General features: G+C 34.0%; 7 protein-coding genes and 4 long non-coding RNA genes across 14 annotated transcripts in view; 6 read left to right on the top strand and 5 right to left on the bottom strand.

Moving 5' to 3' along the window:
* Window positions 1–23,413: 23,413 nt before the first annotated feature.
* LOC111509404 (ATPase H(+)-transporting accessory protein 2) lies at window positions 23,414–61,067 on the bottom strand. The gene is made up of 5 exons (XM_023165151.2): window positions 60,909–61,067; window positions 48,214–48,578; window positions 47,356–47,493; window positions 23,950–24,213; window positions 23,414–23,895 (listed from the first exon to the last, which is right to left on the bottom strand). Exons 1-5 carry the CDS (start codon window positions 60,946–60,948, stop codon window positions 23,707–23,709), a joined length of 996 nt encoding a protein of 331 aa, XP_023020919.1. The 5' UTR covers window positions 60,949–61,067; the 3' UTR covers window positions 23,414–23,706.
* Window positions 61,068–63,423: 2,356 nt separating this feature from the next.
* Window positions 63,424–66,084, top strand: LOC111509402 (uncharacterized). The gene is made up of 2 exons (XM_023165149.2): window positions 63,424–63,954; window positions 64,196–66,084. Exons 1-2 carry the CDS (start codon window positions 63,944–63,946, stop codon window positions 64,368–64,370), a joined length of 186 nt encoding a protein of 61 aa, XP_023020917.2. The 5' UTR covers window positions 63,424–63,943; the 3' UTR covers window positions 64,371–66,084.
* Window positions 66,085–69,806: 3,722 nt separating this feature from the next.
* Window positions 69,807–163,920, top strand: LOC111509403 (ATPase ASNA1 homolog). Its single transcript, XM_023165150.2, has 3 exons — window positions 69,807–70,113; window positions 133,717–133,946; window positions 163,195–163,920. The coding sequence occupies exons 1-3, from the start codon at window positions 70,004–70,006 to the stop codon at window positions 163,842–163,844; spliced, it is 990 nt and encodes a 329-aa protein (XP_023020918.1). The 5' UTR covers window positions 69,807–70,003; the 3' UTR covers window positions 163,845–163,920.
* Window positions 163,921–173,907: 9,987 nt separating this feature from the next.
* On the top strand, window positions 173,908–179,291 carry LOC141482091 (uncharacterized). Its single transcript, XR_012465331.1, has 3 exons — window positions 173,908–174,043; window positions 174,558–176,992; window positions 178,946–179,291. It is a non-coding gene; the product is annotated as an uncharacterized lncRNA (long non-coding RNA).
* On the bottom strand, window positions 174,038–182,103 carry LOC141482092 (uncharacterized). Of its 2 annotated transcripts, XR_012465333.1 has the most exons (4): window positions 181,491–182,102; window positions 175,794–179,716; window positions 175,249–175,675; window positions 174,038–174,372 (listed from the first exon to the last, which is right to left on the bottom strand). It is a non-coding gene; the product is annotated as an uncharacterized lncRNA (long non-coding RNA). The 2 variants fall into 2 exon arrangements; XR_012465332.1 differs by having other exon boundaries at window positions 175,249–179,716; window positions 181,491–182,103.
* Window positions 182,104–205,728: 23,625 nt separating this feature from the next.
* Window positions 205,729–208,207, top strand: LOC141482093 (uncharacterized). The gene is made up of 2 exons (XR_012465334.1): window positions 205,729–207,855; window positions 207,934–208,207. It is a non-coding gene; the product is annotated as an uncharacterized lncRNA (long non-coding RNA).
* A 5,720-nt stretch (window positions 208,208–213,927) lies between these two features.
* Window positions 213,928–214,783, top strand: LOC111513421 (uncharacterized protein F54F2.7). The gene has a single exon (XM_023169627.2). The coding sequence runs from the start codon at window positions 214,099–214,101 to the stop codon at window positions 214,765–214,767; it is 669 nt and encodes a 222-aa protein (XP_023025395.1). The 5' UTR covers window positions 213,928–214,098; the 3' UTR covers window positions 214,768–214,783.
* A 1,717-nt stretch (window positions 214,784–216,500) lies between these two features.
* Window positions 216,501–217,365, bottom strand: LOC111513422 (histidine triad nucleotide binding protein 1). Its single transcript, XM_023169628.2, has 3 exons — window positions 217,207–217,365; window positions 216,824–217,045; window positions 216,501–216,740 (listed from the first exon to the last, which is right to left on the bottom strand). The coding sequence occupies exons 1-3, from the start codon at window positions 217,300–217,302 to the stop codon at window positions 216,579–216,581; spliced, it is 480 nt and encodes a 159-aa protein (XP_023025396.1). The 5' UTR covers window positions 217,303–217,365; the 3' UTR covers window positions 216,501–216,578.
* Window positions 217,366–220,271: 2,906 nt separating this feature from the next.
* LOC111513423 (uncharacterized) lies at window positions 220,272–224,448 on the top strand. Of its 3 annotated transcripts, XR_012465337.1 has the most exons (4): window positions 220,272–220,408; window positions 220,539–220,712; window positions 220,770–221,831; window positions 224,084–224,448. It is a non-coding gene; the product is annotated as an uncharacterized lncRNA (long non-coding RNA). The 3 variants fall into 3 exon arrangements; XR_012465335.1 differs by having other exon boundaries at window positions 220,294–220,712; XR_012465336.1 differs by having other exon boundaries at window positions 220,315–220,712; window positions 220,770–220,962.
* LOC141482096 (uncharacterized) lies at window positions 222,707–241,098 on the bottom strand. The gene is made up of 2 exons (XM_074174681.1): window positions 236,030–241,098; window positions 222,707–222,971 (listed from the first exon to the last, which is right to left on the bottom strand). Exon 1 carries the CDS (start codon window positions 240,215–240,217, stop codon window positions 239,582–239,584), a length of 636 nt encoding a protein of 211 aa, XP_074030782.1. The 5' UTR covers window positions 240,218–241,098; the 3' UTR covers window positions 222,707–222,971; window positions 236,030–239,581.
* A 90-nt stretch (window positions 241,099–241,188) lies between these two features.
* LOC111513425 (sorting nexin-27) overlaps window positions 241,189–288,358 on the bottom strand; it is a 292,951-nt gene continuing 245,781 nt past the window's right edge. The window contains exons 7-9 of the mRNA XM_074174687.1: window positions 271,631–271,928; window positions 244,724–244,794; window positions 241,189–242,293 (exon numbers count right to left, since the gene is read on the bottom strand). Coding sequence (XP_074030788.1) covers window positions 242,225–242,293; window positions 244,724–244,794; window positions 271,631–271,928 — 438 coding nt within the window. The 3' untranslated portion in view covers window positions 241,189–242,224. The remainder of the gene's footprint in view (window positions 242,294–244,723; window positions 244,795–271,630; window positions 271,929–288,358) is intronic.

The following is a 288,358-nucleotide window of genomic DNA, read 5'->3' on the forward strand; positions in this document are numbered from 1 at the left end:
ACCAAATTTCATTCCTATTATTTTTCACAATCTGAGTGGATATGATTGTCACGTATTCATAAAGGAATTGTATAAAAACAAAGATAAAGTGGATGTCATCCCCCAAACTAATGAGAATATATATCTTTCACAAAACATCTCTATACACACTCCTATACGGATAAAGATGGTAGGGTGAAGAATTATTTGAAAATGAGATTCATTGATAGTTTCAGATTCATGTCTAGTTCTTTGGAGAATTTAGGAGCAAATTTAACATCTGATCAGTGTATCGAGATGCGCAACATTTCCCACAAATTGAAAATTTCAAGTTAATGAGAAAGGTGTATTTCCCTATAGTTTTGTTGATGACATCGACAAACTGAATCATCCAAGACTTCCAACCAAAAATCAATTTTACGATAAACTCAATTGTGAACATATATCAGATATCTTAGGAGAGCTCAACATGTATGGAATTTAAAATTATCTAAGAACAATTCGTTCAGGTCAGTCTCATCTCCCTACACAGTAGGTTTATGGACTGACACCTATCAGAAAACAACTACTCCCCTGGCTAATACCACGAAGGGCGTTGGATTATATCAGACTGGTGTCAGTGCAGGATTCTTCACAGAAGTTATTCCTGCATATGCTGTTGGCGATACAACTGATAATGAACATATACAAATTGTGTTGGTGAAAGTTTACTTCTGAACTTTACTCCGAAAATCCTTATTTCCTGGTACCATAAATGTAATTTGTCTAATTTACTTTATTTCAATAGGGATAGTGAGGATCAGAATTTCATTGTTTATAGACTATCAATACAGGAGGTATAACCAGTGTTGTAGACTGTATTATCACTGAAACCTTAATTAACAACCCCGAACTTTATTGAATCACTACTCTGGTTTCAACTGGATGAATTGCCCTACACCTACAAGGTGATTTAACTAAGTTAAAGTATCTACTTACGAAACTTAACATTCATCAGATGAGAAGTTTCATTGATGACGACTCAAGTCGTCAGATGGACTGGGGTATCCAGGATATCCAGGCCCGTTAGGGCCACGCCCCATCCCCCCCGGTGACCACCCACCTATCTGAGGGTCAATCTGGAGAAGGCCGCAACTTCGAGCAGTAGGGGGCGATCTCTCAGTCCTGACTTAGGTAGGAGGACAGGGTTGTGAAGAAGGTCTGTCGACAACCTGCAGCTAGGGCCGGTCCTATTAAAAAGTACCGAGTTGCTTGCAACAGGACTAATCCTTATGCAGATAGTTGGACGACCGCTCGTAAGAGCTTGAGACCCTCCACGCCGCCCGCAGCAGCAGTGGAAATACCGAGGGCGCCTTCTCCGGAGGAGTGCATCGTATTGATCCCGTTGGCGGTGCCGCTATCACCGCTGCCAGCAACACCGGCGAATCCCCAAGTGTTGATGCCACAAGTGCGACAGCCTATCGGAGAGGTCAGTCAACTGTTGAGCGGTTTCCTACAGAGATGTAAGAAAGCAGAACATGCTTCCCGATCAAGTGAGGCCGCGTTGGTTAACATGAACCGCCAAAAGGCTGAAATTGTTAACCGACGGAGGGAATTAGAAAAAGGAATGGCCGAACTAGATCGGAAGTATGCATCTCTGGAGGAAAGGTGTAAACCAAAGACCTCTTCGATAGAGACATATAAGAAGTTAGTGACATTTATTGTGACTTTTCCGTAGATTAAGTGTAAATAAAAGATTAGTTTTAGGTTAGTTTAGGAATATTTAATTTTGGTAGTTTTAAATATATATTTGTAATTTTAGGAAAAAAAAAAGAATTGAAATAAAGGGTGTACATCGTTTTGGTTTGGTACACATTGAACAATGCGATGGTTGGAGCATTGTTCTTCACTTCGTCTTATTATTATTATTATTATTTTAATTTCAATTCCAAGCTCTTCTAAACAAATATTTCACAACAATTTTTGTGTTCTTTAATCTCTTGTAAATGATCTCTTGAGAAAAAAATAAAAAAAAAGACATGTTTCATAATGAAATCAACAAATATATTTCATATAATTCATATTGTATTTTATTCATTCAATTATCTCTTTCATTGAATATTGCTTATGTCATTTTGCAATTCATCCCCACTTAATTCCCACTCCTCTCCACTCCTCCCACACTCCCTTTCAAAAAGTATAAAGTAGGAATTATCTGATGGAATTGTCCTTCCGGCAAACATCAGTTCAAAGGGTAAGGGAGCCAGGCTCCAACCTGATTGAAATCAAGACCACGTGCAGGAATATTCAGTTGATCAGCTACCATCATGATGGAACCAGATTCAACTATTGAGCCATATAGTGTCCCGGAGCCTCAAACACCTTACTATATGTCCATCCAACAGCGTTTCGTTCACTCCACGACGGCACCTAATAGGATGGAGTATGATGATGACATACCGTATGATTATAGACTGCAGGTGCACCATGTTACCGGAATCGACGAAGCGGGTCTTTCTGATGGCGCCTATCCGGATCCCAACGATTGGCGGGATCCCGATTGGGATGACCCACTGCCCGGAGACACTGATGACAATGAAGATGAGTCCGAGGAAGTCGAGGATAGACCTCCACCTCCCCAATCCTCATCAAGGATAGTCCTCTACCATCTCCCATCCTGATTGATGAAGTCCTCAATTCAGATGACGATATGTTATCGTTTCCTCGTTTCTCCCACCCTTTCCTTTCCTTCCACGGAGTACACACTTTTTGGTTGGTGTAGACGAGGCACTGCAAGGCTGGGGCAGTGTCTTCCTCCCCCTCTTATTAGTTTTTTTCATAATAATCACTCAGAGTTTCTCATAATAATCACTCAGAGTTTCATGAAGATCGTCATTTTTGGTGCTTTCGAATTTCACACCTGAATTGTTCTACATTTACACTTCACCCCCTCCATTTTATTTTTCCAATATAGCATCAATTCCAGTTCTACATCATTCTTCCACAACCGAACCGATGAGTGTACCAGAGGATTCTATGTCGAGTACAGGACCCATCCACGTACCTGAAATAGATTCAACGTCCAATCATTTCAGTACAACCTTCCCTCAATTTCTGCAACGCATCTATGATCTTCCTGATGATTTCCCAGAACGTATAGAAGAAGGTATGCTAGAGGAAGTAGATGGGTGTTGACCACTTAGACGATCTAGATGATTATGCGGACGATGTCATTAGTATATCATCTGATTCAGATGATTAGTATATCATCAGATACAGATGATTCAGATGACGACACCATCATTATTGTTTCTAATGATGAGGAGCGTCAGTCCATACCATTGCATGGATTAATAAAAAAAACAGCCTTTTTCAGGGCTACAATTGAAGACTGAAACAAAAACAGCTCTTTTCAGAACTATCATTATACTTTCAAATAGAAACAGGTTCATACCATTGTTAACATTAGGTTATTATAGTCTCGAACAAAATGTATGTAAAAGTATCATCATCCCACTCTGTAGTACTCATCATTATATGCATATACATTCAATGATTGACAAATTGCCAACTTCAACTTCCAGTTGAAGTAGTACTCATCATATGCACAAATATTCAATGACTAGCAAATTCCCAACTTCGACTTTTCAGTCAAAGTAGTAATTTGTCATATAATGCACAGATATTCAATGAATAACAAATTCCCAATTTCGATTTTTTTTTAGTCAAAGTTATAATTTGTGAATACTACTACTACTGTTTGTGTGAATAATGTAGCCCTGAAAAGGGCTGTTATTTTTTTTGACCAATAGGTGTTATTCTGTAACAGGTTTGACATTATTGCATATTATGCATGTCGACACTCGGGTGAAGTTTGTTAGAGGTCTCTCGCAAGCATCGCACCAATTCTGTTCTAATTTTATCATAGAAACGGTGTTGTGGGTGTTGATATGATATACCACCCTCCATTGTTGTTTCTAATGGAGTAAAAACGAAAACAACACCAACATAACTTTTTGTCATCAACAACATAACTTTTTGTCATCAATCGTTCGGATCTGCACATGCGCGTCTGCACATGCACTTCTGGAGCTGATCGAATTCCATAAGGAAGCCTTAAAAAACAAAATCTTCCAAAGGGTGTACTGAAGGTACAAAGTTTTGAACTTGCTTCATCCAACTGAATTTGCCAAAACCCATTATTGGCATCTAATGTACTGAAAATACAAGAGCCAGACATTTTTGAAACAATTTGATCGATAGTAGGTAGTTGAAAATATTCACGCTTTATTGCACGGTTTAAGTCAGCTGGATCTAAGCAAATACGTAATGAACCATTGTTTTTTCTTACAATAACTACTGAATTAACCCAATCTGTAGGACCCTCAACTTTTTTAATAATCTTTCGTTTTTCTAAATCAACTAAAGTTTCCTGAAATTTTTTGAGAATCGGAATTGGAATTTTTCTAGGAGGATGGACAACTGGTATCGCATTTTCATTTAAGGTAATGTGATATTTTTCTTTAAGACAACCCAAACCAGTGAATCTATCTTTATAATTTGTTAAAAAATCTGTGTATGGGTTTTGTGCAGATATGTGATCCTGACTATTTACAACATCAATGCGTTTCAACAAATTCATTTCCACACGTTTCTAAACCAAGAATGCATTGATAACCCATTTCAACTACAAAAAATTGCAATTTATAAGATTTATTTTTGTATTGACAATCCAAAACACATTTTCCAAGAATTGGTAAAGTATTATTTGTATATGATTTCAAATGAATTTCGTTCATCATTATCAATTCAGGGTTGAAATTAATAGTATTTAATTTATCTTTGTCTAGTTTGAATTCGATTAATACATTATTTATTGACAGAGATGCAAACCATGATTCATGAGGCTTGTACCTTTTACAATCTACAGACCCTATGAATAGACAATTTCCATTTTCACTACCTTCATCATTGTCTCCTTCCACCATATTCACATTTTTTTTGTAAGCACATTTTTGCGAAATGATTCAAGTAGCCGCACTCACTACACTTTTTACCGTATGCCGCACACTGGTTTCTTCCATGAAATCTTCCACACCGATAGCAAACTCTCTTTCCTCGGTATGGTCCATTTTGTCTGTTGATGTGTCCGCACTCTTGTTGTCCTTTGTTTGTCCTTGTTGTCCTGTGCAATGATATTAGACTGTTGTTTCGAATTCTCGACTGATATACAGAATTTCACGGCTTTTTCTAAATCCATCTCGTCGTCTTGCAGTAATTTTTCTCGAAGACTCTGGTCTTGTAGTCCACAGGTGAAAATGGCTTTAATTAGGCTTTCCTTCAAGTCGCCAAACTCGCAAGAACGTGCTTTAGTCTTGAGATCCGTCACAAATTGTTCCATTGTTTCGTTAGACATTTGCTTGCGCGTAAAAAATTTATAACGTTCGTAGGAAAGATTTTTTTTCGGCAAAAAATGTTTCTCGAACATTGCCAGTACAGTTTTTATTTTGTTTTTTTCGGTGTCATTTTCAAATGCGAAGGTATTGTAAATAACAAAACTTTCCTCACCTATGTAATGGAGAAGTTGGGCTATTTGAATTTTTTCATCCTTTTTTCCCATTTTCGAGGCAACTAAATAATTTTCAAATTTTTGTCTCTATAATTTCCAGTTTTCGGAGATATTTCCCGAAAATTCCATGGGAGCCATCCCTCTGAAGTCACTCATATCAGAACTGTTATATTATTCACTAATATTACTATGAAATACTACTTTCAATTACCGATTGCGCCATGTTAAGGTTCCTTGAATAGAAACAACAGCTGGAGATAGACTGGCTTTTATTTTTTTTCACACATTTTCGTTATCACTTTTTACATACAAGTACAATCCATGGACAAAGCATCTAGGTACAGTAAGTAGCAGAAATAACTACATTCATGACCCTATGAATTGTTGGAATCATGTATGCACTACATGTAGAAGTACTTGGGATTTATGTGAGAAGGTTGGTCAACTCTACCCCAATAGAAGAATTCATTTCTTTCAATGTTGGTGTCTGACACATGAACAACAAATATTGAGGAGGAGAATCAAAGAACGTTCCACATCAACAGAGACACATTAACACTTTTGATTTTTATTATCATTATTGTCCTCTGTTGTTAATAATTTTTTTTTGAATTTATTTGTTTTATTTTTTCTCATTTTAAAAAATGCATTCAACACAAAGTGTTCCTCTTAAATAACAAAGATCGTCACATGCGTGAACAGTTTAGTGAAAGAGCGCATGCGCCAGGTGAAGTATCAGTAATATCATCACCTTTCCTATTCACATTCTATTGTTATCACAAATCATTCCTCAGATCATTATCATGAGCTCTATAGTAGCTGTTGATTGCTGAAGATGGTTCACCACTTGTTGATATCGATCACACTGATTTTGAAAATATTCCAGTACTACATTTATCGAGTCAAGATTCGATAAATGATTTTGATATTAACGACTTCGTTAACTTTGCAGATGTGCTGGAACCAAATGAGCAAATTGTTGTTGAAAATCCAATCGTTTCGCAATTATCACCACTCAAACACCCTTCATCTACCCTTCCTCTTGCTGTTGATAAGAAATCTAGAACAATCAAGAGGAAGGTTACTAATGCATCTTCATTGATTGTCACTGACTTCAAAGAAAAGAAACAATCAGAAAGTGTTGTGCGAGAGAAAAAACCCACAACGAAGAGGAAGCCTTTTGGGATTCTATGGATGCATACAATCAATAATATAACTGAAGTCAATAATTTAATGAGTTTCAGAATCAGTAATGACAACTCATCGAAACTCCAAAAGTATACAATTGAAATTCCATGTAGTGCTTACGAAATAGAAGAAGAGATCAATGCCGTCATACAGAAACAAATTTTCAGGTTGTTTCATGATAAAAAACCAATTGATATCGTTGCAGATGATATTTTCTATCTACACGTCAATAATAATACATTCAAATGTGAAATGCGATCCAAATATGAAATTGATCTGACACATCAAAATTCTATAGCAGAGATGATGGTGTTCGCTCATGGCATATTTCCACCAAATCAGATACATGAATCCTCAACCAATAAACATTACAATTGTGAGACTTATCCGCTTAGATTGCAATATAATATCTGGTTCATATATAAATGGTGAAGAATCCCACATTCTTTTCTCATTCAATATTAATGTTGAACCTGGATACAATCTTACTAAAGAACCACACAGTATTATATATATGCCTGTCAGTCCAGAAGGTCGTCAATTGATTCACAACATTACAGTGCGTATTTTGGATGAAAAAAATAACCTTATCGATTTTGGAAGTGAAGAAGAGATTTTCATTATTTTGGAATTGAAGAAAATCGAATAACTATTGTTATGGTTTTCATTTATAATAGACAAAATCCCAAACCAAAACGAGCTGCACCATTAAAAAGAAAAGTGTGCATAAAACGAAAATTGTGCATAAAAAAAGCTCATTCCACAAGTGTATGCTAAACAGTTAGCACATAATGCTCTGTCTGTAAGTGATCTTAAATTTTTGAAATCGATTGGATTGAAAGTGATAAAATAACAATGGTGCTCGAAACAAACAGTGAAAAGTTGAATATGTTCGATGAACCAGTGCTCGATCATTCTCTCATAAGTTTACATGAGCACACATATGAGTCCTATGGATCACCGCTATTCAGGAATTCGGATGAAATTAGAATTGCAATCAACAATCAAGATGTTATACTAGATAGTAATTAGGCTAGGAGAATTCCAGCGCAAAATCCCATCTATTTTCTTATGGCGTTTCATTCTGGCGTTTTTTGGACCTCAGGCCCACTTCACACGGAAGTGGCAAAAGTCAGCGTCTCGTCTCTGCCAGACGTTCATTATGTGTAAACTGAGCCTTAGCCTTCAGACCACCTCCACTTTTAATGTCATTCAGTCAATCAATCAGAAGCTACCGCCCATACAGCGGGAAATTCAAACCAGTAGATGAACAACACCGATACGAGCATACTTCAAGGCCATGCGTCGCTGGTAAGTATTTCAGAGAGAAACTTCAGTGAGTGGAAGAGAGAAAGGTGTGACGTCATGGAACGCAGGATGGAACGAGTATCGTAGCGATTCAAGCATGGAACTCGGTCTCCTTGGGACTCCGCATCACCCCTCGGCCCTTTGTGTCTCATTCCAGTCACGTAATTTTAATTAAAAAAAGTTTATAGTTATGAGATTCGAACCTGGATCGTCTGCGCGGTAGACATTGTCCTTAGCCTCTACACCAACGTAAGATATTGAAAGTAACTGCGAATGATGAGTATTTGGGTATTTCTCATCAAATTGCGAAATTTGATTCCCGAGTCATTGGTGCCGAATCATATGCTTCAACTACGCAAGTCTTTTTTTCATTTAATTCATGCTGTCTAATACTACTTTTGTTTAAAAAGAGAATATTGCCACTTGAAAAAAAAAGATGTGGCCACTTTGTTACATTCCCTCACCTTGTCCCTTAGTACAAAAATATTACTAAAATGCCTGTTCAACTGAAATGAATCAAAATTTCTTATTAATGAGTATTTCAAATAAATTTGAGAGATGTGTGTTATTCTATGTCAAAAGTTTCATTATACAACGACGAATTTATAAAAAAGATAATTCGATTTTAAATATGTCCCGCCAAATAAAATCATTCCCTCACCATATAACGAATGTTCGATTTCTGAACGTATCGAAGATATTTTTATACGTAACCCTATGAAATTAGTACCTGGCAAACACTCTCAAATGTTTCAAAATGGCGATTTCTTCTAAACTATAGGTGAGTTAGTGCAATACAATATTACCTTGAAAATAGTTAGGAGTTACATTTATGACGATCATTACCTCACGTTACATATATATATATATATATATATATATATATAATATAAATATATATATATATATATAAATATTACCTTGAAAATAGTTAGGAGTTACATTTATGACGATCATTACCTCACGTTACATATATATATATATATATATATATATATATATATATATATATATATATTATATATATATATATATATATTATATAATTATATATATATATATATATAAAATCTAGAAAGGTTAATGCAGTCAAGCTGCTGGAAAATAATTCCATGAAAATCAAAAATAAATAGATAAGTACTCTTTGATCATTCCCATATTGATTTCAATTTAAGAGCCACCGGTATACAGCTGTTTCAGCCTATTGGGCATCGTCAGTACCGGGCAGGCGGTCCTCGATTGAAGACAAAATGAGAAAAAACCAAGAAAGTACTTGATAAAAATAGCTGCGTAAACGCAAGCGAAACATAAGTGGAACCACCTATTGGTGTGACACCCAAGTCAACTTGCCAAGTTTTTATGTCAGTGTTGGTGGTTTGACCAATCAACCGACAACTGCGGTAGCAGAAATTTGGGAAGCTAACCTGAAATGCCATCGGAAAACGAATCCACATGTTTCTAGAAATGATATGAAATCTAGAAAGGTTAATGCAGTCAAGCTGCTGGAAAATAATTCCATGGAATTATGACATAAAAACTTGGCAAGTTGACTTGGGTGTCACACCAATAGGTGGTTCCACTTATGTTTCGCTTGCGTTTACGCAGCTATTTTTATCAAGTACTTTCTTGGTTTTTTCTCATTTTGTCTTCAATCGAGGACCGCCTGCCCGGTACTGACGATGCCCAATAGGCTGAAACAGCTGTATACCGGTGGCTCTTAAATTGAAATCAATATGGGAATGATCAAAGAGTACTTATCTATTTATATATATATATATATATATATATATATATATATATATATATATATATGTATATATATATATATATAAATATATATATTAGGTATTTTAGTATATATGTATATTATTTGTTGTTTGTATGCGTTTTTGGGAGTAATATGCATATTCGAAACGTAAACAACAAGTTGAGGTTATGTACCGACATTCTTGTAGCTTCAGTTAAAATTCGTCATTCCCTCATGGTCATTCCCTCACTACATTTAGGAGTGAGGGAATGACGCTTGGAAGAGGAAATAATTTATAAAATATTCTATATTTCTTTTAGATTTTTTATTCATTTCTAGCAACTGGTATTATATGGTATTTAATTGAAACCAGGTACAAGTATATGGGAGCAAAGTGACACGGCCAATGAAGTTGAGTGCTGCAGAAAAAAAAAAGAGTATGATAGAAAAAGGCGAGAAAAAATAAAAAATAATACCGAATCTTTGGAAAAACTGCGGGAAAAGGAAAGATTAAAGTATTTAAAGAAAAAAGATGAGGGTCAGGTGAAATCAGTTATACCGCTAGAGAACTTAGACAAAAACGAAAACAATGGAAAGGAAATAGTAAAGTGTATAGAAATAAAAAAGCTAAAATATACAAACATTTACAAAGAGTTCTTGATAATACACCCCCACAAAGTCCAGCATCAGATATGCAGCAAAGTAGAGAAGATGTAGCTGTTCGAAATAGACGACAGATGCGAAGGCGCCGAGCTATTTTGTATGCAAAAATTGTAAATTGGAAAAAAATTGAAGAATGCAGTGAAATTAACTGAAAAATACAAGAAAAGGTATTTGAGACTGAAAACAATAAAAAATGACCCAGAATCGCCTAAAACTAAAGTGAATTTGCTCCTAAATAATATAAAAGTTCTTGAGATTGTGAAGAAGACATTACTTTTCAGCGAAGCGGTAACAAGAGACCTAGAGACAAGTTACGATGGTCTTAGAAAGAAACATGAAAAAAAGAAAAAGTATTACCAAATGTTGAAATTCAAATCACTGCAGAAATACAAGTTACTTCATGAATCAAAACCTTTTTTCAAAAATGATACTTCCAAAAGACAAAAACCTCGCAAAATAAGCGCTAAAATGCTGAGTGACAAAGACGATGTAGTTAAATTTGATACACTGCATAATTTACACCAAAAGTTTTTAAACACAGCTAATTATAAGATAAGTTTATCAACCTTCTGCAGATTCAGACCTCATTGGATTACTTGGCAAAATGTTAATGAACGAAATACTTGCCAATGCATACAGCATGCCAACATTCAACTGAGGATATCAAAATTGCATGAAGTCAAAGCTTTGAAATTTTGTAGTTTAACTTCAGCTTTAGCGACTATAACCTGCGATGTGCATTCCACAAAATGTCCATTCAGAGAATGTTCAATCTGCAAAGAACGTTCCTTAGAATACTACTTACCAATTCCTAATCAGTTGGTGACTTATCGACAATGGATTTATGCAGTCAGTTCATTTGAAAAGGACGGGAAAAAAAGTCCGTTCGTAAACCCACGAAAAAAGAGTATAAGGTCAAATTGAAACAACTTGTTCAAGCTCTGGAAGCAGCATTACCACTTTTTTATACACATGTTGGCACTATAACACATCAATATCAAGCCATTCAAAATATAAAGAAAATTTTGACAGTAAATGACATTCTGATTCATGTAGATTACAGTGAAAATTATTGCTGCAAGTATAATTAGGAAATACAAGCTGTTTACTTTGGTGGAGGAAGGCAGCAGATAACGATGCATACAGGAGTGCTTTACTTGCACAATGATAATGCAATCAAACCCCTATCTTTTTGTTCTCTGTCATGACACAATGGCTGTTTGGGCACATTTAAAACCCATTTTTGACTGGATAAAAGCACAACATCTACCTATTTCCCGATTACATATGTTGCGTGATGGGCCTGTTAATCAATATGAAAATTAATTCATGTTAGAAATGGTGTGTCCCCATCTAAAAGACCTCTATCAAGAAATCACATACTTTTCATGGCATTATTCTGAACCCGGGCACGGTAAGGGAGCGCCTGATGTGTCGGTGGAACCCTGAAACGGACAGCTGATAAAATCGTAGCAGAAGGCCATGATATCTTAGATATAAATTCATTGAAACCTATCCTTCAATTTAGATGTCCTTCGATTTTATTGTTTGAAGTCACCACAGCAGATATTTCCTTGGTGGATGATTTCATAAAACAGTCCCAGACCATGCCTACATTCCAGGGAACACAAAAAATACGCCAGTTCGTTTTTTTCAACAACACCTTAGAGGCAGGATATATATATATATATATATATATATATATATATATATATATATATATATATATATATATATATAAAAATATGTCGATGACATAATCCTTGCCCTTCTCTATACAGGAGTCACAGAAATCGTTGAAATCTTTAATAGTTATGACCCCTATATAAAATTTACCATCGAAAAGGAAGACGATGTATAAAGGGTTCCATTTCTAGACACTAAACTCATTCACACTTCCACTAATACCGTACTTATTGACTGGCACAGAAAACCAATAAGTTCAGGTAGATACATGAACTATTGGTCACTACATAAACAATCAATAAAAGTCAATTTGGTCAAACAGATGAAACAACGTGTTATCAGAATTTCGGACTCGTCCTTTCATTTAAAAAATTTCAAAATCCTTTTAAACCTCTTTGTACAAAATTCATATCCTAAAACCTTATTAAACAAGATATTGTTTAACACGTCCCCAAATGAAATAGATCATAACGTTCGTCCTTCAATCTCTCCAAGTCAGGACAATGATATCAATAATAATAATAATGAAATTCAGATAAATAATTATCTTTTTACTTCCTTACCATATACCAGTGAAATTACACCCAAACTCACACAAATTTTCAAAAATATTGACAATATAAAAATTGCACACAAACCTATATTAACAATTAATTCCCTTTTTTCAAACTTAAAAGATAAAATCCCAAAAAAATTCAATCTCAAGTGGTTTATAGTATCCCTTGTATAAGTTGCAGTGCTGAATACATTGGTCAGACTGCCAGATTATTAAAAGACAGAATATCTGCACACAAAAGTGACTGTAGACTTCATCCAGAAAGGTGTGCCCTTAGTGAACATGTTTATAATAATGGACATGTAATGGACTTTAACTCAGTAAAAATTTGACCAAAGAGAGGAATGTTTCTAAAAGATTATTCCTTGAAATGACTTACATTTCGCAATCACAAAATTGTCTGAATAAAAAAACAGACTTACAACATTTAAGTGAAATATTTTCCTATTTACTTTTTATAGACAAAAATTGGAATTCCTTCAAAGACAACTCATTTGACATTACCTAAATTCATTTATCAACTTATTAACAAAAATTATACAACAAAACTCTTTCTTCTGGAGGCAACTGTAACTCTTTGATTAATTGCACCAGCGGCAAATGCTAAGTCTACTTCTTCTTCAAAATTTAATAAATTGACAAGTGATGTGTTTCTAACCTAAGATCACCACGTTCATTCTCAAATTAAAAAAAAATTATGAATATTCCTCATTTAACGTATATATTTTGTAGCTTTCACTTACTTCATATGTCTTGTAATTTTACAGTTGTTACGTGTTTTTATCATGATCACAACGTTCATATTTTAATTTTAAATCAACTCAATTGCGACCAATCTCACTAACATTGTAAGTATCCGTCTGTTAACTTAAGTTCTGTATTAATTCAAAATCTATCATTTTAGCTCCCAGATGATAACAATAACCATTGTCGAAATATTGGAAATATAATATATATATATATATATATATATATATATATATATATATATATATATATATATATATATATATGACGGAGTTTGAAATTATGAAGGTATTAGATACAAAGATTAAAAATAAATACTTATAAGTTTAAAGATAGAAAAAACATTTATTACCTTTTTAATTGTATACTTGTTAATTTTTTTGAGTTAATTATATTGACTATGACTACAAAGTTTTTTAGTTGCTTTTCTTGAAAATATTATGATATATTTCTTTTGATTTCATAAGAATTACATACTATTGTTTATTATTCTTTGTTTTCCATTTTAAAATGATAATAAATCATTCCTCATTTTTATTTTTTTCAATATTTACTTTTAAGAGAATATAGACAAAAAAATGGCAGACCAAGAGTTCTGAATAGATCTCTTTGAACTACTTTATTAATTTCAGCAACAATAAAAAAATTCCATTAAAAAAATAAATTTTAATAATGGCTGGAATTTTGAAATTTCGTAGGAAATACCCATTTATAGCGTTAGTTTTGTCGGGACCGAAATTGACTCATTCATTATACTTGACAGTATTTTTTTTATTTCCGTAGACTGTAATCATCATTATCATGTTGAAGATAGGAAAATATACTTGGATTTGGGAAAGAATTAATATTTCATGTAAATATGTGTATGCGAGAGACGCGTGTGACGTAATCGAGGCAAAGGAAGATGGACATGGTATCGAGGTTTTACTGGTTGCTAGCGCAAGCAGGTGTTGCCGGTTGTACAAATAAATCGTTGTGTATGGGGCAATGTAGCGTTGCCGGATACTTAGATTTGGGAAAGAATCAACATTTCATGTAAAGATGTGTATGTGTGTGCAAGAGAGAGAGACGCGTGTGAGAGATGGAGATGGTATCGAGGTTATACGCTGCCAATGCCAGCATGGCAGGTTCGGCGTTGCCGGTTGTACAATAAATCGTTGTTTATGGAGTAATGTAGCGTTGCCGATTTGAAAATCAAGGGTTAGGAATACGACTGTGATCGGGATGTCTCAAAATACATCACTGAAAAAAAACATGGCGTAGAAGTGTACAGGGTGCGCGAAAATATATCATTTAAGAAAAAACATGTCAGTTTAACAGCATTCCAACATGCCAAAAGGGCACTAAGTCTCGTATCTTTGTTAACCAAGTTAACATCATCAGAAGAAAGATGAGATCCAAAAGTGTCGAGAGGTTAAGCGTCGTGGACTCAACGTGAGGGCAATGGGGGAGCGAAGTATTCGACAATAATATTTCAAAATACGTTGTTTTGCATAAGTTTCGACCGTTTTCCTTACGTTTTCGATCGTTTGCGTGCGTTTTTAATCGTTTTCCGTGCGTTATCGATCGTTTGCGTGCATTTATTCGTTATCGTTTCATCGTTATTGTCGTAACGGTTTTTCGTGTTTCAATATGACAGTCATTTATCATTCAACGCGTTCCGCTAACCAAGTAAGCATCATGCTTTGTCGTATGAAGATTCATTTTGCGAATTTTCAGACTCTTGAACGGAACCTTGTGGAACACTCAACCTAACTTCTGTTACAGAGTAGTGTCGGTCAGCTAATCAGAATGGAGAAATCAAATATCGCTCGATTGATTGTGCTAAATGAAATTGAACTTGAGAATGTGGGTCGAATAATAATAATAATAGTGATAAAACCTTGAAAGTGACGTAGTCAGCGTGGGAGGTGGTGGCGTGTGTGAGGGTTTGTGGAAATTAATGAGTTATTACAAAAAATAATAGCGCAACTGTCAGAAGGGCACTAAGTTGTATATTCACTAATAATGATCGGATCGTCGCGTACAGCACGTCAAATGAAAGGATAAGAAATGCAGAATTCATCGACAAAGGAAAATCAAAGATGGCGGAACTTGTCAGGTAAGCACTAAGCCAAATCTTCGATAATGATAGTTGAATCTCAACGTGCAGAACATCAAATGGAAGAAAAAAGAATACAGAGTCTACCGACAGAGAAAAGACAAAGATGGCGTAACGAATATAATATCCAACGCCTAATGTGAAATAGCATAGGAAGAATTGCAAATTCAACAAAAATCATTGAAAAAACTTGGAATTGAAAAATGTTGGGTTATAACAAACTATAAGTTTATTCCAATTGCAGAAGCTTGGATTCAAAACGCAGAATTTATTGACATTGAAAATAAAAAATCATTGTATACTGAAACATATGATATATTTGGATTCCTTAGGGTGAGAAGGTTTCGAATCCATCAAAAAACGACCGCTTCCGGTTTCCACTTCCGGTCGTCCGATTTCGATGATTTCGGACATCAATGGATTCGTTTACATGTGATGAAACATAATTGATCATTTTCGAAGCCAAAAGGGCCGTATAACCTATTTTCATTATACTAGCCACAACAGACCGATGTGGGTACTCATTCCAAATGATTTCATTTGCTGATTATGAAAAATATAGAATCGAAGGTCTAATGTGAAATAACAAGGGGAGAATTGCAAATACAAAAAACACCTTGAAAAAACTTGAAATTCAATGTTGTTAGGTTATCAACAACTATAAGTGAAATTCGATAACAGCAGTTTGAATCATAATCAAACCAGAAGGGGCCTTAACTTTGGAGTTCACTATCACACTGTCACCACTAAACTGGCTAGGTTGGCGTGAAGTTGTGTGTAGATGATGGTGGGGTGAAGACCAAAAGTAAATAATAAACTATTTCGAGTCTGAAATGAATGAGCGAAATGTCCGATAAAATACACGACTGCGATCGATCTAACATTGATTATCTGACACGTTCAAAAATACCAGTTCCTTATGTCATTGCATCTGTCAATTATTCGGCTCCTCAAGTCCAATTTAGCGATTAGGGTAGGTAATGCCAATATAATAAAAAAGTGACGTATAAAGCGGTCATTTCTCTCATAGAAATATAACGCGGTGAAACGATTATTTTGATCAACCACAGCAAAAAAAAACACATATTTTTGAAAACCCATTTTTTCCAAAAACCCAAATGATGTGTAATCTAACACTACGTGTCAGTTTAAAGAAATAACCATCCACAGATGTTGGAAATTGTTATTTAGTCAAACAATTGAAATTGAATCAATCAACAAAAACCTTTTCTGTATAGAGAGTTATCACTCAGGATATTAGTAAAAATAGAAAATCAGTCTACTTTGGTTGAATCATATAGATTCGTAGGCGCCGCCACGTAAAGAAGCAATATTCCTCCTTTCGAATAGATAAAAATTGCTCGTTGACTGTAATTAGCATCATGTTAGTTATGAGTGAATGTTAGTTGGACTGGAAAAGGGGATGGGTTTGAAAATTATTCATAAATTCAAAAAATATTCTACACAAAATATATTGATATTTACAATTACATTCTAGAAGTATCGATACATTTTGCTGCTATAAAAGTTTTTTAATCTCTACTTCAAATTTACTGATATAATATAAAGTAGTTAGTTGAACATTCAATAATAATATATAAATCTTTTCTCAGCTGAACTGCAGCCAAATACATATATACTAGTAATCATGGGCTAATCGTCTATATCCATAGCATTTGATGTTTGAGAGATAGAATAGTGACCCCAAGAAAGCGTATTGTATGAATCTGGAATTATATAACCCTTATCATCTTTAGGGCTTGTATTGGGCGATGGAATGTACTTGAGTTTATCAGATCGAATCAAATTTTGGGTGACACTCATATTTTTCCAATTATCTAAGCACTTCACATAATCATCGAACTCAATTTTATTTTATTCTTCACCACAGAAGATTTGACTCCCTTTGCCTTCTTTACCAACTGCTGACGCTTCTAATAGGTACTATCCTCCGTCACCAATACCCTAGTTGTATACAATTTCGATCAGTCATCGGAATTGCGTTATTCTCATCTTTCATCATCCCGAGAACCTTTTTATTTACCAAAGAAACGTTAAACTGATTATTGGACGGGTAATCCGAAGTATCGAAGAATTTGTGACAATCTTGACGTATGATTTCGTAAGGATCCTTATTGCATATTTCATAAATCAGGCTATCTGTATCGATGTAGAGAATTACACAATTATCTCCGAATCGATGACGCGTATAGCCATAATGAAAATCGTATATAGTAGTCTTTGCCAAGTCTAAGATAGCTTGTCCCACTTGTATCGGTTTATTTAGATAAACTTGCAGTTTCCTCAGTTCGACTGCCAACAAATTATCATTGAATATCAAACAATTTTTGAACTCTGGCTCCGTAGCGACCAGCCCATTTGGTGAGGAGTTTGATGTTGACTCTTTTTCTAATGTCTTCCATCGTTTCATGGCAGAGTATAACCTCGATACCATCTGAAGATGGTATCGATACCAGAGAGATGAATCTCTCTTTGCCTCGATTTCGTCACACGCGTCTCTCGCTTTTGCACACACATACACATCTTTACATGAAATGTTAATTCTTTCCCAAATCTAAGTATCCGGCAACGCTACATTGCTCCATACACAACGATTTATTTGTACAACCGGCAACACCTGCTTGCGCTAGCAACCAGTAAAACCTCGATACCATTTCCATCTCTCTTTGCCTCGATTACGTCACACGCGTCTCTCGCATACACATATTTACATGAAATATTAATTCTTTCCCAAATCTAAGTATATTTTCCTATCTTCAACATGATAATGGTGATTACAGTCAACGGAAATAAAAAAAATGCTGTCAAGTATAATGAATGAGTCAATTTCGGTCCCGACAAAACTAACGCTATAAATATCCATCATTCGCAGTTACTTTCAATATCTTACGTTGGTGTAGAGGCCAGGTTCGAATCTCATAACTATAAACTTTTTTTAATTAAAATCACGTGACTGGAATGAGACAAGGGGGCCGAGGGGTGATGCGGAGTCCCAAGGAGACCGAGTTCCATGCTTGAATCGCTACGATACTCGTTCCATCCTGCGTCGATGACGTCACACCTTTCTCTCTTCCACTCACCAAAGTTTCTCTCTGAAATACTTACCAGCGATGCATGGCCTTGAAGTGTGCTGGTATCGGTGTTGTTCATCTACTGGTTTGAATTTCCCGCTGTATGCGCGGTAGCTTCTGATTGGTTGACTGAATGACATTAAAAGTGGAGGTGGTCTGAAGGCTAAGGGTCAGTTTACACATAATGAACGTCTGGCAGAGACGAGGCGGTCATGTTAGATGTAGCCTGGGAATTCTAGGTCTTCTAACTGGAACCACAAATGTGCGGTTGGCTCATGTTGTTGAGTCCGTGCGTTTGTGTTGTTTCCTGATTTCGGCAAACAAGTATTTCCCATCTTTACCTTGGCTGCACCGCGCTGATGAGGCCAATAGCCAAAAACACGTGTCCGCGGTTTGCCCCCCTTTTTTGAGTGTTGTGTCCACAAATTGTTTAATTTTTGATTTATAACATGCACACTCGATAATATATATATATATAATATATATATATATATATATATATATATATATATATATATATATATATATATATATATATATATATATATATATATAGTTGAAGGACAGTCTTTGCTGACTAGTTAAGAACAAAACTTGGGAATTTCTTTGGGTGAACAGCAGAACGGAAGTGTACTCTTATAACACAAGTTATTCCAATATTTCGATAAAATTTATTATCATCTTCAGGGAAAAGCTACAAATGTTTTATGGTGATAATACAATATGAAAAAGTTTTTTTTTTTTAATTTTAATAATGATATAAAAATTTTTTTTACTGTTAGTGAGGTTGGGCGTGTCGAAAAGAATGTTATATCTAAACAATTGAAACATGTCAATACAATAAAATAGTCATCAAGTTAAAAGAGGTAGACACCTCTTGTATCCAGTGAGGATACATACATTTTATATCATTATTAAAATAAAAAAAAACTTTTTCATATTGTATTATCACCATAAAACATTTGTAGCTTTTCCCTGAAGATGATAATAAATTTTATCGAAATATTGGAATAACTTGTGTTATAAGAGTACACTTCCGTTCTGCTGTTCACCCAAAGAAATTCCCAAGTTTAGTTTTGTATATATATATATATATATATATATATTATATATATATATATATATATAATATAAAATCGAGAAAGGTTAATGCTGGAAAATAATTCCATAAAAATCAAAGTATGGATAGATAAGTACTCTCTGATCATTCCCATATTGATTTTAATTTAAGAGCCATCGGTAGACAGCTGTTTCAGCCTATTGGGCATCGTCAGTACCGGCAGGCGGTCTTCGATTGAAAACAAAATGTGAAAAACCAGAAAAGTACTTGATGAAAATAGCTGCGTAAACGCAAGCGAAACATAAGTGGAATCACCTATTGGTGTGACACCCAAGTCGACTCGACAAGTTTTTATGTGAGTGTTGGTGGTTTGACAAATCAACCGACAACTGCGGTAGCAGAAATTGTCGGTTGATTGGTCTTCCTAATGAAATTAAACAAAATAACACCCTCCAACTTTTCAAACGCTGCTTATCTCAATATCTACGGGCACAATATTATTCCAATTGAGTTGTTCATCATTCTTCTCTATATTAATCTCTTCATCATTTACTACTGCTTTGTTTTACACACAATGTTCTACTATATATAAGTCTTATATATTTCAGTTGTTTTGTATTTTGTTCAATAGTAACTGATATATTTGTATAATATTTATGTATATTAGGATATCTATTTCGAATAAATCTATTACTATTTCTATACAATTTTGGATCCGACTGCAACTGCATCTGGTAGCTCCTCCTCAAATGTAAAAAAGCATTCTTAACTCCATTCCAATTTCGAGGGCTACATAAGGCAGGTCCGCGTAAATGTGGAAGAGCTCCAAGACGAAAAGGAAAATCAATGATTGCAACCGACACACCAACTGAGAGAAGAAAAGAAATGAAAACAGAGAAAGGCAATTGCAAAAACAAAGAAAAGAAAAGTTTTACAAGACAGTTCCAGTGAAAATGAAGATGATATAAGTCTTTATTCTGAAGAAGAACCAATATTGGAAGATGAAGAAGGATTGATTATGCAGTGGTGGATCCTGACTGCTTGCCTGCAATTCAAAGTTTGCCTAAAGTAGGTGATTTTATTATTGATGAATTCCATGTTAAAGGGAAAGGAATTTATAGCCAAAGTTATAGGAAAACTGGAAAATGAGACTGAAGTAAGTTTTCTTAGAGGATCTAACAAAATACCAAATAATTTTCACATGCCAATCGTGTCAGATATTCCTCTGGTTGCCTTACATGGATGACATTAAGATGATTTTACCAAAACCGAACTGTTTCGGTAACTCAAAAACAGTGTTTGTATAACTTTGACCTAGATTTTTCTAATATCATTTGCGTTAATTGTATCTGTGTTCTCGAGTTACTTCAGTTGAAAAAACGATTTCATGTTTGTTAATTGTTAGATATAAGAAAAGATATTTTTATGTTCATCAAAATGTGATTGATTTTGTTTATAGGACTAGTAGTACAAAAAAAAAAAGTACTTATATGTTTTTTTGCAATTATTTTTTCTAAAGCGAATTTATGTTAATTTTATGTTTATTTTCGAGTTTAATCACGTATTACTGTTAAAATAACGAGTTTATATTTGTTAATTTCAGGTCTATGAAAACCTATTTTTATGTTCATTAAAAAGTGATTGCTAATTTTTCATAAGATTATTTTGACATAAAAGACTGTCTAGTAGTACAAATAAAAATATAATATGAAAATTGAGGTTTTTAAATATTTTTTTGCAATTGGTCCTGTAAGCCCCAGTCGATTCACTGTCACCCGTGCATTGATCCTAAGTGACCTGTTCCCGAGTCACATTGGATACTCTCTCATTTTTCTAAAAAGTGTCTTTACCTTGTAAATTTGTATAGCACACGTCATGAAATGACTTCTACTTTAGATAATATCTAAATATTGAACTTTTCCTGTTTATTTTATTTTATAGAAAACTTTGTACCTTGCACCTATTTGTTTTTTTAATTTGTCATAAATGTATTTTATACAAAACATTATCAAATAAATATCTCTATCTATCTATTCAAATTATTATTTAATTTCAGAGATGCATCATTTTGCCATAAACTTGCGAGTAACATTTCTTTAAAAAAAAATGATTCACTGTCACCCAATCTCCCCTAGAATGAGATTTTTTCTTTTAATTCAGGCAAAACTGAATTTTTCGTATAAATATACTTTTTTTTGAAGATGGTTGACAGTGTTTTATGGTGAATTTCATTAGTTCCGCCTTCCAATGTCTAATATGATATGATTTGAAATCTGAAATAATGAATGAAAATTTAAAAAAAAAGGTGAAAATATCAATTATATTAAGAAAAAAATCATAAATGAAGCAAAAAATTGAACCATTAAAATTAAATAAAAATTAAAAATCCAAAAATTTCAAGCCAAGTTACTTCAGTTTTGATTGTTAGTATCCACAATCATCTTCGAGTTATTCCTCCAAAAAGTGACTATTTATAGGTCATAAAAGTGCTTTCCCTTATCCCCTATTGTCCAACGACACATTCTGTCGAAAACTAGCGTAAAGATACACAACATATGGAAACCCATAATAAAGCGGAAAACGGTTAACTCCTGCCAAACGACCATCTCCCGGTGAAGCGGAGAGAGAGGATAGGTGAAAGCACTCATATGACTTATAAATAAATAGTCATCACTCCAAGGAATAAGTCCAGTCATCACCCGAAGACGACTGTGGAACTAACAATCTTGGGATTTTTAGTTTTTATTTCATTTGTTATTTCAGACTTCAAATAATATCATATTAGACAATGGAAGTCTAAGCTAATGAAATTCAATATATTTTATTCAAATAAAAATGTTTGTTTCTCTGCTTCAGGTTTATAATTTCAATTGATAGGTATATTGTTGAATATTTTCTACTGCATTTGTACTTTTACCTTATTTACTAATACGTATGTTGATTTACCTGATAACTAGGATGGAATTGAGTTTTGTTTCTTTTTTGAAGGTCAAGTGAAGTTGAATTCATCAATGTCGCCTGACTCTGGGTAGGGGCGAGAGTCTCAATTATTTCTTAAATCTCTTTCTGCTAATATTCAACACTAGAATATCAACTCATGTTTGATTTTATAGTTCAACCAGTTTTCTATTTCACGTTCAATAACAGTTCAAACAGTATGTTTATTGATATATAAAATCATATATTATACTTCAGATGAGATAAGCTTCTTAGGATTTGCAAAAGAATAATGTTTAGCTTTATGAGAGGGGGCCTTTTTAATTATGCCATAGGTATACAAGAAACTTAAAAAATTAATTCTTCAAGATAAATCACTCCACTTCCTAAGTCTCACTCACACAATAAACAATGTATTTTATAAACTATAAACAGCTTGCAAAACCAAATGAACATGACATCATACATCGACAGAATTGAATTTACAAATTATTTAAAATTGTGTTACAGGTATAACTATAACAGTAGTTATGGGGTATATAATAGGTAAAACTTGACGGATTCAGAACTACATGGTAGAACTACTACTACTACTTGATTCCCAGGTATATTTTAACCTTCAATATAAATAATTTAATCAAGATAGCGAGCTCTGAATTGGGACCATGTCAAAATGCCCAGATCTCAATTGACAGGCCTAAAGTTTTAATTCGCCTTTCAGCAGATATTTTTCTCGCAAGGATTTATCTACCCACTTCATTATTGCAGAATATTCTCAGTCCACTTGAAATGAAACAAATACCCCTTTAATACATTTATAAATTAATTTTGTAGCGATTGTACACATCAACAGTTTTTAAAATTGTTTTACAATTCAAAACAAATTACTCAGAAAAACTAACTACATATATACATACCTAAACTACAAATTCCACATTGTTTTTCAAAAATGAAATTGTATTAGTAGACCATTGAACTTTTTAAAGATGAGCGGGTGAGCGTTTACCTTGGATTTTTTCGGAAAAAATTTCAGTAGGAAAATTTAAAAAGTTATAACAATGTAATACTTCAATAAAGTTTGGAATGGACAATATCTAATTTTCTTTCTTCATCCTTGTACTTGTCATACGGTAAATGATAGAATCACGACCAGGATCCATGTTGCTGATAAATAAGCAGATGGCAATCAGAGAAAACAACATGATTATCCCAAACCAAAGAATAATATTGAAAATCACAGGATAATCTTTATTATAGTAGCTCGCTAAGTTGTATTCCTCCTTCTGAAAAAGAGAATAACACTACATTCGATCATTCCTTTGAATTTCATAACTTACATCAGATTTGGTTTCAGTGGTTTCCAAAATACTTCTACTACGCCTAGTATGGCTAGCATCACTAGTTACAACAGTGATGAGAGCAAAGCCATCATAGGCTTTGTTAAATGCTGAATTTAATTTCAATATTACTGTATTTAACAGTTGGTGTGCTTCTTGGACTTGTGTTGAATTTTCTCCATATAGGTCCGTGACAGCATGAAGAGCAGATACTTTAAACCAGTAAACATCAGGAACGTTATCCCGTTGTACCCCTTTCTCAATCTAAAATAAATAATGGTGAATTTATCAGTATAAATTTAATGAAATGGTCATATTGATAGCAACTATTTTTTGCTGAAAATTTTTGAAAAAATATATAAAAGTATAAATAATGCTGGTTAAAAAACCTAGAAAGTTTTATTTCTTATTTTTCATTCTAATCATTCATATATTCATTTTCATATCTAATATTATCTGGCATATTATTATTGAGGACTTGTCAACCTTCATTGATTGAAATTACTATATTTTGTTATTTATTGCCTTTGAGGTATATTAAAATGTATGTAAGATTATGGCCTATGTTTGTTTAATACCTTACTATTGATATTTATTTCCTTGGATGAGCTGTCAATTCTGTTTTTGATTATTTTGATTTGAAATTGATCAATACCAACTATTATTCCTTTTTTTGGAAAATATTACTTTTGGAATATTCATTCCACTTGTAACTTTTTCACATAATTAAATTTCTAGTGAAATTCTTGTTTAATAAAATTCAGAATATATTATTCAGTTTCTAAGGATATCATTTATTCCCCCCATCACTGTAACAACTTTTTCTGATTCATTTCATTGTTTCGCACATCGAGAAAACCGTATACTGGGTGAAGGTCCGATACCATAAGGAGGTCCCATATCTAACAGGGTCAAAGAGACACTCTAATGTGAGCCAAAAATCAGGTGTTCACAAAGTCTCCACAACCTTGAAATACAGCCAAATCAGATGGTCAACAGTCTCTGCAGCCATTAAGTACAGCGTAACTCTTCATAAGGACCATCGACAAAAACTCAACCACCCCCGGTATTCACAAATAAACCACGTTATTGAATCACATAATATGTTTGGCCTGCAGCCTTATTACTCAAGTACAAGGAAATGAAGTTGTTAATTGTTTTCCTATAATAATTTTGCCTTATCATCCAAGCTAGATACAAATTACATTATCATATTACTTTTCTCTTTGGTTGTGACTTTTGCAACCTGGTTCCCTCCTATCTGAAAAAGTCAAGTACACTCATGGTTCATTGAATAGATTAATTAGTCTGAATTAACTATTGATTAATCATTTGTTGAACTTAGGCACACCTTCACTGAATCAATCCGAGCAGCCTATCAGCAAAAGGTGTAACTTCCAATAATTTTGAATTTACTTTATCAAATTTGCATTTTTGAAATTGAGGAGTGTTACAAAATCAGTGGATGCCTCGTGGATTCTTGCATACAAGTTCTCAAATTAGCTCTTCCACCAAGAAATAAAAAACTTTTACATAGTCGGAAAGAGACCAACCAAATTACTTGTCTATCGAGGGGTTTTGCAAATTCCAAATTCTGAATATATCTGGGAAAACAAACTCTTCAATAATTCTTTACCAAAATTTTCTCTGCTTTCTCCAATTCGTTAGCTGTTATAGTCTGTCCAGAAATTAGAGAAACTACAGCAGTATATTTATATATTAGTGCCACAGGCGTACTGCATTCAAATCATTTTTCTCAACGAATTGAATAAATGAATATACAAAATTTATTAATAAAAAATTTCATTCATTACAAACAAAATAACAAATAAATTACGACGAATGTTAAAACATTCTCCAACAAATAAGTATTTAGTTGGAGGGGATTGAAAAAACATTGTTTTTCTGAAGGCGGTATAAATAGATATTCCTTTGATTATTACCGTCAAGAGACACAACTGCACAGAAAGAAAATATTAAATTATTTTCTGTTGGAAGTTTAAAAGCCATGGTAGAGGGGTTAGTCGTGATATTCTTCAGTTTACTTCGAGATCGCGTTGAATAAAAAGCTATACAACATGGAACCTAGTTGTTCGGGAACCGTGAACCGTCCGAAACTGTCAGCATTAAATATAAATGAAAAAAAAACAATTATTATGAAGGTTTGTGACGCGGCCTTTCTATAGCTTGGTGTTTTGGACATGTACCATAGGTAGGGAATGAGCCACCTCGTCTACCTGATCTTATGCAGTGGACCAAACCAGCCGTACTTCATACTCTCGGAACGTTCGAATTTACCCTCTCTACGGCAAAGGAGCTGTATACCGGAGATGTTTGTTATAAACCAACTGAATGACGAGTCAACATACATTCTAAACATTTATTAAATAAGAAAAAGAACTTAATATTACGACGGCAAAATAAATGAGACAAAGGACAGCAGGCGCATAGTAATTACCTAAACGTATACTGTCGGGACAATTATCTGTTAAAATGAAAAACGTGTACGTTAACATTACTTTCGCTAAATTTTATTACAAACAACAGGTACGCCATTTTACTTAATTTTGATAACTCAGCGCAGAAACGATACCAATATACAATCATTGCTCTTCAACACACCCCTGTATGCATAGGAGAAATAATTTGACAGGTTTACCAATCATTTACAAGCATCCAATACACTTGTCTAAAATTTTAGAGTATCAATGTATTCAGAGCACATATCAATAAATCATCAATACCTAGACATAACAATGTAAATACACGAATACACAACTTTATTGCAATAAAAATCATAACAATGTCACATACATAAATTATTGGATTTCAATGCTATTATCATATCTGAGATTCTGCTCACCTGTTCCCGATCATACCAAAACATAAATAGTAATAACACATAGCACAATGATTACGAATGTGATTGAACAACCATTCTATATATCGTTACGCAAACCATATATGACACAATCGACAAGGCCAGCAATGATTTCTTCATAAAACATTACACACAAATCATAGTACATACATCGTATAGAACATAGTTAAAACCGAAATATCATTCTATAAATCATTTGCAATAAACATAGTATAGACATAACACATAATAACAATGGATTCAGTAACTCTTCAAGACATAATCAATAAACAACGGACATTGTTCGAACAGATTTTCGAGAGAAAAGTAACGGCACCTTTTATCAATCTTCGGAGATTGTTATTCTCGACATTCAGACTCATTACGCCTTAATTGCCAAAAAAAGTTCAGTTTTTTCTTCAGAATGATACTCACATAAGGATAAATGTAAAATATAATACTTCATCCTTCGGTTTCGGTAATAAATTGCTATATCTTTTCCTTTCTTTGGAATTCACCGATAACGCCTGCTTGATCTATTTCGATATCGGGGACTGATTGCTTTCCTTCAATTTTATACACGTAATTTCTCGCGTTTTACAGTCGGTTCATTTCAAGATCGAAAAACTTTCCGCCTATTTCGGAAATAACACTGGTATTTATGGAACTTCACTTTCAATTGATTACATTTTATTTTAATTACGCGTATTTTTCACTTTCACTGACGGAGATAGCTTCCACTTGATGGTTCAAACTGAACTGATTACATTTTTACTATTATTAACAAACTGAACTAACTAACATTTTTGAATGATTTCGCGTAAACTTTCACTAAAAAAGAAGGCTTCACTTCGACTGACCAAACTGGACTGACTAAATGAAAATTTCGTTCTCATATTTATACTACGAATAATGATGCAATAATTTGAACACGTGGGTGTCTACGTGACTTTCCTAGCGTGTCGCTAGATTCTGACCCCATTAATTATCGACAGCAAATTAGCGATGACAGGTTTTATGACTATTACATCAATGCCGACAATTCTTATCTTGATCGACGGGACAGTCAGAACGCATCGGGGCTTTCTTTTAATTAAGCTAATTGGTGGCGCGGCTGATTTTGAGTTAACTGATCAATTTAACTCTTCTCCGGGCCTACATACTTTAATTACGATGTTTGTCTTTTTGGTTCGTCACAAGTTTATATTTCTTTAAGAATACAATGCTCGCCCGAAATAAAAGTAAGGAGGAACTAGTGCAAAAATGCCCGAGTATGACCGGTGTCAATAGATCGACAATTTTTAGATTTCTTTAGGAACTTAAGGAAAACAACAGCTTTTTGGAGTCGAAAGTATCCACTGGGAGAAAGTGTTTGGTTATTGACGAAGAAGTGTACAATCTTTTGACATATAAAACGAAATACCTACATTAAATAAAGTTTTGTCAGTTATTCGTGAAAACGGTTTTTTTCTGATATAAAAAGAACTAGATTATGGAAGATATTACAAGAGCTCAACTTCACTTTTAGGAATTCAAGATAAAAAAGAGGATGTTAAGAGAAAAATCAGATTGTAGAATGGAGAAGAAATATTTAAGAGAATTAAAGAAAACCAGAACACTGGGTAAATCTATCATCAGCAAAAAAAATTCCAGTTGACATCAATACGAATGAAACTGATTCATCAAGTGAAGAATTACTCAACGAATCCCTGTAGACTTTTTTCAGATTACAAATTTTCGCAATACTTTATTCGATGTAAGTATTCCCATGAAAGTAGATGAACAATGTATGTTCTGGCCCACTTCGAAGTCGTGAGTCGCTGGTATTTCACAGAGAAACTTTAGTGAGTGGAGGAGAGAAACGTGTGACGTCATCGACGCAGAATGGAATTAGTATCGGAAAGCATGGAACTCTGCCCCTCGGTCCCCTTAGTACTCCGCATCACCCATCGGCCCCTCTTGTGACTCCGCCTCACCCCTGGGCCCCCTTGTCACGTGATTTTAATTAAAAAAAGTTATGAGATTCGAACCGGGATCGTCCGCGTTGTAGACATTGTCCTTAGCCTCTACACCAACGTAAGATATTGAAAGTAACTGCGAATGTTGGGTATTTAATGTTAGTATATATAGTTTTGTCGAGACCGAAATTGACTCATTCATTATAATTGACAGCATTTTTTTTATTTCCGTAGACTGTAATCGTCATTATCATGTTGAAGATAGGAAAATATACTTAGATTTGGGAAATAATTAATATTTCATGTAAAAATGTGTATATGTGTGACGCGTGTGACGTAATCGAGGCAAAGAGAGATGGCGATGGAATCGAGGTTATACGCTGCCAATGCCAGCATGGCAGGTTCGGCGTTGTCGGTTGTAAAATTTATCGTTGTTTATGGGGCAATGTACGTTGCCGGTTTGAAAATGAAGAGTTAGGAATACGACTGTGTACGGGAGGTCTCAACATATATCATTAAAAGATAAAACATGGCGTCGAAGTGTACAGGGTACGTCAAAATATATCTAAGAAAAAACATGTCAGTTTAACAGAAGTCTAGGATTCCAACATGCCAAAAAGGCACTAAGTCTCGTATCTTTGTTAACCAAGTTAGCATCATCAGGAGAAAGATGAGATCCAAAAGTGTCGAGAGGTTAAGCGTCGTGGACTCAACGTGAGGGCAATGGGGGCAGCGAAGTATTCGACCGTTTTGCTTGCGTTTATTCGTTATCGTTTCATTGTTATTATCGTAGCCGTTTTCGTGTTTGAATAATTGTACACCATTAGTCAGTTACATTTGATATGAGATTGGAAAGAAAACGATGTTTCGTACGTCGTTGGTGAACAAAAATTAGTATTATAATGACATTCAGAGAATACAGACGTAAAATAGAGGAATTTGAGAGACGTGTTCAACAAATAAGTAATGATATTCATTATATGAGGAAAAGAAAAAGGTTCTTAAGCAGTTGAAAAATTTACACATTCAAGACAAAGTGTTCCAGCCTCAGAGTGTAGAATATGTCGTCAACGATGCTGAAAAACAAATTTTGTGCTTCCGACTACAATAATTTTTGTTCAATATGTAAACGTACCGAATGTGAGTGGAATTCCAAGGAAGTATCCGTGAAGGCTAGTGTTTATAGATGTAAACAATGGAAATCGATTCGTTCGACATCAGTCAATGAGGGTCAGTTAGCAGTATTTGCGCAGGCGCAATTCCAAAGAATACACCATTTAAATGTGAATTGAAAAAGATATTTCAATATCTTCGTCATTTAAATACAAAAAACTGTTGAATTTGTTCCAGAACACGCAACAAGGCCAGAGAAAAAGTAATCACAAATGGAATTTGACGTTTCTGTTTTTCCTGTTTTTCCGTTAACCAGCTGTCGCACCCCTACGAACGACAACCCTCAGAAGTCGAAACTTGTACGAGCTAAGGATTAACGAGGTCTTACCTTTTAACGTGTGATTCCTAACACGGGTTGGACGGCAGCAAGTGAAGAACGATCGTTCAGACTAGGGCTTGAACCACCGACCAACACGGCAGTCAATTCGAGTGAGTGAACAAAGCACCCACGCCGAACCGCTTGGCTACCGACTTATAAAGTTATCATAGAATCTACGATGTCAGCATGTATTTTGATTGGAGTTGTACAAAAATTATGAAATTTCATAAAAAAATGAATATTTTGATTGAAACAGTACATTTTTTGTTTTATTTCAAGTTGGTAAGAATATATAATACAGGTATGTAGAATTATCGCCATCACTTATCGATAAAGCCAGACTCGTGGCTCAAAGCGATGAAACAAAGGCTCTTTGTTTGATTGCATAATATGTCATCACCTATTTTCCTATTCTTACCCAAGGTGACATTGATCACTGTCAATGCTGAATCAGCAACCAGAGATAAGCAGTTCTCAAAGCGACGGAACAAAGACTTTTTGTTTGATTTCATAATTTGTCATCACTTATTTTCCTATAAATACCTCCTGCGAGGCGAAATGATCAGTTAGTTGTATCAGTGATACTAGTGACAAGTGCAACGATTTTATCTGAAAGTGTTTTTCATGCTCACTTTATGAATTTTTATTGCAAGATTTTTTATACGTTTTTTAACTTTCTCTCAAATGAATTTATTCAAAGGTGGTGAGAGTTGATGTTGAATTATCATTAAATTTCCAAAAATTTTCTCAGATTAATTTACTTGACTGTTTTTTTATACATACTTTTTGAGGGTTAACGTTTTTTTCAATTATTTCGTAACACAAAACGGTTCAGAGGTATTTACATATTCCTTAAGCCAACCCTGGACTACTATTTTTATCCTACATACATCAGAAGATAAGAAATGATAATTGCTAATATTTCTCAAGCTTCAATAATGAATAAAAGATAAGAACCGGTAATTGCTGACATCCATTTTTCTCGAATACTATGTCTTACAGTAATTATTGTATCGCACAATTTGTTTTGATGTTTTATTAGATGGCAGCCTCATAACCGGGAAACGTGATTATGCATTTTACTCGAAAATCATCCAAGCTGAATAAGAGTTTTTTCGTATTTTATCTATTAGCCTTTGACAATGCCATAGCTTGTCTATATACACATTTATGATGTAGTAAACAGAAGCTAATTTTGTGAGCAGCTTTCTAGTTGAATAAAACGCATAGTAAGTAACGAATAACTTTCATTCATGTTGTTGTTTATTGAGAGAGTGTTCGTATAATTCGAAACATTAATTGTTTTTTTATTTTCGGTTTCTCGCAGGTGGATTTTCTAAAATTCAAGTTCAGTCGTGAAGAGGAAACCAATTAACAACAACAATTTATTACCACCCCCATTTAAAAGAATTTTTCATCAGAAAAATACGATGTCGTGTTGTTTCATTGGAAATTGTACGAAATTGAGGTTAGTACTGCTTTCCCATTTTTTCTTTTTCAATATATGTATAGAGTTTGTTGTTGAATACAATACTTTTTGTTCAACTCAAACATTTTTTCATTCATAGATATGATCCGTATAAAGTAGTGTTTTCAATACTTTTTATGTGTCTGGTACAGAATATGTGTTTTAAATTCCTTGTTTTGAATGACAGTTGATTTTTTCAATTATAACTGTAGCTTGCTCATTTTTCACAATCACTTCATGAAAGACATTACCCCCATTCTTGAATTTTATTTTTCTTTGGTGTATATTTATGTTGAAGATTGAATTTATCTCAGAACACTACATCAACGTGTGCAGTATCAGTTCAGAGTTTACTCAACAACTACATCCAAATCCGTCTTAGCAACCTTTCCAGAACGAACTTTAATCTCATCAGCTTCCAGAACCATCCCAACAGAGATTCAATTCTCTGTAGCTTCCAGAACCTACTCATCACACCAAAAATTTTATTCGGAACAAAATATCGCTGAGTCATGTCAATAAATAAAATCCAAATGATTGATTTTCCAAAAACCAAGTCGGTAATTGATAATTACCTTTTAGTCATTAGAGATAATTATTCAGAGTATATTGCCAAAAACTATGCAATTTATTAATAAACATATAAGGAAATGCGTTTTAGCTATGAAAAAAATTAAATTTTCGGTTGAGGAAAAAAAGAAAATAATTACAAAAATTGGGGAATTGAAACGCTTTAAAGTGATTATCAAAATGATGAATAATGAACATACAGGCTCGGGTTTGAAGCGACGAAGCTCCAGGGTAAAGTGGCAAACTGTTAACAATGTTTTCAATCGTAGAGTAACAACGGGAGTAATCATCAATTTAACTCATACAGATCCTAAAAAGTTTCTAGGCGATGCTTTCTCACTATTCAAACGCGAGATTTCCAAAATTTTAAAACAAATTTCATGTCTCAAAATTAATTTTACATTTTCAGGGGATTTTATTAAAAAATCGAGTGATGAGGAAATTGTTGATCGCAAATATTTCAGTACACCAAATAAAGTTATCGATTCTTCTGTTGGAAGTAGCAATAAATAAATATGTGATTGGTAACGGTTCTTCTTTCATTCCATTGCCACCAGAAATAGCAATGAAGGAGGCATGCATTAATGTATAAAACGATGACGAAATGTGCTTCTTTTGGAGTATTATTAGCGCCTTGTATCCTGTAGCAAAACATCCACAAAGAGTGTCAAAATATCCACACTATTCTACAGTTTTGAATACTACAGGGCTAAATACTCCAATGAATTTACAACAAATTTCCAAATTTGAAAAACTTAATGATATTTCGGTTAACGTTTACTCTTTAGAATTGAATCAAGCAAAGGAAAAATAATTTTTTGTAGTAGTACCTGCCAGACTCACGACAACAAAACGAGACAGACATGTTAATTTGTTATTAATTCAAGACAAATATTTTCCAAAATTGAATGATCATGAGGCTCCACCAATTAATGATGATGACGAGACTGAAATTAAATTCCATTATTGTTCGATCAAAGATATGTCTAGACTTAGACAACTGAACATGCCTCAATTATTTTTCAAGTCAGCAAAAATTAAATGATAATACTGTTTTGTGCGAAAAAGTTAATGACTGTAAAATTTCCTTTCCTACATACGATTATGTGGAATTTCGAAATTATGTTTATAAACAAAAATGCCCGTTTATAATTTTTGCTGATTTTGAGTCACTGTTGGAAAAATGTAACGAAAGCATATGTAACAAAACTACAAAATACCAAAAACATATACCTTTCAGTGCAGGCTACTACTTCAAGTGTTCCTATGACGCCAGTCTTTCTCATTTCAAAAGCTATCGAGGTGAGGACTGTATGAAATGATTTGCCGATGAGTTGTCTGATATTGCAAAATTTGTTGAATCAAAAATAAAGAATATTGAGCCTATGACAGTGTCTTTAAATAATATCGGTGCTGCAACGACTTGTCATATTTGCGAAAAACCGTTCGCCCCCAAAGATGTTATTGTGTACGATCACGATCACTATACGGGGGCGTTCCGCGGTTTAGCGCACCAAGCCCCCTGTAATGTCAACTTTCGAAAATTATTCGTGGTACCCATTACTTTTCATAATATTTCAGGATACGACAGTCACTTCATTATCAGAGATATCGCAAAAAAAGGCTGTGTGAGCATACTTCCCTCAAATAAAGAAAAATACATTTCCTTTACACAGAAGGGTGCTGAAACTAAAATTAAATTTCGATTTATAGATTCTTTTCGATTCATGGGAACATCGTTGGATGAATTAGTATCCACATTGGATCAAAATGATTTGGAAATTTTAAAAAAAGAATTTAGTCATTTAGATGATGAGAAATTGGCTCTTCTCACCAGAATGGGGGTATTTCCGTATGATTATATAGATAGCATGGAAAAATTGAACATCACCGAGTTACCATCACGAGAAGAATTCTATAATAAATTAAATGATGAATACATAACAGAAGAGAAATATGATCACGCACAAAATGTTTGGGAATCATTCGAAATTACAAATTTGGGTTCGTATGCGGACCTATATTTGAAAACAGATATTTTATTACTGGCAGACGTTTGGTTGGACCCCGCATGGTATTATACTATACCTGGTACACGTGGGATGCCATGTTGAAGTATACGAAATGTAAATTACAAATTTTAAAAGACATTGACATGATTATGTTTGTAGAAAAGGGGATAAGGGGCGGAATATCGGTTTGTTCAAATAGATATTCTGAAGCAAATAATAAATACATAAAACCTTCATAATATCTTTTATATTTAGACGTTAATAATTTATATGGGTTTGCAATGTCAGAATTTTTACCTTACGACGGTTTTCAGTGGGTGGAAAATTTTGACAAAGATGTAACTGAAATTCCTGACAATGCTTCAGAAGGCTACATATTGGAAGTTGATTTGGAATACCCTGAGAGATTACATGATTCACATAAAGATTTTCTGTTTTGTCCAGAGCATCAAGCACCACCAAATTCCAAACAAAAAAAATTAATGGGTAGCGTGTATAATAAAGACAAATATATTTTGCATTATCGCAACTTGAAACAAGCATTGAAAAACGGTTTGATTCTAACCAAAATTCATCGGGTTGTGAAATTCAAACAATCTGCAAGGCTGCGTCCCTACATCGAGTTGAATACTCGTCTAAGGGCTGCAGCCACCAGTTTTTTTGGCAAAAATCTATATAAACTAATGGTAAATACTATTTTTGGGAAAACGATGGAAAACATTCGGTTACACAGGGTGGTCAAACTTGTGAATTCCTGGAACGGTCGTTATAGCGCCAAAAATTTAATTGCGAGTCCCCGATTTCAGAGTCGAACCGTTTTCGATACAGACTTGGTGGCTATTGAATTAAGAAAGACTGAACTTGTACATCCTTTGTACATCGGAATGGCAATATTAGATATTTCAAAAACATGCATGTCTGATTTCCATTACGATTTCATGGTGCCCACTATAGGTATAGAAAATTGCAAGTTAATGTATACAGATATAGATAGCTTCATCTACGAAATAACTTGTGAAATTGTCTATTCAGAACTCATTAAAAAGAACTTATCAAAATTTTATACTTCCGATTATTCGCCCGATAATAAGTTTCAAATTCCACTTGTGAATAAAAAAATTCCTGGGATGGGGCAAATTGTAAAATCATCGCGCACTTTGCAGGGTTACGTTCCGAAATGTACACCTACAAAGTACAGGGTGGAAAAGTTATCAAAAAATCAAAGGGAATTCGATATAATAGTCAAAAATAAAATTGATTTCAAAGATTATATCGATTGTCTCAGAAATTTTAAAGAAAAAATATGTGAGCAGTTTACTATTCGATCATACGCTCACAACGTTTTCAGCAGGTGAAAATAGGCTCGAGTCCACCCGACGATAAACGAATATTAATCCCCAAATCATCTGACACTTTACCTTTGGGGCACTATAGCTTGAAATGAGGTTATCATTTGGATTTTATTTCTCTTGATGTGATTCATTGATAAATTTTGTCCTTGTTTGAATATGACTGATGTGTGTTACTCTCAGAATTTTCAACAGCGGTAGGAGACCACCATTCAAGAATTGACTGCAAACAGAAATATGTTTGACTATTTCAGTTTTTGTATACTATTTATTATTGTACATGTACACGTTGATATAATTTGAATGAAGTATATTGAAATTTTGTATACTTATTTATTGTTGTACACACACGTTGATAAAATTTGAATAAAATATATATTGAAATTTTGGTATTTTATTAAATCAAACAACTTTTTAAATATGAATTTTTTTTCACCTCATACATTAAATGAAACAAATGTTACAACATTTTCTCATTTATTACATAAATCATACACTATTTTTTGTTCTACGATTTCTTCCAAAGTTAAATTAGTTTTATTTTCACGTAACCATGATTTTATTATATTGAAAACACCTCGATAATAATCACAAAAGTTGAAAGCATCAGCATAGCGATACGGTCAGAGAGCACACCAAGGTGAGTATTCACGATCTCGTTTACATCTCTTTGAAACAGCTCCATGTTCGTGGTGTCCTTGGAAATGTAAACTTGTTTGGTATTACTTTCGATGTACTATGTGACGTAAATGTAATCCCCGCAACGTGTTGTAATTGGATCATATTCGTCTACAAATTCATCGATTTGTGATTCAAAGAAATTCTCCTTTATTTTTGCAGGATGTCAATGAGGGTCGCCCATTCATAACTTGTTATATTGATGGAACGAATGGAGAACTGCTGTTTCAAAATTATGCATGGGCTGAAGTCTCTGCATGGACTTAGACCACATCGAATTTCATAAGATGACATGGGGAATGCCATCAACAGCAATTGGTGTTCGTTTCGAGCAGCCATTTCGTATAGCTCCAACGCTCTGTCTATTGCATTCAGAGTTCCATTGTAATCTTCACCATCACTGTCGAACATTACTTCAACTTCACTACCGTAACCACTATCGAGAGACATTGTCGTTTTCAAACTGAATATCCATCTGTGTTTGTATGCGCTCTTATAGCTTCAGATCACGTGATCCATTTCAGATATTGTGCGTTTATTGAACACACAAATATTTCTTCACAAAAGGCCCTCCCAATATATTGTCAGTGTGCTTGTTTTCCATAATATTCTATACAAAATCGACATTTTCGATCCAACTGTTGTGTTTGTTATCCAAATCTAGCCATTTAACGTACATTTTTTTTATCTTTTTTCCTCAAGATTTTTTCCACGAGATATATATCAGGATTTGCAGTTTTTTGTAATTCTTCCCCATAGAAAGCACCCCTAATAGGTGCACGCATATCTTCTAGCATAAAGGTGGCAGGGTTGGTAATGTTGACTTTGATAATTTTGAATAATTCCGTAGTCCAATTGGGCGTATAGCCTTTTTCAAAAACGTGTTTCGCCTTACTGATTCGTACAACATCACCGACTTTGAATTTTCTCGGTCCAGCTATTTTCAGATGGGTGTATGTTGATTTGAGAATTTGTTTTTCGTTGGTTTTGGTGATTTTCGAAGGTTGTATGCCCGTCTTCGAGTGTCGTGTATCATTGTAGGATTTTGTGATTTCAGGCAAGACATTCAACCATTTGTAGGTGCCATTCAGACTGAATGGCACCTACAATTCCATGTTTTTTCATCAAAGTTTTAAACTTATTGTTGTAAAATTCTTTACCTTGATCGATTTGTAAATTTTTTAGACAGCATTTCGTATTTGTCAAGATGTCTGCAAACGTTTTCGTAATTTCCTCTCCCGTTTTTGATTTCAGTGGTCGAGTCCACACAAATTTCGAAAAACAATCTATGACGACTAGAATCAGTTTGAAATTTCGATTCTGGTGAGCGAACGATCTCATCTTAGCCAAGTCCATCTACCATAAGTCATCTATTCCTTTGATAACTCATTAATATTATTTTATTAAAACAACGATAAATATAAAATAAAAACAACAATAAAAATTAATTGGCGCTCCGGGGCGACTTCATTGATTCCAGTGGCGCATTTGCTTTTTCAGCTGCAGGAAAACCCGGAAAAACCTGCAGCACCACATCATCTGAAGATTTTGATCTAACAATGTCCTCTCTCTTATAAAACAAAATGTAGGGTGTCTCCAGAGGCTCCAATAAATTCAATGCATCACCAGAACACTTCGTGACACGACTATCGTCGTGCCAGAACCACAGTGAACAATGACTGCATGAATATTATAATAGTGGTCTGCTAGGTTGAAACTTTCTCATCTACACCGACGAAGATATCAAACACTTGGCCACCTCCGGTTGGACTTTTCCCAACAATACAGGCGTCATCAACAAAACTCATCTAACATTCAACATGCTCATACCCATCAAGCATTTTTTGAATATCTTCAACGATTATCAGTTTCTTTCCTATGGTAAACACACCGATTAGTACGAGCTGGAGATGATAGCAACTGTTTCAAAATAGAAGAGACTCCTGCTGCACTAACACCGAAAACGGAAGTTAAATTGGAAATTGAAAATATCGAACTGAAAGTTAAACGACTCTTTCCGCATGATCAAATTAAATTGCAACTTTTGAAAGCTATCCAAGCAGACACTCCTATTCTTATACCGTTCAGAAAATGGGAACTTCATATGCTGCCTGCTCTCACACAAGGTGCAAAAAATGAAATATGGGCCGTCAAGACTTCCTCGTTCCTCGAAAGCCCTCGCTATGTGATTGTATGTTTCCAAAAAAATCGTGACTACACTAAAGTCAACAATGATCCAACAATGTTCAATCATTTGAATATCACCAATATAACGCTCACTCTAAACGGTAAGAATTACCCCAAGGAAAATATGCATTTGAATTTTGCAAAGGGAAATTTTTCGCAAACTTATTTCAACTACTCACAATTTGGTCTCAGCTACAAACTGACTAATCAACATAATCCTCTTCTCACTTCCATCGTCTTAACGAACAAAGCTCTCTTTGTCATCGATTGTTCCAGAAGGGATGAGAGCATCAAAAGTTCCAGTGTTGATGTAAAACTTGAAATCGAAGCATCCGAGGGATTTCCTCAAAATACTAGAGCCTATTGCATCATTGTGCACGACACTGTCATAGAACACCTCCCACTCAGCGAAATTATTAAAAAATGGAACTGAACATGTGATTTTGCTTCAGTATCAATCGAAGAGTCAACATGACAATAGCTGTTGTATTACAAGGCTTCACTGTCGAGCAAAAATTAAAATAGATAACTGAGAGTAAAGGTAATACGTCGGTAGGTACCTATTAATATAAATTCTATGATAATATGATAATATCGGTATTTGCAAAATGAAATCCGTTCAGACAGCCACCTACCTTTTATTAATTAAATATCTAGTGTAGTCTTTACGTTGGGGACGCCGCGATAACCTTCAAAAAACATGAGGGAGCCGTGAATTCGAAAAGTTTGAGAAACACGGGTTAGGTAAGACCTCGTTAGTCCTTAGCTCGTATAAGTTTCGACTTTTGAGAGGTGTCGTCCACAGGGGTGCGACAGCTGGTTAACGGAAAAGCAGATTTTAAACAGAAACAGACAGAAAACCAATCAACACCATATAGCCATGTGATTCTTTTAGGATCATTGAAAAGTGAACAAGTGAATTTGGTTTGTAACACTGCTTCATATTTAACATTAATTGTCAAATATAATGAAAAAGTGGAATAAAGTGAGTATTATAAAAATATAAAAGGAATATTTCTTGAAAATGAGCAATTGTGAAAATATGAAAATATTGCTTCTTATCTGGTTTAAGTAACAGAAACTTCCATACAGAACGGTATAATATAAAGGAAGGTAGTGTTAATGCTAAAATCCATAGAGTCAAGTTTCATAAAACGTTGAGAAAGACTGTTAAAAAAATATCGAACTGAAGAATACCTGTAAATGCTTGAGATGAAACTGGTATTTAGGAAAGAGAACTTCCAAATAACAGTAGAACTAAAAAGTAATATGTTCCTAAAAACAAAAAGCACAATCCACCTAATAACTATCCAAGTAATATGTTCCATGCGAAAATATATGGATTGCTCATTCGGGCACATGTCTTCCATAGTGATAATTTTCTGTATTCAAGGATATTTCTGAAGGTACATTTTTAAGGTATCCAACAATGGGTCTTACAAATAAAGTCCACTAGAACCTTTTACTTCGGAAAGTGAAAACAGAAGGTTCACAATGTATTAATAGACACTCATGAAGCAAATGCTTTTACAAGAAGCAAATACTTATTTAGAAGTAAAGACAAAAGCGTTTACTTTAAAACAATATGAATGAAATACAGCAAGCATTTAGTAGAAATATAAGCAAATGCTTCAATTAAAACAAAGTCGCCTAAGTTGCAAACCTCAGTTGCAAAAATTGTGACAAAATAAAGGTTTTGTTCAAAGACATTATTTGTGACAGAAAACAATATAAACAACATCGTACAGCAAGATAACGAGATGTGAGTTAATTATACAAATTCAACATACCCTGATTTCAAATAAAGGAAGAGAAAGAGAATAAAGTCCAGGCTATCAGGGTGCGATCGAATGCAACCTGAAGTACCACACGTTTCGCCTGCTACTGCGGTGGACTAAACGTTGGTATCTGCGTTGACTTTCAAATTTAACATCAAGAACAAGAACCCTTTGTTATTATTTTGATTGTTTATCTCCCTATATTTATGAGTCAACCTAGTTTAAAAGTTGTTGACAATTACGAGTTCGGATTTCCACGGCATAAGAGCTCGGATTTTATTTATTCATTTTTTTATTTATTTATCGGTCAAGTACACTACAGAATATTATAAAATCCAAAATGATACATCAAGAAAGTTTCAATTGTTGAAACCAGTCAAGCAATAGAGTTCAGTTATGAACCCAACAAGTAAGATACTTAATATAAACTATTGTAATTGCTTAAAAATAAATAAACCTATTTATTTTTGTTCTCTTCAATCGAGACTGTAAGTGATTTTACATATTTCAATATATCATAAGTGTATACATTTGAGATTTTGAAAGATGAGTTTACAGCTTGTCCTTATTTTAACTTCTACCATATAGTAGTCTTTCATTTCATTACTGCCGTTCAATGTGAGGAAATACATATCCTTCAGTTTTTGTCTTGATATCATTAAGCCTTTTATTGATCAGGGTTTTCGCAATCGTTTTTTTTTATAGCGCTTCGGGTTTTTGAAAATTTTTCAAATTTAACATCAAGGACAACAACCATTTGTTATTATTTGGATTGTTTATCTCCCTATATCTGTGAGTTAACCTAGTTTGAAAGTTGTTGACAATTATGAGTTCGGATTTCCATTGTCTAGAAAAGTTAACAGATTTGAAATAAATGGAAGAATAAATATATTAAATCAAAGAATGAACTTTCATGGCTGGAGATGTGTCGAAGCTATCTTCTGGATTTTTTGGCCCTAGTATGCAGGTTCTATGCTTGACGTTTATTCCACGACTATGGTAGACATTGATGAAGGCAATGAGGCAAAGGACCAAGTGCTCTAGTTGTGCTCACAGCTGAATTTGTCTCCGGTTTTATTCCATCGATAGTTAGCGTGGCTGATTTCCCATTTTGTTATATTAATTTTCCATTTCTTTCTACAGTGTGTCTCACTTCTCATGGAAACACCCCCGTATCTTCCGTAATCTTCGAGGTGGAACAATGAAACTCTCAGGACTGATGGAAATGCTCAAAATGCACCTACCACCTGAATGGGGTTGGCCAATGTGATATACACTGTCCGCCACTCGCGATGGAACACCCCATTTTTACGATAAAACATATTAGGGGACAAAATAGGCACAAAATTCCTTCAGATTCGTGATCAGGACTACCAACTTACTACGAATACACTTTTTTCCTGAAAAAATTTCAGTCCTGAAAAATCCGAATTTGTCTCACTTCTTAAGGAAACACCCCCGTATCTTCCGTAATATTCGAGGTGGAACGATGAAACTCTCTGGACTGATGGAAATGCTCAAAATGCACCTACCACCTGAATGGGGTTGGCCAAAGTGATATACACTGTCCGCCACTCGCAATGGAACACCCTGTTTTTACGGTAAAACATATTAGGGGGCAAAAGAGGCTCAAATTCCTTCAGATTCGTGATCAGGACTACCAACTTACTACGAATACATTTTTTTCCTGAAAAAATTTCAGTCCTGAAAAATCCGAATTTGTCTCACTTTTTATGGAAACACCCCCGTATCTTCCGTAATATTCGAGGTGGAACGATGAAACTCTCAGGATTGATGGAAATGCTCAAAATGCACCTACCACCTGAATGGGGTTGGCCAAAGTGATATATACTGCCACTCGCAATGGAACACCCCATTTTTATGGTAAAACATATTAGGGGGCAAAATAGGCTCAAAATTCCTTCAGATTCGTAATCAGGACTACCAACTTACTACGATTACACTTTTTTCCTGAAAAATCCGAATTTGTTTCACTTCTCATGGCAACACCGCCGTATCTTCCGTAATAATTGAAGTAGATTTTTTTTTGGTTTTGACATCAAAACATGAACGAAATTGTTTAAGAGAAACTCGACTTTTGTTTTCACATAAATAATTTATTTTTCATTTTGTTGTCAGGAAAGTTATTCCTTCTCAATAAATAAGAGAGAAAATGGTAATTTTGTAAGAGGAACGGAAACATGTAATCAGTGAGGTTTTAGGATGGTTAATGTTAGTTCATATTCTCATTTTCCCATAATTAAAAAAAAAACAAGGATATTTTGTGGCGAAAATGTTCAAAATTCTTTCGAAGTACTACTTTCAAAATCACATTTCCAATTAAAAAACAAAACAATCAATTTCAAATGATTTAACTGTTGACAATGTTATATTTTCGTGCCTTCGATGAAATTTCCCTCCAATCGAACACATTTTTCTATGCGTCTTCTATTATTTCCTCTTCTCAGTTCTCTAGGTGTGATTTCTCTACACGCTTGTATAATTCTTGCACGGAGATCTTCCTTATTTGTTAGCCTATCCTAATAAACTTTATTTTTCAAGTTTCCCCATAAATAAAAATCCAGTGGAGTTAAATCTGGGGATCGTGGTGGCCATAATACGAGAGGGCTATTGGGTCTTATTCATTTCATAGGTAGATTCCTATTCAACCAAATCCTTGTTATGCCACTATTGTGAACTGGTGAACCATCTAACTGTGTCTCACATCCAAAGGTAGTTCTTCCAACACATCGGAAAATGCATTTTCGAGAAAATCAACGAATAGTCGTCCGTTTAAATTTTGATCGAAAAAAAAAATGGCCCGATAACATTTTCGTTCAGGATACCACACCACACATTAAATTTCTGAGATATTTGGTATCTACAATTCACCACCCAATTTGGATTTTATTCAGCCCAATCTGGGAAGATACAATACCATTCGTGGTAAAGGTAGCCTCATCACTGTATAAGATATACTTTAAAAAATTCCTGTCATTGAGATAATTTCCCTGCATCCATAAACAATACTCCATACGGCGGATTTCATCTCCTTCGTGCAAAGTATGTAAAAATTTGGGTTTGAACACATGCATTTTATGCCTCTTTAAACACCTCCATATTTTACTGCGGCGCATATTGAGTTGAAGCGATAAGTTTCTCAAACTAATTCTAGGATCAGCTTGATGAGCCGTCAATATCGTATCATCATCAATATGATGTTTTACAATTTTTCTGTCCTTTGTTACTTGGCCGATGCTCGCGAATAGATTATACAATATTTTATGTACAGTTCCAGGGTGTACACCTCTAGCGGGTGTCTTCTATTAAATTCAGCGGCCGCTTCACGATAAGACCTCACCCCTTCACCAACAATTAAAACAATTTCAATTTTTGATTGAAGTGACAGACATACCATGTTAAATTTTGTCAGCTGATATCAGTTAAAATGAGAACTTCAGAAATATTAAAATATGAACAGGAACTCACAAACAGAAAACAACTGGAACACAGGAACGATATACAACACAAATACAGGAACAATAAACACAATGGGAACAAAAACACGGCAGAAACAATAGGAACAACGGTGATTCAAAGAACAACAATACTAGAAACAACAAATGCAATGAAAACTGGTCTGGGCGTTAATACATCAAGATCTTTCAACAATATTGTCAGGTTGACAGTAAATATCAATGGCAACTGTTTTCCATGGTGATTTCAGGGCACCGCATGATTCAATGGAACTGATGTAATTCAATCCCTTCAAATGATTTCAAACAACAATTCAGCAAATAGGTAAAATAATCTAAATTCTACATATTCACCGAGTGCGATTTTTTCTTTAAAAATTAACAGTTGTTTCAGTGTTGCAATGAGTATGAAGATTAATTTTGTTTCGGATGGTAAAACGTTTCCTCAATATTTTGATGAAAGACCCCGCACATTTCTTATGAGAAATGGCTTGCCTTGAATTTTGCCGAAATTTTGATATGTTATAGTTCTTGATGTACTGATTGAAAGTGTCTACAGCCAAAGCTCAGCATTGTACAGTTTTCGAGATGTGAACCTTTGAATATAGATTTTTTCCATTTTTTGCAGTTTTTGCTCATCAATCGAGAGCTCTCACTTCTGGTTGGGATAGAATTTGGATGTTCAGCAACCAGAATTAGTTTTACGAATAATCTTCTTCAGTTATAATAGATGCCGCCATCGATGATTTTTCATACACTGCTTCACACTATCTCGATAATCTGAGAATGTGGTGCTGTGACATTTTCCTCAGATAGGCTCAAAATGGATGATAGCATCTCACAGCATCTGTATCTTTCATACCTGAGAGTACTCTCCAGATAGAATGAAGGGGTTCAGGTATTGGAAGCGAACTATTTTGCGCCGTAATATGTTTTATCGTAAAAATGGGGTGTTCCATCGCGAGTGGCGGACAGTATATATTACTTTGGCCAACCCCATTCAGGTGGTAGGTGCATTTTGAGCATTTCCATCAGTCCTGAGAGTTTCATCGTTCCACCTCGAATATTACGGAAGATACTGGGGTGTTTCCATAAGAAGTGAGACAAATTCGGATTTTTCAGGACTGAAATTTTTTCAGGAAAAAAGTGTATCCTTAGTAAGTTGGTAGTCCTGATCACGAATCTGAAGGAATTTTGAGCCTATTTTGTCCCCTAATATGTTTTACCGTAAAAATGGGGTGTTCCATCGCGAGTGGCGGACAGTGTATATCACATTGGCCAACCCCATTCAGGTGGTAGGTGCATTTTGAGCATTTCCATCAGTCCAGAGAGTTTCATCGTTCTACCTCGAATATTACGGAAAATACGGGGGTGTTTCCATGAGAAGTGAGACACACTGTATAATATAATATACACTTTGATAGTAATTATGCATTTTGTCAAGTATTTATGTTTCTTCAAATGAGAGCCTTCTTTGTATGCATTCACCAGGTCATACACCTTAAAAAGTGCTCAGGATTATTTTATCACTAAAAGATTGTATCTTAATAACGATGAAATTCTTTTTCACAGGCCCATGTCCTATAGGGTGGATCTTAACATGTTATAACAAATTCAAAATTTGATGAAAATTGTCCACTATTGAAGAAAACTTTGTAAATTGACCGTGGTAATCATATTTACAAATTGCTAAAATTCAAAATAAATATAATAGATATGTACTTTGGGTTGACCAAAAATCAACACTCTTTCAGGTTTTTGTCTAAAAAATATTACAATCTGACCCCAAACGAGTGAAAGGAACTAAACCTATTTGAATTTTCAAAAGGGCAAAAAGTTTTATGAAAGAATAAGTATATTATAAAAGTGAAGAGTTTATATATTTTTTTAATTGAACATGACTCAATGACAGTAATGTGTTTTGTTATCTTATATATGTTTCTTAAATGTTTTTTGCAAGTTATTATATATACGTTAATATTTGTAAGCTATATTTACTAGCCTTTACCAATCTGTCTTACACAAAAATATTTTATTTCATTTAGACTATTCACGGTTGTAAACCAAATTTTTTGTCCATATATTTTTGACAACCGCGTTGACGAACTGCGTTTATTTAGAGTAAACTTACTGAGAAAATTTTTCCAAATGGATTCATTCAATCTCCAGCGATTCCAATCCAATGTGAATAACTATTTTCGCACAGGCACCGATCTTAGAGCGCCAGTGTAGATTTAGTTGTCAGAGAATCAGTGTTATCTACATCAGTTCACTTTATGATCATTTACATATCACTTATTTCTGCGGAATAGGCATGGAATGGACTTGGCCGTGGTCTGCCAGGTATAAAAATCTGCAGACCGAGGCCAAAAAACCCAGAAAATAGCTTTCTCCGACCGTGAAAGTTTACATTCTTTGATCGATGTTAACTTAGAAAAAATGAGAAAAAGATTATTTTGAAACCTTGATTATCTCAGTCAGTATCTCAATCAAATTATTTTTCGAAAATGAAAAAACAATTATTCTTATTCTTTTTCTGAGAAAATTAACTTTGTCAATACAATTGTATTCAAGATTTATTTTATTTTCTGGTATAACTTACCCAAAGGTATATAATCATACAACTCCATATGTAAAATAATACATAGGGTGTTTAATTTGAAAAATTGAAGAATTTTTTTTCTTTTTTCAATTTATCCAGTATTAAAAAAAATTCTTTGATGAAATAATAATTCGATAATGAAAAAACTACATTCCAAAAACATCTTCATAACAACAGCCATTGAAAACAGTTTCAGTCATCTCTTGATGACTACTTGGTTAGCGAAACACACTTCGAGAGACAGCTTTTTTGTTCTGATGGAGAAAAGTGTTACCAACAGATTTATTACAGGCCAGAGGTTGCAAATTCCACTCATCAATTCATTACAAAATACTTTTCAAATGACAGCTGAATAGATACATTTTTCAACAATATTTTTGATATTTCATAAAATAAATCTAGTATTACATAGAAATTACTGAATAATTACAGGAATTACTTGAATATTACAGGTACGAGTCGGGAATTACTGGGGAACTACGGTATTACTTGTGTATTACTCGGGAATTAGAGGTGTTTCTTAGGGATATCGCAAATTAGTGTTCTTCCACCAGATTGCTCCTCGGATGTTGAATTTTGTTAAATAAAATCAAACTACTGAAAAAAATTTGAAAAATGAGTCAGCTGAAGGCAAAAAACAAGCCTGAAATGAAATGCTTTAATGCCATATCTAATGAGTGGAAATATTTCTTTCTTATTTTTCAGATTTAAAATGAAAACAAAAAAACTATGTTCAAATATACATACTCTCTGTTTTTATTTAAAAAAAAATCATTCATAAGAAAATTGAGAAAATGTGTAGTCCCTCTGTGGATGATCTATAAATTTTCTAAAAGAGTTTTCATTGATACAATGAATTTTTCTTTCCTCTATTGGAAAGTTACCCATTTTATATATACTAATGAATTATTTCATTTTTAAAAATGTATTATGAACATCCCATTCACAATGACCTAAATAGATACCTCATACATACTTTTCCAGCAATCTCATTCAGTAGTATAATTTCTTTCAAGATTTCACGATCCTCTTCAATTTGTATACTCAAATATTTAGATTTTTCTTGTTTCGGAGAAACACTCTCAATGCCATAGAATACACCATACTTCTGAACCTAAAAAAATAATTACAGTAAATACTTAATGTATAAATTCTTGTTTGTGGTCGTGAATGTATTCGCTTTATTTTGGAATGCTCAGTTTTTTGTGAAAATCATTACTTTACTTTATAAAAATTAATAGTATCAATATAACATTGTTCATTACTATAGAATCAATTCATGAAATAATACTAGCCAAATCAATCCTTTGGTGACTAAAAACTTAATGTGAAAGCAGGTTATTTTTACTAGCTCATATTTTCGACAGATTACTTTTCTAGTCATGTCTTGTAGTAGCATGTGATGGAATCGGCGAATACTTAATAAAAAGCTAAAATAAACGTATTTAACAACACTTTCACTGTGTTGTGTACATTAAGCTGATATGTTTTTGTTTTTTAGTTCAGTTTTTCAGTTCAGTATTTGAAGAAGCTATTATATAGATAAGTGTGTGTTGCCTTTTGGTAAATTGTTTTGTGAAAATCTTACAATAAAGTATCTTAAAAACATTCTTTAAGGAAGTTTTCATGATTATTTCTCTCGTACACCAAGCTCAATTGGTCAAAATATGTGCAATTGCTTAATTTTAAAAATTTACTTTTATGCAAAAGCTTTCCTGTATAATAATATCAAGAAAAAAATTATAATCATTTACTTAGCAAAATTTCGAAAATTATTGACTGCATACGATATTAAAGTTGGTGCACCATTCATACCAATTTGAGTATTACTCACATCTTCTACACCATTTGACAAATCGACTTTTACCAAGGTGGTTTCTTCCTCAGGATAATGTTCTTTGATTTGCCTAGCTAAGGAGAGGTATATTTGTGATTCACCAATGTCTGTTTGAAGAGGAAAATTGTGCCCTTTTTGATGTCCAATACCTGAGACACCATCAATGTATACAGTTATTATAGCCTGAGCAACACCAAAAGGATCAGCCATATAAAATCCTCTCCAGTTTGAAAATCGTTCTGTAGTAAAACCGAGCGAGGCAGCGTATACTTCCTTCAATGTGCTTTCTCTCAAGGTGTCATGGCCTTGGAAGACTAAGCTGGAGGGATGATGACGGACCGATAGTTCACCAGCAGCATGGGCTGTTGAAAAAAAACTATATGTATATTTGTAATACTAAACTTCATCAGATACTAGCTGACTCGGCAAACATTATTCTAACATATGAATTATTTTTACAGGGTATCAAATTCCTAATAGTAAAGAGTAACTAATGCTCATTATAAATGAAAAACGGTGATAGAGTGCTCAAACAAAATTTTGTGATTTTGTGCACCATCTGTGGCATATATGCCACAGATGGTGCGTATTTTTAATACTTCACCCAACAATTATTAAGTTGCAAAAAAGTCTCAAAAAAAAAAGATTTTATGAGCGTTCATACCGTTTTATTATCTGCAATATCATGCATTTGGGTATTTGGTAAAAATATTTATTAAAATAAATAACTATGTTCATTTATTCATATACAATTATTATTGTTATAACATTTCAATTTGAAATATTTACATGATAATAAATAGGTAAGCTTATTTAAGAAGATATTAGGTATAAGTAAAAATTAATCAGATGAATCTTCGTCAATGTTATGATTAAAGCCTAGGTTCTACAATTTCTTCAACTGAATGGTCCAATTTTCACAAGTTGTCCTCTTCTTTCATAACATGTTCATAACATTTTCGCCATTTTTCGGAAACGACATTTTTCAAGGACACCTTAAAGAGTAGTTCGACAACTTTTATTTTGAATGTCATGTTTTTCTTGCGAAGAATCCTTTTACTTGAACCAAAACGAGTTTAATGTCATTGAGTTGACAATGGTCAGAGGGTAGATGCAGAATAATAATATTTCGATTCCGTACTATCTTGTCGAATGCATATTCCATAAAACGAGCTTTATTTGAACCTACTATGGATAATATTTCTTTTTTAACCATACTTTCATCAAATAGTTTTTTTTTTGTCAAAGCCACTGAATGATATCTGCTTTTCTCCATGCATTAGTTGGTATTTCCACTTATCTGAAATGATAACTTGCATTATCCATCACAATCACAGAGTTATGTTTTATGAGATCGAACATTTACTCAAATTATTTTCAAACACATCACCGTTCATGTCTTCATTGTAATCGCCAGAATGCTTCGACTCAAACATCAATAAACCGTCCTCAACAAAACCATCAACACTTGCAATGTGGGTACTAATCAGTCGCTTTCCTTTTCCAGAAGACGACTTTAATCCGGTAGACAAGCCATCTAAAAATGCTTGACGTGGGCTTGTGATATTATTATCTTGCAACGTTTTTCAACGGTTTATCCCTCGTTAAGCCAAGTTTCCTGTACATAATGAATCTTTTCTTTCCCACGTCAAAACTCTCTCATCTGCCTCAGGTAATGTCTCCTCCAACAAATAATTTCAACATTTTTTATTAAGAGCTATTTTCTGTTTTGTTTGTTCCAATTGAAATTTGATTCCTTTAAATACTTACTTTGTTTTTTTACCTGCAAGCAGCTTCATCGGACCAGAACCTGTCATTGGCATCGCTTTAGGCTTTACCAAACAAAAATTGAACACCTGGATGGCAAAACTTCTGGCAGAATCATCCAGGATTGGCTCAGTCCATTGGCGTTTATTCATCCTTCGAAGCTTGAACAGTTGTTGGACTACACTGGGTTTGAACTACAATGTCTAACAAGCCTTCTTACAGGTTACTGTCATCTGAATCATATGCAGAAACTCGGACTGTCGGAAGACTGTATGTCGCCTCTGTTTAGAAAATTATGAAACAGCAGAGCCCCGCTGGGGACTGAATCAGGTTTTCAGAGTTTTGGCAGAGCCGTACTCTTACCATCTGACCTGAAAGACCACTCACCATACAAACTAATCGGCTTCGTTAAGAAGCTGGGTTTATTGAGTGTGAATGGATGAGAGCCACAATAAACTCTTGCGGATTGCAGATAACCTACTTTGGTTTTCTTTCACGGCTCCCATTATTTTGTCCAGGGTAGGTATTTCTTTCTTAAAATAAAATGAATGTACAGTGTTTGCAAGTTTGTAGTAATCATCAAGAGGCACAGTTTTTTCCCTAAAGATGATTTTGATGATTTCACAGCTTCATTTGATATATCTTGATTTGAAATCCCCTGAAAAAATCTGTAAAAAAATTGAAAAGATTAGTTGAAAATTAACTATTATATCAAGCAAACAAACTGAAATTACTATGAAATAAAATACAAGCAACAACAAAAAAAATAAAACTATCAACACGAGATTCAAATTAAAAAATTGTTAGTATCCACAATCGTCTTCGGGTGATAACTGTCTTGTTAATAATTTTTTAAATTTTCATCTCGTGTTAATAGTTCAATTTTTTTTTATTTTTTGGTTGTTGCTTGGATTTTAATTCATTGTTATTTCAGTTTCTTTGCTTGATATAATTGTTATTTTTCAGCTAATCTTTTTAATGTTTTACAGATTCTTTCAGGGATTTCAAATCAAGTTATATCATATTAGACAATGGAAGTCCGAACTAATGAAATGCGGTATACGATATATTTTGTTGTATGAAAACGTCATATATAAAAGAATAATAATCTTTTCTTCAACAGAAAAATCACATTTTATCATTATTTGTACCAAAGAAAACACTGAAGCAGCCATTTTAGTTCACATATTAAGTATAATTTACTAATAACTACTCTGATTACGACACAAGAGCTTTATCATTAATTCATATTCTTCAGGTAATAAATAACCTAATTGAAGCACTATTAGATCGAATAGAATCATGAAGTCATTATCTTTTCCAGCAAAAAAAATATATTTCAAGTATGTGATATATAGTTCTTGTTCGAAAAAATTCTATCAATTATTAATGTGAATGTTCCATATTTTTGTAACTCACAATAGTATGACATCATTTGCTGCCGAGAGAGCTCTAACCCTTTCTCTTTTTGAATTTCGATAGCTGGTTGTACTGATACACTTTTTGGAACCTTTTGTGTAGTAATGAATATTACTGGAGTCGTTTCTCAACACCAAACCATTAGTTTAACACCTCCACACGTGTTTCGATCACCAAGTGATCATCTTCAAGATGAAGATTAAACAGTTTAATGGTTTGGTAATATTCATGCAATAGATAGTGTTAGTTTTGAGGGAATAAAAGGATCATTTTATTTCAACCTCGTTATTATTCATCCTATACATAAAAATATCATTTGAGCAAATGTTCAAAATGTTTTTAAATCCTCTGAAAGCAAAACAGTCCATTTTAAAATAATTTGTGTAATGTGTGTAATTTTAATTTGATATATCCCCAAAAGAGAAAATCGAGAAGAGAAAATCCGATAAACGAGCAGGGTAGTCCAACGGACCGCGCCTACTGTGCCTGAGTATGTATATGAGGGAGTACCATCTTATTGGAAAACAATTGGATTTTCGAATTCATCATGATTGTTGGCCACAATTTCTTGAATCTGTGGGTGAATGAGGTTTTTAAGAATTACCAAATGTAAATGACCAACAATATGATTTTCCAATATTCCTGCCCATATATTTATTTTCTCAGGAGTTTGAATGTGACCTTCTTGAAAAATATGTGCGTTAATGCCTGATCAATATTGCACATTTTTGCGATTGTCTCTCCCTCTAAAAAAAATTACAGAAAACAAAATCCTTTATATGCAGTTTCAATTTGCAATCAAGCGTACGGATATCAACTCAAAAAACTGCATTCTTCTTTCAGAGTCGTCTTCAGTATATAGTGGTAAAACATGTCTTCTGTTACATAACAATATGAATATTCACTGTATAGTAAAAATGGGCAAGAACTGACCACCATAAAAGATAGTCAGGTCAGGGAACGGTGGGACATTGGTGTTGGTGAGGAGACCCAGGAACTGCAAAGATCCTAAGAGCGAAGCTGGCAGGAATTCTCAATTCCTAGTAGGGTCACCCTTGGCGGAAAGGATGAAGGTGAGCAGTGAAATTAGGGACAGCTTAAAGGGAGTAAAACTTTGTATAAAAATCTGCAATCTCGAGGTGTTGGCCTTGCTCAACCATTATGGACATACAGGATTGCTTACTTTTGCGATTTTGTTAGACACGTCACGTGATCTCGTAACGTAACAGTGGTGACTCTGGATTGATTCGGTACGGCACTTTTAAATTAAAATAAACAGATTTCATGTAAATCCCTTATTAAAATATTATTTTTATATAGGATTAAATACTTAATATAAATGGATTGATACTAAGTAAAAATTTTTCTTTTGTGGATGATAGGGTGAGCTATTTTGCCCTTTTTAAAAGTAAGAGGTTTCATCAGTTTTTTATTATTTTCGTGAAAACTGTAACTCCCTCAAAAATTTTGTAATGAACTTTGTTTTAGATAATAGTATTATATAAAAAAAAAATATTTTTTGTTCCATTTTTTATAATAAACGCTTGATAATCAAAAATATATAAGTAATAAATTGTTTATAGGTGTATCTTTTTTTATTTATCTGACAGAAAATACATGATACGGTTTGTATTTTTTATCAAGAAAATGACAAATTTAGATAGAATAATTTGACTTAAACTTTGTTCCATAAATGATGAAATTGATAAATCTACAATTTAATATATTATAATACTACAGTAGAGCAAAAAGGAACTACTTTATACACTAAATATATTTTATATAATTTTTTTTTCCATGAATGTAGAAAAATAAATTTAAAGGACTAATGTATTACTTTATTCAATTTTCGTTTTTTTTTTCTATCAGAATTGTTTGAATTTTTTCTTTCAAGTGACCTATTTTCGTCAGCCTTTAAATTATTATATTTCATTCTGATAATTGTTCTCAGTTTGCGAAATTCAAAAACAATATTTAAAGGAAAATCTTCCCTTTTTGCAATTTTTTTTTTTGAAAGAGTTTTTACAACTCCTAGCTCTTTTCTAAATCCATTCAAATGATGTTTTTCGAAAAGCTTGTTTCACTTTTTAATTTTTTCTAACCAATTATCTGTGGGTTTAATAAGACCTCCCAATGAAAGTTGCTGGACCCAAGAAGGTATATTATAATTATGATCTTCTGCTTTTATTTTATAAGTATAATCACCCAAACTAGGTAGATCATTTTTATGCTTTTTAGCAAAATATCCAGCAATATATTCTAAAGAGTCCTTTGTTATTTCTGGAATATTTGTTTTTGGAGTTGAAGGAATGTTAGTAAAAATATCAGAACTACCAGATGAAAATGAGCTACTGCAATTTGATCCTATTGTCTGCTCTAAAATCGTGTCTGCGTTAATTTCAATTTCATTTGGACCACGGCTTCTAATTTGAGAAAATCCATTTTTGAGAGTGAATTTATCCCCTCTTTTGCAGCGACGAATCCATTCTTTTTGCAAAGTTGTGGAAACCATATCCTTAGCAATAGGAAAAGAGTGAAATATTACACAGTAACACCACTTTTCTTTAAAGTCAACTGATTGCTTTTGCAAGTTTACACTGCACAAATACGACCAGGCATTTTAACTAAAAATTACATGGTTATTTAATGGTTAGACAATTATTGCTATTATTTACAAAAATGTGAATATTCCCAATTTTTACCTTAATTTAATTTGAAAATGTTCAAAAAAAAAATTCCACAATAGCAAAAAACAAACCTCAAAACGAAAGAAAATAACAGAGTCTTATATGGGGTCTACTCGTTACACCAGTTTAAAAAATGTCCAAAAGCACAAAAAAATACGACTTTCACAATAACAAACTCAATATTAAAGAAGGATGAGGGAGTCTTCCAAAGAAAGGAAGGAAGTAACTCTATACATGGATGTGTAGATCATGCAAAGAAGTAACTTTCAGACATAAACTGTTTCTTGTGTTTTGTGTCTGAAAGTTACTTCTTTGTATGATCTACACATCCATGAATAGAGTTACTTCCTTCCTTTCTATGAAAGACTCCCTCATCCTTCTTTTTTTTTGTATCAAGATGGAGCAGTAGAAAGCCAAAAACTTTCTTTCCCAAAAATTAATCACTCCTAAAAAATATAACCCCTTCAACAAACTCAATGTTTCAGAAACCTAATTGGTATAGTTAAATACAAATTTTATCAAAATAAACAAAAACAATGAAATACTGTCCGAAAATAATCCTCAAAAAATGTTAAAATAAAACACAAGTCTTATGGCAGCTACTAAAAGTGACAAACAATATCAGAAAAAACCCGCTTTGATTTTTGGTGTAAGAGTCCATAGATGGTATCTCCATGACATGTTCTTTAAGGACTTTAAGGAGAGTTGAGTCAAGCAATGCTTTTGTAGTGCAGTCTAGCATCACTGATGATACCTTGGTGGATGGAAACAGCACTGTCTGTTCAATTAATTGCCTTGCAGTGATAGTTGCAGTGAAAGGTAGAGAATGGTGTTATTCGGCAGTAGACGTCAAAGCTTGGCTTTGCAACTTACGGCCTTAAGAAATATCCTTCATCTGTGATATTCTTGGAATTGTCTCCTTGTCAAATTGGGTCACCTGATTTGAATTACAATAAAACTTACCCCAATCAACATTTTTGTGTCATCACAATGAGATTCTACAATCTATGAGATGCACAATGTTCGTCCTTCATGCATTCTTAAGCATTGTACAATCGCTTGATTGAGAAATTCTCTGTGTAGTTTGTAAAAATGTTGATGCCAAGTGGCTTGATGAGACCGATGTCGATTTCAACAAAGAACGGTGTCAATAGCTCACTTGCAAGATGCTCATCCACCACATGTTAAAATAAATAAATAAATAAATAAATAAAATATTTATTAATCCTTTCAACTATTGTTAACAATAGATAGGATAAGTCAAAAACAGTGTCATTAAGTTTTAATTGACAAACAGGACGAAACAAGCACAATGATGACTAACATAGACTATGTAAAATACACTTCGATATCATCTCAAAATTGAAAAGTATAATTCAAATTCCTCAACAGTATAGAAACATTCTCTGATAAGGAGTTCCCTAAGTCTATACTGAAAAACCGCCAGGGATCCCGCGTATTTTATTTCTTTCGGAAGACAGTTACAAAAACGGCAGCCTGCATTGATGGAAGATTTTTTGTAATAGAAGTGTTTGGGCTTGTTCAATTTGATATCATTTTTATTTCTGGTGTTGTAAGAATGTGAATCACTATTAATGGGAAATGAATGTTTGTTATTGAAAATATATGATAATAGTTTCATTAAATAAATTGATGTAACCGTGAGGATCCGTTTAGTTTTGAAAACCTGTCTGCATGATTGGCGACTACTAATGTTAAAGATAAGCCTTATAATTCTTTTCTGAGCAACAAAAATTCTTGTTATGTCTGATGCCTGACCCCATACTATAATATTGTAGGAAATTGCGGAATACACAAATGCATAGTAAACCTGTAATAATGAATCTGTGTTCAAAATATTTCTTAGTGTTGCCAAAATATAAAAGCTTTTGTTGATTTTTTTACATACTATTTGTATTTGATCTTCCCATGTTAGGTTACAATCTATGAGCGTTCCTAAGAATTTAGATGAAGTGGAGGTTTCAACAATATTATTATTGACTTCGAAGGTGAAATTAGAAGGTATTCCATGTTTTGTGTGAAACTCAATTATTACTGTCTTACTTTGATTCATTATTAGTGTATTCTGCATACAGTAATCCGCAAAATCTTTCAAAACTGAGTCAGTTTTTTGCTGTAGTCTTTGGCGATCAGTGTCAGACACCACAATAGAGGTGTCATCAGCATACATGAAAACTCTACCGTCCTTTATGTTATGAGGCAAGTCATTGACATAAGTAAGGAAGATCAAGGGTCCCATGACACTTCCCTGCGGTGTTCCAAGATCTAAATCGTATTCCTTCGATTTGGTTTCACCAATTCTCACGATGATCTTCCGATCTTCAAGAAAGGACGTTATCCAGTCGTTCACTGGGCCACGTAGACCTAGGTTGTTGATTTTTTTGGAGACGAAATTACGATTAACCGTGTCGAATGCCCGCGTTAGGTCAAACGATACAACTACATACTTATTTTTGTCCATCAGATCATTAATGTGTTGGACAAGTTCTTTTATGGCTGTTTCGGTAGATAGGCCAGGGCGGAAACCATGCTGGCCATCAGTAAGTATTTTATGCTTTGTGAAGAAATCTGTAATTCTTTTGCAAATGATTTTTTCAATGATTTTGGAAAATATGCTCAGGAGAGCAATTGGGCGGTAGTTCTCTATGTTGCTCGTATCACCTTTTTTGAATATGGGAATGATGGCAGCCGATTTCAGAACACTAGGAAAAGTGCCTGAATTCACTGATAGGTTTGTAATGTCAGCAAGGTATTGTGATATAATACAAGCACACTTTTTTATTATATCAACCGGGATTTCATCTAATCCAGTAGATTTTTTATTAGGTAAGTTAGCGATAACTTCTTCAACTTCCTCTTTAGTGGCCGATATGAATACAAGAGAATTACTTATGCTGTTGGAGGTTGTGCACGACTTCGATATATTATTTCCGAAATGTTCAGTCATTTTTTTTTCAATAACAGTGGATAGGTAGTTGCCAAATAGATCTGCGATAATCTTTGGATCCGTGGTTAAATGACCTTCATAAGAGATTTCTAATTGTTTCTGTTTTTTAGATTTCCCTGTAAAATTATTTGTGATAGTCCAGATTGCTTTGGATTTATTGCTGGATTTTTTTATTTTGTTGTCGTAGAATTCGCGTTTTTCTTTTTTAATATTTTTATCCACTTCTTTTTTCATTTTTATATAGTGAGTTTTAATTTCAATATCATCAGTTCTTTTCCTTAACCAGTCTAAGTGTTTTAGATTTTCTAAGTCCTTTTTCAATTTGTCTGATAAGATTATTTTATCTGAAAAGTTTCGATTTTTAGCTACCTTCCTTTTTTTTGAGAAGGCTAAATCAAAGCACCATAAAAAATTTCCTAAGAAGAGTTCGTAGTTCTCATCTACATTGCTCATGTTAGTGGATGGCATATTGCGCATTGTCTTCTCAAGGTGAAAACTGAATTCATTTACAGAGGCATCATCGAAGCTACGGTAGGTATAGTACGGGTTTTCTATTTCAATTTTATTCTCAATATCAATATGAAGAATAATATCAGTTATTTGAGCGTGATGGTCAGATAGACCTGGATCAAAGTTAATTACTTTGGTTAGTTCAGGGTGACTAGTAACAACAACATCAATACATGAAAAACTAGTTTTGTTATTGATAGTAAAAATTCTAGTGTAATTATTAATCATAGATGACATTCCGAAGGAGCTGAAAATATCAGTTAGGATTCTCGATTCAATTTTTCTTCCTTTCATATCGATGTTAAGATCTCCACAGAGCATCAAATAGGTGAAAGAGCTGAATGCCTTCGTTAGTAGCTGGGATAGCTGATCATAAAAAATTTGTAGATCACCGCCTGGTGGCCTATATATATTCACCACGCAACATTTTTCATTAATTGATATTGCAGAGCATTTGATTATATTTTCAATGGAATAATTATTTAAAAATCCTACTGATTCAGAATACGAGACTAGATCATTTCTTACAAATATGATAGAGCCTCCATGTATGTGATGCCGCCTATGAAAGCTACTTACAACGGTATAATTATTAATATGGATGTTTTCGATTTGTTCATTTTTTGTCAACCAGTGTTCACAAAAACATAAACATGGTTCAATAAGGTTCAATTTATTCGATAAACACTGGATATTGAGGCTTAGGATACGTACGTTCCTCTTGTAGTTTGAGTTACTACAGTGAGTCATCGAGTCAGTCGGTGCGAGGTGTCGTGTCAGGAATTTGCATTTCGGAAGGTAAGCTACAGATGATGAATTTAGGATAATTTGGGATATAAAAAATTCTGAGAATCTGCATGGATCCCTCTCTAACTCAAGAGACTGCTCATCGATACAAGTGAGCTCGGAATTATCAGACGGTTTTACAAAAATTAGGTTCTTAGGTAAAAAATTAGATTGTAATACAATTAAATCGATTAGATTATCAATTATCTCTCGTTTCCTTAAGCTATAACGACAATCGTTGGTGTTCAAGAATAAGACTTGACCTTCCATGTAGCAGTTCAATTTGGCAGCGTAATTACTCAGTTTGTCATTGAATTTTTTAATCAAATTATTGATCTTCCCAAGAGATTCGACATATGGCACACCAGCCAAAACTATATTTGTACAGCCGCAACTTTTGATTTTCTCATTCAAATCTCGGAAGGAAGGGTGCTTTCTTGCTTTATAATCATTTGAACCGGCAATTATTATTATAAAATCATTTAGTGTAAAATCCCCAGCTAAGTTACTTATATCTACGATAACATTTTTGAGGAGAGCATTTGGCTTGACAATTGCTTGAATATTAATATTAATTTTTGTCGGAGGAGTTTGTAGTCTTGCCTGCAACATTGATGCCATCTTCAAACCGAATTGATCACACACTAGAAGTACTTTTCTGGCGGTATATTTTTCTTGATCACACTTATTTTTGAGTTTCAACTTTTTTTGGATTTTATCCTCGTACTGGTTTTTCTTCATTTCTTCTTTTTTTCTCGTTGTTATCTTTCCATATCCTTCGTTTACTTTCTCGGGTTTCTGTTGTTCAAGTGATTCCATTTTAAACATATGGAATTCATTCTTGATTTTCTTTACTTCATCGGAATATAAATCATTTCCTTTGTCAAAACTTCGATAGAAGTCAACATATTTTTCCGCATTTCGGTTAGTTCTTTTATGTCCTCTTCAAGTTTCCTCACTTTTCGTTTTCCTCATTTATTACTTGTAGTAAATATGTGTTTTCTCTCATTTTGCTTATTTCTTCATTGAGTTCACTTATTGTTTGTTGGAATTTTTGGGACTCGAGTATAAAACTCTCTTCTGCTTCACAGACTTCGTCTTCAAAATCTTTGCTTCTTCTCTTGAGTTCTTTAATATACTTTTCCTTCTCTTCATTATCTCTTTTTAGAATTTGTATTTCTTTTTCGTAGTGTTCTATCCTATCAGAATCTTCCCTATCCTTCAATTCCAGTGCCATCCGCAAATGCTCTATTTCCTTATTCAGTTTAAGAAATGCATCTTCGTCACTCGGTATACGGCTTGTATTCATTACACATTTTTTTGTTTGTGAGGTAGTTTTCGGAACCTTCACTGCATTTTGAGAAGCGTTCTGGGATATATTCTGAGACCTTGTCAACCTTAGCAACATTGCTTCGAATATATTCTGTCACTTAATTTTTCATCTGTTGTTGTCTATGTTTTTCGAATATTATATAATATCGTCTGTCTATTATTCGAAATATTAGCAGGGATGTCACAAAATTGTTATGTTACAGATATTCCAGACAATGCAAATCGACCATTGGTGGTATGGAGCTCCGGTCTTCTGATTCAAGGTTGAATTGATAAAATATCTGTTGTTATTTGGTTCTTTTATGTGAACATGCAGTAAACAGACTCATTGAGATGACTTACTATTTGTTAACAGCTATGAGTATCCACGATGAACTAGACTTTCACCTATGTCACTTCAAAGAATTTTTATGGTCTTTATTCACTATTTTACACTGAATACTATGCTACCCAATGTTGGAGGTTGTTTCCCATTCCACCATGCAGTCTATATCTATCTGTTAATGTTGAATGAAGAAAGTCTCGTTAATATATGGTCTGAGAACAATGTTCATTAAATTTATTTATGTAAAGTAGAACTACCTATAAACTTTCTACACTACACCTTTCCTTTATTTTTATTATGCCAGTAAGAAACATCTTGCAACCTTGAATGTCTGTCTTGTCATTTTGATCACTGTTTAATTTTCGAGAATACAATTCAATGATATTGTAGAAATTTTTACTTTGTAACCAAAAATACATGTGCTTTTGGTCACGAGGGGGGTCGTCCGAAACCTCACCTAGCATCGCCATGGGGGTTAAAAAGTTGCAAAAAAACATCAGGTGATTAATAGAGTACTCCTTGTGATGTGTCGACCAGCCACTTTTAAAATGAATCTATCATAATACGATGAAAAATTTGTTTGCCTGAACTATTTCATCAATCATAGGTCTGATTCGATTTTGCTGCATATCCAGTTACAGAAGTCCCTTATTTTTTTCAAAATTATTGGGGTTGGACAGTAGGGCCCCACGGTATGTTAAATTATTTTTATACACTTTGCTATTTATTCCATGAACAGGTTGATAATAAAATTCAAGAAATTTTTTATTGACCAACAGGCCCCGTTTTATACTTGTGTGTTAACATCAAAAAACATATTATATATAAAAATAGTGAATTGTTTGACTGAACATTTCGTTAGATTACAACTGAAAGAAAAATTTATTTTATCACCTACCTGAAGATATTAAAAACACACTATATAATATCAAAATCATATTCTGCGGATATTAGCAAGATTAAGTTGAAATTATGAGTGTAGAAAACACCTTAAAAATCATATGATAAATTGACATTCACATGTCAGGGTTGCCACTCGTTATTTTATTTTCGTACTGAAATTTAGGCCATGTTTGGGGTAAACTTCCTTACAAGGATTATGTTTTGTGGGAAAAATAAAGAAAACGTTATTATACTCAGTCAGTCTTTATTTTTTTATCTTTAAATCACAACGTTATGCATTCTTCGACATTTTTACTTATTGATAATCAACATAACAAACCCTTATTTAAGAAAAAATATTAATTGCATCTTAAAAATACTTAAAATACGTGAGGTGTTCCATATTTTAAGTGTGCTATGTGTTTCTTATTTCTTACTTTAATGGATATTTTTATCTGTCCATAATATTTTGCATCACAGTCCTCACATTCAATTTCGTAAATTCCAGACTTTTCCGAATTCTCGACTTTGTCTTTTGGACTTCCCAAAAGGCTCTGTAGTATATGTCTTGTTTTAAAAACCTTCATACCTAATTCCTTTACTTCACTGATTACTACATAAGGACACATTGTAAAAATAAATTTAGATAGGCAATATTGTGAAATTAATTTTTTATATAGCTGAAAATTGTTTTATACATAGCTATAACATTTTAACATTACATAAGGACATATTGTAAAATAATAGATAAGGCAAATTGTGAAATTAATTTAGGTGTGGTATGCCTGCATGTGTGGTATACCTGTATAGCATAAATAGCGTTAGCTTAGGAAAGTTTCCAGTTTAATATTCCTCTTGAAGATGATCACTTGGTGATCGAAACACGTGTCGAGGTGTTAAAAATAACGATTTGGGAAAAAACAGTAATATTCATAAAATCACTTATTTTAAGTTGTTACCTAATATCACAATAGGTACTTAATATTTATGTAATAAACAAAGTAAGTCTCGAGTCACGACATGATTAGGCACGTGGCCGTATAGCCCATATTAGTTAGGTTAGGTTAGTACACTTTTGGCGCGAGATCCAACTTCAAAAAATTTTACATGGGGACCTTTTGGAGGTTTGAATTCAATATGAAACTACACAAGTACATAACTAATGTTAGCTCTTAAACATCTTGAGATAGATACCTTCATGATTTCTAAATGTATCAATGTCAGAACATCATTGAAATTCCCTTTTATAATTTTTTTATATTGAAATGAAACTAGTGATGTTCAAGAAAATTTCTATTGTCGTTTATCAATTCAGGTAAACGAATTCCGCTCCCACTCCACTACACTACTAACCTACAACTTAATCACAGCATAGGTAACAATTAGCATGGACACTTGGCCATGCCGCCTTTGATGTGGAAAAGTATCTAGACTCCATTTTGGGAAGTGACGATAAGAGGGCAGGACTCGCGAAATGGTTTTGGACAGGTTCGCACTCAAACTTTTTTATATCCAAATAAATGCTCATATAATTTTGATATATCTTACGGAATGGATCCAAATGCAATTGATATAATAATTCTTGTGCAGACATTCTAATTTCAGGCATAGTGATATGCAATTGAAGAATTAAAAAAAATGACTAGAAAATACATACAAAAAACTGTCACGAAAGAAAATGAGTGCACAGATTGATTTTCAATAGCACATATACAGTGTATAAAACCCAAATAGAATAAATTCTTTATTTCCGTTACTGTCCATATTTGAAAAAAAAATCCGAAATACATCAAATGTAAATTGAAATTTGACATTCTTCAACATAAACGAACCCCCTCTACTGACAGATACTTCTGACATGTACTTCCCAATAACAATCATCACTGAAATAAGTCAGTGAAACAGAATATAAAATTCTGTTAATGTCGACGTTTCGACCTTATATTTGGGCATCCTCGGTACAGTCAAATTATTATGAAAAAAACAGTAACATAGTGGTCTCAGGATTAAAAACATTGATTATATGAATAAAAAAGCTATACATGAAATTTCGAATACTGAAACTGTCAGAGATACCACACCAGGTGGATAGTTCATACACTGAACTCACCAACAAATAATATTTTTGATGAAAAGTACATTAAAATAATTTTCCGGGTATAATTGAGAGGCAGATAACTCATTTGAAAAAGTGAGATTTGATTTACTTCGTCTAATGAAAAGTATATTTCTCTCACAGCACCTCCTGTGAAAAGCATTATTTGAGAGATTATATCCTACAGGAATTGAGACAATGAAGAAATTCTGTTTTGAAAACAATAAGTATTTCTACAATAGCAATGTTGCTGTTTCCAAAAATAATAGGTAGCTCCATGAAAACAGGTATCAACTTAGTGAAGAATGTTCTTTCCTCTCTTGGTCCTTCGGGAACATGAAAAAACTTATTTTGGTATGCTGTGGCATAGGTAACAATCAGGAATGTCACTTCGGTTGCCGGGAGAAGTTCGCGCATATCCGTCGCGTTGATGAGTCCGCCATTTCGAGAAGTGACAGACTTTCTCATTCTGCTTTTGACTTTGCTCTTATAAGGACCCATATTATGTTATCTGTGTTCTGTGCGTATCGTGAATTTCATTTTTCAACATAATGGAAAAACTAATAGATGGTGGACACGTATGTGCTGTAAATAGTTGTAAAACTAACAGTTCAAAATCCAAAATAAGTTTTTTAATGTTTCCGAAGGACCAAGAATGGGAAGAACATTCTCCACTAAGTTAATATCTGTTTTCATAGAGCCTACCTATTATTTTTGTAAACAGCAACATTGCTATTGTAAAAATACTCAACCCATTAGCTCCCACGGTATGTTTAATCATACGTTCATTTGAGGTTAGGTTTTTGTCAACAAAGCTAATTTGACTGTTTTGTGAATCATTGTATTCATTCATTATGAACATAGTTGTAGGCTGAAAGTGTTGAATGTAACTTTGTGGAAATATTTTGTATCCACAGTAAGTTTCATCTGAAGTGATATATTTGTTTCAACAGAAAATGATTGGAAGGTGAGTTCAGATACCATAAAAAACCTTTGTTGTTTGTTACCTCCTGGCATATTTCACTATAACAGTTTATTTTTACTCTATACATCATATGATATTTGTATGTAAAGGTTTCGTTGGAGAAAATATGCTTTAGATTCTCGGTATGATATATCATACGATGGGAATATGGATGTATTTTATGATTTTTTTCTCTAGATCATTCTTGTGATCTATTTTTTCAAAATAATATTTTGACTTTCAGGTCAAAACAGTTCTTCGACCCATACGATCCGTTGGATGCTGAACAGCTCCTCAATTATTTGGAAGAACTTGACACTGATAATGATGAGTATCAGACTATTCAGGATTCAGAGTGCTTAGATATATTACTTTTCCTCCAGAAGACCAACACGATAGTGATCAGGAAGACGCCCTAAGCGATGAAGAAGGTCTACCTACTATTCGTGATATTGTCAAGGGTATCTTGAAGCAAAGTATGGAAGTTTACAGAACTATTCTTCAATCTGACGTCAGATATCATCTCATACTGTCCATACAGAAAAGGCTAAGCCTCGAGCAGTAACAAAGGTGTAATAAAGAAGTTAAACCTAAACGTAATTGGGAGCATGTGACTTTATACCATTGTCCTGATAAGCTTGGGAATCTGAAATATGAAACTCCACGTTTTGCAGAAAAATGCGCCAAGTAGACACCTGCCGAATACTTCAAGTATTTCTTCGACGATACATTTATGTATTTCATCTGCCAAGAATCAAATAGATACGCATTGAAAAAGGGTTTTCATAATGTTTCCGTAACTGTGGAAGAATTGTATCAATATTTTGCAATCGTTATTTTACCTGGTTACGTTCCAGTGGCATCCAGACGAATGTTTTGGGAAACAAAGGCAGACACTTTCAACCCACTTGTCAGCAACACGATGTCAAGAAACACATTTGAAAGCATCCATAGGTTTTTGCACTTTTGTAATAACGATACCTTTGATAAAAACGATAACGTTGCAAAAATGAGACAACTTATTGACCATCTGAATCGAATTTTTACTGAATGCATTCAGCCACTAGGAACACATTTTTCATTGGAAGAAGCAATGGGGCTGTATTACGGGAGACACAGCATGAAACAGTTCATACGCGGTAAACCGATTCGTTTTGGTTTCAAATTTTGGTGTCTGACCACTTCAGATGGCTATCTCATCAAATTTGAACCATATTTGGGTTCTGGTGATAAACTGAAAGGAAAAACGTTAGGAAGCAGTGTTACTGAGAAAATGTGTCTAAACTTCATTCCCAGGAAAAGCATCGTCTTCATTGACAACTACTTCAATTCTCTTCCTTTACTTGAAACGCTAAGTAAACATGAACTGTATGGTGTTGGAACAATACGATCCGACAGAGTAGAAGAAGCTCCCCTGAAAGAATTGAAAAAGGAAAAACGTGGATCTCATTTCACTTTGTACGACAAGAAAGCTAATATAACACTTACACGTTGGCATGACAACAGTCAAGTAAACGTGGCAACCAACCTGAATGATGAAAGCATTTCGAAAACAAAAAGTTCGTGCACGCGTTGGTTCAAAAAAGAAAGATCAAAGATTGCGGTGGAGCAACCATCAATTATAAATTTTTACAATAATGAAATGGGAGGAGTAGACCAATTTGATCAAATGCGTGGCCTCTACAGGTCTAAAATGAGGTCTAAAAAATGGTACTGGTCCTTTTTTCGATTTTGTTTGAATGGTGCAGTAGTGAACATGAGGTATTTGTATCGAAGATGTTCGACGAACGGGGCGATGCCACTGTTATAGATTCATAAGAATTGTTCTATCCATATTATCTTCCCCACCGACACGACCTTCCACACGACCCAAACCAAAAGTATTGTCAAAGATTCCTAACGAAATTCGATTGGATGGCAAAAATCAGTTGATCGAAAAAAACGAAACTCAAAGGCGATGCGCAAAATGTGGAAAATGTTGTAAATTTGTATGTCTGAAATGCAATGTCGGGCTTCACCCAGATTCCAGCTTCCGTTCATATCATGAGAAATAACTTTCTCATATGTTTCAATAAATGGTTTTTTTCCATTATTAATTGATTTTGCATACCTTCGATTCCTACTGTATGATATATCATACATCAAAAAAATTACACTTATATCTGTCAAATGAAGAAATGACAATATTCAATTATCAAAACTATTGTATATTCACACAACAAAAGGTTCAATTTAACTATAATTATTTATTTTCTACACCCGTACTCTAACAATACACTTATATGACCATAATCCGTTTCATAATGATATCCATTATGATACAGATTTTTCATAACGATACAGATTATCAACCAATAGAAACCCATAATTTTTCAATCAAGAATCCTGTTCCTTTGTTTGTCCTAGATTCTAACCTAAGTAACTAATTGCTTTATTTGTCAAAATCAGTTTTCATATTACCTACCTATATTATTAAAATGTCTGAAAACAGCGATATAGAAGGAATACCATCGACTCCAATATTTTTAAAAGATCAGATTAATTACAGTTGTTATATTCAATATAAATATAATTAGAATCTTTATAGTTTTCATATATCCATGATAATACCATTAAGTTTGTGTTTTTTTAAAAACAAATATGAGTTAATTACTGTAAATGTGTTCAATACAAATATAATATTTACAGTTTTTCATTATTTATCGGGTTTAGAAAATTATTTATTATCAAAACTCAGAACATCATAATACAGGATCTGGCGCCCACGCCATTACCCAACATATTATTCCCAATACCCCCAACCACAGAACCTCAATTGCTAGTACCCCTCTAGGCACTGTCAACTGTCAGGATCCTGTTAAGGTGCATTCACAACGTAGCATATATTACAAAAACAAAGGTGAAAGAACTCTCGAACGAAATATTATCAAAATTTACAGAAAAAAATTATTGTGGGCGTTAATGGGTTAATGTTTTCACAACAGAATTTGTTCATTGTCTTAATTCCTTTAGGATATAATTTCTCAAATAATGCTTTTCACAGGAAGTGCTGTGAGAGAAATATATTTTTCATTAGACAAAGTAAATCAAATCTCACTTTTTCAAATGAGTTAGTTATCCGCCCCTCAATTATACCCAGAAAATTATTTTAATATACTTTTCATCAAAAATCTAATTTGTTGGGAAGTTCAGTGTATGAACTATTCACCTGGTGTGGTATCTATGACAGTTTCAGTATTCGAAATATTCGAAACAATGGCAAATATAAAATGATCTGCAATCAATGATTCTGCTTCAATGTTTGGGTCTTCCTGCATGAGCCACATTAAACCAAAACTGCTGTTCACTGCTTCTAAGTTATTTTTGAATTCATCAATATGTTCCTTGCTGGGTCTTGCTATGGATCAAATAAATCCTCAGTTGTTATTTTATTTGGTTCTTCGATTTCTGTTGCTCGAGGAACCCACATACAAGTCACATCAATTCTTGAAATATTGGAGTACGCATGTAATAGCACACAAGCCATATGATGGCATACAAATTGTCCTCTGGGACAGGTGCAGGTACAGGCTTCAAGTTCACAATTGAACTTCAATAACACCTGTAAATACAATAATTCAATAAACAATAGCAGTTTCCAAAGTTGAGTGGAATAGATATAGGCACATATTTCATGTTATTACTGAATCCACACAGTCATATTTTTGTAGACAATCTAAAATTTTTCTGTTTGCAACTATGCAACTACTTTCAATATATTCTAGTACTATTGTTTGAACCAGAACAAACCTAATAGGTAAAGACCCACATAAAATTGCCATAAATATGCTTCCGAACCCACTCAATAAATAAAATGAATTTACTTTCTATTAAATTGTCTTGATTAGAATAAATTATTGGTTATGAATAAAAACACCTGGATATCATAGCTCTTGTCCCTCATGCTTGCTTTCACTTTTCCCTTAATGATTTTCAATCCTGCATTAAAATTGCACATTTCTAAATGTCCAGATGAAAAACTCTGTTCACCTCTTTGTATGCATTTCAAATCGTCATGAAAATATCATTGATTGCAGATAAATTTATTTATTTGCCATTGTTACTTCAGATTACAAAGTGATTATTACTACTGGAATAGAAGCTTGTTTGCGTTTAGTTTGGAATATGAAGATTACTATGAATTTATATTAATTACTGAATAGAATGGATGAACGTTGATTAAATTTCAGGTTAGTAGTGGAGTGGGAGCGGAATTTGTTGACAGTTGTGACGTTACGTTTACCTGAATTGATCTACGACAATAGAACATTTCTTGAACATCATTAGTTTCATTACATAATGAAAAAATTATAAAAGGGAATTTCAATGATATTCTGTCATTGATACATTTAGAAATCATGAAGGTATCTAGCTCAAGATGTTCAAACCTCTATAAGGTCCCCATGTAAAAATTTTTGAAGTTGGACCTCGCGCTAAAAGTGAAACCCTAACCTAACTAATATGGTCTATATCACAGCTGAGAAGAAAGAAGAGGAAACACAGAATCCAGTTTGTTTTAATAATGAGCATTTTCTTCAGATTCAAACCGAATATAAAACATTTCACTTCGAGTAGTTCCTGTCACTGTCATCGGCCCCAAAAAGTCGATGAAAACTTATGCGCTATTTGATGAAGGAAGCACGGTTACTTTGATCACAGTCATTCCTACTGTTCCTACCCTCAGAGTAATAATATGACATAGAGTTGCCATGTCTATACCAATACAATACATGTGTTTTGAAACGGGTACCATACTATCCTTTTCTGTACAACTTATGGACGAGGGGGGTGACGGGTTATGAGAGGCTATGGAGAGTTTGTTTACATTTGAAGTAAGTTGGACCATAAAACAGTGGCGGTTGGTTTAGTTGATAATAGGGGGGATATTAAATATTCATAAAATAAATAATTTCAAGTGAAAATGTATTTTTAAATAGTTCTTACAGGAAATCTGATTTATTATTGATTATGGAAATGAGGCAAAACGGTGTCGAATCTGTTATTGCTCACTCAACAACTAACTTACGTCACACAAGGAATATGATTTCCGTTTTGGTTTTTCTTTATTTGCACGAGGCTCTTGCGTTGCATACAAATAATATTCAATAAGAAATGACAGTTGTCATTGTTTTAACCTTTTTTTTTGTTGGGATATGTCATATAATGTAATAATATAAACTTAGTTTCAAAAACTGTATTTATAAGAATAAGATCAAAAAAATGATCATTAAAAACATCAAAAATATCCCCTTTCATAATGTCAATCCACAAAGACCCCTATTTAACAATTTTGAATGAAATCATGATTTCTAATCGAACATTCTTTATATCGGACCTCACAAACCGTACCGCTTGTTCATCAAATCTGAGAATAAATCACAAATTTCTTCTGAAGCAAAGTTCATTACCTTTGAAATTAACATTTATCATTGTTATGAATTAGTTCATATGAAATAATTTAATTTTAACCCAGTAAACCACGCGCTTTATTATAAAGCCATATACATACATACCAGTAGGTGGTAGAAAAACTGGCCTCATTTCCATAATCATTAATAATAAATCAGATTTTCTGTAGAAACTATTCAAACAGATTACATTTTCACCTGAAATGATTTATTTTATAAATATATAATATCCCTCCGATTTTCAACTAAACCAACCGCCACTGTTTTATGGTCCAATTTACTTCCCGTAAACAAACAAAGTTATGCTGCCTTCAATGTAAGGATGGAAAAGGCCTCTCTATTGTCTTTTGTTACTCTGAGTTCCTACCTTAATACACGGTAATTTTTTCGCGATAGAACGGTAATCGCTCAGAACATCTCTGAGAACACTGCATGTGTTTACGGAATACCGTGTCACTGTGTCATTCACAATTCACAGAGTGTCGTTGTGTTTGTGTTTTATTTCCACACAATAAGGAGAATTGAAGTCAAAAATAGTGTACAGAGACTAAATTTGTGTATTCAGAAATTAAAGATATTTTTGAAGTTCCGATTTTAGGGCAAATATGTCCGAATTCGAACCAATGGAACCCACGTTGAACAATATCATAAATCAACCCACTCTTAAATGGATTTTTGTAGGCGGAAAAGGAGGTGTTGGTAAAACAACTTGCAGGTTGGTACCATTTTTATTTCTATACCTTTATTCTCTGGAAGGAATGTATAAATTTGCCGAATATGAGGCCCTTTCTTAAGTCACAACATATGATTTCAGTAAGATTTCTGAGAGTCATGAAAAATGAGAATTAAATATTTATTCCTATGTTTTATACTACTTTTATTTGTAACTAACGTTACTGCAGTTTCGTCCTTCAAGGATATTTTCGAAAGAATAAGTGAATGTTACTTTGAGTTTCAGAATTTTCTCCTAGAATTTTATAACTCCAATAGGATTCATGCATCAGTCTTGAGTCATAAGAAGTCATAACCAGTTAATCATTAATGGAAACATTCATGCACCAGCATAGATATTGCATATACTTATATAATCAGTGTGCAGGAGTTTTAATTGCTGGTTCATATACCAAATTCATTTCAATTCATATTTTACTTTCAATTCAAGAAAATTGTCACAATTTAAATCAATGGAAGCATTCATACTTTCTTAACCTTCAGTAAGTTGTGTGGCGTAAGCCGTAGGCAGCTTTTCAGCTTGTCAGCTTTTCTTCATCAAAAAATGGCTTGAATTGATAATGTAAATAACTTCACTCACATATGAAAAACATATGCAATACATGTAAAAAAGAGATAGCTAATTTTTAATGCAATTGGTTCAGTGTGTTTTTTGATGTCCCACACACACACACACACACACGTTTCGAGCACTTTATGGAGGTTACCCTGCTCCATTTGTTATTTACCCTTGGACAAATGGGACATCTTTTTTTTGATTTTCACTATTACATTTACTCTTGCATTAGAGGCTTCTTTTTCCACTTTCTCCCCTTCAAAATAATTGTCCAAACAACTTTGCATTTTTTGGGGAATATGCATATCAATCTGATGTCCTCATTGTAGAGGTTCTGCTAATTTTCAACCTAATTTTTTTTTAATTTTAATGGATTAGAATGGTAATTATAGCTATATACTACTAGTGCGTTATAAGTAGCACACAACTTATCATTGATATCAACACCACTTTTTGTCATGTTATGAAATGTCAACTGTTCAGATTTTGTGGCATTTTGTGTTGCTATTGTATTATCTCTAGGTAGAGCCGATATAACTAATACTGATTTTTCTTTCTTTGGAACATAAGAAATTAAAGGTGGTTGATAATGTTTCGTGATGCATTTCATTAGTTCGGACTTCCATTGTCTAATATGATATAAATCGATTTGAAATCCCTGAAAGAATCTGTAAAAAAATAAAAGAATTAGCTAAAAAATGAAAACCATATCAAACAAAAAAACTGAAATTACAATGAAATAAAATACAAGCAACAACCAAAAAAATGAAATAAAAAAAGTTGAACTATTAACACGAGATGAAAATTAAAAAAATATTAACAAGAAATGAAAATTAAAAATACAAAATTTCAAACCAAATAACTTCACGACGTTTCGATTGTTAGCATCCATAATCGTTATCAACCAAAGAAGATTGTTAATACTAACAATCGAAACATTTCATTATAATTTCAGTTCTTTTGCTTGATGTAATTGTTATTTTTCAGCTAAACTTTTTTACAGATTCTTTCAGGGATTTCAAATCAATTTATATCATATTAGACAATGGAAGTCCGAACTGATGAAATATAAGAAATTAAGGGTTGTTGTTTTCCAGAATCCCAACAATAAGGTGTTGATCAATTGTTTTTTACCTGCTTGAATTCCTATTAATGTGCGCGTGAAATCTTCCAACAAATTTTCAGCTAAAGGTATACTGATTTACCAATTATTATCTACTGTAATGTTTCGTCTCGAGTTTCTCACATAAGAAATCAAACGAATTACTACATTTTGGGGGGAATTACTGACATTAAGTGGACCAATTGGTTATTTTCCCAAGTATACCTCCATTTTCAAATTATAAAAGTTCCTTGCGTCTACCAAGGCAAAGATTTTGATTCCGTACTTGTTTGATTTTGAGGGAATATATTGTCAGAAATTGCAATGTCCATGGAATGGTACTAACTGTTCGTTTATTGTCAAATATTTGCTTACACTTATTTTGTATATGATCAAAAACTGTTCGTATTAATTTATCACTTTTTAGTCTTTCATTCTTTAGCTTTATCATCGATTCGGATACACCTCAGTATAAAAAGGAATAGCTGTTTGTTTATAGTCGTGTAAAAGAATTAATTTCCCATATCATCAATTGAAATTCAAATGATACACTCTCATAACTCTGCTTACTCTCCCTTCCTCTCCAAAAATTTTGTTTTATAATTGCTATAGATTTGTTTGTATTTTCCGCAATCAACTAAATAATAAATAAATCAAAACAGAGAAAAAATTGAATGGACGGTTTCAAAATGAATTTTACAAGTCCTTTGCATCCTGGTAATTGAGTAATTATATTATGTTTTTGTATTTTTGGTTTAGTTGGTGGTCTTATACCATTTCGTAATTTTATCTTTCCCAATATAATAATTTTCATTTAGAACTATGAAATACAAATCAATTCACTGAATTTATTAAAAAAAAATACCTCTAAAGTGTGACATTGTTCCCTCTTGTTCATAAAAGAGGACATATGCCTCCCCATTTACAATCGATTTTGTTGAAATTAGGGACATATGTAAAAGGTTGTATTCGTGCTACGTGCCAGTGTATTGGTGTCTGCAATATGCTGTGCAATGCCCACTCTAAGTTGTCTCATTGTGATTTGAAAGTGCATACAGATTATAACAACAAGGAGCCACATTGTCTGCTGCATAACTGCTCATATCTAATCCTTCTGAAGAAAAGTCAATGGCAACATTAAATTTGTCTCTAAATCATTCCGTTCGAGATAATCTTTTTAAATGAACTACTAATATACGGGAAAACTTACGGATTGATAGGGACTTTGTTCATTTTCTCCTTTCGTTGCACCTGGTATTTCATCTCCATCCAGAGTTTCCTCTCTTGTGAAGGAATCCAAGCATTGTGACAAACTCAATTGGCCAGTTTTTTGTGGTATGGGGAGAGACAAACAAATCCCAGAAAGGATCGAAGGTTACTGATGAGTGTCCACAGTGTGTGGACTTCGTAGTGAATTTTTATTGACCAATGAAATTGTCTACAATCTTAGAGTTATACATCCTCAAATATCTCAGCTAGGACTCTTGTGCTTTTCTGCTGTCGCTCAATTTTTCGTCAATATCTGTTTAGATTGGTTTCGGTTAAGGTCCTCAAGTAAACCTAAAAAATATTGAAGGAAATCCTGGGCGTCTTGAGGGGCATAACCCATGAATCGAGGGACCAATCTTTGAATCTGACTTGAAGTAGATTGACTCTTCTTCAGAATCTTCATTCTGTTCAGAATCTGTTTCATGTTCACTGTATTTCAGATTATCCTCGACATCACTTAGTTCATCTTCAACATTTGTATCGATTTGTTCATAGGAATCACTATCACTGTCGGTTTTTTTCAAAATCAGAAAGTTTCGCACATGTAGTAGCACTCGAATCCATTTTCAACAACAAAATTATTCATCCGCACTCAACGACTGTAAGACAACTAAAGATAATTGCAAAAACTGCGTTGCAAATAAACTTACTTAGGTACTCGTGTGGCATCATATGGCACCGGGTTGGAACACCCCCGGCTTATCTCTGTATTAAAATTAAGTTTCAACCAAACTTTAGAATGAAAACATGTTTATATTGTGTATAAAGTATATTAGAGAAAAAATATTAAGAATACAAAACTTTCAAACTATGTTGGTGCAAAATGGTGCCACACAACTAATTAAAGGTTAAAGTAGAAGATAAAGTAAAAGTTTTATTTATTTATTTATTTATTTATTTATTTATTTATTTATTCACGGGTAACTCCCATTTAATATAAGTTATACAAATATCAGATTGTTAACACAAATCTTATCTAATTTAATTATAAGTAATAACAATTTAAACAGTTATAGTAGAGAATTGAAATGAAGCGAGAATAAAAGTAAATGACAGATACAAGCAATTTAAGAATAAGTATATCTTAACTTATTTCTAAGAATATCCTCGGAAATATGAAAGAGATCGAATTTTGTATTATTCCCGTTTATGACTATTCTTGATAAAGGAGAATGCATTCCATAGTTACACCTATGGTAATCTATTGCAAAGGTTAGATTATTTCGTGTTTTTCTAGAGGGAACATGAAGATTTACTTGGGCAAGAAGAGTTGAGCAATTAATTCTAAAATTAAGCAATTTATGAAGGAATATAATATCTATATGTTCTCTGCGTAAACTAAGTTTCGGTAAACCAGTTACAGACCGAATTTCTGAAAAAGAGTGATCACTGAGAGGTATAGACAACTTGAAGGCAATATATTTTATAAATTTGTTTTGTACTTTTTCTATACTGTACTTATGAATTTCATAAGTTGGTGACCAAACACAGCTACAATATTCTGTAATCGATCTAACCAAAGCGAAATACAATAACTTGATAGAATTAATGTTGGTGAAGTCTTTTGTAGTCCTGCATAGAAAGCCTAACATTTTCATTGCTTTGCTAGAGATATGTTCATACTGCAGGTGAAAATCCATTTTGACATCCACCACTACACTAAGATCTCGTATGGATTTCACCGATTCTAATAGTTTGCCTGCTATAGTATACATATTGTTGTAATGAGAAAGTGATCTAGAAAAAGACATACTTTTGCATTTAGACACATTCACGTCCATATCATTGTCTACACACCATTCAGTAAAAGATGTAATGTCATTCTGAATATGTTCGTAGTCAACTGTGGATACAATGGTTTTGAATATTTTCAAGTCATCAGCAAACATTAATACTTCAGAATGACTAATTTTGGTTTTGATATCGTTGACAAAGATATTAAATAGGAATGGCCCTAAATGGCTTCCCTGTGGAACTCCTGAGCTAACCGAGATTTGTTGAGATGTAAATCCTTTAATTTTTACAACTTGTGTTCTGTTACATAGATAATTTGTGAGTCATTTCAATAAATTCCCAAAGAAACTGATTGCCTCCAATTTTGCACCGAGAATCCTGTGATTAACTGTGTCAAATGCTTTGGAAAAATCTGTGTATATCACATCCACTTGCTGTTTTTTCTCCAAAGCATTTAAGATATACTGAGAGTAGAGCAACAAATTAGTATTGGTCGATTTGCCCTGGCAAAAACCATGTTGCTCATCAATTATAACCTGATTCAGAGGGTCTTTATATTATCGCATATGATGCTTTCCATCAATTTAGGTATAGCACTCAATATGCTAATGGGGCGAAAATTTTTTATGTTTGCTCTGTCTCCAGACCTATATATAAGCGTTATGTAACTCGATTTCCATACAAGAGGGACCTCACCTAGACTGAGTGAAGCTGTAAAAAGCAAACATAGTGGTTTTGTCAGAGTAAATCTACAATTTTTCAATAACATTGTTGTAATACCGTCAGGTCCTGGACCTTTATATGGATCCAATTGAGATAATTTATTACAAATAATTTCCAAACTAATTGCACAACTATTCATTTCCACAGTCTTATCAGTGGTGAAGGTCGGAATTTCATCAACAGTATCAGGCTTGTACACAGATTGAAACTGTTGTGCGAATGCATTTGCAATATCATTACCATTGTCGTAGGTCAAATTATCACTATACATAGTCTCAGGTAAGCCATTATTTTTCCGTTTGGTATTCACAAAGTTCCAAAAATATTTAGTGTTAGATGCTATGTTATTTTCAACTGTTTTAATGTAATTTTCATAACCTACTTTGCAAGCTGATTTGCACTGAGCTCTAATATTGGAAAATATCAGATAGTCATCCCAACTTTTGCTAGTTTTGTATGCTTTGTGAGCTTTTTTCTTTTCCATAGTTAGCACTTTCAAATTAATGTCAAACCAACGGGGAAATCTTGGCTTTGAGAGGCGGACGGCAGGAACAAAATTATGTATCCCGTTATACAAAATATCATAAAAACTTTCAGTAACTTGGTTAATGTCAGTTATGTTGCCAAGATATGAGTCCCAATCAACTTTCAGTAACTTGGTTAATGTCAGTTATGTTGCCAAGATATGAGTCCCAATCAATGCCAGCTAGATAGTAATTTAAGCCAACATAATTCGCATTTTTGAAGTCAAAAAGAAAATCTTCATATTCTAGCTCTTTAAAATCATTAGGATTTGATATTGTTATTGCTAGCGCTGGATGGTGGGTATCACATGGCAACAAACAGTCACTAGACGCTTCTACAATACAGTCATTAGGTTCGTTTGAAAATATAACAAATAACAATTGTTAATATTATTTAATTGAAAGAGATTATAAAAAGAGAAGCAGTCTATCATTGTTTGAGCTGCAATATTGTTATTGTTAAGGGCAGATATACCCAGCTCATCATTAAACCAGTCAATATTCGGCAAGTTATAATCTCCTAATAAAAAGAATTTATGCTGAGGAAACCTATCTAATACACTTTCAACACTGGCACAGTGGTTTATGTACAAATCAAGATTGGAAGCTGGAGGTAAGTAAACAGCACCGATGATGACTTCCAAGCCATGGACCGTTGTACAGACAAAGATTTGTTCTACATTCTGCACTTCAACAACAATGGATCTTGAGAAATGATTTTTTTTTATTGCCACAAAAGGACTCCTCCACCTCTAGATTTGGAACTGGTTTGAGGCGATCGATCTTTCCTAAATACCGTATAATTTGATAACCCTATTTCTTCAGTTTCAATGTCATCATTCAACTAAGTTTCTGTGAGTACTAAGATGTCATGGTTACTAATTGTTACATTTTGTTCAAGATCTTTAAGTTTAGTTCTAATACCACGAACATTTTGATAATACAACTCTACTTCCTTCATTGTTTTAACTGGAGAGTTACCCTTAGTTAGTTTTTTTGTACAATTTTAGGTATCCCATTGATATACCTTATCGTGAGATTAGTCTCTCCCTTGGCAACTCTTGTGTTGAGTTGTTCTCTCAGATCTTTCAAATAATTACGCTGAGTTATGGTTAAGTCAGAACTAACTTTTATATTATGTTGAATTTTATTTTTGTTTTTCAAGATATTCAGAACATCATCACTGTTTTTTAGCAAAACTTTAATTGGTCTAGTAGTGCTACTAGATTTGCCGACCCGGATTACTTTTATGACTTCAATATTAAAGCCCAATTCTTCAATAAATTCTCGAACTTTATTAGTATCGTGAACTATTTTCTCCTTAACAATGGTTGAAGAGGATTCTGGGATATTATACACCATTAAATTGTTAGCCCTTCGGCGACGTTCTTCCAGTTCGAATATCATCGTTTCCAAGTTTATAGAAGAGTTTTCAGAGGTGTTATCTATCAGATTAGAATTTATTTTAGTGACCAAGTCATTGACCTTTTTCTCCAGGGCCTCAATCTGTCTTTTCATAACTGGAACCAATTTGATACCTTCCAAGCATTCATCACAGAAAAACTTGAGTACTCTTTTCGTTTTCAAGACCATACATTTAATTTCAGAAGCAGTAAGATCAGCACAAGTGTAATGGATTCTTTGATGACATCCATCGCAAACACAGAATTGATCATCATTAATAGATTTTTCACACTTTAAACATGTCATGATCCTCTTTGAAATTTATTAACTCCACGACACTGTATACTGATAAGTATGTAGATATGGAATATTGTTGATAGTTTTTGCCTGGAGCAAAATAAAAAAGAAACTAAGGTTTTTATTGGTAAATTTCACGAATTTTGATAATAAATTGTTAATTATCATCAAGTTTCTGCTTCACCAATAACAGTCAAACCACTAATTATTGAATCAACTGAACCATCACTATTGATATTATCCAGTTGCACAGAATTTTCCAAAAACCAACGTATCACCAATGAAAAATCATCAATTTTTAAGGAGCCTACAAAAATGTGTTAGCTCTCTGATTTCATTCACATATTATATTATACATAAGTTTATTGTATTAACCACCAATATGTTTCTAATAGTGATGAATGAAAATAACTGTTCCAATTGTTGAATTAAATTGTTACTGGAAAATGGTATGTGACAAAGAAATTGACGTTGAGTGATTTAACATGTTTACTGCTACATTTGGTAAGTACAGTGCCTAAATTAACACTCACCCACTTGTAGAAGACACATAGTAAAACATGTATATAAAAACAAAAGGGCATTGCCAGATTCATCACGAACAACATGATCGTGTGAAATTAAACATACTAACCCCAATTTGAAGGGTATTTGATAAACTAACCCCTAAAATCAAGTAAAATTATTTTGCATTTATCACTGGTTAGTCTCTATTTCCATTGGAATGGGACACACATGTCACATGGATTGTTTTATGGTGGAGGTAGAAGTTTTGATTTCCACTACTCAAGACAACATCCTTTTCTGGATATAAGCTGAGGATATTTTTGATCAATCCAAGTGTGCCAACCTTAAGATGAGTTGGTCCATCTTTCCATTTATACTTCTAGTATAGCTAAAAATGTATTCTTTTGTAAAGCATAAATATCCAAAACTGATAGGGAGTGATTGGATTTAATTCACCGAGATCGTTGCATAGAGGTCTTGAGTTCAAGATTCCTCAAATTTGATTAGTTAGTGAATAAAACTCCTTATAAATCAATTGTTTATGCAACATAGCTCTGTTCAGATGATGTTTGGTATTTTGCACAACTGCTTCCCATAGACCATCAAAATTTGTCATGTAAGGAGGTATGAAGTGTCATTTTTATTGTGAATAAAATCATCATCGATGACATCACTACAATCAAGCAAAAATTAGCGTCATTCTTTCAATTCATTGCGAACACCCATAAACATCCCATTATCTGAATAAACATAACTAGGAATACCTCTTCTAGAAGTGAATCTTTTTGAGACAAGATAGGAAATTTTCTGTTGAAATACTAGTGATTTATTCTAATTGAATCACTTTAGTGCAGAATTTTCAAACACATAGATGTAACTTTTGAATTCTTTAGACACACGCTCTAGTTTATTTAAAAAAATAAAAGTCCCAGAATATTTTACTCAAGTAAATTGGAAGGACCAGGAGGGGTTCACTCTGTTCTCAAACAGACTTAGCATTGAAACAGTAAAAAGTTTAGATTTCAACTTGAGCAATGTTAAACAATTATTACCTATTTTTCTAGACATATTTCGTCTTTTCAGTGACCAATGAGTTTGTCTGATTAATGCTGAAATTAATTGAGGACCAGGGTATAACATTAGTTCAGAAAGGTTATGAGTAATATAGCTGCAAGAGTTCTGGCTCATTCCTTATGGAAAAACACGTGCAAATTTGAACAGGTCCATTCTGGCGATTTTTGGACCTCAGACCCAGTTCACACGGACGGGACAAAGGGCCGTTTAACGAAGCTGTAAGGTTTTAACGTGCGCTCCCTCAATGTGTCTCAAAATACATAATTTAACGCGTTTCGCTAATCAAGTAAGCATCATCAGGAGATGACTTAAGTCCATGTTTTGTCATATGAAAGTTCATTTTGCGAATTTTCGGACTCGTGAACATAACCTTGTGGAACACTTTGCCTAAATTATGATACAGAGTAGTTGAAATATAACAATTATATTAAGCAAAAAAACTGAAATTACAATGAAATAAAATTCAAGCAACAACCAATAAATGAATAAATAAATAAATAGATCATGTTGCAAAATAAAAAGTAGTGTCGATCAGTCAATCTGAATGGAGGGAACAAATATTACTGGAGTTTTTTCCCAACACCAAACCGTTATTTTGACACCTTGATACGTGTTTCGATCACCAAGTGATTATCTTCAAGAGGAAGATCAAACTAATCATACTTACAATGCTTCAACAGAAACCGGAAGTTCTTTTCAAAAAATTGTGTGCAATTCTCAGGGCAAGTTTAGCACTGGGACACATACCAAAAATTTGAAGACTGATCAGGGCCGCCTTCATTCCGAAACCTGGGAAAATCGGATAGGACTCGGCGAAAGCCTTGAGACCACTCAGTCTCATGTCATTCGAGTTGAAAACGCTAGAAAAACAACTTCACAGGCATATCAGGGACGTATCACTGGCTATCAGACCATTACATCGAGACCAATATGCATACAGGTCAGGTATGTCAACAGAAATGGCTCTATATCGGGTAACAGAAAAAGTAGAACATACTTACAAAAACAAGGAAGTACTTTTAGCTGCTTTCTTGGACATTGAGGGCGCATTTGACAATACGTCGTTAAAATCAATCATTCAGGCGTCGAGGAGAAGAGAGATCGACAAGACAAGCTGTAGGTGAATAGACTGCATGCTTATGGGAAGATTGGTATATACAAACATTATGGGGGAAACAGTCGTGGCTCGGGTAGCAAGGGGCTGTCCTCAGGGGGGGGGGGGTTTATCCCCTCTGTTATGGAACCTTGTAATGGACGAGCTATTATGTCTCCTGGGCCACAATGGGTATAAAGCACTGGGCTATGCAGACGACTTAGTTATCTTAGTCCAGGGTAGTGAAGGGATGCATGCAGCAGGCCCTGAATATTATAACAAGATGGACCGAAGAAGAAGAAGGGCTTATTAACATAAGCCCATCCAAATCGACCATAGTAGCATTCACCAAGAGAACTAAAACGGAGGGTCTCGGACTTCTAAAACTTCGAGGTGAAGAAATACAAGTGTCGGGGGAGGTTAAATATCTGGGAGTAATTCTAGATTCCAAACTGACCTGGAACCAACGCTTGGACATGATAAAAAGGAAAGATAAGGTAGCCCTGAAGCTCGTCAGACGCACCTATGGAAAATATGAAAAATAAAACCAAACATGGTATATTGGCTATACATGATGGTGGTTACTTACACCCATGATAACATACGCATCTCTGGTCTGGTGGCCAAAGATGAAGCAGGCGACCGCTATCAACAAACTAGGCAAGGTGCAAAGACTTGCATGTTTGGAAATGACGGGAGCAATGAGAACTACCCCAACAGCTGCATTGGAGACATTCCTGAATCTACCTCCTTTACATTTTGTAATAATGGGGGAGGCCAGGATGGGCCAATTCAGACTGGAAAACTCATCGAACTACAAAAGATCGGACCGAACAGAAATTTCGGAACAGGTGGAGGAGCACATATTGAATATGTGCACGGACCACATGACACCGAAGAACACCTTTTAAACAAACTTCACAGCCAAAACAATAAGCTGTGAAGAGTGGAAGACCATTAGTCATCTCAAAAACATATTTGGAAAAAACACCTGGTACACAGATGGATCGAAGACCAAACATTGAACGGGAGCTGGAATATACCGAGCGGATAGAAATTTAAACTACAGTTATCCGCTAGGACTATACACATCCGTCTTTCAGGCGGAAGTGTATATATATCTTGCAGTGTGCAAGGTTTATTAAATTGTGACTTCAAAGAAATGAGCGGATCAATATTTTAACAGACAGCAAGAGCGCACGAGGGGCTCTGACAAACCCGAAGGTGACATCAAAACTGGTCTGGGAATGTCATGAAGAACTGAATGCAAACAGAAACAAATTAACTTTGTACTGGGTGCCAGGGCATTCAGGAATTACAGGTAATGATGAAGCTGATGAATGCGCTAGACACGGATCATCAACTTCATATATAGGTCCTGAACCAGCTCTGGAGGTACCAAAATCATTGGTACGAAACCAGATTAGGACATGAACCAATAAGAAGCACACACATAGTACTGGACAAAAGCACCTTGCAACAAACACAGTAGAACCTTCATTAGAGAACCGTCCGAGAAAAGAACCGAAGAACTACTTCAATATAGTAGGGATCGGCTCAGAATAATTACAGGGTTACTAACCGGTCATTGTCCGCTTAGAGGACACCTGAATAAAATGGGTCTGTACAACGAAGACCTCAGCTGCAGATTATGCAACGAAGGGATAGAAACAGCTCTACACATCTTATGCGAATGTGAGGCACTGAATCATAGGAGGCAGGCAATATATGGACGTACGAAATTACGTCCAGAAGAATATGACATCCAACACGGAACCTTTACAAACTAGTACAGGGAACGAGACTGATGGAATGGGTGTCATGTGAAGATGGGAGAATAAACGCAATAAGCCCAAGAGGCTGCAGTGTTTTCTGGAGACTTGGACTAAATGGACAAGTCGGACAGCTCCCAAGGGACCAAAAAAAATCATACTCACAAAGCTATCCTTATTTATACCACAGATACTGTTCTAGGTACCTGCGTTTTGACGTTTTGAGTGTCTTAAATTGATTTCACAAAATTAATTTTACAATGTAGCCATATAGAATTAATTTCACAATATTGCCTTATCTACTAGTCTTAAATTAATTTTACAATGGGTCTTTGTGTAATAGTTAGGTGAATCTAATATATAAAATATTATTTCAACAAGCTATACAGTACACTATTAGGTATTTGGTCCAGCATCATTATTCATAATATTATTATGTTTACTCATTTCTACACTCTCATGGGCATCTAGATGCCTGTTGTTGTTAACTTGTCTAACTAATCTTAATGAACTGAAGTCCTGAACGGAACCTTTGTTCCACAAGATTCGTGTTCAGGAATCCGAAAAATCGCAAAATGAATTTTCATGCGACAAAGCATGGACTTTAGTCATCTTCTGATAATGCTTACTTTTTAAGCGAAACTCGTTAAATGATGAGACATTGAGGGATCGCATGTTAAAACGAAACAACCTCGTTAAACTGTCATGTTTTTCATCAAATGATGTATTTTGCCACTCGTTGTACACATTGACCCCATGTGTATTTTGAAACAAGTAGGAGATTTGAGCCGATTCTAAGCCTCCCCCCACCACTATGACGTCACGTGGGGTGGATGACCTAGACCGACTCATGTGACCCTGAGAAATATGTCTGGTGCATGCCACCTTGAAAAATATGTATGGTGCATATGACCTTGAAAAATATGTCTGGTGCATAGGTGGTATGTGTACATCACAGATTACAGCCGGTTCTGGGCCTCCCCCCACCACTATGACGTATTAATTGCTTTTTTTGTTGTTGTTTAGTAACATCAAGGCGATGTGACCTTGAAGGGTCTGGTGCATGGATCGTTCAGAATTTTTTTCATATGAGATTTTGTGTGTGTGTGTGTGTGGGTGTGACATAGTGACGTAATTACATTTGATTGGTGTGTGTGTAAGAATGCACGGTACAGGGTTTCATCATGTGCTTGTCTATGTACAAACATACGTCTGCATACTTCGAAGATCCTTCAAGTAATGAATGTTCCATCGATGTGAGCCCACCAAGTTATTAGTGGTGTGACGTCACAGCATCAACCGTTCAACGGTAAGAGAGCGAGATGTTCACTCCCCGACGTGCGGCTGAGTAATGCGTATTCATCGGTGTGCCCTCACCTATATCGCTGCAGTGAAGGAAGTGACGTAACGCATCGCTCTAGCCTCGCTATCGATGGTGACACGCAGGTGGCCGAGGACTGTGCTAACGTCTGCCCTCTTCGAGAGCGCAACGCCCACTGCCTGTTCGTAACGACATCCAGTTGGGAGGTGGGCTTGGCTGTGACGTCAGGCATCTCTAGTGGGTAGCGAAGTAGGGTGAACTGAAGAGAGTTAAATAACGTGCATTTGTATAGATAATATTGTAGAATCTCGTGAAGAATCAATTTGAAAATTATCAACTTGAGCTGTGCCAAGGTATGGTTAGGGCGAATGGGATACATATAACAATTGACTGAAATTCTCTCTATTATAGCAAAATTTGATCTCACATTTTCGCTTTGAAACCTCATTGAACTATTGAGGCCCGCGTCGGACTGCAAAGTTAAAGGTTATAATATAATTGGAGATAAGTAATGAGAAGAGTTCATTGCATGTATTCAAATGATTCAAGATGAAACAAACCAATGAAGCACAAGTGATAAGAAATGAGAGTTCAGAGAGTGGATTCTTGTTGCTTGTAACTATCCAATGGAATTTAAGATCTGAATCTTGTGTAATGTTATATTCATGATGACGAATAAAAGAACAGTTATTATTTAGGTCTATTTTATGTACGGAAAACACTGAAGAGAGTGAAATTGAATTACAGAATACATATTCGGAAGAGAAATAAATATAGTAGGATTTGGAAAAATCTTGAGTTTTGGATAGAATTTAAAAATTGTGGAAAGAGACAACTGCTTTGATGAGCCGATTTTCTATAGTTTGTGCCTGTATTTGCCGTATGTCAAAAACTTGTCGATTTTGATATTGCACGTAGCTTTTGCATTCCGTTTCGACCTTCACAGCATATGACATCAACGCAACTATAACTGAAAAGTAGGATGTACCATCACTTTGATCGAAAATAAATTCATTCACCTGTCATTGCCAGATTTACCCGGCAAGTTTGGTTTGACTTTGAAATAAATGCAAGGTTATTATCTGCCCCGAAACAGATGCGTAGATTCAACACATGACATTTTACAGAAGAACAGACTGACATTTCTCACGCATATGCATGTCTAACATGAACTAGGTACCGCATACTTAATGATGATTCAAAATGCTACACTATATTTTTTCTTGAAATATGATTACATTACAATTTGAACCAACCTAGTGGATGATATTGACGTAACTTCAACTGAAACGTGGGTATCGCCTCACTTTGGTCTCTTTTTTTCCACACATTGGCAAAATCTGATGGTGAAGTTTGATTTAACCTTGAAACTAAATACAAGGATTTTCTCGAGGGTCGAGTTTTCATGTATGCCGATGGCACAACATTGTGACGTCCCCAGATCTGAATGAAATTGAAAATGAAACGAAATTAGTAATCAATGAATTCGAATGTTGGTGTAGAAACAATCATTTAATAAATAATGGAAATAAAACAACATTCATCCAGTTTTCAAGTAAGTATCAGCGACTTTCCAAATAAATCTAGGTTTCGAAACTGAATTGTCTTTCAATAATCACATCGAATACTTGTGCACTTCTCTGAAAAACGTATTTTGCCTTGCTAACAATGAAATCAAATTTTTTGAGACATTATCTCTTGGATATATACTATGGTCTAGTGTATTCTAAACTTAGTATAAATATTACCATTTGGGACACTCATCAGAAATAAATAGAATCTTTATAAGGCAAAAACGCTTCATTAGACTAATTTTTGATCTCAAAAACAGAGAATCTTGTAAGAAAACATTCCAAGACAAAAAAAAATTCACATTACCATGCATTTATCCTTACAAAATATCAAGCTACGTTCATGTACATTCCCATTTGCTAACAAGAATTGAGGAAATTCACTGTCATTAAACGAGACGGAGAAACGATTTCCATCAGGAAAAAATGAACCATAATGAAACAAATTTTCTCATATTCAAGAAAAAAGTCAGACTTTTTGGTAACAAGTTGTTTTTACTTCCTGATAGAGTATGAAAATAATATTTTTGTGTAACATGTGCTGTTATTGATATAAGTGCTATAAGATAAAATATCTTTTGTAAAATGTGACGTGTCATATATACATTCATGTATCAAAAATGATGACTAAAATTTGACTTTGACTTCTTCGCCAATGTTATGCTAGACGGAGATTTGTAGACATGTAGTGTCAACAATTGACATTTTACAGGAGAACAGACTGATATTTCTCACACATATGCATGCCCTACATGAACTTCCGCATGCTTAAAAATGATGTAATAATTTAAAATGTCACACTACGTTTTTTCTTTTCGAAACATGATTGATTACAAATCTGAAGCCATACACTAGATGATATTGATATGATTTCCACTGAAAAGCAGGTTTGTTCTCACTTTGGTCTGTTTCTCCCCCACCATGTCAAGATCTGACAGAGCAGTTTGGTTTGAGCTTAAAACTGAACGCCCAGGTTATGCTAGATGGAGATTTGCGGAGTTTCCTGAAGAGATGCGTAGGGTCATGCCATTTTGCAGTAGAATAGATTGATATTTCTCACACATGCATATGCTCGCCTAACAAGAATTTCCACGTATTGCAGTACAATCTAATCATTTGAAATTCAACACTATATTGCAGTATCTGACGGTGGAGTGTGGTTTGACTGTGAAAATGAATACAAAGTTCATTCTTAGCGAAAATCGTGCTAAACGGGGTTTGGAAGTTCTCCAAAACAATGTATATAGTCACAACACAACATTTTGCAGCGAAAAAGACATATTTTTCACACCTAAATATATTCTCGACATGAACTTTTACATGTCGCAATACACATGTTTCAATTTGAAATGTATTACTATCTTCTTCTTAAAACCCAATATTATCCAAGATTCAAGCCAATATACCATAAGACGTAAGCGTGTATTCAACTGAAAAGGAGGTATTTTCACACTTCAACCTGAAAACTGATTCCTCCCCTCCACCATTTCATGATCTGACCTTGAAGTTGAGTTTGATCTTCAACTTGACTACGTGGTCATTTTCTGTCGATGTCCTGCTATACTGGTTTGTGAGTCCCCAAATATTACATAATGCACACATTTTTCGTACATACACACGCATGCCTCACACCATGCATGCTTATGTTTATGTTGTAGTATTTTTCTCGAGAGAATTTATATGGTTGAAGCTGCGATGATTCTGCAACCGTGTTAGGAATCACACGTTGAAAGGTAAGACCTCGTTAGTCCTTAGCTCGCACAAGTTTCACAACTTCTGAGAGTTGTTGTTCGTATGGGGGCGACAGCTGATTAACGGAAAAACAAGAAACAGAACATTTACTTGCTGCATGATAAAGATACAGTAATGCAACTTGTCGCTATCGAATTGGGTACTATAATAACGTGATCAACATTTTTGTCAACATTTTTACTGTTGTTCCTGTGAATATAGTATTTCAGACTAATATATCATCATAGAAATTCAGTTTTCTGATATACTATGATTCCATAAGACATGTGTCTCAATAGCAGATTTTATTCATATTCATATTTGGTCACATTACTTCTAATGCAAAGTTTTTCCCGCTAGGTAGTGCTGTTTCTAATTTACTGTTCGAGGAAAATTTTCTGGCGCTCCACTTCGGTCAATCAGTTATTGTTGAACCTGCTTCTGCAATTTTGAAAAATGATTGTTAATTTGATGAAATATATCGCATCTATCTTGAGCCTCATAATAGATGAATACAAGGAGAAAACAGTGAAGGATGGACTTGAAGAGTGTTATAAGGCTTCTAAACGAATAAAAAAAGATCTGAAAAAAACTACTACTATGGGTGGGAAACAAAATCTACTAGCATTCTTGATCAATAATACAACACTACGTAATCAGATGAAATTTGAGATGAAGAAAGGAGCAGGCCTGATTAGCCGGAAAGAGACAGCCTCTAATCGAATACATTGGGATGATTCAGAATCGGCATTCAATTCGCGTATCCGGACTGAAGTTATTAGTAATCTCAAGCATAAGAACCCTACCTCATTTTTGATCGACTATAAGACCCTTTTTGTGAGACTAATTCAAAATGCATTGAAAAAGGATGCATTTTTGAAGGTTAATTTGACATTCGGTGGAGAATTTGAGGTTGTCAAAGGCGATCAAATCTTCAACGAATATAAGTATTTCTCAATATCTAACGCATCCATCCATAGTAACACTGATATGAATATGTGGTTTGAGGAACATGTTCTGCAATCATGATAAAGTTGGAAGAGTTTCAGGAACGTGACAGAGGTTAGACGTTGAAAGCAGTAGTGAATTTGGGGGTTACCGTAAACAAATTTGTACCGCAGAGAGGTTCATCATACATTGAACTGCCTTCTCAAATCAAAAGAGAAATCATGATATAATGCCTGCTTCGCTTGGGCCATTGTTTCGGCGTTGTATCCAGTTCCCCATGGACAACATTCAGATCACATCCCATCTTATCCTGACTATTCAAAAGTTCTGAAGTTGTGAGGTATTCAATTTCCGATGAAAGTTATTCAGATGAATAGTTTCGAAGAGCAGAATGATCTCTCAGTCAATGTTTACACGTTCAAACTTTTTAAATCCAAGTATACTGTAATACCGCTAAGATTGAGCATAGCAAAAAATAAAAGCAAACATGTGAATCTACTCATGATTCAAGACATGTATTACGATGAAAGATGTGAGGATTCAATAAATGTCTGGTCACCAACCAGAAAACACTTTGTTTGGATAAAAGATCTATCTAGTTTGGTGAGTAATCAACTCGACAACCGTAATAGAAAAAAATATTATTGCCATAGGTGTTTTCACTGTTTTTCCACGCAAGCTATGTTAGATAAACACCTTGAAGATTGCTCGAAGACAAAGGAATGTCTACCAAAATTACCTATGGAGGGAAAATATATTTTGAGGTTCAAAAATTTCAAAAATAAAATTACATCGCCTTTCGTCAAATATGCCGAGTGTATTGGTATCTGCACAAGATGACAATAAATATCAACGACATATTCCGGCATCTATTATATATCATTATTTTATCGATCATTTCGTGATGAAAATTGTATGAAATGGTTTGCAGACGAGATAGGTCAGTTTGCTGAAGATGTTGCAACTGTGTTCCAGTGTCCTTTCGATGTAGATATATCAGCCAGCCAGAAAACATTTTTTCAGGCAGCAACTCATTGTCACATATGTGACAAACCATTCAATATATCAGACAAAATAGTATGCGACCATAATCGTCAAATACATAAAAATAATTAATCGCCAACCATCACACAATGAGTGCATTATAAACTATCAAGATGATCCAACAATTCCCATCGTATTCATAACTTATCAGGATATGATGCACATTTTGTTATAGAAAATATTGCATTGGATCTCAATGGAAGTGTCGCCGTTTGGCCGATAACAAAGGAAAAGTATATCTCCTTCACTAAAAATATTTCTGGTAGCAAGATCCACTTCAGATTTTTTAACTCATTCAGATTCATGAGTTTTTCGCTGGATACGTTAGTATCATATCTATCAGATTTTCCAAATCTCATATCATATTTCTCCAACCGCTCGAATGATGAAGAGTAGATTTTGACAAAAAAGGGTGTAATGCCGTATGACTATATCGATTCTTTCAAAAAATTCAATGAAGATTGTTTACCCCCTATCGAAACCTTTTACAACATATTGGAGGAAAAACCGTGTCCTAGGAGATCTTACTTACGTGTCAAGCTGATATGGGCTACTTTTAATATAAATACATCGGGAAAATATACGAATCTGTATTTGAAGACGGATGTTATGCTTCTGGCTATGTCTACGAGCAGTTCCGCTCAAGTTGTCATAAAACTTACGGTTTGGATCATGCCCATTATTTCACTCTGCCTGGCTATACATGGGATGCTATGTTATTCAAAACGAAACAGCAACTTGAACTTCTCACCGATGTAGATCAGTTGATGTTTTTCGAAAAGGGAACAAGAGGTGGACTGAGTCAAGTTTGCTCCAAGCGAAGAGTCACAGCTAATAACAAATACATGGGTGATAATTATGATTAAGCTAAAGCTGACTCATACCTAATGTATTTCGATGTTAATAATCTATATGGCTGGGCAATGTCTCAATATCTACCATACGGCTGGTTTGAGTGGATGGACACCAAAATTGATATCACAACTGTGCCTGATGATGCCTCGGAAGGTTATATACTAGAAGTTGATATGGAGTATCCAAACAACCTTCACGATATGCATAAGGATTTACCGTTTTGCCCGATCATGTGGATCCTAAGACAAAAAAATCTCGAACCGAAAGTACATCGGATGTGAAACAATTTAAATTGATGGCTACTCTATAGTCGAAGAAATAGTGTGTAACTTTACAGAAATCTCAAGCAGGCCTTAGAACATGGTCTCATTTTGAACAAGATTCATCGTGTTCTAAAGTTCAAGCAGTCCATATGGTTGAAGCCCTACAAAGGCTTGAACACACGTTTGCGAACTGCTGCCTCGAATGATTTTGGAAAGAACCAATTCAAACTAATGAATAATGCCGTATTTGATATGTACTGCTATCTTCAAAACTCAATTTTTGTCCCGTATATATAAATATTTGTTCAAGGGAAAACTATGGAAAATCTGAGAAAGCACTCTGATGTTCGCCTTGTAACGAGTTGGGATGGGCGATATGGTGCCGAAGCCAGAATCTCCAATCCTCGGTTCAAGAGTTTGACTGTCTTCGATGAAAACTTGACTGCCATTGAATTGGGAAAATCCAAAATATTCTTCAACAAACCTATATATGTTGGAATGGTAGTACTGGATTTGGCAAAGTTGACCGCATATAATTTCCATTATGAATACATGACTCCTAGGTATAGAGAAAATTTTTGCGCAGTTTATACTGACACGGACAGTTTAATTCATGAAATTATAAATTATGATCCATATGAGATGATGAAAAATGATTGTCATCAGTATTTCGATACTAGCGATCATCAATCAGATATCATTTACAATATTCCTCGAGCGAATAAGAAAGTGATTGGATTGATGAAGGATGAGAACAACAGAAAGCTTATGCTCGACTTTATTGGACTCGGATCTAAATTATACTCAACTAAAACTGCAACGTCAGAAGATTAAATCACTGATCTGAAAAAAAGATTGAAGCAGGAGAATTATGAAAATGATGAAATCAAACAAATTGTGGCCAATTTCGGAGTATCCAAGAAAGCGAAGGGCGTTAAACATAATGTTGTCAAAAAAAATCGCTTTCGAAGATTACGTGGCCTATTTGGAAAATTATACCGAAAAAGCAATCACACAAAAAAAAATTGTGAAATCCTATAAGCATAGGGTGTATTCAACAGAACAAACGAAGATTGCTCTGAATCCTAACAATGATAAACGCTAGCTAATTCCTGAAACCTACCATACTCTTCCATGGGAACATTACTCAATTCAAAATCTATGAATATTGATTAATAACAATATCAACTACAAATTATTCTCGTCTCACAAGAACTGTTCTATGTACGAGTGAAAATCACATATCATATTGAAAGCTTTTGTTAACATATTATCTTGTTGCTGATATACAGGTGTATTTTTGTGAGTCAAAGCAGAACTATTGGAAAAATGAACCATACTGTCATTTATTTCGAATTGAACCACACATCTATTTTCTTTCGAGAGAGGTTTTATATGGGGCTATTGGCGATGTTTTTCTTCCTCTACAATCTAAAAATCAAACGCTCCAGCAGCTTTAACTCCTGGGTGGTGTGGTGGTGTTTCAACGATGAACTCACAACCAGATGATATCAACCACTTGTCCTCATTTTTTAGGGTAACATTTCTTGGTCTCTTCCTTCGAAGGGCTCATAAGTATCTATTAAGTCGATGTATTTCCTGAAAATATTAAATTCAACTCTTCCATCATATCTTTTGTAAACAGACAACAATAAAAAATATTTATATATTGTGTAAGATCGTGTTCATTATATCTTTTCGGTTTACATTTTGTAAGAAGTTGTTTTGAATCATTAGTTAACTTGAGTGTGTTTTTATTGATGTTCAAAATATTAATTTCAATAGAAAAATACTTTTTCTATGACATCCATCATCTTGTAGAATCAAACCATAACACAGAGGAAAGATCCATGTTGACTTTACGACGACAGATTGACATTACCAGAAACATAACCAAAATAACCAAAAAAATAGCCATTAAATCATCTTGTATGAAAGCTGTTTGGAAAAATGTGTAACTGAAACTGGTTTTGATCTATTTCAGTTTAAAATCAATTCAAAAATATCTGTTAATTTCTCTTGAATACATGTTGTTGATATAAATAGACGAAAACCCACATAAAAATTCAGTTTTGACCAAATTGCAGTATATTTCATAGTAAAGCACTCCATTAATTATGAATCTCGATATTATAGAAAATGCCAAGTCGAACAAACATGTTATTATCAGCATATACCCTTTTCAATATTAGTCCTTATTGAGATTAAAATCTTTCATAATTACCAATCAACCACATCTATCCTTCCACTATTCTAGACAAATATCTTCAATTTCATCAAAAGTCAAATATGGAGCTACATAATCGAAAATTGGTATGATGGAGATTGCGATCATACTGTTGGAATGGAACAATCACATTACAATTGTAGCGAATCAATTGTTTTGCTATTCGTCTGTAGTTTTGATCTAAATACATAACATCGATATCTTTATGGCTACACATTGAAAACATTTTCTCAAATTTGTACCAATATATTTCAGATACGCACTTGGTGTTATGAGAGTTTACTTGATTTTGAGATTTCCTGGTGTGTAATTTTTCTGCGTATCAGTAGAAAAACTTCAGTTTTATAGGGAGACTAGATCAAGTTTTTTTTTCAACCATTCTTAGCTGGAAATAAAGCCCAATACCGGACAGCCCTGTTTTGACCCGCCATAGCTCTCATCAGTGGTGTTACGCTGAACCACAAATTCATTGCTAGAATCAACTGTAATTGAAGAACAAGTTATAGTAAAGAAGCGGGTTTACATCTCTGCCCACGGCAGGGGTGGAATTTGCAGATCGGTTTCGGGCAGTTTGGCCACTAGACTTTACGTTCATTATAGACCCGAAACCGGTCTGCAAACTCCACCCCTGCCGTGAGCAGAGATGTAAACCCGCTTCTTTACTATAACTTGTTCTTCAATTACAGTTGATTCTAGCAATGAATTTGTGGTTCAGCGTAACACCACTGATGAGAGCTATGGCGGGTCAAAACAGGGCTGTCCGGTATTGGGCTTTATTTCCAGCTAAGAATGGTTGAAAAAAAACTTGATCTAGTCTCCCTATAAAACTGAAGTTTTTCTACTGATACGCAGAAAAATTACACACCAGTAAATCTCAAAATCAAGTAAACTCTCATAACACCAAGTGCGTATCTGAAATATATTGGTACAAATTTGAGAAAATGTTTTCAATGTGTAGCCATAAAGATATCGATGTTATGTATTTAGATCAAAACTACAGACGAATAGCAAAACAATTGATTCGCTACAATTGTAATGTGATTGTTCCATTCCAACAGTATGATCGCAATCTCCATCATACCAATTTTCGATTATGTAGCTCCATATTTGACTTTTGATGAAATTGAAGATATTTGTCTAGAATAGTGGAAGGGTAGATGTGGTTGATTGGTAATTATGAAAGATTTTAATCTCAATAAGGACTAATATTGAAAAGGGTATATGCTGATAATAACATGTTTGTTCGACTTGGCATTTTCTATAATATCGAGATTCATAATTAATGGAGTGCTTTACTATGAAATATACTGCAATTTGGTCAAAACTGAATTTTTATGTGGGTTTTCGTCTATTTATATCAACAACATGTATTCAAGAGAAATTAACAGATATTTTTGAATTGATTTTAAACTGAAATAGATCAAAACCAGTTTCAGTTACACATTTTTCCAAACAGCTTTCATACAAGATGATTTAATGGCTATTTTTTTGGTTATTTTGCTTATGTTTCTGGTAATGTCAATCTGTCGTCGTAAAGTCAACATGGATCTTTCCTCTGTGTTATGGTTTGATTCTACAAGATGATGGATGTCATAGAAAAAGTATTTTTCTATTGAAATTAATATTTTGAACATCAATAAAAACACACTCAAGTTAACTAATGATTCAAAACAACTTCTTACAAAATGTAAACCGAAAAGATATAATGAACACGATCTTACACAATATATAAATATTTTTTATTGTTGTCTGTTTACAAAAGATATGATGGAAGAGTTGAATTTAATATTTTCAGAAAATACATCGACTTAATAGATACTTATGAGCCCTTCGAAGGAAGAGACCAAGAAATATTACCCTAAAAAATGAGGACAAGTGGTTGATATCATCTGGTTGTGAGTTCATCGTTGAAACACCACCACACCACCCAGGAGTTAAAGCTGCTGGAGCGTTTGATTTTTAGATTGTAGAGGAAGAAAAACATCGCCAATAGCCCCATATAAAACCTCTCTCGAAAGAAAATAGATGTGTGGTTCAATTCGAAATAAATGACAGTATGGTTCATTTTTCCAATAGTTCTGCTTTGACTCACAAAAATACACCTGTATATCAGCAACAAGATAATATGTTAACAAAAGCTTTCAATATGATATGTGATTTTCACTCGTACATAGAACAGTTCTTGTGAGACGAGAATAATTTGTAGTTGATATTGTTATTAATCAATATTCATAGATTTTGAATTGAGTAATGTTCCCATGGAAGAGTATGGTAGGTTTCAGGAATTAGCTAGCGTTTATCATTGTTAGGATTCAGAGCAATCTTCGTTTGTTCTGTTGAATACACCCTATGCTTATAGGATTTCACAATTTTTTTTTGTGTGATTGCTTTTTCGGTATAATTTTCCAAATAGGCCACGTAATCTTCGAAAGCGATTTTTTTTGACAACATTATGTTTAACGCCCTTCGCTTTCTTGGATACTCCGAAATTGGCCACAATTTGTTTGATTTCATCATTTTCATAATTCTCCTGCTTCAATCTTTTTTTCAGATCAGTGATTTAATCTTCTGACGTTGCAGTTTTAGTTGAGTATAATTTAGATCCGAGTCCAATAAAGTCGAGCATAAGCTTTCTGTTGTTCTCATCCTTCATCAATCCAATCACTTTCTTATTCGCTCGAGGAATATTGTAAATGATATCTGATTGATGATCGCTAGTATCGAAATACTGATGACAATCATTTTTCATCATCTCATATGGATCATAATTTATAATTTCATGAATTAAACTGTCCGTGTCAGTATAAACTGCGCAAAAATTTTCTCTATACCTAGGAGTCATGTATTCATAATGGAAATTATATGCGGTCAACTTTGCCAAATCCAGTACTACCATTCCAACATATATAGGTTTGTTGAAGAATATTTTGGATTTTCCCAATTCAATGGCAGTCAAGTTTTCATCGAAGGCAGTCAAACTCTTGAACCGAGGATTGGAGATTCTGGCTTCGGCACCATATCGCCCATCCCAACTCGTTACAAGGCGAACATCAGAGTGCTTTCTCAGATTTTCCATAGTTTTCCCTTGAACAAATATTTATATATACGGGACAAAAATTGAGTTTTGAAGATAGCAGTACATATCAAATACGGCATTATTCATTAGTTTGAATTGGTTCTTTCCAAAATCATTCGAGGCAGCAGTTCGCAAACGTGTGTTCAAGCCTTTGTAGGGCTTCAACCATATGGACTGCTTGAACTTTAGAACACGATGAATCTTGTTCAAAATGAGACCATGTTCTAAGGCCTGCTTGAGATTTCTGTAAAGTTACACACTATTTCTTCGACTATAGAGTAGCCATCAATTTAAATTGTTTCACATCCGATGTACTTTCGGTTCGAGATTTTTTTGTCTTAGGATCCACATGATCGGGCAAAACGGTAAATCCTTATGCATATCGTGAAGGTTGTTTGGATACTCCATATCAACTTCTAGTATATAACCTTCCGAGGCATCATCAGGCACAGTTGTGATATCAATTTTGGTGTCCATCCACTCAAACCAGCCGTATGGTAGATATTGAGACATTGCCCAGCCATATAGATTATTAACATCGAAATACATTAGGTATGAGTCAGCTTTAGCTTAATCATAATTATCACCCATGTATTTGTTATTAGCTGTGACTCTTCGCTTGGAGCAAACTTGACTCAGTCCACCTCTTGTTCCCTTTTCGAAAAACATCAACTGATCTACATCGGTGAGAAGTTCAAGTTGCTGTTTCGTTTTGAATAACATAGCATCCCATGTATAGCCAGGCAGAGTGAAATAATGGGCATGATCCAAACCGTAAGTTTTATGACAACTTGAGCGGAACTGCTCGTAGACATAGCCAGAAGCATAACATCCGTCTTCAAATACAGATTCGTATATTTTCCCGATGTATTTATATTAAAAGTAGCCCATATCAGCTTGACACGTAAGTAAGATCTCCTAGGACACGGTTTTTCCTCCAATATGTTGTAAAAGGTTTCGATAGGGGGTAAACAATCTTCATTGAATTTTTTGAAAGAATCGATATAGTCATACGGCATTACACCCTTTTTTGTCAAAATCTACTCTTCATCATTCGAGCGGTTGGAGAAATATGATATGAGATTTGGAAAATCTGATAGATATGATACTAACGTATCCAGCGAAAAACTCATGAATCTGAATGAGTTAAAAAATCTGAAGTGGATCTTGCTACCAGAAATATTTTTAGTGAAGGAGATATACTTTTCCTTTGTTATCGGCCAAACGGCGACACTTCCATTGAGATCCAATGCAATATTTTCTATAACAAAATGTGCATCATATCCTGATAAGTTATGAATACGATGGGAATTGTTGGATCATCTTGATAGTTTATAATGCACTCATTGTGTGATGGTTGGCGATTAATTATTTTTATGTATTTGACGATTATGGTCGCATACTATTTTGTCTGATATATTGAATGGTTTGTCACATATGTGACAATGAGTTGCTGCCTGAAAAAATGTTTTCTGGCTGGCTGATATATCTACATCGAAAGGACACTGGAACACAGTTGCAACATCTTCAGCAAACTGACCTATCTCGTCTGCAAACCATTTCATACAATTTTCATCACGAAATGATCGATAAAATAATGATATATAATAGATGCCGGAATATGTCGTTGATATTTATTGTCATCTTGTGCAGATACCAATACACTCGGCATATTTGACGAAAGGCGATGTAATTTTATTTTTGAAATTTTTGAACCTCAAAATATATTTTCCCTCCATAGGTAATTTTGGTAGACATTCCTTTGTCTTCGAGCAATCTTCAAGGTGTTTATCTAACATAGCTTGCGTGGAAAAACAGTGAAAACACCTATGGCAATAATATTTTTTTCTATTACGGTTGTCGAGTTGATTACTCACCAAACTAGATAGATCTTTTATCCAAACAAAGTGTTTTCTGGTTGGTGACCAGACATTTATTGAATCCTCACATCTTTCATCGTAATACATGTCTTGAATCATGAGTAGATTCACATGTTTGCTTTTATTTTTTGCTATGCTCAATCTTAGCGGTATTACAGTATACTTGGATTTAAAAAGTTTGAACGTGTAAACATTGACTGAGAGATCATTCTGCTCTTCGAAACTATTCATCTGAATAATTTTCATCGGAAATTGAATACCTCACAACTTCAGAACTTTTGAATAGTCAGGATAAGATGGGATGTGATCTGAATGTTGTCCATGGGGAACTGGATACAACGCCGAAACAATGGCCCAAGCGAAGCAGGCATTATATCATGATTTCTCTTTTGATTTGAGAAGGCAGTTCAATGTATGATGAACCTCTCTGCGGTACAAATTTGTTTACGGTAACCCCCAAATTCACTACTGCTTTCAACGTCTAACCTCTGTCACGTTCCTGAAACTCTTCCAACTTTATCATGATTGCAGAACATGTTCCTCAAACCACATATTCATATCAGTGTTACTATGGATGGATGCGTTAGATATTGAGAAATACTTATATTCGTTGAAGATTTGATCGCCTTTGACAACCTCAAATTCTCCACCGAATGTCAAATTAACCTTCAAAAATGCATCCTTTTTCAATGCATTTTGAATTAGTCTCACAAAAAGGGTCTTATAGTCGATCAAAAATGAGGTAGGGTTCTTATGCTTGAGATTACTAATAACTTCAGTCCGGATACGCGAATTGAATGCCGATTCTGAATCATCCCAATGTATTCGATTAGAGGCTGTCTCTTTCCGGCTAATCAGGCCTGCTCCTTTCTTCATCTCAAATTTCATCTGATTACGTAGTGTTGTATTATTGATCAAGAATGCTAGTAGATTTTGTTTCCCACCCATAGTAGTAGTTTTTTTCAGATCTTTTTTTATTCGTTTAGAAGCCTTATAACACTCTTCAAGTCCATCCTTCACTGTTTTCTCCTTGTATTCATCTATTATGAGGCTCAAGATAGATGCGATATATTTCATCAAATTAACAATCATTTTTCAAAATTGCAGAAGCAGGTTCAACAATAACTGATTGACCGAAGTGGAGCGCCAGAAAATTTTCCTCGAACAGTAAATTAGAAACAGCACTACCTAGCGGGAAAAACTTTGCATTAGAAGTAATGTGACCAAATATGAATATGAATAAAATCTGCTATTGAGACACATGTCTTATGGAATCATAGTATATCAGAAAACTGAATTTCTATGATGATATATTAGTCTGAAATACTATATTCACAGGAACAACAGTAAAAATGTTGACAAAAATGTTGATCACGTTATTATAGTACCCAATTCGATAGCGACAAGTTGCATTACTGTATCTTTATCATGCAGCAAGTAAATGTTCTGTTTCTTGTTTTTCCGTTAATCAGCTGTCGCCCCCATACGAACAACAACTCTCAGAAGTTGTGAAACTTGTGCGAGCTAAGGACTAACGAGGTCTTACCTTTCAACGTGTGATTCCTAACACGGTTGCAGAATCATCGCAGCTTCAACCATATAAATTCTCTCGAGAAAAATACTACAACATAAACATAAGCATGCATGGTGTGAGGCATGCGTGTGTATGTACGAAAATTGTGTGCATTATGGGGACTCACAACCCAGTATAGCAGGACATCGACAGAAAATGACCACGTAGTCAAGTTGAAGATCAAACTCAACTTCAAGGTCAGATCATGAAATGGTGGAGGGGAGGAATCAGTTTTCAGGTTGAAGTGTGAAAATACCTCCTTTTCAGTTGAATACACGCTTACGTCTTATGGTATATTGGCTTGAATTTTGGATAATATTGGGTTTTAAGAAGAAGATAGTAATACATTTCAAATTGAAACATGTGTATTGCGACATGTAAAAGTTCATGTCGAGAATATATTTAGGTGTGAAAAATATGTCTTTTTCGCTGCAAAATGTTGTGTTGTGATACATTGTTTTGGAGAACTTCCAAACCCCGTTTAGCACGATTTTCGCTAAGAATGAACTTTGTATTCATTTTCATAGTCAAACCACACTCCACCGTCAGATACTGCAATATAGTGTTGAATTTCAAATGATTAGATTGTACTGCAATACGTGGAAATTCTTGTTAGGCGAGCATATGCATGTGTGAGAAATATCAATCTATTCTACTGCAAAATGGCATGACCCTACACATCTCTTCAGGAAACTCCGCAAATCTCCATCTAGCATAACCTGGGCGTTCAGTTTCAAGCTCAAACCAAACTGCTCTGTCAGATCTTGACATGGTGGGGGAGAAACAGACCAAAGTGAGAACAAACCTGCTTTTCAGTGGAAATCATATCAATATCATCTAGTGTATGGCTTCAGATTTGTAATCAATAATGTTTCGAAAAGAAAAAACGTAGTGTGACATTTTAAATTATTACATCATTTTTAAGCATGCGGAAGTTCATGTAGGGCATGCATATGTGTGAGAAATATCAGTCTGTTCTGTAAAATGTCAATTGTTGACACTATATGTCTACAAATCTCCGTCTAGCATAACATTGGCGAAGAAGTCAAAGTCAAATTTTAGTCATCATTTTTGATACATGAATGTATATATGACACGTCACATTTTACAAAAGATATTTTATCTTATAGCACTTATATCAATAACAGCACATGTTACACAAAAATATTATTTTCATACTCTATCAGGAAGTAAAAACAACTTGTTACCAAAAAGTCTTTGACTTTTTTCTTGAATATGAGAAAATTTGTTTCATTATGGTTCATTTTTTCCTGATGGAAATCGTTTCTCCGTCTCGTTTAATGACAGTGAATTTCCTCAATTCTTGTTAGCAAATGGGAATGTACATGAACGTAGCTTGATATTTTGTAAGGATAAATGCATGGTAATGTGAATTTTTTTTTTGTCTTGGAATGTTTTCTTACAAGATTCTCTGTTTTTGAGATCAAAAATTAGTCTAATGAAGCGTTTTTGCCTTATAAAGATTCTATTTATTTCTGATGAGTGTCCCAAATGGTAATATTTATACTAAGTTTAGAATACACTAGACCATAGTATATATCCAAGAGATAATGTCTCAAAAAATTTGATTTCATTGTTAGCAAGGCAAAATACGTTTTTCAGAGAAGTGCACAAGTATTCGATGTGATTATTGAAAGACAATTCAGTTTCGAAACCTAGATTTATTTGGAAAGTCGCTGATACTTACTTGAAAACTGGATGAATGTTGTTTTATTTCCATTATTTATTAAATGATTGTTTCTACACCAACATTCGAATTCATTGATTACTAATTTCGTTTCATTTTCAATTTCATTCAGATCTGGGGACGTCACAATGTTGTGCCATCGGCATACATGAAAACTCGACCCTCGAGAAAATCCTTGTATTTAGTTTCAAGGTTAAATCAAACTTCACCATCAGATTTTGCCAATGTGTGGAAAAAAAGAGACCAAAGTGAGGCGATACCCACGTTTCAGTTGAAGTTACGTCAATATCATCCACTAGGTTGGTTCAAATTGTAATGTAATCATATTTCAAGAAAAAATATAGTGTAGCATTTTGCATCATCATTAAGTATGCGGTACCTAGTTCATGTTAGACATGCATATGCGTGAGAAATGTCAGTCTGTTCTTCTGTAAAATGTTATGTGTTGAATCTACGCATCTGTTTCGGGGCAGATAATAACCTTGCATTTATTTCAAAGTCAAACCAAACTTGCCGGGTAAATCTGGCAATGACAGGTGAATGAATTTATTTTCGATCAAAGTGATGGCACATCCTACTTTTCAGTTATAGTTGCGTTGATGTCATATGCTGTGAAGGTCGAAACGGAATGCAAAAGCTACGTGCAATATCAAAATCGACAAGTTTTTGACATACGGCAAATACAGGCACAAACTATAGAAAATCGGCTCATCAAAGCAGTTGTCTCTTTCCACAATTTTTAAATTCTATCCAAAACTCAAGATTTTTCCAAATCCTACTATATTTATTTCTCTTCCGAATATGTATTCTGTAATTCAATTTCACTCTCTTCAGTGTTTTCCGTACATAAAATAGACCTAAATAATAACTGTTCTTTTATTCGTCATCATGAATATAACATTACACAAGATTCAGATCTTAAATTCCATTGGATAGTTACAAGCAACAAGAATCCACTCTCTGAACTCTCATTTCTTATCACTTGTGCTTCATTGGTTTGTTTCATCTTGAATCATTTGAATACATGCAATGAACTCTTCTCATTACTTATCTCCAATTATATTATAACCTTTAACTTTGCAGTCCGACGCGGGCCTCAATAGTTCAATGAGGTTTCAAAGCGAAAATGTGAGATCAAATTTTGCTATAATAGAGAGAATTTCAGTCAATTGTTATATGTATCCCATTCGCCCTAACCATACCTTGGCACAGCTCAAGTTGATAATTTTCAAATTGATTCTTCACGAGATTCTACAATATTATCTATACAAATGCACGTTATTTAACTCTCTTCAGTTCACCCTACTTCGCTACCCACTAGAGATGCCTGACGTCACAGCCAAGCCCACCTCCCAACTGGATGTCGTTACGAACAGGCAGTGGGCGTTGCGCTCTCGAAGAGGGCAGACGTTAGCACAGTCCTCGGCCACCTGCGTGTCACCATCGATAGCGAGGCTAGAGCGATGCGTTACGTCACTTCCTTCACTGCAGCGATATAGGTGAGGGCACACCGATGAATACGCATTACTCAGCCGCACGTCGGGGAGTGAACATCTCGCTCTCTTACCGTTGAACGGCTGATGCTGTGACGTCACACCACTAATAACTTGGTGGGCTCACATCGATGGAACATTCATTACTTGAAGGATCTTCGAAGTATGCAGACGTATGTTTGTACATAGACAAGCACATGATGAAACCCTGTACCGTGCATTCTTACACACACACCAATCAAATGTAATTACGTCACTATGTCACACCCACACACACACACACACACACAAAATCTCATATGAAAAAAATTCTGAACGATCCATGCACCAGACCCTTCAAGGTCACATCGCCTTGATGTTACTAAACAACAACAAAAAAAGCAATTAATACGTCATAGTGGTGGGGGGAGGCCCAGAACCGGCTGTAATCTGTGATGTACACATACCACCTATGCACCAGACATATTTTTCAAGGTCATATGCACCAAACATATTTTTCAAGGTGGCATGCACCAGACATATTTCTCAGGGTCACATGAGTCGGTCTAGGTCATCCACCCCACGTGACGTCATAGTAGTGGGGGGAGGCTTAGAACCGGCTCAAATCTCCTACTGAAACACATTGTACACATTCAGGAAACGCACGTTAAAACGTAAGACCCTCCTAGCCGTCGTCATCTCATTACCATACAGTTTTCATCGAGTCGCATTTCTAACTCTTCATGCTCAATTTTGAAAGTAGCATCGCTTCAAATGTTACATCACCCCATAAATAACGATATATTTTACAACCGACAACATCGAACCAATCATTCTGGCGCTGGCGACGTATCACCTGGATACCATCTCCATCTCTCTCTGCATCGATTACGTCACACGTGTCTCTCAAAAATTACGTTATTTTCCTGAAATTCTACGGAAATCAAAGAATTCGAATAATTATAGAAAATGAGTCAATTTCGGTCCCGACAAAACAACTGCCATGAATATCAACAATTCGCAATTACGTCCAACATCCCACGTTGGTGTCGAGGCTAACGACGTCTACCACGCCAATGACCACGTGACAAGGGGGCCCGAAGGATGAGGCGAAGTCCCAAAGGGGTCCACGCTCTTTGAATTTCTCCGATACCCATTCCATCCCATTCTCTACATCGATTATGTCACACGTTTCTCTCTCCCACTCTCCGAAACACACCTACCTCGAGTTGGGTGTTCCACAAGATTCCGATCGGATGTCATGAAAATTGCAAAAAGTTTAACCTCCATAAGAAAATACATGAGATTTTGGGCTCGTAGTCTATTTGTTCATTTACTGATTTGAATTTCCCGCTGTTCGCGCGGTAGCTTCTGATTGGTCGACTGTATGACGGCAAAAGTGGAGGAGTGGGCTCTAAAAGTCAAGATCCAGTTCACACGGAATGGACATCTGGCAGAAACGAGGCGCGGACCTTTGTCCCTTCCGTGTTAAATGGGCTTGAGGTCAAAAATCGCCAGAATGGACCTGCTCAAATTTGCACGTGTTTTTCCATTAGGAATGAGCCATAACTCTTGCATCTATATTACTGTTATGATTCACAAATTCATTCCAATGAAGACAGTCGAAGCATGCCTCTTATTTGTAATGAACCATTTTAGTCAGGAAAAGGAGATGATATAGGATAGGGAAAAAAACTTTTGTCTAATTTCTACTGAGATTTTATATGGTCTATGTCCTTTAAGTATCTTCAGTACAATTAGGATTTCAAGAGCCTTAGACTTGTCATCAAAAACCAAATCAAAGCTGCATACGATATTTATTTAAATGTTATACAAGAATCTGTAGTATCTAATGATCAATCTTTGTGGTCATACGTACACTCTAAGAATAAAACCTCTTGTATTCCAGGTAGGATGAAATATTGACTTCATTCACTATTGATTCTTAACGTGAAGTTGTAATAATCCGGTCAATCTAGACATTGGAAGGTACATAAATTTACAACAAGCTCCAAACGCGTGTAATTGTTCAAAACATAGTTAAAAATAAGATTTTAAAATTCCGAATGATTGCGATGCCTGGAAAAAAAATTATTCGATGTCGAAGGTCAAAAATCTCGAAAAAAGTTGGTTTTTCGCGATTTTCAGGAAAACGGTAAGTTTTATCATAAAATAACCTCAGATAGAAATTGTAGATCATAAAATTCTTTACAACACCGTTTCTGAGATAATTGTCATTATATGCACACGTTTCCACGCCACCTATGAGGTAGTGTACTTAGCGCGTTTTTTTAACGTGGTTTCACTAGTAGGCCTATTCCACATGTCTGTTGTGATTCTGTCAAATTGAAAACTTGCATAATAAAATATATTAGGAAGGGTTGGAAATTATAAAAGCGATTGAAATTTAAAAAAAGTAAAAATGTATTGATGTTCATCCTGGGTGTAGGTAAACTGCGTCAAGAGTGATGTATCGCATGTTTCCTCGTTGATGTCAAATGAATCCTCCACTATTGGTGATTCAGCATTAGAACATGACTGTCCTTGACAATGTGTACATACCAGAGAACACAACAGTGCAACTTTTTTACAACCACATTTAGCGCTGCATCCCTTTTTACAGTTGCAAAAAATTGTGTTCAGCAGTTTTTCCGGCACAGGTGGAAGTAAAGTCTGAATAGGTTCTAATGCTTTGTCGACCAACTTCCAACCCCAGTCTTTTGGGTCTAGCTGATAACCAAGCCACACTTGAACTTGGTAAAAAATGTTGATGAGCAGCAACTGAGGTTGGAGGAATACAAGCTAATTGCACCTGTTTTTTATTTTTAGCGTTTTTTACGAAACATGCATATCGATACTTATCTAAGCAGGTGGTTTTTTTCGGAGCTAAAGTTCGACGACGTTGTTCTGCAGCTTTAATATTTCTCGTGCAATCATCATAGCCATCAAATACGACCGTAATTCTGGCACCAAAATGTCTACGTACATACTGAACGTATTTATTTAAAATAATGCTAAATGTTTCTTCACTATCCCACACAACACGATGTAGTAAGTATCCACCGTCAATGATGTATGTCGTATTAGTATTGTTAATTTCAATATTAATTCAATATACGTGGCATACTTATGCATATAATGACGATAACAACTTTTACAACTTTTTGACTCGTCGTATCTCAGAAACGGTGGCGCTAAGAAAAAAAGTATTAATACATTTTTTGTAGAGAATTTTATGATCTATGATTTTTATCTGAGGTTATTTTATGATAAAACTTACCGTTTTCCTGAAAATCGAGAAAAACTATTTTTTTTCGAGATTTTTGACCTTTGACCTCGAATAATTTTTTTTCCAGGCATCGCAATCATTCGGAATTTCAAAATCTTATTTTTAACTTTGTTTTGAATAATTACACGCATTTGCGGCTTGTTGTAAATTTATGTACCTTCAATCTTATTTTTTAGTCTAATTTGACCGAACTATAAATAGTTTGGCAATTTTTTTTCACAGTACCTACATATTCACACTTTGCAGTTGATGAAAATACTTTGCATCCATGCTTATCAAATTCAAATTGTTTCTATAATAATGTAAACTTCGAAAACACCAGCGAACAGGATATCTTGATTGCAGCAGGTAAACTAAAAAATAAGTTCACTTCCAGTCCTGATAAGATACCATCCTTTTTGATAAAAGATTGCATCGGTGTCTTGGTCTATCCCTTGTTGACACTTTCCAATCTTGCAGTTGAAAATAATACTTTTCCTGAATTATGGCCGATATCACGAGTTTGTCCCATTTTTAAGTCTTGAGATCCATCTGATATTCGGAATTATCGTCCTATTTCAATCCTATCGAACTTTGCTAAACTTCTCGAAATTGTCATCTACAAAAATCAAACCCTAGGTTCCACAAAAGTACTGGAATATACAGTTAAAATAAAAACAAGTAAATCACCTAAAAAAATGAGTGTACAAAACAACACCTGGGATCTGTTGGTGAGTCAACAATTGTGGGAAACCCCAACTTACATGATGGCACACTTAAATATATAAAACTCTAACGTTTGTTTGAAGATGGTTGACAATGTTTCATGGTGCATTTCATTAGTTCGGATTTTCATTGTCTAATATGATGTAAAATGATTTGAAAAATCAATGAAATTAAAAAGAATAGCTGAAAATTAATGGATTAAATGACTTACCTTAAGGAGGTTCAATCCAAATTATATGAACATGTTTTTTCCCCAATATATAACACACTGTAGCTGTTGAAAGTGTCTAGCGATCTTTTAGAACGTGTTTACACGTGTTCGCAAATTATTTATTTCCAATATATTACAACAGTAATGGTTAAAAAATGACAATCTTATTCTGAAAAATATTACAAAAAACATTTGGATTTTCTTATATATAAATTCTTATTTTTATTTTACTAAGGAAATTATATAATTAGCAAAATTTGATTTGACAATTCCATTATAGAATTTGTTAAATATTTTCGATTTCCGCAGTTTTTCTAATTGACTCTATATCTGTACCAACAAGAACAGCTGCAGAAGTTGCGGCATGTCGGGTTGAATGGCTTTTGAAAATATTAATGTCTATGCCACTTTTCTCTAAAATACTTTTAATCCACCTACTTACGGTTTGTGATGAAGCATTGTGATAAGGTCTCTTATGTGTTAGAAAAAGCATTTCATTTTCTTCACTGGTTCTGAATGGTTTGGTTATTTGTAAATAATGTAATAGGGTGGATGCAACACAAAGTTCAGATTTCTCGTTTAAAAAATGGAAAAATTATGACAGGTTGTTCCCTATTTGGTGCACTAGTTTTCAAGACACTGGATATCAGAAGTTTTCATAAAAATGTATGTCTGATATTTTGATTTTTGTTAGAGTCTGAACTCTTGCAGCTGAAGTTAATGCCATAAGCATACTGAGCTTTCTGGAAACGTTTACTAGGGTTAGTTTTGGAAAAGGATATAATTTCTCAAGATATAACAGAACTTCACTGGGATCCCAAGTATACGAGTACCTACTTGGGAAAAACTGGCTTAATTTTAAAGATCGCTTTCAAAAATCTTTGTATAATTTTTGCATCTGTTTCCAAAAAAAAAAAAAAAAGTAGGGATAGGTCTGAGCGTTGAGTATTCAACGTTATTGAGTTTACTCTGAAAAAATTCCAAAACGTTCTTAACAGATGGTTTGAATTTATCAATTTCTAAAGAATTCGTAAATTGCCACCACTTTGAAAATGATGAATTGTATTGTTTTTGAGTGTTCTCACTAAGTGAGGATATCATTGAGGAGATACTCGATTCAGGAATATCTTCTAATGCGAACGACCTCCGTATAATTTCCCTGCAGCCAGGGTAAGGTTTTTGTGCATAGGATGTGCTTTCCTGAAAGGAGACACAAGAGGTAACGTTTCAGGACCAAAATATAGAATATCTGAAACTAGCAAGTTTTGGAAAAGCGGGTACCATGGTTGTGAAGGCCAGAATGGAACTACCATGATTACTTCAGCTTTTCCGAAACTATTTCGCTCAAACCACGTGTTATGAGAGCAAATGGGGGAACATAGCCGCAGGCGTTCGACCATGAGATTGTAAAAGCATCTACTGGGGGTATTTGTGCCATGATATGAATGTTTACATTTTTTATTAATATATGATGCAAATAAGTCAATTTTGGGTTCACCGAAACTTCTGATCATTAAATAAATCCGATTATTCAAAGAATACTCAGTATCTGTTGCTGAAAGTCTTGAAGCTTTGTCTGCTATGAAATTTTCTCTTGTAATAATGTATGACGCAAAAACCACAAATTTCTGTTTTTCGCGCTATTCCAAAATTTTAAAAGTTATGGAATTCAAATATTCGTATTTAACTCCCCCCATTCTGTTAATCATTCAATTTCTGGTTGTAAAGAAGGATGTAACCACATTTGAGAAGTATAATCATCTCCCTTGTTTTTCAAAGCTAGATATTTTTGCTTTTCTAAATTTCTTGTATGCATTTACCCAACATGTGACAGCTGGACAGACCGATATGAGTTTGCCTATTAATTGCGCCAACTTACGAAACTGACACATTGACAAATTTCTATAGTGACAGGGTTTTTATTAATTTCAGTTTTTTGTCCATCGGTAAAGATATGGACATATCAAGTGAGTTGAAAATAAAACCCAAAAAGTGGCTCTCCCTGGATGGTGTCAAAAAACTTTTCTTAAAATTTATTACAAATCCCAATTTTTCTAAAAGGTTTTTTGTAAATTATTTTGTATTAGTTAGGCATTCTTCATATGTTTTACGAAAATAAGTAAATCGTCAAGATAAATGATTGATATTTTGTTCAACCTTAATGTCTGAATCAAAGGCTTCAAAATTTTTATGAATAAATAAGGTGCTATATTTAAACCAAAACATAAACAGCAAAATTCGTACATATCTTTGTCAAATATGAATCTTAGATATTTTTGATGTGTTTCAAATATCGGGATTGAAAAATAAGCATCTTGTAAATTTATAGTTGTCATAAAGTAATTTGTATGAAGCAAATTTTGAACTACTCTGTGATCTTCTAATTTGAAGTGAGGTAGTGAAGTTAATTTATTCAGATTTTTGAGGTTTAAAATAAATCTGAATGAGCCATTAGGTTTTTCCTCAAGAAAAAAGTTGAAATAAATTGACTTTTTTCAATTTACATTTTCTGATAGCGCCTTTTTGTAAAAGTTTATTTATGTCAGTAATTATCAGTTTTTGTTCACACTTTGATAAAATTCGTTTATATGGAACAAATTTTTGTGTAGGTATGTTCAAGAATGGAAATTTATAACTATGAATACAGTTCAAAATTAAATTGCTATTCGTTATTGTTCTCTATTCTTTATGAAAACCTGGAGGTTTATTCCTTTCGATGTTGATGGGTTTTCTCCTTCTTTATTCCAGATTTTGTGGTGTGTAGTGTGGTTGTACTCTCTCGGTCTTTTTCTTTGAAGTTCTGGCGCCTGGAGTTTTTAAGTATTTTGAAAAAGTACCTTTGGCTTGAAAATTTTTATTTCTCTGCTCGTTTTTTCGATATCCTTTGCCGATTTGCAATTTTCGTGGAATGCCTTTCCAAATAATGATTTATCAGTTGGTGCATTTTCAATTACTTTTTTGGCCATGTATGATATGGCAAACCGCCTGTGCATGCGCGTCTGCTACTAGCTTGGAAACGTCTGCGAGTTTTTTTGTATCTTCGCTGGACTCTTTTTCTTTCAGTTGGTTGGTGAGTTTATCACCCATGGTGCAAAAGCCTATATCCAAGGTATTTTGAATTTTTCATTAATAAGTAAGTATCCGTCTTTTTTTGACTTTCTGACAGTAATGCGCCTACTTCGGTATTAGTCTCCGAAGCTTGAAGAAGATCAAATTTAGAAGGGATTTCATATATTTCAAATGGCCCCTTTATATGTTCTTTGTCCACCCTTTTGTTATATAGTGGGCCCATCTACCAATTATTTCTTCGTACAAAGGTGGCCCATGTGGCTCATTCAGCTAATATTCAACTCCTAACACGTTGGCTGCAGCTGTTTGACAAATTGGTGGACTTGGACTAGAGCTAGGGTATTACTGGAGTTTTCTCAACAAAAAATCGTTATTTTTAACACCTCGACACGTGTTTCGATGACCAAATGATCATCTTCAAAGAGGAAGATTAAGAGAGTTTTAATCTTCTTCTTTGAAGATGATCACTTGGTGATCGAAACACGTGTCAAGGTGTTAAAAATAACGATTTGGTGTTGGAAAAAAACTCCAGTAATATTCATTACTACACCAAAGGTTCCAAACAGTGCATCATAGAGCTAGGGTGCTCTTTCTGATGTACATCGGTTTCTAGCTGTATTATTGGAAAACCCTCGTCCTGTCTCTCTTCGTCACAGATGGATTCCATAGAGCTCACGGACTCTCCCGAAAACCAATATTTATGTATAAAAATCCTGTATAATTTCTTCAAGTAATGAACATTTAGTTCCATTAATTTTTCGTAGAGAAAGTCAACGTAAAGTATGACATCTCGAAGTTACCGAGCAAAAAACTGTTCAGTAAATAAGACCATTCGTACGGCTGGCTTCTATGCTGCTCGAAATGAACTCAAATTGTTCATTAACCGTTTACTATTTTGAAATTATTTTCTTTCCCTTGCCTCAGGAGATACATATTACGTATCTCCCACATAAAGTGGCAGTACGAACATTTCCTTACAAGATTCTCATAAAGTAGAATCAACGCGTAACTCCTGTTATGATAGCCTAGAATGAGAAAAAAATTTGTTAAAGAACTTACTTTCTGAACTTGAACTATCACTGTCCATAATCTTCAATAGTTTTTTTAGAAGTTGTTTTCGTTTGGATGTGAACACTTCCGCACAACAAAGAATAATGAGTCAAGCGAGGCAGAGTAGGCAAGAAACGGGCGAGTGAGACATATACTGAAGAAAAAAAAGTATCTTTGAAATGTTGCGACACGATCGTGGGACGAGAGTATACTACAATGAAGTGAAATTACAATGAAATAAATACATGCAACAATTCAAAATTGAACAATTAACAATAAATAAAAAAAGTAAAATAAAAAAATTGAAAATTAAAAGATTTCAAGGCAAGTTACTTCACGACGTTTCTATTGTTAGTATCCACAATCGAAAAGTCGTTGAAGTAACTTGGCTTGAAATCTTTAATTTTTTTATATTTCTTGTCAATAAATTGTTCATTTTTCAATTGTTGCTTGTATTCATTTAATTTTAATTTCATTTTAGGGTTTTTTGCTTAATATAATTGTTATAATCAGCTATTCTTTTTAATTTTATCAATTCTTTCAGGGATTTCGAATCATTTTATATCATACTAGACAATGGAAGTCCGAACTGATGATAAAACTCCAACATTGGAACTGGAAAACGAATAAAGAATCAATCAATCAATCCATCAAAATATACTTTATTGTCAGAAGATTTTGTATCCCATCGACAAAGATTTGTAGATATAAATATAAGCATAACTAATGATGTATAGATAAAAACTGACAATTAAGAAAGTTTTGAATAAAACAGGTACAAATACAATAAAAATAAATATAAAATGAAATACAGGTTTTTAAATGATTCATTAAAATACTCTTGCAAGCTATAATAGGGTCTATCAGCTAGCAAATTTCTAACTGCTTTCTTGAATTGTATTTTGGTCAGATTTGGAGACCGTATATCTACTGGTAAGTGATTGAATAATTTTCCACCATTATAAAAAATGTGCACCAAACATAAAGTTTTAAGAATGAACAGTGCAACGGCGGTTAAAAATCTTATTGGCCGCAAAATAATTTCTGCATGATTCCCTAGGTTTGACTTTACAGAGACACCTTACTGCCCTTTTCTGTAATATCAACACAAATGAGATATGGGTTGCATGTTACCCAAAATGGTATTTCATATCTTATTTGGGATTCAATTAAAGCGTAGTAAAACGTTTTTGCTGTGTGCAAACCCAGCTCGTTAGAAACCACCCTGACTGCATAACATCCGGAGGAGATTTTACTCTTGAGTTGTCTGACGTGTTCATCAAATTTGAGCCTATTATCAATATAGACACCTAGAAATTTTGTGTTCAATTTGTTTTCCTAGATATCTTGTCTATTGACAGTTCTTTTAGTAGACATTTAAATGTTATTATATTTGTTTTGGAGATATTCAAGGATAATAAATCAGCATCATACCAATTTTTCACCTTTTCTAAATCAGATGATATCTTTTTATGTAGCTCTGCTGGATTTTTTTCCTTCCACAATATTGTTGTATCATCCGCGAATAGAGTAAAGCTGCCAGGTATATCTATCATAGTCAAATCATTAATATACAACAAAAACAGAACTGGACCCAACAGAGAATCCTGTGGCACACCAGATGTGATTGCCCTGCTCTCTGAGAGTTCCGATGTTCTTACTATTTGACTTCGGCCTGAGAGGTACGATTCAAGAAAGATTATGACTGAGATTATATTGATGATGATATAGAGGATGATGTAGAGGAAAGCTTTCATGAGGTCAAAAGAAGAAAAAATAGAAAAACATCACTTTTGGTTGTGGTTATGGAGACAGTAATTTTCACGGAAAACAAGATAAACCTTAAAACATTTGGTTATATGTGACAAGAGTTCCAGATGTTATTAAGAAAGAAAACATTGAAAACTTCATTGATATAAATGTAAAGGGAGAACAGGACCCAAGTCTACAAGTTGAAGTTGAAAAGCTGTCAACATTCAATACAAGACGTAACAATCAATCCTTCACGGTGGGTGCAGATCCTATTTTGAAAGAAAAACGTAATTAAACATTTCGACTCCAGAAGGGACAGCCATTTCCTTAGCAATGAGGAAGAAGTAGCAGCAGACAGAAGACCAGAATTTCCTTTTATTCTAGAAAACAAAATAGAGGATTCCAAATATGACATCAAACATAATGGATTCACTCAGTATAATTGACGAAATAATATTGCAACATATATTTGAAAATTATATTCATAACTGAGACTTGTTTGCCAAACAGTTTGAGTGACTTTAACTTTCTATATTATCAGCTGGTAAATCTTTGGTAGATCTAGATACAATAGAAGCGGGGTTGCCAATTGGGCCAAAAATGATATAAATGTGGAATCAATTTCATTTGACGAGTATTGCATTGAAAAAGATATAAATTTGTGGTTTGAAATGGATAAGGTAATCACAAGTATTCATAATTATTTCATGTTTTTGTAATAAATGACCGTCTGGTCTGAATTGGCGATCCCTATATAAGTACTACTATGAATATATAATAATCATCTCAGTATTTACCAGAAAAATTCACCCCCCTGTAAATGGGATCGTTCAGCCAGGTATTTATTTTCTTAATTTAGTTTGGTAGCGTGAGAGTTGCTGCCACCAGATCAGAAAAAGTTTGAAATCCGTCCTGATCACACGGATTGAGAATTAGTAGGCAACTTGGTCAACAGTTGACTTTTTCCTACCTTCTAATCTTCGTGGAGAAATGGCTTGGTTATGCCACCAATTATATCCTCAGAGACTGGATTCGGCCACGGCTTAAATGCGTGGTCTTTTAGGGGTTTGAGGAAATGAAATAATATTAGCAAAGTTTTCACAAACCAACTTTATTAATGAGTAAAGTTGGCAGAATAATCGGATTAACAATAGAAAAAAAATTAAATGAACAGAACTAATACTGAACGTTATTTACACTATATAAAAGAAAAAGAAATAAATAATTATTACCATGAACAAACTATGGGTAAACTACTAAAACAAACTGACAGGAGAATTCCTTTGAAAATTGAGGTAAGTTCACTCAGGGCATAGATATGCCTTGCCTGAATTCTACTAGCTATGCTATAAAATCAAATAAAATACAACTCTGAGAAGTTATCAAGAGACCCACTTAATCGCTCCTCTCTGTATAATGTAGGAAATTACTATGACCTATAATAATCTAATGAAATGAAAAGGGAACCCGATTCGTAGCTATATTATTATGGTAAATGTTCAGTAATACTCTAGGTGCCAAGTCGAAAATATAGTCCACATAAGCATGCAATAACATCTACACTATATATCAGAATTGTTTAAAATACGCTCACCAAAATTATCGTAGACGGACTCCCCTGAAAACTCCAACGAAAGCCACTATTTCCCCAAAAACTCTTAACAGAAACTCGGAAAAATCTCTAAATCACTAAATTGAATAAACCCGCGAATACTACCAAAACCCAATTAGTGTCACTTCTCTAAACAGTGACTTGAAATATCTCAATATTTCAATTCACTCAAAATTTCCTCTAGAATTTCCAGCTACCGTAGGAAATTCAACTGGATTCACCAAATCTCCGCGCACCACTGACTTTATCTCAAATCAACTAAACCTCGATTATTTATCAATTCCAAAACACCTCGCAAAACGGTGACCTGAACTACCTCGTATTTCAGTACCTCCAGAAGTCACTCAGAATTTCGTAGGAAGTCCAACCGACCTACTTCTGAGTTCGTACGCTCCTGACTTTTTTTACCTCAAGTCAGCTAGCCAAATAAAACGCGAATAACTCCCAAATATCGAGATCACTTCTCGAAACCGTATTTCACTCTATTCGAGTATTTCCCAAAACTCTGGAGGAAATTCAACCGGCCTATTTCTGCCTTCGTACGCTCCTGACAATTTACCTCAAGTCAGCTAGTCAAATAAACCGCGAATATTCATCGCACTACTGAAATCCCCTCGCGACCCAGTATCTTAAAATCCCTAGCACCTCAGTCCCTTCAATAGCTTTTCCAGCAACCTCCCCAAAGGGGCGAACTGCCCCGGGCAAGAGCCCCTAAACGACCCTGGGGTCCGCGCACGACTGACTTTTTCTTTTCAAAAAAACCTCACCACCTTTACTATGTTAGGGGTTGTAAGTAATGTTATCTCAGAAAATTCTAACCAATCAGAAAGCTTGAAATTGTTTCTAAGACTGGTACTCTTTTCGCCACCTCATGGTCCGGCGAATAAGTCCTCAAGAATTCACATCTAGTTCCCGACGTTTCTAATGTCGTGAGTCTACTACTGAAATATAGATGTCACTGCAAGGGTCATTTTTGATATTTTCTTTGTTGTCTCGAATAAAACATATGTAGATTAGCCACTTGGGTGGTTTCATTTTATCATGTCGTTAAATTTAGAGCTCATAAGATAAATTGCGATATTTATTATACGTTTGAGTGTTTTCTGACTTTTATTCTAAATGGGGTATACAGACTGGATGACATATTTTCGACCCTTAACGAAAGATAATGAAATGAATTATGGGGTTGAATGTTACAAAATATCGAATTTCTTAGTATCAAGCAGTTAATTTTAACGACTTTTCCTTTAAATGGCTTGGTTCTGTTGGCTTTAAGGTTATTTCTGAAAGATGATAAGGTTCCCTTTTCATACGACAACACATGTGTTTTGGTATCTAAAATTCAACGGAAAATATAATAAATCCAACTTATTACAATACTCCCCCTTTTGAAAAAGTTTTGGCTTGATTGCCATAACTTTTCTCGCTTCATGCTTACTGACAAATACAACAACGCCACCTCATGTCGAATTCAAATATGAAAACAGAATAGGTATCACCTCAAGTTACGCGACTGTCAGTGGGGTTGTTTAGCATGCTATGATTAGGGGTTCCCTAACGAAATATTCCAAATTTTACAAAAAAAGTCATCGAAATAGGAGTGAACGTATCTCCTTGTATACTATAGTTCGCGTTATCACATCACAACAGAGGCCATATTCACTCACGATTCACTGTAGTCTTTTACGCCTTGGTGAATTTCCATCTCAATAACTTCCATATGATATGCTACTCTTTATTGGTCAACGGCACATTATTCTAGATACGATTTGAATAGATTGAACTCAGATTGAATTCAATCTACACAGATCCTAAGTTCGTCCTACAACTTTGTACCGCACTGATTGAAAAGTCTTTTGGTTCAGTCACTCAAGCTGCTTCGTTAATGTCTTTGTTCACAGTCCAGTGTGTCTGGGGCAAAACAGGGTAACTGCCAGTGGTATGATGGGCAGTCTGCTGGGGTTCTGCGATGATTGGCAATGGCGTCGTCGGTTCATCTGGTTGGGCTTCTCTGGAACGCTCCAGTTGAATTACACACCAGGTCAGGGTATCGCCTATAGAGTAGGTACTTCGCAACTCGAAATGTATAATAACCGCCAATTAGTCTCTCGCTCGGATCCTCACGTCGACTAAGAAAGCCATATCCTTCCAGGTTCGTCCATTTTCATGGTAGGTTGTTCCTTCGCAGGTGCAGGTACTATCCACTGATCACAATATTATTAATGTGGCGCTGATTGAACAATTCAAGGTTATTTGTTCAATAACTAACAGGATCCCAACAGGTATAGTTTCAACGTTCCGTAACTGTCTACATAACTCGACAGTCCTTTTTCCACCAAATAAGTCTGACTATGCATCTCACGGTGATGCATCAATCTGAAGTCGCTCAAGTACGCGGATTCTCGTTCTGGACACTAACGTCTCTGAGAGATACAGTCGAAATGTTCACTCTCTCATCCCTGCAACCGTACGTGATCATCCTGATTACCGATTCAAAATAATGCCTGACCAGCAAGATAGCAATCATTAGGAAAATCGAGATCGTGCTGCCTTTTTCCATCTCATTGCCAGGAACTGACGAAGGGTGTATAGACGCTCCAATTTAGATTAACCATCGATCATTTATAATATGGCAAAACAATAATCAGTACATTCATTAAGAAAAGTTGAGACTACAATAAACTAAAAGGAAGTGAAAACAAAATTCACTTGATACGTCATCTACTGTCAATCCGGGTCAAAGATAGACACTAGTTCGACGAACACATCAAAAACTTAGCTTGAAGAGAGTTTACCCCGGGCTCTTCAAGTAACGGCACTCCTCTGATTTGCTCAAATGCATTCTCATCATTATAGTTTCTTTCCTGCCCACCCCTAGTCGTTCATCTACTCGTACCATACATTCATCTCACTCATTAATTTCACTCTCCATTATTCAGTTCTCATTCACTCTGTTATGTTCTCTTACAGGTTTAGTCGATCTGGTTCTCTCCGAATCCGAGCGGATCTCCTGAATTTACCTCCGGTATTACCATAACCCGTTTACTTTCCCTTTCATTATGATTTTGTACACCCGAATTTCCCTGTATTATATATTAGATTCTGCCTCCTTGTTTGTCGATGGCCTCCATCCTGGCAGGGGGAATTCAGCCTTAGAAGTTTAAATTGATATTGTCCCCATCTTCCTGTCGTGGCCCTGAAAAAGAAGTCGCCTGTGATGCTTGTCTAGGTATGGCTCCCGTATTCTGCTTTGCCTCTCTGCTGTTCTTAGCTTCCGCATTTGGTTTTCTATCTCTTTTGTATCCAACTACGTTTCTGACCGGCTTCCATGTACGTGGTTGAAATTCTGCAAACCTAGCTCCCCTATAAGACCTACGAAAATCTGATCGACCCCTATTCTGATTGTTTCTTGGACAATCCCTTGCCCAATGATCTGCTTGTTGGCACACATAACATCCATTACTGTTTTCGGGTTGAACTCTGCGACAGTCTCTGGAGAAATGACCTGGTTTTCCGCATGAATAACAATTCTTTCCTAGAAGTGGATTATTTTTGTTCCTATAATCTCTGGAGCCTCTATATTCATCTCTATTGTTATCCGTGGTATCGACCCTCAATTCCCTAGACCAATGTTCAGAATTTCCACCACAAGCCTGGCACTCGCCCTGCTTATCTACTGCCGAAATTTTCAAGTTCGCACATCTTCCTTGGACCATCATAAGGGTTGTTTCCTGTAACTTAACTAACTCCTCAGCCTTCTCCAAATCCAAATTTTTCTCGCTCAACAATAAAACGCCAGTTTCTTTCATAAGGTCCTTTCGCAGCCCCACCTTGAATTGATTCAGGATAAGTTCTCGATTTTTCCTTTTTATCCCAGCTTCCTCGCCAGCGTCAGCTCCTGCTAAATCTTCCTTTAGTAAGGCAGACCCTAAAATTCTTAACCTAGTACAAAATGACGACACATCTTCGTCATGTCGTTGAAAACATTTACTTAAATTCCACTGATTTTCGCCTGGTAATTGGAATGGGGTAAATTTTTTCATGAATTTATTCTTAAGATCAGTAAAATTTAACGTGTCCAACTGCGCATCCGATTTAAAATAATTATAGGCGTCACCAACAAGCTTGAATTTAAATAACTGAAGGGTTTCGTCCTCCGACCAATTATCCAGTCTTGCACGCAACTGTAATTTCTCAAAATACCTTACAACCTCTTTTCCTGAAAAATCATCTAAAGTTGCCGCGATCATACCTAGCGAATAGTGGGTTGCCACTCTAACAGGTGTTGGCGTGGGTGTAACCCCTGATACACCTTCTTTATTATTCATTTCGATAATCGGAATGAGTATCGAACTAGAAACTATATATTTTTTGGACTCCTTGCCAAACTTCGAGTAAAATATATATGTATAGGCACAAGTCGGGTTATTTGTAGGGTTCCCTTTTCTATGTTGATAAACCTAACTGACTTCTACTGTATCTTATCAACCAAAAAAAAAATTAACGCAAAATATTATTATTTTTTCTTCTGGACCTCCTTCTTTCACCCTCTCAAATAAAATCTACCATTCAAATAAAATAATATATCTTTCTGATAAAGTTAATCCTACCGATCTTTTTCTTTCACTCCCTCAAATAAAATAATCCCCTTCAAATAAAATAATATCCCACCGCTGCCACCACTGTAATAAATGACCGTCTGGTCTGAATTGGCGATCCCTATATAAGTACTACTATGAATATATAATAATCATCTCAGTATTTACCAGAAAAATTCACCCCCCTGTAAATGGGATCGTTCAGCCAAAGGTATTTATTTTCTTAATTTAGTTTGGTAGCGTGAGAGTTGCTGCCACCAGATCAGAAAAAGTTTGAAATCCGTCCTGATCACACGGATTGAGAATTAGTAGGCAACTTGGTCAACAGTTGACTTTTTCCTACCTTCTAATCTTCGTGGAGAAATGGCTTGGTTATGCCACCAATTATATCCTCAGAGACTGGATTCGGCCACGGCTTAAATGCGTGGTCTTTTAGGGGTTTGAGGAAATGAAATAATATCAGCAAAGTTTTCACAAACCAACTTTATTAATGAGTAAAGTTGGCAGAATAATCGGATTAACAATAGAAAAAAAATTAAATGAACAGAACTAATACTGAACGTTATTTACACTATATAAAAGAAAAAGAAATAAATAATTATTACCATGAACAAACTATGGGTAAACTACTAAAACAAACTGACAGGAGAATTCCTTTGAAAATTGAGGTAAGTTCACTCAGGGCATAGATATGCCTTGCCTGAATTCTACTAGCTATGCTATAAAATCAAATAAAATACAACTCTGAGAAGTTATCAAGAGACCCACTTAATCGCTCCTCTCTGTATAATGTAGGAAATTACTATGACCTATAATAATCTAATAAAATGAAAAGGGAACCCGATTCGTAGCTATATTATTATGGTAAATGTTCAGTAATACTCTAGGTGCCAAGTCGAAAATATAGTCCACATAAGCATGCAATAACATCTACACTATATATCAGAATTGTTTAAAATACGCTCACCAAAATTATCGTAGACGGACTCCCCTGAAAACTCCAACAAAAGCCACTATTTCCCCAAAAACTCTTAACAGAAACTCGGAAAAATATCTAAATCACTAAATACTACCAAAACCCAATTAGTGTCACTTCTCTAAACAGTGACTTGAAATATCTCAATATTTCAATTCACTCAAAATTTCCTCTAGAATTTCCAGCTACCGTAGGAAATTCAACTGGATTCACCAAATCTCCGCGCACCACTGACTTTACCTCAAATCAACTAAACCTCGATTATTTATCAATTCCAAAACACCTCGCAAAACGGTGACCTGAACTACCTCGTATTTCAGTACCTCCAGAAGTCACTCAGAATTTCGTAGGAAGTCCAACCAACCTACTTCTGAGTTCGTACGCTCCTGACTTTTTTTACCTCAAGTCAGCTAGCCAAATAAAACGCGAATAACTCCCAAATATCGAGATCACTTCTCGAAACCGTATTTCACTCTATTCGAGTATTTCCCAAAACTCTGGAGGAAATTCAACCGACCTATTTCTGCCTTCGTACGCTCCTGACAATTTACCTCAAGTCAGCTAGTCAAATAAACCGCGAATATTCATCGCACTACTGAAATCCCCTCGCGACCCAGTATCTTAAAATCCCTAGCACCTCAGTCCCTTCAATAGCTTTTCCAGCAACCTCCCCAAAGGGGCGAACTGCCCCGGGCAAGAGCCCCTAAACGACCCTGGGGTCCTCGCACGACTGACTTTTTCTTTTCAAAAAAACCTCACCACCTTTACTATGTTAGGGGTTGTAAGTAATGTTATCTCAGAAAATTCTAACCAATCAGAAAGCTTGAAATTGTTTCTAAGACTGGTACTCTTTTCGCCACCTCATGGTCCGGCGAATAAGTCCTCAAGAATTCACATCTAGTTCCCGACATTTCTAATGTCGTGAGTCTACTACTGAAATATAGATGTCACTGCAAGGGTCATTTTTGATATTTTCTTTGTTGTCTCGAATAAAACATATGTAGATTAGCCACTTGGGTGGTTTCATTTTATCATGTCGTTAAATTTAGAGCTCATAAGATAAATTGCGATATTTATTATACGTTTGAGTGTTTTCTGACTTTTATTCTAAATGGGGTATACAGACTGGATGACATATTTTCGACCCTTAACGAAAGATAATGAAATGAATTATGAGGTTGAATGTTACAAAATATCGAATTTCTTAGTATCAAGCAGTTAATTTTAACGACTTTTCCTTTAAATGGCTTGGTTCTGTTGGCTTTAAGGTTATTTCTGAAAGATGATAAGGTTCCCTTTTCATACGACAACACATGTGTTTTGGTATCTAAAATTCAACGGAAAATATAATAAATCCAACTTATTACATTTTGAGGTTTTAGGTTTACATTTTTTCAAAATCTCACAACGAATATGGAATCTGTATTTGAAAATCGGAATTGCCAATTTTTATGCGGTGACTTCAATGTATATTCTTTGACAGCACATCAGGCTTTGAACTTTACTAATTTTTTAGATTCATACTTCCAACTAATTTTACGCCTAAACTGTTAAAGTATATTAGTATATATAAATTTTGAATATTGTGAGATTGATATTAATACTGAGTCCGACCTTGCAATATCTTTGAACAAGGAATCTTCATTAAAGCAATTAATGTTAGGAAAACGAATGAGGCAAATATCAATAATTTCATAACCTTATTAAAGAAGTCAATCACTGTTGCATCAGTAATATCAAAAGTAATTGAATATATGGTTTTGAATCAATTGGTATAATTTTTAGTGAAAAATAAAGTTATGGTTTTTGTTGTCAATGCTCTACCATAACGGCAATTATCTCCTTTTATGAGAAAGTACTGATAGCTACTGAACAGGGTGAGAACCAAACTGGAATTTTTTGTGATTCAAGTTGAGCATTCAATTGTGTTCAATATGAAACACTGTTTGACAAGCTATTAAGTTTGTCATAAGCGGTAAAGTTTATAATTGGATCAGATATCTGACAGGCCGGAAACATAGTTAAAATTTCAAATTATGATAATAATGGTAATGGTAATACTAATTTCCTACAAGGAATGGCATCGGGGTACCTAGGGCTCCATTTTAGGGTCGATACTAATCGTCTTATATGTTAATGAGTTATCTTTGATCTTAGCTGTTGCATTCACATATTTACCTGAGTAAATATGTAAATACTACGCTCAACGATTTCATCATTTGTTTATCTGATCAATACCGTAGATTGCTGAGGGGAATTGTGGGATGACTGCTACCTAGGACCTTCTGAATTATTTATTCAATTTTTAGTACATTATCTACATCATAATTATCTTCTTTTTTTCAATAAGACAGTTTATAGTTTTTAGTTTCTAATTTTGTTACTCAATTCTTCTCATTATGTTCAGTTCATTTAGTGCCTCAGTAATATGTAATCCGCCATTTTGTAGCTGCGGCCATCTTGAATTTGCATCTTTTTCAAAGTGTACTACTATTCTACTAGTCAAGCACTGTCATATGATACCCATATTGAGACAGTTGTGAAAAATATGTAATCCGCCATTCTGTAGCTGCGCCAGTTTGAATTTGTACTACTATTCTATTAGTCAAGCCCTATCATTTGATACCGTTATTGAGGTACTCGTGAAACAATATGTAATCCGCCATTTTGTAGCTACGACCATCTTGGATTTACAATGATACAGAATTTATCAAATTGTGTTGTCAGATCAATCTCAACAGAAAGGAGGTCAAATTTAAATTACTAAATTTGACTCAACCAAACAAACAGGTTGAATAAAACCGTTTTAATAAAAACATGAGGATACTAACGATTAATATTTTAGTTATTATGGAACTGCAGAATAATATACATAAGGCACATGATACTCATATGATTGTTGACGAATTACATAATTACGATACTAGACAGAAAGGCATATATTGCGTTCCCTTCAGAGGTTTAAAGATTAGCCTAAATTCACCCACTGTACTTAGTTTAAGACTATATTATAGATCTCACTGTTTTTTATATAACTTTTCACAATATGAAAAATAAACAAAGCTAAATCAATAGGGAATCTGCTAGAGTGTAATAAAGGGCAAATTGAAAAGTTCTCTCCGAAAAGTTTCCACTGAAGAGTCCGATTAGTCAGTAAATTGTATTCATAAATTTTGCTTACTTAGCATTCTTTAGTGGTCGATGTTTTGGAAAACAATCTTTTTCCGTTTAGAAAACCTAAAATTAAATTTGAAATTTTCGCCTCAAATTGTGAATAGCTCTAATTCTTTTGATACACAGCAACAATGTTATTTCTGGCCCACTTCAAGGTCGCGCGTTGTTGTTGAGTGTTTCGGAGTCAAGCAGTCAAGCTGCGGGAAAATAATTCCATGAAAATCAAAAGATAAATGTATGAGTACTATTCTGATCATTCCCATGTTGTTTAACCTTCCTCAATTCCATATCATTTCTAGAAACATGTGGATTCGTTTTCCTATGGCATTCCAGGTCATCTTCCCAAATTTCTGCTACCGCTGACATAAAAACTGGCAAGTTGACTTGGGTGTCACACCAAAAGGTGGTTCCACCTATGTCTCACTTGCCTTTATGCAGTTATTTTTTTTAAGTACTTTTCTTGGTTATTCACATTTTGTCTTCAATCGAGGAGCGCCAGACCGGTACTGACGATGCCCTGACGATACGCTGAAACAGCTGTCTACCGATGGCTCTTTAATTGAAATCAATATGGGAATTATCAGTAAAGTACTCATCTATTTATCTTTGATTTTCATGAAATTATTTTCCAGCAGCTTGACTGCACCTTTCTCGATTTCATATCATTTCTAGAAACATGTGGATTCGTTTTCCGATGGCATTCCAGGTTAGCTTCCCAAATTTCTGCTACTGCAGTTGCCAGTTGATTGGTCAAACCAGCAACACTGATATAAAAACTTGGCAAGTTAACTTGGGTGTCACAGTGGTTCCACTTATGTCTCGCTTGCGTTTACACAGTTATTTTTATTAAGTACTTTTCTTAGTTATTAACATTTTGTCTTCAATCGAGAACCACCTGCCCGGTACTGATGATGTCCAGTGGGCTGAAACAGCTGTCTACCGGTGGCTCTTAAATTGTAATCAATATGGGAATGAGTCGGGGGCAATGAGGAAGTGGAGTATTCAGCAATGGCATGTCAAAAAACGTCGTTTCGTCGTTTTCGTGTTCGTCTTTGTGTTCGTCTTCGTCTCATTTCCGTTTTTGTTCGGGGTATATTATCATAAGGCGGCGAGGTTTGGTGAAAAAGAAGTAATAAATCATTTTGAATGAATCATTGAAATTTATTATAATTTTTATTTTGGTAACATATCACAAATCCATTTGTATAAAATATCTACGTTTTGGATATTGCAATTGTAGTTGGTTCGGTTGCGAATGTGATGCATACAAGGTGAGACACCATCGTTGTTGTCGGATGTGGGAACCATGTCGTAATGTCATAGCCCTCCAAATTCACAACGCGTGTAGGTATATCCAACTCGTGCAATTTCGCAGTTAGATAGTCATGTTTTTGATGGCCTCGCACATAAATGATATCGACACCTTGTAGATTTTCCATGAGGATGTCATCCAATTGACTATATTCCACAAAGCCAGAGAATACCTCAATCCGTGAATGTTTCACTCTATAGTTCGTTCATAATTTGTCGATAGCACAAAATGAGGGCCCAAGTCATAAAACGGTCGTAAAACTCGTAAAATCATAGGCGGAGGTTCCTGAGGTGTTAAATATAAAGCTTCAGTTTATATTCGAAACTTGCCTTGAAAGGGTAAGTTGTTACGAACGAAAATAATTTTTGGTTTAGTACATTTTTTAATCGCATTTAATTTACGGCTCGTTGGTGTTTCGGCGTCTACGGCAGTAATTAACGTCTCTAATATTTATTTTGCGAATTTTGTGCAGTGCGTGAGTAACTTTTTTTCATATTCCTACAAACATATACGTACCTTTCGTTCCTGCTTGTTTTGTTTGATTGCTTGCGATGGCTTCGTCATCATCATCAACATTATCAAGTTTTACACCGGTACTGTTGCGTACAGTCAGTAAGTCTGTCTATTCACCAAGAGAGAAGACTATTGTTTTGAACGTTCACGATGCTCTGGTTTCTCAGAATCCCACAAACACTGTTCAGAACATAATCAAGAGTTGTCCCAACATGACGGGCGTAGGGGAGTCAACAATATATAGGTTCCTATCAGAAAAAAAAAGGTATAGCTAACCCAAATACAAACGAATACTTAAAGAGGGGTAGAAAAACTATTGAAATTGATGAATTTGCCAAAAATGGTATTCGAAGGAAAATTCACGAATTTTTTTACAAAAAAGAAATACCCAACTTAAACAAAATTTTACAAGAAGTTAGAGACGACCCGGATTTGCCTCATGTCGGACGAACCAAATTGTGGCAAGTTTTAAAAGAATCAAATTTCCGGTGGGAGAAATCAGACCGAAAATCACTTTTGATTGACCGGGAAGAGATAATATGTTGGAGAAGAAAGTATCTAAGATCTATACGAAAATTTCGGGCTGAAGGAAGGCCAATTTACTATCAGGACGAAACGTGGGTAAACGCAGGTCATACTCTCACAAAAATTTGGACAGATAAAAATATATCAAGCTCCAGGCAAGCCTTTATGGAAGGTTGGTCTACTGGTATTTCCCCACCCTCTGGTAAAGGCAGTAGATTAATAGTTTCTCACATTGGCAGTGAAAAAGGATTTGCTAAGCATGGTTTGTTGGAATTTGAATCCAAAAGCACAAAAGACTATCACGAGGAGATGACAGCTGATGTTTTCGAAGAGTATTTTGAGCAGATGATTGAACATATACCACCAAACTCAATTATAGTATTAGATAATGCACCTTATCATTCACGACTAGTTGAAAGACTTCCAACGACTGCGTGGAAGAAACAGGATATCATTGACTGGCTGCGGAATAAGTCCCTGCCTTACGAAGATGGAATGGTTAAAGCAGAACTTTTGAAAATTGCCCGGCAACACAAATCTAAGTTCAAGAAATACGTAGTTGACAAAATGGCGGAAAGACGAAACATCACAGTCCTCAGACTTCCACCCTACCACTGCGAATTAAACCCAATTGAACTCATTTGGGCACAAATGAAAAGCTATGTGGCTAGAAAAAATACGTCATATAAAATACAAGCTGTACGTGAATTGTTATATGAGTCTTTACAACATATTACAGAACAAAATTGGCGAGATGCAGTAAGACATGCAATAGAAGAAGAACTAAAAATGTGGGATCTTGACAATATAATTGATGCGACTGTAGAGACGACACAACCGCTAATTATTAACCTGCAAGACGACTCGGATTCCGAAGATGATCCTGTTTATTTTGAATTTGAATAGTTTTGTAAGTAATCGTAGTTTATATCATTTAAAAATAGGTATTAATTAAATAAATGTATCTTTTACAAATTGCAAGTAACTTATTATTTTTGAATAAAATAAAGAAATTTTTTTAAAATAAAAATACAGTTTACAGTACCTACAGTTTAAGAATATTAATACATATATTTATTTATTTAAAGTAACTAATGTTTTAATCATATACTCTACGACACTGGTCACTCATTTCCACTCAAAATACCTACATAATCGGATTAAAAGTTTTATAGCTGTATTGTATTTCTTCAGATACAAGGTGGGTTAGTCGAAAACATCTTAAACTGCCAGTTTTAGTTTGGTTTTTGTTATTATATCATATTAGCTGTCCTCTCTGTATTTCAGTTCTCTAATGAGGGTCAAACTTGCAGTGAGCTATCAACAAATTATGAACGGACTATAAGTAACAGGCGGTACGGCGATCTTTACTCAAACAGGAAAATTATGTGTTTAGCAGCAGTAAAAAGTTACTACATTGAATTCCAATCCTAATGTGCTATTTCACGATGTTTTTGGTAACATACAATCACATAGCGAGAGCTTTCTAGAAGCGAGGAAGTCTTGACGGCCCATATTTCATTTTTCGCACCTTGTGTTAGAGCAGGTAACATATGAAGTTCCCTTCTATTTTCTGAACGGTATGAGAATAGGAGTGTTAGCTTTCATGCGGAAAAATTCGTTCAACTTTGAGTTCGATATTTTCAATTTCCAACTTAACTTCCGTTTTCGGTGTTAGTGTGGCAAAAGTGTCTTTTATTTTGAAACAATTACTATCATCTCCAGCTCGTACTAATCACTGGTAATCGTTGAAAATATTCAAAAAAAGGTTGATCGGTTTGAGCATGTTAAATATTAGATGCGTTGTGTTAACACCTGTATTGGTGGGAAAAGTCCAACCGGAGGTGGCCAAGCTTGATCTCTTCGTCGGTATTGATTAGTAAGGCTCTAACAGTACTAACAATTCCAAGTTCACGAACTGCTTCCAATTCCTTACCACTCTGCTCATAATTAGCAGATTTTCAATCGAGATTTTGCCTTCCTTTAGGTTTAGCAGGGGAACAAAAAAAATTTCGGTTGCCTAATAACCAAAATTCTCTGCTAGTAGGGAATAATACACACATCGGATAGGGATATTTTTAAAAATGGCAATAATTTTTTTTAGATAGCTTTAGGGAAAAAAAAGTTGACGGGTGATTATTAAACGAATGTAACTTACAACAAAATTTATTAAATGGTCAAAAATACTGAGTGCGCATATAAGCAAAACTAAAAAAAATATGGCTCTTCTTTGGCACCCCGAAAAAAAATCATAATACAAAAAAAATTGGAATCAGTACAAAGTTTGGCCTCCACGCTGGTTTATTACGGCCCTACATCTATCGTGCATCGACAAAATGAGATTGTCAATGTCTTGTTGAGGTACATTTGCCCATTCAGCGATTAAAAGCTCTCTCAATTGAAACGTTGTGTGAATGTTCCCCATATGCGGAGTAATTCTTCGTTGAAGCATGTCCCACACATGCTCGATGGGATTCAGGTCCGGTGATTGTGCTGGCCATGGCAATACATCAACTCCTTCGTTGGTGAGCCAGTCAGTCACTAGACGCGCGACATGTGGACGAGCATTATCGTGCATTAGGTGGAAGTTTTCACCAACAGCACCAGCAAACGGACGGACGATAGGTAGAAGAATGGTGTCGAGGTACTGTCGAGCTGTGAGGGAGCGATTTGGAAAAACGAGATCGGTTCTGCCGCCGATCATGATTCCGCCCCATAGCATTACTGTACCACCTCTGTATGTGTGGACTTCCTGGACGTGTCTCAAACGTTCATTATTTCCAGGTCGTCTCCACAGTCTTACTCGACGAGAATCTGGATGAAATCCAAATCTGGATTCGTCAATCATTTGCATCCCAGTTTTGATGTTCTTGACACCACTCTAATCTTCTACCGCGATTGCCTCTCGACAAAGGTGGACATCTAAGTGGCCTTCTGTTGTGGAGATCTGCTTCATGCAGTCGATTTCTGACAGTATCACGACCAATGGTTACCTGGTGCGTCTGCTACAACACGTTAACCAACTCAGGTGCTGTGATTGTCGGTTGTCTTCTTGCGGTTAAGACCAAAAATCGGTCTTGCACTGCAGTTGTAGCGTGTCCTCGCCCTGGATGTTGTTCGGCTGGACTGCCAGTTTCACGGAAACGCCGCCACAATCGACTGATAACACTTTGGGAGACCCCCAAACGAAGAGCTACATCATTTTGTCGCATGCCACCTTGAAGAAGCCCTACAGCTCTATTCATCTCAGCCAATGGTAAGTGATGGCATTCCATGTTAAAGCACAATATTTCCAGTTTAATTGCTGAGCGAGAACTGCATAGAATGTACAAACTCGACACTTTCAGATTATTCATTTTAGCCGAAAACCTACAGTTTGTAAAAAACTTGATAAAAGATTAGTTACCGTTTTTGCAGGCTTTGTTCAACCCATAGAAATCTACAGGGTGGTCGAGTGTACCAATTTAATCGAAATTAAACGACCTCATGCATTTATTTTTATGATATTTAGTATGTTATAAAAATATCCCTAGACTTTTCCGATGTGTGTAGTTGTCCTATACCAAATTGTAATCAAATGAATAACAGACCCAGAGAGAATAATTTCGGGGATCTGAATGCATGTAAATCATTGCCTACCTTTAATAACGAGGGTACCTTACACCCCCTAGATTTCTTGAATTATATTGAAACATTCTTAGATGTCAGTAACGTAAGCTTCAACCAATTTATATTCTGCATCAGTAACTTGTTTGAGGAACCAGCAAAACTTTGGTTTGATGCGTTCGCGAATACTTTTGTTAATTATCAACAATTTCGCAAAGCTTTCTTGGATCAGTTTTGGGGAGCTACAAGGCAATTGCCACTGAAAATAAAGTTGGAGTCTGCGAGATATAGGGAAAGTGACGGTTCTTTTGTAAATTATTTCATTAAATATTTATCAATGGCTAGACATTTACAACCCCCGTATAGTAATAAATATAATTGCGCGTCATCTTCCGCACATTTCGGCGGTATTGGTAGAAACTGATTCACTGTTATCAGCGGTCGACAGATTGCGACAGGCCGATTATGGGAAGGTCATCGTACCAACATAACGGTATATATAATACTAATACGATTCTGGCGGTTAATAAAACATTTTCCAAACCGAATCATAAACATTTTCAAACAAAAATATTTCATTGTTAGATTCATGAGTTGAATCCCAGACCTAGGCTCGAATTTGGGACGGATTTTAATAGAGCCATTTATGTAAGTAATAATCCGGTGAATGAGTTATTAGAGGAGGGCGATTTTGATCATGAGCCCATCGATACACGTTTTTTAATCATCTTAGTGGAAATGTATAAATTCCAATTTTCGGCAATGATCGATACTGGAAGTACCATTTCCGCTATTTCATTTGAGTTATGGAGTCAACTTTCAGACTTCCATGATATAATACCCCATTTTCCGTGTTCAGGCATAAAAGTAGTGAATGCTTTTAAGGCAAAATTAAAAAAAAGTATCGTTTGAAACAGCACCCAGTTTCACGTTCCAAAATATCGGTTTCGCTCACCAAATCTTTTGAAGCTATATAAGGTATTAATTAAATTAGAAGAGAGGTGTTTGCAATTTGTTGTGAATGAAAAACTAATAAAAATCCATGAAAACAATTTTCCTCACCAATTTCCGCTTCCCATGACTATGTCGGCTCTCATAAACAAATCGTACCCCAAGGAAATAGGAAACCCATTTATTTACCGGATGTCCCGTTACTGTTTGTGAAAATAATTTTGATGTTTGTCAACTGTTATTGTCTTGTGATTTACCGGAAAAAGACAAGAGTTTGTTAAAAAACGTATTACTCGATATTTTCGGATATACCAGGGCACACGAACTGTTATGAACATTCCATAATATTGAAAAATTACAACGAATTTTTTATCAAACCGTATCCGATACCAGTAGCAAACCGAGCGGGAATTGCAAAGATGGAAAGTTGGGGGGTGATAGAACGAACATCTACACCTTACATATCTCCTCTCGTGACCACTCTTAAAAAAGATGGTAGCGTTCGAATTTGTCTTGATGCAAGACACTTGAATTCTGTTATGCATCCGTCCGATAGGTATGCACCCGGATCCCGAGCAAATACAAGCGACATCATACTACCAACGTCCAAAGAATGTTAAGCAGGTACAGAAATTTCTTGGGCTTTGTAATTATTTCCCCCAGAATGGCCAAGCTGTCCGCTCATCTTACTCATTTACTAAGAAAGTTTTCACGATGGTAATGGAGAGAGGCGCAGGAAAAGTAATTTCAAGACTTGAAGAAAAAATTGAAACGGGCTACGTTATTATACCATCCTGATATATTGGTAGCAAATTACCAAAAACGACTCTCCTCGATAGGAAGACCTAACAGATTGTCTCTGGTCTGGATTCCTGGCCATACTGGCCTGGAAGGCAACGAAGCTGCTGACTCCCTTGCAAAGGAGGGTGCTGCAAGCAGCTTCATCGGACCAGAACCTGTCATTGGCATCGCTTTAGGCTTTGCCAAACAAACTTTGAACACCTGGATGGCAAGAAGATTTATAGACTTCTGGCAGAATCTTCCAGGATTGGCTCACTCCAAGGCGTTTATTCACCCTTCGAAGCTTGATACCAAACAGTTGTTGGACTACAGCAGGGATGAACTACGATGTCTAACAGGCCTTCTTACAGGTGGTCACTGTCATTTGAATCATCATATGCAGAGACTCGGACTGGAAGACAGTGTGTGTCGCCTCTTTTTGGAAAATGATGAAACAGCAGAGCATATACTTTGTGCCTGCCCCGCTGGGAACCGAATCAGGTTCTTAGAGTTCGGCAGAGCCGTACTCTTACCATCTGACTGGAAAGACCACTCGCCATACAAACTAATCGGCTATTGTAGCTCGTGTGAGCTACAATAAACCCTTGCGGGTTGCGTTGGAGGGTCGAATAGACCCACTTACTCTAGACCTAACCTAACCCTCATCTGGCTTTACCCTGGTATGTCGCAACAGATGCAAGTGATGATGGAATTGCAGGCCAACTTTCCAAATTATGTATAGTATCTTCACCAGGTTGTTGGTAAAAAACGATGTTTTCACCGTACTTATTCTTCAAATGCTTCAACAAATTAGTCTCAGTTGTCTTCTGGCCCATAATATTGAGTAATTGGCTGGAAGTAAATTGAGCAACGTAGCAACGTTTATGATAACGCGCACCAACTTTAACTAACGACTCTACACCTGCTATACGATTTAGTATTTTAACGCCCATAGGATCATTCCTATGCTCGGAAACTGCGATAAATTTCGCTTTCAAATCGTCTGATTTCACCAAAAACTTCTCTTCGCGTCTTTTGCTTTGCCATAGTTTCTCACAGAAGAGACACAATTGTGAAAAATCAAAATCCTCGGAGCCACGTGATGAAGAACGAGATGTAGAAGGTTCTGGAATTGTAGCAACACTTCTGGCAGAGTAATAATAATCATCTCGACACTTCCGGTGAATTTTAACTTCAGTTAGGTTCTCTAAAAGTTTGTGTTTATCATCATTCAAAGTTTGACTATAAGAAATATAAGAACTGATAGCTTTTTCTTTCAGAATAATCGTGGGAAATACTTCTAGTAGATTGCCATAAATAAAACAACTCACAGAAATATCAATGGCCATTTTTGATAATAAATATGTTAACAATAAAATTCCAGACGAATAAAATACACGAACGATACGAACTACTTCACTGTTAACTAAATACTAGAACTATATGGTATGCTCTGGAGATATATAAATGTTGTTCAGGTCAGGTATAAAGGTAAACCCTCCAAAACCGTAAGCAGATGTTTCTTCCATGTAACAAAAGAATATCGCATACAGGTATAAACCGGAATTTTAAAGTAATTTAAAAATTTGTGAGCATCGGAAATTTAAAGAAGGTTAATGAATAAACTCATTAAAATTAAATTAACAGAATGACTGCTTCATTTAATTTTCTCAAACACCATACAAATATGACAATAAGTGAATGTTAATGATCCTACAACTACTAAAAGTGCAAGTAATAAAATCCTTATGATTTATTGTTACATGACACGAAGTTTATGTCGAAAAGATTTAAAAATTTTTCTTTTTTTAATAAATAACGATTAATAATTAAATAAATAATAGGGCTACAACTTTAGTAAAAGGCTTGAATTGTTAATAAATTCATAATGAACAAAAAAGACTTGAAGCATATTTATCATAACTGCAATAGTTTGAAAGTTATTATAATTATAAAAGCGAAGGAACGAATGAAAAAGACAAGTATCAAGGTATCACAATATTAATAGTTTTATAAAAAATAGAATAAATAAAAAAACACATACTTTTATTATAGAACAAAGTATTGAAAAAAAGTGTTTATAACAATTTTTTTAAAATAAACAATTAAAAAATAATAAAAAAAAGTTTTTCCAAAACCTTAAAGAACAATAAAATTCATAATTTGAAAAAAACGGTTCCTTAATTTTAATATTTAGTTGCAAAAAACGATTGTTTATTAACGAACGCATTTTTTAGCAACAAAGAAATTTTTTTAAGAAACCATTTTTTTCTAAAAATCATGATTTTCTTCAATTAACATAATGCAAAAAAAATTCGATGTGCTTATAAACAATGTATTTGTTTATAATAAATTTATTAACAATAGCTAGAAAAAAATTTAAAAAAATTATTAATTAGTTTTCAGCCATGAGACATTGAAACAATAAAAAATAAAAAATAAATTGTAATGTATTTTTTTTTAAATTATAATTTTCAATTGTCAATAAAAAAATAGAGAATAACAAATTTTTTATTTTGGCAACGGTAATCTATTTTTTTGCCTATTAAGGATAACTTCACCAAAGGAAAAAATGCCAGGGTTTTAGTTTAATAATTATAGGGATTTTTATATTAACTTTCAATTTATAATTAACGTTAAAATTGGAATAAAAATTTTTTGACTGTGGATTATTGTTTATTGATGTATCCCAACATTACATGAATTTTTTCATTCCTTAATATTCACATTTAATATGTTTAAATAATTTTTTTGTTTTTATGTCAGAGTGACGAAAGGCGCGCGGAAGCCAGACTACCCGCTTTTGGCTCTATTTTCAGGGCTCTGTAAAAATTATAAATAATCGAGATACAGTTTCGGGAGTCGGGACTTGTTTTACGCGAATTCATTGATCTTTTCATATCTTTTTTAAAATTTGCAAAATTTTGAAAATTTTCCGAGATATTAAGAAAAAATTAAAGCCCCATTTTTTTTCACTTAATTGTTTATAACTTTGGTAATTTTTATCGGCGCGTTTTCGGACCATTCCTTAAACTTTCTAGACAAAAATACGAATCGAATGACACCTTGGTCGTAATTTTTGGACAGGGCTGAAAAATGTTACAAAAAAAAAGTACATGTGAACAAGACTATATTCATTTGAATTCAAGACTGGTCTTTGACGTGATATAGTCATAATATTAATAATGAATAAATGTATATTTTGATGTATAAATGAAATTATAACAATGGATACCTTAATTAATGGTGACCTGATCCATTCAGCAGGAAACATTTCACATAATCACCATTGGGTACGGACCTATCAATGGTCCTACAATGGCCTAGTTTCGCATCAGTTTTTATATTTAAACACACTTTTCACCCTCCGAAGAATTAAAAAAGGCCGAAACCAGGCATCTGCCCTTTATTGACTACGCCAATAAAAGAATGTGGCTCAAAGTGAAAGTGTAACAAAAATATCGTTTAACATCATTTTTGCCACATACCAGCTACTTCTTATTAAATGCTCATTGGAAGTCTTCGTGAGGCTGATATGAGGTAATGAGAGCTCTTCAAATATATTTTTTCTTACTTTACCAATAATATTCTAGTATTATTGAGTTGGAAAAATTTATCTTGGATACCAATTACTCATTACACATCACCCATCTAACGTCTTGTCGTGCATATAAACGTCACTTGTACCAGGACATTGGTGAAAAAGTTGGAAGTATTTTTATTAACTCTTGTCTCTCAGTTGCAGTTTGGCAGTGCAGTTATCCAAAGTGAGAAAAAGTGTTTTGATTATTTCTACCGATCCTGCTCATAACATATCGGATGCCTTTGACCAAAAATTTACCAAAGTGCCAACTTTAGTCAAGGGATTTCTCAACTTGTATGCGATGGAGATTGATCCAAATGTAGGATTTAACGAATTGCCTGATGAATATTTTGATGGAGAACCAGATGCTATGAGAATGGGAAAAGGTTACTATATTTTATTCGTAATATTATACATCACCCATAAAATTATCTAGACATTGTCATTACTAATTTGGAAAGGTACAAAGATCATTTGCAGATAAACTTTTTGTAAGTTATTTGATATTTAATAGAAAAATTTAAATAACATTAATAAATTCGTCATGAAACTTCCAGTTCGTCAACTGTGCAAAAAACGTACATCACAGTTTCGACTTAATCTACAACTTCTGACAAAATGGACAATTCTCTTATGCTAATTGAAAAACTCTTAGTCGGAGTGTCTTCATAAATCTACAATTTTTCAAAAGTAATTTGATGTTAAGTTGGTCATTAGTTTTTTTTAATACAGGGAAAATTCGAAGCTGATAAATTTGGAATTTATGGAAGATTGTGATAAAAAGTATAAGTTAGTAGTTACGTGAAAGGTGGAGAGCGATTGCAGCGAGAATGAGGACCCCAAAGGGTTGAATGAAATATTAGAGAAGCATGGCAGAGAGAATGGAAGAACGGCATGACTGAGCGGCTGTTTTACAGATACTGTAAAGCAGGCTGTGAATCTGACATGAAAGGCTGTCCAACTGCACTTTCCCTTGATATCTTGACAGGCTCAACCTGGGTCAGGAACTGTGTCTGAGGCTGGAGAGAGCCTGAAAAGACAGAAGATGTGACCGTCAGATGCCTGGATGGGGAAATAATTTGTTGACATGAATGGAAAAAAGGCGAGAGAACAGGGAGTTTAGAGTCAGGAACAAAAATGGAAAGGGGTGAATGAATCCGATTTGTGAACGAATGGGCAGAAAGCGTGTTGAGGGATAATGACAATGGATGAGTGGTAAGGTGACCGGCCGACTTTGGAATGGGGCTACCTGGACCCCTTTTACTTGAGCATTGGAGTCGACAGTTTCGTCAATCCCGGCTCACCAGAAAATTTTACAGTTAGTTAAATAGACTAAATTGATATGAGAATCGGTCCTCTTGCCCCATGATTTGTTAATATTTGAGTTGATAGATTAAGGGTCTATATTTTATTTGATGGCATTCCCTCAATGACCAATGTATTTGTATCGTCATTTCACCTTCACTTTGCGAAAGGCACATCTCCAAATAGTGTTTTATGTAGGTAATTGCTGTATTCAGGGATAAATACCTAGGCAATCATATTTCTATCGATAAATACATGCTCTGTATTGTTATGGCAGACAGTCGAGAAGATATGTTGTTTGTTTAAAGACGAAAAATCTTGAAATGTATTTAGGTATAAAAAATACAAGGTGTAACTAAATAAATGTAAAACATTTAAGGAGGTGATTCCTCATCGAAAAAAGATGGGATCTTTCATATAAAGAGATTTCATTGAAGCATCCTTCGTTAAGATACAGCCCCTTAAAGGGGGTACATGAAATTTGTATAACAATTTTTTTTACAAGCACTAAAAAAGTTACAATATTGAAATTAACCTGACGTTTTGTACTACCAAAAAGATACTTAGCCAGAAATTTATTTGGTTTACCCCATGGTTGTAAGGGGTGGAAAACGCAACCCCTAAAATGTATTTCCAATGTAACTTTTTGTCTTATTATTTGTTTACCATTTAAAAATTTATTTCCGATAGCCTGTTTTATTCTAAACAAAAAATGTCTCTTGGGTTTTTTATCCAAAAATAAACTAGTTCGCAGCAAAAAATTATTTTACGAACAACTACAGAGATACATCGTCATAAATGCGAAAATATGAAACTAATCTATCTAGTAGGTCGCTATTAGCGATAGTGACAACTAAATTGGTATGACGCTGTCAGTTTATGAATTTTCGAAATTGAATTGATACTAATTGTGTGTGGCTCTGTTCTTAATTTGTTACTTTAATAATTCACTTGTTATTAAAATGGCATACACAAATGAGGAAATGGCTGATATGCAATACGTTTACGGTCTGTCGCAGGGGAATGGGTTAGAAGCTATATGCTATATGCTGGGTTAGAAGATATGCTGAAATGTATCCTCAACGGCAGCATCCTTCACATAGAATATTTGCTCAACTTCATCAACGATTACGAGAATATGGTTCATTCGACAAAAGAACGCAGGATTATGGTTGCCATCGAGAAGTACCGAACACCACAGCTTGAGGAAGCAGTACTTAATTTGATTGAAGAACAACCTACTACCAGTACTAGAAAGATTGCTTTCCAGCAATGTTGTTGATCATATGACGGTATTTCGAATTTTAAAGGAACAACTCTTATACCCTTACCATCTGCAACAAGTATAGGCACTGTTACCGCGAGACTTTCCAAACCGTCTTGAATTTTGCAATTGGATGCTGGAAATGATTAGAAGAAATTCTGACTTTCTGAAGACGATAGAATTCACAGACGAGTGTAGTTTTTCTCGGGACAAGATTATTAATTTTCATAATTACCACATATGGGCTGATGAAAACCCTCATGCTATTGTTGATATTGTCGAAACTAACCATCAAGAACACTTTTCTCTTAAAGTGTGGCTCGGAGTTATTGGGGATGATTTAATTGGGCCTCATTTTCTACCTCCTTGATTAAATGTTGAGGCATACGTTCAATTTTTAAGAGAAGTGCATCCAGTACTGCTGGAGGAAGTTCCTTTGGGCGTCAGAAGGGATCTCAATCCTCTCGATTTCTCTATTTGGGGCCATTTACAGCATTTGGTTTATTGTACTCCTGTTCGCGATGTAGAGGACTTAAGAAACCGCATCATCGATGCGTGCAGGGTAATAAGAGAGACTCCAGGAATATTTGAGCGAATACGTGGTTCAATGCGCTGACGTCTAGACGCATGCGTAATGTCTGAAGGTAGACATATTGAACATTTACTATGATTTCTACATGTGTGTTTTGTTATTAACAAATTAGTTTTGTTTATTACCCTTTAATCGTTGAATGCAGGTACTAACTACAAAATAACAATAAATCCAGTTCGCATTTATGACGATGTATCTCTGTAGTTGTTCGTAAAATAATGTTTGCTGCGAACTGGTTTATTTTGGGCAAAAAACCCAAGAAACATTTTTTGTTTAGAAAGAAACAGGCTATCGGAAATAAATTTTTAAACGGTAAACAAATAATAAGACAAAAAGTTACATTGGAAATAAATTTTATGGGTTGCGTTTTCCACCCCTTACAACCATGGGGTAAACCAAATAAATTACTGGCTAAGTGTCTTTTTGGTAGTACAAAACGTCAGGTTAATTTCAATTTTGTAACTTTTTCAGTGCTTCTGAAAAAAAAATGTTATACAAATTTTATGTACCCCCTATATCTTAACAAGGTTGCTTCAATGGAGTTTCTATATACGAAAGATCCTATCTTTTTTTCGATGAGGAATCACCTCCTTAAATGTTTTACAATTATTCAGTTACACCCTGTATAATCTCTATTGTATTTCGAGATTAATACGTAATAATATGTTCTAATGATTGTTCAACAAATCTCATCATATTGATGCGACGTTGTAGAAAACTTGAAAATAACCTGAAAGAGTTGAAAAGATAGATATTTCAACAGTATGTTCACTGTCGTTATGACTTGTGGAATACCAATTTCCTTGGTTATCTAGGATCTCTCAGTTCGGGCGAGAGGCAGCTTTTGCAAAAAATCTCTAATTTGGCTTTATATCATTCGTCCAAAGTAAATCGTCTTCAATAATCTAAAAAAAATGCCAATCAATTTTGTTATATAATGGGAAATTGAACAAAATTAATTCACAAAATGTTCAGTAGAAATTTCAATATTTATGATCAAATTCTTTTCAGTATTAAGGCAGTTAAAATAAGGATAAAAACCAATTTTTTCGTTTCGATATCACAGATTGTGGACCAGTGTGAAGGTGGCCATGCGTTTTCATCCATGTGTTTGGTGAAAGAGAGGCGAGCGCGCTATTCCGCCATAGGTCGTTTCACCGCATTTATTCACATGGCTAGCCATGGAAATTTTTACATTGATAGACTCATTGCTGGAAACGAACTGATGTGATTGGAAATGATTCAAATGATGATGAAAATCCTTTTTCTTTTATGAAATGAACCGCATTTTATTGAAATTGTACAAACAACTGATAATAATAGAAGCAGAAAAATAATTCCAAATATAAATTCGTTGCTAGGAATATTTTTTCTGTCAATTAATTGAATACACCCCCGACCATGAAACCATCGAATTTGGCATGCTTATTAACCCCAAAAGGGTCGCTGATTTTGTCTCACGAAAATACACCCCCTTCTACCCTTAATTCAATTTTCAATAAAAAAAATCATGACTCCTTGCAGAAATACATTGCTGGGAATATTTTTCCATGGAATCATCGAATTTGGCATGCTTATTAACCCCAGAGGGGTCACTGATTTTGTCTCACGAAAATACACCACCTTCTACCCTTAATTCAATTTTCATTAGAAAAAATCATAAATCCTTGTAGAAACACATTGCTGGAATTTTTTTTCCATGAAACCATTCAATTTGTCATGCTTATTAACCCCAGAAGAGTCGCTGACTTTGTCTCACGAAAATACACCCCCTTCTACCCTTAATTCAATTTTCATTAGAAAAAATCATAACTCCTTGCAGAAACACATTGCTGGGAAATTTTTTCCATGAAACCATCCAATTTGGTATGCTTATTAACCCCAGAAGAGTCGCTGATTTTGTCTCACGAAAATACACCCCTTTCTACCCTCAATTCAATTTTCATTAGAAGAAATCATAACTCCTTGCAGAAACACATTGCTGGGAATATTTTTTCACGAAACCATCGAATTTGGCATGCTTATTAACCCCAGAAGGGTCGCTGATTTGGTCTCTCGAAAGAACACCCCCAACTACCCTTAATTCAGTTTTCATTAAAAAAAAATCGTAAGTCCTTGCAAAAAAACATTGCTGGTAGTATTTTTTCATGGAATCATCGAATTTCGCAAGCTTGTTAACCCCAGAAGGGCCGCTGATTTAGTCTCGAGAAAGAACACCCCCGACTACCCTTAATTCAATTTTCATTAAAAAAAAACATAAGTCCTTGCAAAAACACATTGCTGGGGGTATTTTTTCAAGAAACCATCGAATTTAGCAAGCTTGTTAACCCCAGAAGGGTTGCTGATTTTGTCCCACGAAAATACACCCCCTTCTACCCTTGACTCAATTTTCAATAAAAAAATCATAACTCCTTGCAGAAACACAGTGCTGGGAAAAATTTTCCATAAAACAATCCAATTTGGCATGCTTATTAACCCCAGAAGGGTCGCTGATTCTGTCTCACGAAAATACACTCCCTTCTACCCCACATTGAGGAAAATTCACCATTAAAATATCGTAATGCGAGAAACAAAAACTCAATTGGATGTTTTAACTACGACTTCATGATTATTATTCTTGAGGTTAACAAAATTCAGATGATTGAGTAAACCTATTTGTGTATATATGTATATTGTACGTGTTCATATTTAGTGCTGAATGTATTACTCCTTCTACATATTTCTTTTTGTAATTGTAGAACTGGTGTTCTTAAATTTCTGGAGGTTGTATGCCTAGGGAAACACCTCCCTAGACAATGAGTTCCAAAGGCTCGCTGTTCGTTGGATGAACGAGTCTTTGAAGAGAGATGTTCTGCAGGTCTCCAAGGTGACCACAAAGGGGTGTGAAGACTGAATTTGATGGGTCAATCTCGAAGAGACTGCTGAAGGAGGAACGGTTGTTGATATTTCACGAGAGCATCGCCCATGAAAATATCTATAAAACAGAGACAAATCGGCAACTTTTCTACGGTGTTCCAGAGAAGTGAGCGAGTTTGTTAGAGAGGCATCACCGACGAGACGGATTGCCCTTTTTTGTAGAGAGTCCAATAGTTTCAGATATGTTTAGGTGCCCCACTCCAAATATGGGAACAGTACTCCAGGACAAGTCGAATCTGTACCTTATAGATCATAAGCAGCTGACGAGAAGTGAAATAGCTCTTGGCACGAAACAGAAAACCAAGTTTTTGGGATACACTCTTGGCAATGAACCTCACGTGATCCTCCCAAGAAAGGTTATTGCTCATAGTAATGCCAAGCATGGAAATGGATGACTACAATGCTATGGTTACTCCTGACAAGATTATACTTGCACAGTGGGATCAGCCCTTCTAGAGAAAAAACATGCCTGTGTCTTGTTTGCATTAAATTCTACCAGTTTATTAGATTCCTATTCGAGAACTGTTGCCAAGTCCATATTTATGTTGTTAACATTTCTTCCTCGTTCATTTCTGTTCTCACGGGCTGATGTAGGAGCCCTGGAAGAGAAAGCGATATGGGGGGTACTTAGCATCCGCGAAACTGTGTACTGGGCACGAAGTTGCTTCTTTGAAGAATGTAGGTGCGTGTTAGGTGTTTTAAGAATTTCTCCTGTTTTCAAAAAATGCATATTATCCCAAAATGTTAAAATACCAAGTTTCAAATGTTTATGTTTTGTCTAACCATATACTATAAAGTTGAATAGGACCTATCCTAATTTAGAACAACATATATCTTTTGAAAGCAATTCCCGATGGATGTGGAGGGATATACTTATTTATTATAGACATCAAAAAAGTCTGCTTTAAAATTCAAAATTGTTGATGAAAGTTTTACACACTACATTATAATTTGATTTCTAGATTTTTTTTCCAGAAAAACTGATCTGCTCTCCTCGTCCGAATTTGTTGCTAATTCTTTTCAATATGATATTTTATACCAAATACCATAGTTTTAATGATCGGATATTATAGAAGTGAAATATATTATTTTATAGTAGTACACATAATTCCGTTTTTATTAACTTGTGATAAGAAATAAACTTTTTATTCAGATGCATGTAAAATTCATGAACACATATGTTACACTATCAGTATAATTCTCGAAGTAAATAGGCACTTGAATAGATTTCTCGGTTACTATACTATATCCATCCAACAAGGAGAGTATTCAAAACAACGATAGACGCGTGATAGAAGCGTCAATACTAAATCTATTGGTTGAAATAAACACGCCTCCTTACGCTGGCTAATTAGAATCAACTGTAATCGACTGGCGGAATTCGCGTCACAGAGTCGGAGTTGTTTTAACGCCTGAGGTGGTGTGTATAATATATACGGTATTTTAATGTTAAACATTTTTAAAATGTCAAGTAATGATACGTCTGAAGAAGCTGTTAAGTTTTGACCCTAAACTCAACCTGAAAACACATGAAAAAACTGCAGCTAAAAAAATAAAATTTTCGTCATTCCTTAGTGCGACTCTGTTTTGAAGCACTCCTCTTGTTGGATGGACAGAGTATAGGTGGTTATGAATGAACTTTCAATGTGTTTTCGCAAGGAGTTATGATTTTTTAATGAAAATTGAATTAAGGGTAGTCGGGGGTGTACTTCCGCGAGACTGAATCAGCGACCCTTCTGGGGTTAACAAGCATGCCAAATTGGATGGTTTCATAGAAAAATTTTCCCAGCAATGTGTTTCTGCTAGGAGTTATGATTTTTTCTAATGAAAATTGAATTAAGGGTAGAAGGGGCTGTATTTTCGTGAGAACAAATCATTGACCCCTCTGGGGTTAATAAGCATGCCAAATTCGGTGGTTTCATGGAAAAATATTCCCAGCAATGTATTTCTTCAAGGAGTTATGATTTTTTTAATGAAAATTGAATTAAGGGTAGTCGGGGTGTTCTTTCGCGAGACTAAATCAGCGGCCCTTCTGGGGTTAACAAGCTTGCGAAATTCGATGGTTTCATGAAAAAATACTTCCAGCAATGTGTTTCTGCAAGAGTTATGATTTTTTCTAATGAAAATTGAATTAAGGGTAGAAGGGGGTGTATTTTCGTGAGACAAAATCAGCGACCCCTCTGTGGTTAATAAGCATGCCAAATTCAATGGTTTCATGAAAAAATATTCCCAGCAATATGTTTCTGCAAGGAGTTATGATTTTTTCTAATGAAAATTGAATTAAGGGTAGAAGGGGGTGTATTTTCGTGACACAAAATCAGTGACCCCTCTGGGGTTAATGAACATGCCAAATTCGATGGTTTCATGGAAAAATATTCCCAGCAATGTGTTTTTGCAAGGACTTATGCTTTTTTAAATGAAAATTGAATAAAGGGTAGTCGGGGGTGTTCTTTCGCGAGACTAAATCAGCGACCCTTCTGGGGTTAACAAGTTTGCGAAATTCGATGATGTCATGAAAAAATACTCCCAGCAATGTGTTTTTGGAAGGACTTACGATTTTTTTTAATGAAAAGTGAATTAAGGGTAGTTGGGGGTGTTCTTTCGCGAGACTAAATCAGCGACCCTACTGGGGTTGATAAGCATGCCAAATTCGATAGTTTCATGAAAAAAATTTCCCAGCAATGTGTTTCTGCAAGGAGTTATGATTTTTTCTAATGAAAATTGAATTGAGGGTAGAAGGGGGTGTATTTTCGTGAGACAAAATCAGCGACCCTTCTGGGGTTAATCAGCATGCCAAATTCGATGGTTTAAAAAAAAAATTCCAGCAATGTGTTTCTGCAAGGAGTTATGATTTTTTCTAATGAAAATTGAATTAAGGGTAGTCGGGGGTGTATTCAATTAATTGACAGAAAAAATATTCCTAGCAACGAATTTCCTTTTGGAATTATTTTTCTGCTTCTATTATTATCAGTTGTTTGTACAATTTCAATAAAATGCGGTTCATTTCATAAAAAAAAAAGGATTTTCATCATCATTAGAATCATTTCCAATCACATCAGTTCGTTTCCAGCAATGAGTCTATCAATGTAAAAATTTCCATGGCTATCCATGTGAATAATTGCGGTGAAACGACCTATGGCGGAATAGCGCGCTCGCCTCTCTTTCACCAAACACATGGATGAAAACACATGGCCACCTTCACACTGGTAGATTGTGGGATGTTACAAAAGCCCACCTTTTCAACTAACATTCCTAAAGGAGTCCAAAATACACAATAACACAAGGAACGCTGAGTACCTGCCTTTGTACTAATATTAATAATTATGATTTTGTTCCAGCTGAATGTTCAGACAAAGACTACAGAATACTATAAGACGTGTCACTCGCTCATTTTTCGACATCTGAGAAATCTCGCCGCCCGCTAGCGACAGCGGGTAATTACCAGCCGAGGTAGTACAGTGTGTCGCTTGAAGTTACCAGTTCTCGTCGGCACACGAGATATAAAGGTTGTCCGTATTGTTTGGTATTGTCAAAGACTACAGAATCGGTAAACTTTGGTATTGTGATAGTGTTGTGTTCGTTCGGAGTTCGAAATATTTATTTTGTGAAAATGTCGACGTATTGCTCAGTGGATGGTTGTCTGAGTACGGTGGGAAGCCCAGGTATTTCGTTTTTTCGCTGCCCAAAGTACGGTGAAAGGTATGCATTCAATATATTCACCATCAATTTTTATTTTACCTATCTATACCTTTTATGGTTTTGTTGTATAAAATTATTCATAACGAAATATACCGCCGGCATTTGCCAATCCAAACTCATTTCAATCTTTTTTCAAAATGTTCAGTTTATCGATTGATATACTTGAATTTTTTTTTAGGTGTCAACGTTGGAAAAATGTATTAGGCTTCATTGGGAATCATAGATATGCTACTCTTACCCCAGAGCAGAGTCACAATAGAATTAAAATTTGCAGCTTACATTTTAGAGCCGATGATATTGTGAATTCTCGTATTCATAGCTATGATGTTCCTTCATTGCGTCTGCCTCAAGATGGTTCTCAGAAAGGTTGGTTCAGTGAAGTTTATAGATTCAAATGATGAAAAAATCTTATTCCACTTTTTAACATATGAAATTTACAATATCAATTTTGTTGTTTAAACCTTCCAGATGATGATGCCATTGCCGGTACTAGCAAGGATTTTATTTACATTGATGCTCAGGTTCAAACGGATCAATTAGGATCACGAGGTGAAATATCTTTTCGTTATATTATATACTTACCTGATCTATTTTTATATGCTTCGGAAAAAAAAACGATGACAAGAAAACAATTATTGAAAGTACGTACATCTTTCTTTTAGATGAATGCAGCCAAACATCTGCTAAACTCTCTTCGGGAACTCCAAGAAAAGTGGCATTACGAAAAAAAATTGTATCACTAGAGAAAACAGTAGCTTCAACATCAAAAAGAGCACTGGACGAAACCGGAATTACTCTGGATGATGTTTTCAAGTTTCTGGATCGAAAATATCCTGAGCAATATTGTAAGCTCTTGAAAGCACAGCTTTCTTTGATAAATAAAGCACCAAAAGGGTCCAGGTATAGTGACGAATTCAAACAGTTTGCATTGACTCTTTATTTTCTTGGTCCGAAAGCATACAAAAAATTTTCAACAATTTGTAGATTACCGTCAAAAAGTACACTTCATCGTTTCACGAAAAATTGGATTGTTGAACCAGGCTTCAACGATTTTATTTTTCGTGTTATTGAATTCAGGATTGGGCTCATGAAGGAGAATGAAAGATATTGTATTTTATGCCTAGACGAAATATCTTTGAAATCTCATCTTTATTATGATATTTCCAGAGACAAAATAGTAGGTTTCCAAACAAGTTTGAATGGGACCTCTACTGACATAGCAAGTAGTGCTCTAACAGTAATGTTCAGAGGTTTGGCAAGCAATTGGAAAATACCACTTGCATACTTTTTCTATAAGACATCAGCAACTTCTGATGATTTGAAAGATATTTTGTTCAAAACGGTACGAAGATGCAAAAGTATAGGCCTAAATGTCATGGGGGTGGTTTCCGATCAGGGTTCAAATTTTCAGAAGTTGGTGAAAACTTTGAATGTTACAGACGAAAATCCCATATTTCTGATAGACGATCATAAACTTGTATATTTGTTTGATATCCCGCACTTGCTGAAGTCGACACGAAACAATTTGTTTTCCTATCAGTTTTTACTTCAGGGTGGAGAAACAAGAAAACATTACATAGAAACAATGTATAATTATGATAGAACTAAACAATATAAATTGGCTCTTAAACTTAATAATGACCACATTTATCGAAATAATTTTCAAAAAATGAAAGTCACGTTGGCTTCCCAAGTTCCCATCAAGAGATATTGTTGACCATGTAATAGAGATGGAAAACATATTCATTGAAAATTTTGATAAAATCGGCAGTGAGAAGGGAATTGGACAGTATTTGAAAACAAAATATTCGAAAATTCTTTTCTCACATCCATGTCAAAAATTCCTCTTCGATTATTATATATCTTTATATACAAGAGTTCGGATATACTTTACTTTAAAATTCATGAACCAGGACATGAAGATTGTTAGGAAACATAAATCATGCAATGTAAAATTGAATATTTTAAATCATTTATAAACATATAACATTATATAATTGTATTATTTTTGTTAATAAAACATGTTTTTCTGAATGTATGTTTATCATTTCATCAGTAAATTACTCTGATCTGTTTCTTAGATCATTTATTCATGAGTTTATCTATCATGTTTCTAGAAGTTGATCGACAAACAACTACTTTCGTATCTTTGTTTATCTGTCTGATACAACCGAGCAAGCGAAGTTTCAACTTCGGAACGTCCCCTGTAGATATCGCGAATAGGAACTACCCTTGTATAACTAACTGTCATGCGGCCGGCGGCTTCCAGACATCGTCTGTCGGCGATATGATTTATGGAAATCGCAAAAAATGCAATCCTGAGCCGTACCGACAAACGAATTCCTTGGAGTGAACCAACTTATAGTATTCGGTAAACTTTGGTTCAGATCCTCATCTGGAGTACAGAAATTTATTATTTTTTGCTACATTGCTTACTTGAAGTGCATTTTTGAAGCAGTTTTGGGGCACTTTACTGGACTGACTTGAAAAAAGAAAATTGTGTTCATTCTGTGACATTACAAAAATCAATGTTTATTCAAGTGTGTCATTAAAATATTACTTTGACATCATGTACATGTTCTGTACTATATTTGGTGTTTACGGTTCCTCCAAAGGTGGAATAAAGTAGGTTTTTCACCTTATTGGCACCAGATGTTTTTTTCCCATTAGAATGCCAGATGGACTTCTAATTTTTATCTCTTCTGGAGTTTTTTTTTTTTAATGTAATAAAATCTTTTCCACTCAAATTGATCTGTAGATAAATCATATTCAGAAATAACATCTGGGTCATAATCCTTATCTGGCAGAACATGTTTCTCTTTAAATTTTGGTGGAAGGTCTTTATTGTTGCCTCTCATGTTTTTCTGAAGTTCACGTCTTCTTTTCATCTTTTCTACATATCTTTTGGTATGAAATAGAACTTTGTGATTTTCAATAACATTATTATAGTCCCCAGCAGAGTTGAATGATAAAGCAGCAACTTTACAACGTGTCACACAGGATCTTTAACAGAAATAGTTCATTCTTTTACCTCCAACAAACTTACAGATGATGCAAGCGATATTGGTATCCAGGTCCACTATCGAACTGGAAGCATTAAAAACTAAGCGGTTGATATAAACTTCAATATCGTCCAATGAACCACATGCTCTCATATCGGGAATGTGATGAACTTCAAATAATTTTAGAGAATACATTTCACTAGTCTACAGGCATTGCATTCGACTAGTTTCCTTAAGCCTTCAGGTGCTGGCAAATTTTTTGAATCACTTTGCTTTCTATCTGTAAATTGAATTTTGTTTATTGTCTTCATTTCATTGCAAGAATAAAAATAAAGTTACAAATACTTCAGTATATTATAACTATATCATATAATCATTTCTCAGGTCTTCTTTGAAAAATTCCTCATGACTCAATGTTTTGTATTAGAAGTGTTCCATAAAGTCCAATCAACTTGTGGAATCTGAAACCATGCATTTCGATGCTCCCTCAACTATTTTTGTAGCATTTGTGCTCAGGTAAAAGAATATTCTCATTCACCGCGGAACGCTAGCATAAAGAACAAAACTTATTTCTAACGTCCAAGAATTTATTTTTTCGTTCTAGCTCCAATTATACAGGCTTATTAAAAAGGAACCCAGTAATAATATATTCGGTAAACGTAGCAACTGGCTACCTACCACTCCTGAAAATGTATTATAATTTACGGACTATAATCTTTCGGCCAAAGCCCCATCAGCTACAATGGTGATCATTGGTATACTATTTCATCGACCTCTTCTAATTCATGAGCTATTCGAGCCTCTTGGTCTGCTTTCTCCATGACCTTCCAAGCAGTCTCTTCTATGATATCAGCTACATTTTCGTGATGTTGCTAGTAAGTAGCGTTACTCATGAAAGATACAATCAAAACAGAGAGCATTGTAGAGTAGCCACTTTCATTTTGCATATTAAAATAATTTTGATTTTCAAACCCATTTTATATTACGGAATTGGATTCATATCACTGAATGTACAATTGAAAGGTGGGCGCTGAGATATTTCTGCTAATTGTTTCAATAAATATCTGATTTCTGAGAGATATGCCTGTATAAAGACTTAATAAAAAAAGCATGTTGGTTCATACAGGAAAAATCAGAACGAATATATTTCCACCTTTGGGAAATATTGTCAGTCCTTTCCACATTTTGAACAGGTGAAGCTATGGCAGAGTCATCTTTGCTACTCATTGGATGCATATCATCATTGAAAAATAAATGTTTAATTAATCTTCTGGTTCGATTGTTGCCGTATCCACAAAGAAGTAGCTCTAGGGATGTTTCATGATATAATATACATATCCAAAATTTGTACAGATGTTTTTTACCACTTTAATGTATAAGTTCGAAAATGTCCTGCAGTAGAATTAGTTACAAATAAAAGTGGTAAAAAACATAGAAAGTTTCAATTCACTTTTCTTCTTTATTATAATTCACTATAAAATATATGAATATAGAATCGGACATGAATAACAGTCAAAAATACTTACTTCTTCATTAATGAAGAACAATCGTTGCAAACAATCGTTTTCCCTCCGCAGCGCCTAGCCTTCCTTCAATCTTTCCCATGGTCACAAAGCCCAATTCCCAATGCAATACACAATGAACTGGATATCAAACCATATGGAAAAGTTGGAATTTTTGGGATTGCAGACACTGCCTATCAAGTTCACCTGGATAAAAAATTGCAGTTGTTTATTAACAAAATAAGATTTTAAAAAAACGGTATTTATTTTTTCGTGAATAACTCAAAAAATATTAATATTTAAGCAATTTTGAAAAAAGTTCGTTAAAGAGGAGGAAATTTCCGATGAAAAAGTCCCGACTCCCGAAACTCTATCTCCATAATTTATAATTTTAATTTGACGTTGAAAACAGGGTTCCGCGCGGCTGTTACGGCATGCGCGCTCTGCCGCAAAAGAGAGAATGCAGAATGAAATATCTAAAAATTGTTGATACATTTTTTCACATTAAACAATGGCAGTTATTACCATAGGATATGAATTTTTTACGTAATTTGTTTATTAAATTGTTTTAAACAAATAGAGAAATCCAATATTTTTGAAAAAATTTTTTTGCTGTTTTATTGTCTAGAGACAATTATGATTGAAATAAATATTTTCCTAATTTTAATTTTTAATTGTTTAAAAACGATTTTTTTATATTTCGATTGTTTAAATAATTAGTTAAGAAATAATTTTGCTTTTAAAAATCATTATTTACACTTTTAAATAGTTTGGCAAAAAAAATGTTTATTCATTATTCAATTGTTTATTAGTTTAACAATCTGTTATAAACAAATATGGACCAACGTTGTATATTTTTTTCTGAAGCAGAAAAAAATTATAAAAACAGCTATATATAAAAAAGTGCCATAATTTTTTTTTATTTATTATATATCAGGTATAAGGAGTTAGGTAAACGAAATTTTATGGCACTTTTTTATATATAGCTGTTTTTATAATTTTTTTCTGCTTCAGAAAAAAATATATTGTTGGTCAATATTTGTTCATAACAAATTGTTAAACTAATAAACAATTAAATGATAAATAAATTCTGTTTCGCCCAACTATTTAAAAGTGTAAATTATGATTTTTAAAGGCAAAATTATTTCTTAACTAATTATTTAAACAATCGAAATATAAAAAATCGATTTTAAACAATTAAAAATTAAGAAAAAAAATTTTCAAAATCATAATCATCTATGAGAGAAAATAGCAAAAAAAAAAATTCAAAAATATTGAATTTCTCTATTTGTTTAAAATAATTTAATAAACAAATTACGTAAAAAATTCATATCCTATGTTAATAACTGCCATTGTTTAATGTAAAAACAGACATAGCTAAATATCAATTGAAAAATAATTTTTATCAACAATTTTGAAATATTTCATTTTGCAATAATTATAAAAAATCATAATTACCAAATTAATAAATTTTTATGAACTTTTATCGCAGGATCGTATGAAGTATATATATCAAAAGGGCTCCACGAAATTTAAAATGTATAGGCCAATTATGTATACCTTTTATACCATTATGCCAACGGAGATTGGAAAAAAAATTTGTAAGTTAACAATTGAATAATTTTTTGAAAAATGGTGATAAAACTTTTTTTTCTACGGGACTCGATTCATTCAAGTGTTATGAAGATACTAGATTTTTTTCAAATTTTTAAAATGACATTTTATGTTAAAAAATATATTTCTTTTGATAAACTCTCTTTTTCGGCAGCACGCGCATGCCGTAACAGCCGCGCGGAACCATAGTTTCAACGTCAAATTAAAATTATAAATAATGGAGATAGAGTTTCGGGAGTTGGGACTTTTTTATCGAAAATTTCCTCCTCTTTAACGAGCTTTTTTCAAAATTGCTTAAATATTGATATTTCTTGAGTTGTTAACGAAAAACTAAATACCATTTTTTTAAATATTATTTTGTTATTAACAATTGCAATTTTTTACCCGCACCAAAATCCTTCAAAATCATTTTTCCAGAGGTGATTCCGAATCAAATGAGCTATCGCTCATATTTTTAGGACCTTCATCTCTACTTTTCATGTTTTTGAACTTATTGATTAGACTATAGATGATGATTCTAATGCAGCTTTTTTAATGCCATGAATGAGCTGTGTGATTTGAGTAAAAGCATCGATATCAATATTTTTCAATACATAATTAAACAAAAAGACGTGCTCATATCTGAACTGCAAGAAAAAATAAAACTATTGAATAAACATATTGATGTCTTAAATAAGTGGAAACAGATGCTCACTGCTCAGTGCTAATTAAAAAAATTTAAAATTCAATGTATGGAAATGCAATGAAATTGTTAAATTGACCAAAATATTGTTAAGAATATTAAGAGTTATTAGCAACTATATGATGTATTATTTATTTCTCTTCTCTATCATTGTTATGATAGTAAATAAGTATGTTTATAATTATTTTCTTATACTCACTGTATAATTTTTGGGAGGGGTGGAAAATAGCCTTTGGCTAACCCTTTTCCTTTTATGTATAAATGTATTTTTATGCATAATAAACGATATTATTATTATTATTTAATGTCGGTACCAAATATCGAGACGGCAAATACGGAAAAAAGCAAACAAAAACCCATACAAACAATAACTAATATCTCCAAAGAAGAGTATGCTGCAGTGAAAGCACTAAACTCACAAAAGTAAATGAAATTGATCGGTGGAATGAATTCACTAGAAAAAGAAGAAGATCTATTATCATAGGAATAAATGCTGGAAGTGAGGTGAAAGGTGTTCCCATAGAAGACAAGCAAAAAACACACTTTCCAGAAGTCAAGTGTGAATCTTTAAACTCTAAGTATCCCAGCAGTTATTCATCTTTTAAAGTCAGCATTTTTGAGGAATATCCCCATGGAGCCTGCATCAGTCAATTTTTTCAGAGGAAGGAGCGGGAGCAAGTGATACGGTAACGTTCAAACCTGATCTACTGTTGAATAACATAAACACTATAAATGATGACAAAATCATTTACTGACTGATATTGATGAACTTGAAAATATAAAATTTCTTTGCTTAGTAGAAATATAGGCATTAAACAGAATGTGGTGACTAATGTCAGTTCTTATTGTAGATTTGCGTTACGTTGTGGAGGTGTAGGACTTTGGGCTCTTTTAGACTTAGTAATTGATGATATTGACTTGTCAGATTTTTGTCTAGAGCAACATTTTGAAATTTGTGCATGTATCACCGTCAGCAGGCAAACAGGCAAAAACATATTTTTCACAAAAATTTTAAGATGTGTTGAATTTTTTATATAGACCAAATTATAATTTACTTTCATGTGGGAATTTTAATTTTGATAGATTGAAAAATGTGAACTTCAACAAGTTGTCATTAATTTTGTTGTCATATAACCTTGCACCAAAGGTAGTGTGGCCTACACATGTCACAGACACGTCCTCTACCTCAATCGATCTAGTATTCTCAGATTGAAATGTGGAACATGTTGTGTATAATAGACAATGTTATACTCCGACCACAAAATAAAAATTCAGCAAACAAAATATTCGCAATTTTAAAAATGCCTTGATGAAAGAGGATTGGAAAGACCTTCGCAAAATTTCAAATTTCAATGCTAGTTTTTAATATTTCTACAATGTATTCTTATATCATGTTGATTTGAATTTTTCTGAAACTAAATATAAAAGTAATAAATGTCTCTCCAAGAATTGGATTACCAAAGAAGTGAAAATATCTAGTGAAAAATGAAAATACCTTTTTGTCCTACAAAAGAACTATGTTAAGATTTTCCCTATTCATAACCAAAAAAGAGGAAACAATAATTTTGTCAAAAAACAAAAAAAATCAACTTTCAAGTCATTTCTGAATTAAAAAATAAACAGAAAAATTTGCTGTTGCATTAAATATTGAAGGTAGAGTTCTAGAACGCTCAGAAGAGGTTGCATCAATTTTTAGTGACTTCTTTATAACTTCTCCAAAAAATTGGTAAAATACCTTACTCAAAGGTATATATGCTCTAAGTCCGTTGAATATTAATTCAAGTACTTTATATCTCAATGCGTTTTGTGAACCGTGTTAGGAATCACACGTTAAAAAGTTTCGACTTCTGAGGGTTGCCGTTCGTAGGGATGCGACAAATGGTTAACGGTAAAAACAAATATTTTTTTAAAAACCAGAATTACTGAACTTATCTGTTTTTAGAAAATCGGAAAAATAATGTTAAGTTTTAAAAAGGGTAATGTCAAAATCCGGAAAATTACAGACCTGTCACAATCCCATGTAGTTTTCAAAAAGTATTTGAATATGTTTATTTGGATCGATTCATGAAATTTATTGAAAAAATGTCAATTTTGAATGATAAACAGCATGGCTTCCAGAAGAATAGGTCGACGAAAACAGTCAGTCTTGATTTTTATGAAATCGTAAACCTGATAAATTATTAATGAAATTAGAGACATATAGAGTCAGGGTTGTTGCACTTCAATGGATTTCAAGTTTTTTACAGAATAGAGCTCAGTATGTAAGCATAAAACATAAATATAATGATGGGATAATAACAAAAATTTAGAAAACCTCAAACTTGATATGGGCGTGCCGCAGGGGTCAATTTTAGGTTTAATCCTCTTCGCACTCTACGTTAATGATATAGAGAATATTTTAGGAAATGAAATGTACACAGCATTTAATTTTATCAGATCTAGATGATAACCGCCTAGAAGAAAAATGCAATGTATATATGAACAAATTAATTGTCTACTATAATGGTAATGACCTACATTTCAACCAGTCTAGACAAAAAACGTTTCAGCAGAAAGTCACTTTTCATTTGGTAATGAACTGAAGGGCAGTACTACGGAAACCGTAAAATTTATAGGTGTATATGTTGATGAATTTTTCAGGTGGAAATCCCATTGTGAACAGTCAGTGTCAAAGTTAGATGGCTTCAAATTTATTTTTAAGAATTTAAAAGATATACTGGAACAAAATCAGTTGATAACTTTTTATCACTCTCACGTAAATTCACGACTGAGGTATGGGTTGTGTTTGTGGGATAATACTATCCATGCACGGGATGTTTTCATTAGCCAAAAAAATTTGAGACTAATGACAGGATTTTCCTGTGATCATTCATGTAGAAATGAAATTTTATATTTTTTTTTCGATTGATTCGGCTGTTACTTCATGAAGATCCACAGTAATTTCAAAAACTACTCCTCAGGATTTGATCTCCACAAACTTTATTTAAAAAATATATCACATGTGATATATATATATATATATCACATGTGATATATATATATATATATATCACATGTGATATATATATATATATATATATATATATATATATATATATATATATATATATATATATATATATATATATATGTGATATATATATATATCACATGTGATATATATATATATATATATATATATATATATATATATATATATCACATGTGATATATATATATATATATATATATATATATATATATATATATATATATGTGATGGCATACGAGAGGTCACCATATAATGCAATTAAATTATATAATAAACTCGCACTCAAAATCAAGCAAATTTTTGACAAACTCAAATTCAAAGTTGTTGTGAAAAAACTTCTGGTGGATAAATATCCTTATAGTAACCTGAATACCTAAATGATTCTATTGTAATCTGTTTATAAGGTTTTTACGAGGATTTCCTGTAAATGTATTTTTCAATCTGTTATGATTGTATATTTTTGAAAATTTCATATGTAATTTGCATAGTATTCATTTTATCAAATTATTTATTGTATTTTTATTTAAAACTATATTATGACGTGCCATATGTACTACCTGTACCTGAAGTGGTTAATAAATATTCTATTCCGCCAAGTACGCGGCTATGTTATATTCGTTAGTAGAGTCCGCTTTATCTCAAGATATATTAGGAGCTTATGAGAGGTGTAATTCAAACCATTTGCAGTCAGGAAATGTGGATTCATCTATGAAAGCTCAAATAATCAATGTGTTACTACTTTTCTTGTAAGCTTAAGTTGAATGGGAGGAGAGAATAAATTTATCCCAGAAAAGTTTTTCCTCAGAAAAAGAAAGTAAGCAAATACACAGCTCATGTATCCACAAAAATCACCTAGGTGAGTGATCTGATTCATTCTTTGTATTACTTTTATCGCATTTGATAAATTTAAAGAAGGTGGGAAAATTTTATCATATATTTTCTATAATAGGCATTCTAGTCTGGATTGCATGAGAGCATAAAATGGGTTAGTAACTGTTGTTTAGGTTGTCTGAAAGCCAATCATACTATCAAAGAATGTTGAAATTTCATTGAATGTTTCGTTTTCGAAAAAAGGCATTTTCCATTGTGTTGCACGTTAATAAATCTATTAAATTTCAGATAATATTGTAGAGCAGGATGTAGTTGAAAATAATACATAAAGGACATTGAAAAAAAAGCTTTCACATGAATATGTATTTCTTCCAAAAATAGAGATTTCCTCAGGTTTTTAGGATGGAAAGATTACAAGACACAGTCGAGTAATTTTTGGTGTTTCTTGTAGTCGTTTTTTATTAACTTCATCTATTTCTCATCACTTAAGAATTGAGATCATCTTTTTATGTTAATGATTGTGTATCTAGTGTGGATATTTACTCATTATTATCATTCTGTATGTTTATTTTGTGTTCATTTGTTTTGTAAACAATATTTGTCAGTTGAAGATTAAAAAATTGTAAAACACATCAATAAAGTTCCTTTTTGACTAAAATTGGATTTATTGGCTTGAGTTGATCAATTCTTCTGAATGAATAACATCTATTCTCAAAAATGAAATTGAAGTCAACAGTTTTATTAAAGTGTCTAGGGCTATTAAGTTATCAGCTCAGTTTTAGTTGATGAGCTGGCTTCTTTGATTTGGAGAAGCAAATTCAAAGACCACAACCATTTTTAATATTTCACCTGTATTAGGCTTGTGACATTCACACAATATACAGATATTCCATACATAAGAGCGATTTTTCTCGCTTCAGCGTTTTGACGATTCATTCTTTTACTTTTGTGTCAAAATGAGCGGTTTGAGTGACTAGGAGGATATTATAACTTATAGGTACCAGTGTAAAACAAACCTGTTTGCTTGACTTTTGAAATAGACAACTTTTTTATATCCCAATAGTGGCCGGATTAAAAAAAACTATCTGTATATAACAGAGTGTTTTTTGGATTCTGCAAATTTCACATGAACGCTCAAATTTTTCAATAAGGACAACTTGTTTTTTAAAATCAACTTCAAAGAATTCTAGAGATGTGATTGTAACTATTCTAACTATAAGTACACAGCTCAGTCATTGCAAGCGTTACACTCGTTTTTTCTTGTTCTCAATAGGTCGCACATATCCAATCTCTTTCGCTTCGAGTTTGGAACTTTCTCCTCACTGGTGGAATGGAAAGAACATCCATCATGTTTTCCAAAAAAAAATGTTAACTGTTACCATTTAAATTTTTCAAATAAAAAACGGTCCTATGTATTCATTAATAATATACCACAACAAACTTTTGATATAATTTGGGTTTTCATCTGACCACCCTCTATAATTTTGGGATGATACAATACCATTTGTTGTAAAAGTAGATTCATTGCCAAACAGAAATTTCGATAAAAACATACAACATCCAACACAGAAAAATTATATCCTACAAGTACACTCTTTATTGTAATTGTTTGCTAAAGATCCAGTCTGTTTAAATTGTTTCAAAATTCTACTGACCGTTGAATGGCGAACTTGATTTTCTGGATTTCGTTCGTTAAAATGATATGCAGCTTGGCGCATAGTTTTTAAACACCTCCACAAATCAAAAGTAGTTTCGCATTTTTAAAGTAACATTAACTTTGAACGGAGTATTTGTAAAAACGCAATATTTCTTAACATATGAGTTACAAATAGTCACTACTCATTCCTTGAGCTATTCGTGATTTTTTTTTGAGGTTTGTTTACTTGCAGTATGTTCATGAAGATTTGAAAGTTAATTTTCAGGACTTTTTTCATTTTTTTATATGCACATCATCATAAGAATGTATATGCCTTTATTTATTCACCATATTCAACTATTACTATGAACTAACTTTTCCACTTAAAAAAATTAAAACTAATAAAAAGGAGAGAAAATGGTATTCACCAGAGATAAACAAACTTCACAGAATGCTGTGTGAAATGGCAATCATAACAAAACATCGTTCAGATGGAGTGATACAAACTAGATATAAAAAAAACTTTGATGAAAGTGTTATATAAAAATAAATTGAAGAAGGCAAAATCCACCTTTAATAATGAAAGAATACGGAATGCACCTAATGTTTAAGAAAATTGAAAGTGATGAATGAAGCAAAAGGGATATCTTCAAAATTGACTGTCCAACACATAACTGGAAGTGTAAGAACAAATGACTTGGGAAATATCTGTAATCTATTCAGTAACCATTTTATGAATATCCCTAGTTCTGAACCTAATCCTTATGAAGTTAGATTATCCCCTAACCATAATATCACATTCTTTCTTGGACCAACCAACAACACCTAAAGACATTGAACATATATTATTAGAACTACAAGTAAAGAGACTCGAGGCGTAGATGGAATTTCCGGGAAAACTATAAAATATGTCAAAGAAATAATAAGTACACCATTATCATATATTATAAATGAATATTTCAAGGCAGGAATCTACCCAGAAATGTTGAAAACATCAAAATCAATCCCAATTTACAAAAATAAAGGGTGCAGGAAGGACATTACAAACCATCGAAATGTATGTCTTCAGACACTCTTCGCAAAAATTTTCGATGACTCATTTAATATTCAGTTGAATTCATTTTTAGAAAATCAGAAGCTCTTAAGTTATCAAAATGGCTTCAGAAGTAATAAATCCACAACTACAGAAATTGCAGACTTGTGTACGAATATCTACGTTACATTAAATGGGAAAGAACGCCTGATAACTCTATACTTTGATCTCAGTAGAGCATTTGAAACAATTGGTCATACTCTTACTTGATAAGTTGTACCGTATTGGAGATAGAGGTGTGGCAAGTTAGGAAACAAGTAGTAGTCATGAATCAAAGTAAGTCACAACCGAGAGCAATCAATCAATATCAGTGTACCACAAGGATATATCTTAGGTCCCGTTTCATTTATCATCTTTATGAATGGCATGGAACACTCCTGCCCTAATGCAAACGAAATATTCGTGTATGCTGATGATACAAATCAGAAACTAACACACGGGATGCAGTAGCGTGGGCGAATATTACCGCAAATGAATTTAATAAATGGTGTCTTCATAATGGATTATTAGTAAATATATCTAAAACTTTTTTATGACATTTATAAGGCAAAATATAAATAATGATAGTTATCTAATACAAATCAATAATAAAAACATTGAACAAGTGAATTCTATAAAATTTATGGAAATTAATTTGGATCATAAGATGAGATAGGATGGGATAAGATAAAATGGGAGATAGGAGGAACACATCGATGTTCTTGCGAGAAAATTAAGCACTAGGTATGTGCTTTCAGATTAGGCAACTACAAAGAACAGTGTCCCTGGCAGTATTGAAATTGGCATATTATGGACTTGTCCAGTCCCTATTAACATATGGTCTTGTCCAGTCCCTATTAACATATGGTGTGACCTTTTCAGACAATTCAGCTCACATTAATAAAATATTTCTTATGCAGAAAAAAAATCAGGTCCATATGGTGGGAGCTCATTCGAGGACTTCATGTAAACAGTTATTTTCACAGTTACAAATTCTTACTGTGAATATAAAGAAACAATAGACTTTAATGTTGTTAAATAGTTCGATTCACAAATATTCAACTAGAAAGCGCAAAAATGCATTTCAACCTTTCTCCAGACTAACGATTGGGCAAAACTGTCATATTAATGAAAATGTAAGGTGTTTTAATCGTTTTAATTCACAAATTGTCAAATCTAAACGGCTTTAGGAACGCTTTTCACGAATATTTGGAAGAAAAAGTATTTTATTCTTTAGATGAATTTTTGATGAAAGGGTATGTATCATTAACGTAGTGTTATTTTAATGTTCTTTGATTGTACAATTGTTCCTTTTATTTATGAACAGACAGTACTCTTTAATATATAATTACTTTATGTTAGTATCTTTTGTAACTTTCAATATTTTTTTACTTTTAATATATATTTATTTTGTATTGATGTAGGTTCTGTTATGACTAGTCCAATAAGTTTATATGTGTGTCTTTTATACATTTATATGAACTTCGATGATGAATAAATTTGATTTGATCTGCTATGAAATATTATTGCACAAAAGATGAAGTTAATAGTTACCAAAAAAAAAATCCAAGTGAATTCTACAACGCCCTTCAGTTTGAGAGAAATTGTGCCACTGATTTGATTGGAACTGCTTCGCTAATGAAATGATTCAGAATACTGGGTAACTCAAATTTACCAAAAAATAAAAATCAGAATACGAGATATCGACTTTAATTCTTGAAAGTTTTTAGGTACATTGCACAATCTGAGAGTTTCGATTTGTTTGTAATTATGCGTAAATTATCCTGAACAAACACCACAAGTCAGCGTTATCCGGAGATGATAATTCCTAACTCTAGTATCGCTTATTTATTTCTAATTCAGTTCCCTGTTCTTAGGTTCTCATGCCACAGTTTGCTTTTTCTAAGCTTTTGATAGCATCTAAAAGTATAGGGTCATATACCGATCCTAACAATTTTAAACAATGTGCATTTATGGCAGTTCAGCAAGGTGTGTTGAGCGACACTATTACTGATCTCCAAAACTGGGTGTGTGGAGTATTCTAATTTATACTTTTTGCCACGGTACTCGCAGCTTATTCCATGTATCCCCGACTTTTTATTCTCCACTATCTTGTGATAAGGGTTACGTAACACTTTTTGAAGTGAACAATCTGTTTTTATGTTCAGCTCTTTAAAAATTCGATATAATCTACTCGTGTGTTTTGGTTCATATGGAGAAAATTGGTCTAATCCGTTAGTAAAGTTGTCGTTCTTATGAAACATCAATCATTTTTAACTCGGTGTTTTTTTTTTAAGAAAATTTGTAAGATTTACGATCATGATTCTTGAATTCAGTTTCCTTCTAAACCTGTGTACTATGTTTGAATAATGCTCATTGTGTATTTCATCAGTTCGGACTTCCATTGTCTAATATAATTTCAATTGATTTGAAATCCCTGAAAAAAATAAAAGATTAACCGAAAATAACAATTTTATTAAAACAAAAAACTGAAATTACAAGGAAATAACATACAAGTTACAACCAGAAAATAAAAAATTTTAATATTAATAAAAACTGAAAATGAAAAAAATATTATTAACAAAAAAGAAAAATAAAAATTAAAAGATTCCAAACCAAGTTACGTCACGATGTTTCGATTGTTAGTATCCACAATCGTCTCCGGGTGATAACTGGACTTATTCCTCCGAGATCTGACTATTTATAGGTGTTGGTCGTTTTTCGCTTGATAAGAGATTTCCATATGTTACGTATCTCTACGCTAGCTTGACTAAATGCGTTGTTGGACAACATGTACGCGGCTTCCTTCAGTTTTTTGTTTTAATAAAATTGTTATTTTTGCTTAATCTTTTATTTTTTTCAGGGATTTCAAATCAATTTATCTTATATTAGACAATGGAAGTCCGAACTCATGAAATACACCACGAAACATTGTCAACCACCTTCAAACAAATGCTCATTGTATCAGCTAAGTCGCCGATACAGTTTCCTCAATATCCATATCTTTGATATATTCCTGATACCTCCTACCATTATCCACAACTACACTTCCTTGTCTAAAGGCCTTGTTATGTTCTTGATACTATTTTGGGAAAAATATTATTAGGAATATAGCTAAAAGCAATGCGTACCCTTCAGTCACACTAAATAAGTTAATAAGAAACCTAAAATTTGAGAAGCATCCTGGCGAATCTTCGACTTTTTAAAAAAGATGAGTCAAAATGCATTGTTGTTTCATATAAATCCAGATGCACTAACGGACTAGATCGAATTTTTAAAAAGCTGAACATGAAAGTAGCTTTCAAAACTGCTCGTTTATTTCAGCAAAGATTTGACAACCTTAAAGACAAGTTGTGGAGAAAGAAAAGTCATGAAATAAGTTGTGGGGATGTCACAAAAATTATATTAGTCAAACTGAACGAGTTATTAAAATTTGTTTCAACATCCGTTTTCGGAGAACGGAAAAGTTTAGTATTGCTTAACAAACCTGGAAAACGCTCATAGAAAAAATAAACATTCTGTATATGACTATTGGATTCTTTCAAAGTCTTGAAATAACAAATTATGGCATGAAAGGTATAATCAGTGACAAAGATCCCGTCCCAGAAAGCTCATGTTCACTTTTACATGATCACTCTGCGAGAACTTTCACGAGAAATTTCTGCTAATTTACACTGCTAATTTTATAAATGTGTAACTATTTTAAATTGAGCATATTACCGAGATTCATCAATGTCTAGTAAATAATTGAAAATGATACTTGATTTTCAATTTGTTTTTTTGTTCATATATAAATAAAATGGCTGCTCTCGGTAGTGGTAGTGGATTAGATAAAGTAAAGAAACTATGCAAATACTGGCTTGAAATGCGTTGGCTGTGACGCAGTTTACCATAATGAAGTGCTAACAGAACGAAAACTTGTTGTGGAGAGACAAAGAAAAATTCATGTTGGACATCTACATGACAGAAGAAGCCTACCTGACTGAAGAAAATAACCTTCTGAAGCAAATTATTTCGGATAAAAACACCATAATTAATGACAAAGATGAACTCATTCGACTACTAAATGAGAAAATTGCATTTCTAGAAGATAAACTGAAACACATAGAAGTACAAAATCTTGAGTCACAACAAACTGGGGGTACAATAAAAAGTATGGAGCTCATTTATAAAGTAAATGTTACAAAAACATACAAGAAAAATGATACGTCCAAAAACATACAAACTAAAACACTGAGTAAGCCAACAGATAAAAACATCGCTGATCTAAAACCTACAAATGAACTTGATACAGAGTGACCCATCTCTCAAACTGAAGGAAAGTGGCAAATGAAATATTGAAAGTTCAGACTCAACTGAAATTTGATGAAGTTGTCAAATTGCAAATACACCTCAGAATGGCAACAAGTACGAAATACTCTTAAAAATTTTAAATTAATTTCTATTTATTGCCGACATAATGATATACATGGAGGTACTTGTATCTACATAAATAATTTTTTTGATGGCAAAGAAATCATCGAAATTAAACAGCTATCTCAAGAATTTCACTGTGAACTTGCTGCATTATTCTCAAAGAAATTCAATTTAGTTGTATTATCTGTATACTGATCACCCTGTAGTAACTATGATTTTACTAAGTTTTTAAATATAATGACAGAAGCCCTCATCTATATAGAAAGGCATTATAGCAGAGCTAACGTTGTTATATGTGGCGATTTCAATGTAAATTTCCTAAATCCGGAGAAGAAAACGAACTTAGTCACTCTGGTGACATTCAGTCACCATAGTGATGGGAAAGTCTAAAACATGCCCTGATAACATATTCTCAAATATAGAGAGTTCAAATGCAGAAGTTCTTAGTGTTCCACTGGCAGATCATTATCCTCAAATCTTCACATACAAAATCAGATGTGACAAAAATACTAATAAGAAATATGAGCTAAACTTTTCCAACAAAAATATAAGTGTATTCAAAACTCATCTCACTGGAGAATCATGGTCTGACGTGTACAGTAAATCGTCATCTGAGGAAATGGCGCTAAAATTTCACGAAATATTCATGACACATTTTGAAAATTCTTTTTCTATCATTGAATCAAGATCACTGATATGTTGATAACATATCTATATATATATGTATATATAGATATCTGTGCAGCAGAGGCAAATATTTGTGCCTCTGCTGCAGTGGTTTGACTCTAATGAACTGTATATGAATGAAACAAAAACAGAAATTTGTGTATTTTCAAACTAGCGCACTGATGCCATTTCTACATCGGAAAGTATAAAATTTTTGGGAGTTCATCTTGACTCGTCTCTTGCCTGGACCACCCACATCAGTAATCTTTGCAACAAAGTAGCAAAATCTGTTTATGCCATCAGGCGAATAGCTACAAGGGCAGGTCAGAAAGCAGCTCTAATGACATACTACGCCTTGTTCCACTCAGCAATGAGTTATGGGTTGCTGTGCTGGGGTAATGCAAGCTACACTCATCTTCAAAGAGTATTTGTCTTGAAAAAAGCTGCTGTACGTAGCATTGTAATAGCTGAATATAATGAACACTGTAAGCCTTTTTTTGAGAATACAGGAATCATGACTCTATTCTCACAAATTATCTTTGACAATGTTCTGCATGTCAAAAAAAATTATCACTCACTCGGATATTCACTCCTACAAAACACGCAGTGGAAATAATATTGTGCCCCTCTTAAGAAGATTGGATAAAAGCAAATCAATTGGCATCACTTGCTTCAATTTACTTCCTAAAAAAATTAAACATCTGCCACTCAGACTTTTCAGAAATACAGTGAAAAAACTTTTCACTAAAATGAGCCTGTATTATACTCTGAGTGAGTTCAATGTTACTCTTAAGGATTCGCTTGGAGATACCTAGTGCATCTTTTCCACTTTTTATTCCTGTTTCTTTATACTTTAAGAATTTTTAAAATGCATTTCATGCACTACATTTAATTTTATTGTTACATTTACAGCTTCTTTATGTAACTATGCAATGTAATAGGTGACTTGTCCAAAATATTTGTACTTTTTATGGGCGCAATAAAGTTCTATTCTATTTTATTAGGATTCTTAGTTAGGATCATTTCGTGAAAAAGCCTTTTGGGCTTTTTTTTCTAAATGTTAAACTTTCGCTTGATCAAATTTAATTTTGTTTCCTGTTTCAATAAAATGTTGAGTTAGTGCACATGATTTTTTTTTCAATCTTATATCACTTTTGTGTGAAGTTATTCTGATTGATCATGTTCTGGAAGTTTTTCCACTTATGTCTCGCTTACGTTTACGCAGTTATTTTGTCTTCTATCGAGTACCGCCTGCCCGGTACTGACGATGCCCAATAGCCTGAAATAGCCTGTGCTATAATAGCACAGCCAGTTATCGAAAGCGCTCGCAATAAATTTATTTTAAATGAAATTTTCTATGCATGCAATTTTATGTGAAATACTTGAATATGGTAATTCATTTTCAGGAATAATTCAAGAAATAATTGGAGCTTTTCCTGGTATAGACGAGGCTATGAGTTACGCTGAAGTCATGAAACTCATCAAAAGCATGAATTTTTCCGTTGTTGTTTTTGATACAGCTCCTACTGGTCACACGTTACGACTATTATCATTTCCTCAAATCGTTGAAAAAGGGCTGGGAAAACTGCTACGACTGAGACTGAAAGTTTCTCCACTAATTTCACAACTGAGTGGACTTCTTGGACATCCTGACTTTAATGCCGACAATTTGACCTCAAGGATGGAAGAAATGTTGAATGTTATCAAACAAGTTAATGAACAATTTAAAAATCCCGAACAGACAACATTTGTTTGTGTATGTATAGCAGAATTTTTGTCACTTTATGAAACGGAGAGACTGGTTCAAGAATTAACAAAATGTAAAATTGATACACATAATATTGTTGTTAATCAATTATTGTTTAAAAAGGATACTCACAATTCTTGTAAAATGTGTTCTGCCAGATATAAAATTCAAGAGAAATATTTGGATCAGATCACAGACTTGTATGAGGATTTTCATATTACGAAGTTACCTCTTCTAGAAAGGGAGGTGAGAGGATCTGAAAATGTGAAAACGTTCTCCGAATTTTTGATGAAACCTTATTACATGTAGCATTGTTTAGTGTGATCTCCTTTTTCTTTCAATATAGAAATGTTTATATTTAGATGTAATTAAATTTTCATCTATGCCAGTTTTTTCATAGTGAAAAATGACCTTAAATATTAGCAGATTTTTTTTCTTTAGTATCATCGTCATCGCAATGTTCTATGTGTTCTGAATAAAGATGTTAATAAATCTCCAAGCTACTAGGGGGCATCATGGCTATTCGCAGGCCTGTCAACAATGTGATTTATCAAAATCAATACAACTTCAACTAGAAAAACTCTTGAGAAAATATCTGGTCGAGGTTGTGTTTCGAACAAACAACTTTTTAATCGTGAGTCGGGCTCACTCGTACTACCACTGTGCCAATTCACCGCTAAAAAGGAAACACTTTGGAAACGAAGGTAGCTATGAAAACTGGTCCCAAACAATGTACCATTCTAAACATGCCTACACTCACTGAATAGTGATGAATGGCTGTTATTTTATTATTGAATCTGGTTGACAATATTTTTTCTGATTGAAGTTCGGATATCCGTGTTAGGAATCACACGTTAAAAAGGTAAGACCTCGTTAATCCTTAGCTCGCACAAGTTTCGACTTCTGAGGGTTGTCGTTCGTAGGAGTGCGACAGCTGGTTAACGGATCCATAGTTTAAAAAATATTAGCAGAGAGAAATTTCCAAGAGAATATGAATCAATAAAGAATTAGAAATAAGATCAAAATATTCGGATGAGTTACTTGAAATAAACTGATAGTTCAAGTACAAGCTCTTATCTTCAAGCTTTAAAAAATACAGAATAAACTTCCAATTGAATCTAACCCATCAATTCATTGCATTCCACATTTTATGTGATGTAAAATTTTGTCGCTAGATTTACCTGTTTTTAAAAAACTTGTTTTTGTTTCTTAGAATTATTTATGTCAAACTCATGTTACACAGCTAAATCTCGTGATAAACTTTTATATCTAATTCATTACGTTCCACAATCTACATAATATAAAATCTTGTCAAGAGGTCTACCTTTTTTAAAGAAAAAAAATGCGTTTATATCATATTCATTCATTTTAATTAATTCTTAACTTATCGCTGTACATGTTGCCAAGTGTGATCATTTCAATTAGTACGTCATTGTTGCATGGTCGGTCCCTTCAATAAATTTTGTAGCACCGTCAAGCTATCCCCTATGAGTTATAACTTTTAAAAGGTGCTATATAAACCACCTTGTTTTTTGCCATTTTGAATTTTTCCTCACGTATGTACGTGTTCTGAAACTGCGGTCAGCACTAATAATCTGAAGTTCGGGTTGAACTGCGTCTGGTGTTTTCAGTTGTTCAACGTTTCCATTTCAACTTTGAAGCCAGTGAGATCCCATTGTAGTTACATATACATATATATACTTATATTTTGATATTAGTTAACAAGACACTCAATAAACTTCATATTTGTATAATTTCCTGAACCGCATGTCACGCAGGTAGCCATAGCTGCATCTGTGGTGATTTTAAATTTTCTTGTGAACACAAGATCTTTTAACCATAAGTGCCACAAATGTGCGGCTGGATTCTGCTGATGGCTCTGTGCATTTGTATTTCTTTCTTTTGGTAACCAAATGTTGCCAACTGTACACTTGGCTGCACCATACTGACAATGGGCCAAAACACGTGTCTATGTTTTGCCAATTTCTTGAGTACTATGTCTAGATATGCGTGTATGCAGAGATCCAGATAATGTCCTAGCATACCATTTTGGTATAGAAAACCATATGCTAGTAATAGGTTACTGAACTACCATTCTCACCATCCAACGAAGATGAAAATAAACTTATTCCTAACCATGAAGAACAGGGTGATCAATCTAACACATCCACTTTTTAAAGACGAATGTATTAAAGAATTAAAAGGTATTCTTCTTGAAAATTCATATCCTTGCAAACTTTTGAATAAACTACTTTTTAACTCTTCTTCCACAGTCATGAATACTTTTCCAAACAATTTAAATATTTCCATAAATAATAATAAATCAAAATAATAATTCAAATATTTCAAATAGTGGAGAGATACCTTTTCAAGAGTAAACATATCAAATTTGCTCAATGCATCGTTACCACCACTAATAGTCTTTTTTCCAAAATTAAAACTCCATTGAAAACTTCAGAAAAGTCAAATGTAGTATATGAAATTCCTTGTCATACATGTGATAAGACATATATTGGACAAACATCTAGAATTTTATCTGGACGCATAACTTCACATAAATGTGATTGTAACACAAATAAAACCACCTTTGCAGTTGCAGAGCATGTCATTAGCACTAAACACACAATGAATTACACCGAAGTTGAAGTTTTGTGTACTGAAAGCAATTTACAAAAACGGTTGTTTAGAGAAATGTTCTTTATCAAAAGGAATAACAATAACATGAACAAATACACTGAGCTCAACAACCTCGGCAATATTTATCATTACATCTTAAAATTGGAACTAATTCCTCCAGGTTCCCCAAGCAACAGATAGTATTTGGTTTTGGACCTAGTGCTGAGTAATTCAAAAAAACCATTCACTTCATTTGTGAGTGTTTGGCAGCACTGTACCCAGATTCAGATACTTTTGATTTTGTTTGTGTCAGCCATGATGATGGTGTGCCTTTTGGTAATCCTGTTTTGTTGTTTTACTGTCGAATAATCATACTTAAAATGTCTTATAATGTCAAATTTCAAATATTACCTCTCTCTTTATGGTTGCTATGCTATGGTTGTATGGTGCCAAGCATGGCCAGTGAAATAATTTTTTTTAAATGTTTAAATAGAATAAGTTTTTTGTACTTTTTCTCTGAAACTCTAAAATTGAATGTGTGACACTTTTCTACATGATGAAAAGTATTAACTTTGTTTTTCTCATTGCCACGTCTGACTTTTTACTATATGTCAATTATCAAATTTCAAATATTTCCTCTCTCTTTATGGTTGCTATGCTATGGTTGTATGGTGCCAAGCATGGCCAGTGAAATAATTTTAATAATTTTTTAAAAATGTTTAAATAGAATAAGTTTTTTGTACTTTTTCTCTGAAACTCTAAAATTGAATGTGTGACACTTTTCTACATGATGAAAAGTATTAACTTTGTTTTTCTCATTGCCACGTCTGACTTTTTACTATAACCTCAAGTTAGTAAGTAAATTTTTTTACCTATTTGTTTTACAATTTTGCTGCAATGTTTTTAAATTTCTTGTAGATAAAGGGAATAAATATTCTCGAAAGCTCGACCATATAACAAAGAGTATTCTTTAAACAACTGCCCAGTAATTTGACTGCATCCCCAACAATATTCCGTATTTCTCCTCAACTAGTCAGTCAAGACTATCCTTCGCTTTATCAGCGAGCGCTTTCGACAGCTGATCGTGCTGTCATCCTCTAGGCCCTACTCTATCTGAACGTGTCATAGTCATCTTCATTTTCACCAAGTTGGAAATTTTTTCCCTTACCCTTTCAACTGAGATTCGTCAGGAGGACGAGTGGTTCATAACGTAATGTGTTTTGGTGACGACATAGAGGTCAATAACCTCTAGGCCGCTCTGGCCTTGTGTACCCCTTCCTGACTGGGGTATTTGATGAACAAATTGTTCATTTTAACAGACGCGTTGTGGGGCCTTCACTCAACCGAGCGACGGGGCCTTCTGAATCGAGTGGGGTCGTCTATAGTGTAATCTACAGCATTCACCAGTAATATTACAGCATTCACCAGCATCCTGAGAAGTTGATTTTGCAACCTTTCCAAAATGGAGAGGTTTGACGGGGCGGTTTGTCCCCAAGCACCTGAAGCATACATGATGACAGGCTTGAACATCGTGTTGTATAGTAAAATCTTATTTTTAAGATTGAGTTTTGAATTTCTATTGACCAGAGGATAGAGTTTAGCTATCCTCATCTGCATTTTGCTCTTGATATAATCAATGTGATTTGCCCAGGTGAGTCGGCGGTCTACCCAAAGACCTAGGTACTTGACTCGCGTTTGCCATTCGATCTACCTGCCTGAAATCGTGAGAAACTTTATGTCTCCCCAAGTCTATCGCCTGATTTTTTTCTGGATTCACTGGCTCTTCCAGTCAAGGTACTAGCGTTCGAGGTCGTCCAATGCGCGTTGCATGTAGACGACCCCCAACGCCCGACCCATGGAAGAAGCGAGGAGAGCCGTATCATCGGCGTAAAGGAAAACCTTCACGTGATCGAACCTCGGAAGGTCGCTCACGTAAAGGCTGTACAGGAGTGGAGACAGCACAGCACCCTGAGGCACTCCAGCTTCGATTTCCCTGACGGGAGACAGGATTCCTTCAACTCGGATCTGAAATGTTCTTCCTTTCAGAAATTACCTAATCCACCGGACCAGACCCCGAGGTAAATTGAAATCGAGCATTTTTTGTAGCAGGCCTTCGTGCCAGACTCGGTCGAAGGCTTTCGAAATATCCAGGAGGACGAGATGGACTGCCTTCCTGTTGTTCAGCTCTGAGATGGAATTTTCAACCAGTCTCAGGGCCTGCAGCTCGGTGGAGTGTGCCCTCCTGAAGCCGAATTGTTCGTCAGGCAGAACATTTTGATCTTCAACTTCTTCTGTTAGCCTTTGCAGCAGAACACGTTCAACCACCTTAGCCGTTGAGCAAAGCAGACTAATCGGACGATGATTCTGGGGAAACAGCAGGTTCTGGCCCTGTTTCGGAATCATGACAACTACGGCATGCTTCCATCTTCGAGGGAAGTATCTGAGAGTGATTGAGCTGTTGATAATGTCCATCAGCTATCTGATGAAGTTCTCCAGGAGCTGCTTCAACAACCTGTTAGTGATTGAATCAATTCCCGGAGCCTTCTTGGGTTTGGAGGCCCTAATGTACCCCTTCGGTTCTTCCTCTGAAGCTGGACGGATCACGTCGTCATCATTTTCCCTAAGGATGCGCCGAACACGGTGTTCCAGCCGGATATCACGGTCAATATCATCATCCGGATCAACGTTAAGTCGAAACTGACTCTCCATTGTGTCTGCAAAGGCCAACGCCTTCTTGGCGGGGGAGTAGCAGATGCCGCGCTGTCCGTGAAGAGGGGAGGAAACTTATCTCCAGGGTAGAGAGTCCGCTGATAAACTCGTCTGAGTCGATTTTTCTCCCGGATAAAGTTCTTTATCCTGGGAGGAAACTCATTGTAGCTCCGCAGAGGACACTCTGTCCTGGTTGTGGCTGCGCGAAAGCGTTGTTCACAGACAATTCGAAATCTGCCACCGTTGAGACCGCTGCAAAACTGGGGCAAATCGCGGACAAGGATTTCTGGCTTGCGCCTCATCGGCGCGGTGCAGCCAAGTGTAAAGATGGGCAACAACACATATGCACGGAGTCAGCAGGAGCCAACCGCACATTTGGAGTGTTGTGTCCACTAATTGTTTCATTTTTTATTTTTATATCATATCCACTCGGTAAAATATCTCTTTGTATTTATATCTTGGACCCGGATGTCACACAGGTAGAGCTATATGTGTATATACACATATATGATAAATGAAATACCTACCAATTTTATTCGTATCACACTGTTATTATGTTCTATATATATATATTTTAAGTTATTGACATACCATATGTACATACTGTACCTCAGTGGCAAATAAATAAACAAATAAATAAAAATATGTTGTCCAACAACGCATTTAGTCAAGCTAGCGGAGAGATACGTAACATATAGAAACCTCTTATCAAGCGAAAAACGACCAACTCCCGCCAAACGGTCATCTCCCGCTAAAACCAATGAAGCGGAGAGAGGGGATAGGTGAAAGGTGAAAGCACCCGAATGACCTATAAATAGTCAGATCTCGGAGGAATAAGTCTAGTTTTCACCCGAAGACAATTGTGGATACTAACAATCGAAACGTCGTGACGTAACTTGGTTTGGAATCTGGTTTATTTTTCAGTTTTGTTAATAATATGTTTTAATTTTCAGCTTTTATTAATATTTCAATTTTTTATTTTCTGGGGTTAGCTTGCACGTTATTTACTTGTAATTTCAGTTTTTTGTTTTAATAAAATTGTTATGTTCGGTTAATCTTTTTATTTTTTTCAGGGATTTCAAATCAATTTATATTATGGAAGTCCGAACTGATGAAATAAAGAGCTATTCGTTTAACATTTCCTTTGAAAATAAAGCTAGGAGAAAATAAGAACGAAATTCTCAAATTTCAGTTTTCTCGGGATATCTCCGAAACTACTAGGAATATTAAAACTTTCTAAATGACAGGGGGTCCATGTAATTCATCATAACATCAAAGGAGAGAAATCGCAATGCATCATTACGCTACAAGATCATAATCGTAATTTACAGAATACGGAATGCAGAGAAACGTAAGGCGTCATAATCGCAATTCATCATAACGAAAACAGCAGAACGTACTTTGTCATAAACTACAAATTCATAAAGTACTTATAGAAACGTTACCCGATCATAATCGCAATGCATTATATTCACATTGTATCATAAACTCAATGTATCATATCGTTAAAGCGTAGAAACCGTATTGTACAGAATCCGTATTACATCATAACCGTAATGTATAGAATACGTAAAGTGTCATAATGTAATCCATCATAATTTGGTCTGTCTCACAATAGGTTACCGGTGCCATAGTCATAGTCGATTTGAGTAGATATCAGGTTTTTCAAAATGGCCCATCAGATACATAATTACATGTGTTGGTGTATATTGATTATAGTAAACTGCTTCGTATATTAATTTAGCTCCTGTATTTCCTCGTTTTACATTCTTTGGCATATTAGATTCTCTTCGTAGCGGTTCAGTATCAACGTAACTCAATAGAATCCATACCGTTAATATTTTCTATTATTTTATTAAAGCTTGTGGCTCACCGTCTTACTGTTAGATAATATTGCTTTGAAGTGACGTCATTTCTGTCGGTTTCTTGAAATTGGTTGAAGGGCAGTTCCGTCAAGTCATTTGCCGAGAGACACGGCTTAATAATAACTTTTTGCTTTTTGTCTGCCCTATTCGCGAAATTCGTTTCCACTAGATTTCGCATCTGCTAAATTTCACAAGCAACCATAGTGTTTAATTGAATTGTCATTCAAATTTCAACAGATTGTTGAAGATTTCGAGAGTTGAAATGAGTTTTTTAGACATTCTGAACTACGTAGACATTGCCAATTGGAAAATACTAATTTATGTACTGGTAATCTGAGCGGATACTTTTTTTAATGATGATAGAGTTTATGACTCCTGCCTACATTTCAAGTTAACCTCATTCTGAAACTATAAACAATAAAAAATATCATCACTCATTAGGTTTGTACTGGTTCTAACATCCCAAAACGTTTGGAAACTGCGCAAGACATGCTGCGTACAAACAAAAAACAGTCCGAAATAGTCTCGGACACTTGTTTAAACCAAAACGCTTTTGAGGAGACCACTGTGCCACCTATCATATATATGAAGAGATGAAGACGAGAAAATACTATTAATCATGTCAATTTTGTTATGTACCGTATCCCTATAGTCAGCTCAAATGTTATCTACCCTCAATCATCAATTATTGAAATCAAATAAATAAAAAAACATCCTAGCAAATAGCCCAAACAAATTTCCACATGAATGCGCATGAGCAACGGGAACAGTTCAGCCTCGAGAGCAAGAACGATTCAGGACGGTTCAAAACAGTTTAGGATCATTTCGCAGTCAAAACCAGAACAGAGGATTCATCAGTCCGAAATTATTCTCAATAAACCAGAACGCTCTATATCAACTGCGCATGATCCTGACATCCTAGAACCTGAATTTCGTAGAACCAGAACAAACCTATTAAGAGAGTTTCGTCCAAGTTGCCAACCAATGTTTTTCATGAAAAACTTCAATCGCTTCAATTGTAGAAATTTATATAAGCTCTTGTACAGAAATGAAAACTATGCCAGCTGCATATCTTAATTTTTTTTAAAAAGGTTCGTAATAACTATTTCACGGTCAAAATTAACTTCCTAGGGAATTTTGTGTGTTATGTTTGATTTCTAGGGATATTTTTGACAGATTCTATGCCATTCACCAATTTCACAGGGCTACCGTTCAATGTTCATTTTTGGAGACATTTTTATTTGATATGGAATAATTTTTATAGTCATTAAATAAACATCTAGTTTTAGTAATAAGCCTAGCAATTTATGCAACCAACAGAACAAACAGAAAAATACTAAATTCTATCAGAGCAATTACGACCTAAACTGATATATGAAATGTATATATTTTCAATTTGTATACACAATTATATAAATATTGGACCATTGAAGCGATAGAGGTTACTCATTGAAAATGTAGGTTGACAACTCGAACGAAACTCTCCCAGTTCAGGAGCACACTTTCCGTACAAAGTTCGAAAAATGTGTCTATTGGAGAGTTGAATCTAATCAAACAAAAATTCGACAAAATCGAATCCTTGTCTCTATACATTCCCACAAAATGGCAAAATAAGGCAAATATCTGTCATCCTTTGTGAGGACCGTTATACTTGCAATAAGATAGAGAGAGAGGAAGTTTTAGTTTTCGGACAGATACTTGTCTCATCTTGCCACTTTGTGGAAATGTGAGGAGAGAAGGGTTTGACTTCGAACGCCAAATGTTTCGTTAGATTTAATTCCCCAATAGATACACTTCATGAACTCTTAACAGTAAATAGTGATTGGACATCTCTTTTGAAAATGCCAGCCACCCGTGTTGGCAAAACGTCGATGACATCTCGCAATACACGTCGGCCTATTAACCCGCAAAACCATTATTCAAACAATGATGGTAGCAAAAGGCTTTCACAATTAGCATATACTTAGGTTGTATAGAAGGGTTGAATTTTTTAGATAGTTAGGTACTCACATCTATTTCGTTTACAGAAAATTCACTGGTATAAAACTAACTGTTATCAATCAAACTTGAACAATCACCTTATCAACATATCTTGCGGCTCTTATATTTATAACCTTGTCAGATGAAAAAAACTGGCATTTCGTCAAAAGTAAGCAATAATCAAAAATAAGGGCCCTGTACTGGGGCTACCTTACATGTACTTGTTCGAGTATAAGAGCATTTCCCACAAATGTCATGTCATATTTTATTGAATTTAGAACCTTATTTGCATTAAGAATCTCTAGAATATCCATGTACATATATTTTTCTGAACCAAAAATTTTTCTTGAAATGGACGAAGGAAAATGTACAATGTATGGTATGGCCAACAATCTTTTTACCTTGTCTTTTGAGTTTGTACAAGAGTAATTCAGATATTTGTAATATTATAAAAAAGTCTTTCTTAGTATTTAGTTTAATCAGGAATTCTATGAAAAAATAATACTTCATACATAAATTTTACGTTTCCTGGTAAACCGCAGCCTGTCCTAGTATTATTAACATCAGTAAGAACCTATTGATCTTTCACAAATCATGGGAATCACATTCTTACTAATCTTTTGTACCTTTATTTTAAGAAAGATGCCACAAGTTTCAATATAACGGTTTAACAATATACAACCACAAACTACTTACTCTAGAGTAAGTGGTTTGTGTATACAACCCTCTAAGTAATAAAAAATATATTAAATGTATTATAACTCTGAGTATACAACCCACTTTACTATTACTCTACAAAAGTTCAACTATTATTTCAACCTAAAGGTGCGTATTCATTTGCAACAAAACAGTCCGAACGAAGAAAGCGCGCAGCGCGCGCAGAACAAATTTCCCTAGTGAGTACGTCGCGCCGAACGCGCCAAACATTTTCCGAGATTTGTCGGTAAATGCGTTTTGCACAAAGGAAATTTATTCGTTCGCCGGTCTTCAGTTAGTACGGGAGTAAGGAGCATCACGCGCGTTTGTGGTTTTTTCGTGAGTTTTTGCTGGTTATATTATTTTATTAATTTGATACAAATAATATTTTTAAATAAATTGATATGGATTGGAGTAAGGAAAAATGTTTGGAACTGATAGATGAGTATGAAAGACAACTCGTGTTATGGGATCCAAAAAATAATTGTCATTATGATAAAATAAAAAAGCATGATGCTTGGGTGGCGATTTCAAATAAAATGGGGTGTACCACAAAAGAGGTGAAAACTAAAATGGAAAGTCTTCTATCGAGTTTTCGACGGGAAAAAGCAAAAGAGACAGAATCCATTGGAACCGGAAAAGGTATTTATTTCAACTTTTTTTTTAATTCAAATGTTATTTTAAAATTAATGTAGTTTTACTAAATAAATAAAATAAAAAAACTTTTGATATGCAAATATGTCTATATTGATGCTCAGCTATTAATATGGAAAACTTTTTTTCCATTAGTTTTATAAGAAAGGTACTCTTCATAAAAAGTTCGATTTATAATTCGATTTATAATTATGAAATTCACTTCCACTGTTAAAAGGGGCCTGCTTGCCATCCATTGACCCAACACAATGAGGAAATTGCCACTTTTCTTCATACTGTCTACTAATCTGTAACCATTCTTCGGAACTGCTGGGCATCTAAAAATAATTTTTAACGTAAAATAACTCCCCTATTTGGCAATTTTTATATAGGTAATTTCTGGTCTTTCAACTTCTTTTGACGAGTTCTACAAGCCATTAAAATAAATGACTCAACTTTGAAAACATCCTGTATCGACTAAAGTATAAATAAGGCGAATCGTCTTAACAATCTTGTATTTTAGGAAAATGATAATGCACCACCTTCTGAAAGTAATAAAGGAGATGTATCCACAGAAGCCACCAACTCACAAGAAACCAAAATACAAACTGAAAATGCGCCGGTATCTCCAAAACCATGTACATCTGCCATTCCTGTGAAGCAAATCCAAAAACGTAAAAGATCAATTGAACCATCGCCATCGGTAGGAACCTCAAAAGTTGACCAAGCTTTAGGCTTTCTTAAAAATGCAGCAGCTAATAATGACCTTAGAGACGAATGTGGAGTATTTGGTCAACATGTGGCTCATAAGCTAAGGAGCTATAATAAAATAACGAAAGCTATTGTGCAGCACCACATAAATAATATTATCTTTAGTGCCGATTATGACACTCAATATTCCAATCAATCAATGCCCATACAAATTTCTGTGCCAAACCCTTCATACTCTCAAACTTATTCTCATCAATCCTCCCCTAACCTAACTTCTTTACCTAGTCCTTCCCCACAATCACAATCCAATTATTCAGACCAGCCCTCCCCGAATTTAATTTCTCCTCAAAACTCAGTGCCACACTCACAACTTTCCTTCTTCAACCTACCCCCTACTTCTCAAAGCTATTTAAACGAAAATGAGGAATTTTTTTTTAATAGTATATTGTTTTCTAAATAATGTTTGAAATAAATTTAATAAATATAAAAATGTATTTACGTACCTTTATTTTATCCTTAAGTTCTTGAATGAGTGCTTCGCAGGTTTCAATGATTATAACGCCAATTAATTGTTTTGAAATTCTAAATAAGTATTGTAGGCTACTGTACGAGTCCCCTGTTGCTAAAAAGCGAAGTGTGACTGCCAGACGATATTGCACCGGAATTGCCTTTCGAAAAGTTGTGTCTTTTTTGGCTATTTTAGGACCTACTAAACATATCAGATTTTCAAAATCTTCTGCACCCATCCTTGTAAAATTTTGCATATGCATATGATCTAGGTCCTTAAGTAATACCATATTTTGACGACGCAAAAAAAAGCGCCTCGCCCACATTCTTCGTTGTTTTCTTTTTTTATTTTTTTTAGCCTCCGTTAATGCCTCTATAATTAAGAAATCACCAGCGGCTACGGCAATATCGTTTGCATCCATCCTAAACACCAAGAGACTGAGTACTAAACTAAGATTCCTAGAAACCCTGGTGTTGGTAACGCTTAGATTTTGTTTTGAACTTTTTGAAGGAACCACCTGTTGCTTTTAACAACACTTACGAGGTTTTCCCAAGATGGCGCTATTCTGAATTCTGAATTTTCAACTTTTGGTATTTTGAAATTGATATTTTTTGTCATCCCAATCTTTACATTGTTCGCATTTTTTATTATAGTTTTCGTTCGTTAATTCTCAGTTATTTTAGTTTGGTTACATTTTTCAGTAGTAATAAGGAATAGTTTTATATAGTGTATAAGGATACTTTTTGTAAAATGGGAAAATTCTGTATTTTGTGTGAACAGTGTAAAAATTCGAGTAATCATCTGTATTCAGTGCCAAAGGTAAATGAAACATTTTATAATTACTGTCAATCCACCACGGATAAACTAAGTTTGTATCAGCCTACACCAAAAACCAACTTCATATTTTGAATAATCCTTCACCCTTTCAAATCCACCTTCTGCTACTAGAGTATCATTACTTTCTTAATCATAATATCAAATTGAAAATAAACATTCACTTATGCTTTTTTAATTTTTTTTAAATACAACTTAATACCTAGTTGCAAGAAAAGTCTACTCATAGAATCATAGATACCTACAGATGAATATTACAGTATGCAGAGAGATTTATTGCATTTCTACAGAATTATTATGAGAAGTAAGTAAGTTTACAGTTACATGAAATTTAACATCCATTTAAAATATCATGATATTAATATCAGCATAAAATTTAAAACTAATAAAAAATTAAATCTATATCAACAATTAATAAATCATAGATTAAGTTTGAAAATCACTCTCTGAGTAGGGCTCCATGTCAAACAAATAGTTCCCCAAGCCTAACAGAATGTTGTATATTTTTGAAATCTTGTGGAAAATTATTGTAGAAATCGAGGGTGTTGTATTGTGGACTTGTATAAAGAAAATTTATTGGGTGGTTAAAAGACTACTCATGTATGATGAGAAACCTAATGCTCTCTTAAATATATACTGGTAGTAGTTGATTGCATATAGAATTCCAAGCAACCAAACAGTATGCTCTTTTAACTTTACTTGTTCTCAATTGGTGATTTGAATGGTTTTATTTGTGCATTGTACCTGATCAAAATCTGTAATTTATAGGATGAAAACAAGAGGAAACTGTAGATGGATGCTGTTAGGAAATATCTGCCTGATGGTGCTTTTATTTGCTCAAAGCATTTTCCCATCCATTTCATTGGTGAGAAAAAACTATTGAAGGGTGCCAAACCATCATGCATGTGAGTATTCAGTTTCTACAGCACTACCTATAAATCCTATCAAAGATTTGTATATTTTTTTCAAGGTGCACTTATAGAGAAGTACTTAATTGTACGAATTCCAAGAAAACGTGCACCATTTCCAGATCCAGTTTACTAATAATTTCTGTAGTTGGAAAGTATCCGTTGAATAAGGTATCAAAAGCAAATTTGATCACATACAAATCAAGAGAGAACACTTGGTGTTATCAAAATGATAAATATCAAATTATTCATATATGAAATGATAAATAACCCCTTCTAGCTTTACCTATCTACAAAAAAAGGTTCTTTTCAACCGGCTGTTCTCTAACGGTAACCCTGAGAAGTTCGCAGTTGGAAACAAACACTCTATGCCATTCATTTCTCTTGAAGATAAAAGATAGTTGTTGTTTTCAGTTCAACTCAAGCATATCAATGTCCTTTTACAAATTTCAAATTGTCCAAATGCGTGGAGTTTAGTTATAATATTTCATATTATTTTTCATTTCAATGATCGCAACTGCTGTTTTGTTCAATATTTTACATCATATTTTCCCTTGATACCTTTCATAAAAATACATCATTATTCAATACGGGCTAATATGTGCTAATATCATTCTATAAATAAAAGGTGATAGTGGAAGAAAGGGGTAAAGTTGAAGAACATTTTCTATAAATGCCTGATTCACAGAAAATTAACTTCATTAACTTTACCCTCTATTTTCTGATATCTCATATTTGTCAATATCTGTGTAAGCTTACTGCTTGCACATGGAAATAATAAATACGTTGTCATTATTATAAACAGCCTCTTCTGAAAACATAATAAAAAAAAGCTGTATCTTTTAGAATCTTCTTGTGAGACGGTTATAATTAAATGCCAGTAGGAATTTTAAAAAAAATTAATGAAAAAGTTGTTATCGAACAAAGGGTTATATTTAGCTTAGAATCGCACGTTGAAAGGTAAGATTTCGTTAATCCCTGTTCGCACAAGTTTCGACTTCTGAGGGCTGCCGTTCGTAGGGGAAAGACAGCTGGTTTACAGAAAAACCAATTTTAACAAATACCATTTTAGTTTTTTGTCCATGTTTATTTACAGGGATCTCAATTTATTCAGTTTTGTTTACAATAAATTATATAACAAAGAAAGCTTGTGCTGTAACCACTTATACTACTACTACTATAATTATTACAGACACATTTATGTGTGTTTAATGAAGGACAAAATTAAAGTAATGAAAAACATTTGCATGAGCAAAGAGTGAGATTCTTGAAAATATTTTCATCATCACAAAAGAAATTGATTTTATCAGAGTAGTTATTTTCAAGTCTCAACATTTTAGATGTTGGAGATGGAGAATGATACCCATAGTTAGTTAAGTGATATGGTGTAATAAATAGCTTTATTTGTCTGATGGACCTTCGTGGAACGTTGAAAGTTATAGGGGAGAGAATTTCCGGACAATCAATGAAACCAGATATAATTTTGAATAGATAAACTAATGATTTAATGTAACTTCGATTCTGAAATCAGCATGAAATATTTCTAAAATTGAACTGAATGTATAAACCCATCCTGTTTAATTTCGTAATAGTTAGTTTCCTGGCTTTGCCCTGATCATTTTCAGTAAAAATATATGACTGCAACTGAGACAATCATATTCAGTTGCGTTGATGAAGTAATCTTAGAGAATAAAGTTGATACTTAAATTAGTTTCAATGAATATCTTATGAGGAGTACTTCGTCAACGCCGCTGACTGTCGTAGTTGCACTTGAAACGTTTGGAGTTTACCAAAGAAGACAACAGCAAAACCCAAAAACCAACCAAAACATTGAAGTCAGTCATGCAATCATACTACATGAGCTGTTGAAAATTATTGATGAAGGATGCTGAAATTTTCCCAGATTCAAAGATTGATTTTCATTTTTTTATAACTGGTTTTATTTTTCAGTTTGCAGTTGGATTATCCAGTCGAAAAAACTCCGTTTGAAACATGAACAACTGAAATACTTGAATTCCTATATTTAGTTCTGTGATCAGTTTTTTCAAAGAATATTTGATAAAGCTTCTGCCAAATATCTGATAAGGATTGTGTGATTATTTATATAGTTTTATTAATTTAATTAAATAACATTTATTGATCTAAAGGGTAAAACATGTTTTAGACAAGTAAATTGATGGATATATAGCCGTTACTATGTGGTAGAAGATCATTATGAAAAATTTAGATTTTAGACAAGTTCTATTGTGAAATTGACGTGATAGTCATTTTTATAATAAAAATAGGTATTTTGATATTTTTTATTTCTCAGTGAAACCGCTCCTGAACTTCCACTAAACGTTTTTCCTAGTCCATCTTGTAGTATTCTACCCGATTCACACTCTGTCACAAAACATCCATTGGCAAATTCTAGCAGTATTCAACTAGAGAATATTCCTAATCCCATTTTGGTTTCAAATACTTGATGACATCCAGATTGAACCAAGATCATTTGGAGGTGATAATGTTCACATATCCATAACAATTCCAATCAACTTTGTTGATATCATTTTCAGCATTTTTGGGATGATGAGAGCTGCAGGAGGATGCAATACTCATCCCAAGTCAATTCAAGTTGGACAAAGATTCCGCCTAATGTCCCTCTATTCTCTGATAAAACTGCCCAGGGAAAGTAATGTTAGTGGAGGAGAAATGATGAAATCCCTTCTTCATATTGGAGATCTGAAAGAAAAACAGCAAAAATTTATATTCTATATTGAAATAGAAAAAACTATCTCCGAAATTGAAGAGGACTTCTCAGGTATTGATGAAGCTTTTGCTTATTTCTGTGAATATGTTGCAAAAAAAATTAAAGGCAACACCAAATGTGGAGAATGTGTGGATTCAATATTGGAGAAGGGAAATGAAATATTCAATTCCCTCATAAGAAACAAGAGCAGAGGATTTTTAACATTACCATCACAAAAAATTAATAGCTTTCTTCACGATGTTGAAGCCACAATAATATCAGGTGTTTTTGAGAGGGAACTTAAAAGAAATTGCTTTCCAGTAATTTTAATCAAATTGTCAAATTTTTCTCCCAAAAATATTGTAGGTTGTGAACACCACAAGGAAGAATTGTTAAGAGAGGCACTGAGTATCTGCTGTGCTAAAGAGCATAATGAAAGAGCCCTCGAAAATAAAAATTTAAAAAAATACAATTTTCTGTGAGTCAAATTTCGAAAAATCTGAAAATATCTGTTGAGATGTGAAACTCTCATCAGATGTATGTTTTTTTAAAATTTGATTGAATATTTTCAAAAAACTACCATCATAATTGATGATCACATTGTTTGAAAAAAAGAACTCTTTTACACACTCAATGTAAAAGGTTGTAGTGAGCAATTAAAGTATATCAGAAGACATTTTGTATTTGTATTCTAAAAGACGCTAATCTACTTTCATGCAGTCTGCAGAAATTCAACCTAGTGTTCTCTGAACATTACGGTATTTTACTTTTCGTGGGAACCTGAATATAAAAGAAATCCCATCACAAGGAAACTGGAAGTTAATTTACCACTGGTAAGGATATTAAATACAATTTCACCTCAGACTGATAAAAAACTAACTTAACTTTTGAACGGTTTGACGTAGAAACATGAAAAAAACGTTTGGGGGGCTATTACCGATACTATTTTTTGAAAAATTTGAAATTTTAATTGGCATGGGGTCAAGTGTCAAATTGATCTATCAGTGATGACCTGCACATGCAATCATTGCAAAAAATATGACTCAATGAAATTAAAATAATAATAATGGAAGATATTTGAATTAAACTTTGTTCAATTTATGCTGGAACTGTAAATTTCAATAATTATAAATACAGAAATCTTATAAACTTTAATATACTTTTACAGACAATAAATAGTTCACATTCTTTCTGAACCAAAGAAGTTATTCAATACATCTGATGATCAACGGAAGGTAATTGACCATCTTACATCTATTGTAAATTAATAAATTTTGCCTTGTAATTTCTCTCAAGTTATTTGCAGAACCCAAAGGCTTGCATGACGAGTTCAAGGTGGGACTGTAGTGCTATTTCTCTTGAGTGATTTTCTGTACTTAACGAGATGTGTATGTATAAGAAAATCAATGTCCTGATTCATGAGTAGAACTGCTAGGTGTGATACACATACATCCATAGTCACTATGAGTAGATGTATTTTGGTTGAATATCTATTAGAAAACAGCTGTGTTTCTACTCATTACATTGTCTTCGTATATAAACCGCTTATTCCAAATTTTATGGATCAATGAGGAAACTTTTTAATTATTAATTAAAAAAAAACGGTTAAAAGTTGGTGCTTATCAAAATGATCTCTTAACAGGTAATCGAAAAGTTCGACAAAGAATTCACTGGGAATATTTCTTTGTAATCTAGTGAATTATTCAGTTTTTCCATTCCAATACCATACTAAAAACATGTATTCAAGTATATAATCTTTATACTTACCACCTGTTTTGCGGAATTCGTTCCGATAAACAACCAATGTCAACTACATAATATCTGCCAACATTTCTTGAGTTGAAATATCAAGAAATTACACGAAATTTCTTCAAAACTTTGCTTGGGTTGAAACTTCAACTAATAATTCACCAGAACTTGGACACTTATCTTTCAATTTAATACTGACAATTCGTCAATAACACTTAAAATACAAAAAATTCATTAACTCACTTTTAAGTTATCCTAAAAGCACAGTAGGTATGAAAAATGAATGTGGAATTAAATATCAGAGACAAGTTGTCTTTGTAAATATAAATACAAATACACCCTGTGTGGTCTTATGATTACAGTTTACTGTAATGACTGCTTGCGCCATCTGAAACGGCGTTGATCTCTGCTAATCAAGTTAGCCATAAATCCCTCATTTTACCCCAAACTTTTGCAGGTATGAGTAGATGCACCAAGGTTTTTAGACATCTTATACTAAACACAGAAATTACAAGTATAATCGCAGCGAACAACTCAGGCGGAACGCTCCGCGCAAAAATGTTTGTTGCAGGTTGTTCGGCGCGCGCTGGAAAAAATTTTGTTGCAGAGGGCGCGCGCGCTTTGTTCGTTCGGACTGTTTTGTTGCAAATGAATACGCACCTTAACAAATTGACCATATTCACTGTTATCATATTGCCATGCGACAACAGAACTAGCGTCTAGCGACCACAACCATACTTTGGCTGCAGAGCTTCTGACAGCTTTGGTTCTCTTCTATCATTAAAAACACACAAAAGCCGTTCTTCCATAGAAAACACAACAGATGCCATCATTTACTTGTTTTCAACATTTTTGAGCAGGTAAACTATTATTTTTCAATAAAAATGGAAAAATCAAAGCTGTCAAGATATTCTGCAGCAAAAGTATTGTTATGGTCGCTAGATGCTAGTGACAGTATGTTGCGTATACGTCATACAGGCCACTTCCAATGGCTTTCCAAAATGCCAACCTACATTCTTCATGGAAAACCTCTATCGCTTCAATTGTGTATAAAAATTGAAAGTATGTACATGCCATAATTAGTTTTGGTCATAATAGGTCACATGCATGTTTTTTTATAAATATTCTAATCGATTATATCTACCATTCATTCAAACACAGGAAAAATAAAATAACCGCCAAAAGTATCAATAGTTGACAAGAATTGAAATTATTTCAAAATGATGGAAAATCAAACAATCAATCTTTGGCGGAAGGATGAGACTTCAAAGTACTTACATGTTAACAAGTTATCCAAACTTGTGATGCACTGTTTGGATCCCTTGGTGTAGTAATGAATATTAGTGGAGTTTTTTCTCAACACCAAACCATTTTATTTCAACACCTCGACACGTGTTTCGATCACCAAGTTATGATTTTCAGATTGATCTTCTTCATGAAGATAATCACTTGTTGATCTTTGTTTGAAGATGGTTGACAATGTTTCGTGGTGTATTTCAACAGTTCGGCCTTCCATTGTCTAATATAATATAAATTGATTTGAAATCCCAGAAAGAATCTGTAAAAAAGTAAAAAGATTAACCGAAAAATAACAAGTTTATTAAACAAAAAAACTGAAAATTACAAAGAAATAACATACAAGCAACAACCAAAAAAAAAGAAGAAACTCAAATATTAATACGAGCTGAAAATTAAAAAAATTATTATTAACAAGAAATGAAAATTAAAAAATTCCAAACCAAGTTACGTCACTTGGTTTAAATTTAAATGTTTTCATTTTTTTGGTTGTTGCTTGTATGTCATTTCTTTGTAATTTTCAGTTTTTTGTTTAATAAAATTGTTATTTTTTGGGTAATCTTTTTGATTTTTTTACAGATTTTTACTGGGATTTCAAACCAATTTATGTTATATTAGATTATGGAAGTCCGAACTGATGAAATATTTGTTGATCTTCAAGAGGAAGATCTCCAGTAATATTCAGGTTATCCAAAATAATCAAATTATCTGTCGTCCCCAATGTTTGATTAAAAAAAACGAGGTTATGTTATTGATTAGCAGTTGTATTTGAATTCGATGGAAATCACTGATGTTCCAGATTAGCCATTGTCATCAAAATGTAATACTAAGACACTTGCTCTCTTACTGATAAAGAATCTCTGATCTGTAGTTTGATTATGATTATAATATGTATTGAATGTCTTTTAGATCTAGGGTGGTATAGGAACACTTGATCCGTAGCGAGTTTGATGTGACCCGACATTCATTTCCATTCGTGCAATTAGGATACCACAGCGTTTTTTGCTACGGATTATGAGAGCTGTCGTATAGTGTTGATAATCCCACCCCAGCTCCTGAACGAACACCGGTTCCTTGCAAATTATCAGCATCTCTTATAGTTCGTCCAACTAAAAAATTGCAAGAATACAACCAGTTCCACAAAAAAGACCCTACCAAGCATCTACAGACCTATTGCACTATTATCTGTTATCTCGAAGGTTATGAAACATCGAGCTCATGAAATATCTAGAACGTTCAGGAATTGTGAATGATCGACAATATGGTTTTCGTCACCACCGGTCAACTGGTGACCTACTTTCTTATGTCTCTCATGCAGTTACCGGCATTTGACAAATATAGATACGGCCAATCGCTTATTCTGCATTAGAAGAAACCCCAAAAGACGTTATACAATGCCGTTAGTATTTTTGTGTTTGGGCGGGAAATATAGAAAATAAAAAAAACATTTTCCAAAACACACTTGTTTGAAAAAATATTGGAAAATGTTATTCGGCACAAGTTTCGAAACTTGACATCTTTTAATTTGCCATGTGAGCACCTGTTTCTTCAGAGGTCACTGAAATATCTTCAGAACATTGTGATCTAGATTTTTTTCATTATCAATATACAAACAAGTATCTATACAATTTTAGTTTTTATTTATATTGAAAACAAAAAATGTATTTGATTTTTATTATAGGTAACAAGAATTCACAAATTTTCAACTTTATATTTTCAAACATTTCATTTTGAAATTGAAAGCTGAAATAATTATAAACCATACAATTCGATACGTAGGTACACGAAACGTTGATATTGTCAATTATTCGACTTGCCTTCAGTGACGTTCAATGTATTTGTTCGTGATTTCATTTCTTCTGGACTCATTTCGCAGCATTTGTAGTGTGATGTTATTGATACATTGTCGTACTAAGTATAGTCGCTTCGTCTTCTTGAGAAATACATCATTTAACAACTCTACATAATTTCATGAATTGATGCTTTATTAGCAGATTTTGATGAAGTTCAAACTACAATAGAAATGTTGGTAGACGAAAATGAATTGGAAAATCAATTGAAAATCCGGGAAGAATTTGATGATACTTTTCATAAAGTTATAGCCGTTTGCAAGTTTTGGGTGGGTTCAATGTGAATACTAATGACAATTTCGATGATAATATGTCACAAAGACCATCTTTTTTGTCGATACACAGTTTGAGAGCCCCTAACGCTATAATGTCACAACCTAAACTTCCACCAAACTTCTTCAAAACTTGTAAATAACTATAAAATGTCATTCCGAATAACTTTTTTGTATAATATTTTTTCAAACAAATGTATTTTGAGAAATAATTTTTAAATTTTCCCCTAATTGAATTCAACAAATTTTTCGAGACCAGCGGATTCACTTATATCAAAGTTGTACATAGAAAAATTAGTAACACTGATCTCTAGAAAAAATTGAGCAGGCTAATAAGCTCCTCGTTGAACATTGCTTTGGGCAGGTACAGGTAGTGCATGTGAAAATAGTTATCAAATGGAGCACTGAAAGCCTTCTACGTTGAATTGCTCCATATTTGCAATATGTGCATGTTATGTGAATGCTGTTGAACTTGGCAATTCATAGTTACGCAGAATGTATTCTTTGTAGAACAACTTTGTTTTCATCATTAATGTCAATAGAAAATTAAGTTATGCTTTAATTTACTTCTAAGAAATATACGTTATTAATAAGACACCTACCTGGAGTAGTTGTGTACGTGTTGATTATTGTGAATGTATTTTGTAATTTGAATTTCACCAAAGATTTTTTATTGTAGGACAATAACTTAAAATTTAATTTAAGACTGTACATTGTAATATTCGATCTTATAGACGGACCCTGCAACATAAAAATATGGATGAATCAACACCTACACTCTTTATTCTAAGAGGATTATCAATCAGCTCAATTGAAACTCCATAATATATCCATAGTCATTTCATAAACTACACCTCAAGATTTGATATCTACAAACTTTATTTGCAAAATATTCGTGAGATATGTTTCGCTTATACAGTAGCTTTATCAACAATGATTTGAATACTATAAGTTGCTTCTTACACTAATATTTATATACTACAGGTAACCATAATGAACCTTTTTCCTGAAGTAAGAAAAATCACTCACTAGCAGCGCTAGTAGTTCGGTAGGGACTAATCCTCGTATACATATGAAGTACAATTAAAAAAGGATGTTTTTAACAGAAGAAGATGTTCCTGGAGTAAAACTAAAATTTGCAACTGTAAAGGATAACAATGTTGTAACATTAAAACGTTGACTTGCATGCCGTAGTTTAAAAGTAACTGAAAAAAAATTAATTAATAGACATGTTAGTATATACACTCTAGTAAAAGAGTAGCGGTAGATTCAAACTGTAATAAAAGAAAAGAAAAATAAAAGAAATAATTATGAATTTCAGATTTACTTCCGAGTGAAATATGAATTAAATATAGATGGTAATGGAATAAATTTAATTAAATATAATAAATGAATATAATTCAATAAACAATTGAAGTTGTATCTCAAAAAAAAATTGAACTGACCTATGTTAGTAAACTTAAGAATTCAATGAAAAACTTGAGATCCGTTTTTTATGGCTAGAATTTTTTGCACTGTTAAATCCAGTTGTGGAATTGGCCGCGGTGATAGTGCGCCCGACTAGCGATCGTTAGTCCTTAGTTCGCACAAGTTTCTCTACTTCTGAGAGTTGTCGTTCATATGGGGGCGACAGCTGATTAACGGAAAAACAGATTTTAAACTCTCCTCAAAGCTTGTATTCATTTCTTACATCTAACCTCACTAATATATGAGGTTTTATAAATGGTATAAAAAACACGTTTTCTTCCGGATATCGATTATCCGAAGTACAATTCGCAAAACAGCAATGCTTTGTTGGCATTATACTAGCACAAAATTATTTTTTGTATCAAATTTATATTTTTGAATATAAAAATCATATTACGTAAATAACACTGTTTTACATGTGAATAGTTTATGTTTGTCCCTACTACTAGTGCTGTAGTACCGTCAATATTTTCGAAGTGAAGATATACATAAAGTGTCTTTTATTTCTACATAAAAAATAAGCACTAACGAGGTCTTACCTTTTAACGTGTGATTCCTAACACGGTTGTAGAATCATCCCAGCTTCAACCAGATAAATTATCTCGAGAAAAATTCTGGTCGAGGCGGGAATTGAACCCACGGCCTTTCGATCGCGAGTCGGGCGCACTACCACCACGACCAATTCCACAACTGGATTTAACAGTGCAAAAAATAAATAAATATTCATACAGTGTGACCCATTTAAAATGGAACCACCCCTGTAGAATGTGCATTTTTCAATCAATCTCAATTTTTTTTTTATTGAAATATTAAGCATAAAAAACTGTATCTTGACACTAACTTTCACAATTTTAGTTTCATTTCCAAGGCACTCTATGGTTTTTTTTGTTTGTCAAAAACGGCAAATGTTTATTAGGCAATTTTTGTTTTCAAATTTGACTACACCACTGGATTCGTAGTCGTTATAAATCAAAACTGTCAAATTTTCATTAAAAAATATTTGTTAACAACGAAGTTACAACAACTTCAATTTTGGAAACAAAGTATTTGTTTGTAATTTTTATTCAGATTATAGACATATTTGAGATCTGACAACACTGTCATCACCAAGTAGAACACCAGTGAATTTGTACAGTGAAAATCCGAAGTCAACAGCTCAATGCGTTCTACAGTTATAACTCCTGAAAATATGGTAATGTGAGAGATTTGTGGTGCAAGCGTTTTGTAATAAAAATCTGACTACGCCACTGGATTTGTGGATAATATTCCCTTAAAATCATTCATTTGAGTGTAGGTTACGAGAAGTGAAAATTAAAATAAAAATTGAATAATTGAATAACAGAAAATTAAAAATTCATTTTCAAGTTATGCAGTACTTAGTACATTCTTCCGCATAGCCGCTAAAGTCAAATTGATTTAAAGCATGGAAATCATTTATTCAATAATAAAACAGAGAGCAGGACAAAAATTGTTCCCTGTAAATTCTTCATAACTCAGCTAAAACAATCTTTTAGAGGAGATATCAATAATTTGAGGAAGCTGAACTCATTATGCAAAGGTTTTATAATAAATCAACAGTAGGCTGTGATTTTGACAGTTAATCATAAATAAAATAATAGTTGTTAGTTACGTGCATTTAATAATGGCTTTGCAATTATCATTAGAAGAAAGAATTGAAATTGTGAGAATTTCTGGGGACAATTATCATAGTGAAAGAGAAGCAGCTAGGATATTTAATCACAGACATCCAAATCGACTTCCCATTGACAGAAGCACCGTCAGTAAAATTAACAAAACATTTAAAGAAACCGGTGCAGTCAGCAAACATATTTTAAAAAATAATCACCGAAGAAGAAATTTAAACGAAGGTGCTGTTTTAGATTATTTTAGAAACCACCCAAACAGAAGTTTACGAGTCGCCAGTTTGGATTTAAACTTACCGAGAGAGACTATTCGACGATGTCTTAAACAAAACAAAATGAGAGCATTTAAACCTAAATTTCTTCACTCTTTAAAGGCAGGTGATGAAGTAACGTATGGAATTTTGTTTGTGGGCACAAGGCGAGTACCTGAATACAAGAAATTTTTTAAACTGCATAATGTTTAGTGATAAAGCTTCTTTCAGCACCAATGGGGTAGTTTCATCGCAAAATGCTCGGTATTGGGCTACGGAAAATCCGCACTGGATCATAAATTGTAAAAGTCAATATTCCGAAAAAGTTAACGTTTGGTGTGGTATAGTACAAAATAGAATAATAGGTCCATATTTTTTTGATGGAAACATAAACGGGCAAAATTTTTTGGAATTTCTAAATAACCAATTATCGGACGAAATAGATGAAATGCCTCTTGCGGAACAAGTAAATTTATATTTTCAGCTCGACGGCTGTTCCGTGCACAATTCGAGGATTGTTAAAGAGTGGCTAAATAACCAGTTTCCAAATCATTGGATAGGACGAGGTAATGACTTAATTGAATGGTCACCTAGATCGCCTGATCTAACAATATTAGACTTTTTTCTGTGGGGTATTCTGACACAGTTCAACAAATAAGAAATAGTGTAAACAATATTCGGAAGAGATACGATAAATGTATTGAACTTAATGGAGGTTTGGTAGAAACCACAAAAATTTGAATGTTTAGTTTTAAATCAATGTTTATTTTAGTATCAGTTTTTTCTTAATGGCAATTAATTGTTGAATAAATACTTTGAAACTTGTTTGTATACATTTTGTTTTCATCAGCTATAGAAGAAGGTAGAGTAAGTTCAGAATCTCATAAAATGTGATTTTCCAGGTGCGCTGTTACAAAAGTACTATTATTTATTATTGGGAAACTTCCAAAAAGCTTACAAGTATGACCATTAATACTTCAAGATTCTATCAAGATTTGGTAAAAGCGCAATTGGGAGATCCCATGACATGAGATTCTGAACTTGGTCTACTACTGCGTAACTTGAAAATGAACTTTTAATTTTCTGTTATTCAATTATTCATTTTTTATTTTAATTTTCACTTCTCGTAACCTACACTCAAATGAATGATTTTAAGGGAATATTATCCACAAATCCAGTGGCGTAGTCAGATTTTTATTACAAAACGCTTGCACCACAAATCTCTCACATTACCATATTTTCAGGAGTTATAACTGTAGAACGCATTGAGCTGTTGACTTCGGATTTTCACTGTACAAATTCACTGGTGTTCTACTTGGTGATGACAGTATTGTCAGATCTCAAATATGTCTATAATCTGAATAAAAATTACAAACAAATACTTTGTTTCCAAAATTGAAGTTGTTGTAACTTCGTTGTTAACAAATATTTTTTAATGAAAATTTGACAGTTTTGATTTATAACGACTACGAATCCAGTGGTGTAGTCAAATTTGAAAACAAAAATTGCCTAATAAACTTTTGCCGTTTTTGACAAACAAAAAAAACCATAGAGTGCCTTGGAAATGAAACTAAATTTATGAAAGTTAGTGTCAAGATACAGTTTTTCATGCTTAATATTTCAATAAAAAAAATTGAGATTGATTGAAAAATGCACATTCTACAGGGGTGGTTCCATTTTAAATGGGTCACACTGTATGTATGCTCTAAACATGAAATGAATAGTAAATTGTTCATAGTTAATTACCATTGATTGGATTGAGATACAACTTCAATCGTTTATTAAATTATATTCATTTATTATATTTAATTAAATTTATTTCATTACCATCTATATTTAATTCATATTTCACTCGGAAATAAATCTGAAATTCATAATTATTTTAAATTTCTTTTATTACAGTTTGAATCTACCGCTACTCTTTTACTAGAGTGTATATACTAACATGTCTATTAATTTTTTTTTCAGTTACTTTTAAACTACGGCATGCAAGTCACGTTTTAATGTTACAACATTGTTATCCTTTACAGTTGCAAATTTTAGTTTTTCTCCAGGAACATCTTCTTCTGTTAAAAACATCCTTTTTTAATTGTACTTTATATGTATATGAGGATTAGTCCCTACCGAACTACTAGCGCTGCTAGTGAGTGATTTTTCTTACTTCAGGAAAAAGGTTCATTATGGTTACCTGTAGTATATAAATATTAGTGTAAGAAGCAACTTGTAGTATTCAAATCATTGTTGATAAAGCTACTGTATAAGCGAAACATATCTCACGAATATTTTGCAAATAAAGTTTGTAGATATCAAATCTTGAGGTGTAGTTTATGAAATGACTATGGATATATTATGGAGTTTCAATTGAGCAGATTGATAATCCTCTTAGAATAAAGAGTGTAGGTGTTGATTCATCCATCTTTTTATGTTGCAGGGTCCGTCTATTCTATTGACATTAATGATGAAAACAAAGTTGTTCTACAAAGAATACATTCTGCGTAACTATGAATTGCCAAGTTCAACAGCATTCACATAACATGCATATATTGCAAATAGTAGCAATTCAACGTAGAAGGCTTTCAGTGCTCCATTTGATAATTATTTTCACATGCACTACCTTTACCTGCCCAAAGCAATGTTCAACGAGGAGCTTATTAGCCTAGCTTCACATCAACTTACAAGAGATCCTCTGTTAATACCTTAATCTGATATGTGCCTGAATTGCCAGAATTTCTGAGAAATTAAGATTTTTCTAGAGATCAGTGTTACTAATTTTTCTATGTACAACTTTGATATAAGTGAATCCGCTGGTCTCGAAAAATTTGTTGAATTCAATCATATATATATATATATATATATATATATATATATATATATATATATACATATATGTCGTGCGGTCAGTTTGGGTTATAATATTTATATTCCACAAAATCAAGTTACATGTAAAGGCATTATCAGAAACGTACCCAAATCTTTTAGTTTTGACAAAATTAAAGCAATAACTCGCAGTCCTTTCAAAATGTTGGACATTAGAAGATTAAATAGGAGAGTTCGTAATGAAGATAACACGGTGGAATATGTTCCCACTGCAACAATTTTAGTGACGTTTGAAGGAATAATCCTTCCCAGACATATTTCTATGAGTTTCCTATCTATGCCAGTCATTCCATACATTCAACCAGTTATGCAATGCTTTTCTTGCTTAGAATTTGGACATACTAGAAATCGGTGTAGGAGTAGTAAAGTAAGGTTTCCCAACTGTGGCTCCGATACAGTTCATGATAGTACATGCATAAAAAAATGCAAATTTTGCGATAGTGGTGAGCACAATTCATTGAGTAAAATATGTCCGGAATTTGAACGGCAGAAAGAAATTAAGCGATTAATGGCTTATGAAAACCTTGGTTATTTTGATGCTAAACAGCTTGTTCCTAGAATTGATAGATCTCTTAATGATAGGACAGAAGTCAACATACCGAGAAAGCCTAGACTTAGTAACTTCTCTTTAGTAGCGGGTGACTTTCCTAACATTTCAAAACCTCTTAACTCCCAAAGCAATAGTATAAGTATCGAACAAAGGCGGTCTGTTTTAGAAAATCAGATGGTTAAATCCAAACGTTCCTACAGAGAGGTAGCTAATGTACCTACAAAAAAAAGAGCTATGGCATCAGAAACAGAATTCAGAGGATTTGAAAATGAATCCGCTGAAAATCCCCCCACCTTCAATTCTTCCCAACCAGAAAAAAGAGCATTTAGTCATAGACCCATCATATATCATAATTATTCACAACCAAGTAATACTGATTCCCAACTGAAAACTAGTTCCACATTATCAAAGCCTATTAGTGCCACACGTTCAATTAATCAACCTCATAGTAGTGCCTCGAAATCATTTACCCAGCCTCATAATAGTGCATCGTACATCAACTCTGAAAACTCAGATATATCAGAATTTTATAATAATTTCATGCAGTTTCCTGTAGAATTCCGAAATAAGCTTAGGGAACTGATCAACACAAGTTATCAGCTCTCGAGGCTTCCCTCAGACATAGATTCACCAAGAAGTAAATAGTTAATTAAAAAAAAAAGAAAACTTTATTTTAAATAAAATCAGTAAAATGAACACAATAAAAAATTTAAAAATAATTCAATGGAATATAAGAAGTATAAATTCCAACAGGAGCAATCTCATCAATCTAATTCGTGACGAACAACCACACTTCTTATTACTCAATGAAACATATTTAAAACCTACACAAACCTTTTATATTAAAAATTACAACATAGTACGAGTTGACAGGCAAGATATTACCCATAGTTTAAACAATGAACATGGAGGAGGAATAGCAACCCTCATTAGGAAAGATTTGAAATTTGACATTATACAATTCCTGACAGAATATCAAAGCAAACATTTTCAATTTTTAACTATCAAATATAAAGATATTAATATAATTAACGTTTATTCCACTCCCGCAAATAAAATATCTCTCACAATTTTTAACCATATAATTAATAAACTAGATGGATCTCTAATCATATATAATGGGGGATTTTAATGCTCACCACTATTTATGGGGAAGCGCTAATAATGATAGGAATGGCAACATTTTGATAGAGATAATTAACAGTCATAACATGGTGTTATTGAATGATGGCTCTCCGACACGTTTATCAAATCCTAACGAGAACCCTAGTCCCCTTGACCTCACTATAGTATCAAATGAGTTAGGCACAAAAACTTGCTGGGAAGTATTGGGGGACTGTGCGAACAGTGACCATTTTCCTACAGCGTGTATCTATAACCAATCTATAATACACACTAACGAGTGCAACCCTGAACATTATAGTAAACGAAATTACTCTAAAGCTGACTGGAGTATTTACTCTAGAGAAATATCCCTTGCACTTTATAATTCTACTGGAAAAATGAGTTACCAGACATTTATCGATATGGTTAACTATGCAGTTGAAATAGCCATTCCAACCATAACCTGTAACCCCTTCAAATCAAAGAAAGCGGAATGTCCTTGGTGGGATGAAGAATGTTCTAAGAAAATCAGAGAACGTAGAGCGGCTATAAACTCTTTCAAATCTAATCGATCTTTAGAAAATTATATACTTGCGAAGAAAACTATTGCACTAAGCAGAAAATTTCTAAAACAAAAAAAAATCTAAATTTAAAATATTTTGTGCTTCGCTTAACAGAGAATCGGATATAACATATGTTTGGCGAACTATTCGAAAGTTTAACTTGATCCAACAAGGGACCTCACCAAAAAAACTCCCTACTGAACAAATCTGTCCGAATATCTTAGATGATCTATCAACCTGTTTCATAGATCCAAGTTTTGTTTTAACGGCTACTGAAAATGTTAGCTCCTTTTCCATTATGGAATTGTGGAACGTTCTAGAAAATAGAAAAAAGTCTTCTCCAGGTAGGGATAATATCACCTACGAGATGATAAAACATTTTCCTTTATGTGCCAAATACAAACTTCTTGAAATTTAAAATAACTGCCTCAGTGGAGGAGATATTCCAAGTCAGTGGAAAGAACAAACCATTGTAGCCTTCCTTAAACAATCCAGGGACCCAAGCTTATCTAGTAGCTATCGGGCGATTATTTTATCTTCATGCATTTCTAAACTATTAGAATTAATGATCAAAAACAGAATGGAATGGTTTATTGAGAATAACCAATTATTGAACCACTTTCAATGTGGTTTTAGAAAAGGAATGGGTACAACCGATAATATAGCTCAACTTATCACTTTTATTCAATTAGCTTTCAGTAATAACGAATAAGTTCTCGCAGTATTTTTGGACATACAAGCTGCTTATGACCATGTCAACATTTTTCTCTTATACGAATATCTACACAAAATGAACATATCTTCTGCATTAGCCAATCTTGTCATATGACTTCTCATCAATAGGCAAGTCTTTATCAAAGATAACAATAATTGTATGTTAGGACCTAAACAAATTTCAACGGGTCTTCCCCAGGGCTCTCCGCTGAGCCCTCTTCTTTTTAATATCTATACGAACCCCATCTATGAAATAATACCTGAAAATATTATCCTGTTGACATACGCAGACGATCTTACAATCCTTATAAAAGATTCAAACACACTTAGAATGGGCAATCTTATGAACGAGACACTCACTAACATTGCTGCATGGATGAATAAACATAATTTTCAAGTTTCCGTTGGCAAAAGTGAATGTGTTTTGTTTACAAAAAATAATAGCAAGAAAAATATCCTTCTTAATCCCATCATTTTCAATGACCAAATCATACCCTTAAAAAAACCGGTTAAATACCTTGGTGTCCATCTCACACACAATCTTAATTGGGAACCATACATTGAAACAGTTAAAATGAAAAGTATAAAAGGCATAAATATTATGAGATCATTCAGCAGAGTCTGGTGGGGAGCAGATCCGGCTACTCTTCATAAGGCATATAACGGCCTTGTTAAATCACATCTAGACTATGGATCAATTTTTATCAAACCTTCATCTATCCAGTCCCTAAACAAGCTTGATTGTATTCAATATCAGGCGCTTCGAGTAATAACTGGATGCATGAGATCTACTCCGACAAATGCGCTGTTGGCGGAGACTTCAGAGATGTCCCTGGACTATAGACGTAAATGCTTGGCTACAAAATTTTTATTAAAAATTATAACAATTCAAGGACATCCACTTATCAACTGCCTAGAAAAATTTAAAAAAAATTGTATGACTAATGCTGGTTACTGGTACCGCAAAGAAATTCCTTACCTGGTAGAGGCCTTTAATATGATCATTCCTAACAAGGACGAGATTTACTACTCAAACAAACTACCATGTTTTGAATTTGGATATGATCTCCAGTTATGGGAAGTCCCGTCCATAAATTTAAACATTGATAAAGATTCATTATTTAATAATACTTTATTTAAAGAGGCTACCCAGAAGTTTTCAGACTCTTATTCCTTTGTATTTACAGATGCTTCAAAATGCGATGTGGGAAAAAATAATGAAAAAACAGGGATTGGGGTGTACATTCCAGAAATTAATTTTTCATTTTCATCCCGAATACCTAACTTGTTAAATATTTGCAATGCCGAAATCGCTGCAATTAATTCAGGTATAAGTACCTGTTTAAAAAAAAATATCAAAAAATGCAATCAGTGTGAAAGCAGCCACGAGTTCTAGCCATGGATTTGTCGATGCGAAGCGGGAGATCCGATAATCAGCGGCTCCCAAAATACGGAACAAATTAATGGCCAGCCATGAATTTACTGAACAACCTGAAATGTATGCGATTGAAAACAAGTATAACAATGAATCCTGCATATCAAAAATTGTCGAGAATATCAAGTCCATAACTTATCAAATCAAATCCATAACTTATTGAAATATTTCGTGGATGGAGATTTTTTTTTAAATGCATTCAATTCAGCATACAGAATAAGACCCTTATGCCAAAATATTTTGTCGGGCAGAAAATCAACCCCCACCCCGAATTAAATAATTTTCAAAGAAAAATTCATTACTCTTTCAAATATTGTTTGAATTGGAATTTTTTTCTTTTATTGTATTCATTTTAGCGTACTTAAAAAGACCCTGATGTCAAAATATTTTGTCGGGCAGAAAATCAACCCCCACCCCGAATAAAATAATTTTCAACGAAAAATTCATAACTCTTCCAAATATTGTTTGAATTGGGATTTTTTTCTTTTATTATATTCATTTTAGCGTACTTAAAAAGACCCTGATGTCAAAATATTTTGTCGGGCAGAAAATCAACCCCCACCCCGAATAAAATAATTTTCAACGAAAAATCCATAATTCTTTCAAATATTGTTTGAATTGGGATTTTTTCTTTGAATGTATTCATTTTAGCGCACTCGAAAAGATCCCTACGTCAAAATATTTTGTCGAGCAGAAAATCAACCCCCACCCCGAATGAAATAATTTTCAAAAAAAATCCATTACTCTTTCAAATATTGTTTGAATTGGGATTTTTTTCTTTAAATGTATTCAATTTAGCGCACTCGAAAAGACCCCTATGTCAAAATATTTTGTCGGGCAGAAAATCAACCCCCACTCCGAATAAAATAATTTTCAAAGAAAAATCCATAACTCTTTCAAATATTGTTTGAATTTGTGATTTATTCTATGAATGTATTCATTTTAGCGTACTTAAAAAGACCTCTATGTCAAAATATTTTGTTGGGCAGAAAATCAACCCCCACCCCGAACAAAATAATTTTCAAAGAAAAACCCATAACTCTTTCAAATATTGTTTTAATTGGGAATTTTTTCTTTAAATGTATTCAATTTAGCGCACTCGAAAAGACTCCTATGTCAAAATATTTTGTCGGGCAGAAAATCAACCCCCACTCCGAATAAAATAATTTTCAAAGAAAAATCCATAACTCTTTCAAATATTGTTTGAATTTGTGATTTTTTCTATGAATGTATTCATTTTAGCGTACTCGAAAAGATCCCTATGTCAAAATATTTTGTCGAGCAGAAAATCAACCCCCACCCCGAATAAAATAATTTTCAACGAAAAATCCATAATTCTTTCAAATATTGTTTGAATTGGGATTTTTTCTTTGAATGTATTCATTTTAGCGCACTCGAAAAGATCCCTATGTCAAAATATTTTGTCGAGCAGAAAATCAACCCCCACCCCGAATAAAATAATTTTCAAAAAAAATCCATAACTCTTTCAAATATTGTTTGAATTGGGATTTTTTTCTTTGAATATATTCATTTTAGCGTACTTAAAAAGAACCCTATGTCAAAATATTTTGTCGGGCAGAAAATCAACCTCCACCCCGAATAAAATAATTTTCAAAGAAAAATCCATAACTCTTTCAAATATTGTTTGAATTGGGATTTTTTTCTTTGAATATATTCATTTTAGCGTACTTAAAAAGAACCCTATGTCAAAATATTTTGTCGAGCAGAAAATCAACCCCCACCCCGAATAAAATAATTTTCAAAAAAAATCCATAACTCTTTCAAATATTGTTTGAATTGGGATTTTTTTCTTTGAATATATTCATTTTAGCGTACTTAAAAAGAACCCTATGTCAAAATATTTTGTCGAGCAGAAAATCAACTCCCACCCCGAATAAAATAATTTTCAAAAAAAATCCATAACTCTTTCAAATATTGTTTGAATTGGGATTTTTTTCTTTGAATATATCCATTTCAGCGCACTCGAAAAGACCCCTATGTCAAAATATTTTGTCGGGCAGAAAATCAACCCCCACTCCGAATAAAATAATTTTCAAAGAAAAATCCATAACTCTTTCAAATATTGTTTGAATTTGTGATTTTTTCTATGAATGAATTCATTTTAGCGTACTTAAAAAGACCCCTATGTCAAAATATTTTGTCGGGCAGAAAATCAACCCCCACCCCGAACAAAATAATTTTCAAAGAAAAACCCATAACTCTTTCAAATATTGTTTTAATTGGGAATTTTTTCTTTAAATGTATTCAATTTAGCGCACTCGAAAAGACTCCTATGTCAAAATATTTTGTCGGGCAGAAAATCAACCCCCACTCCGAATAAAATAATTTTCAAAGAAAAATCCATAACTCTTTCAAATATTGTTTGAATTTGTGATTTTTTCTATGAATGTATTCATTTTAGCGTACTTAAAAAGACCCCTATGTCAAAATATTTTGTCGGGCAGAAAATCAACCCCCACCCCAAATAAAATAATTTTCAACGAAAAATTCATAAATCTTTCAAATATTGTTTGAATTGGGATTTTTTTCTTTTATTGTATTCATTTTAGCGTACTTAAAAAGACCCTGATGTCAAAATATTTTGTCGGGCAGAAAATCAACCCCCACCCCGAATAAAATAATTTTCAACGAAAAATCCATAATTCTTTCAAATATTGTTTGAATTGGGATTTTTTCTTTGAATGTATTCATTTTAGCGCACTCGAAAAGATCCCTATGTCAAAATATTTTGTCGAGCAGAAAATCAACCCCCACCCCGAATAAAATAATTTTCAAAAAAAATCCATTACTCTTTCAAATATTGTTTGAATTGGGATTTTTTTCTTTGAATATATTCATTTTAGCGTACTTGAAAAGACCCCTATGTCAACATATTTTGTCGGGCAGAAAATCAACCCCCACCCCGAATAAAATAATTTTCAAAGAAAAATCCATAACTCTTTCAAATATTGTTTGAATTGGGATTTTTTTCTTTGAATATATCCATTTCAGCGCACTCGAAAAGACCCCTATGTCAAAATATTTTGTCGGGCAGAAAATCAACTCCCACTCCGAATAAAATAATTTTCAAAGAAAAATCCATAACTCTTTCAAATATTGTTTGAATTTGTGATTTTTTCTATGAATGTATTCATTTTAGCGTACTTAAAAAGACCCCTATGTCAAAATATTTTGTCGGGCAGAAAACCAACCCCCACCCCGAACAAAATAATTTTCAAAGAAAAACCCATAACTCTTTCAAATATTGTTTCAATTTGTGATTTTTTCTATGAATGTATTCATTTTAGCGTACTTAAAAAGACCCCTATGTCAAAATATTTTGTCTGGCAGAAAATCAACCCCCACCCCGAACAAAATAATTTTCAAAGAAAAACCCATAACTCTTTCAAATATTGTTTTAATTGGGAATTTTTTCTTTAAATGTATTCAATTTAGCGCACTCGAAAAGACTTCTATGTCAAAATATTTTGTCGGGCAGAAAATCAACCCCCACCCCGAATAAAATAATTTTCAACGAAAAATCCATAATTCTTTCAAATATTGTTTGAATTGGGATTTTTTCTTTGAATGTATTCATTTTAGCGCACTCGAAAAGATCCCTATGTCAAAATATTTTGTCGAGCAGAAAATCAACCCCCACCCCGAATAAAATAATTTTCAAAAAAAATCCATTACTCTTTCAAATATTGTTTGAATTGGGATTTTTTTCTTTGAATATATTCATTTTAGCGTACTTAAAAAGACCCCTATGTCAAAATATTTTGTCGGGCAGAAAATCAACCCCCACCCCGAACAAAATAATTTTCAAAGAAAAACCCATAACTCTTTCAAATATTGTTTTAATTGGGAATTTTTTCTTTAAATGTATTCAATTTAGCGCACTCGAAAAGACTCCTATGTCAAAATATTTTGTCGGGCAGAAAATCAACCCCCACTCCGAATAAAATAATTTTCAAAGAAAAATCCATAACTCTTTCAAATATTGTTTGAATTTGTGATTTTTTCTATGAATGTATTCATTTTAGCGTACTTAAAAAGACCCCTATGTCAAAATATTTTGTCGGGCAGAAAATCAACCCCCACCCCGAACAAAATAATTTTCAAAGAAAAACCCATAACTCTTTCAAATATTGTTTGAATTTGTGATTTTTTCTATGAATGTATTCATTTTAGCGTACTTAAAAAGACCCCTATGTCAAAATATTTTGTCGGGCAGAAAATCAACCCCCACCCCGAACAAAATAATTTTCAAAGAAAAACCCATAACTCTTTCAAATATTGTTTTAATTGGGAATTTTTTCTTTAAATGTATTCAATTTAGCGCACTCGAAAAGACTCCTATGTCAAAATATTTTGTCGGGCAGAAAATCAACCCCCACCCCGAATAAAATAATTTTCTGAAAAAAATACATAGCAAAACATTCAAATCAAAACATTCAAGTTTTGGACGATACAAGAAAGTCACATAGGAATTAAAAGACTCCGATCACGATAAATCAAACCAATTTGATCTATATTTGATGACAGAAGAAGAAAAACAATCAGCTGGTAGAGCAGAATGTTTAATATGTGGAAAATTTTTCAAAATACGATGATTGAAAATCTACATGCGAAAAGTGCATTCTAAATCAATCGATACTACAAGTTCCTATAAAAATGCCAATCCCGATAATGATTTCGAAGAAGAATTTGACCCTGGAAACAAAGAAGTTCCATTTCATATCCATTTATCTAATTTGAGAAGAAATATACATATTATTAAACGTATTCCGAAGGCTGCAAGGTTACTCTCTGCAATTACCCTCACAAAATTAATTAACGAATGTGTATCCAGGACTTCCTTCACTGCTTGGAAAAATTTGCTCATGTTTGCTTATAAAAGTTATAGTATTCAGAGAACTGAAGATAATCGAAAAATTTCAATCACAACAATAGTGTAGAAAAATTTGAATAGTTTCAATAATAACATTACGAGATCGACTAATTGTTATGCCAAAATTTCGAATAAACATACAAATTATAATGACATCCTCAAAAAACAAGTACTCTCGAAAGTCTCTGACGGTGATATAACAGCAGCTGTTAGATTTCTCTGTTCTACTGATAGCCCTGCTGAATTTGATGCTGCAACATTGGAAGAATTACGAACTAAACATGCTGCTTCTAAAAGTTTATACAATTCTGGACAATATACAAATTCTCATAATCCTCTGGAAGTTACAAGCGTAGATGTTCTCAGAGCAGTGAGATCTTTTCGCACCGGTTCTTGTGGATGGTCTTGATTCATTGCGATCGTTCCATATTCAAGATTGTGGCGAACATCTTTTGAATTCTTTAACGAACCTTTGCAATATGCTTCTTTCTGGAAAGGTCAATCAAGACATACGTCCTATTTTATATGGTGCTTATTTATGTGCGTTAAAGAAAAAGACTGGCGGTCTACGTCCTATAGCTGTTGGAAATTTTTATCGACGTTTAGTAGCGAAACTTGCTTGTTTCAATTTACGAGAAAGTCTTGGAAATCTATTTTGTCCCCAACAATTTGGATTCGGAACAAATGGTGGTTGCGAGGCAGTAGCCCATGCTGCCCGATGTTATATTAATCAAAACCCTAACCCAGTTGAAAAAGTTTTTCTGAAACTTGATTTTAAGAATGCATTCAATACTATAGACAGGAATTTCATGTTACATTCGGTTGCTAACGGCATACCAGACATATATCCTTTTATTGAACAATGTTACAGTGAACCCTCTTTCTTAATATTTGGTAACGAAATTATAATGTCCGAACAAGGAGTACAGCAGGGAGATCTACTTAGACCACTATTGTTCTGTCTTTCTATTCATCATATTATAACTAAAATATCCACTGAATTCAACGGCTGGTATCTGGATGATGGTTCAATTGGTGACAAAGCAAATGTGGTATTAGAAAATTTTCGTTACACAATAAGTCATTCGAAAGACCTGGGACTTTTTCGAAAAATGTGAACTCATTTTTCTGGATAAACAGGACCCTAACATCATCGATCAATTTAACCTAATAGCTCCTGGTATACGAGTGATTGAAAAACCCAATTGGTTTCTTCTTGGTGCCCCATTATCTGATGATGCCTTAAAATTTTGTTTGGAAGAAAAATTACAATCACTTCGTGTCATGTCAGGACGTTTATCTATTTTACCAACACATGTCGCATTCCATTTATTGAAGAATTCATTAGCCATTCCAAAATTATCGTATATTTTGAGGTGCAGCCCTACTTGGCATGACGAACAGGGATTACAAAATATCCATGACGAATTAAGAAGGATGCTGGAACTCATTATTAATAACCGTATCGAAGACGAAACTTGGTTACAGGCATCACTTCGTTTCTAGAGGAGGATTAGGAATTCGTTCAGCCACTTCACTCGCTTTGCCATCATTTCTGTCCTCATTTTGCAGTGTTTCCGATCTGATAGAAATTATCTTACAATACCCAAAGCCAATATCTGATTGTGTTTTTGATCGGGGAAAATCTCTTTGGGAATCTAGAACTGGCCAAACAATGAAAATTGAAGACATGAGAAACCAGAGGGCATGGGATAAACCATTACTAGATCAAGCAACTAGTATTTTACTGAAGACAGCTTCTGACACTTCAAAAAATAAGGCTCGTCTTCTCGCAGTAACTGTGAAAGAATCTGGTGCTTGGTTAAATGCTGTTCCTGTAGCATCACTTGGGACTCTATTGGATGATGACTCTTTCAGACTTGCCATCGGATTTCGACTTGGTACATCACTGTGTGTTCAACACTTTTGTAAATGTGGTGCATTTGTGGATGAATCAGGTACTCATGGGTTGAGCTGCCGTTTTGGCGCTGGTCGTTTATCTCGCCATTATGCAATTAATGATCTAATCAAAAGGGCTTCAACTTCAGCAAAAATTCCTGCGATTTTAGAACCCATAGGCACAAGTCGAGACGACGGAAAACGGCCGGATGGTATGACACTTGTTCCATGGAAAAATGGTAAATCTGTTGTTTGGGACTTGTTTAGATACATTAGCAACTTGCCATCTTCCTGCTACTTCTGCGAAAGCCGGTGCTGCTGCTTCTTTAGGAGAAAGTTCCAAACTACGGAAATATCAGAATTTGGGAAATAATTATATCTTTCGCCCAATAGCTTTTGAAACGTTTGGTGTTTTTGGCTCTGAAGCCTTATCTTTCATCAATGAAATTGGAAAAAAGGTAACCGATGAAACCCACGAATCAAAAGCCATATCTTTTGTCATTCAGAAAATTAGTATAGCCATCCAAAGAGGAAATGCAGCTTCGTTTTTCGGTACTCTCCCTGACTCCAAAAAACTTGATGAAATTTACTTGTTTCCTGAAAACCAATTTCATAAAGAAAAGAGAGGTAATGAGAAACCATTTTATGAAATTAAAATAAAAGCAAATGGAAAAAATACTTTCTCTCAGCAAAATTCTCAAATGGGTTTTAAAGATATTTCGGATTGTTCAGTGATAAATTCTTCAGTCAAAACCATTGGGTTGAATGGTTTAAAAAATATTGGTAACACCTGTTTCATGAACAGCGTAATTCAATGTTTATCAAATACGAGATGGTTATTGGACGCTGAAATGAATACATTTCAAGGAAAAATTCCCTTACGAAAAATAATCGAAAGGGATTTTTCTTTGAAAATTATTTAATTCGAGGTGGGACTTGATTTTCTGCCTGACAAAATATTTTGACATAGGGGTCTTTTCAAGTACGCTAAAATGAATACATTCATAGAAAAAATTCCCAATTCAAGCAGTATTTCAACGAGTTATATATATATTATTTAGAAAATTATTTTATTCGGGGTGGGGGTTGATTTTCTGCCCGACAAAATATTTTGACATAAGGGTCTTTTCAAGTACGCTGGAATGAATACATTCAAAGAAAAAAATCCCAATTCAAACAATATCTGAAAGAGTTATGGATTTTTCTTTGAAAATTATTTTATTCGGGGTGGGGGTTGATTTTCTGCCCGACAAAATATTTTGACATAGGGGTCTTTTTGAGTACGCTAAAATGAATACAATCAGAAAAAAAATCCCAATTCAAACAATATTTGAAAGAGTTATGAATTTTTCTTTGAAAATTATTTTATTCGGAGTGGGGGTTGATTTTCTGCCCGACAAAATATTTTGACATAGGGGTCTTTTTAAGTACGCTAAAATGAATACCATCAGAAAAAAATCCCAATTCAAACAATATTTGAAAGAGTTATGAATTTTTCTTTGAAAATTATTTTATTCGGGGTGGGGGTTGATTTTCTGCCCGACAAAATATTTTGACATAGGGATCTTTTCGAGTGTGCTGAAATGGATACATTCAAAGAAAAAAATCCCAATTCAAACAATATTTGAAAGGGTTATGGATTTTTCTTTGAAAATTATTTTATTTGGGGTGGGACTTGATTTTCTGCCCGACAAAATATTTTGACATAGGGGTCTTTTCAAGTACGCTAAAATGAATACATTCATAGAAAAAATTCCCAATTCAAGCAGTATTTCAACGAGTTATATATATATATATTTTTTAGAAAATTATTTTATTCGGGGTGGGGGTTGATTTTCTGCCCGACAAAATATTTTGGCATATGGGTCTTCTCAAGTACGCTAAAATCAATACATTCACAGAAAAAAATCGCAATCCAAACCATATTTGAAAGAGTTATGGATCTTTCTTTGAAAATTATTTAATTCGGGGTGGGGGTTGATTTTCTGCCCGACAAAATATTTTGGCATAAGGGTCTTATTCTGTATGCTGAATTGAATGCATTTAAAAAAAAATCTCCATCCACGAAATATTTTAATAAGTTATGGATTTGATGAATCATGGGTTTTTTTTTAAACTCATATGTATATATTCCAACAATTTCTAATGACTTGATATTCTCGACAATTTTTGATATGCAGGATTTATTGTTATACTTGTTTTCAATCGCATACATTTCAGGTTGTTCAGTAAATTCATGGCTGGCCATTAATTTGTTCCGTATTTTGGGCGCCGCTATATCGGATCTCCCGCTTCGCATCGACAAATCCATGGCTAGAACTCGTGGCTGCTTTCACACTGATAAAAATGCATTGTTTTTACTGACTCACGGAATGCTATTTACAAACTTTCTCAGAGAAGAATACACTCATCAAATGACTACGTCTCCCTATGTACTAAACAGCTCTTCTACGACTCCATAGAAAATGGAATGGACTATCGCATTGCCTGGATCCCTGGACATACACACATCGATGGCAATGATAAAGCTGACCATTGGCATCCATAGGAAGGATACTCAATATCCCCCAACAAATACCATTAGATAAGTCAGAAATATTATGTAAGTTGAGGCATCAAATTTGGCTAAAATTCAATGAGTCCTAGTACAATCTATCCCTTAATAAGGGGAAATGGTATACATCAATTCAGGAAGGTTTTCCAATATCACTTTGGTATAACAAATTTCCTTTCATTGATAGAAGGCACCTCACCACCATAATTCGTATGCGAACAGGACACTGCCTTACAGGAGCCCATTTATTTCGAATTGGTTGCAGAGAACATCCTTACTGTGATTGTGGAAAAGTTGAGGACCTCAATCATATCATACTGGAATGCCCGATAAACTATATACCTGGGTTAAAATCTCCCCTATCAATGCAAACCATTTTATATAATATGAACTTCAAAATAATGCTACTCCTAATGAAATTTATAACCTATAACAGAATTGACTTATAGTATAATAACAAAATTACTCTTACAGATCCCTACTTTTTATAACCTGGGTGCTACTAGTCCGAGGCAACATTTCGGGTGTGTAATGCTCCGCCGTTGCTCCGGAGCGAGAAAAGTGACATCCTTTGTTGTGCTATCTGTCTTATACCTACCCCAAAAATAATTATTCACCTGGTCAGTTGGTCTATACATTGTCTTTCACTGTAAATAAGTTAAGTAAAAATATATATATATAGTCATAATTGCAGAATAGGATGTTTATGGAATCACTTCGAGTGAGACAACCTAAACATCTGAGGGAAGGGTGATGGAACAAATCACCGATGACTGGCAAATTGCCCAAAAGGCAGAGCCATAAGAAGAAGAAGAAGAATTACACATTTCTTTTGTTGCATTATTTTTTTGGTAGTTAAGGATTCATAAAAATAGATAAGGTATGGGTGGAAAGATTTGGAAGAGAGAATGTTAGTTTCTTTTTAGATAGGAGTACAGTACGTTCTTAACAGTAACTTTCTTAATTATTATTGAAATAAAAGGGTGTTTAAGTGGAGATTCAATTTATTTTATTTTCTCAAGTTCACATCAGAAGTGGGATTATACAACGGCAAATAACTTGTGAAATTTCATCAAATATGGGCAGTCGGAAAGGTGGCAGCTCCCATGAGCAGATGAATGATGGTGACCGTGTTCAAACCCCCGAGCTCTTTTCTTCGGAGGGTTCCAGCAATACAGGTTTGATAGAAATAGTTAATAACTTGAGGAAAGAATGTCAGTTGAAGACATAGATGTTCAACCCTTTAAATGACGATGTGTTAGTTTGGATATCAAAAATAGATGAGTATGCAGATAGGTATATATCATTGGAATGATTTACACGGTAAATTTTCGTTATCTGGACACCCGGCGATTTTGAAAAAAATTTTGACTGTACTTACGTATTTTGAGGCGTAGATTACGAATCCGAAAAAAAAAGCGGCGCTCTCCCTTATTTAAAAAGTTACGGCCCTTCAAAGTTCAGAAAAGGGCAACTTTTCAGCCTTCTTTTTCACCAAATAAACTATTTAAAAACACAAGCATTTATTCACTAGGTCACCTTTACACCTTATTCCTCCTTCTTTAACACTTTTCACTTCAATAATCAACATATTTCTTATAAAAATGTTAAAAAATGTACGGAGCTGCTTTTTGGTTACATATCACTGTATTTTACGTTTTTAAGGTTAATGATATGGTTGGTACGACTGATGCAGTCCATATTCCTGAAGTAATTCAAATGTTTTTTACCTTCATTCTTTAGATCGTAAATTGGTTTTTGATGGTGTATTACGAATTTGAAATAGTAGGCGACGGCAAATACCAACCGCTTTTTTCTGAAATGTCACTAGTAACTAACCTAAAAATAGAATAATGTCACCAGGAGAAGCATTCGTTTTTAAATTAAGTTTTTTATAAGAAAAATATTGATTATTGAAGTGAAAAGTGTTAAAGAAGGAGGAATAAGGTGTAAAGGTGATCTAGTGAATAAATCCTTGTGTTTTTAAATAGTTTATTTAGTGAAAAAGAAGGCTGAAAAGTTGCCCTTTTCTGAACTTTGAAGGGCCGTAACTTTTTAAATAAGGGAGAGCGCCGCTTTTTTTCTTTCGGATTCGTAATCTACGCATCAAAATACGTAAGTACAGTCAAACATTTTTTCAAAATCGCCGGGTGTCCAGATAACGAAAATTTACCTCGGGATAAAAACAAATTCTTCAAAAGTATTCTCATTAGGGATCAGAAGAAAACATGTTTTGTAGATTTAGGTAGCGAGTGTTCCCTCGTTACACACGCAATGGCAGACAAACTTCAGTTGAAGGTTGAAAGTTGTTCCAACGAAATTATATTAACGGCATTTGGAGGTTCTGAAATACTAGTAACAGAGCGGGCCGCATGTAATGTCAAAATAGATGATGTCGCATTATCAATAGAAATATTGCTAGTGGGCACTTGTATACCGGGTGCGGAGATAGTGATTGGACAAAATTTTAGCGAGGATCCTGGAATTACTTATTCGCGGAATTTCTTCAATTGTAAACATGGGTTCAAGACGGAAGCTGGTTTCAAAGTGGAAGGGTCCATTTCGAGTATCTCGGCAACTAGAAAACGATCGATATGAACATACCCGAATGTAAAGGAACACGGTCATCCTACGTGGGTGTTTATGCTGCAGAACATATGAAAAGATGGGCCCTTGGAGATGATTGCTTCTGAAATAAGGTGTGTACATGTTGGGCCGTCGAAAACGTGTCCCTGTGCCATGTGGGGCCGTCGGGAACGTGTCCCTGTGCCATGTTGGGCCCTCGGGAACTTGTCCCTGTGTCATGTGGGGTCCTCGGGAACTTGTCCTTGTGCTATGTGGGGCCGTCGGGAACGTGTCCCTGTGCCATGTGGGGCCGTCGGGAACGTGTCCCTGTGCCATGTTGGGCCGTCGGGAACGTATCCCTGTGCCACGCTGGGCCGTCGGGAACGTGTCCCTGTGCCATGAGAAAGTGAAAGGACTCTTAGTCCCGAAGCTATAGTACTACTTAGAAGGTATGGAATCTCAAATTGGGTTTCTGGTTCCTTCGAGCAAATGATGTAATTGATCAAAACGTTTTTTTTTTGTTTCAGTTACAACATACCAGCCATCATCTGGTCAGGAATGGCCGAGTGTGAACTGGCATCACTGTCGACGGCAACGATGGAGGCAAATGATGGCTGCGGGCTGAATTACACATTTATTTTGTAGCATTGTTTTTTTGGTAGTTAAGGATTCATAAAAATAGATAAGGTATGGGTGGAAAGATTTGGAAGAGAGATTGTTAGTTTCTTTTTAGATAGGAGTACATTACGTTGTTCAGTAACTTTCTTAATTATTATTGAAATAAAAGGGTATTTAAGTGGATATTCAATTTATCTTATTTTCTCAAGTTCACACTTGTGAGTGTTTTCCACTTGATATAGAATTCTTGTTTATATTAATTGTAGATGGCGTGTAATCTACTGAATTTAATTTTTCGTGGTTAAGATTCTTCAATATAGCTATGAGATCCTCTTGTTCTTGGGTTCTTTTTTCTAAATGATATGTTAGCTTACTCACCGCATCAGGCTCATTCTTCATTAGTACCACTTTACTCGTTGCAGACTCACAGTTTTTGCATAGGTTGGTGCTCATTGTCATATTCCTATCATTGGTATTTTCACACATTTTGTCACATAATTAGTTAGTTGGGTATTCGTGACACTCATTGGCAGCTTGAAAGTTAATGATATTTCAATAATTTCATTCTTTTTCAATTTATTTAGCTCCGCCGTTAGAACAGCGACTTCACACATTGCGGCCATATTGTGCAATTGAATTGGCAAACCACCACCTGTGAGGTGCTGATCAATGTAAATATCCTTGACTTTTCACATAATTTTTCCATCACCAAAATGCCTCTTGCCATTCTTGAAATTTTTTACAAGCGTCACCAGGCATCTTGTTCAATTCTTCACATAATTCGGTGAAGTCTTTGTTCCTATTTTCCAAGAATTGTATGTACAATACATACCGTTTGTAAATCAATTTTTTTGACTCTAAAAGGATTGCCTTCTGTTACAAAAAGTAAATACAGAAAAAATACTAATGGAATAGTTATAAAATTTATTATGATATATGAGATTCAACAAAAAAGTTTTATAAAACAAAAACACATTTTTATTAAATAAAAGTCAAACTATCTCCCTTATCTAAAATAAACAATGTTCTCAATGTTCTAAAACAAAATATTGAATTATATTTTTTTTAATATTTCATTTTTGGTCAATGATAAGTGTGTTTCAATGTTATTTTCTACTATATCACAATATCTGTTAATGGCATTTGCAACCTCTTATATCATACATTTTTGCTACTAGAATGTTTACCGCACTTTCATATGTCTTACAAAGAACATCACCAGTTCTTGTTCTTCTGAGTTCTATAATTGAAACAAAAAATAAGTTAACTGGTTGAGCATAGCTTAAAGCTATTCTTTCAAAATGTATTTTAATTGCATTCATTATCTTTACAGATGTTAAATTCAACTGACTGCTCCTTTTATTTTTAACTGTACCCTTACTAGCGGATGGTTGGTTTTCAGGGGATGAAGCAGGTTTTGTTTCCTCATCTGATTGCTCTCTTTCTTCAGAGTGCTAAAATTAATATAATGTATTTTGTAAAAGCGATTTATAGTTGAATAAATGGCTTTTAAGATGAATATACCACAGTACTTACTAGAGTATATGAAGTACCTGGCTGCTTTGTTGTCGTTTTCTTTGAAGATCAATTCAGGTTAAGACCTAATTCACCCAAGTCGAGCCCTGTTACTGCTCCTTGGCCAGTCAGCTCTCAAGCTCAGATAGAGCTTTGCTTTCCCTAGTCCCTAGTCTTCTTTCGGCAGACGTCCTCCGGATTATTCGAAGGACTCCATTTTCCCGTTAGTAATATTTTATGTGATTTTATATAATCTACATAAATTGTAAATTGTTTTTTAGAAGTTTTCTTTCTTTCCATTGTCTAATGTTTCATACAAATAATAGAATGAATAAATCCCAACCTTCAAAACTCAATGATAAACTCTGTAATGACTACTCTGTCAAAGATTTGTAATTTGTCCGAATTTTCTCTGTTGCCATGTCTAAAAATTCAATGCAATAACAGTGTTTCAACATTCAAGAAAGCGACACATTAATACAAATACTTGAAAAGTTCCATACGCAATGTTGAAAAATATTCAATATTCAAGTGGACACCTGAATAAGGCCCATTTTCATTCATATCATAAACCATATAATGTCTAGAAACTAAAAGTCTCGAGTATTATAAATTTATGGAACAAATTACAGTGGAAATGGAAGATAGTTCATCTAATTATAGCTCGCAACCGCAGTTGAAATTGACGGGAAGAGACATGCTCAAAAAAATACAAAAAGTCTCGCAAACAAACTTTTTCTCAACATTGGTTGTCTGATTCCAACTTGAAAGGATGGATTAGATCTGTCGTGAATGATCGTTCAAGAGCTCAATGTGACTATACGTACGTGAACAAATTGATATTTATTTTCACTTTTCAAAATCATTATTTCAAGCTAAGAAATATTTGGTCGAGACGACAGCTTTCAAAAATTAACTGCTGTAAATTTAGAAAATTAGGTACTATCTACTGAGTTGCGCGGTTGGAAATTAGCATGATCCTGATTACTTATTAAAACAACGATAAAAATAAAAACAACAATAAAAATTAATTGGCGCTCCGGGGCGACTTCATTGATTCCAGTGGCGCATTTGCTTTTTCAGCTCTAGGAAAACCCGAAAAAACCTGCAGCACCACATCATCTGGAGATCTTGATTTACCAATGTCCTCTCTCTTATAAAACAAAATGTGGGGTATCTCCAGAGGCTCCAATAGATTCAATGGATCGCCACAACACTTCGTGACACGACTATCGTCAAACTTAAACCAGTCCGCTTCGTCTTTGACCAAGAAGTAATAATGACCAAATTCAACGCCAGAACCACAGTGAACAATGACTGCATGAATATAATAATAGTGGTCTGCTAGATTAAAATGTTCATCTATTTCCAACCTTCCAAAGAGTTTCTTACTTCCGTCAGAGGTTGAGTCTTGTTTGAAGATCATCAGTGTTATTATTAGATTGACTAGTGCCTCAGCTATACTTTTTTCCTTATAACAGTCAGTTAGTTTGCATGAACAGGTGTTTGAGTTTGATGAATGAGTAGGAAACATTCCCGTTCTCGTTCGTCATTAAAACCTCGTTCTTGAAGTTCTTCGTCATGAACAACACTTGTGAAATGCTATTCATGTAGTAAATGTTTCCTAAATTATCCAATCCAATTTTCTTCTCTAGATTTTCAGGACAACTCTTTACTGATTCGTAAGGAAGAACATGTTTCAGAGAATCTCCATAAGAACCATTTCTCAAGCTGCGATCTATCCTTCCAAGTGAAGAAGGGTTTCGTAGAGGGATCGATTCGGCTCTTGCTTCATGAAGCTCTTCCACTGAAAGGGAACCAGAACTACGAGGACTGCAACTCATATTTGGGTGGCAATAATGACCTGAGCCACTTGATAGGAGACTGATGAATATCCACATATCTCGGCTAGTTTCGAAGATATTTCAGTTCCGTACTGAAGTTAGGGCAATGCATGATCACATCAAAATTATGTGAAGGAGGAATAGTTCCAAAGACCGAAGCAGCATTGCCACGTTGAATAACAATACTAATTATTTCTATCAAAAAAGAGGTAGAACGGTGATCTTTCGTTGCTTGGCCTATTCTCCTTCCGAGTTCATGAACGTATAACAGAGACTCCGGGCCATAAACACCAAAAGTTTCAACCGCTACTGGATGGAACTGATAGTTGTTACCAAGATTTTGGTATTTTTCCTTTTCAATTTCTCGCCAGTTTCAGCAGACTTCGAACTTCCGGCTAGATGGGAAGCCGCGACCGTGTCAACGCCAGTGAAGTCCCATACCACAAGTTTACCGTATTTCCATGGTATGAGAGATATACCATCTGGTCGTTTACCATCATCTCGACTGGTACCTAAGGGTTCCAGAATTGCAGGAACATTCGCTAACAATATAGCTCGTTTCAATATGTCGTTCACTTGGTGATGTCGAGATGTACGCCCTGCACTTATCCTGTAACTCAAACCATGTGTATTTTTCTCATCAACTATACTACCGCAAACACAAGTATGAGGCACACAAATAGATGAACCCATCCTAAGTCCTACTGCTTTTCTGAAAGATTAATCATCTAGGGCGTACATGTGTTTTGGAATCGCCAAACAATTTTTGAAAAGAAAAAATGCAACGTGTTTTGGAAGTTCATTCAATCTGGTGGTCAGCAATTTGAGTGATTCCCGTTTTTCTCGAAGATGTTCTGAAAGTGAATCTTCAGAGAGAGGAGCACCCAGAAGACTCCATTTAGACTTTTCCAAATTTTTTATGCCAGGAGCCAAGTTCGAAATGAATTCGAAAATATTATTCGGAGTTGAAAAAGTAATCAACTCACATTTTTCAAAATTTAGTTCAAGTCCAAGATGTTTTGAATAATCAATGATTTTTTCTAAATCCTTCGAAACACTATTTTCATCGCCAGCGATTGAGCCATCGTCCAAATACCAACAATTAAATTCGGGTGATCAGCTTCTAGTCAGTTCGTTGATGGTCAGACAAAAAAGAGCAGGTCCTGAGGGATCACCTTGTTGAACACCTCTCTCAGACAGAATCAGATGGTCACCAAAACTCAAATAGGAAGCTGATTTATAACACTGACTTAAGAAGGGATATAATCCTGTAAACGAATCTTTAACCTTACGAAGCATGATGTTTCTATCAATCATGTTGAAGGCATTTTTGAAGTCTATTTTCAGGAAAATTTTTGAATCGGGATTTGGATGAAGATTAATATATCTACGAACAGCATGAGCAACAGCTTTACATCCACCTGCAGTACCGAAACCAAACTGTAGTGGACTCGTCTTTAATTCTCATACAACCAAGTTTAGCTACCAATCGACGATAAAAGGTACCGACGACAATCGGTCTTAAAGCTAGTTCATGTTGGAACGAACATCGCATAAAAAGTGTGATTTAAAATGGCGTCGTGTTTATCGTAAAAAAGTTGAGAAAAATTGAACTTTTTTTGCGATTTCCGCAAAATGTTATACGTCAACATACAAAGTAGTTATATTGCTTTGACTCTCGTTTTTTAAGCCCATACATCGAAATTGAATCCGAATTGGACGAATGTGTCAGGTTGTTCAAATTATATCAACTTTACCGTAAAAAGCTTCATTGAGAAAACCCCGTCTTTATAGTGGGAAATATTTTTAAAAATAGAAGAAAATATGGAGAATATCACAATCTTGTAGCTGAAATAAATATGAATCAGTGATCCAGAGAAATATTTTAACTATTTCAGGCTCACTCTCTCATTATTCAATAGATTATTGAATTTGGTTGGCCCCTCATTAAAGAAAACACATTTTGCAAAAGAACCCCTCGCCCCTACAGGCAGTAACGTTGAGATAAGTGGTTTGAGGACACGCTCCTATTAAACAAAACTTGAGGAAATTGTTAGTCCTATATTCTGATATGATGGGGTCTGGTCTTAAAAGTCGTAATTCGTATGAGTCGTATGTCATCATTCAGGTTCATTTAATAAAAATTAAAATTCAACAATGAAATTCCTAGATATTGCCCGCTTCAACATGAACAGGGTATTTTGACAATTGAAGAAAATTTGTGGAACCGCAAAAATATTATCGCAATCGTTCTAATATGAACTAACTTTACTCCTCCACCCTTTTCCGAAGAGCACACAGTTTTATACTTGATAATGGGATCAAACCCGAAACCGGTCGTAAAATAAAATTTTCCAGTGGTATTTAGACAAAAGTGTTTTTATTCATTTCATTTTAGTGATCATGAGTTACCATAAAGTAAACAAGTAACACTAGTGACAGTTCAGTTTTGTGGTATTGAACGGTACATAAACTACAAGTTCTGTGGTGTTCAATTTTGGATAGGGCGCATGTGCGAACTGATTCCGTTAGTGTAGTGGAAATGAAGCAGTGTTAGACAATGGCAGTGTAGCGGAATTTTGGTTAATGTGTAGCGACTATAGGTCATACAGTTGGCAACACTGAGAAACAAAACAAACCTATTTAGTTTTAATTTGAGGGTTAGGAAAAGAAAATCAGTGGTGATTGTTTATTGATGACACCGTTTTAATAGAAATGGAAGAAAGCATAGTTACGCAAGATTTACCCATGGACAATAACTCTAACGGCAATTCTAGTGATTGTGATTTCAGGATACAAAAAATTCAAGAGCTATCAACACCTATTTTACAAAGTATAACTCCCGATTATTTAATTAATTTCACATACTATAACACAAGGTATTTCGAAGATCGATATTTCATAAATTTCTGCAATAGCGGCAAACGAAAAGTCTATGACGACATTCTTGTAAGGATTCACACAAATAAATTGCTACTTATTGCCTTAGCAAGTGGCCACAGTCTCATGTCAAAGGAAAAAGATATTGTTGAAGTCACTTTTGTTGTCAATAAAACAGACCGTTCAAATATCAAAACTAAAGGGAAAAGAAAATTAGGAGCTCGAGAGGTACACCCAGATACAATATTATGTCAAGTTCGACTAGATGGTGACTCTAATATGTTTAACATTCGAGCAGGTGTTAGAGGATATTTAGTTGAAATTAATGAGCAAATTAAAAAATATCCCAACTTACTGAAGACTGATCCAAAAGGGAATGGATTTCTAGCAGTTATGATGCCAAAGGGACCTCTAAGTGAAATTGAGCGAAATGTTACTAATATGAATTTGATAAAAGAAAATTTTTACTTGGAATACATAAAAAAAAGAGCTGTTACTGAATAAAAAATCCACGACAAAACTGCCTTTTTTTTACAGTGGCAGGTAGGAAAAATTGGAGTTTACCGTAGACATACATTAAGTGTGGATTCATGTACCTTACTGCGTAAAAAATCTTGAGTAGTTAGTAATTAGCTTTAATTGAAACTATTCATATGCCAGCATAGATATCATATTACACATACATATTCATAATATCTGTACTCAAATTAATATTTTCTTTTAGGTGTAACAAGTGAAAAATGTAGATCCCAAACAATTAAAACTTGTTCGTGATATACAATTAGTGTGAATTTTATGAAAGATTTCTGTCTATTTAAAATCTGTTTTTCCATTAATGAACTGTCACCCCCATACGAACGACAACTCTTAGAAGTTGAGAAACTTGTGCGAGCTAAGGACTAACGAGGTCTTACCTTTTATTTGTCAGGTCGTAGCCAGATGGTGGAAACAAACCACCGCTCAGAAATTAGAAAAATACATAAGGGTGTCATCTACGTCAACGATTTGACAAGTATAAATATTTCAGGGAAATTCACACTATTTGCAGACGATACTACCATTTTTTGGCAATCGGACAATGCAAATGATTCAACTAAGATCATATCCAACGATATGATGACAGTGAAAAATTGGTGTGATTCAAATAGTCTTTCTTTGAATATTTCGAAAACTAATATAGTAACTTTCAGATGCGAACTTGACAATATACCCATTGGGACTAACATCATTGAGAACAAAAGTAGCCTAAAATTTTTAGGAGTACATATCGATAGTAAACTAAAATTTGAAGAACATATTTATGCCTTGTGTAACAAAATGTCCTCTAGGTAGTCGCAAATGAACTTGGTTTAACAGCAGCTAAGACTGTTTATTTTTCTTTGGTGGAATCTCACTTGAGATATGGAATTTCATTTTGGGGAGTATGTAGTGGTTACCTACTTCAAAATATTTTAGTTTTGCAAAAACGAGCCATGAGATATATGTGCAAATCAAAACGTACAGACTCTTGTAGATTACTCTTCAACACTCATGGAATTCTAACAGTGATTTCTATCTTTATAATGGAAACAGTTTGTTTAATTAAAAAATATTCGAACACATTCCAATCTTCACCAACCCATTATGTGACAAGGCAATCCAACAACATCAAGTTGCTAATACTTAGTACATCACTCATAAGATATTCTATTATCTATAATGGTTGCAAAATGTTCAACCATTTGCCAAAGAATATAACAGAAATAAAATATTTACAATGCTTCAGGAAAGCTGTGAAAAATTTTTTAAGTGACAGACCATACTATAATGTACAAGAATTTTATAATTTTTAAAAAAATATTTTATATATATATATATATATATATATATATATATATATATATATATATATATATATATATATAAACTGATTTTATGTATGAGTGAAAATAAGCACTTTGTTGTTACATATAATTGCATTATAGATTAAGTGAAACTTTGTCCACAAGATCAATCTTATGACAATAAAGTATATTCTCTCTCTCTCTAACGTGTGATTCCTAACACCTATGACTATATAATCTGTCTTAATATTGGGTACTAGATTATTTTTAAGTTATTTCAACGGTAGGTAGATCTGAATTGGCATAAGTAAAAAAGATTTGTATTTAGTGCATATTTTTTATCTGAAACTCGAAATTTGGGCCTTTCTCATATATTTAACCCCTCTTATGAATCAGTGAAGAAAACCTAGTAAATTTTGTAAACAGTTAAGTATTATTTTCTCTTCCTCATTAATTGTGAATGAACTACATATTCAATAAGTCATAGATATTTTATCCTGGTGGCCAATTCATTTGTCTTCCTCCCAATATATGTATATGAAGATGGTAAACCGACTGACAACCATCTGGGCCATTATTTATAACCAAACGATAGCCTTTTGGCAATCGTTTTTGAGCAAGTGTTTTGGCTGTCAGCAAAATATGTGCAAGAACCTAGAGAATAAAAATAAACTATTAGATATATTTCACAATAAGCAATATATTGATACAAAAAATATGTATACTTTGAATTGTACCTCTTTATCATTTTCACTGCTATCATCAAGATTAAGAATTCGTTTCTTTGGTATCACAAGAAAATGTATAGGAGCTTGAGGATTAACATCATTAAATGCTAGACACAGATTGTCCTCAAATATAATGTCAGCTGGAATCTTTTTAGATATAACTTTATCAAAAATTGTTTCACGATTTCTTTCTTTTTTAGCTTTCACAGCTTTTTCAATTTCGGAACTCATCTGAAATATAATGCATATTAGTCATCTTTTAATGAAAACCACACTCAACTTGAAAGACGCCTTTAATAAGATTATTTTTCTCAGAATGTAAGCCAAAGTATATAACCTTCAAATGTTTGTACTGAGTCAAAGCTCAAGGTATTTAATGGGAAAAATTTTACCATTCTCTTTTCTGGAAATGAGTAACAAAACTCTATCGATTTATTCCGGTAAATACATGCAAAAGACTTTGATAAATTCTTCATGAAAAATGTCATCTTAAAAAACCGGTGTGAAGTTAGCACTGTTAGCAACCAAAGTCAGCAGCTCTTTTTCCGGAAATATCCGAATGGTCAGTGGTGTGATTATGCTTTTTGGGTTTCTGATATGCCTTTATGTGTATATTCTTTATCAAGGAAACTCTCTTCGGCCCCGTCTAAGGGGGTTAAGCACACCCCCGAAATGAAAAAAAAAACCTTGAAATATAAAGGAAACAAAAAGACACTTTGAAATTGATACAATCCAGACAGCACAGAATATTCTGACAACGTTCAAATACACTTATTTCAGAATATTCTGATGGAATGTTCATAGACTATTTTCATTTTGCAACAAATATCCTTTGAACATTCAGTTGATATATTCTAATAATATTCCGTTCTGATATTCTGAGAATGTACTGAATCGTATTTTTGATGTTGGTCTCGATTATTATGGACATATTTCTTCGGACCATTCCCACCTACCTATTTGGTCGCATCAAAATGGCAATAGTCGCAGTGTCTTGAAGAAAACTGCAAGAAGTTGAAGAAAAAGCACAGAAAAGTATAGAGAGAAATTGTTTATAATGAACCTTTTTCCTGAAGTACGAAAATTCACTCACTAGCAGCGCTAGTAGTTCGGTAGGGACAAACACTGCCTCATTCTCTTATAAACATAAAATGAAATGTTTTTAACACAAGAAGATGTTCCTGAAGCAAAACTAAAATTTGTAAAGGATAACAATGTTGTAACATTAAAACGTTGGCTTGCATGCCGTAATTTAAAAGTAACTGATAAAAAAGTGAATTAATAGTAATAGACAGGTTTAGTATACAGACTCTAGTAAAAGAGTAGCGGTAGATTCAAACTGTTATAAAAGAAATTTAAAATAATCATGAATTTAGATTTATTTCTGAGTGAAATATGAAACAAATAAAGATGGTAATGGAATAAATTCAATTAAATATAATAAATGAATATAGTTCAATAAACGATTGAGGTTATATCTCATTCTAATCAATGGTAATTAACTATGAAAAGTTTACTATTCATTTCATGTTTAGAGCATACATATGAATATTTATTCATTTTTTGCACTGTTAAATCCACTCTTCTCCAAACTTGTATCAATTTCTTACATCTAACCTTATTAATATAAGGTTTTATAAATGGTATAAAAGACACGTTTCCTTCCGGATATCGATTATCCGACATACAATTCGCAAAACAGCAATGCTTTGTTGGCATTATACTAGCATAAAATAATTTTTTATATCAGATTTATATTTTCAAATAATAAATAAATATTACGTAAATAACACTGTTTTATGTTTGTCCCTGCTACTAATGCTGCCTCTTGTGACACGTTCGCTGTACTATTCTCAGGAAAAAAGGTTCATGTTATTGTTATTTGTTTTCAGTTATCAAGCAAATATCAAAAAATTAAAGTGTGAAAGTGGCAGTTTTGGTGATGCCAAGCGTGATGAACTTTCGCAGATTACATATAAAAAAAAAATTGAATAACATGTTTCCACAGTTATTATTCCAAACTTTCTGAAGATTATTTGGACATTGAATGAATCATATTCATCGCCATCACTGAAATAGTAATCATCAAATTTTCTGTTGAAAAATAGTAATTGTGCATTCATTTATGTTGTTATGTTGACATCTGACAATTCTGACATGACGGTATTTGAAAATGATTCCGTACGGTCACAGCATAGGTAATAGGTAACAATCAGCAATGTCACTTCGATTGGCGGGAGAAGTTCGCGCATATCCGTCGCGTCGATAAGTCCGCCATTTCGGGAAGTGACAGACTTTCAGTTTCTCATTCTGCTTTTGACTTTGCTCTTGTTAGGACGTATATGTTACCTGTGTTCTGTGCGTATCGTGAATTTTATTTTTCAACATAATGGAAAAACTAATAGGTGGTGGATACGTTTGTGCTGTAAATAGTTGTAAAAGTAACAGTTCAAAATCCAAAATAAGTTTTTTCATGTTTCCGAAGGACCAAGAGAGGGAAGAAAATTCTCCACTAAGTTAATATCTGTTTTCATAGAGCCTACCTATTATTTTTGTAAACAGCAACATTGCTATTGTAGAAATACTTAATGTTTTCATAACAGAATTTCTCCATTGTCTTAATCTCTCAAATAATGCTTTCCTAAAGAGGTGCTGTGAGAGAAATATATTTTTCATTAGACGAAGTAAATCAAATTTCACTTTTTTAATGAGTTACCCGCCCTTCAATTATACCCAGAAAATTATTTCAATTTACTTTTCATCAAAAATCTAATTTGTTGGTAAGTTCAGTGTATGAACTATTCACCTGGTGTGGTATCTGTGACAGTTTCAGTATTCGAAATTTCATGTATAGCTTTTTTTATTCATATTATCAATGTTTTTAACCCTGAAACCACAATGTTACTGTTTCCTTCATAATAATTTGACTGTACTGAGGATGACCAAATAAAAGGTGGAAACGACATAAACATAATTTTATATTCTGTTTCACTGACTTATTGACTGATATGATTGTTATTGGGAAGTACATGTCAGAAGTACCTGTCAGAAGGGGGTTCGTAGGGGTGGCATTTTTACGTTCAAGAATGTCAAATTTTAATTTACATTTGATGTGTTTCGGATTTTTTTTAAATATGAACAGTAACGGAAATGAAGAATTTATTCTATTTGGGTTTTACACACTGTATATGTGTAATGCCATTGAAAATCAATCTGTGCACTCATTTTCTTTCGTGACAGTTACTTTTTTGTATGAATTTCTGAAGTCATTTTTTTTAAATTCTTTAGTTGCATATCACTGCCTGAAATTAGAATGTCTGCACAAAAATTATTATATCAATTGAATTTGGGTCCATTCCGTAAGGTACATATATCAAAAGTATATGAGCATTTTGGATATAAAAAAATTTGAGTGCGAACCTGTACAAAACCATTTCGTGAGTCCTGCCCTCTTTTCGTCACTTCCCAAAATGGCGTCTAGATACTTTTCCACATCGAAGGCGGCATGGCTAAGTGTCCATGCTGATTGTTACCTATGCTGTGGTACGGTTTTGTGTTTGTGTTGGTCGTTGGATGTTTTGTGCATTTTGGAGGGTAATTATTGTGAATTATGAAATAATAACCTAACAAACCTAACAAATTTGTTAGCACAAGCATTTGTTTCGATTCATTTTCGATTTCTCGTGGTCATATATGTGGTCAACCGTGTTTTTTTTTATGAAAGTGTCGAGTGTGACACTGTCGAAGCAGTACCAGAATCATGGATTATAAAGGATTGAAAGCAGTGCTATTGGCCATCAAATGCATAGAGTAAAATTGAAGAATTTAATAGCCAAATGTGAAAGTCCTTGCGGTGAGTGGGAAACATTGCCCATCCGAATTATTGGTAACGCTTAAGGTATGTATGACACATTAATAATATTATTAGGTTCTATAACTTACATTGAATTTGCAGACAACTTGGCCACAGCTCGACAAAGCGATTAAAGCAGAAACAACATCTGATTAAAATTCAGATTTAGAACAAGAAAAAAAGAATCAGGGAGAAAAGTGCACGTTATCTTCCTCAGACTCTGATTCTGAAGAAAATATGAATTGCGTGAAACAAATGCCAGTTTTACAACCAAAGACTAGTCAAAATAGGAAAGGTAACTACTCTCCCATTATCAGTCAAATACTAATTGGGTTAATAGCCCAAAAAATGAAAGCACATGTGGATTATCATTTCACAGAAGAGTACAAGGTTATCCACTGAAGAGGTCCACCCCTATTTTTTTGTTATTTTTTGAAAAGTCTCAATCATGGCATTCAACTTCGTCATATTGTTTATTTATTTTTAAATAAATTTTACTGGAGTTTTTTTCCCAACACCAAATCCTTATTTTTAACACCTCGACACGTGTTTCGATCACCAAGTGATCATCTTCAAAGAGGAAGATTAATCTTCCTCTTTACTGGAGTTTTTTCCCAACACCAAATCCTTATTTTTAACACCTCGACACGTGTTTCGATCACCAAGTGATCATCTTCAAAGAGGAAGATTAATCTTCCTCTTTACTGGAGTTTTTTCCCAACACCAAATCCTTATTTTTAACACCTCGACACGTGTTTCGATCACCAAGTGATCATCTTCAAAGGGGAAGATTAATCTTCCTCTATATATTTTAAAAGAATTGAGATAAAAGATGAAAAATATTGTAGACACATAAAAGTAGCGAAATACTACAACAGTAAAATTGAGGGTCATGGTTATAATTAAAAAGTTTAAAATAATGGTAATGTCAAATAGTGACAAGAACTTTACGACGACAAAAACAAAAGATCTAACCTAAAATTTCTCAAGGGTGTAGCAATTTTTTTCAATGAGAGCAGCTTTCAGTCTTGATTTAAAAATATTGACATTTGGCGCATTCTTTACCGAATCATCAAGGTTATTGTGAAATTTTGGTCCAAGAAAAAGGTGGCTTGGTATATGGTGGCTCGATGCATATGGGGTGTTGATAAGTTTTTAGAGCGGGTAGGGTATTTATGCTGATTATATATAAAATTATGATCACTCTTGTACATGTACATGCATAATTCATAAATATAAATACCCGCAACGGTGAGTATTTTGAGTTCTTTGAAAATGTTTCTACACAATTACCTCCATCCTATACAAGCAATAGTTCTGAGTTCATATTTCTGTAGTGTAAAAACTCTCACTGCAGACGATCCAGTGCCCCAGTTCAGTATTCCATTTTGTATGTACTATGGATCAATATCCATAGTACAGATTCAACAAATCTTAGCGCATAGCAATTTCTGCTGAGTTTGTCGCAAAAAGTTTCAATGTGAGGGATCCAGGTGAGCTTGTAGTCAAGTGTAAGGCCAAACATCTTTGTTGTTGAGCAAGATTCCACATACAACTCCTCGTTCTCATAAATGCTAAAATTGTCATGAGCAGAATTCAGCGAGAATTTCATTAATGATGTTTTCGTGATGTTCAGTGATGTTTTTTTTTGCCCATCTTACTACCTGCTCATAGACATTCTCTGTTTTCTCTGCAAGTGCTATTGCAATTGCTCTCCTTGATAAGGAAGTTGGTGTCGTCTGCATAAGCAATCACATGTATTTCCGTGAGACTATTATTCATGAACTGGAACAAGTCATTCACATATATAAGAAACAGTAAGGGGCCAAGAATTGAGCCTTGTGGAACACCCTGTTCAATGGTTGCTGACTGACTTAAAGTTTTCCGAATCACTACTTTTTGGGTCCTGCCATGCAAATAAGACTCCATTAATTTCAATGCGGTTCCCCTCACGCCATGTCGTTCCATTTTCTGAAGTAGAAGTATGTGATTTACATTATCGAAGGTTCTGGAGAAGTCAATAAATAAACCACAGATACTTAGTTTGCCATCAAGAGCATTTATGTCATGTTTGTGGAATTCATACAGTGCCGTTTCAGTACTTTTGTTATGGGTGAAACCATGCTGATTTGGTGAAAATTGTTCATTAGCATGCTTGGAAGCAAGCTTATTCCTCTATGATTCTCATAAAAATCAGTTTCTCCTTTTTTAAATATTGGTATAACGAGTGCAGCTTTCAATTTTTGCGGGAAAAGTTCTTCGTTCCATCGACAAATTCAAGATGTATGCCAAAGGTTCACATACCTGAAAAACATATTTTTTCAAGAGGTTATTTGAGATTTTGTTGTGACCACGTTCGTTGTAATTTTTCAATATTTTTGCAAGGTCTACAATGTCATGCCTAGTTATAGGATGTAAGAAAATGGAAATTTGACATACTTTTATGTTACTTTCCAAAAAATTCAAATCAATAGCTTCTTGTTTATGAGCTACGGAAAAATGTTTATTGAAATTATTGGTCATTTCAATTTCAGGGACAGTTTTATCACCATCATGGATTATGATATTGTAAAAATTGTTTGCTTTTTTCTGGATTTGGTTAATAATTTGCCAAATTGTTCTCGATTTATTGTTCGAATAGGTTATTCTGTCATCTACACTTTGTTTGTGATTATTTAAAAAAAGTGTTTCTCTATAATTCTGCGTTATTTGCCTACTAATGTCTACATAACGCTCATCAACTCTTGCGCAGTCTGAGTATAGGGACACTAAGTTTTTCAATTCTTGAAGAGCAGGCAAGATGAAGGTGCTGTACAACAGAAATAAATATTGGATCAATTCCAATTACCTCTGAGAACTGAAGAAGATCTCAATCTGTTCAAAGATTTGCTTCAGAATAAGGAGAATGTATCTAAAGTGGTAGTATATTTCCCTTGTATTTATATAATATATGTTTTCATTAGAACACAGATGACCCGACCAATGCAGAATTCTCACCTCTTTGTTGTGAGCTTGGAGACCTGTCGAACTTTTCTTTCTCAAGGATCTTTTTTCATTAGAATAGCTTAACTTTGGAACTCCTCACCGAGAGAGGTTTTTCCTGATGCTTATAAACTTCAAAAAATTGAAGAAAATATTAGTTAATTCGTATCTCCTGTTTCTTTATTCACGCGGTGGTCTTTGAATATTATACATGTTAGGGAAACCCTATAGGTTTCCCTAACATGTGAATCCTTATATATAATCGGAATTAATTTCATCACTTTCTGGAGAGACTATATTTTTATAGATTTTGTCTTTAATTTTATTGATATTAGAAAATTAAAAAATCATTGAATTGGGCTCATCCAGTAGTTTGGTCGGCGAAAGGGATTATATTGTGATTACTGTTGTGTAATTATTATTTATTTCTTCAGGTGAAAGAGCTCTCCGATATAGGCGGCACAATCTCTAAAGTAATGGTGAAGAGATCGATGCAGCATGTCTTGCACGATGAACTGGCAATTCTGTACAGTTGGATTGGGTTCAAGTAGAAAAAGAACTTTTCATCACTGAATTTATGTTCAACTCTGATAGGTAAGAAAAATGAACAGAAAAATAAGTGTTCCAATGCAGAAATTGAGGCTGTTATGAAATTGTGACTTGTTAAAGTGAAGGAAAGAATAAATCAAAAAAATTAGTTTGAACCTATTGCTACTATATCACCTCAAGTATTTTTATTTGTTTTGAATTCGTTTTGTGCAATGTGTTATTACCAAAAATTATATATTTTGTTTATTTATTTTGATTGTATCATTTAATGTATATATTGAGTTAATTTTTTGCAGATATATAAATATATATATATATATATATATATATATATATATATATATATATATATATATATATATATATATATATATATATATATAAATATATATAAATAGATAAGTACTTCTTGATCATTACCATATATATATATATATATATTTGGCCCCGTACAAGAGGGTTCAATGGTTCATTACCAAACATTAAATTTTTATTTCTTTTTTTTATTATTTTTGTTTCACACCTGTAAATATAGTTTAGGTTGCATTTACAATTTATGCGGGCAAATAATTTGAATTGTTTTCTAGAACCTTAGTTTGATGAAATCCTACTACTTATTCCTACTATTAAAATCTACTCATGCCGATCCTGTCCTTTTTGTTTGTTTCCTCGAATTGGTCGTTCCGAAATATATTCAAGGAGAGGGGCAGATACCAGACAGAAAACCTTCTTTGTCGTGATCGGGTGTAAAAACTGTAATACAATTCTGTCGTGATGCGAAACCACAAAGTTACATGTGCGATTTTTCCTTGTGTAATGAAGAACTTCCACTCCTACAGTAGGTCCTTCTGCGTCAAACAAGGTGAGTTAACTTATTCATCTTGCAATTGATTTTTTTATTCGTACTTTTACGCAAAGTTTGAGATCAAAACAAATCTCAGTGGTGAACCTGCGTCACTATTTCATACACCGCTTCAAAATAGTTCATTAAACACACCCTTGAAATGAAAAAAAATCTTGAAATATGAAGGAAAAGAAAAGCCATTTTCAAATTGATATGAATGATTTGTTCATTACATTTTATATTCGGTATCAAGGAAAATCTCTTCGGCCCCATCCAAGAGGGTTTTAAATACGCCGAAATAAAAAAAAATCTGTTAATATTCAGGAAACAAAAAACCACTTTGGAACTGAATACATCATTGCTATATTTTTCTTTCAGTATTAACAAAAGTCTATTGAAAAAAAAATAATCACACCCCCGAAAAATAAAAAATCGGATTTTATTTCTATACATTCCAAATTGTGTTTTGTATCTGTAGAGTAGGGAGGGTGAGTGTGACCCATTGTATATCCTCCCGAGGAGTTGTCCCTCTAGGTCATCGTCCATACTGTCCTTTCCAGGAAGGTGGACAGTTCACTGGTAGACGTCTCCTTTATATCGGCAGGTATAGACCAAGACTCGCCGAACACACACTTCCTTATTGACGATAACTTCGGGCACTCGCATAGGACATGCCTGACAGTCTCATCTTTCTTTTCACACATCCTGCATGAAGGTGTGTCCACTAGCCCCATATTATGGAGGTGTTTCGTTAATTGATAGTGGCCAGTCAGAAATCCTACTGTTAAACGTAGATGTTTCCTGATCATTGCCAGATTTTTATTCGGTGACAGCCGGGGTGATCCTACAGCCAGGGTGATCCTGGCAAGATTGTATCCTTTGATTCCATGGATGTAACATGGGGATGGAGCATGGGTGTAACATTTGGCTAGTTCTGCAATTGTCGAAGTCATCAGGCAGTAGGTGCCACTGGGTCCTAAAATTCTTAGTCCAGCCGCTTCCTTGGCTGAAGAATCGGCAATGCGATTACCTTTACTCCTGTCGTGCCCTTTAACCCACCTCAGGATAATGTTATTATCTACCGAGGCTTCGGCTAAATCTTGGTGGCACTCTAGTACTACACGTCTGTTCAAGGCTAATAAGGTTTGTCTGCTGTCAGTGCAGATAGTTATGTTGAAATGTTGGGTTTTCCAGGTAGTTTAATTGAAGCCAGTCATTACCAAGAGTTTCGTTTTTATTCGTATCAAAGTTAACATCTTACATCGAAGAGTATATGCACACTAATCAATCATCAGAATCGGGGTTATACAGAATTGGTTGCTCATCACTTATTATCTAATTGTTATATATTTGAACTCCAAACAGTTCAATGTACTGAAATGTTGCAGTAATACATAATTAGGTCGAGGTGAGTTTAATGAACCTGCAACGTTTCTATACGTAGAATTGTGGAAAAGACAATTGAATATAATACGAATTTGGTAAACTATTTGAAATGTAAAATATGTGACTTAAATCTTTATCACACCTCCCTTGGCAAAATAAAAAGAAAAGTTTTTAAAAAAAAAATTTTTCTTTTTGTTCTAATCACTAAAACTAAATCTAATTACAGTATCTAATCTAATTATACTATCAATCAGTTGATAGAGTTTCACTCTGTTTTTATGCACTGTCACTTCTTTATTGTCCACTTTAATCACTATATTCGGTTGTTCGTCTCTTATCACTGAATAAGGACCCTTAAAAAGTTCTAGCATTTTATTAGTAACATTATTTTTCACTAAAATTAAATCTCCTACTCTAAACTCATTACTAGGATTACAATACTCATCATATCTCTCTTTTCTATTTGTTTTACATTTTAACAAATTATTTTTTGCATCGGCACATGCTCGCTGAAGACGGTGTTTCAGTTCTAGAGGATAGTTATCAAAAGTATACAGAGGATCAATATTTTCACCAATGTTAGTGGGAAGTTTCGGTAAATGCCCAAAAACTAGCTCGTAAGGAGAATATTTTGTTTCTGTATGAACCGTTGTATTGTATGAAAAACACCAAAAAGGAAGCCAAGTGCTCCATGCAGACTTAAATTTAGATGTCTGCATTCTTAGGTACGCGCCTAGATGTTTGTGTGAATTTTCTAATGATCCTATTGTCTGTGGGTGATATGCACACGAATTGAGTTTTTTTATATCAAGTAATTTACACATTTCGGCGAATACTGAATTTATGAATTCGGTACCCTGGTCCGAAAGAATTTGTTTGGGAATTCCGTATAGTAAAACAAAATTATTAACGAATGATTTCGCTACGGTTACTGCTCCTTTATTTGGTAGTGCAAATGCCTCCACAAATTTTGACAAGTCGCATTGTATTGTCAAAATATATTTATTGTTCTCAATGTCTTGTTCGATAGGTCCTACTAAATCTAAGGATATTTTCTCAAACGCGTATGATGCTGTTGTTGTTATATTCAGGGGTTCTATAAATGGTTTAGAGTGTTTGTATCTTTGGCAGTCATCGCAAATTTTTACAAATTTTTCTACGTCATTGTACAGTCCCTTCCAATTGTAATACCTTTTGATGTTGTTATACATTCTATTGATACCTGCGTGACCTCCTGTATGTAGAATGTGAAAATCATTCAAAATTAATTGTCTAGTTGCTGAATCGTTAATGATTTGGCAGTTGTTTATGAATGTAATTTTTGTTTTCGACTTCTTGAAGATTTTTGAAATATATTTAATTATATCTGCAGATAAATTGTTATTTTTATCGATTAATATTTCTGGAATATTTTCTTGTCCGGACAACTTTTGACAGTCTTTCAACATCTCTCGAAGATATAATGCTGAGCAAGAATCTGTCTTATTTAAATATATAATCTGCAAGCTTGCGTCATAAATTAAATAATCGTTCATGAACTTAAATTGTTTTTCTGACTTCCGTAGTGCATTGAATTGTTGTGAGCTCAATATTTTCAATTCAGTTACGTTATAAGGCTTTTTCAAAACTTCGACAATTCCGGGGTGATCAGTCCTAGTTTCATCGTTACACTCGGGTTATCCAGCAATCTCTTTGTTCGTGAACGTGTTATAACATTCACAGAAGCATCAATTTTTCTGGACATTTCTTTCAAGTTGTCAGATGGTATTTCTACTCGAGAAAGAGCGTCTGCAACGTTTGAATTGCCCTTAACGTACTGTACTACATAGTCATATTCATCTAAAACAAGTCGAAATTTCGTCAGTCTACTAGACGGTTGATTTGAGCCGTACAAAAATATAAGAGGCCTATGATCGGTCTGTATTACAAATTTTCTTCCATACAAATATGGTCTGTAATGTTTCACTGACCAAACTATAGCTAAAAGCTCTAGTTCAATAATGCTATAATTTCTTTCTGCTTTATTTAATGTTCTACTGGCATATGCAATTGGTTTATTGTCTCCGTTACAGAGTACTCCTGAAATTGCTATTTTTGAGGCATCAGTTTTCAGTATGAAAGTGTTTTCAGCTGAAAAATCTGGGTATTGTAAAACTGGAGGTGATGTTAATCTTGATTTCAAATTTTCAAATGCTTCTTGACATTCATCAGTCCAGATAAATTTTTCACCTTTTCTAGAAAGTTTGTTCAGAGTTGATGTTATATGAGCAAAATTTGGAATAAACGACCTGTAATAATTAGCAACAGCTACAAATCGTTTCGTTTCCTGTGCGTCTTTGGGTACTGGATATTGTTGTAATGCCAGAATTTTTGACGGGTCGGGAGATACTCCTGACGCTGAAATTTTAAGACCTAAATAAATGATTTCTTTTCTGAAAAATTGACATTTACTTGGGTTGAGTTTTAAATTTACCTTTCGCAACCTGTGTAAAACTTTCGTTAAATTTTTGTTGTGATCCATTAAACTATTTCCCAGAATAATAATATCGTCTAAGTAAACAAAATAACATTCAAAATTTAAACCTGTCATAGCCATAGTTAAAGCCCTTGAGAATACACTGGGACTTACTTTCGCACCCATTGGCAATCTGGTCATTTGATATTGCCCTGTATTCGTGGTGAAAGCTGTATACTCTCTAGAAGCTGGGTCGAGTTCAATTTGGTAATATCCTTGTGCTAAGTCAAGATGGGAAAAATAAATTGCACCGGAAAGTGAATCTAAAATCTCATTAATATTAGCAATAGGAAATTTTTCGTCTTTCAAACATTTATTTAGTAATCTATAGTCAATAACAACTCTCCACTTGCGTTCCCCATTTTCGTCCGATTTTTTGGGTACTATTAGTAGTGGTGACGACCATGGAGATCTAGCAGGTTCTATTATTTTACCGTTCAACATTTTTTCAATCTCTTTCTCAATTTCCAGTTTTTGTGATTGAGGTAGTCTGTATGGTTTTGTGTACACGGGGTTTGTGTTTTCGTTGAGTTTAATTGAATGTTTATAAATGTTAGTTACTGAAAGTATATCATTGGGTAAATGGAAAACGTCCGCGAATTTCGCACAGATATGGTCGAGTGCTCGTTTTTCCTCTCCATTTAGTCCGTCTTTACAAATTGATTTTAAGACTTCTTCCACTCGTTGAACGGATGAAACATTCATGTCGTTGTAAGAAATAATTTCGAACAATTTGGCGTCAGCAATTTTCGGTGAAAAATTCTTAATTTCTACTGGTTCTTCTCGCGTGTTCAGAATTTTTACTGGAATTTCATTTCCGTCTACCGGTTTTGAAATAGATCCGGCAACAAAGACACCACTGGCTATTTCTTGTGGAAATACTATGCATTCCAAATTTTTGTTTATCTTGAAGTACTTGATTATTTCACAGCGCGGGGGAATACTAGTATTTTTATTGAAGTTGGACTCTATTGGAATTGTAAATTTATTCCCATAAACTGTGAAAGAAAACTCAAAATTTTCATAATCTATGATTGCTGAGTATTTTTTGAAAAAATCTGCACCTAAAATCCCTTGTATGTTATTGTCAAATGATTCTATTATAAAGAATTTATGTGTGAACTCATTTTTGCCGGCTTGTAAAGGTAAGTATAATGACCCTAGCGTATTTGTTGACCCTGAAGTTCTGTCGATTTTTATTGTGTCTGAATAATCTATTGTAGACAATTGTCTGTTTACATGTTTGTGGAAAAGTGCGCTAATCGATGCACCTGAGTCGAGAAGTAAATGAATTTCCTGATTATTGTAATTGAATCTGACATAGTTTAAATCGTGTATATCAAAGTTAGCATAATTTTTCAGACTATTGGCCTCGAAAAAATGTTTGCTCTTGTGAGCTGTTTTGATTTGATTCCTCGTTTTCTACACTATTTACTAAAAACATATTTTGTCTTCTGTTGTCTCTTCTAATATTTTGATTTTGTTGGGGACGATAATTTGGTGAGTTTTGAGAGAAACGATTTCTATTCATAGGGTTGTTTTGTCTGTTAACACTATTGAATCTCCCTCGAAAATTGTTGTTTGGGATGTACCTTGTATTGTTATGTTTGTTCGAACTGTTTTGATACCTGTTTCCCGTTTTGTCCTCTATATCTATTGTTAAAATTTTTGAAATGATGATTTTGTTTATTTCGAATGTGAAACATAGTCGGTGGTTGATGGTAATAGTTCTAAGTTCTGTATTTTGTATACCTTTTGCGAAAACGTCAATTGCTAGTTTTTCATTCTCTTTCCTGAAAATTTCAATAGAATCTGTGTTGTCACCTGCCTGAGCTAAAGTAAGATCTGACATTAATGTTTCTATTGATCTTCCATATTCATCGATACTTGAGTTACCTTGTTTTATATTTTGTAATTTAGCCGAAAGTGTTGGAGCTGATTGCTTTGGCAAAAAGTTAGTTTTTAAATCTTTTAATAAATTTGCGCCGGTGGTATAATTGTTTTTCATTCGGATTTTATCTCTGTGAGATATGCAAGCTTTAAGAACATAATTTATTAAAGATTGTTTGCCTAACGTGTTTAACGTAGGTTCATATAATTCAATTCCCTCTATTAACTGATACACGCCTTCAGTTGTGCCATTTAATTTTGGCAGTAAGTTAGCTGCTGTTTTGGAATCAAATTTGTCTCCACTCATGATTATCTCTGTAATTAAAACTGTATCTATATTAGTGCTAATATCTATTTTCCTAACTGAACTGATCCTATCATCCAAAATATTTTTTACTCTAGTAGATACTTTTTCTAATCTATGTAAATATAATTCTACTTGAGCAATTTCATCCTTAGTTGGCCCGCTATTATTAAACTTATGAACTAATTCATTAATAAGTGAATTAATATTTTCTAACCTCTGATACCGTCTCTGCGTAGCTGCTTCACTTCGTTTTTCGTAAGAATCTTTGCGAAGATTTTCTTCAAATTTCATCAATTGTTCTTCAGCTCCTGTGAACTCCTTCAGAATATCTTTGCTGCTCATGAGCCCTGGATACTAGCGTATTCTAATATTCTCTTTTTCAGTTGGAATTAATACCTTCTCGAGACCTTCGAAGTTCGCTTAACGCGATTTGTCGTTCCATTGATTTTTTCATACCATCTCGCATTTTCCTCCATATAAAATAAATAATAACAATTGCGATGAATATTAAAATTGGAATTATCATTCCGTCGGTGTGTGTAAATTCGGTGGAACTGGATTGATTTGCATTATTTGATCCCGTGCCAGTAGCTTGTATCTGCAGTCTTTCTTCGTTTGTAACTTTTGATCCACACATTTTTAACTATTTGGTTTTTTCTCTTCACACTGGTTGAACTGGACTGGCAGGATCGCCATGAAATGTTGGGTTTTCCAGGTAGTTTAATTGAAGCCAGTCATTACCAAGAGTTTCGTTTTTATTCGTATCAAAGTTAACATCTTACATCGAAGAGTATATGCACACTAATCAATCATCAGAATCGGGGTTATACAGAATTGGTTGCTCATCACTTATTATCTAATTGTTATATATTTGAATTCCAAACAGTTCAATGTACTGAAATGTTGCAGTAATACATAATTAGGTCGAGGTGAGTTTAATGAACCTGCAACGTTTCTATACGTAGAATTGTGGAAAAGACAATTGAATTTAGTACGAATTTGGTAAACTATTTGAAATGTAAAATATGTGACTTAAATCTTTATCACAATGTTTTTGCCAGAAATTCCTTTCCTGGTTATTTCTTTTGTGGCGATTGATATATCAGCCAGTTCTGTTTGGACCACGCTGGTATTTTTTCCCATTCCCCACTTAATCCTTAGGCTTAGTGATCTGGAGTACACTCTACATCTTCTTTGGTTTTCGAGCCGTCTGTATATATGTGTATTGCATTTGTAGCATCTGACTATGTGTTCTGTTTTATTTGTATTTTTTAGGGTTTATTAAACACAAACCTGGGTTCAATTGCATCACTGGTTGCCTGCAACTATGGCTTCTCGCCATAGGCTCAGCCTCAATTGACCTATTCCTTCTTCGAGGTTTGCACCAGCCGCGCCCAATCGCGCCCATTTGGATGAAGAGCGTTGTGAACTAGTACTTCATCTCTTATGTACCGCTTACATAGCCTCTCTATAGTTTTTAAGAAGAACGATGTGAGACTAACTGGTTGGAATGCTTTTGGTAAGGTGTAGTCCATCCTACCTGGTTTGGATATAAATACTACGAGTAGTAGTACTGGGAATATCCCTCAGAGCTAGAGAGGCTCTGAATATTCCAACCAGGTGCGGCATAAGAATATCCAGTCCCCATTGAAGTAGGGCTATATCCAGTCCCCATTGAAGTAGGGCTGGTCTTATTCCGTCAGGTCCTGGTGACTTGAAGGGGGAAAAGCCCGATATGGCCCATCTTATCTTGTCCTCATCAATTACTGCACTAGCAGATTACCAGTCGTATTGTGAGGGTGTTGTTGGTACTTCCCTCCAGTTCGTCGTTCCAGGAAAAACAGAACCTGGGAAGTGAGTTTCCATAAGAATCTCAGCACTCTCTTGGATTTCGGCGGCTTTGTCGCCATTTTCCCTGGTCATGATGCCTATACTCTTATGGTGGTCATTTGGACAATAAGATGGTCTGCAAGATCTGGTGATCTTGCAGACCATCTTATTGTCCCATTATTTGTCTTGAAATGAAGGACTCCAATTCTAACATTTATTGCCCAATTATTTTTTTGTGTATATAAATTATTCACTTCATTTCAATTTTCATTATAATTATAGTGTTCGTTTCGGATGTTATTATTGCTACCATTTTTTTTCTGCTCATCAAAACACATATAATATATTTTTGATGTAGATATGTTTCAAATAATCATAAAAGGTTTTCTTATTCGAAGTTCATTGTAGAAAACGCTCAGAGCAATAGTACCTAAAAATGAAAAAAAAAAACTCTCGAAAAACTCTACGATACATAGGGAGACGTGAAAGTTGCTATTATGTTTTAATTCAACTCAGTCAACCAATTTTCAGAGCCGTAATTCAAAAGGGAGTAATTCACACAATTATAATCTAATATTACCGAAAAATCCCGAAACATAAAATTGAATTTAATTTCTCAGTATGAAGTGAACGTCTACGATTCAAAAACTACAACAAAAAATACAGGTCCGTATTTAAAAATTCAAAGATGGGGGTGGCCCAAGTCAGATGACACCCCGTATAAAAGATTCATGGATATATTCTGAGAGCCCACATCAAGTGCCAATAGCAAAATGTGGACAGATTTTCAATATGTCTGCGAATAAAGAAGATACAGGCAAAAAAATAATTTGGGATTTTTTGGTTTTTCCTGCATATCTCCAGAACCAAAAGAGCTATATTCGATTTCTTTACATCATTGAATAGGTCTCTAAAATACGCAACTTTGCCATAATTCAACCGACACTCTATCTCTTAACGTTTACGAGATCCCCATGTACAGAAACAAATTTGAATAGCCTATATTTCACGACTACGTTCTTCTTTCCCGAATGTATCAATTACAATAAGTTTTTTCAAGTTGACTAATACAATAATAATACACTTTGATTACTATACACTATGTTGATTACTGGCATTATCGATTCATTTTTAATGAAGTTGACATTATTTATAAAACTACTGTTTACTTCGATATCTCCAAAAATTATTGACGACTTAGCTACAGAAATTATCTGATGATAGTTTGTTTCATTCAGAATCGACAAGTAATGATCGATGACAAATCCACCAAGCCATGTTCCTTCATTCAAAGGTAAAAAGTCGTTAATGAGAAGTTCCTTGATAGATAAATCACTTTGACAACGTATCCTCTCTTATTGGGTAACTCCTTATAATAATCAATGTCTGCTACTAGGCCACTATCTAAAAACTGAAGTTATCCATTTTCGAAAATCAAGTGGGATTGTATCATAGGGCAGAACAATAGCTGGCAGCATGTGAAACAATAGAAGGTTTTTAATTTTCTGAATATAATGTTCCGAAAGCGTCTCGATCGAAAAATCCTAACGATTCTAATCCCACGGAATGTGAAAATTACTAAATCGCACAAATTCCTATTGGTTATTTCAAGAATACCTTGGATTTGATAATTATAAATACGATCATATAATATATCAGCATTAACTTTTTTAAAAAATTTGAAATGATATCTGGAAAGATCTTCATTTCTGACAGCGAATGGACATTTCACTTCGATTAAACCATCGTCTCCAATTAAATCATCGGGAGATGCAGGTAGAAATGGATGTTCTTCATTAATGATTAATTCAGCAGATTAATAAGGTAACTTTGTCATGTTGATATATTTTCTTATTGCCATCTTTTCATATTTTATTTTATGTAGTAGCCGGGCACCTTTAGTCAGACGAGACTTCCCAATCCCTAAATCACATTCTATATTCACAGATAATAATACATCTTCTTTCAATTTTCGTACAAAATGAGAACATTTTAAATTTTTCTTCCCCTTCAATTTAATGTTCTGGAAAAACCACATCACCAGCACCATATCATCTGAAGATCTTGATCTGCCGATGTCATCTCTTTCATAAAAGAAAATGTAGGCTGTCTCCAGAGTTAGGGGTATCATTTCAGATTTAGGTTTTAATTTTTATACACTTGCCAGAAAATATGTCAAAGTGACTGTAGAGCAGCTACATTTCTTTGTTGATGTAAAAAAAACATTTTCCTTTTTTGATACTCCTCATCTGCTGAAGTGTAGCAGAAACGATTTTTCGGATTCCAAATGTTGCAAACCAAGATTTTAATTCTTTTATGATGTTAAAGCTTGTAATACTTGTCAACTCCTTGAAATCAAAAAATCCTGAGTAACTGTCTATTATCAATATATAGTATTTTCCTTTAAGATGAAACAAATCAGTGGCTACAATACTCCATGGTCGTTCAGGTGCACTTTGAATCATGATAGGTTCCATTGGGTTGTCTTTTTGTATCTTAGCACAAGCATAACAGTTTTTAACGTAGTTGGACAAGTCAGTTGTCATTTCAGGCCAAAATACATTGTCTCTGGCTAATCTTAGTGTTCCTTGTATCCCTTAAATGGCATTGCTTCGTCACTAGGGGCACCATAGTGTTTGGTACAAGTACTCTGTTGTTTTTGTACACACTGAGTAATTCTCGATAGTACCTAATATTTCTTCAAGATCTCTGGAACTTGATCTATTTTTGCCGGCCGTCAAATCGGTAAGGTCTTCACTCTTATTTGTTTCCATTTTCAGCTCTTCTCTCCTGGTCTAGGTAAATGGTACTTGACACAAATTTTAAGGTTTTCTGTATTTAGGTCTTCGTGTTCTAAATAATAGTCTCTCCTTCAAAGTTTCAGCAACGAATGACTATTTAAAATACATTAACATAATAATATAAGTTTGATAAAGAAAACTACATTATATAAGTCATTCATCTTCGATTACTAGATGGTGTTGATACAATTTCCAACACCTCCACTTATCAACATACCAAAAATATTCAAAATAATCCTAAATCTTTTACAAACTTACATTTCATAAAAGCTAAACTTTCAGAGAGTATATCATCACACATATCTTGAGTAGGCAAATATTTCACAATCAACAATTTTTTATCAATCAAATCTAACAAAATGATAACATATCTATATGTTTGGTACGATTATGAAATATTGGATTGATCAATAATTTCTGAGCACTTTGACTATCATTGTATAAAATGATTTTACAACATTTTTCTGTAATTTCATCATACAAATTTTGTAGATAGCTTCAGATAGATAGAAGCTTCAGAAATAGCTACATATTCAGCCTCTGTGCTTGATAATGATACAGATTTCTGTTTTCTAGATTCCCATGAAATACTAGCCCCTGAAAGTTTAAAAATGAAACCTAAATGAGACTTTCTGTCTTCAACATCGTTTCCCCAACTGGAATCTACAAAACCTTCCATATTCTTATCATCTTTGCGAAAAGTTAGACAATAATCTTCAGTTTTCTTAAAGTATTGTAATACTCTCTTAGCATGTGCCCAATGAGTTGCATTATGAGAAGTATTACATTTACTAAGAAAACTTACTGTATAACATACATCTGGTCTTGTAAGAACTACTAAATACATCAAACTACCTATGAGTTTTTGATACGGGAATTTTACATCATTTTTAACATGTTCATATGAATTAAAATTTAAATTTACTTCCATAGCAGTTCTCTCAGTCTAACAATCTAGCATATGAATTCTTTTCAATATCTGATTTATATATTCTTTCTGAGATAATTGTATAATTCCTTTTGACTTCTCGAATAATTTGCATCCCCAAACAATGATTTGCTTCACCTAAATTTTTTATCTCAAATTCTAAGCTTAAACTTGTTTAAGATTATCCACTTCTTCAATATTATTTGGAGAAATAAAAAAATCATCAACATAAAGACCTATGATTACTAAAGAATGTTGAAAACCTTCTAATATATACACAAGGTTCATATTTAGATCTTTTATAACCTAAATTCAGCAAGAAATCATTTATTCTCGAATTCCATGCTCGAGAGCTATGTTTCAAGCCATATATTGCCTTTTTAAGTTTACATACCATTGTTGGTTTTTCATTACATATAAAACCATCTGGTTGCCTCATGTATACTGGCTTATCTGTACACACATCCAAATGTGTGATGTCTAAATCAAGTTTAACTGCTAAAGTTAATACACATAATGTACTGTGCCTAACAAGTGGAGAAAATGTTTCATCAAAATCTATTTCTTCTTTTTGAACAAAACCTCTAGCTACTAATCTGGCCCTATAACTAATATTACCTTCAATATCAAATTTAGTTTTAAAAACCCACTTATTATCTACTATAACTACATCTTGTGGCGACTCTACTAATCCCCATGCTTCATTTCTTTGAAATGAATGGAGTTCCTTCTTCATTGCTTCCTTCCATTTTGCAGCATCAGGTCTCGAAAAAGCCCCTTCAACATAAATCGGAGCTTTGTTCACATATATATTATCACAAGATTGACCAACACTTGTATAGGTGACATAATCTTCACTTTTTCGCTTTTTGAGGTCTATTGGATCTTCTTCTTACTTACTTCTGGAATGTAGTCACTATCATCAGCATTTTGTATTTCTTCTTGGTCGTTAGAAGACTCCCCCACTGAATCCATTCACCGACATTTTTTAGCCTTTTTGTCAAATTTCCTCCTATTGGGAACACTCGCGACATAATTATTTGCAGTCGACATTTTGCACTTATTTACTAAGGGAAAACTATTTAACTTGCCGGTTTTTTTGCGGGTCTGGGCCCATAACCTGTTATGAATAATAATCTCTCCTTCACAGTTTCAGCAAGACTGACTTTAATTAAAACAATAACATAAGTTTGATAAAGAAAACTACATTATATTTAAAGTCATTCATCTTCTGATTACTAGATGACACTACTAGTATCTAAGTAACCTTTTTAGTATTGATACAATTTCCCAACACTTGGCGACTCAGTTCTTCACAATCTCTACTAAGAGTATCTGCAACATACATCTGTGATCCTTTTTTTTTAAATAACTTCAGGATTGTATGGTGAGATCTGGTAAAGCAGAGAACTGCAGTCTAGGTGGTGCGTCTGTCAGATGTTTTTTGAATATTATTTCAAGTGGTTTATGGTCTGATCAAGTCTTTACAGCCCCATATGTATGTATGAAATTTCTTGCATGCTACAAATATAGCATTGGCTTCCTTTTCCAGCTGACTACAGTCTTGTTCTGTCTTGGTGAACGACTTGGCGCAGTAGGCAATGGGCTTTCCTTCCTCCTCCACAGGCATAGTGTTGCAGAATGAAGATTGTTCCTTTTCCGTTTTTCAATTTTTTCATGAGATTATCTAGTCGTCGTTTTGCAGAGTGAAAATTATTTGGTAGTGGCGGATGCCCATCCATCCACATTAACCCAACTTCATAACGACCCTCATCATTTATAGAAATAGTTTCTGAAAATGTTTTCAATATATCGGTCTCATATTGTTTATTTGTTTGTCTTTCATTAGGATCTTCTATCCCTAAAACATCTATATTCCATAAACTAGATATATGGTTCGGACATAACAAAGAAGTATTTCATCAGTTATCACCCGAAGACGATTGTTGTGACACAACTTGGTTTGAAATCTTTCAATTTTTATTTTTTCATTTTTTGTTAATATTTTTTTTTTTTATTTTTCAGCTTTTATTAATATTTCAATTTTCATTTGTTTGTTGTATGTTATTTCTTTGTAATTTCAGTTTTTCGTTTAATAAAATTGTTATTTTCTGTTAATCTTTTTGATTTTTTTTCAGGATTATCAAATCAATTTATATTATATTAGACAATGGAAGTCCGAACTGATATAATACACCACTAAACATTGTCAACCACCTTCAAACATAACAAAGAAGTAGCTATCAATGATAAAGATTCAGGAACATCAGACAATTCACTGGATATTTTACCCATCAGAGTCTAACCAAGTTTCATTGCAACTAAACCACTTTTCAAGATATATTGGTTTCCAGTGAATAGTTTCCCTGCAATATCTGCGCCTATCAAAATTTCAATTGGACCATCTTCAGTATCAGATATCGAAATTCCTAACTCAGCGAGTTCTAACATCCAAGGACCCTCTCGAATCGAAATAATTTGACTACAGATAACAGTTTGACTAAGAACTTCAAAATGACATTGATATTTCGCATATACATCTTGTAGCGTGACCCTATAACAATGATGATTGATAACCTCGGGAGTTTGACAGAACACATGCAGTTGGTATTGAAGATAGTAGAGTAGAAGTAGAGTAGATGTACTCGGTAAATTAAAATCAACATTTCTCTTTTTCTGGTGAATATCAAAATTAGATTTGACAAGTGAAATTCTTTGTTCATTTTCCACTTCTATTCTCGAAAAATCTATTAGTTTATCTAATTTTGATTTCGAAGTAGTGGTTGAATCAAAATTGCAACTGCGCTGCCATACTCTTGTAATTTCCTCCGGTAAGCAAGACTCAACCAGGGGAAAAATCATATCCGCACATTTATCCGATGTTATGCCAATTGTGATTCAATTTGGTCGTGAAGATAACTAAGTTTTGCTTTAGAACCCAAATTAGTCAATATTAACTTCAATAATTCTCGAATATAAACTTCAATAAGTAGGTCTTCACGGCCAGAACGAGATTTGAGTCTCTCTATAACCTTCGTATAATTCTCAGCTGAAGAGGGATAACTTTCTACCAGTTGACGAGCTCGGGAGTTGGGTACAGTAGCTTGGATTAAGTATTGGAACTTATTTTCAGTAGGGATCGATTCATCAGTATGAATTCGGCTGAACTGTGCCCAAAATGGTAACCAATTTTTAATATCGTCACAAAATTTATTGAGTTTAATTTTTGGTAACTTGATATTTCGCATACTTTGACTTGTGTTGACAGTGGTGAAAGAAGGGTGTTCAGAGAGAGTATTTTTCAGTAGATATCTATCAATTTTTGCCTTGAGTCTATTATAATTACTCAACAGTTTATCTGACCTTGTTACCTCATCATCTAAGTCGTCGGCAGGCGTATCTTCTTCCAACATATTCTCTAGCAGCTGCTTATCCAAATCTTGAATAACTTCAATCTTCTCTTCTAATAGCTTAACATTCCCCATTACGTCAGCTATATCCAAATCTGCATTTTCCATCAGTCAAACCGTTTCGGTAACGGTAACGAAGTTCGGTGGACATCTAAAGTCTTCAAAAGTTTTTCCATGTCCTGTCACGGTCGCCAAATGTCATGAAAAATTCGTAAAACAGCACCTACCCGTGAAGAATACGTATCGAAAAGGATACAAATGGAATAAACTCTTTATAAAGACTCTAATAACTTTTCGGAAATGCAGAAAATCTCAAAAACTGTTAATCTGACAACTCTTGTTTCAAAATCTGACAAATCATCTCATTTATTTTTATGAATCAAAACACAAAACAGCCAATACTCCAAAAGTTCATGAAATCTCGACGATTTTCAATAGGACCCGAGAGAAATAAATTATCAATACCATTTCATACTGATTGATAAAAACATCCAGGTTTGAGAAGGATGTCATATATCAAGAAATTTTCAACAATATTTTAGGTTTCAATGTATGGCTGAATATGGTAATAGGGGGTTGGATTAGTTCTTTAAATATTTAATACAACATTGAATGCTATAAAAGTGTAGGAAACTGAATACTTTTCCAGTAGAATAGTGCATTTCACCATAACGGTGAGATAGTGTCAGATACTGGGGAAAAATGGATTGCAGAAAATTGTTCCACTTGAGAAGAATCACCGAATTTAACTCCTATAGACTATCTTAGTGACGAATTGTGGTAATTTCAGTGTGGTTATTCAGAGTGTAGCGAATAGGTACAATACAATTTTTTCATAGTCAAGGTATCCATCTATTAAATGTTATCGAAATGAAACCTAATATTTTTGAATCTCTTACATTATTATGGTACTGGTTATACATACCAAATAATCATACAAGTGAAATAATAAAAAATACCACATATGATATATCATTGTATTCAGAAAGATCTGCGAATTCCAAGCATATGATGTACAAACTGTTCCATTCAAAAATTGGAATTTGAAAGAAATATGAATTTGAAAACAAACAAAAATAACTACTATAATATATTTATTTTCAAATTTCGTGCATAACAGCCAAACATTAATGAAAACTCCTAGAATTTTTTTTAATATTTAACACAAACATATATTATTTAGAGCAACACTAATAATTTTTGGAAAAAAAATCAGTTCAACATTACATATATAATACTATTTTCTTTACAATTTACTAATTATGAACTAAGATTTCTACAATTCAGTACAAATGATTTGTTATCAGTAATTGTAGTATGAATTCGGCATATCAAGAGAAGAGAGAGAATATTTTGCGAATAGGCTATTATCTAGCTATTTGAAGAAGTAGTAGCATTTTTATGATTCTCATTTATGTTATCTCTATAGTTGACTCCTTAAAGAATTACACAAAAATGCCAACTCCTGATAGGTAAAAACAATGTTATAGGTAGCAACGTTAATCACTTCAATGAAACTATAAAACTTGCACTATAAAATAATGAGCAAATGGTTAATTCAAATCATATTTATCTGATAGAATTGTTCATTACCTAAGTTTTGCAGGTTCAAGAGTTTGTAGTTGACAACAATTATTATAGGAATGAATATACAATTATTATATGGAATGTTACATGTGGATAGTTTCAAAAATGAACTTGAGATTACATGACATTTTTGTGTGTATCCCCATTCTGAAAAAACTTAACTAACAAATAATTTACTTTTTGACATTATAGCTTTTAACACAACCGATATCAATTGATTAGGCGAATAAATTCAAAAAATCTGAAGATGCAAAATCAATTTCTAAACATGGTGCATTAATTAAATAACACATTACACTGTAACCGATACTTTAACAAACAAATATATAAAGAAAAACATCCACTAATATAATCAAATCAGTAATAAATTATTGTTTTGAAACTAGACAAAGCTGATAAAAAAATTAAGATAATATAATAATGATCACAATGATAACACTAGTAATAGTTTTGAAGTACATTATGAAATTATTTATTTACAAATTAGTTGATTTCGGATAATGATAAAATGTGAAGAGAGTGCAGGAATCAGTCACCAGTATCAAGCCATTTGCTTTCTTCTATAATTCTCCCGAAACAATCCATTAGGTAAAGGTACTACAAAAACCAAAACAAAAACGTTCTGTATAGAAACTTTGTAGAGCAAGAGCCCTTCGTTATTTATGAAAGTTGAAAGTTTTTCAACATAGGTAGGAAATGATGGGCTACTATGAAGTTAGTTCTAACATTGGGCCAGACAAACTTGAAGATGAGCTGTAGATGAAAAAGTACCAGGTAATATACATCCAATGAAAATCAGAACTATCTCATGTGCATTACTAAATTTGGATTTCATTCATTCTTTCTTTTATAATTTAATTATATTTTTCTATTTTCTGTCAACGTTTCCCCATAACATATTGACTTGGATAAAATCCTATATTGATGGTCGGCTATTGATAGTAAAATACAATAATATCACGTCCAAGGAACATGATGTGACGTTAGGAGTTCCACAGGGATAAGTAATTTTTACTTTTTGTGGTATTTGATAGTGATCACTCAGAATATGTTGACAATTGCCACATAACTATGTTTGCACATGATACCACATTGACAATCACTGGGTCATCACTGGAAGATGTATTCACTAGAGTCAAAGAGATTATTGATGGATTCACGTCATGGTGTGAACACAATCATTTAATAATGAATGCCTCTAAATCTGTTTTGATGAAATTTTATAACAGAAAAAATAATATTCCAGGTGAAATTGATATTAGATGGAATAGCGATGTCACATGATGTAAAATTTCTAGATACCATGTTAGAGGAATCTCTGGGACCTGCCTGATGGGGTTTGCAAGAAAATGCATTTCTCGCGATATATACAATGCTTCAATATACAATGCTATCTCACTTTACAATAGACTGCTCAATTCAAATCAAGGAGTCCAAATCAGATAATATCTTTAAGAATAATACAAAAATATTCTTAATAAAAAATGTTTATATATAGTTTAAAAGACTATTTGGGTGATAATTCCTGATAATAATCCCAAATGTAAAATAATATACGTGTTTGCTTTTTTTTTTTAATGTGCCACTTGTATATTATGTGCCGTGACTTATGTTTTATCTTTATATTTTATTCGAATATCGCAAACTATTGTTTTTATTCTTTATACATATACATCAGGGGTGGCCAACTTGATTAGACATAAGATCTACTGTTTACTAACGAGACCCTGTGCGATCTACCACTCACATACTTCTTGAAATCTTAAATGAAACAGCATTGTGTTCAGTACACAGTCACAAAATATTTTTATTGAACAGTCTTAGGAGTTCCTTTTCGTATCACATATGAGATTGTTTGCTTAAATTTACTTGATACTTTGGAATGGAAGTCTGAGTTGATGATGTTTAATCAACATTTATAGGTCCTATCTGTATATTAGTGTGAGTATTGCGTCGCAGTATCTTCCACTAGTTTAGTATAATCAGGTTTGTAGTTGGAAATTGCCAACCTTAAAGAATCCAATGTATGAGCGTCTGTCAAGCGAGAACGGTGTTTATTTTTTGTTTGTTTTAAGTAGGAAAATGCTGACTCACATAAATATGTTGAACAAAACACGAATGAAGTTGTTCAACACATTTCTTCAAATTTGGATATTTTTCGTTGGAAACCAATGCCCAGAAATGTTGACCTGAGGATGACCTTGCTTTTGGGAATATGTCGCAGCACAGAGTAATAATTTCGTTTTGTAACATCATATGCTCCATTTGAATTATATCTGCGAATTTTGTAGCCAATTCATAGATATCACTATGATCAATGGAAATTGTAGGTGGGATGTTTTTTAATATGATCCTTGATGTTTACAAATTGTTCAAATGTTTTCTTCTCTATGTCAACTATCATAGACGCTGTTTGACTTTGTCTGGTCTATTTATTTATATTTTTTGCCTTGCCACGATCGACTGGACTAATGGTCGCGATCGACCGGTCGATCGCGATCGACCGGTTGGCCACCCCTGATATACATCATGTAGTACAATTATTGACTTACCACATGTACATTAAGTACCGAAAATGGTTGATAAAAATTATTATTATTACCTATTATAATTATTATTATCCTAGCCTGTAGCCGGTTGGTTGGTGCTGGTTCGATTCTAAGTGTGGGATTTTCAACCCATGCTAGAAATCGCACCTTGAAAGATAGGATCTCAGTCATATTCAGCTCGCACAAGTTTCCAAAGGTTATAGTTTGTAGGGGGACAATAACTGGCTGCACAAACGAGTTGTGAAACATATCCTGTGTTTATAATAACTCAATACATACCAGTAAATGAAAGATGTGCAACAAATAATCTCACTCACTACCTCACTCGCATCCAATTGAATGTAAATTGCAAAATTTCATAGTAGTTCATCATTCCCTACCTTTGTTGAAGCTGTACACTATTATAAAATAACGAAAGTTTGGCATTCACGGGCTCTTAGACTATTGCTGTGAGAACAGGTTAAAAGAATATACTTACATATGGAGTGATTATTTTTAACCATTTGGGGGATTTATCTGGCCTATTATATTTCAGACAGAATGCCATCCCTGAAAAGAAAATTGTAAAAAGTAAATAGGTATATTACAGACAGCTGTGAATGAAAACACTTCCAGAGAACTGTCTAGAATGCAATTAAAATTTTCAAACTTTTGGTTATTACTTTCAATGAAACTCTTTTGAGAATGGTCAATTAAGACTCCCATTTAGAAGACGTCATCAGCACCATCATTCGACCTATTTGAGAAACCAAATGATAGCGAACTACATACTGTATCAAAAAAGTCACCTTTACGTTGAGCCAAAGACTTTCAGTAAATTAGACGAACTCTTCAAATGTTCATATTGAAAAAAAAATCTGAATAAAAAAACTTGCTGTATATATACGTCTGTATGTGAATATGTGTGTATATGATATGTGTGAATATGATATGTATGTACGTGTATATTTATATACTGTATTTATACGTACGAGATTGTATTTGTGCTAATATATGGTTATATTGTGTTAATGTTTCGTTTCATATCCCTTGTTATTTATTCTTTGTGGTATGGTCTTCTAGTGTTATAATCATCAGTATGTATATATTTGTGTGTGTGTGTGTGTAGGTTTCCCCATATTTGTGGTAATAGTCGTATACATTCATTTTGTGATATACATACACGCGTATACCACAAAATTCTGACGATATTTTTGTACTCTACGCCTAAGATTTGATTAGATCGGCTAGAAACGGATTTTTTCGAGTGTAAGTATCCACAAATCCCTTTAGTGACCGATATCTTACACACGTATATTTGTGGTAACCCCTCACTTTGCTGCTTTGAGCGCCCTCAATGGCGTCAAAATGAATTCTTGTGTATTCATTTGTGGATACCCGGTGAATATTCGGTTTTCATTGTAATTTTATATCAGGTTAGGTCTTCTTTAGATAAACTTCGAGAAATTTGTATCTGTGGAAATGCAATGCTCATATTATTTGCATGTGCCGAGTGTTTTGAATCATAACATTTTATTTTTCTAAAACAACCCTGTGAAGTATTTCTCTGAATTCATAGTATTGAATTTGAACAATATTATAGTAAAACGATAAAAATTTCAAATATAAAGAGTGACAGCAGCAACGGTTTTCCAGTTAGGTACTGTTTTTTCACAAGCTTTTATTCAATTTCATCTGTCCCGGTGTCTGCCTGTAATCCAATCTTGCAAGTTAAATATGACACACTTCTAGTCGTTTGATTGATTTGAAATTCAGTAGCTGTACATAATTGCGGTGACAATACATTACGAAATTTTTGTTAGAGAAAAAAAAAACAAAACGGCGGTTTCAATATGGCGGACGAGTTTTGTATTCACGATCCGATTCAGTTCAAAATTGGTATCTGGGGTTTTTTGTGGTCAGAGAATATGATTCTGCTGTCAAAATTGAAAATTCCAGAAATTCATGAGGACTGCTACAATATGGCGAACGAGTTTTGTGATTATGATCCGATTCTATTCAAAATGGGTACCAGGGAGTTTTTGGGGCCGAAGATTATGATTTCTTTATCAAAATTGAAAAATCCAAGATGGCGGCTCCAATATGGCGGACGAATTTTCTGATTATAATATAATTTCATTTACAATTTTTATCTAGGGGTTTTCCTGGTTGTAGATTATGATTATTTCATCAAAATCGAAAAATTCAAGATGGCGGAATCGATATGGCAAACGAGTTTAGTAACTATGCTCCAATTCTATTCAAAATTGTTATGAGGGTGTTTTCTGGGTCGGAAATTATAATTCTTTCATCAAAATTTAGAAATTCAAGATGGCGGCTTCGAAATGACGCATGAGTGTTGTGATTATGGTCCTATTATATTCAAATTGGTATGGGCTTACTAAAAGTTGAAAAATAAAAATAATTAAAACTTTTCAAAAACAAGTCTTTAAACAAATGCACTAAAAAGGAAAAAATAAATATTACATGAAATCGTTTTTTATAAAAATACACTGAAAAGAAAATAATAATTTCTTCTGTTTATTCTAGGTTATTCGGTGAGTTACAGATTCAAAAGCTTGCCACAGATACAAAATAGGAAATTTTGCGCGACAACATTTTGAATCTGTTACAGAATAACCTAGATCAAACATGAAAGAATTTATTTTGTAATTTTCAGTGAATGCATTTTTATTACTTTTCTTCAAAAATGTTTTCTATATGATGTTCATATTTTTAGTGCATTTGTATAAAAGCTTGTGTGCAAAAAGTTTTTTCAATATAATTTTTTATTTTGATATGGGAACCCCCTCGAAATCTTCCAATTACCCGAATAAATCACCCTCAACTAAACGGTCATAATATTATTAAGATTAACTAATATTTACTGATTTTTTCATTGAGATACATTAGTGGGAAAGTGCTCTAACGCTTCATATTGTGAAATAAGTTGTGAACAAAACACTACGCCAATATCTACGCCCATATCGGGATATTCTGTAAGCGATCAAACTGACCGTTGCTGCGAGCGACATATAGTGAAAATATTCAATAACCAAAAACTACCTCAATATCTCACCCTCGAAATGGAATATTCGCTAAGAAATTACCGTTGCTTGTGATTTTCTTGTACAAATGAATTATTATGAACATGAAATATAACTTTTGGATGTCAAAGTCCTTTTTTAAAAATTAAATTTTATTAACAAAAATGGGTGTCAACAGTGTGAGAGCAAAATTAAGACTGAATTATAAAAGTATTCTTGCCATGAAGATAAAATTGCTTGCATATCTGTTTCCCAGAATCGCGAGATTCTGCTCAGCATGGTCAGCGGTTCACATGAGAAAAGGCGATATAATACCTCCCCCGAAGATTCAACGTAGGAGGGTCAGCGAGGAAGTTGAACCCTAGACATATCGATGTCTCGATTTGGTTCGGATGGTCCCTTGGTTTTGCACCGTCTAAAGCCATTCTTCTTGTGCACTAGGTACAAACAACACAGGTAGATAAACATCGTCCAAAAAATTGGGATATGTGCTACGTCTTTGAAGGATATAATCGGTTCGTTTTCCATTATTGCTGTTTTTATTGAATGAAGTTCGTCCATGATCAGGTCATCGAGTTGAATCTCTATTGATTTTGGTGCCTCTGGCTTCCCTTCATCCAAGTCTGGTAAGATGATTGGTTCACTATTGGTAACTTGGTGATCGTTGGTTATGATTTGGTTGCCACAGGATAACTGGCATTAGAGATGGGCCCAAAAGAACCGAACTGGTTTTTCGGAACAGGTATCAGTCAACTGTTCAGTGAACCTGTTCTTTTCATTGAACTGAACTTGTTCAGACGGTGAATGGCTATTCCAAAGACGCTTGCGCAGGTTGGTGCTGGAACTGGATGACGGGACCGCTCTGTGACCTGTGCTCTCGACTGCACTGAGCACTGACAAGTCATAAATATTTTCCATGAAATGTTGAACATGCAAAACGAATTAATTAAATACCTACCTGTTGCAAAATCGTAGGTCCCTGTCTCTGTGAATTCTCCTCAACGTGGGTTTTCACTGTTTTTTTAGTGGGTAGAATTTTCACCGTGGGGTGTTTTCTAAGCATATGATGCTTTAAATTAGTCACGGAAGATTTGAAGGAAATAACCTGCTTGCAACTTTCACGTTGCTAGTTGCAGTTGTTTCTCTATGATTGAAAAAAAATCCAAATAGGGTTTAATTTTTAGAAAAAATCCAAATAGGGTTTAATTTTTCATTTATTTTACACTAAAATTCAGCCTGTTACTGAAATAAAACTCTAGAACAACAAGACGAATGGAGGGAACGTACGGAAATTCGGAACCACTCGGAACCGAACGCTAAAAAGTGACCATGACGCAAGATGAGACGTCATTTAAGAATAGGTGAACATGAACAGTTGAAAAGAACAGGTTTTCGATAAGAACTGGAACAGTTCGAACAAGTTCTTCAAATTTAACTGTTCAGTGCCATCTCTAACTGGCATCGAATTGGAATGTCGAAAAGATTTCGTTCTGGTTCTGGCATTTGAGTTGGTAATTAGTTGAGCCGGTAGGAGGACAACCCATTTGTTTGAGTTGTCTAGTTGTCTGATGGCTGGTTTCGATAAATGTATGATTGTCTCCTTACATGTGGAGGTGTTCTGAACATTGAATAGCTGGATTTCGCATGGATTGTGTTCTGTCAGCTCTCTGATGTTAGTGGACGGGCAGATATAGGTTCGATCGGAGATCTCCAAACAAGGATCGCTCAAGAATTCATACAATTTTTTGTTTTTTGACAAATATTTGTTTTGAGGTACAACAACAGCTTCAAACTGACCCTTAGTTAATGTGGAAATAGAAAATAGGTGATAGTAATCGAAATTTGAGGAATGAGTAATTGGAATTTGCAAGATATAGATTATTCTGAAATTTGATATATAGCTTTTAAGGCTTAAGTATGATTTTTTCATAAAGCAAAGTATTCTCGAAACTTATTTCCATTGGTAGTTTGTCATTTTCAACAATTTTATTCAATTTTTGCAGTTCCTTGAACAAATCTTTTGATTTTATTATACTAGGATGAAGAATGTTCAGCCTGGAAATTGTATTGAGTTTTCAAAATCTTGCAAAATTGAATTTATGATTTCAAATGTATTGATTATCTGATTTACGATGTCTCTGATGAACATACAGTTTTCTTTATACGTTTGATTTTCAACAATTTTTGCTATTTGATTTATTTTATTTTTGATTCCAAAAGCCTTTCGGTATGTTTCACTTGCTGAATTGTACTATTGAACTGATCAATTAATGAGATTGAGAGTGAGTTTTGCTTCTTAATGTTCGTTACTAGATTATTTTTATTTTCTTGTAATTCATTGATCAGACGGTCACATTTTTCATAATCGCTGGAATCTAAATTTCCTGAGATTGACTTGAAAATCGATCCAACGCCATTTATGAGACCGCGTTTTCCAAAAATTGTAATATTTTTAAATAGTTAGATGTGTCCCATGAGTAGTTTTTGTGACCGCCTACAAGTGTCCTTACATTTTTTGAGTGGAATTTCAGTTTATTTACCTCCGTTATCATTTATTTATTTATTTATTATTATTTCACTTGTTGAAAGGTACAATGGAAAAAAAGATGAAAAAACATATTTTCCAATATACAATAACAAGGAAAACGTCAGCTTAAAAAAGAAAAAAAACTATAGGAATTTACAAATGATTTGCCAAATGAACAAGAAACACAAATAACATGGAGAGAGATAAAATCATCGATAAAATTCCTCCAAGGAGTAGCAATTTTTTTTGGATTTAAATCATAATAATGAATAAGTGAATATGTGTGCGTTTCGACTTTGGCTGTTCCAAGTTTGAGAGGAATAAGTCCTGGATTGTTTTGTTTAGATATATTTTCCTGGAGTCCGAGAGTTTCAGATAATCTGAAAAATTGATCATTTTTTAATGGGAAATGGGTATTTTTTGAGGGGCCGTTTTAAATTGTCCATATAATTTTTTTGTTGGTTTTCTGTAGAAACTGTTTTCATTGTATGATCGACTATTTTGATTTGAGTTGGTTTTTGAAGTTTATTTGCATCATTTTGCCTAATATATTTTTTCACGTAAACTTTCTTTGGTTTTGAATACAATGGGATCATCGCGTTTTTTATTATTTCATTCTACTATCTTTTCTTTCGCTGAGTGATTGTATGCCAGAATTGCATACATTTTCATTTTTGGAGGGGTTTTCAACAATCCTCTAGTGTTGAGTAGACGAATGTGTTCTAGAATGGTAGAATGGAACCGTTCTGTCACTCCATTGGATTGCGGATGGTGTGGTGATATGAAATGAACTTCGACTTAGTGTAAAGCCAGGAGTTCCGAAATGAGAAAGTTATTGAATTCAGTACCGTTATCAACGATAATTCGTACTGCAAAATCGGATCGTTGATTAATAGGTTTTAGCAGGTATTGAAGCATTCCAAAAATTCTGCATTACGTTCGATTTTTGCGCCTTTCTTCAGGCATTTGGTTAATGGGTTTTGTTAGTCTAGCGAAATTATCAATAAAACATCGATAGTAACCTAACAGACCCAAGAATCCTTTGATCTGTTTGGTGGTTTTTGGGACAGGAAAATTTTTGATGGTTATGATTTTATCTGGATTTGGCTTGACACCTTCGGGAGTCACGACATGTCCCAGATAGACTACTTCCTTTCGTGGAATTCTGAATTTTGAAGTTTGAGCTTCTCAGACTGTTGAAGACAGATTTGAAGCTCTCAAGGTGTTCTTGGAGGGAAGTCGAAAAGATAATAATATCATCGAGGTATACCAAGCACTTTTCGTTCTGGATACCACGGAGGATTTTATCCATTAGCTGGCGTGTTTTTCAGCCCAAATGACATCCTCGAATACTCATAATGGTCATGTTTGGCTGTTTTTTCAATATCGTCCTATTCCATCTCAATTTGATGGAAGCCACTGGCCAAGTCGAGTATCGTGAAATACTGGTATTTTTCCAGTTTGTCCAGAAGATCTGTGATGTTAGGTAAAGGGTATTTGTCATCTATCGTTTTCTCGTTAAGCTTGCGATAGTCAACAACAACCCTCCATTTTTGCTTCCCAGAAGCACCAATCTACCCCTATCATAGAACTGTTGAGGCTTTTCATTAAGGGATTGCCTAATCATAACCAGGTCTCTGTTTAGGTAAGATTCATTCCTTTGATCGGCAAAGTTTCTGGTTAATGTATCTATGAGTTCTTTCCAATTTGACCCGTTCTGTATATTGGCTATCATTTTAGCATTGCCTGATAATTTTCAAATGAGACAGTTCGGTAAATGAACATTTTGAAAGCTTGTCGGCTCAGCCACATTATGAAAACTTGTAATTATTGAATCACAAACTGCTAGATATCTATTTAAATCATTAGGGTTGCCGTCGAATTCATTCACACACCTAAGGTATTCTGAGTTGAATTGATAAGCCATCATTATATTTGAATTTCTAGAAGAACTAGGCAAAGAAACTGAAGAGTCAACCGTTATTCAAATTTAACTTTCCAAGAATTTGAGATAAGGTATCAATATACATTCAAAAATAACGACTCACATTAAAATTGTAAGATTTTTGAGCATCCTTTATAAGGTAAACGACTGGTTTCCCGATTTTTGATTTCCAGAAAGACTTCCTTGCGAGATTGGACGATTCTGTTCCACTCCTCGATGATCTGCCAGATGAGGGTAGCTAAAGGTCCACGATGGATTGGGTTTCTTAAGGTTTGAAGAGCCACTCCTTCACAAACACTCCACAAGACAAAACGACAAGTTCGTTACCCGATGAATCGTTGAAACGAAAACTGCACGTTCGATACGTTCAATTTCAAGTATACTACCGACTGCGCCAAATATAGCTTTTGGATGTCAAAGTTCTTTTTTGAAAATTGAATTTTATTAACAAAAATAGGTGCTAACAGTGTGAGAGCAAAATTAAGACTGAATTATAAAATTATTCTTTCCATTGAGATAAGATTGCTTGCAGTTTTCCAAAATCGTGAGATTCTGCTTCAGCATGGTCAGCGGTTCACATGGAAATGGGCGATATAATTCATGCTTCACATGCCCCATATAGTAAATTAATTTTTAACCACCAACTACCCTAATACCTTACTCCGGAATTGAAAAATTTGCTAAGAGAAGAAATTGACCCTTGAAGGTTATTTTTTGATGCCAATAAATTATCAGGAACTTGCTCTACACTCTCGAAATAGCAGAATACTTTGTGACCCAGAAAGTACCCCAATATCTCGATCCAGAATTGGAATATTCGGTAAGAGAACAATTGACCCCGATGCTGATTTTTTTTGCCAGTATATTATAAGAAACTCTCTCTACATGCTCCATATAGGAAAATAATTTTCCTCATAAAGCTATCCAATATTATCAAACTCAGTTTAATGAAAAATATTCATTTTTGATTATTCAAAAATGGATAGATATCAAGTATCATATCAAAAAGTATCTCTCCAAGATAAATTAAATTGAAAAGTCCATTGAATAATTGGCAAATGGTTTTATCGTTGTTGTCAACTTCAGTTCAATAAAAAACTACTTCTTATATTCAGTTTTCTTTAAACGATATAAAATCATCTCTTGAGGGCGAAAGTAATTCTGAGAGTTGAAAAAATTAAGAGGCTTCTGAAGCCATTTCTCTTTCGAAAATAATTATGAGGAATATGGAAAATGACCCATTCTATGAATTTACATCTTGAGTACCAATTCTGATAGGTTCTGCCAGAAATTTCACGAAATGCCAATGGCTGATTCTGGTTCGATGAATCCACTTGAGGCATACATCGAAATAAAATATTTTTTACTTTTCAGGGTATTTAGATTAAAGCTTGTATTGATTTCATGCATTCAATTTTTTATGGTATACTTAGGTCATTCTGTACACAGTTTCTGGATATTATTTTCAAATCTTGAGAATTCCTTCTAATCAGTCGCCGAACTGTCATTACACAGACATATTTTTTTGTTATAGGAGTAGTTTGAGTCAACATATTACAATTTTGTGGCATTCATTCGACATGTGATCACCATATGCGAAAACAGATGATACATTACACAATTACCAGTTCTTCTATATTAGTGGCACTCATATACACAATACTGAAAACATATGATTCTGGTAACGGACGCTACACAAACCAGCAAACCTATATTACTGGCAACCACTTATATCAGCTCGTCTTCCTTGATGTCGTACAGATAATATTTGCGATGCTACCACATATACACCTATTGCACGGTTTCCACTAATATTGACAAACCTGTATATGTTTATGTATGTAAGTATATATAGGTGCATACATATGTATATACTGTATATGCAATTGTAATTGTGGTAATATATTGCGTTTATATTTTATTTACATATTCTTCGTTTTTTTTTTGGGGTAAAGGTCTTCTAGTGTTAGGATCATCAGACCTCTTCGTTGTATGTAATTGTCCCATTTCAAATGGATTCCTAAATTCTGTAATAAAAATGTGTTTATTGCTCGTTTGTATGTTAACATATTTTCATTTTTTGGCTAGTTTAATTTCTCGTTGTAGGATCGTCTGATACGCTGAATAATTTTTATGTGTTTAATATATTGGGTGCGAGTGTTTACACATTGGGGAAGTTTCCTGTCAATGTGTGTTAAGTTTGAATGTCCTTACTGTGATCTCTGTATTACCACCCTATACAATTTATTGTCAATTGTGGTTTCCAGCTTCCGGTATGGTTTATTATGGTATTGATTCGGGTGTTCATTGCCAATCTTTCCTATTTCCAAAATTTCCTCAATTTCTTTTATAATATAACTTCTTCAAGCCTGAATGTTCTGTAATATGCACATCCATTTCCAGCTATTCCCTCATGATTTTTTGTGTGTAGCCAAATATAATCTGATATCAGGCGGTAAAACCTCAGGCATATGAAAATGTGCCTGATTAAGTTGTTCCATTATTTGTATTCATGCAGGTCTAGTAATTTTTAATTGGCCGTTAGGTTTTCTGCTAACATTTCATGAATTGTATGTGTTTTGAACGATGCGATTATTTTTTTTGTTATTATGCATTGTATTTTTTTACTATGCACTTTTTGTTAACGGAATCATTATTATTTCAAAAAGAAGATGCTGCTAGTCAAGCCCCGTACCCGAAGCTTCGACCCATTTGAACGGCGTTTCAACATCGTTAATCAATGACCACTCTCCACAACCGTTAAATGAGTGGTCATTGGGTCCAAGAATTTTGTGCTCTGAGAAAAGCGAATCAAGAATGATAGTCTTGTGTATTTGTCCGACTGAGATTCCGCTGTTTTGAGGCAAACAGGTACGATGTCAAGATTAGAGAATAGTAAGGACATCATTCCACCTATGACTCCTATAATCAGAACAATCATTTTAACAGAGTGGTCTTGGTAGTGTTTGGAGAGTAATCTAGATACCGCATCCGTTTTTCACCCTCTTTTCAGACAATATTCGCTTCAACCCAAGCAGAAAATTCCATTAGGAATATCATCTTACTTTGATGCTTGAGGAGAACTACAACAGTACCAATAACTGCCTGAGGAAGGGGAATAAGTACACCCAATAAATTCGTCACCCCTCATCCTTCACATCGGATTCAATGTCCTCCGGAGCGTAAGGTAAAACCGGTGTTCCGTCAATACCGTAGAATGCCGGGGATAGAATAAAGTTTTCTTGGAACCACGTAATGTCGCTTTATATAGGCTGAGATCGTATATGCTGTACAAGCCGACAGCATATGCATAGGGGTCTCAGGTGCCTCATGGCAGGTCCTGCACCTGCTGTCAGCGACCTCTATACCCGTCAGATGATTATGGTAGACCAAGATGTTGAAAAAACCCTTCTAGCAAATCATGTTGAATCCCTCAGTTTCCAACTTAAGTCCAATTGCCTCAGGAAAGTAAAAGTTGGGTGTTTTGATAAGCCGAGGTTTTCAATATTGTTAAAAAATCCCCTATGCATTGGCTTATACTTGATATTGATATGTTACCTTGAAAGAATTCCATGCCCACTTTGTACACTATGAGGTAAGTGATCATTGGGTACGAAAATCATGTGTACCGTGAGTATTAGACGCAAAGAGCCAAGAATGACCACCTTCTGCATTTGTCCGACCAAGATTGCTGCTTTACTTCAGCAAGCCGGACTCCAACAGTCTGTGGACCTTGAAGAGAAATATCCCCTGGCGCAGGAGGTAACACCAGTGTCTCGTCAATACCGCAAAAGTGCTGTTGGTGATAATACTTGGTAAACTCACCACTTCAATGTCGAAACTAAACCTAGATTTAAGGCAGTTGCCTTAAAGATTAATGTTCCAATGTTTCTCTCTCTCTCTCTCTCATCGTCGTGGATCATGCAGAAATAGAATCAGAACTCCTGTTGATTTTACAGGTTCCACCCATTATTATTCTGTCATGTAGATACTCTCCGTGTTTTTTCGTCGAGTTGATACAGCTCCTCCTAAATTTACTTCAATGCTATAAAGGAATAGAGTGAGATCAAGACGGCAAGCATATTTAAAGCAGAAACTATGTTCTACCCTGAAAGTTCCGATGATCAGAACAGTCGGAGTTTGTAATGATACTTGCCGCGGCGATTTCTTCATTGAAGTTTACTTTTGTGGTAGATGGTGCAGTATACTTCTGTGTAAAAGGTGTATAAATTATTATTATCAAGAGATCGACAGGAAACTTGAAACCACGAATATCAATGATAAACTAGTTTTCTTGCTGAGTGGTATTGGATCATTGATCCAGACTGTAGTATTATCTTGCAGTGAAGGCTGCAGAAAGAGATAAAAAAATATTTCTCATTCGCTGTTAGATATCCTACAACTCAGTTAGTAGATAAACAACACGGGTATGAGCCCAAAATCCTATGTATATTCTTAAGGAGCTAAACTTTTTGCAATTTTCATGACATCCGATCACAACCTTGTGGAACACCCAACTCGAGGTGTTTCGGAGAGTGATAGAGAGAAACGTGTGACGTAATCGATGTAGAGAAGTTACTTATGATGCACTGTTTGGAACCTTTGGTGTAGTAATGAATATTACTGGAGTTTCTTTCTCAACACCAAATCGTTATTTTTAACACCTCGACACGTGTTTCGATCACCAAGTGATCATCTTGTGTGTCGTGTCGAGGTGTTAAAAAAAATAACGATTTGGTGTTGGGGAAAGAAACTCCAGAAATATTCGATGTAGAGAAGGATGAGAATGAGTATAAGAGTGTAGCCCCCTTGGGTCTCCGCCTCACCCCTTGGGCCCCCTTGTCACGCACCAGGTCACGTAGTCATCAGCAGCTGAGGGAAATTAAATTAAAAAAAAGCGATCGGTATGAGATTTGAACCCAGGCCGTCGGCGTAGTAGGCCTTGTCCTTAGCCTCGACACCAACGTGGTATATTGGAAGTAATTGCGAATTATTGATATTTATAGCGGTTGTTTGTCGGGACCGAAATTGATTTTCAAAATTTTTAATTTATTTTCATGTGGAAGATAGGAAAATATCATTAGATTTGGGGAAGAATTGATGTTTCATAAAAAGGTGTGTGTGTGTAAGAGAGAGAGAAATACATGTAACGTAATCGATGCAAAGAGAGATGGAGATGAGATCGAGTCCAAGCATGGCAGGTTCGGTATTGTCGGTTGTAAAATAAATAGTTGTTTATGGAGCGATGTAGCATATTTCATTAGTAAAAGATTTCTCTTGGACTAAATTTCATCACAAAAAACTTTTAATACACTGCTGATAACCTCTAGCAATGTATGCCTGAAGGTGGCAAAGGTGGTGACTCACCAGAAATGCCTTAACTTCTAGTACCAAAATGAAATTTGGTGTATCAAAATCAGATTAGGTGTAAGTAATTAGTATGTGAAAAAAATGGTTTTCGAATATTTTTTATTAATGGATCATTTTGAATTTCTAAATAGACATTTCTGGATCAGAAAGTGATATCACAAGTTTTTACATGTACTTAATTTTTTAGAGCTACTTGCATCTACAATGCATCCTTCCATATCTGTATTTCACTTGAATTCACAAGGTATAAGAAACAAAATAAATGAGTTGGAGAGGTATAGCTTACATAACAAATTAACAGTAATATGTATAACCGAACACTGGCTACAGATGAATGAGAAACATTGCTATAATCTAGATGAATATGAATTGATCAGCTGTTACTGTAGAACCATTCATATAAGGGGAGGGTCTTGTATTTATGTGCACATGTCACTTGAGTCTACAGAAATTACTAGTATTAGCAGCATGTCCATTGAAAAAATATGTGAAATAGCAGCATGTCATATAAAACATTTGAATGTCATAATAATTACAGTATATAGATCTACTTTTCATCAAGATATTTCTCGCTTTCTTGAAGTACTGGAATTAGTGATTCATGAATTATATAACTATATGGGAAAACTAAATAGCAAAGTGATTTTTGCAGGTGATTTTAATGTTAATTTTCTGGATCCAGCTGACCAAAGAGCATCAAATGTAAAAAATGTATTCCTCAGTCACGGGTTCTGTCAAGCAGTATTTGAAAATACTAGAATGAATAGATGTTTAGATAATTTTTTTATGAATTTTGACGATGCAATAACAACAGTAGTTGAATTAGGAGTCTCAGATCATAGGGGTCAACTGCTACAACTTACTGAAGATATACACAAGGCAGTTCCCAGTAGTATCAACAGAACAAAAAATTATTCTGAAAATAATATTCAACAAATGTTACACTACCTTATAAATGAAAAATGGGAAAAAGTTTTTGAAAGCTTAACTGCAGATGAAAAATATTCAGCTTTTATTTCAACTTTCAGCTATTTCCATAATATATGTTTCACTCCAAAAAATGCAAGACCATCTATCAGGTCAACATCACACTGGCTGACACCAGAAATTCATGATGCAAAAAACAGATTAATGTTCCTACACTCTTGGCAGAAACAACATCCAACTTCTGAAAACTCGAAAATATATAATGACTATAAAAAGAATTATTACAAACTGTTGGACAGTACCAAACGTACACTGAACAATAAACGTATCATGGAATCTGACAACAAACAGAAGACAGTCCGGAGTATTGTCAATAAAGAAATTGGCAGAAACAAAAACATGTAAAACCTGTTAACTTAAGTGAAGATGATTTAAATACCTTTTTCGTTACTAATGCCGAAAGCATTGTCCAAAAATTAGAAAAAATAAATATTCAACCTGAGACTTTGATAAAATTACCCCCATTACAAAATTCATTATTTTTCAAACCAGTCACCCCATCAGATATCAAGTCTGTTATTGTTAATTTCAAAAATAAAAAAAGCGAAGATTTGGATGGTTTTAATATGTTTATCGTTAAAATATGTACTCCTTTTCTAACTGAACCACTAGCCGATGTTATTAACGCGTGCTTGACGGAAGGTGTTTTTCCCGAAGGTATGAAAAAAAGGCAAGGTGTGCCCATTACATAAAAAAGGAGATCCTTCATTGCCAAGTAATTTTAGACAAATTGTTATTCTTCCTGTTTTCTCAAAAATACTAGAAAGAGTAGTTTACAATTCCTTACCAGTATGGATTCAGAAAAGGTTTGTCTACAACTGATGCCCTGAAATCTTTGACTGAATACATTGAGAACTGTTTTGAGGAAAATAAACACTGTTTGGGAATCTTCACTGACATATCAGCTGCATTTGACTGTGTAGACCACCAGATTTTATTATTAAAACTAAACAGATACGGGATACGTGGTACCTGTCTTAATTTCTTCAAGTCATACTTCTGATCGTAGCCAAGCAGTAGTTGTTGACAATGTCATGGGTTCGTATATGTCTGTAACGAGAGGGGTGACCCAGGGTTCTATACTGGGACCACTCTTATTTCTGATATACATAAATGATATGCCAGATTCCATATCCTGCAATAATTTACTAACAAATATGTTTGCCGACGACACAACTTTCTGTATACAACTTGAAAAGGGGACTGATCATTTACCTATTTATCAAGATATTATGGCACATGCTAAGATTTGGTTCACAGCCAATGATCTTTTTTTGAATGAGACCAAAACCCGCTGTGAAATCTTTAGTGTAAATGGTACAAATAGTTTGGTTGAAAATGAGCACATAAAATTTCTAGGTATAGTTTTAGACCCACAACTGAGGTGGACAGCTCATATAAACTGTTTATGTAACAAGCTGTCGCAAGTGATATTTGCACTTAGAAAAATACGACATGTCACAAACATGGAAGCAACAGTATCTGTGTATTATGCATTGTTTCATAATCACTTGATGTATGGAATACAGTGTTACGGTAATGCAGTATCTACACATATTACGAGAATTTTCACATTGCAGAAAGCGGCAATAAGATCTATTTTAAATGTACCATGGGATACCAGTTGTAGAGAACTATTTCCTTCATTAAAAATCATGACCATCTACTCACTGCTCATTTATCAAAGTATAATAACATTTAAGTCAAAGATAAATGAACATGCAACACACTCGTCAATTCACCCTCATGATACCAGACACAAACACAATTTGTTGGTGCCATTATGTCGTCTGCAACGAACGCAAAGAGACGACATACGGCTCTTCAACCTTCTTTCCACAGAGTTTAGGAATAGACCCTCGACGCAATTCAAAAATCAATTAAAACAGATACTATCAAATAACTGTTTCTATAGTATACTTGAATTCGAAACAATCATCAAGAAAAACAGAAATATCTTCATGACCCACAGAAACCTGTAGTTTTATTTATACTGATAGCACAATTCATCATTATCTATTACTTTATATATTTATATTGTATAATGCCATTGTTTTTATTATTTAGCTTTTCCATTGCATTATACCTTCTATTTTTTTATCATTAACCAATTTTAAAGTACGACCTTATATAAATTTTTAAATGTATTTTTCTACTGACCTGTCTACAAACTTTATGTTTCTTGAGACCAATAAAAATTATTATTATTATTACTACATCGTGTCATGATAAATGTAACCTAATCTAAGGACCCAAGGAAAATTAAAGTCGCAAAGTTTAAGTCACTAATATGGTAGATAGGAATAAGAGATGGCCAAATTATATTTTTGTGTCTTTTATTTTTCGTTTCATTTTTTGACGCCTAATGATATTAATTTACTTTCGAATGGATTAAATTTAACAAAATCCACTAATAACAATAACACAAAATAATTAATTGAATATGAAATTCTATAATAAGTTACCATGTCACATAAAACAACTCAGTTTCTACTGTTTCAAGCAAAAACTGAAATCATTTTTTTTTTAATCACTGTTTTTATTCTACAGATGAATACATGTTATACAACATAGATAATTCATGTGACTTTGAGTAACAATTGTTCTCATTTTTAACATTAGTTGATTGATTGTTTATATTATTATGTACACTGTTCTGTTATACAAGCATAGTGATAGTTTTATTTCTATATATGACGTCATATTTATGACTTTTTGTGTTTTGACTTGCTACAAATATTTGTTCAAATGTATCACGTAGCCAATAAACTATTCTATTCTATCCTCGATTTCATTTTGAAGATATCATAAGTACCTAACCTCCTCTTAACTGACCTTAAACAATATTGGCCCAATTATTCTGTTTCCAATGATACCAGCCCAAATATTGATGCCAGTATTTTGCTTATTGAACATATCATTATTTGTACATTGTGATTCTTCGGAAAATAGAATAAAGTTGATAAAATTTGGGCTCTATGACATTTGAAAGAACACAAATCTATTGTCTATTGTTAGCATACAAATACCATAGCAAGAACGTACATCTCAGTCTTTTCATTCATGACAAACCTTATATTCTGCCTTTTGATTTCCTTATTGCATAAAACGATTCTCAACATATGGAAAATACTGATGGGCTAAATGCGAATGTAAGTTTGTTTGTTACGGTTTCACGTGAAAACTACTATATCGATCATCATGAATTTTTGTAGACATGTTCTTGGAGGTATTAGAAGTAACATAGGACACTTTTCATTAAAAAAAATATTTTTTATGTAAGATAAAAAAATTGATTGTCAAAAAATTCTCAGCATATTTTAAATTTTCAAAACTTCATCGTATGTAATAATTTTTAAAAATTGATAATCCCAGCCAAGCATTAAAATATAGTTCTCATATTGATTCACTTATTTAATGGCATAAATGCGAGCGAAGCCGCGGATAAAAACTAGCACATAATTTCAAAATTTCACTATTAAAAAAGTTTTCAGTAATATATTGTCCCCTTTTTCAATACTTGTTACTGTAGATCAACTTATTTATGCTGATTAGAATGCATACAAATAATACAATAAACATAGTTTACTCGAGATTTTTAATGTGGGACTCAAAAAAATAAAATAAATATAAAAATACACAGAATTCTGAAAAGGTTACCAGTAGGCCTTCGAAGTTCACAAATAATCTTTTACATAACAATCAAATTCAGGGTCGGTCAATTCATTGAACCCTAGGGTGGTTCAATGAATTGAACCTTACAAATCCTGATTCGTCGATTTATTCCCATAACTGAAGGAAACAAATATTTTCTCAGTTACACAATCTGGTCTTTTAAAGGAGATCCTCACAGCCTGCACCAGTATAATCCGCTACTCCATGCCTATATGTGCAAATAGTTCAGCAAAATTTACAATAAGAGATTAGCAACGGAGCTTTATTTCAGTCTTGAGGCTATCCACGATGATCCTCTTTCCGATGAAAATAAATCTCAAACCTCCATAAAAAGTATTACAACTTTTTATTAGCGATGGTCAAACAAAAAGATATTGAATATCCAGTCAAATTATTCAAATAAGCCATGTACAACTCAAACCAAATTGAATAACTTGAATATTTTCAGTTGAATCAAATCAAAAAACTTCAATCAAATCGATTTAACAAATAACTTCAATCAAATCGATTTAACAAATAACTTCAATCAGATCGATTAAATGAATAACTTAAATCAATTGATAACCTGACCTCTCATAAAGTTGGAATGTTCCTGGTTGGATGATTATTCAGAATCAAATAAGATTCCTCTTGGCTGGGATTAAATCAAATAGGTGAATGAATGTCATTACAATGTCATCGATGACATAAGCAGATCAAGCTTATTCCGTGACATTAAAAATCGTAATTCATGAATGAAGTGTGTGTATTTTCTATTATGTTATCCAATTTGGTACTGAAGAGCCTTAGGGCAAGTGTCTTAAGGCGAAACATCGGTGTATACCAGTGAGGGTGACAGTGTCCCATGTAAGGGCAATTTATTACCATTCATTCAAAGTAGAACTCATGAGAATGATATCTGATTTTTATTCCACAACGAATGTTTGAAATACAAACTGAGTAGAGAAAAGTATCTTCTGTATAATTCAGTGTTCATATAGAAGTATTTGTTTCGAAAGAATGTTTTTTCTTTCGTGTAATTCAATGTTTATATGAAAGTAGCTGTTTCAGGAGGACTTTCTTTGTTTGTGTCTGAAAGTTACTTCTTTGCATGATCTACACATTCAAGTAAAGAGTTACTTATTTTCAAATTGATTATTTCCTTCCTTTCTTTGGAAGATTCCCTCACCCCTTTTTTTGTATCAAGATGGAGTAGTAGAAAGCCAAAAACTTTCTTTCCCAAAAATTAAAATCATTAATATAAGTGTTCTTCATGCGAAACTAGGCATTTTTCAAACGTTATATGGGCTTTGATGGTAACCATGCAATAGGTGGTAACCTGTGGTATCGATTCCTTGAAATGGGTTCATTAACAGATGACGCCCACCGTTTTAAAGTATGGAGTTAGGAAGACTAAATTTTCATCTCTGCCTCTGCTCACCATTTTAAAGTATGGAGTTAGGAAGACTAAATTTTCATCTCTGCCTCTGCATCACTTCTCATAGAATATTTATTGTTTAATGCTACACATTATAAAACGAGAAGTCTATGTATGTATGTCATTTACTTGTATAATTATATCTTAAATGAATGGATTCACACAATTAATATTGAATTTAATTTTGATGTTATCAAAATCAATTCAAAGAAACTACATGATTTATTTGATGGAGGGAGTACTGCTGCAGACTGCTCAGATGAATCCCAGAACTGTGAAACAGAAATCTGGTCGTCATCTCCAAGTCAGTAGTATATGAGTCATAACTGCAAGCAAAAAGGATATCGTTCGTGACAAACAAGAGATGAAAAAATGTAATGCGGGCACACTGAGTATTTCTGAAATGATTCACACATGAACATGTGCATCGAAGTTTCAACATGCATCATATTATACTTTATTGTGTGATGAATATTTTGTCTGCACTTAGTGCATAAGTGATAATTGATTGGACATGTGTGTAGTAATACATCTTCAGGCTGTTGATTGATATTTGAGCTGTTTGTAAACTTGAGCTCAACTCTGTTCAATAAATTAATGTAATTTTAGCAATTTTGACATGGGTCAAGGTAACACCTAAAAATGTTATTGTATCTATCATCAGAACAGATTTATGATCTAATTTACCATTAAGGGATTCCTGACAAGTTTTGATTTACTGAATATCATCATACCAGTTCTAATTTGACCATCTTGAAATCGTTACTTCACAAAACCCAAGTTTCTCAATATTACTTGTGGAAGAAATCAAATACTTAGGTGTAACCATTAATAGTAATTTGAACTGGAAAAATCACATTATGTATGTCATCAAAAAACTACAGAGCATCCTTTAACAAAAATGAGTGCAAAGAAAATTAAAGCTAGTCTATCTTCAGCTATTGTTTCAATTCAAGGAACCTTAACAATACCTTAAGAAAATGTTGTCATTAAAGCATATGCGTAGTAGAAAGTCACTTACGTTACGGCATAGTAGGTTGGGGTGGGGCCCTACGAACACACATCAAACCACTAGAGATAATCCAAAACAGATTCCTAAAGTTGATTTAAGAAAAACCCACTGATGTTCTACAGATCTTTTATATATATATAAATCAAAAGGGGTAAATTCGTGGACAGAACACTCAAGAAATATGGAGGCAAACCGCGGACACGTGTTTCTGGCTATTGGCCTCATAAGCGCGGTGCAGCCAATTGCAAAGGTGGACAACAACTGGTTACCAAAAATGAAAAAACATCATATATGCACGGTGTCACCAACAGGAGCTATCCGCACATTTGTGGTTTCAATTAGAAGACCCAGCATTCCCAGGCATCATCTAACATCACCACGTAGACAGCTATGACACCGTGCATATGTGATGTTTTTTCATTTTTGGTAACCAGTTGTTGTCCACCTTTGCAATTGGCTGCACCGCGATGATGAGACCAATAGCCAGAAAAACGTGCCCGCGGTTTGCCTCTATATTTCTTGAGTGTTCTGTCCACGAATTTCCCCCTTTTGATTTATATCATACACACTCGATAATATATATATATATATATATATATATATATATATATATATATATATATATATTTGTATAATATTATATATAATCTAGAAGGGTTAATGCAGTCAAGCTGCTGGAAAATAAATAATTCCATGAAAATCTATATATATATATATATATATATATATATATATATATATATATATATATATATATATATATATATATCCAGATATAAATTTAGCATCCATAGATAGAATGCGCTGATAGGGCGCCCACCATAATTTGAAGAATTTACCAAATATATTTCATGTTATAAGTGCTGCAAAACCGATATTTGTAGGCTGGCATGACTTTACCATCACCATAAAAAATGACTTTACTATGGATTTGATCGTAGAGCGTCCGTCCATCAGTCATAAGGGCTCCTCACTATACGCCATCATCAGACATGATTCACAATAGGGAGTCCAGTGAGTATATTTTCATACATGAAATAGATTATCAAAAATCCTAACAACGTTGCCAATATTTACCGTATTAAATGTAGGCAGGTGTGCATTTACTTTTTTTTACAACTTTTTCCAATAAGCGTTGTGCCAGCGACAAACTGCATATAGCTTTCAGATTACCGGTATATTTTATTTTAACATACCGAGTGATATTTATTGACTGATCACGAAAAGTTCATTTAATAACTAAATAATCAATATCATTCGATGATTTTTGTCTTGGTTATAATTTTTCCATTTCTACACTGGAGGTGAGTTAAGCAGAATATATTGACAGGAGACATCAAATTGACACCTGCATGATGTGATTATTGAAAATAATACTTTCATTACAAAAAGTTCATTGTACATTTCCATAAAAAAAACACAAAGATTCAAAGTTGTCAAACTAGTTGACGATGTCATACCGCCTGTCATATATTATCTATCATACCGCCTGCCATACTGACATATTGTCAAAGATATAAACTTTCACGGCCGGCGATAACTGTGTGAAAGCTATTTTTTGGGTATTTTGGGCGTGGTCTGCAGGTTATTATGCCTGATGTTTTGTCTACTACTGCGGTAGAAATTATCAAAGGCGATGTGGCAACGGTCGCAGTGCAGTTGGTGTTGAACTTGTTGTTTCCGTTTACTGAGTTATTGCACATTGATAAATGTGGTTGTTGAAAAATGCACAACTGAAAATTCCATTCGACGTGTCTGCGCGTTATGTTAATACACTCAGTGTCAAACTTATTCCGTTTGACTGATACATTTAGGGATGCCTAAATAGAAATATCAATTCCTTTATGTCTAGCAGGCCTCAAGACTCATCATAGTCTGGGTCACAAAATCCTTTTTTTGAAAGTTCTGTCCAAGGGCATCGAAAATTTTGATTCAGGGCTCATTCAATTCGGAATGCTATCTAGCAACTTTCTGAAAAATTTAGAGGGGCTCGAAAAAATTGCAAAAGTTATAAAAAAAATTGAAAAAAAGAAGGGGGGTTTGGTTTTTTGCAAATATCTCAAAAAATATTGAAGATATCCGAAATTTGAAAAAAGATTCCCAAAAAGGAGGAAATTTACTAAAAAAAGTCCCACCTCCCGGCAATCTTATCACCAATATTTATAATTTTAATTCAGAGGCGAAAATAGAGCTAAAAGTGGGCGATGTGCGTCCGCACGCGCTGACCAATACGGACCTTTGAACAATAAAATTCATTTTAACCCATTAAATATCATTATTAAGAAAAAAAATTCAGTTGCCTCTTAGACACTTGAATAAACGAAAATCCAAGGAAACTGATTTTTCCTGTGATTATTTTATTAGATATACTTTAGTTAATTAACTAATTTTTTACAAGTTATAAATTTCCATAAAACCCTGAGAATTTTCAAACTAAAAACCTCAATTTTTTTTCACTTATTGGAATTTTTCATGAAAGCCTTCAAAAAAGACTCTCGTTTGGAAAAATTGAAAAAATTTGATTTTTAATTTTGTTATTAATAATCAAAGACTTTAAAAAGTGAAAAATTCAATGAAAGCAACGATTTTTTTTATTATTCAAATCTATTAGTATTCTTATTATTTAAAGTTACATTTATAATTTTTATCTCTATTTGTTTAAAAAATTGATATAATGTATCAGTGATGAATATTATGATTTTTAAAAACAAAATCGTTTCTTGAAAAAAATTCATTGCTTAAAAACGCATTTATTGATTAACAATGTTTTGCTACTAAATATGAATATTAAGGAACGATTTTTTTTATCATAATTTTTATTTCTCTATGATATTAAAAAAACCTTTTCTTCAATTTCTATTTTCTTTATTTACTCAAAAATTAATTTGTTTTAAACAAATTAATTCTTACCATATATTTTATTAAATACTACAGAAAACACCATGTGTCATTTTTTGTGTAAAAATATGTTTCTCATTTTTTTACAATTTTTCTAATATTTTTTTATTTTTGTGTTTGACAATTCCTGATGGTTCTCAATCATTGTTATTAAAATAACTTATAAACTAATGGAGATAGGACAAAGACACTTCCATTCTTTTGTGTTCTCCTTTTAGTAATAAACAAGATTTTGAAGAAATGCTCTAACCTTATCATTCAACAAATGTTTTGACAATTGTTTACTAAAATTCCCCCTTAATCTGTTTTTTATGGCTTTCAAATCTTTATAACTCATAAACTATTCGAGTATGTACAAGACGAAGAAATTGCAACCGGAATACAAGAGAAAAAAGTAGAAGAAAGAGAAATTGATAAAGATACTTAAGTTTGCGAGTCATCATCGCAAAAGAGATCAAAGAGATTATCAAGATAAAAAAACAGAGGAAGCAAACAAAAATTGTCAATTTTAAATCTGTAATAAATTAATAAAATTATAAATATTACACTTCATCTTATAATTACTTGTAGTTAATAGAGTACTTTAGATAACAAAATAAGAAATAATATTTTTTTATTAATAATTTGAGAAATAATTGAGTTGAAAAGTAGTATAAATGAGGTTTCGAGGTTTCTTTTAAATAAATGTCAAAAAAGTTGATAAATAATAGGATTAGAGTATTTGTTTTGAATGCTATTTGTATATTATTAAAAGACTTGAAGTATCTTTGTCGTATCTCGAATAGTTTATGAGTTACAAAAATTTAAGAGCCATAGAAAACAGATTTAGGGGATATTTGAGTAAACAATTGTCAAATTTTTTTAAAAATAATAGGGTTAGAGCACTTGTTTCAAATATAATTTGTTAATTACTGAAAGGAGAACAAAAAAGACTTGAAGTGTATTTGTCCCATCTCCATTAGTTTACGAGTTATTTCCAAAACAATGATTGAGTACCATGAGGAATTGCCAAACGCAATAATAGAAAAATATTAAAAAAAAAAAAAATGTAAAAAATAGAGAAATATTTTTTAAATACATTTTTCAATGTTTTTTTAAGGACCGGCTTGAACATTTTTTTAATTTTTTCTCGAGAGTTCTTCAGTTTTTTTGTTACATGATCTAATGAATTGTTCTTTCATGCATAAAATAATTAGCTCTCCAAAATTACAGTAATTCAGTTCACTAGTTGAAAATGGTGAAAAATAGCAATAATGGTCGATAAATACGTGCGTAGCTCGCTCGATAGAATAGAATAGAATAGTATTGTCATCATCACAACAGTTGTCATCGTCTCCGATGTCATTAGTATAATCAACGAGATCTGAGGCATTAGTGTAACTTTCACCTCTGTACCCCTTGTATGATCGGGTGCACTTCATCCCTGATGTTTTGCAGCTGCAAGTTTCACTGCAGTTAGATACTGTGCAACTACAATGAACTAGTTTCAGTAATTTTGAAGCTGCCAATGGTTCTGTTGTTTTCATGGGCAAAAACAGAGTCTCTGTTTTTTCCTATCCTTAATCTTTAGCTGTTGAAGGATTGTTCAGCCATGTTTGGACTTGATAATAAATTCTCGAAGAATGTTGAAGAGTTGCTGAAGCGGTCGGCGGGAATGTTGCTAAGATTATTGTCTTCCTTTTGTAACAATCACCGAAAAACGGTCTATTCTAAATGGATTTATAGAATATAAATCAGCTCCAAACAGTTTCAAAATTATTCGTTCTCCAGCGTTCGTAACAGCCCTGTTGCGTGGGTTTTGTATAAATTTTCAACTTCGTTTCTCAAAGTTGAATCTCTCAAAATTGAATTCTAATAGTGTGTTCACCTTAATTGAAAATGAAGCTTACTGTGTCACAGCCAGTAAAAGCATGGGCGAACAGTTAATACATTTTTCAATGTTTTGTTGTTATTAGATTCGTAAATAACATTAGGTGTTTTGAGAATTTTAGGCTTCTACATAGCGATATGCTTGTCATTTAATGTTAAATCAATTATTAATACAGCCAAATCGATGTCAGTGCCGAAAACAATAACTGTCTTATCAGTATTTTCAGCTATATGCAATGCTGTACGAAATATCAAAGTATCAGCATTTTCTACAGCTGAACTAATCTTCAGATTTGCCACTTTTTTCAAGTCAGTTATCAAAAACATAATAAATCTAGCTTTGTTCTTTATATTTGATAAGAAAACCTTTTGTTTTCTTGGAACTATCCTTCTTTCGGAGAATCTGAGCTCTTGTCAAATTTTTCTACACACTCGTCTGTAACATTTATAAGATGACCCCAAAGTTATCTCTGCTATATCCGTCGAAAATTATTGTGGCATCAGTTGAATGTTTAAAAATATAAGCTGCATAATCTTCGAAAATTCGCTGAAATGTGACATTTTTACGCCAAGTGACTTTGTCCAAAAGAAATCCACCATCGATTATGAACTCATTTTCAGAAGAAATCATTTGTAGGCTGTAATAATTCATCCAGCTTAGATTCATTACTTTCTTTCGTCAATCCCTTGTCATTGAATAAACACATAGGAAATAGAGCAATTTTTACAATGTCTTTGTTCTTATGATGCACTGTTTGGAACCTTTGGTGTAGTAATGAATATTACTGGAGTTTTTTCCCAACACCAAATCGTTATTTTTAACACCTCAACACGTGTTTCGATCACCAAGTAATCATTCCCATATTGATTTCAATTTGAGAGCCACCGATATACAGCTGTTTTAGCCTATTGGGCATCGTCAGTACCAGGCAGGCAGTCCTCGATTGAAGACAAAATGTGAATAACCAAGAGAAGTACTTGATAAAAATAACTGCTTTTACTCATTTTGAATTGGTATAAATTGTTTTGATGCAAAATTAGTCTGAAATTCAACGAAAATTAGGAAACTTTTACTGTATGTTCATGATGTACATCCTCGCACTCGACAAAAGTGTGTCAGTATTTTCCTTAGTACAATTTAAATAATAGACACGAAGATGTAATTTTGCCAACTTCTCTTATTCCTATCTATCATATTAGTCACTAAAATTTTTGATTGTAATTTTCTGACATCACCTAAAGTCTTTGGATTAGTTTATGTGCGATCTCGCAACATTAAAAGGGATTTGAAGAAATCAAGAAGGCGTAAACATTTAAAAAATGTCACATTCTGATCCACAATTGTCTCAAAAATTAAAAAATGTTAAAATATACAGGGTGTACCATTGAAAAATTGAAAACCGAAGCAATTTCTGGTAAAACTGGAAAATAAAAAATATGCACATACCATTCAACTCTACCAATTCTGATTTTGTTACACCTTATATTCTAGAAGGTATGACTTGTCCAATACAAAATCATCATTATAGAACCATACCACTGGTGAAAGCGGATAAGTCGTAATGCAATATTTAGAAAGAAATATATGAAACCGCGAATCATGATGAAGAAAATGAATTATATATTTTTCCTACTTAGAAGCCATCTGACTTCTATTTCTTCCAAGTCTCCGGAAATCAGTGCATCCTCAGGAGTTAATTTTCTCCCAGTGGATATAATTTGGGTTGTCGTCCATAAATCGCTTGCCTCCTGTAATCTAGTGACTCACATTCACATAAAACTTCACTAGATTTCTATGTCCCTATATTGCAGTACCTGCAACTCTCCGGTATACAGTCCTGTTTTGTTCAGGTGTTTTCTAAATAGATAATATCTAAGTGAGAAGGCCTATAATTAGTCTGAGCCGATCCCTGCTGTATTGAAGCATTTCTTCAGTTTTTTCTTCAGACAGTCTCTTTGTAATAATTTTTTGTGTGGGTTTCTACAAGTATTTTGCAGTGTCCTTCTCATGTGTCTATTGACCCATTTTCTAATCTGATCTCATACCATAGATATACTCCCATCTGGTTTAATCCGTGTCCAGCACACTCACCAGCTTTTCAGTAGCCTATGACTCCTTAGAAGCCAGGAGCCTGCTCATTTCTTCAATCATTTATGGTGTTCCCAGACCAGTCAGTAAGAATATTGATCTAGTCTTTTTTTGGGACCTTGTTACACGAAAAAATCAAATAGCATAATTTTACTTCAAGAAAGCTAAAATATTAAATTCTGTAATAATAAAATTCCCTATGATGACAAAATACACAGTTTCTGAAATAACTGCCAACCAGAAATAAAAGCAAAACAAAAATACCAAAATGTTCATGTATAACTAGTACTTGTTAATAACAGAAAAAGTTTTATACTTTGAATGATAGATATGCTTTTCAGAAGTAATGAATGGTCTCCGAGTCTGAAGTTAAATGTCAATTTTTTCATTTTTCTCTTCTTTTGGTTTCATTTATTTGCATCATGAAAGAGCAGGAATTAACAACTTTCTCATTCTATTCAAAACAAGTTTTCATTAAAAAACCTGAAGATTCCAATAACATAACCATGAATATTTCAAATTAATGTACAATTTTCTTAATTCCATTATTTATATTACCGCAATATTTACCTTCTTCATCAGCCTCCCACTGTCTCAAACAGTCCCATTCTAGGGCAACAATTTGACTTTCAGGTGTGCCATCTTCCCTGCAAGCCTGCAATTTGACACCCATGGTCCCTATAGAGAGAATAACGTGTCCATCTTTTCGAGAATCGCAAGCACAGTGAGGAAATACGACTTCACCATATCCTGGCAGTTCGCGAGCTAGCTTAAGATACTCAGTGGCTCTAGTTTTGTCTTGAAGACCCTTAAGTTGATATAGATATTCACCTGCATGAATGCATCCTTTGTTAACTTCATCCACAGCCTATAAAAAAAGTAAAAATGTTTATTCATTTATTTACAGCCCACTTCAACGCATATCATTCAGTTGATGAGAGTGAATAAATTATCAAGCCTTCATTTGATGGAGGCTAAGATCACGTCGGCGAGACAACACGCGTCTCGTATCCAATGTGTGATGGCCAACAGGCCTTTCACGCCCGCAGTGTGGCGAATAGCCGCCAAACTACGACGTATCCATCACGCTGCAAGTCAAGGCGTGCTGCTGACCACCAAACAGAACTGCCTTGATAGGATACGAATATTAGTGGCTGCTAAGAAGTCACTAGTGAGGCGAGCGAGAAGTATCACGGAAAATCTTAGATTCCGCGAGAAACCTTCTCGCTTATTCCAGGAGCCTCCACGTTTTAGGATATTTTTCTCAGTAAGTGATGTTAATGGTCGAGTAATCAGTATGGATCCTCCAAATAGCTAGTTCCCTAGGAGCTGTCTTACTGAATTTACGTTTGCAGGCCAACTTCTAAATGCAATAATTTTCCTTGAATCAGACTCAAGAACATTCTATTGTATTTTATGTTCTAGGTACTCCAAGCTCTTCCAAAAAATTTACATATCTTGTCAAATATTGTTGAATGAACCTGGCCGATATTTGACGAAAATTCGTGTTTCTTTTTCGGCAGCTTCGTTTGCGACCAAGTCCTGTCCAAAATTGTCTTGGGACACGAGACTCTACTTTTCTCTCAACCAAGTTTCTGGAATGCTAGCATTCCTGTTGAACCTAGTCGCTAGTTGTTCGATTTTCTTTTGTCGAATCAGCTCTCCTCTGAGTGCTAGTTCTCCCTCGTGCTCGGCCTTCTCGAACCGTTTCCTCGCCTTGTCGATATCTGATATCGTCTTACATTCTTTCTGCATGTACGGACGTTGGTTGTTCACCCTCATTTTTGACTCTAACGTGAAAAGCAATATCACCAAGTTGACTTTCTCTACGAACTTGACTGTCTTCTCAACGAAGTGGTAGTTGTGGAACTGACCCAATTGTCCTTGCAGGCCAACTAGACCATTGACGAATTCTTTGTCGCCAAGAGCTTGAATAGTACCTTCGATCCAGGCCAATAAGTCGCTAGTCGGCCACTCGTGCTCTTTGATCATACTATCTTTCTCCATGGCGATGATGATCACTTTCATATCAAAACGTACTACTAGTTACTGAACGATTTTCGCTCTAACGGTTCACAAAATCGCCTTACGTGTTTCGCTGTACAGTACTTGCTCAAGTAGAAATGATTCTTCAATGTTTGAAATCTTCTCACACAAAATATTCTCGAATAGCCAAGCGGCTTTGAAAGCACTTGGCTCTCACCAACGTTCAAATTAATAGTGAAGTGCCCATAAGACTATCCTCATAAAAAAATACTCAGCAAACTGTCCCTGGTCTGGATTTCTGATGATAATGACCTAAAACCTGTTGACTCTTGTGTGAGGAAGGGTATTACAGAACCAGACATTGACATGGCTTCGGGTTTTACCAAACGAATACTAAGATATTTATACATTCTCCAAAGTATGTTTTCAAACAATTGCTAGATTGCAGCTGGGGTTGAAACGCATATTTGCAATTGAAGTTTGATTAAATTGTCACCTTAATATATTGAATCAAATTCATTATCACTTCTGGAAACAGATATCATTGATATCACTCTAAATAATCTCCACGAGACATCCACTCTCGTCAAACAAAACTTATCATCGCTTATTGAACCTTACTATAAGGTTGGAATCCATTTCTGCCTCTAGAATTGGAATCCATCTCTTTCATTGAAGTTGCAGTTGAAATCAATCTCTACTTTTGAGATTGGGATCCATCACTGCTTTAGAGTGAGGTTTATTGTCCTTGGACTAGAATACCTAAGTTCATCAGAGGCTTTGAGGCTTGAATCTGTCTACCTTTATGATTTGAGTGCAACAATGCCTTAAGAGCAGAACTTCGTCTCTGCCTTCATGCCAGAAAATATAGACCAGAAATTCATTGTTGCCTTCACGGTTAAACCCATTTCTTCCTTGCAGGTTGAAATCTATCGACGACTTCGAACCTGAAAATCTTGTCTTGGGATCTAGTGTTGTTTTTGGGTCTCATATCCATCTCGTTCTTTGTGATTGTATTGATCTTAATACATATCGTATTGTTGTAGCCACTGCACAATAAAATAACATATGATTCGGAAATCATCAATACTCAATTCAGTATCTATGTCATACACACTGTATGACATTGAACCCAATGCTAATCGTAATATTGTACATACTGTACAATGATATAACATATGATTCAGTCTTCATCAATAGTGAACTCATTATTCATTTCATACACTCTGTATGTCTTTGATCTCAATGCAAATCGTAATATTGTACACACTGTGCAAAAAAATATCATATGATTCGGAAATCTCAAAACTGAACTCAGTATTCATTTCATACACACTGTATGAGATTGATCTCAATGGCAATCGTAACTGTACAATGAAATATTATATGATTAGGAAATTATCAATACTGAATTCAGTATTCATTTAATAAACTCTGTATGTCATTGATCTCAATAGTAATCGTAATATTGTACACACTGTACAATAATATAACAACATATGATTCTGAAATCATCAATAGTGAAGTCAGTATTCATTTCATAAACTCTGTATGACATTGATTCCAATGCAAATCATAATATTGTACACACTGTACAATAAAACAACATATGATTCAGAAATCACCAATACTGAACTCAGTATTCATTTCATAACCTCTGTATGTCATTGATCTCAATGCGAATCGTAATATTGTACATACTGTACAATAAAATAATATATGATTCAGTCTTCGTCAATACTGAACTCATTATTCATTTCATACGTTCTGAATGTCTTTGATCTCAATGTAAATCATAATATTGTACACACTGTACAATAAAACAACATATCTGTTTAAAATCTGTTTTTCCGTCAATGCAAATCGTAATATTGTATACACTGTACAATAAAATAACATATGATTTAGAAATCACCAATACTGAACTCAGTATTCATTTCATACACTCTGTATGACATTGATCTCAATGCTAATCGTAATATTGTACACACTGTACAATAAAACAATATATGATTCTGAAATCGTCAATACTTCGTGAACATTCTCATGATTCTGATTTAGATGCATTAAACATCCCTGCCTTCTCTAAAATCGATATTATTACTGCTTCAAAAAAATTAAGAAATAAACTCACCGCAGGCGTTGACAATGTTCCTAGTCTTGTGATGAAGGACTGTATCGACGTTCTCTCTATACCTCTAATAGGCATATTCAACTTGATTTTATCAACTTGTGCCTTCCCTGAGCAGTGGAAAAAGGCTCGAATTTGTCCGATATTAAAAAAAGGCGACTCTAGCGATATCACAAACTACAGGGCGATTTCATATTACGTAACTTTTCTAAACTCTTCGAGATATGTGTGCAAAATGTTATGTACTCCCATATTCAATAAGTTATTTCTCCTACTCAGCATGGTTTCGTACAACAAAGATCATGTATGACAAATCTCTTTACGTACCTGGACAAGCAAAAACAAGTCGATGTTGTTTATTTAGAATTTCAAAAAGCCTTCGATCAAATAGACCATTACGTTCTTCTCAGCAAATTGACAAAATTGGCATTCTCTAACCAACTGCTCACTCTAATTGAATCATATCTAAATAACAGAAAACAATTCGTCGAATATGAATCTTTCAAATCGGCCCAGAACGTAGTTACATCTGGGGTACCACAAGGTTCCAATCTTGGACCTCTTTGAATATTCCTAGCCTACTATTTGCAGACGGCCTGAAGCTATATTATAAAATCGACGACATTACTGACTGCCAACGTGTACAACATGAATTAGATGTAATCAAACTTTGGTGTAATGATAATCGTCTACAACTGAACGCATCCAAATGTAAAATAATGTCATTTACAACAAAAAAACGAACTTTAATGTACGATTATTCAATCAACAAATCTACAATCAACCGCGTACATGAGATAAAAGATCTTGGTATAACATACGACAGTAAATTAACATTTACAACACATATAAGGAATAACTGCTGATGCAAATAGGATGCTTGGATTCATTTACAGAAATGGCAAGAACTTCAAAAGTATTGCCACTGTTTTGTATTTGATAAATGGACTGTAAAAAAAATAGGAGTTCGCTATCTCAAAGAGTGTTTGACCGGTTTTATAAAGTTGCCTTTCAATGGCCAGAGAATAATGATGAGAATTTATTACACGAGACTGTGTTTTCCTACCTTGGAATCGTTCTGCATCCAGATCCAACGTTGATTGAATTCCTTTTCTTAGAGAGGAAACTGGGCATAAACACAAGTGTTTATATGAATAACTATTATTATCGAGGTAGATCACTTATCGAGCCGTTGACAACCGATTCAAAAAGGTATCTGTTCACTTCTCTGCGAGCCAGCCTTCTCCGAACATGGAACGCACAGTCGTTCTCGCGATAATGAGAAAAAAAAATATGGGAAAAAATAATCAGACAAACACAATATCTCTTAACTATATGAACACAAAAAAAATGGAGGTGAAGACGAAACATAACCGCCCACCTAAAATGCAGAAGCATTTTACTGTAACGATTCAGATAGTGGCAAAGGACAAATCTTCACCACTGATCGCTTAAACACTCCTTGAAGGGTTTTTACAGTTACCACCCGTACTACACCGTCAGTACCTGGGTGAATATCTAAGACACGGCCGAGCTGCCAGCGGGAAGGTGGTAGCGAATCGTGCTTTATCAAGACCAGGGTGGCAATTTTAATATTGACAGTTGGATCTGTCCACTTGCCTCGCTGGTATAGTGTATGGAGATATTCTTTACTCCATCGAGACCAGAAGTCTTGGTGCAAGCGCTGAATTAACTGCCAGCGAGACAAATGGCTAAGCTTCAAATTTGAGAGGTCGTCATCAGGAGGAGAATTCAATGGCTCCAATGTCAGAAAGTGACCTGGAGTGAGGACCGAAATGTCATTGGGGTCTGTACTTGTTGGACAGATTGGTCTCGAATTCAAAAGCGATTCAATTTGTATGAGAAGCGTGTTAAATTCCTCATACGTGAGAATTTGCTCTCCAACAACTCTTGATATATGTGATTTTACCGATTTTATTCCCGCCTCCCATAAACCGCCAAAGTGGGGACTGGAGGGTGGAATAAAGTGCCATTCAATATCCTCCCGATGAGCTACCCCCTTTAAAGTTTTGAGTATACGGGATGCTCCAACAAAATTAGTTCCGTTGTCACTGTATATTTTTGAGACTCCACCGCGTCGAGAAATGAATCGTCTTAGAGCTGCCAAAAATGTTTCAGAAGACAGGTCGGTTACTAATTCCAAATGTAGTGCTTTGGTGGCAAAGCACACAGAAAGACAAATGTAAGCCTTCTGTGTTTTTGAACCTCGGTATCTACCAATAGATAAAGCATAAGGTCCACTAAAATCGACACCCACGCAAGAGAAGGGTTTAACCTGAGAAACACGCAGTGAAGGGAGATTGCCCATCGGAGGACTGAACGAAATTGGATTTTGTCTCCAGCAACTGAGACACTTTGAAAGTATTTTGCGAATGGACCTCTTAGCAGAGATAATCCAATATTTCTGAAGTAGAAGAAAGTGAGTCATCTGAAAACCAGGATGAAGATATTGGCGATGGGTACTTTCGATAATCAAATCAGTGAGTCTGTGATGACTGGGGAGTAATATCGGATGACGCTTATCATATGAAAGTTGTGAGTGAGTGAGCCTACCGCCAACTCTCAGAATCCCATTGATATCGAGAAAGGGATTTAATTTGCGAAAAGATTTTGGTAATAATTTTCCACTCAGAAGTGAGGATATTTCTGAATGGAATACTTGACTCTGGACATATTTAATCAGTGACAATGAGGCTTGGTGAGTCTCCATGTAAGTGAGGTACGAGAAATTCTGCTGGGAATGAGGGACACGGCAGTTGAATATAGTCACGATGAATATAGTCAAGAATTCTTCGTATTTTAGGAAAGGAAGAAGAATTTTGCAACAATGTGTCGAAAAAGTCGTTATTATCGTCCTTTTGGGTGAACAGAGCCACCTTTCTTTCTTCTGTGAGACAGTCAGCCTTTAATTCAGAGGGAATTGACAAAGAAGGCCACAATGAAGGATGTTCGAGAAGCCAGGATGGTCCCGCCCATCATAGGGAATGCTCTACAATCTGGGCTGGAAACAGTCCACGAGAGGAACAGTCAGCAGGGTTTTGCTCGGATGGTACATAATACCATATCTCGGGAGGTAATTTCTCGTGGATTCGACTGACTCGATTGCTCACGAAAGTTTTCCACCTGTGGGGGGAAGAGCGAATCCAACAGAGGGTTGTTAAGGAATCAGATCAAGCGAGAATTTTTTCAATGTGAAAATGCCTTTCAAAAATAGGCAAAACGAAGGAAAAAAGATCAGATAAAAGGAGGGCGGCACATAGCTCCAGTTTCGGAATGGATAGAGTTTTCAAAGGAGAAACTTTCGATTTGGCACAAATTAGCTGTACTCGAATACAATCGAAAGCGACAGATCTACAATATATAACAGCAGCGTAACCATGTTCACTGGCATCACTAAAACCGTGCAGGGTACATGACGTCATTGATGACAGAGACAAATGTCTTGGAATATTTATTTTTGAGAGAATTGGGAGTTCCTTTTTAAATCGACACCAGAGGTCTATGATATCGGGGGGTGGAGATACATCAATTCACAATTGAACTTAACGAATAAACCATCACCCGTTTTCCGATCTGGATATAAATAACTAAAATGCATAATGATGCTCGCGCCTGGCTCGCTCGAGTTGACTGACTAATTCCCATCCAATCTCTCGGGCCCCGCGTTTTTTCGGGTACCGTGTTTTTTTTCACCCTTGTCGATAGTGGTTTCTTACATATGTAGCAGAGTTTTTACAATACTCTTTCCATGCCTAATTTTGCTTGAACCTACTCTTTGATAAGATTATACATCATTCTTCAGCGCCACTTTCATTTTCAATGCGTTGTCCTGTTCTAACGCCTACCTTTGTCAGTTCATCAACTTTATCGTTACCTATTAAGCCTGCGTGAACTTTGATCCACATAAATTTGATATCAAAATTGGCTACATGGAGCCTGCTGATGAGAATTTTCAATTCCAGAATATGCCGGCAGTATGAGATTTGAGCCGGTTCTAAGCCTCCCACCACTATGACGTATTAATTGCTTTTTTGTTGTTTAGTGAAGTCAAGGCGATGTGACTTCGAAGTGTCTGGTGCATCGGATGGTAAATATACGATGGTGTATTTAGGTCAAAGCCCACAAAGTTTTACAGGTATGAAAACGCGATCTCTAGTCAAACTCAATATGATTGAATAATAATAGTAATTATGTATAGTGAATTTCTTTTTGTTTTAATAATATTCATATATTAGATGATTTAGATGATAACTATATGGAAATATAAACATTTCTAACATAGTTGAATACACTCACTTTATAACTACAAGTAAAATGGGAATGTGAGTATTATATCGTGGAAACAAGTTGGAGGTTGCTTATTGTTTTTTTTTTATTCGATTTCAGTTCCACCATTCAAAGATGTCGATGCAGTATGCAAGTCAAGATTGGATCGATGATGTAGATCTCAAATCATCGGTTCAACATATGTCGTCTGAATTGAAGGTGTTGGGTGATGGAGCCGAACATGCAAGCATTTATGATATGCTATGCTATGATGAAAAACAAATCGAATTATGTCTTCGTGATGCTGAGAATTATCGGAGTGGTGCAGAAGTTTGTAACAAATTTTTGGATAATGAATTGGAATTGTGTCAACTTTGTGAGGTTATGACTGAACTGAACCTGGGAAGATTTCTGTATAGTCTCCAACCATACTTGCCAGAATGGATTATTCATCACTTTGAATTTAATGATGAAAATCAAGAGGAAATTGAAGATGGTCGCGAAAATGATGAAGTTATTTTAGATAGTCTCTATGTTCCTATGAATCATAAATAATGTCAAATAAAATACTTTGTATTATTTTCATGTTTTATTTATTCAAATCCCATTATATACAATTGAAAATGATTACAAAACAATGAATATGATATATATGAATTAGGAAAAATTACAATACATGATATAAGTCAGTTACAAATTTAAAAAAAGAATATTATAAAACAGTACATGATAGAGTGGAAAAATAAAATAGTATCAATAATGTAAAGAGTTTCAATATCTGCTGTGAACTGAACCATCCAATGCATTGTATGTTAAAGCTTTATCATGCAAAATTAATGCATATACTTTAGTGTTTTCTGGAAACTTGGTCTTCCTCGTCTCAAACTCAATCTTTATATCAATAGTGGATGATTTTGTTGCATTCGGTTGATTGGAACAATCGATGATGAATAGTGGATTCTCTCTAAATTGTCCAATGTCAATCAGAGGTTCACTCATATCTTTATCATAATAACTTCGCTGGAAACTCTCAAAAGCATAATAAGCAGGAGCATCAAGTTTTTTTATCGAAATTCAAATTCCAACGCTCATATGGATACACTTCAGAATTCAAGTATCCTCGAATACTATTGATATCGGCAGTTGTGAATTTTGTAATATCCTGTGTTCTATCTTCAGATGTGGTAGTACTTTGGAATGCGATGATGACAAAACGAGGGAGTTTCCAGAGCGTTAGATGTTTTGATAACCCATATGTCTGAAGAAGTCCCACGTAATGATGGTAGTTCATAGAGGTCCCACATACGATAAGCCAACTTGATTTTGGCATTCAGACCGCTTTTGTTTATTCTACTGAAAAGTTTGAGCTTGTGTTTATCATCTGGTACAATATGTCTTATTTTCTATTCGATTTTATTTATTTCTGAATCAGCATCAACCTCACCTATATATGAGTTTTTGAATGATCGAGCGATAATCAAAATCAACTCCTGTTTAGCATTCAAGATACTTTTGTTGTAATCTTCAGCAAAACCCATCAAATATTTCAGTGGTAGTTTTCCACTAAATACATGTTTGTATCTAAGATTTCTTGTTTTAACTGTGAACGTCCCCAGCCAGATGTCAATAATGTGTTAGCATGTGATTGTTCAAATGCTAACTGTGCTAAAATACTAACTAACTAACTGTGCTAAATGTTTAGCATACACGTGTGGAATGAGCTTCTTTTTATGCACTTTTCTTTTTAATGGTGCAGCTCGTTTTGGTTTGGGATTGTTCAATACAATTTTGTCTTATATAAATGAAACCCATAACAATAGTTATTCGATTTTCTTCAATTCCAAAATAATAAAAATCTCTTTTTCACTTCCAAAATCGATAAGGTTATTTTTTTCATCCAAAATACGCACTGTAATGTTGTGAATCAATTGACGACCTTCTGGACTGACAGGCATATATATATATATATATATATATATATATATATATATATATATATATATATATATGTACGAAACACTCTTTCTGTTATAGCCGCCTTCTTTGTGCTAAATGTTGAATAATGATTGATATTATATTCTCGCATGAGAGATGAGAAGCTTCTATTAAAGAATTCTTTCCCTTGATCGCTTTGTATATGGGGGAAAATTTGGCTTACTTTAGTACATATTTCATTGTATTTGTTATTGTACTACCTGTTTTATCTTCAACTGCTACAGTCCACAAATATTTTGAGTAACAATAATTCACTACAGGTATATATCGGTATCCTTTAGTACTTTTTGCATAAGGTTGTAGTTCTGCTAGATCTATTTGCTATAGATCTGCAAAACCGTTGATGATGGTTATTCTTCTGTTAAAATTACGTCTTGCAGGTCTATGTAATTCATTAACAATTTGTCGTTTGACATCATTTATTTCATTAGTCATTCTATTTCAATATGATCAAACAGAAAAAAAGTGATAATGTTACTGCATTGAATGATGATGTGACAGTGATCATTACTTGTGAATATATTAATATATTATACCTCCTTCACGTAATTCTTCAATTATTGAAATTATTTTATTGTCATGTCCAGTATGCCCAGCTAACTTTGAAGCTACCAATAGTCGTAGGCGAGCAACTAACTCTTTCGGTGAATTCCAGTACACATAATTTACAGGTTTAGAATTATATGTTTTCTCCATTTTCACTCGTTTAAGTGCTCCACCAATTTTAATGATAATAATAATAATAAATCGGCTTTATTGATAATACAAAAAAAACAATACAAAGATATATTTGAAAATGAAAATAGTTTACAGGAGATTCTGGTACTCCTTGGCGAAGTCTAGCTCAAAGCTACTCTAACTCAACCAACAAGCACCACTCCATAATGCACGCAAACATACAAAAATAAAAGCAATTAACAGTGATGGTACTACTTCTTATTGGATATTGTGGTGAGTCTAATAGAGGTTTCATAACTTAACGAAATTTTTTAGAATTTGTCTTTGTAACACCATTCTTCAGATGAAATTGTTTATATGGGCACTTCACGCAGCGTGCCATGGAGTTACACTGCCGAGAACCATGCCGAGTGCCAAGGCAATTTGTACACCATTTATTATTTTTTGTCAGAGTGAATCTGTCTTTAAAATAGAATACCGCCTTTGAAATAGAATACCGGATAGTCGTAAATATTATGATCATTGTGACACAACTGACACGATGATTTATAATGAGAATCGATAACAAATGAGGAGGCTCTCTGTCCTGATTGATTAACTGGGAATGAAGTTTTGAATTTTGAGGAGTGAACTCTTTTTGCAGAACTGTTATTGGAAAAATGAACATTGTCAGGAGTTACACACTGTTTATTCAAAACTTCAACCAGAGTTGGATAATACTTGTCACTTGCTAAATTCGAACCATGCTCGAGTTCAAACCTTGTGGCTGCTGCAGAGTCCAGTCTATCAAAAAGCATTTGAAAGAGAATGAAATCCTATTTTTCCACCGGGAAACCTTGATTTTCTAATACTGCAATACGGAGCTTGATGTTTGAGAGTTATCGGAACTAGAGAGTTTTTTTGTATGCTCAATTGCATGCCAATGATATCATCGTCAAAGGAGTATTCTTCAAGCAGCTCAACAAATAATTGAATTTTTCAACGTTTGTAAGAGAATAGTTATTATGGATGAGGGAATCAAACATATCTTTGAAGGTCTGCCAAGTTCTGAGATTCCTATCAAATTTGGAAAGGTCCATCCTTGGTAATTTCATATATATATATATATATATATATATATATATATATATATATATATATATATAGCTTTCGGCAAACAAGTGTTGCCCATCTTGACACTTGGGTGCACCGCGCTGATGAGGCCAATAGCCACAAACACGTGTCCGCGGTTTGCCCCCCTTTTTGGAGTGTTATGTCCACTATTTGTTACAATTTATATATATATATATATATATATATATATATATATATATATATATATATATATATATATATATATATATATATATATATATATATATATATATATATATATATATATATATATTAAAAGTTATGTTCAGATATGAAGTCATGGCCTGCTATTCGAATTTTTTTTCTTTTTTTTTGTAAAATTTTGAATTACCCCCGTATGATACATATTTTTACTATTTTGACTTAATATGTATTTGAAGTCCACAATCAAATCAGTTTGGAGTATTCTTTATCAAATTGAAGTGTATTTGTAAAATTTATTTCGGTTTGTATTTTTTTAGGTGGCCGTCAACTTCATGTTTGTTGCAACGATATTTAACAGATCTCTAGAATAAAACAAATACTCTTTTTAACGGGGCAAATACACTACTAACTAAATGTTCATATGAATAAACTGTCAATAAAAGTATAAAATTCCTTTTATTCTGACAACAATGCCTCAACTAGAACAGATATAAAAAAACAATACAAAATCTATCGCGGATAGCCATGAACAAAAAACACATATGCCTTGAAACAATACTGTAGTTTGATAGTGAGGCTTCTTAAAACTTGACTGTAAAACGTGTTCATATTTGCCCTTAATTAAAAATGCCTCGCCCAGTATTATTAACGTTAACTGAAAAGGTAGAATTAGTTTTAATCTGTGGTGATGCGCGAAGCTGCAAATATTTTCAACGAGCGGCATCCAGACAAACAAATTTGCTATTCAAGTGTAAGTAGAATTTTAAAGAATTTCAAACAGACCGGCTCACTAGAATATAAACATAATACGGAGCGTATGAAACCTGTATGCACAGAAGAAAACCAGCTTGACGTACTTCAAGCAGTAGTAGAAAATGTTAGAAGGTCCACCCAAGAAATTAGTGATTATACCATGTAATAAATAATAAGTACCATGCTTACAAACCTACATTCATTTGTACATTTCAAGAAAGAGACTATGATTTGAGATATGATTTTTCCATGTGGATTCAGAGTGAAATAGAAGAACAACGAGATTTTCATCGATGTATTCTGTTTGGAGATGAATCTTCTTTTACAACAAATGAGGTTCTATCATCACAAAATTGCAGATGGTGGTCAGATGTCAACAAAAATCAATACTATCAGAAAACAAACGTTTGGTGTGGTATATTAAATGATAAATTACTAGGTCCGTTTTTTTTTCGCGAGAATTTGAATGGTGACAGGTACTTGAACTTTTTGGAAACTGAAATAGGAGAGTTTTTGGAGTATTAGAAGAACGGCAAAAGTTATGGTTCCATGACGGATGTCCTGCCCATTCTACTAGAAATGTTTTTCTCAGTAGCTGAAAAGGACATTTCGTAATAAATGGTTAGGACGAAATATCGATCCTCGATGGCTTCCTCGTTCTCCAGACCTTTAACCTCTAGATTATTTCTTATGGGGATACTTGAAACAAAAAGTCTACAGAGATCGCCCCTTCAATAATGTTAATGAGCTTGAAACTTCAATACGAGTTCATTGCAGAAATATTCCCGCCAATGTGTTGCGATCTACATTAAACGAATTTTATGAGCGAACAATTGAATGCATCGAAAGACAAGGTGGACATACAGAGACGCTTCGATAATTTTTATTGTTAGTACCTGTTAAGTTGTTAAGTTACCTACTGTATTTTTCTGTACTATCGCTTATTGGTTCTTTTTTGTTCATGGCTATCCGCGATAGATTTTGACAGTTTATTTATATGAACATTCAGTTAGTAAAGTATTTGCCTCGTTAAAAAGAGTATTTGTTTTATTCTAGAGTTCTGTTAAATATCGTTGCAACAAACATGAAGTTGACGGTCACCTAAAAAAATAGAAATTCAAGTAAATTTTACAAATACACCTCAATTTGATAAAAAATACTACAAACTGATTTGATTGTGGCTACTTCAAATACATATTAAATCAAAATAGTAAAAATATGTATCATATTCAAAATTTTCCAAAAGAAAAAAAATCGAATAGCAGACCATGACTTCGTATCTGAACATAACTTTTAATTCTAAGCAACTTTTCTCTCCAACACATTTCTATATTTTTTGTAATAAGGGTACTTTACTCTTGAACGAACTTCATATTTTTTGGCGTATCCTGTATGGTGTTTGTCATAAAGCCATTTCAGGTACACTTGGTATAGTTTTGGAACATGCACCAACTTTTGTCAAGAATAAACTTTTCTGAGAAATCGATATTTTACGGTAAAACGTATTAGGGGCAAAATAGGCTCAAAATTCTTTCAGATTCGTGATCAGAACTACCAACTTAGTACGATTACACTTTTTTCCTGAAAAAAATTCAGTCATGAAAAATCCGAATTCGTCTCACTTCTTATAGAAACACCCCGTATCTTCCGTAATATTCGAGGTGGAACGATGAAACTCTCAGGACTGATGGAAATGCTCAAAATGCACCTAGCACCTGAATGGGGTTGGCCAAAGTGATATACACTGTCCGCCCCTCACGATGGAACACCCCATTTTTACGGTAAAACATATCTTCCGTAATAATTGAAGTAGATTTTTTTTTGGTTTTGACATCAAAACATGAACGAAATTTATTAAGAAAAACTCGACTTTTGTTTTCACATAAATAATTTACTTTTTATTTTGTTGTCAGGAAAGTTATTCCTTCTCAATAAGAGAGAAAATGGTAATTTTGTAAGAGTAACGGTAACATGTAATCAGTGAGGTTTTAGGATGGTTAATGTTAGTTCATATTCTCATTTTCCCATTATTTAAAAAAAAACAAGGATATTTTGTGGCGAAAAATGTTATGTAGTTCAAAATTCTTTCGAAGTACTACTTTCAAAATCACATTTTCAATTAAAAAACAAAACAATCAATTTCAAATGATTTAACTGTTGACTATTTTATATTTTCGTGCCTTCTATGAAATTTCCCTCCAATCGAACACATTTTTCTATGCGCCTTTTATTATTTCCTCCAACTCTTCTCAGTTCTCTAGGTGTGATTTCTCTACACGCTTGTATAATTTTTGCACGGATATCTTCCTTATTTGTTGGCCTATCCTCACTTTATTTTTCAAGTTTCCCCATAAATAAAAATCCAGTGGAGTTAAATCTGGGGATCGTGGTGGCCATACTACGAGAGGGCTATTGGGTCCTATCCATTTCATAGGTAGATTCCTATTCAACCAAACCCTTGTTATGGCACCATTGTGAACTGGTGAACCATCTAACTGAAAAATCATGCTGTGTCTCACATCCAAAGGTAGTTCTTCCAACACATCGGAAAATGCATTTTCGAGAAAATCAACGAATAGTCGTCCGTTTAAATTTTGATCGAAAAAAAATGGCCCGATAATATTTTCGTTCAGGATACCACACCACACATTAATTTTCTGAGATATTTGGTCTCTACAATTCACTACCCAATTTGGATTTTGTTCAGCCCAAAACCTCATGTTCTGGGAAGATACAACACCATTCGTGGTAAAGGTAGCCTTATCACTGTATAAGATATACTTTAAAAAATTCCTGTCATTGAGATAATTTCCCTGCATCCATAAACAATACTCCATACGGCAGATTTCATCTCCTTCGTGCAAAGTATGTAAAAATTTGGGTTTGAACGCATGCATTTTATACCTCTTTAAACACCTCCATATTTTATTGCGGCTCATATTGAGTTGAAGCGATAAGTTTCTCAAACTAATTCTAGGATCAGCTTGATGAGCCGCCAATATCGTATCATCATCAGTATGATGTTTTACAATTTTTCTGTCCTTTGTTACTTGGCCGGTGCTCACGAATATATTTTATGTAGTTCCAGGGTGTACAGCTACCTCTAGCGGGTGTCTTCTATTAAATTCAGCGGCCGCTTCACGATAAGACCTCACCCCTTCACCAACAATTAAAACAATTTCAATTTTTGCTTGAAGTGACAGACGTGCCATGTTGAACTTTGTCAATCAAAATGAGCTGATATCAGTTGAAATGGGAACTTCAGAAATATTAAAATATGAACAGGGACTCACGAACAGAAAACAACTGGAACACAGGAAAAATATCCAACACAAATACAGGAACAAATAAACACAATGGGAACAAAAACACGGCAGAAACAACAGGAACAACGGTGATTCAAAGAACAGCAATACTAGAAACAACAAATGCAATGAAAACTGGTCTGGGGGTTAATACAACAAGATCTTTCAACAATATTGTCAGGTTGACAGTAAATATCAATGAGCAACTGTTTTTCATAGTGATTTGAGGGCACCGTATGATTCAATGAAACTGATGTAATTCAATCCCTTCAAATGATTTCAGACAACAATTCAGCAAGTAGGTAAAATAATCTAAATTCTACCTGTTCACCGATTGCGATTTTTTCTTTAAAAATTAACAGTTGTTTCGGTGTTGCAATGAGTATGAAGATTCATTTTGTTTCGGATGGTAAAATATTTCCTTAATATTTTGATAAAGGACCCCGCACATTTCTTATGAGAAATGGCTTGCCTTGAATTTTGCCGAAATTTTTATATGTTGTAGTTCTTGATGTGCTGATTGAAAGTGTCCACAGCCAAAGCTCAGAATTGTACAGTTGTCGAGATGTGAACCTTTGAATATAGATTTTTTCCATTTTTTGCAATTTTTGCTCATCAATCAAGAGCTCTCACTTCTGGTTGGGATATAATTTGGATGTTCAGCAACCAGAATTAGTTTTACGAATAATCTTTCATACACTTTTTCATACACTGCTTCACACTATCTCGATAATCTGAGAATGTGGTGCTGTGACATTTTCCTCAGATAGGCTCAAAAGGGCATCTGTATCTTTCATACCTGAGAGTACTTTCCAGATAGAATGAAGGGATTCAGGTATTGGAAGCGAACTATTTTGCGCCGTAATATGTTTTACCTAAAAATGA

The sequence above is a fragment of the Leptinotarsa decemlineata genome, unplaced genomic scaffold (genome assembly GCF_025532065.1).
Source record: "Leptinotarsa decemlineata unplaced genomic scaffold, Ldec_3_MD MMD2_tig00000690_RagTag_RagTag, whole genome shotgun sequence".
In the NCBI taxonomy this organism is placed as follows: domain Eukaryota; kingdom Metazoa; phylum Arthropoda; class Insecta; order Coleoptera; family Chrysomelidae; genus Leptinotarsa; species Leptinotarsa decemlineata.

Excerpts from the sequence above, each read along its gene's own strand:
- LOC111509403 (XM_023165150.2), top strand. The coding sequence starts at position 70,004 with ATGTCCGAATTCGAACCAATGGAACCCACGTTGAACAATATCATAAAT. Across the intron at positions 70,114-133,716 it reads GTTGGTAAAACAACTTGCAG|TTGCAGTTTGGCAGTGCAGT; the intron begins GTTGGTACCATT and ends CTTGTCTCTCAG. Across the intron at positions 133,947-163,194 it reads TGCTATGAGAATGGGAAAAG|GAATAATTCAAGAAATAATT; the intron begins GTTACTATATTT and ends ATTCATTTTCAG.
- LOC111513421 (XM_023169627.2), top strand. The coding sequence starts at position 214,099 with ATGGAAGAAAGCATAGTTACGCAAGATTTACCCATGGACAATAACTCT.
- LOC111509404 (XM_023165151.2), bottom strand. The coding sequence starts at position 60,948 with ATGATTTTGATATTATATAGTGTGTTTTTAATATCTTCAG. Across the intron at positions 47,494-48,213 it reads TGTCAAATGGTGTAGAAGAT|GTTCAGAAGTATGGTGTATT; the intron begins GTGAGTAATACT and ends TTATTTTTTTAG. Across the intron at positions 24,214-47,355 it reads TGAATGAGATTGCTGGAAAA|ATTGAGAAAGGGGTACAACG; the intron begins GTATGTATGAGG and ends TATTTATTTTAG.
- LOC141482096 (XM_074174681.1), bottom strand. The coding sequence starts at position 240,217 with ATGGAAAATGCAGATTTGGATATAGCTGACGTAATGGGGAATGTTAAG.
- LOC111513422 (XM_023169628.2), bottom strand. The coding sequence starts at position 217,302 with ATGACATTTTTCATGAAGAATTTATCAAAGTCTTTTGCATGTATTTAC. Across the intron at positions 217,046-217,206 it reads CATTTCCAGAAAAGAGAATG|ATGAGTTCCGAAATTGAAAA; the intron begins GTAAAATTTTTC and ends ATTATATTTCAG. Across the intron at positions 216,741-216,823 it reads GCAGTGAAAATGATAAAGAG|GTTCTTGCACATATTTTGCT; the intron begins GTACAATTCAAA and ends TTTATTCTCTAG.